The 288,358-nt window shown below is 47.0% G+C and overlaps 1 protein-coding gene and 1 long non-coding RNA gene across 4 annotated transcripts; both read right to left on the bottom strand.

Moving 5' to 3' along the window:
- Positions 1 to 45,791: 45,791 nt before the first annotated feature.
- On the bottom strand, positions 45,792 to 267,079 carry SHISAL2B (shisa like 2B). Of its 3 annotated transcripts, XM_078675147.1 has the most exons (4): positions 266,772 to 267,079; positions 105,040 to 105,197; positions 69,838 to 69,913; positions 69,654 to 69,749 (listed from the first exon to the last, which is right to left on the bottom strand). In XM_078675147.1, the coding sequence occupies exons 1-3, from the start codon at positions 266,963 to 266,965 to the stop codon at positions 69,873 to 69,875; spliced, it is 393 nt and encodes a 130-aa protein (XP_078531273.1). In that variant the 5' UTR covers positions 266,966 to 267,079; the 3' UTR covers positions 69,654 to 69,749; positions 69,838 to 69,872. The 3 variants fall into 3 exon arrangements, with proteins under 3 accessions (XP_078531271.1, XP_078531272.1, XP_078531273.1); XM_078675145.1 differs by lacking the exons at positions 69,654 to 69,749; positions 69,838 to 69,913 and adding an exon at positions 45,792 to 48,052; XM_078675146.1 differs by lacking the exons at positions 69,654 to 69,749; positions 69,838 to 69,913 and adding an exon at positions 65,420 to 65,616.
- LOC144818095 (uncharacterized) lies at positions 114,067 to 115,536 on the bottom strand. The gene is made up of 4 exons (XR_013607042.1): positions 115,439 to 115,536; positions 115,175 to 115,299; positions 115,016 to 115,069; positions 114,067 to 114,614 (listed from the first exon to the last, which is right to left on the bottom strand). It is a non-coding gene; the product is annotated as an uncharacterized LOC144818095 (long non-coding RNA).
- Positions 267,080 to 288,358: the final 21,279 nt, after the last annotated feature.

Genomic DNA, 288,358 nt, shown 5'->3' with positions numbered 1-288,358 from the left:
CAGACGCCTAGGTGTGACTTGTGACAAAGTTCGCTCCCGGCCGGACTGCTCTCGGAAATGCTGACGGTCACGATTAGGTAGCCCCTGGGCAGATCTGGAGCGACGCTTAAAAAGCGGGCTAAGCCAGAATAGTCCAGGAGGTGAACCAGGAAGGTTGCCGGATGGTCCGTAGGTCGGTCTGTGGTTTGAAAACCTGTGTGGCTATCTCTAGGTAGTCTAAGGACAAGACTACTTGACTTTGGGTTTCTTTTTGTTAAGAATTGGAAAATACACGAGTTCTCCATGAGCAGGAGTCGACGGGCTCTGCCTTTTGTTTAGTACAAATTTGTTTTGTCCTTTAGGTTGTCCGAAGATTGTTGTATGTTCATTGTATGTGAATAGTTGAAGTAGCTTGAACATGGCCATGTGTATGAGAGTGTTGTAATTAACTTTCTTTCCATTCCAGCCAGATAAATTAGACTCTAGAAAGATAATGCCGTGCTTCAGTAAGTTAAGTTTCGGCTGTATTTGTCGGAGAGGCACAAGATTGGATGAAAGTCAACCAACCCCTCCAGAAGAAAGCCCTAGTCATGATATGTATTGCAAGCATGAGATTGCACCGCTCTTGTTTAATACCTTATGGCACAAATATACAAAGGATAATGTAGAACTACAGTGGCCGTTGACAGGGTCTTTTGATGAAAAGAAGATTCAATATTTACAAGATCGTCTGTTTTCTAAGCGCAGCAGACAAGCCATGTTTGACACAGTTAATAAGTGGCAGAAAGAAGCAAAGCGTAGACGTATCAGAGCAGAGAAATTAGTCAAGATAAAAGAAGGACAGACTGTTACCCACAAAGCCGTCGCCTATGATAAAAACCAGACTGAACAGAATATTGATTGTTTGAATAGACAGTTTAGATTGCAGACAGACAAAAGTTACGTTACTCGAAATGAAGCTAAAGATGAAATAGAGGATCTATTGGACGTTCGACCTCCCCCACCGTATGCGCCGCAGCGCGTGTACCCGATGTTCCCCTCCAGTTAGCCACCGCTCCCCTAGCCCCAGCCCCAGTGGTAGCTGCGTCTCTAGCTACTGTTGGTACTTCGAGTACCACACCTACCTCACTAAGGGCCAGATGTAGGTGGCCATTTACCGGCCGGTAACGGCCGATTTCGGCCGTTACCGACCGGTAAATGGGTTTTTGGGATGTAGGGGCATCATTTTACGGATTCGGTAAATTTACCGAATCTGTAAAATACCGAATCGGTAATTTTACCGATTCTGTAAATCCAAGATGTAGGTAGCACTGTTTACAGTGCTACAGGCCTTCAGAATTCGGTATTTTACCACACAATCCTATTGTGTGGTAAAATACCGAATTCAGGTGTGCATGCACATCTGTGCATGCACACCTATGCCATGTGACAGACAGACATGCCCTTAGGGCATGTCTGTGTGCCACATGGCGCACATGCCTGTATTTGGGGTGCCAGAGGGTGTTAAAGTGACACCCCTTGCACCCTTGCTGGAATCAGTATTTACCGAATCGGTAAATACCGATTCGGTATTGCCCATTGATTCCTATGGGCTTCAATGCCCATAGGAATCAATGGGCATTACCGAATCGGTATTTACAGAATCGGTAAATACCGAATCTTAACGATTCGGTATTTACCGATTCTGAAATACCTACATCCCCCCCCTCTATTTACCACTTCTTAAATACCGAATCGGTAAAATTCGGTATTTAAGAAGTGGTAAAATAGAATTACCTACATCTAGCCCTAAGAGATACAGCGACCCTAATTCCTGATACGCAGCCACCCATGGGAAGCTCTCGTGTAATTTTAGCAACCTCAAGTCCTATATGGACTTCTCAATCGGCTGGTACGACACCTGAAGTAAGGGACCATACTCCGTTAGGGGACATAAGTGGACTAAACTCTAGGCGACTATTCACAAGGGCCGCAGTTGGATATAGCGAAAAGGAAGCAATAGCAGAACAGGCAGTTAAATGGATGCAGAAAAATGTGTACACTGTGACTGACTTATGGAGTACCATAAGGGATCTTGAACCCGTTATGCAACACCATGCATTGTATCAAATGTCTTGTTACCTTATTGAAATTTGGGAGAAATGCTTTCGAGACGGGTTGGCTCCTCAGATATTGTACGACATTTTGGGCCGAACTCATAAGTTTGATCTAAGTCCAGGGGAAGTGTATAAGAACGTAGAGACGCTGGTAAAATACCGAAGTAGAATGTTTTTAAAATGTCCCAATTGGGATTCTCAATATCCCATGAGGGAAGTGCATCCCATTTTCCATCCTGAAGTACCCGAACTACGTATTGATCAGAACGTAGTAACAAGAGACAGAGTAGAGGCTCGGTTTCAGGAGCATTGGGTTTACACTCCTTGGAAGAGAAGTGAGGTCCTGGCCCTAAAATCACAGCTTCCCGATCCCCGCAAGAATCCCACAGCCTACTATAAGGAATTAACTGAAGCTGCGGCTTCAGTCGTGATAACCTTAGCTGATGTTGAATTGTTTTTCGGGCTGTTGGTCCCTGTGGATATATGGCGACAGGTACATGATACTGATCACGTTGCCGAATTAGGAGGAACCAGGGAACAGTTGAAAGAATGGGATAAGGACCGCAAACCAGGGGACAAGCCGAAAAATGAAATTACTACCCTCCCAGCCAAAATGATTTCCTTGATTCCCCCTCGCAAGGTCGATTGGGATAAATTGACAGCCTGTAAGCAAAAGAAAGAAGAAAATGTTTCCGATTTCTTCACTAGATTTGAAGGCACATTTATCGACTTTAGCGGTCAGGACCTTGCTACAGAGGGCGGGATTCGGTTGTTTGTAAATCGTTTTGTGACTAACTTTTTTACTAGAAGTCTCTACCCGGCTACAAGCCACCGAGAGCACTTGGACTACGTCCACCCCTTCTGTTATACTGAGTATGGCCCAGTACTATGAGCATAAGGAAAACGAAAGCAAGGCTAAAATAGAAAAGAAGGCTAAAGACCTCAAGACTCGGGTGTTATTGCAGCAATTTGTCAGAGGACGGAGGGAGGAGGGAGAGGCGTCCGAGGGCCCGTGTCCAGAGGGGTGGGGACAGGAAGGGGTGGAGGCCCAGTCCCTTCATTGGGGATAAATCAGTGTGCGTATTGTAAACAGGAAGGACATTGGAGAGCCCAGTGTCCGTTGCTGTTAGCACAGAACGGAGCTGTGCGAGGGCGAGGACGTGGTCGAGGTGGTCCAGACCGAAGTGATATGCGTAGAGAAGAAGCAGCGCAAGGACAGTTTGAATGAAATCATTTTGATAATCCTCAAGGTAGGCAATACTTTAACGAGGACTACGCGTTTAGAGACCAAGATGGATATGTGTATACATAGGACAGCCAAGGACAGAGTGGGGGCCAAGTGTCGATACCAGTCAATCAACAAGGACCCTATGTGAAGGGGGAATTGATGGGGACTTCCGAAAATGTTCTGATTGACACAGGAGCAATGAACAGTTCAGTTGCTCGATCATTGTCCCAGGAGCTGCTCTTTCCGGGCAAAATAATGTTTCAGTATGATTTTCAGGAGTTCCGGTGGTAAGCCCCATCTCCAGGCCGCTCCCATTCACTATTGGTCCAGTTACTGTTGACTCCCCCTTTCTGTTGACTTCGAAAAGTGGTGAAAATGTATTGGGCCTGGATATGTAAAAATCCACTGCTCCCCGGATGGTGTTTACTTGACAATACAACCCCCCAATCCAGATATGAAACAGTACTTTGCTAAAAATGAACCTCTTCCACCTGAATTCGACACTGTTCCCTCTACGCTGTGGGTTACGAGGGATGCGGATGTCGGTAAGTTAGACATCCCTCCTGCTCATATAACATTGAAACCTGGTGTAAAGATACCACGGATACCTCAATATAGGATTTCGCCGGCTGGCGAGCGGGCTTTACTCTCCATTATACAGGACTTGATTGATAAAGGTGTAGTAGAGGAGACAGCTGCTAATGTTTGTAACAGCCCTATTCTACCTACTTTGAAAAAGACTCTTGACACTGGGAATTCGGAAAACGTCGATACATAGCGCTTTGTGATCGATTTACGGGAGGTTAATAAGATTGTGGTGCCCCAGTACCCGGTGGTGTCTGATATAATTACCATACTTACCATGATCCCTCCAACTGCGAGGTATTTTTCGGTCATTGATCTGAAATATGCTTTCTTTAGCATCCCAATCCATCCCGATAGCCATCAGATTTTTGGCTTCTCATTATCTGGCCGCAGCTTCAGATTTTGTCGCGCACCTTAAGGCTATACCGAAAGTCCTAGCATCTATAGTCAAGCTCTTCAAGCAGTTCTAGACAATTTGATTTTGCCTACGGGTAATGTGCTCTTACAATATGTGGATGATTTGTTAGTAGCATCAGACACTGAAGAGGGTTGTAAAGACGCCACTGTGAAACTGTTGCACCACCTAGCGGCGAAAGGTAATAAAGTGTCCCTGTCCAAATTCCAATATTGTCGACAGGAGGTGACCTACTTAGGTCATCTACTGTCGAAAGGGGGAGGCGTTTGACTCCTGAACGTATTACTACTATCTCTAACATGTCTGTGCCTTGCACCCAGCGTGATGTTCGTGCTTTTCTTGGCATTACCTCCTACTGTCGCCAATGGATTCCTAACTTTTCTCTCCTTGCTAAACCTTTGTTACATTTAACCACTAAAGATGTGCATGAACCCCTTCCGTGGACCGATGAATGTCAACATTCTTTTGACTCTCTGAAATCTGCTCTCTGTTCTGCACCCGTCTTGGGTACTCCTGACTACTGTAAACCTTTTGTACTATATATGCATGAGGTCGACGGTTGCTCGCTTTCAGTGTTAATACAAGGATTTAGTGGTAAGCAGAGACCTTATGCTTACTTTTCGGCCACATTGGATAATGTTGCCAGAGCGTTTCCTAGCTGTCTGAGAGCCACTGCGGCTGTGGCGGTGGCCATCCGACATTCGGAGGGGCTCGTTCTAAATTCTAGCCTAACAGTTATGGTGCCTCCTGCTGTGGATGCCTTGTTAAATAAAACAAAAACACAGCATCTCACGAGTGCACGCCTTACTGGTTATGAATTAACTTTGTTTGCCCCCCATATCACGATTAAGCGATGTGCTACTTTAAATCCTGCCACATTGCTACCTCTCCCTTCGGATGAAACTAAAAACAATGTACATGATTGTATTTTTTGGACAGAAGAAGAAACGAAGGGGAGAATTGACTTCACAGACATTCCTCTATCTGACCCCCAAGGGGAATTGTATGTGGATGGTTCTTGTTTCAAGTAACAGATGGTACAACAACAGGGGGGCGTGGCCAGCCGGGCAACATGGCGGACGTGATCTCCTAGAGCTCCGTCCACGGGGCCCTGAATACTCCTGCATTTATCCTTGGAGTGTGTACAAAGCTTCCCTGCGCCGGGCGGAATAGGTGCGGGACTGGCTGAGGGCCTCACTGATCCGAGACTCGGCGATCAAGGAGACAAGGCGGCAGAGGGGCGACCCTCGGACGGCGGCGAAGCGGGGAGGCCTGAGGGCGCGAAATCAGCCCGGGACCCTGCCTGTGGGGCCTCCCTCCTTGGAGCCGGAGTGCGGGAGGAGGCGGAGGAAATCGAGCCCGGAGGACGGACGGCTCGAACCCACCTCGGGACCCTGCCTGCGGGGCCTCCCCCCCTGGAGCCGGAGTGCGGGTGGAGGTGGAGTAAATCGAGCCCGGAGGCCGCGAGACCGGCCCGGGACCCTGCCTGCGGGGCCTCCCCCCCCTGGAGCCGAGGTGCGGGAGGAGGTGGAGGAAATCGCGCTCGGGGGCAGGAAGGCGCGACAACAACCCAGGACCCTGCCTGCGGGGCCTCCGCCCTGGAGCCGGCGTGTGGGAGGAGGCAGAGGAAATCGAGCCCAGAGGCCGTAGGGCGCGAAACCGGCCCCGGACCCTGCCTGCGGGGCCTTCCCTCCCATGGAGCTGGAGTGTGGAAGGAGGCGGAGGGAATCGAGCCCGGACCTGTGCTGCGGTCCCCCGGGACAGACTGCGGCGAGTGGTGACGGACCCTGGGCACGGGCAGCGCTGGCAGGTGCAGACCGGGGAAACTGATAAGAGGCCCCGAGCGCGTGGTCGAGAGTGACGGCGGCAACAGAGGCAGGCCCAGAGGTGTCTGATGCCGGCGGAGGTGCATCGCAGCCGGACGGAGTGGCGGTAAGGCGCGGGGGGGGCCCCTCCCACCTGACACACTGGTAGAGCGGGTGGCGGAGGTGGAGGCCCGACCGCCCACCGGCCCCTGTGGGCCTAGCATCGCGGAGAGACTCTGCAGCACCACATGCACCTGACCACCGCAGCGCCTGGGGGGCCTCAGAGCGTGGAAACAGACCCCTGGCGCGCTGTATGACTAAAGACGCGATTTGCCACCACACAAGCGTCTGCTGGCCGGAGATGGAGGCTGCCGCCTGGCACTGCTGGTGAGGTGCACGACAGACTACTGGGGTGCTGGACAAGGGAGGTGTTCCCTGCCATGCGGCACGCTGCTGCCTGTGGAGGCTCCGACCAGTGGAGCTGGATTTGGGAGGCGTAGATCAGTGCAGAAGTCTGTGGATTGAGGGGCGCGAAGGCAGAGTCAGGCCCGGGAGCCTGGTTCTCGGGCGCCATTTTACATAAGGCGCCATCTTGTCTACCCCTGCACGGTGAGGCCTCTGCCACTGGGCTGATCTTACTGAGTCTGAGGAGGAAGCTGGACAGGGAGACCCTTGTGCGGCTGTACCAGGGACGCCCAGAGAGTGGAACATAGTCTGTGCCCATCTGGAGAAGTGTGGCTCAGTGGTTAGAGGCGGCAGACCCGGAAGCTGAGATCAGCCGTGGACCAGGGTTCGATTCCCCGCCTCGGCGGGTCTCGGGCTCAAAAATTCCACGGACTCGACAATTCTCGCTCCGGTGCCTACTCGACTCACGGGGTCACACTCTGCGACTCTGGGCAATAGCTTGCTTAATCTCCACTACGGCCCCTCGCGGCGGGATGCCTGGCTTTCACCTTGTGAATACCCTGCCGGGGTATCTCTCACAGGGGAATACCAGGACGGGTTCCCTAAGCAAGCGCCTTGAGACCCCTGGGTGAATCGTGCGCTATATAAATCGAAATACATTAACATTACATTAACATCTGCCTCATTGGGAAGGGGCGAGCACTGACAGGCACCGCTGGGCTACGTGGCGCCTAGACTTTGGTCGCTCCGGGCTGGGCGCCTGGCAGCGGGGGAAAGACGGGGATGTCATTGCCTTCGCCCCCCCTCCCCTGGCTGGTGCGTGGTGCTATCTGATTGAGCACGGCGGACTTCCTCTCAGGCCGCAACTGGGCACGGAGACAGGTGCGTAAATGCCCACAGCGCAGCAGTTAGCAATGAGCAGGCTAAGGGACAAGACCGCAGCGAAACAACAGGAAGCGAGTGGCGTAGATCGCGTGCCCGAGCAGAGGCAGACAGCCGTGGAGCCTGTGGCTGCCTTGGCGGCCAAGATGGACACTGTCCTAGCGGCGGTGGAGCGCATTGGCACCACATTGGTACAAACCAAAACCTCCCTGGAAGCACGTTTGGACAAAGTCACAACTGACTTCACACTGCTGCATGCGGATCACCGCAAACTATCGGATTCGGTGGCAGTGCAGCATCAAGCGGTTCAGGAATTGCAACCAGTGGTGCGCAGTCACGCCTCGGCTCTGCAGGACCTGGTCGACAGAGTGCATGCACTAGAGGATCGCGCGGACGATGCGGAAGGGCGCTCTCGGTGCAACAACGTCAGAGTGGTAGGCCTGCCGGAAGGAGAGGAAGGGAAAGACCCCGAGAGATACACCGAGGACTGGCTACGGTGGCTCGTGCCTGATGGAGTGCTGTCCCCGCACTTCGTGGTGGAGAGGGCGCATCGAGTGCCGGCGCAGGCCCCAAAGCCGGGAGCCCGACCTCGCCCATTTCTTTTCAAACTGCTCAACTACCGCGACCGGGATGCAGTGCTCCGTGAGACCAGGAAGTTGAGCGATCTCAGAGTGGGCAGTAGCCGTGTGATGCTCTTTCCGGAATATACCGCAACAGTGCAGAAACGACGAGGCTCCTATCTAGCGGTGAAGAAACAGTTGCGGGAGTTGGAGCTGCCATACTCCTTGTTGTTCCCTTCGCGCTTACGAGTGGCCACTAAGGAAGGCGCGCGCTTCTTCGAGGCTCCATCTGATGTCTGGGACTGGCTGGAGGAGACAGGACAATGGTCAGGGACGAGACCGTCAGGGCCAGAAAGTGGCGGCTGGCAGGAGCAGCGCCCCAGGAGACGGAGGAGGGGGAGGGGGGCTCGGCGGGGCGTGGGCCCTGGGCTGACGGCACCTAGTCCGGAGAAGATGAGGCAAGAACGGCAGGAGGCGCTCGAGGCGGTTGCAACGCTGGGAGTGGTGGACGCTAATGGAGGCGCAGAATACAGGCAGCAGTCGGAAATACTTGCAAGCGGGTCGTCCTCGCCATCCACTGTGGTTTCAGAAGACACTATCCTCCCTACAGTGACTCCACAGACGGCGGACTACATTATGTGACTGGAAACTGGCCTGCAATGGACTATTCTAGTGACAATACACCCCAGGCTGTCTGCTATATCCTTTATGTGCTGGCTGTGACATGCTACCGGGGCTAGCTCCCGACCCTAGTGACTTGCGCACGTTTAGAATGCGAGTTCGCTGAGGCAGTATAACCAAGCTGTGGTGCGCTGGCTGGGCTGGGAGGTTGGACGCCTGCTGCGTTGAGTGGTCTTCTAGGTCAAGATGCGCCGTCCCGCCACACCATAGTTTGCCAGTGGTACCAAACGCATCTCAGACACTCTTAGGGCCCTGGATGAGGGAATCTCTAGGAGCATTTGCTGTTTACACACTTTTGGGCCATTAGCGGCACACCCACCAGGGCAGCCACTACGCTGACCTACCACCTCTATTGCGGGTGAATCCCGCTGAAGTTTGGACGTATGCCCCTTCGGGGATTCGCCCTTTTTGTTGCAAGGTTCCCTTTTTCATTGTTTCTGTTTAACAAGCGGCACACTGACTGTCCCCCGAGCGCTGTCCTCAGCTCCCCCTGGAGGCCTCCCTGTGGTTAGGTGAGGGCAGGACACACGCAGATGCATGGCACACACTAATATATTGACATGGAATATCCGCGGTATGCACACACCGGCACGGCGCTACTTAGTATTCTCCTACCTGCAGCGACATGGGCCGGGGATAGCCCTCCTTCAGGAGACGCACATGACACAGGCCGAGCTTGGCAGGCTGCGCAGGCGGGGACAAATATATGGCACCACCTTCTCGGCGCATGCGCGAGGCACATTGATATGGGTAAGAGCGGGTGTCCCATTCAGTTGTAAGGAAGTGCACATAGATCCAGAGGGTAGATATTGCCTGGTGCGGGGCAGATTAAATGGTCAGGAGCTCCTGCTAGGCTCCCTCTATGTCCCTAATGTAAACCAAGCCTCTTTTCTGGAGACTCTTAACCAGGTCCTTCATCCATACACGGGCCTTCCCTGGTTGCTAGGTGGGGACTTCAACATGGCGTTGGACATCGGAATGGACCGCTCTTTCCCCCCACTCCGAGCCACGACAGCGATGTCCACTGCGCAGGCGTTCAGGGATTGGCTTGTGCAATGGGGGGTGCAGGATTTATGGCGGGTGCAGCATCCCAACGACAAATTGTACTCATACTACTCCCCTGTGCATGATCTACATGTCCGGCTGGACAGGGTAATTGGCTCCCAGTCCCTGCTCCACTTGCTCACCGAGTCAGAATACTTGGGGAGGACGCACTCTGACCACAACCCCCTCCGACTTAAACTTAGCTGGGAGACGGACCGCCCGCCTGTGCTACATGGAGGCTCCAACCGGCTACGCTTGAGGACCCTGAGTTTCGTTCCTCATTGGGCACGGCGGTTTTAGATTACTTTGATAACAACGAGGGGACTGCAAGCAGCGCGAAGGTGGAATGGGATGCGCACAAATCAGTCATACGGGGGCACTGTATGGGAGCCTCCTGGAATATACGCAAGCAACTGTCCACTTCCCTCACGCGCTTGGAGAATGAGCTGCTGCAGTTCGAGAGGGAGGGCGAGGGGAGCGGGCCGCGTGAGCGCACAATGAGTGACATGCGAGCTTCACATGCAACCCTCATGGAACAGTTGAGGTGCCACAACTATGCGGCGCATACAGTTAGAACGCATGCTAAGGCAGATAGAGCCGGACGACTGCTCGCCTGGCTGATTCAAACGGAAAGCAGGGGAACCCCAATCGGAGCTCTGCGCACGCCGGAGGGAGGGATGATATATACGCAGCGCGAGATACACCACGCCCTGGTTGGGCACTACACGCAGTTATACCGGGCCCGGGGCACTGGTCCTGAATGTGCGCTGGGAAACTTCCTCGACTTGGTCACCCTGCCGGTGGTTCCTGAGGACCTCCGAGACGCCCTCAATGCACACCTCACGCTGGAGGAGGTGGGCGATGCGATCCAGTCCTTAGCAACTGGGAAGACACCGGGGCCTGATGGCCTGCCGGCTGAATACTATAAAGCCTACAGAGACACCTTGGCTCCCTTACTCTTGCACACATACAACGCGGCGATGGATGAGGGCTCGCTCCCCAAATCCTTGCAGAGGCATTCTTGGTCTCTTTGCCCAAACCCGATAGGGACTCAGTGAACCTGGGTTCCTACAGGCCGCTGGCAATGCTTAATGTTGATTACAAGATCCTAGCAAAGCTGGTGGCTGAACGGCTAGCTCCAGTGGTCCCACACCTCGTACACGCTGACCAAAATGGGTTTGTGCCGGCGCGATCCACGTCCTTGAACCTCAGGAGGTTCTTTAGAGTAGCGGCTGAGGCGACGAGGAGGTGGCCTAGGGCGGGGTGCCTAATGATTGACCTGGAAAAGGCTTTTGACAGCCTGGAGTGGGGGTACCTGGCTGAGCTGCTGCTGCGCTTGGGGTTTGATGCTGATTTCCTGCACATGGTTGACCTTCTCTATAAACGGCCTGTAGTGCGAGTACGTTTGGGTCCATATGTCTCGGAGGAGGTGCTGGTAGGCAGGGGCACCAGGCAGGGCTGCCCCCTGTCACCCCTATTGTTCGCACTAGCGATAGGACCTCTGGCGGCAGCGCTGCGGCAGACCCTAGGCGCGGGCATTGCCCTAGGAGATGATAAACACCAGGTCTCGCTATATGCTGACGACCTTCTGGTATTCATCAGGGACGTGCACAGTATACCGGAGCAGTTGGCTCAGCTGATGGACAAGTTTGCCGAAATCTCGGGACTTCGGGTAAACGTGGCCAAGTCCTGTTTGTATGCGTTCGACAGTGGGGTAGGAGACCCAGAGTACTGCCTGGGGAACACGAGAGTTCAATGGAGGGCCGATACCTTCAAATACCTGGGGATCCAGATCTACCGCCAATCAACTGACCTGTTTGATGGGAACCTGGGGCGGGCGGTGGCAGCACTCAAGTCCCAGATACGTTTTTGGTCCACGCTTCCGCTGACAATTACAGGCAGAGTGGCGCTGACCAAAATGATCATGCTTCCCAGACTCCTATACTATTTTGTTAATTTGCCTCTGTTCATCCCGGCCTCTTTCTTCTCCAAGGTCAATGTGGTCATCCGTGACTTCATCTGGGGCGCGTCCAGACACCGACTAGCGCTGCCGAAGCTGTTCCTACCAACGGACAGGGGAGGGTTGGCTGCCCCTTGCTTTGAGCATTACTATTTGGCCGCGCAGCTACAATGGATTGCCAGATGGCTGGCAGATAGGAGTAGGGAAGACACTGCCACGATCGACCCACCATACTCTTTAGGCCGTGTTGTGGCTCTCTTTCACCCACTGGCGCCACATGAGAAGCCCGCTCCGCCGTTGCTGGCGGTAGCATACAAATGCTTTCGTAGAGCCCTATCCCTCACCCGAAAGGTGCTTCCTTACGCGCCTGCTATACCCCTGGAGGGCTCCCCTGGGAGCGGGGGGGCGCACGCCCACCCTCTGCTGGAAAAGTGGGGTGAGGCGGATATCCGGACACTAGGAGACCTATATAGGGATGGAGAGCTGGTAGCCTATGAAACACTGGTATCTGAAGATGGACTGCCTCCTGGGGGGTTCCTGTTGCACCGCTCGCTAGTAGTAAAGATGGTGGCTCGCTGGGGCGACATGGCGACGGAACCTACACAGCACCTAACTATGCAGTACCTGCACGTTATGGGGAGGGGTAGGCACTTGGTCCGTTGGTTCACCGCATCGCTGCGGGCGCACACAGAGATCAGTCTAGCCCCGCTCAGAGACAAGTGGGAACGAGACTTGGACAGAGTGCTAACTGATAAAGAGTGGGAGAGGCTCCTTAAGAGTCCGGTGCACATCCCCCGAAACATGCGCCTTCGCCAGATACAACTTTTCATTGTACATAGGGTCTATCTCACGCCTGATCTACTCAATAGGTACTTCCGCCGCTCCGAGGCGTCCTGCCCTAGGTGTGAGGAGTTAGATGCAGGACTAGTTCACCTTTTGTGGAGCTGCCCTGAGCTGGGCGCTTACTGGCATGCGGTATGTGGGGCACTTGGGGCGTGCACGGGCCGGAACATATCCTTCAACTGGCCTGAGTATCTTCTGCATCAATTCAAGAGGAGGCCCCAGGATAAGGCATCGTCCCGTTTCCTAGATTTGGGACTGATAGTGGCCAAGCGACTGCTGACGAGACGATGGAAGGCACGCGAACCGCCTGCTGCGCAGGCGTGGGTATTGTCTTTTAGGGCGTGGGCACAGGCGGAATGGATAGCCATACGGAGGGAGGAGACGACTGTTCTCCGAAAGGTGGGTACACATGCTTAGCGCCCTACGTCTGCCGGGGGAGTCAGAGACTCTCGTTGATGACATGACTTAAATAGCTATTTCGGGTGGTGGGCATACCGCGGGCCACTTTGTTGGCAGGGCGTGATGGCATACTAGAACTCCCTGCCTTTTGGCGCGCAGGACCGAGATGCATGCATGCTCACACACAACGATGCACTTGGGTGGGGGGGCGGGGGTGGGACGGGGGTAACAAGGATTCTGTACATGTTTTTGCCGCTATTGTTTAAATGTTTGCGTTAACTGTTAGATTAATGTCATCTCTATGCGCACCTGCACAGTAGTGGGATTGGACTGGCGGCAGCCCTACAACGCTCCAAGGGACTCTGGGACTCAATTCTGCATGCGCAGGCTGGGCCGCAGCGCATGTACCGCTCGTATGTGCTGCTGTGGCGTGGCTACCTGATGATATAACACGCTGATCTGAGATATATTACTGCTGTACTGGCGCGCCTGGACTGTCTTGTTACGCTGATTGAATTTTGCACTGTACCTCGGTTCATATAAAAATGCCAATAAAATAGATTTGACAAAAAAAACAGATGGTACAACAACAGCTGCATATGAAATCACAAGGCTAAAAACAGTAGTTGAGACTTCTCGAGTGCCCTATCTATCAGCTCAGGCTGCTGAGCTAGTGGCATTATTACGAGCCTGTGAATTGAGCGAGGGGTTAGAGGTTAACATCTATACTGACAGCCAATATGCCTTTGGCGTGGCCCATAGCTTCGGGCGGCTGTGGAAGGAAAGAGGTTTCCTTACCTCTCATGGTCAGAAAATACAGAATGGTCCCTTGGTATTGCGATTGCTTACAGCTCTGACATTACCCAAAAGAGTAGCAATAATAAAATGCAGTGCACATAAGGCAGTGGTGGACGATGTAGGGGAGGGGAATGCTTTTGCTGACCAGTTTGCTAAACAAACGGCCCAGTCCACACTCACCTCTATGTTTGTAACTTCTTCTGCAAGGTTGGTGGAGGAATCTGATTTGTTTAATAATACCATAGAAAGTGTGCAAGAAATACAGAAAGAGGCTACCCCGGTTGAGCTGGTTAGATGGGAGCAGGAGGTAGGAAGGTTGGATGAAAATAACTGTTGGGTGGATTTGACTGAAAGACAACGATGGCTGTTGCCCAATGCTCTGGTACAGGCCGTTGTAACTATGGCTCATGGTCCAGCTCATATTGGGGCGAAAGGCATTTGGGCCTTATTGGACCCAGTATGGAATAACCCCAGTATCCAAAAGACGGCTGTTCATTTAGTTCAATATTGTATGGTCTGTTTGCAACATAATCCGGGAAAAGGGGAAACTGTTCTGAGAGGGAACTTTGCACCCCCGACCCTACCTTTTGAAGTGCTCCAGATGGATTATATCCATATGGAGTGCGTCAACAACCTGAAATACGTTTTAGTGGTGGTCTGTGCTTTTAGCAAATGGGTTGAGGCCTACCCGACTAAAGAAAACACCGCCTTGGCAACAGCAAAAGCTCTTCTCAAAGAGTTTATCCCAAGATTCGAATTGCCCCGTTTGATTTGGTCGGACAACGGGGGACATTTTCATGGGGCCCTTGTTAAGCATATATGTAATGGGCTGCAAATAAGACAGAAATTTCATGCAGCTCAACATCCTCAGTCAGCAGGATTAGTTGAGAAATATAACGGAATCTTGAAACTAAAGATGGCAAAAATCCAAGAAAGTACTAATCTAAAATGGCTTGATACCTTACCATTCAGACCCTCCAGCTTTTCGCGATTTCGTGATTTACGAAAAAATCGCGAAATCAGGGGACTAACGCGGTGGCCACGATATTTACGTTTGTGGCCGTGATATTTACAAAAAAAGTAAAAGTTTCTACCGGGAGACAGCAAAACAAATAAATCCCCATTTATTGGCTGTTCGAGCACACGTCATTCCGTGCCGCCATCCAATAGCTGCTTCCTCCTGGCCAAGCTGTGAGAGGCGATCAAGAAGAACAATACATGTACAGCTTTCACAGTCGCTTTTTTTCTCAGAACAAGTCTGCAGAAATCGGAGCCTTGATCAGCAGCAATTAATGAGAAAAAAGAACCACCCGTTAGGTTGCCAGATATTTTCTTCAGGCGTCCACAGCCACTTGGATGTTTATGAAGTTGCATCAGTTTGAATTCTAAGCTGCCCTACAAAATCATCTGGCTACACAGGCTTTTGAATCATTTGGTGGTTTTACCTGCCCTTGTTGTAACGGCACGTGCTGTTTTGCCAACATATCTTCCAGAAGGATATTTCGAGGAATGAGCTGCTGCGCGGCTGTTGTGTTTAGAGAGGTATTTTATTTTGAAAGCTTCAATGCTGTCTATTAAATTCGAAATAATCTTACTAAAGATCCGATGATGAACAGGGGCGAATCTGTGAATATGCTAATGGTTTTCATTAAAATCGGATTTCATTTATTAATTATGTAAGCGAGTACCCTACATGAAAATCTTAAACTCCTGCAGTTCATTAATTGTGTGCTTATACATGCTGTCATTTGTATCCTGGAAATATATTGAACAGACACAGGCATGTATACACACACAGATAAATTCACAAAAAATGCCCTTGAAATTTCATGCAAGCCAACAAACATACAGTAACTTTTAAATATGCACACGCATTCAGACAAAAATAGATCGATTTGAAAAAGAAAGAAACATTTCGGCTGCCACGTTCCCAAGCGTATCCAGGCACCGATTGGATATAATAGAACATGCAGTGGAGACTGCATCCCTTATACCGTAGTGTGGAATAGGGGTGAACCCCCACATGACTAAGCAATACATAGATCCCATCCATGAAGAGTACTGTAGGAACCCACACACTTCAGTGCCCCCCATCACAAATCTAAGACGCCAGAAAAATCCTGGTATGCAGCTGGTTGACTCAGGGGCATGGTAGACTGAGGCACCCAGCCTTGAAAACCGACTTGGAATTGTGAACGCTTTTATTCTAGATACATACTTGTAAAACCTTTGTCCTTTAGCAACAATGTTTGGAAAATTATGCTGTAAAACGGATTGTCTGTCTACATTTAACAATGGTTGAGGACACCATTCCTCTACTGCAGCACAGAATGAGGTTGAGCTGTTTAGTGGCACTCACCTGTGCTGTGGGGCCTGGTATCTAAACAGTTTCAAGAGTTGCTTGTAGCACCGATCTCAGCCCTGTGAAGACGAGACTGAGCAAACCTGTGTTGTGGCTATCACTCACTCTGGCTCTGAGGCAAACACTCCTCTTGGCTCACAGATGTAGCACATTCTGTTCGGGCCCAGGAGGTAGAGGTGCCCCAGCAGGTCTACATACATAGGTTCTAGAACACCCCAGGGAGTAATCGGGCCCCTCTCACGAGATGCATATATGACACTTTAAATATGCCTATTTCACAGTGGAGTACTCAGGTAAATCAGTTTAAATTTATTTAAGGCTGAAAAGGAAGGATTACGAGTAAAATAAAGTGCCGCAATAATGCCGCTAAATTTCCATTTTGTGCCGCTAAATTTCCATTTTTGTGCCGCTAAATTTGCAAATCTATGCCATTGGCCCTAATGTCGTTACGAGTTACCCCTCATTCACGTTCTGGCCTATCGCCTTATGAAGTAATTTTTGGACGGCCTGCTAATGTATGGGGAGTACCTAGGCCGATATCATGTAAAGATGTTTGAATATCCTATGTTAATAGACCATCTGTACACTCTGACTAAAGATCTTCGTTCTATTCATCAGCAGGTAGCATCCGTGTTGCAGCCCCTGCCAGAGGGCCCCGGACATCGTTTGGAACCTGGTCAACGGGTACTGGTTAAGAAATATCAGCGAGACACCAGCCTGGCCCCAAGGTGGTCTAAACCATACCAGATTCTCCTGATGACACGGACAGCAGTGAAGGTGGACGGAAAAAAACACTGGATCCATGTGTCCCACCTGAAGAAGCTGCCCCTCCCGCTTCCTTATGATCAGCAGCATCCCGATGGAATTCTGACACAGGAAAGTGAGACAGCCACCAGATTTGTTCCTTTTTCCGATGCCTGTGAAATAGTGCAGAGGCAAGAATAAGGAGTAACGGGATCGGGTGAGGCAGCACCAGTGGAATCTGCAATTGCCTCTGATCCTGTCGCTGTTACTTCCGTTAGTAGTGGCTCTGATGAAGGAGACACACCTTCTCTTGTGTTATTTTCTGATCAGGAAGTCCCGGGTCATGTCCGTTACAACCTGCGGCCAAGAGAACATCACGGTACCTCAGACGAAACGGCTAGGAGATAAGGAAAGACTTGAATAAATAAGGTTTGCTAGATTCTATTCTGAGGTACTGAGCGAGACACTGGACTGAACCCGTTGAGAGCTGGAACTTTGATATTTTGCTCTGTTCAGAAAGAAAGACTTTTGCATACCAGGGCCCAGGTTGTACGCTTGATTTCCTTGCTGCATCACAAAGTGTAACACGAATTGATGTGGTTTTTTTTTTTAGATGAACTATAGGAGTCTGCCTGTGAGACTCTAGACGCACACAGGAAGAAGAACCCTCTGGCAGAAGGTCTGCTTTGGCCCAGTGTAGTTTTGGTTTTTTAGCTAGGAATGTACCCCTTTGGTCGTATTGTGCCTGAAGAAGAACGCCCTTTTGCTCCGCGACATTTACCTTTTTATGAACCCATGTTTTCTGCTTGGACCATGCGTGTGAAAATAGCCTTTATAGTAGTGATAGCAGTTATATCAGTAATTTTTATGAACGTATTAATATATTTAGAGTACCAGTATCCGATGCAAACAATGATGAAAACTACTATTGCTCCCCCAGAACATTTGTTGTTTTCCTTGGCTCCCCATAAGGAAAGACATCGTCAGACATATGCTAAAAATGTATTTGTGGAAATGCTCCATCAAACGTATAGTACCACTAACATTCCAGATTGTTGGGTTTGTGGCCTTTTGCCATCAGTTATGCACAAACATGATTTGTTCCTTTCCTTACCTTTATCATACTTAGGAAGTTGCGAAGCATGGTTCCAGATGTTATCGGCCATGTATAACCCCTATGTGGAAAACCCCAAACAGTACACGGAAAAGGATTATAACATGATCCTAGCTTATATTGAGACACACCAAGGTTTTGACCCAGCAGGAAATGATGGGGAAGGATCGTTGGATCCAAATGCCTGTATGAATTTATACACCACTCATGAAAACAGTACTTGCTTGAAAAATGAACTTTATGATTTCACTAACTTCAATCATACACAGTATTTTCAGCAGTTTATTACCAGAAATGTTACTAGCGACCGGATTATACCAGTACCCATTTTGAACACTTCCTCCGCATTTTGTGTACAAGGTATGGGACATGTACAGGTCGGGAATAGTATTTGTAACTATACCTATAGAATGAAGATTTTCAGCAGCCCGCCGTTATTGACCCCTCCAAATGTTTATTTTGTATGTGGGGAAAATGCTTATACCTGGTTACCTCGGGGATGGGCAGGTCAATGGTATTTGTCTTTCTTATACCCCCCAGTGTATATAGCACCTTCAAATTATCATAAAACTCACCAATTATATGATTCCAATGCAGTTCCTAGCAGACGCAGGAGGCAGCTCGGGATGTCCGAAGTTGATCAAACTGACACTTCCTTGCAACAGTTCTATGACGTTGCCAAGGAATTATTTCCAATCTGGGGTCCAATATTCACTAGTAGAGAAGTTAGGCGATTGTCCAGGGTGGTGGAAAATGTCATCAATATTACTACGGAAATGATGACAAACATGACGGAAGAGCTTCAGGCCACGAGACTTGTCTCACTTCAAAATCGTATGGTTTTAGACATTATCTTGGCTGATCGAGGAGGAGCATGCCGCGTGATCGGCAGCTCCTGCTGTGTTTACATTCCAGACTCTGCCCCCACAGTTAATTTAGCAATTCAGAAGTTACATCGCATAGCTTCAGAAATACACACAGACAATGGATCCTGGTCACTCTCTGGTTGGTTCTGGGGACAGTTCTCAGCATGGGGATGGAAATTATTAATGATAGAAGCCGGGGCTACACGCATTCTATTCACTTGCTGTCTTTGTATGCAATGTGGTCTTGCCTGTTGCTCTTATTGTGCTGCTAAACTTATGGCCTTGATTGTCCCCTCTCCCATCTCTTCCAAAACTCAGATGCTCCAACAAGAGATTAATAAGTTGATGGCCATTGATGAGGAGGTTTTCCAGGATTAGTTCCTAAATAGTTAGCTACATCACGCTAAAAGGAGGGTTTGAGGAACTGAAGTCTAAATCAGGCCTTGTGAGTAAACTGAAGACACATAGTATCGTTTAGAAATTAGCGCGATGCATCTATTTAGCTCAGTATAGGTACCCGTGCATTAGTGGGTTTCACATTAATTAGTTTCTTTTGGTTGCTAACAACGCTATATGAGTTTCTGCCTTTTGACGGGTATTATAACTTAACCCGACCAGCGCCATTTTGTGGCCTAGCTTGCCTGTAGCACTAGTAAAATCCAATTGTTATAGTCGGTAAGGGCTGTTCCCTTAAGAAATAGCATGACAACTGCAACAAACTGCTGCTCCTGCATGTTAGGCCTGTCAAGGTTATAGGTGGGGGTAGGCCGGATAAGCACATTCCAGAGGCGCTGTGCGAACCCTCCTGAGACAGGCAGAAGGGAGTTACCCTCATTGACCTTGCTATAACGAGCTGAGCTAAACTGAAACTGCTTTGTATGCCATATATGATCTTTCCTTTTCAGCAACCTGTACCAACTTGTATTTTTCCTTCTTAGGTAATGGTTTCGAAATGTAACAGTTAATATTTGAACTCTTGATAATGTGCCAGCAGTCTTCTCGGCGTACCTCAAGGGGTTAGGTCGCAAGAGGCTCCTTTGGCAGAGTTGTTGTATAATAAATGATTGTACCTTCTTCACTGCCAACTGACTGGTTATTGGTAATTGGTATTGGGGGCTATCAGTAGGTATAGCTCTATATGGTCTTATTTATTTTTCGGTACTTCAGCAGCTGATTACAACGGCCCAAGATCGTGCAGAGAGACGCCGTTACTTAATCTGCGCCTCCGGACTTGCTGCCTTTGAGGTTGGTGACAGAAAGTATGGGACTTTAGCTCCTACTTTTTAATTTTTTGTTTATCCCCACTACACTGCATTGGATTTCCAGCACGCTGCATTTTGGGACTGGTAGCCCCCAGTATTGGTGCGAGCAGGGACTATCTAGCGCAGGTGACCCCACTACCACTTGGAAGGAGGAGCCTATATTAGATCTGTTGAGTGGGTTTTCACATTTTCTATGGACTGCGCCATTTGATAAAGGCAATAAGCCGAAACCGGTCATGCCAGTGCTCCTGAATAAACAACTGCTGAAGCCCCGCTGTGTCCCTTGTGTTCTACTTGTAATGGAGGAGAAGTTATTGTGATTTTTAATGTGTTGCCTGTGGCGCGCACATGGGACCCTTTAGTTCAGTGGTCATGGACACATGAGAAGTTTGTGTTTGGTTACCGAGGAGTCGGATGTTCCATGACCCGCCACCGTAGCCTCTGAGGTACTATGAAGCAGCTGCTTACAACGGGCCAAGATCGTGCGGAGAGACACCATTACTTAATCTGCGCCTCCAGACTTGCGGCCTTTGAGGTTGGTGGCAGAAAGTATGGGACTTCAGCTGCTACTTTTTAATATTTTGTGAATCCCCACTACACTGCATTGGATTTCCAGCACGCTGCATTTTGGGACTGGTAGTCCCCAGTATTGGTGCGAGCAGGGTCTATCCAGCGCAGGTGAGCTCACTACCACTTGGAAGGAGGAGCCTATATTAGATCTGTTGAGTGGGTGTTCACATTTTCTATGGACTGTGGCATTTGATAAAGGCAGTCAGCCAAAACCGGTCATGCCAGTGCTCCTGAATAAACAACTGCTGAAGCACCTCTGTGTCCCTTGTGTTCTACTCGTAATGGAGGAGAAGTTGTTGTGATTTTTAGCACGTTGCCTGTGGCGCGCACAAGGGACCATTTTATTCAGTGGTCATAGACCCATGGGAAGTTTGTGGTTGGTTACCGAGGAATCGGATATTCCATGACCCGCCACTGTAGCCTCTGAGGTACTATGAAGCAGCTGATTACAACGGGCCAAGATCGTGCGGAGAAACGCCGTTACTTAATCTGCGCCTCCAGACTTGCTGCCTTTGAGGTTGGTGGCAGAAAGTATGGGACTTCAGCTGCTACTTTTAAATTGTTTGTGAATCCCCACTATACTGCATTGGATTTCCAGCACGCTGCATTTTGGGACTGGTAGTCCCCAGTATTGGTGCAAGCAGGGACTATCTAGCGCCGGTGAGCCCACTACCACTTGGAAGGAGGAGCCTATATTAGATCTATTGAGTGGGTGTTCACATTTTCTATGGACTGCTGCATTTGATAAAGGCAATCAGGCGAAACCGGTCATGCCAGTGCTCCTGAATAAACAACAGCTTAAGCCCCGCTGTGTCCCTTGTGTTCTACTCATAATGGAGGAGAAGTTGTTGTGATTTTTAGCGCGTTGCCTGTGGCGCGCACAAGGGACCCTTTCATTCAGAGGCCATGGACACATAGGAAGTTTGTGTTTGGTTACCGAGGAGTCGAATATTCCATGACCCACCACCGTACCCTCTGAGGTACTATGAAGCAGCTGATTAAAACGGGCCAAGATTGTGAGGAGAGACGCCGTTACTTTATCTGCGCCTCCAGACTTGCTGGCTTTGAGGTTGGTGGCAGAAAGTAAGGGACTTCAGCTGCTACTTTTTATTTTTTGTGAATCCCCACTACACTGCATTGGATTTCCAGCACGCTGCTTTTAGGGACTGGTAGTCCCCAGTATTGGTGCGAGCAGGGACTATCTAGCGCAGGTGAGCCCACTACCACTTGGAAGGAGGAGCCTATATTAGATCTGTTGAGTGGGTGTTCGCATTTTCTATGGACTGCGGCATTTGATAAAGGCAATCAGCCAAAACTGGTCATGCCAGTGCTCCTGAATAAACAACTGCTGAAGCCCCGCTGTGTCCTTTGTGTTCTACTCGTAATGGAGAGAAGTTGTTGTGATTTTTAGCACGTTGCCTGTGGCGCGCACAAGGGACCATTTCATTCAGTGGTCATAGACCCATGGGAAGTTTGTGGTTGGTTACCGAGGAATCGGATATTCCATGACCCGCCACTGTAGCCTCTGAGGTACTATGAAGCAGCTGATTACAATGGGCCAAGATCGTGCGGAGAAACGCCGTTACTTAATCTGCGCCTCCAGACTTGCTGGCTTTGAGGTTGGTGGCAGAAAGTAAGGGACTTCAGCTGCTACTTTTTAATTTTTTGTGAATCCCCACTACACTGCATTGGATTTCCAGCACGCTGCATTTTGGGACTGGTAGTCCCCAGTATTGGTGCGAGCAGGGACTATCTAGCGCCGGTGAGCCCACTACCACTTGGAAGGAGGAGCCTATATTAGATCTATTGAGTGTGTGTTCACATTTTCTATGGACTGCGGCATTTGATAAAGGCAATTAGGCGATACCGGTCATGCCAGTGCTCCTGAATAAACAACAGCTGAAGCACCGCTGTGTCCCTTGTGTTCTACTCGTAATGGAGGAGAAGTTGTTGTGATTTTTAGCGCGTTGCCTGTGACGCGCACAAGGGACCCTTTCATTCAGTGGTCATGGACACATGGGAATTTTGTGTTTGGTTACCGAGGAGTCGGATATTCCGTGACCCGCCACCGTAGCCTCTGAGGTACTATGAAGCAGCTGATTACAACGGGCCAAGATTGTGAGGAGAGACGCCGTTACTTAATCTGCGCCTCCAGACTTGCTGGCTTTGAGGTTGCTGGCAGAAAGTAAGGGACTTCAGCTGCTACTTTTTAATTTTTTGTGAATCCCCACTACACTGCATTGGATTTCCAGCACGCTGCTTTTTGGGACTGGTAGTCCCTAGTATTGGTGCGAGCAGGGACTATCTAGCGCAGGTGAGCCCACTACCACTTGGAAGGAGGAGCCTATATTAGATCTGTTGAGTGGGTGTTCACATTTTCTATGGACTGTGGCATTTGATAAAGGCAATCAGCCGAAACCGGTCATGCCAGTGCTCCTGAATAAACAACTGCTGAAGCACCGCTGTGTCCCTTGTGTTCTACTCGTAATGGAGGAGAAGTTGTTGTGATTTTTAGCGCGTTGCCTCTGGCGCGCACAAGGGACCCTTTCATTCAGTGGTCATGGACACATGGGAAGTTTGTGTTTGGTTACCGAGGAGTCGGATATTCCATGACCCGCCACCGTAGCCTCTGAGGTACTATGAAGCAGCTGCTTACAACGGGCCAAGATCGTGCGAAGAGACACCATTACTTAATCTGCGCCTCCAGACTTGCTGCCTTTGAGGTTGGTGGCAGAAAGTATGGGACTTCAGCTGCTACTTTTTAATTTTTTGTGAATCCCCACTACACTGCATTGGATTTCCAGCACGCTGGATTTTGGGACTGGTAGTCCCCAGTATTGGTGCGATCAGGGACTATCCAGCGCAGGTGAGCCCACTACCACTTGGAAGGAGGAGCCTATATTAGATCTGTTGAGTAGGTGTTCACATTTTCTATGGACTGTGGCATTTGATAAAGGTAGTCAGCCAAAACCGGTCATACCAGTGCTCCTGAATAAACAACTGCTGAAGCACCGCTGTGTCTCTTGTGTTCTACTCGTAAAGGAGGAGAAGTTGTTGTGATTTTTAGCACGTTGCCTGTGGCGCGCACAAGGGACCATTTCATTCAGTGGTCATAGACCCATGGGAAGTTTGTGGTTGGTTACCGAGGAATCGGATATTCCATGACCCGCCACTGTAGCCTCTGAGGTACTATGAAGCAGCTGATTACAACGAGCCAAGATCGTGCGGAGAAACGCCGTTACTTAATCTGCGCCTCCAGACTTGCTGGCTTTGAGGTTGGTGGGAGAAAGTAAGGGACTTCAGCTGCTACTTTTTAATTTTTTGTGAATCCCCACTACACTGCATTGGATATCCAGCACGCTGCATTTTGGGACTGGTAGTCCCCAGTATTGGTGCGAGCAGGGACTATCTAGCGCCGGTGAGCCCACTACCACTTGGAAGGAGGAGCCTATATTAGATCTATTGAGTGGGTGTTCACATTTTCTATGGACTGCGGCATTTGATAAAGGCAATTAGGCGATACCGGTCATGCCAGTGCTCCTGAATAAACAACAGCTGAAGCACCGCTGTGTCCCTTGTGTTCTACTCGTAATGGAGGAGAAGTTGTTGTGATTTTTAGCGCGTTGCCTGTGACGCGCACAAGGGACCCTTTCATTCAGTGGTCATGGACACATGGGAAGTTTGTGTTTGGTTACCGAGGAGTCGGATATTCCGTGACCCGCCACCGTAGCCTCTGAGGTACTATGAAGCAGCTGATTACAACGGGCCAAGATTGTGCGGAGAGACGCGGTAACTTAATCTGCGCCTCCAGACTTGCTGGCTTTGAGGTTGGTGGCAGAAAGTAAGGGACTTCAGCTGCTACTTTTTAATTTTTTGTGAATCCCCACTACACTGCATTGGATTTCCAGCACGCTGCTTTTTGGGACTGGTAGTCCCCAGTATTGGTGCGAGCAGGGACTATCTAGCGCAGGTGACCCCACTACCACTTGGAAGGAGGAGCCAATATTAGATCTGTTGAGTGGGTGTTCACATTTTCTATGGACTGCGGCATTTGATAAAGGCAATCAGCCAAAACTGGTCATGCCAGTGCTCCTGAATAAACAACTGCTGAAGCCCCGCTGTGTCCTTTGTGTTCTACTCGTAATGGAGGAGAAGTTGTTGTGATTTTTAGCACATTGCCTGTGGCGCGCACAAGGGGACCTTTGATTCAGTGGTCATGGACACATGGGAAGTTTCTGTTTGGTTACCGAGGAGTCGGATATTCCATGACCCGCCACCGTAGCCTCTGAGGTACTATGAAGCAGCTGCTTACAACGGGACAAGATCGTGCGGAGAGACACCATTACTTAATCTGCGCCTCCAGACTTGCTGCCTTTGAGGTTGGTGGCAGAAAGTATGGGACTTCAGCTGCTACTTTTTAATTTTTTGTGAATCCCCACTACACTGCATTGGATTTCCAGCACGCTGGATTTTGGGACTGGTAGTCCCCAGTATTGGTGCGAGCAGGGACTATCTAGCGCAGGTGAGCCCACTACCACTTGGAAGGAGGAGCCTATATTAGATCTGTTGAGTGGGTGTTCACATTTTCTATGGACTGTGGCATTTGATAAAGGCAATCAGCCGAAACCGGTCATGCCAGTGCTCCTGAATAAACAACTGCTGAAGCAACGCTGTGTCCCTTGTGTTCTACTCGTAATGGAGGAGAAGTTGTTGTGATTTTTAGCGCGTTGCCTGTGGCACGCACAAGGGACCCTTTCATTCAGTGGTCATGGACACATGGGAAGTTTGTGTTTGGTTACCGAGGAGTCGGATATTCCGTGACCCGCCACCGTAGCCTCTGAGGTACTATGAAGCAGCTGATTACACTGGGCCAAGATCGTGCGGAGAGACGCCGTAACTTAATCTGCGCCTCCAGACTTGCTGCCTTTCAGGTTGGTGGCAGAAAGTATCGGACTTAAGCTGCTACTTTTAAATTTTTTGTGAATCCCCACTACACTGCATTGGATTTCCAGCACGCTGCATTTTGGGACTGGTAGTCCCCAGTATTGGTGCGAGCAGGGACTATCTAGCGCAGGTGACCCCACTACCACTTGGAAGGTGGAGCCAATATTAGATCTGTTGAGTGGGTGTTCACATTTTCTATGGACTGCGGCATTTGATAAAGGCAATCAGCCAAAACTGGTCATGCCAGTGCTCCTGAATAAACAACTGCTGAAGCCCCGCTGTGTCCTTTGTGTTCTACTCGTAATAGAGAGAAGTTGTTGTGATTTTTAGCACGTTGCCTGTGGCGCGCACAAGGGACCATTTCATTCAGTGGTCATAGACCCATGGGAAGTTTGTGGTTGGTTACCGAGGAATCGGATATTCCATGACCCACCACTGTAGCCTCTGAGGTACTATGAAGCAGCTGATTACAACGGGCCAAGATCGTGCGGAGAAACGCCGTTACTTAATCTGCGCCTCCAGACTTGCTGGCTTAGAGGTTGGTGGCAGAAAGTAAAGGACTTCAGCTGCTACTTTTTAATTTTTTGTGAATCCCCACTACACAGCATTGGATTTCCAGCACGCTGCATTTTGGGACTGGTAGTCCCCAGTATTGGTGCGAGCAGGGACTATCTAGCGCAGGTGAACCCACTACCACTTGGAAGGTGGAGCCAATATTAGATCTGTTGAGTGGGTGTTCATATTTTCTATGGACTGTGGCATTTGATAAAGGCAATCAGCCGAAACCGGTCATGCCAGTGCTCCTGAATAAACAACTGCTGAAGCCCCGCTGTTTCCCTTGTGTTCTACTCGTAATGGAGGAGAAGTTGTGATTTTTAGCGCGTTGCCTGTGGCGCGCACAAGGGACCCTTTAATTCATTGGTCATGGACACATGGGAAGTTTGTGTTTAGTTACCGAGGAGTCGGATATTCCATGACCCGCCACCGTATCCTCTGAGGTACAATGAAGCAACTGCTTAGAACGGGCCAAGATCGTGCGGAGAGACGCCTTTACTTAATCTGCGCCTCCAGACTTGCTCCCTTTGAGGTTGGTGGCAGAAAGTATGGGACTTCAGCTGCTACTTTTTAATTTTTTGTGAATCCCCACTACACTGCATTGGATTTTCAGCACGCTGCATTTTGGGACTGGTAGTCCCCAGTATTGGTGCGAGCAGGGACTATCCAGCGCAGGTGAGCCCACTACCACTTGGAAGGAGGAGCCTATATTAGATCTGTTGAGTGGGTGTTCACATTTTCTATGGACTGTGGCATTTGATAAAGGCAGTCAGCCGAAACCGGTCATGCCAGTGCTCCTGAATAAACAACTGCTGAAGCACCGCTGTGTCCCTTGTGTTTGAAGTTGTTGTGGTTTTTAGCGTGATGCCTGTGGCACGCACAAGGGACCCTTTTATTCAGTGGTCATGAACACATGGGAAGTTTGTGTTTGGTGACCGAGGAGTCGGATATTCCATGACCCGCCACCGTAGCCTCTGAGGTACTATGAAGCAGCTGATTACAATGGGCCAAGATCGTGCGGAGAGATGCCGTTACTTAATCTGCACCTCCAGACTTGCTGCCTTTGAGGTTGGTGGCAGAAAGTATGGGACTTCAGCTGCTACTTTTAACTTTTTTGTGAATCCCCACTACACTGCATTGGATTTCCAGCACGCTGCATTTTGGGACTGGTAGTCCCCAGTATTGGTGCGAGCACGGACTATCTAGCGCAGGTGAGCCCACTACCACTTGGAAGGAGGAGCCTATATTAGATCTGTTGAGTGGGTGTTCACATTTTCTATGGACTGGTGCATTTGATAAAGGCAATCAGCCAAAATCGGTCATGCCAGTTGTCAGGCTCGGCTCTGGTTCTCTTCGGGGCTGTGTTGAATATCCTATGACCTCCCCCACACGACTCTCCCAGAGTCTGACGTAGAAAACACAGACTACTAAGATCGTCCCGTGAGGGCGGGAAAGGAAGGGGACAGCGGGGAGGGAGATCTGAAACGACAAGGACAAGGGATTAGAAAACACCCCCCCAAAACCCCACAAGGAAATCTCTCTATAATCCTTCCTTATGATTCACCACATTAATCTATGCCCCTACCTGAAAGAAAAAGATAAGTGGCTTTGTATTGTGGGAGGAAGGATGAGGGTCGAGATCGGGGAAGTGAGCCAACTATAACAACAAACACAGTGGAACACAATGAGCTTATGATAACACGTGATTCTATATTTATTACCATTAATACATACTACCTACCACTCATTTAGGGTGTTCCTCTATAGGCTAAACCAATCCCCTTGATCACGTACCCCCGAATCATCTCCCCTGTATTTCAAATACAAAGTGTAGAATGGTTGATGAGAAGAAAGGAATCACAAAGAAAAAATGGCAGGTAAGGTTAAATCACCCTTTCATATGATTCCTGCCGGCTGAGGTGCTCTTTTTCCCACAGGGGAAGATATCTGATTCGTGACACTCTCCGTGTCTGGACCAATGATAACTCTTTCAATAAACAGTGACAGTCCGCCCTGTTTCGTTTCCTTATGTTAAGCAAAATTGTACAATAAGTCTATTGGCTTAGCAATACTGTTCCGATCTAAACAAAACCGGAGACAAGCCTCTCCCTGCAATGAGAACGTGAAACACCGTCTCGTCCAACAGGGAGAGAAAGAGAACCCTTGTTGAATCACAAGGTTTCACCAAAGTACCTGGTAAGCGCACACCGCCGTGTGCACTAAATACTCGGAACAAATGTTCTTCCACCCAACCAGCACGGGGTGAAACAGGACACAGCCGGCAAACATGAATCTTACCACTACTCCTTCTTACCGACCAGTTCGTAGTTATGGCATGAATTATCGGCACTGCGCGTGGGTAATAGCTGAGTCTTATTTCCGGGATTTTGCGTTCTTAGCGTCAGAACGTGACGTCGTCTCCATTCTTTCTGGGTAATGTAGTTCGACCTGTACGGTCGCCTTTTGTCCCGCATTATGCAGACAGCGGCCATACAAGGTGAAAACCTGACAGTACATCCCCCCTCACAAGGGGCGCTAGCCAGCAGCAGGTTTCCCAGGAAACAACCGATGGAACTTCGCCACCAAACGAGGAGCATGAACCAAACGCGCAGGCTCCCATGAGTTCTCTTCCTGGCCGTAGCCTTTCCAGGAAATCAGGTACTGCAAATGCCCCCGCACCCTCTGGAGTCAAGAACCCCCTGCACTTCGTATTCACGTTCCTGTTGCACCCAGATAGGCAACGGGGCACGCCAAACCGGACAAAGAGAGGGTTTCCACAGGGACACATGAAAAATGGGGTGAATTCTCAAATGGGCAGGCACACGCAACCTAACTGATACAGGGGACACATGTGTTATTACCCTATAAGGTCCAATGAACCTAGGATTAAACACACTGTGTTTCTTAAACTTGATATGTCGAGTAGATAACCACACCAGGTCGCCCTTCTTGTACACAGGGCAAGGCCTGCGGTGTTTATCCGCCTGAGCCTTGTACTTACTCTTAGCCTTGACAAGATTCCTGCGAGTATCCGTGAGTATACGGCGTATGCGCAGCAATCTGGCCCTGACGTCTGGCAGTTTGACATTATTACTTGGGAGCAACAAGGGACTGATTCTGGGATGATGTCCATAAGAACAAAAAAATGGTGAATGAAATGTCGATGAATGTTGTGTGCTGTTATAAGCCACCTCTGCCACCCACAACCAATCCACCCACGCATCTGTGTTGGCCTGAACATAGCAACGCAAAAATTGCTTCAGGGTCTGATTAAGTCTTTCAGTCTGACCATCCGTCTGGGGATGGAAGCTGGTAGACAAGGAAGAGGAGACATTTAATGCAGAGCACCAGGTTTTCCATAAACGGGCAGTGAATTGGGCCCCTCTGTCCGACACTATTACCCTCGGGAGACCATGCAACCTAACTATATTCACCAAAAGGAGGTGTGCCAAAAGACCAGCCGTAGGTACCTGATTGCAGGCAATACAATGCCCCATTTTGGTCAGATAGTCCACCACCACCAGGATAGTTGTCTTTTCTTGATCCTTGGGGAGCCCAACAATAAAGTCAACTGAAAACCTCTTCCAGGGTGTTTCGGGGGTAGGCAAAGGTCTTAGGAGTCCCTGTGGTTGTTGGTGATCTGATTTCATTTGGGCGCACGTCATGCACTCCTTTCCCCATTGACGCAGGTCGAATCTTATCGATGGCCACCAGAACTGTCTCAAAGCTTTTTCAAGTGTCTTAACAAAACCCATGTGACCAGCACAGGGTGCTTCATGACACCAAGCAAAAACTGTCTTTTGTAGAGTCTTTGTAGGTACAAGCACTTGAGATCCTTTCATAGGCACTCCGTGCCTCATCCTCCATTCCGGATGATGTCGAAGCCAGGTTCCCCACACACAAGATTGAATCCCTTTGCGCACACTCTGCAGAAAATCCCCCGTTTGAGTTACACCCACGACCTTGGCGGGATTAATGATGGTTCTGTTAGGTGTCAATGCGTGCATGGCCGGATTTTCTTGTCTCGTCAGAGCATCAGCCTTTTTGTTCTCACTGCCAGGCCTGAACGTGACGATGAATCTATATTTCTCAAAGAATAACATCCAGCGCAGCTGTCTAGGTGTGAGATGACGGGCCGCTCGTAAAAACTGTAGGTTCCGATGGTCGGTGTAGACCATCACCTGATGAACAGCGCCCAGCAACCAATGTCTCCATTCCACAAATGCATCACGTATGGCCAACAATTCCTTTTCCGCGATTGTATAATTCACCTCAGCTGGACTAAGCTTTCTTGACAGGAAGGCAATGGGGTGTAACTGTCCGGTGGATTCCTCCCTCTGAGGCAACACAGCCCCTAAGGCTACTTCAGAGGCGTCAGCTTCCACCAAAAAAGGCAGGTCAGGATTGGCAAGAGTCAGAACGGGAGCCGTGGAGAATGCTTACTTCAAAGCATCAAACACTCCTTGTGTTTCTATGTCCCATATGAATGGAACATTCTTTCTTGTGAGACGGGTCAAAGGAGTCACCAAAGCAGAGAACCCCCGAATAAACCGCCGATAGAAGGGCGAATCCTAATAGACATTGGATGTCCTTCACGGTGTTCAGATGAGGCCACTCCTTTATCGCTTTTACTTTTCTCTCGGCCATGAGTTGACCAGAGGGTGTTAGCATCACCCCTAAGAATTCCACCGTGGTCACGTGAAATTCACATTTCGTGATTTTACAGTACAACTGATGTTGCTGCAAGGCCTGGAGTACTTGTCTTACATGACTCGTGTGTTCTTTGGTAGTGTTGGAATATACCAAAATGTCGTCTATATACACGACAACGAAACGATCAAGGTACTCCCTCAGAACTTCATTAAGAAAGAACTGGAAGGCGGCCGGGGCGTTACATAGCCCAAAGGGCATAACCAGGTATTCAAAGATCCCATACCGCGTCTTAAAGGCCATCTTCCATTCATCGCCTTGCCGTATTCGGACAAGATGATACGCACCACGCAAATCAAGTTTGGTATAAACGGTGGCGGATCGAACTTGTTCCAACAACACTGGAATCAATGGCAAAGGATATTGGTTTTTAATCGTGATGGTGTTCAGGGCTCTGTAGTCAATACAGCACCTCTTCTCTCCATTGGCCTTGGGTATAAAAAACAGAGGTGAAGCTGCAGGCGATCTTGACGGCCGTATATACCCTATGGCCAAATATTTGTCCAGATATGCCCGCAAATATTCATTTTCGGGCACCGTGAGGGCGTAGAGTCGTCCGTTGGGTTCCACTGATCCCGGGAGGAGGTCTATACGGCAGTCGTAGGCTCTATGTGGCGGAAGTTCTTCTGCCTGTACATCACTGAAAACCTCCTTGAATGCTTCGTAACAGGGTGGCAAGACTACTTCTTTCTCAGTGGCCGTGGCTATTCCATGTATTGCAGCCAAAGCCTTGGAGGGGCCCTCTGAGTTAAGCAGACACTGTTTCTGACAGTACTCAGATGCAAATCGTATTGTCTTGGTGGTCCAGTGTATGGTTGGTTCGTGTTTTTGTAACCAGGGAAGCCCCAGAATAATACCATATTGAGGTGCTTGAATTATATTGAAAGACAATAGTTTGTGATGAATCCCCTTGTAGTTGAGGACGTATTCGGGGGTATGGAACTTAATAGGTCCTGCTATTAATTCACTCCCGTCCACAGCATACACCATTTCTGGTTGGCTTTTTGAAATAAACCGAACCCCCAATCTTTTCGCTTCCGAGTAATCCATGAAACATCCCGTTGCACCGGAATCCACCATGGCTTTAATATCTTTTTCGCCCTAATCAACAAACAGCGTCATAGCCAAAAACAAATGATTGATTTCTTGGTCACAGCCTGGCGTTACTGAAGGGATGACATTCTTGCTTGATAGGTTCCCTTCGCTCACCTTCAAGCACTGGAGTTTTCCGACTTCCTCTCACTGGTTCCTGCTGCAGATTGTCCTGCCCTAACCTTTCCTGTTTTGGGCTTCACTGGACAATCTCTTAAATAGTGTCCCTTTTTACCACAGTATAAACAAAGTCCGAATTTCCTACGGTGTTCTTTTTCATGTAACGTTAGAGCTGCCCTTACTGCTCCGATTTCCATGGACACCGAGGAGGTACCTGATTTCTCTCCCAATCCCCCTTTATCATAGGGCAAAATGGGCTGTTCTTTTTTCTTGGTGTCCCCCTTTCTTTCTCGCATTCTGTGATCCAACCGCAATGTCAACTCAATAAGGGCGGTGCAGGAGCGAGGCTGTGGATCTATATGGGCCAAAACATCCTTCATCTCATCGTTTAGGCCTTGATAAAACAAGGCAGATTGCTTTATTTCTGGCCAATCGGTCTCAGCTACCAAACGACGAAAGTTGTTCAAATAGGTTACCAGAACTGTGGTGCCTTGCTTCAGGACTAGCAGTTCCCGATCGGCGGTGAATGTTTCGGCTCTACGGTCAAAGGTCTTCTCGAATTCTGACCTGAACTCATCCCAATCGTAGAGTAGTGGATCGTCTCGCCGGACCACAGGGACTGCCCATTGTGCCGCCTCCCCCCCTAGATAGGAAATAAGAAAAGCAACCCTAGCCTGGTTGGTGGCGAACATTTTGGGTTTACACATAAAGTGTATTAACACCTGTGTCATAAACACCTGCACTTTCTTGTTGTCCCCATAGAATCGCTCAGGAGGAGCTAAAGGAATTTGTGTGGGCTTTTCTACCACAACAGAGGGGGAAGGAGGAGGAGGACTTGGACCTGCATCAAAGGGGTTTCCCTGCATTCTGTCCATTCTAGCTTTTAACTGTGCATTCTCAGCTCTAGAGGCCGCCACTTCTCTGTTGGAGGCCGCTAGCTCATTCTGCACCAAAACCAAAGCTGCCAGAACGTCGTCTAGAGTAGCCATGGTGTCTTCAACACAGCCAAGAAGAGAAAAAACAATCTTGGGCCGATAATTCTGTCAGGCTCGGCTCTGGTTCTCTTCGGGGCTGTGTTGAATATCCTATGACCTCCCCCCACACGACTCTCCCAGAGTCTGACGTAGAAAACACAGACTACTAAGATTGTCCCGTGAGGGCGGGAAAGGAAGGGGACAGCGGGGAGGGAGATTTGAAACGACAAGGTCAAGGGATTAGAAAACACCCCCCCCAAAACCCCACAAGGAAATCTCTCTATAATCCTTCCTTATGATTCACCACATTATTCTATGCCCCTACCTGAAAGAAAAAGATAAGTGGCTTTGTATTGTAAGAGGAAGGATGAGGGTCGAGATCGGGGAAGTGAGCCAACTGTAACAACAAACACAGTGGAACACAATGAGCTTATGATAACACGTGATTCTATATTTATTACCATTAATACATACTACCTACCACTCATTTAGGGTGTTCCTCTATAGGCTAAACCAATCCCCTTGATCACGTACCCCGAATCGTCTCCCCTGTATTTCAAATACAAAGTGTAGAATGGTTGATGAGAAGAAAGGAATCACAAAGAAAAAACGGCAGGTAAGGTTAAATCACCCTTTCATATGATTCCTGCCGGCTGAGGTGCTCTTTTTCCCACAGGGGAAGATATCTGATTCGTGACACTCTCCGTGTCTGGACCAATGATAACTCTTTCAATAAACAGTGACAGTCCGCCCTGTTTCATTTCCTTATGTTAAGCAAAATTGTACAATAAGTCTATTGGCTTAGCAATACTGTTCCCATCTAAACAAAACCGGAGACAAGCCTCTCCCTGCAATGAGAACGTGAAACACCGTCTCGTCCAACAGGGAGAGAAAGAGAACCCTTGTTGAATCACAAGGTTTCACCAAAGTACCTGGTAAGCGCACACCGCCGTGTGCACTAAATACTCAGAACAAATGTTCTTCCACCCAACCAGCATGGGGTGAAACAGGACACAGCCGGCAAACAAGAATCTTACCGCTACTCCTTCTTACCGACCAGTTCGTAGTTATGGCATGAATTATCGGCACTGCGCGTGGGTAATAGCTGAGTCTTATTTCCGGGATTTTGCGTTCTTAGCGTCAGAACGTGACGTCGTCTCCATTCTTTCTGGGTAATGTAGTTCGACCTGTACGGTCGCCTTTTGTCCCGCATTATGCGGACAGCGGCCATACAAGGTGAAAACCTGACACCAGTGTTCCTGAATAACCAACTGCTGAAGCCCCGCTGTGTCCCTTGTGTTCTACTCGTAATGGAGGAGAAGTTGTTGTGATATATATATATATATATATATCTATATATGTATCTACTACCTACTGACGATCGCCAGTAGGTAGTTATATAATTAGGACCTAATTTCCAAAGGAAGATTTTTTTTTGCATTGCTAATAACTTTTGCGCCGGTTGACGAATCTTTGCAAAAGTTTCAAAACTAATGGGGCGCTCCGGTGAGCTCCTATCGTGAAAGTTTCGAGGTGATTTGTCAAGCGGGGGCCGAGAAAAAGGAGGTCCCAAAACTCGTTTTCTCCATGTTAATTTCCATAGGAACTTTAGACAAAGCTACAGCCTGAATTGCTGAACGGAATTACACCAAATTTGGCAAAAAGGAAGGTCTTGGTTCAGAAAGAGCCCTTTTTGTAAATGGTGTAAATCCGTTCAGTAGTTCCTGAGAAATTAGAAAAAGAAAAGTTTCGATGTCTGAGAACAGAGGAGGGTTTGTGAACCCTCCCGGGCACAAGCTTCACTCTGAGTGGCTGCCAACGCTCCAAACCAGGAAGTGTTGGCAGCCATCCTGTTACTCGGTAGAGGTCCCACAAGGACCCCCAGGGCCAAAGAAAGCATTTATTTTTAAAATCGTCTGAATTCGCCCTGGGTGCGCGAATCTGGCAGAGAACATTTTAAAAAACGAAGCGGAGGCTTCCACGCTTTGTTATTCTTAAGCCCCAGTTGCAATGCCTATTTAATTAGCGGGGCCCGTGGGGGCCACCTCAGCCCCAGGGACCGCCACCTCCTTTGGGGCTCCTGCCCCCCATGCTGCCCCGGGGACCACTACCTCCCCAGGGCATGCCTAATTAAGTACAGGGGCCTCGCTGGCCCTCCCTAGTCCCGGGATCACCACCTCCCCGGGGCTTTCTTTATTAATGAGGGGCCTCATGGGCCCCCCCAAGCCCCAGGGACCACAACCTTCCCAGGGCTTTGAATAATTAGAGGCAAGGGCCTCATAGGCCCCCCAAGCCTCAGGGACCACCACCTCCCTGGGGCTTTGTATTTGATGGGAGCAGGGCCGCTCTGCCCCCCTCCAGGAGCCCTTGATGGCCCTGGGGACAGCCACCCCCCGGGCCGGCTCCTGCAATGTCCTGGGGTGCCCACTCCTGGCAGGGCGGGAGTCGTGCGGGTCCTGCCCTGTCATAGCAAACTCTGCTTTGGTTTTTTGGGAAGCGAGAGCAGGAAACCTGCTTTCGCTTCCAAAAACCAAAGCAGAATTGCTTTTGCACAAGGGGAGCTGTATGTCAGGGGAGCTGTAGGAGGGGTAATTGGCTCCAAGGATGTCCTTGGGGGCCAACTACCCCTCCTGTTACCTCCAGTAAGTCCCACACAGTGGGATTGCTAAGAGGTCTTTAGAGGCAACGCCCCCCTTTTGCCATCACTCTGCAAACGCACCACCTGTTGCATTTTCTGTATAAATGTTTGGAGTGAACACTATGAGCAAGTGAAGGAAAGCTCGGAATAAGAGACTTACAATTATAAGTATGATTAACTCAAACTTCTAATTAGGTCTAGGACCATTGTTTCTGATACCATGCGGGCCTTAGATAGGTCTTGTGGGCAACGGACAGGATGGCTGGCGCTGGGCGCTTCTGGGATACGGACGGGCGCGTCCACCCATCACACATGTTAAGTAGCCCACAGCCCCTGGCAAATAGCACGCACCGTGCACAAAATGGCGGTCTACTGTCCCCCCCCCAGGAGTCCGGAAGTGCGTGCTGAAGATGTGTGGGTAAGTAAGACTAAAATTCCCAGTTAAAACGTTTTTTATACTCTCTTATGGACTAGTTGTCTGCAGTTTACCAGCTCGCATATCTCGTACATCTGGGCATCATATCTGCTGTCTTGATTATAGTACTTCCTGCCAGTGGGGTTTGGATAGGTTGGCTACAACTAACCATGTTCTGAATTTTGTAACGCATCCCCCTCATAGTCAGTGATTACCTAAATGTTCTATTCTTACTAAACACTCAGTTTCCCTCTGCTCTGCAGGATGTGAGTCAAGCCTGTGTCCCCCAGCAAAGAAATCTCAAACCTTAGTGGCCTTAGAACACTGCAACCACTTAATCTTGCTCCTCCAGGCTTCCTTGCATGCGGCTTCGCCAGCGCCTGGGTCACTTTGTCTTGTATCGTTCTTTGACCATTCTTTAAGGGCTTTCTGCAGCAGCTTGGGGTCCATGAATATCTTGGATTTCCCCTGCCTGTTCACTCTGAGGCGCGCTGGGTATAGCATTAAATAGTCTAGGTTCTGTACTCTCAGTTGTCTCTTCAGGGGCGCAAACTGTTTTCTCACTTCTTGCACCCGCAGAGTAGAGAAAGATTGCGTAATCCTCATGCTGGAGATTTTGCTTCTCTCTAGCAACTCTCAGTGCTGCGTCACGGTTTCTATAATTCAACAATTTGGTGATTATGGGTCGCGGCGGGGCTACCGGTGGTGGTCTCGGGCCAAGCAATCGATGGGCGCGCTCGACTACAAACATTGGGGAGAAAGTCAAAACCAGAAGCTCTTCCACATATATTTCCATGCTCCCCATGCTGGTGGATTCTGGGAGGCCTGTGATTCACATTTTGCTCCTCCGTGACCGAGCTTCTAAATCTTCAGCCTTATGCTGCATGTTGCTCAGCACCTTCCCCAGCTCCAGTCCACCTCTGTTTGGGCTTCTTCAACTTCCGTCACCCTTCTCTCCGTCATGTCGATATGCTCTGCTTGCTTATCGAGACACTCCGTGATACGATTCATCCGATATGCCAATGAATCAAGTTTGCTATCGATGGTGGCAAGGCTCTTTTATAAGGCAGCAAGGATTGTGTGTATATCTTCTTCGGCTGGCTCTGCCATTTCTGCTTGTGCAGCCGCAGCTTGCTCAGGTTCCGAGTCTCTCGACCTCTGTTTTCGCAGTTCGAATTTGATTTAGGCTGGGTTTTATCCACCTCGCCCACGTTACGTTCCTAGATGCTTGATCGCCTGGCGCATCTGTGCACTTCCTGCGCCTGTAAACCTTTAGGCAATTGTCTGTCGCTCTAATATCTCTGGTTCTTGCTGCACGGGGATGGTGGGTGTCTAATTAAAGTGTGGCATTCGCGTTGCAAAGTATTTCTGTGTCTTCAAATGATATTTCACTGTGTGCAATAGTTTGCCAAACTGGCAGTAATGATTTTCACCTGCCATACTAATCTGGGTGCTCAGACAAGCGTGCCTTAATTATTCCCCTTTTGTATCTCTGCCGTGCTGGCGCCAACAGACTTCACAGTTTAGTTGCCATCTGAGGGCCTGGGTACTGCCTACAGTATTGTTCCCCTCTCAGCATGAGCCTTGTTGTCTGCGCCTCTTATAAGAACTGGTGGCGTCGCACAGGCTGGATGCTAGTGGGGCCGTTGGGTGTCCTGGTGCCGCCGCTGCTCCCTCTGCGCATCCGCCTCTGAGCCCAGTCTTATCTAGGCAATTTAGCTGCTACTCACTGCATGTGGCAGGGGCCCCTCTCTGCAGTCCGTTCGCGCCACATAGCCTCTGCTCAATTTGCAATAGCGCCTGTTCTCACCACAGCAGGCATCGTCTCGATAAAGGTAAGCATGCTCAGTGGCCAGTTTGGGTGCCTGGGTTAGTAGGGAGGTGGGTTTGTGAATAATGTTGTTAGCAGATATTTAGATGGCGTCCTTACCTGAGACGATCCACCCCATGGTAGTGGAAGCCATGCACCTGCTTACTGAAGCAGGGCGCATGGATCTGGTGCGAATGGAGCGGATGTGCGACCGGCACATCGGGCAGCAGATGGGCTAGCGGCGGCGGTGTGGGCCTGTTCACTGCCGTAGTCCCAGAAAGGAGGAACCATGAGGCCGGTAGGTTCAGAGCAGCCGCCAGAGGAGAGCAGTCGCACGCGTAAACAAACCACATGGGAGGGGTGGGTGCAGAGCATCACTGCGCGCGCATGTTTGCTGAGGGAGCGGGCGGGCGGGCATTGGGATAAAAAATGAGGTTGCTGCGGCCGCTGAGGCCGCACGTGACACAAATAAGGGAAAGTGGGGAAAATAAAGGCAATAGCGAGATGGTGGTGGAGGAGTGGGAGGGGCCACAGATTATTGGCAATGGGAAGGGCCAGCAGGGGCCGGCAAACAGGCAGCACACTCCCGTAGGAGTGGGAGGGAGTGGACATGAGAGAAGGCAGGCAGAGCAAAAGAGGGTGGGGAGCATAGTGGAGTGGGTGGAAGGGGTTAAGGAAGGAGGGGGGAGCAGCAGGGTTTGGGGGACTGGGAAGGGAACAAGGGAATTGAGGATGAATGGAAGGGAGGTGGTGAAAGTCCGACAACAGGGAAGAGCAGGCGGGGCAAGGTGGGGCAAACACCATCATTGGAGTTGGGAGGGTGGTTAGAGAGGGCCTCCGTGGGGCTCAGGTCATGTTATTCAGAGGAGGGTGGATGGTCGCGGTGGGACAGACAAGGCCTATGGGCTGGAAAAGGGAAAAGAGGGGAGGGGTAGCAGGCAGGGAGGAGGGACAAGAATGGGGACCAGCATCTGCCATAGTGGCAGCAATGCTGGAGTGGAGTGACAAGGAGGAACAAGAAGGGGGTGTTGGTGGGGGTTGCAGGCCACCGGCCAAAGTATATACGCGCTGGGGGATGGACCCGGGGGGGCTCCAGCACAGCAGGGGGCATTCTGTGGGGGTGGGGAGGTAAAGGGCGAGACAGCCAGAGCAGGGGGACGATGAAGGGGCAGATGGGGACAGCTCAGACGTGGGGTGAGGGGGATTGGCAGTGCTGTCCGGATTCTGGGTTGGCGGGAGTAGGCGAGGTCATCATCCTGGCTTGTTGGACCTTACTTTTCAATTGCTGGGTCAGCAGGCACGGGAGATAAGGGACTTGGGTGAATCACATGCGGCTCCGCGTTACTGAGGAGAAGGGATGGCACTGACAAAGGCGGACAGCCGCAGCACATCAAGGGACGGGAAGTAAACAGTAAAACGGCGGACCGAGGTGCTATCGGTGGTACAGCAACCCTATTGGGTCAATGCGGAAGAAGGTGCAGCGGCAGGAGAGATAGGGCAAGAAGCCAGGAGTGGGTCTAAAGGGCAGTTTACAGCACAGCGGTTTCCAGGTTTAGATCTGGAGGAGCTAATTCACAGTAGGCGGGAAAGGGCTGAGGCACAAGTGAATAAGATAATAGGTGAAGAGCCTCTGCAGTTGGATTACGATGAGGATAGTTTTGAAGAGGGGGAGATTGTTGAGGATGAGGAGGGAGACCAGGAAGGATAGGGGGGGCTGCAGTAACAATGGGTTTAGTGTGTTACAGATTGCGAAGAAAAGACAGCATCCGGCCCAGGACAGCATGGTGAGACGCCCTGCACGACTGGTTAGGCGGCTGGATTCAGTGAGGGCGCCGACCTTGACGCCAGAAGGGCAAGGCGTTTTAAGGTCTTCCAAAGTTAAGGTTTCAGTGGGGACGGATGCCCATAGAGGTGACATTGAGGCGGAGGTACGCCTGCTGAAAGGTTTATATGTTAAGGATACAGGGGTGGTTCCGGAACCACAAAAATTGGACGGGGATAAAAAGACAGAGGGGGTAATAGGAAGTCGACAGGACGAAAGGCAGGAGACAGTGTCAGGCAAGGATGAGATGACAGGGGAGACAAGGATAGAGAAGGGGTGCAAGCAAATGAAGCAAAAGAGAGTCACGAGATAAAGCTCAAGGGGCTGCCATACATGTGGGTGAGAAACCCACTAATTGTTTAACTCTTGTTGTCTACGAAGGAAAAGATTTGGAAAGGGGAGTACGTAGAAATGCTGAAGTTGCTGCACAGAGAGCTAAGGGCGAAAGAAGAAGATCTGGAATTGGCCAAAAGACCTAAGCTAGCTATGACCATTGAGAATTGGTTGGCGGCTTTCTTGATCTTTGCGAGCCTATACTGCGAGAAATATTCAGAGAGTCATGTCTCCCTTTTTAACTACATGGTTGTGATCAGGAGAGCTCAGGTGACATATGGGGGCTATGCCTGGTCCCATTATGATGAAAAATGCAAGGTGAAGTGGGGAGAGATAGACTCAGAATTATATCAGCCAACAATGGGGGCAGTTAATTTTGGGAAAAACACTTATACGGCCAGTGGGCTTCTGTTGGTGTACCACCCCTTTCAGAACCACCCAAGCTTGGGGGGGTGGAATACGCAGCCAAACACGCAGGGGCATGCAAGGGGCTTGTTGGCACTTTAATAAAGGATCATGCGAAAGGGAGTACTTCAAATTCAGACACTAGTGCTCGAAGTATGCAGGTAGGCACTCATTGGTGCAATGGTATGGGGCAGGATACAGCGGGCAGGGGCAGCAGTTTAGCCAAGGTGCCAAGCATAATACAGGGGGCAGGGGAGGTAGAGGAGCACAAGGCTCTATGGGAAAAAGGTTCATACACCCATTAAACAACAATGCTTAGAGCATTGGTTGGCATACTATCCCTCCCGGGAAGATTCTACATTATTGGGCATCTGGTTTAAGGAAGGTTTTAGGCTCGGGTATGAGAGGCCACGGTCCGCCAGGTGGGCAGACAGATTAAAATCAGTGAATTCACACAAGACAATAGTGCGGGACAAATTGTTTAAAGAAGTTGAAGTGCATATGGGAGGCTCATTCAAGATTGGCCTATGAGAGACTTGATAATTTTACCAATCAAAGTGGTACCCAAGAAATAGCCTGGACAATTTAGATTGATACAACAACTCTTATGGTTGGAAGGGGCTTCAGTTAATGATTTTTTTAGCTGAGGACTTGACATCAGTTTCCTATTCATCAGTAGAGGTAGCCAGAGGACTGGTGGAGAGGGCTCTGATGGCCAAATGTGACATACAGTCTGTTTTCTATTTACTGCTGGTACACCCCGATGATTTTCAATTGCTCTGTATACAGCTTGACGGGCAAATATTTGTGGACAAAGCTCTACCAATAGGCTGTTCCATATACTGTGCATTGTTTGAGCGTTTCAGCTCCTTTTTGCAATGGGTGTTCTCGTGGCAGACAGTGACACACTACCTTGACGACTTCTTCCTGGTGGGCCAAACCAGTTCATAGGACTGTCAGCAACAAGTTTTCAAGAGCTAATGGGGCGATTGGGGGTGCCCCTGGCACCAGAGAAGACACATGGTCCAAGTACGGTGTTGTCATTTCTGGGCATTGATTTGGACTCGGGGGAGATGGAGGCACACCTACCGATGAAAAGAAGCTGCATATGATGATGCTGATAGATGACATGCTGGCTAGACGAAAAATGGTGGTTAGTGAGGTACAGGCGCTCTTAGGACACCCTAACTTTGCATGTAGTTTAGTACGGACATGATGGACATTTTATAGGAGATTAGGAAGGTCAATGGCTGGTCTTACATGGCCACATCATCACATGCACAGGGACGCAGGAGATTTACGCATGTGGCACCAATGTTTGGAGGATTTCAATGGCATCATAATGGCAACGCCCAAAGAGTGGGAGTGGGATGTACACATATACTCAGATGCAGGAGGAGCAAGTGGTTTTGGGTTATATTGGCAGGGTAGATGGTGCTCCGAAAAGTGGCCACAACAATGGAAGAAAGGTGGAGGAGCATCGCCTTTTTGGAGTTATTTTCTCTAGTAGTCGCAGTTACAGTGTGGGCACAGGATTTGGCACACAGGAAGGTTATTTTTAGGGTAGACAACATGGCAGTAGTGCAAGTGGTGAATAAGCAATCCACGAGGGATGCCCAGGTACTCAAGCTGATGCGAGTGTTTGCACTCAGTTGTTTGAAACACAATATTTTGTTTCAAGCCAGGCATGTGCTGGGGGTGGATTATGGGCTCTTTGTCTTATTCACAGTGGGAAAAGTTCCATGGTCTAGCCACGGAGGCGTGCAACTGCAGAACACCAGTGCCGGCAATGATGTGGTTCATAGGAGACAAAGGAGGCTCCAACTGGTGGCAGGGTCTTTGGCTGTATCCACTCAGAGGGCGTATATACAGGCTTGGCGAGAATTCTTAGAAGGGGGGCTCAGAAGAGGACAGATAGGCGGGCATGGGAAGAGGATGCTGTACAGTTTATTCTATCAATGATTGACAGAGGATTGTCAAGGGTCACTATTGCAGGCAGGCTGGCAGGGATCACTTTCATGGGGAAGCTGTGGTGGGGTATGCCCCCTCGGCGGGCGAACTGGGCAGACGCATTCTAGAGGGCTGGGTCAGAGAGAAGGGTTTAGGCTGCAAGTGAGGAGACTGGTGTCTACGTTTTTTTTGGTAGGTTTGCTAGATGCCATTCCAAGGATTTGCAGAAATTATGAGGAAAAAATATTGTTTTCCACATAATATGTTGTGGATGTATTTTTGGGGCCTTTCAGATTGCAGAACTTCTGGGTAGGAAGGGTGTGCCGGGTCTACAATGGGGAGAAGTGGACCTGTGGAAAGGAGAGGTTGCGGTGAAGATTAAACAATCGAAAATAGACCAAAGGGGAGTGGGGAAGTGGGTAGTGATGGAAGCTACAGGTGACGGGAGGCATGCCCGGTGCAATGGGGATATACATTGAGAGGGTAGTCTGCTCTAGGCAGTGGGGAGATTTTTTGCAGGGTCTCAGGGCACATGATGTCAGCAGCACAGCTACTGTGGGTGATGCGGAGAGCTTTGTGGTTTTTAGGGGAAGCCCCGGGCGAATATGGTACGCACTCATTTTGGATTGGTGTAACAACGGACACAGCAAAACAGGGCTGGGAGAAGGACAGGATAATGGGCTTGGAGAGATGGACATCTGATTGTTTTAGAAAAAACATTAAGTTGGGGGAGTCAGGGTTGGGGAGGCATAGTTTTCCATGTACTTACACACGTGTCTATTCAGTTGCTGTGGCAGGGCCAGCAACGGCGGAGCTGTCCATATGGATAGTTGGGCATTCTTTTGTTAAATGGGCTGAGCACCAGGAATTGGACAAAGGGAAAGTTTTGAGCCTTGGATTGGACACATCGTTGTTTAATGTTTCTTGGCAGGGGAAGAGTGGCATGCAATGGCATGAATTGATTCTGGGTTGAAGCAAGTTAATCAGGGGTAACATTTGTCCAGATGTTTTGATCGTACACCTGGGGGAAAATGACCTAGTTGTTTGTAAGAGTTTGGCTCTGTTGAAACAAATGAAAAGGGACCTTTTGGAGATTAAACAGCAGTGGTCTGGGTGTTATATCATCTGGTCAGAGTTCATTCCTAGGAAACAGTGGGGGTGGGGGGTGGGGTGTCAATAGATAAAGCCAGGAGGAAAATCAATAGGAATATGAGATTATGTTGTGATAAAGAAGGTATTGGGAGAGTGGATCAACCTGAATTAAGGTACGTGGCGGTTTATTTTTTCAGGAATAATGGGGCTCATTTGTCTCGCTTCAGGATGGAGCTATCCCTCATACAGATTAAGGAGGTCCTAAATAGGTCATTGGACATAAATAGGTATCCTAAGGAGTCCTAAGTTGGGGGATCAGGCAGGAACATTTCTGAGCGGTGTTTGCTAACTAGTTATGATATGTTTACAGGTTAAGTTTATGGTTGGGAACAAGTTACTCCGGGAGCAGGCAAAAATGGGAAGTTAACATAGGTAATGCTTATTTAGGTAGATGTTTTTGGAAGTAGGTGAGAGATTACAGGGTTAAAGTTCAACAGTTAATGACTGTGGGGGGTTTATAAATAGTTCCAAGGAAACGAAAAAGGGGAAACCTTAGGGGTGGGGGCAGGAGGCAAGGTAGGTCAACAAATGTATAGTGAGGTTTCGTTTCGTATGGCAAAGGCCAAGGGAAATGTTTGTGAGGTGCACCTGTCTTCAATAAAGCAGTTTTTTTCACACATATAGTGCGTTTTTGTGGTCTTTGCTGCGCCCCCCCCTTTGGCCCAAGTGTTAGTATTACTGCAGCAGTTGTGTTCCTTGTAATGGCGGCTGATCCCCAGTCATGCCGGGGTTCGCTGCTGCTGTCTCTGTGGGCCAGATGAGGTGGATGGAGGTCAGATGCCTCCAGATGGTGGAGTCGGGCCTGGAACACCTCAGTTCTGCTCCAACGGCGCCAAGCCATGCCCCTATGTTAGTCAAGTACTTGGTCTAAAAAGGAGGTTAATAATGAATTAAACAGAAATAAAATTGAAAAAATGTGAGGTGGCGGGTGGCCGTGGTCTTATAAGGGCCAGGGTCCAGGGCATGGGTTGGAGGAAACGAATAGTTGGAACCACAGGCTAATTCAATCTGAAAAAATGAATCAATATGCAGAAAATGTAATAAAGGGGAAACATACATAAATAAATATTAATTAGCTCAAACCAGGAGCCCAAGAAAGAGGAAGCGAAATACTCACATGGGCAGTAGTCATGTAAAACCTCTGGTAATGAGAAAATTCAGATACCTGGTTAGAGAAGTACAACAAAAAATACTAAAGGAATTATCTCGAGGAGGGGAGGCAATAAGGGTAAATTATCTTACCTCACATGGTAGGGACTGTCAGAAAGAGGAACCAAATGCTCTCTAAATTGTCAGGAACTGAGAGTAAAGGTCCCACACAGGCCCCATTTAAGGCCAAAACGTGAATCCATTATGCAAAGAATAAATCAGGAGTACTCGCAGTTAAGCGAGTCGCCGTCAAAACGCAGGGCAGATGTTAAGAACGTTACCACAAGGTTTCCACTTCTGGGGCCTCATTTATGTCAGTTATGCGCTTCCGATGCGTCACTTTTTGTGACGCATCGGCGGCGTAAAACATGCCTCCTGTTGCGCACTATTTACAAAGTGACGCATCTAAGCAGATGCGTCACTTTGTAAACCCCTGCGCTACATTATACCTGCGTCAGGTATAATGTATGCAGAGGGGGCGTTCCCCCGCAAAAAGCCTCGTAATAGTGACGCAGTGAAATCTATGAGATTTCACTGCGTCACTTTTAGGACGCTGTTGCGTCAAAATCTTGCGCCTGCCTCACAGCAGGCGTAAGACTGACGCAAGCCCTTTCACATGGGGCTTACCCCATGTGAAAGGACGCATTGCTGGAGTTGCGTCACTTTTGTGACACACTCTAGCAATGCGTGACTTTTGCACTTACAGATACTTCAGAAAAACTGACGTATCTGTGACTCCTTGCGACATGATGCGTCATACATTAAATATGACGCATCAGGAATGTCGCAAGGAGTGCGCACTGAGAAGTGACGCATCGCTGCTTTCACGCAGTGATGCGTCATTTCTCATAAATGAGGCCCCTGCACTTCAGAATGCACTCAAGACGGAGTGCAGTGAGCATGGGCAAAACAAGCTGGAACAAAGCGTAATCGCAAGGTCTGTAAACACACTTCCACTTTCTCAAGGAAGAAGGAATATAAAATGCATTGTTTATAATTACTAGGGCTAACAATGCTTATGTTCCTTCGGAAACAGAAACTTAGGAACACATTGAAGTCAGTATGGCTAAACACATTGGAACGTTAGGTGCTAACGCAGCACAAAAAAAAGAGGACACTTAGGATCGGAAGCCTAGGGGATTTAAAGAACTGTTCATTAGGTTAGACAATTAATGTACACTTACATATACATAGTTATCTTCAGGATCTAGTGGCAGTCAATATTCTGCAGTTGATTTTATTGCAGCTTAATATTAATACCTCAATATTGTTATACCATACTGCCATATGTATGAGTAGTTTAACAGAGAACACTTAGCTATATGTTCACAGTACTATCAATCCTCTGACATTGTAATAAGAATATCAACTTTTGGCAACAGACAACCCCTCTCTTTCTCCAGCTCACTTTTCCTTTCCTGCTCAAGACAAGCCCTCTCAGTCATTTAAGGAAAGCATGTCACAGGCCTGTTCGCCTCAGCTTCAACTTCTTGCCTCATCTCTTTCTTCTCATGTTTCTATATTTCATGTCGCACAAGGATGATGACTTGTGTTATGCTCCCCATCTCCATCTCTGTGTAGAGACTCTATATCAAAACATGCTATTTCCAGGAAATACAAGAACTGCCATTGAGATTTCCCAAACCTATACGGAACACCAAGAAGATGTTTTTGGTCCCCCACATTTACTGACTGTCGGTTAACATAACATCAATAACTCACATCTGCTAATGTTAGGATTGTGCTGTTCAATCAAAGTCTTTGCACCGGTGCCTAATTTGTTATATAATGATGCATTTTTTCAGCTAGCTGTTCTGGATGTGTCTATGGTGAGACATGGATAACAACAATTACATCTGGTCCTTTTTGTTACTGTAGCAGCTGTCCAGTGAGAGCCCATTCTATTGTTAAAACATAAAACTTATTTGCTGAATCAGAGAAGACAACCACGACCCCGGTGAAGTGTGCTTTTTTAGAAACATTAAGATTTACAGATTCCACTTGACAGCACTGAACTCCTAATCAATGGTCTTCACAAGTATGGAAGGATAACACCCTCACAGAATGTCCTTGCTTCGCACTGAACATACGCATCACATTTAAGATCAGATCCAACATCTCAACAAGGCACTCAACTCTGAAAACCCACTTTGCGATCAATATTGAGAATTTGGGTGGAGCACATAATGTAGCATCAACATCACCATGCTTCAAATCAGGAAATTTAGGAAGGAGAAGACAAGATGCCAGGCATTCTGCCTCTATAGTCTTAAGATATGGAATGGTGTGTCTGTCCCGATCCGCCAAACTCCATCCCTTTTCCACCTGCTCGAAAAGCTGAAAAACAGTCTCTTTAAGCAACAACAGTTCTCTTGGTAACTACGCAAATGTTGAACTACCCCTAAAGAGTTCCCAATCGCACCTTTTCCCGCCTCACCCTTTCACCTGCTCACAGCTATGGCATTCTGTTTGCTGACTGACCCTCTCTCGCCACTGTAAACCATTAACCGTGATGATGTATCCTTACACTCCCTCTTCACTCTCCCAATTCATCTGCACTACCCACTGTAATACTCCATTGTGTAGGGGACTCCGTTGCTCATATTCCAAAATTCTACCACAACAACATCTTATGGTTTTCAGCCGATTACAAGGATATGCATTTTGCAGAAGGTGTCAATCCAAACTTTACTCTGGATTTATTTGGAGATTTCCATTCTCAGATGCCAAATGTTGATGTCCCAGCGGCACTGCGCATTACCCGTGTCTTCACTGATCCCCAGGTGTAAAAAGAGCGTAATTTATTTTTAGGTCTCGAAGTACTCCGTTTGTTAACAGTGAACATGTCCATTATTCAGACAATAAGACAAATTAGAGAGCTTTCCTGACCACTAGAAAAATCCAGAAGCGAATTTCCATGTCCTCATTTTGATGTTTTCTGTTTCTTCACATTGCAGCAGGACATAGTTTGTGAAGACAATTTTCACTTCACGGTGATGCCACGTACTATACTGAGGGACAGCCATTGACTAACAGAACCGTGGCACAAAGAAATACACCCAAGCAACAAGATCAAATCCAATTTCACAACACTGCCTGTAGGCATTATAAAATGTGCCCTACAGAAAGATGTAGTGAAATCTGAATATGCTCTTTCTTTGTCAACTGAATAATGTAACCACAGTACGTCATCATCTTCTCAGATTAAAGCAGTAATGAAATGTCCTCTTCAGACCCATAAAGAAATAGTCTGCTCATACAATCTCCAGGCACGCAAACTAGGACCTAATATTTCAGCTGCATTCAATAATCCCTTGACCTTGATTGTGTTCACTGTTCTCCACATGTTTTGGAATCGAAGATCTCTCCCTCTGGATCTCTGCATCTAGTAATGATAATACAAAACAAAGTGGTCATTCAATACATCATTAAAGAAAAGAAAACCGTTCACCGTCCATGTATAATTCTCTAAACAGGCTTACACTATCTGCTTTATGGATATAGAAATGTAATCTGCTTTATCCTCTGTTTTTACATTACGTTCAAGGAAATTTCATTCTCCATCTTAGTAATGCATTTTCTTTATTGGGATAAACAGCTTGCCAACAAGCAATAACCAGTAAGAAGAACAATGTACTTCTTTTCAACTGAATGACATAGAAGAAATACATTTGGCTGGTGAAGGGAACCGTCTGCATGGCCCAGAGGAGAGGAGACATGAGAGCACAAAATGGTCTTGAAGACTAGGCTAATTTAGCTGTTCTCTACAGCCTGACTCCGCATAGACCCAATGCTCCTCAAGTACCAGTTTTTAGTTCTTTACTGAAAAATAATGGATTCTAAGTCACTCTCTATTTATAGTCAAAGCACGCTACTCCCGCCTGTTGCTAAGATCATGGATAAATATGTGTTACTAAACATATAACAATGTTTTTAGAGAGCCATGTTATTGTGAACACCTTAAAGTCTGGTTGTCACTCTCTTAAGGCTCCAAAGGAATTATTTAGAGTGTGCCAGCTGCAGGACATCTGCCACAAATAGACTGATATTTCGTTGTCCCTTTTTAGAGTGTAAAGTGCCTATTATTTTGTGGAATTCCTCTTCACACAGTAATAATTTGGTGTTGTTCCTGCAACTAGATTTGCCAGGTGTGGGAACACTGGACCCAGTTTTACTGGCCGGATAATCCAGCCAATAAAATAGCTTTGAGAAACGTCTTCAGTGCAGCCTGGGCCTGCCCCGATCCTCTACCAAGGCATGGGCAGGCACGTAAAGCTCCTCCCTACCAAGGAACATCCTTCCCTTCCCTCAGCCACCCTTGCAGACTGCTTCACACGCCCCTGCACTGGTTACCTTGATGCCATTCACCATCTGCTAAAATTTCGTGCGGAATTCTGTCTGATAAATCTGTATGTATATATATATATATGTATATATATGCACTAGCCTGAACTACATCATCTGCTGTGATCTCATTAATTATTATTATTATTATTATTATTATTATTATTACTGAGTTTTATATAGCGCCTGGTTACCCTTGGGCATCCCCGCGCTTATCCAGAGAGGTAACGCCACCCTACTAGGCACAGAAAATTAGGCAGGAAAGAGATAGGTTTTTAAAAGTTTACGGAAACGTAAAAAACTCGGTTCCGAACGCAAGTAAAAAGGGAGAGAGTTCCACAGGGTGGCCACATTTATGGAGAACCTTCTACCACCAGTTCTTGCCTTCCTTACCCTCAAAACCTGCAATAGGTGTTGATGATCAGAACGGAGGGAACGGAAGGCCTTGTAAGGTTGAACCATATCCCGAAGGATCGGAGGGCCTTTCCCCTGCAAACTTTTGTGGGCCAAACAAAGTGCCTTAAAGCTCACCCTCTCCCTCACAGGGAGCCAGTGTAGCGCCTTCAGCGCAGGGCGAGCACTTTATTGAAATTAATATTGAATATTGAATATTGAATCGTCTGGTGGTTGTACCTTGCTTCTCTCACCTGATTTATGGTGGACTAGGATTTTCTTTATATATATATATATACATATATATATATATATATATTTTCATAACATAGGTTTCAGGGACGTTATAGTTTTTTGTTTTTTAAAAAAAACGTTTTTATTATTTTTCTTCGCAGTTAATCCAATTGAGGTAGTCATCCCAAAGCCGCCATGTCGCAGATGGCTCATGCTGCCATAGGACAATAAACTAGTATCAAATCAATGGCCCTCCCTCCCTTCAGCCCAACATTCCCTTCCCTTACCCTCCACCCCCTGCCAGCGTGTCCCACTGCAATCAATCACAATAAGGGCCGCCGACCATCCAGTCGCACAACCTGCTACACAAAGAAGATGCAGGCGAAGAAACAAATCGGAGTGTCTCCGTGAAGACAGATGGGTCCACATGTTCACAGCTCAATCCACAAACAGCACCAACCCTGGTTCACAACAGAATGCTCTATCCACTCATTCGTACGTCACTGCCTCGCAACATACATTCTCTATCTGTCTGGTGCTGGCGCTTGGTCCCCCTGACTAGGCCCTGTGAGCTCTCCCCCTTCCTCATCCTCAGACTCCGCAGAGGGAGCGTGGAGCTCGACCACCAGAGCTTCCCATGCCCTAGCTGTTGCCAGCGCCTTTTCATTAGCGGAGCGCCTAGCGAATTGCAGTCGGAGCGTCCCTTCGCTGCTCGCCCAGGCCAAAAAACGTGTCCGCCACCTCCGATAGCAAGGCCCCGTCTTGGATTTCCAATCCATAGTAAGTTCCCTTTTTGCCATGATCAGCCCCAGGTCATAGAACTTACTAGTGACCTTAGTAGCAGGAGTGTGCGGGAACCAGAGCAACAAGCAAGTTGCCATCTCCACCTCTAATGTCCGCCCTGTCGCTTGATTCAGGCACGTCACCACCTCCTACCAGTAGGATTCCAACCCAGTAAATGACCAGAACATGTGCATAAAATCAGCGCCGTCCATGGCACACCGCGGGCACGTCGAGTGGGAAACACCAAAATTTCAGGGACGTTATAGTTAGTTGTACATTTGACTCATTTAAAACCAGGGAAATTCACCAGTTATAGTTAGTTGTGCTAACTATAACTCGCGTGCCCGCACTGCACTGCTGATGACGTCACATATTACATCACTCATGACTTGGTCAGTGACATCACTGATGACATCACTGATGACATCATCCAGTGAATGTGTGTTTCTGTACATTTTAAATATTTTGCATATATATCTATGCCAAGGTGTATTGAAGAATGAGTGGATTTACAAGTGCCTGAAGGGATTATTTAGTAGGTTCGTGACTGACTGTATAAGTGAGTGATTGAACGTGTCTTACTGAATGCATGGGTTAGTGACTAAACTGTGTGAAAGTCTGTATTAGTCTCTCAGTTGGTGTGTAAGCGGCTGCATGGGATGGTGAGTTGGTACATTGATTTATTGTCTGAGTATGGTGCCTGAGTGTCTGTGTGGATGGGTGGGGGGTGGGACTTTGTGCATAGATGTGTGAGTGATTCACTGGGTGTATGGGTTCAAGAGTGCATCTGTGAAGGGCTGTGTGGATGTGCGAGTGTGTGTATGGGTGTGTTGGTGAGTGAATGAATGTCTCAGTGGTATATGGGTGAGTAACTACATATGTTTTAAGGCTGTATATGTGAGTGTTGGAGTATATAAATGACTATACGTGAGAGTAAGTTATTTGAAGAGTGGATGTATAAATGAGTGTCTGCTTGTATCAGTGATTGTATAAGACAGTAAGTATGTAGTTTCTACATGAATAAGTGATGTGGTGTGTGTATAAATAACTCAGTTGGTGTGTATAACTGTATACATGAGTAAATGAGTATGTAATTCATTCTTTGCATGACTGACTAGGTATGTGAGTAACTCTATGGATGAGTGGTAGAGTGTGGTTGTATGTATAGGTGTATGAGTACATATTATAGTACTGTATTGATGAGTAACTGTTTGTATAAGTCAATGGATGTGTGTATAGACCTAGGAAATAGTAGGTGGTATGTAGTATCTGGCATTGTTGTGTGTATGGTTTCAAAAATAGTAGTCTGTATTTTAGAGTGGGTGTATCAAAGTTTATATTAGAGCATCAGTATGTGCATCAGGTTATCACGTGGATGATGTCATCAGTGATGTCATTTGAGATGTCATCAGTGATGTCACTGACCATGTCGTGAGTGATGCAATATGTGACCTCATCAGCAGTGCATTGTGGGCGTGCAAGTTATAGTTAGCTCAACTAACTATAACTGGCGAATTTCTCTGGTTTTATATGAGTCAAATGTCAAACTAACTATAACGTCCCTGAAACCTATGGTTTTTTCAGTGAATTTCTAAGGTTTTTTAAATGCTAATTCCTAACTATAACGTCTGTATAACCTATGTTTTTTCAGTGAATTTCAAAGGTTTTTTAAATGTTAATTTCATATTTTAATATTAATAAAACCTATATTTTTTCTAATTGTGTTTTAAATATTTTGCAACTCTATTATCCTTTTTTCAACTCTAAAAATTATGTAATGTTTTATATCTTCCCCCAAAAATATGCATATCAAACTTTTTTTGGGGGGGAGAAAACTACAGTCCCGTACCAGTAGTCTACCAACCTCGATCAGCACGCGAATCCTATCCTCCACATTTAAATGATGCGCATTTCGTATCCAACGGGTTTGTAACACGATGTCCCACGTAACAACATGTACATATGAGGTCGCACCAGCTGCTACTGTGGGATGCGACCGGTACGCACTTCCAAGTGGCACGTTACGTAATGTATGTATGGGGTGGCACCCGCTGCGCATTCCGATGAATGCACGCTGCCACACCCTGTGTACATCATAGACGTACGATATCGCGCCGCATATGCCATTCCCTCATTTTTTTAATGCAAAACTATATCTAAATAACTTTAAAGTGTATATGAGAGCAAGTGATAATTAAAATTATTTTAAACAGTTATATATTTCTAACTGTAATAAACTTATATTATAGTAAATATATTTTCTCAAAATCACATCGAGAGCAATCACATTGCGCACTGGCTGCCCGATTGCCATGTGACCATAAAAAAAAATATTTCATTAGTTCATAACATTTCCCATTGTAACAGTTCAAAAACGCCACCCATTGTAGTCAATATCTGTACTGAATTTCATGAAACACACCTCTTCTGCTTAGAGAGCTTTGTTCTAAAAAATTTTGCACTATACACATATCTTACACTACACACAACAAGCAACCATCATTTCATCAATATTCATGCTCTGTAAAGTAGCCTTCCACCTGTGATAGCCATACACCTAAAAGTTACATTACCGAAATTTTCTCCAATACCAGATGTAACATGGTTGCATACGCTGTCCACAGCACAACGTAATATAGTACGGCCCAGAGACAGTATCATACATAGATAATGAACACACAGACACAGATAGATAGTGGAATTGGGTACGGCACGTGCGCTCGACTGCTTTTTATTACCAGGGTTACATATCCAGTGACGTCTGTGCTGGATGCGTGTGGAGGGAGTGTAAACCAGCCCTCAGGGAATGGTTGCTGCTAGCATCAACTACAACAGTAATCATTGCATCACACACAGAGATTCAATATTAAAAGAATCAATAATTTGTGCTGCAGTAAGGTAGGGACAGTAGATGTGAAATAATACAGAAATAATTATATTGTAAAAGAACCACAACTTGTGGTATACTGACACACAATCAATAGATCTGAAATAATACACAAAAAGATTATATCATAAACGCTCCATCAGTGCTAGGGCACTCACATAGCCACATCAAAAGCATTCAGCATGTGCACATCCAGCAATAATGTGTGCTGTAGACAGGCCGTACTAGGAGCAATATCTGTTGCCATCAACACTGCATCATCTGCAATAGCAACTCGATCTGAATTATGAACACTGCTGTCTGCAGTGTTGGCCTCAGAGAGCGGTCAGGAATGACCCACACCTACATGAGGTGCCTTGAGCTGCCCAGTTTGTCATAAGCGAAGCAACCAAAAAGCCTGTGCTGAGCCTGCAATGATACATTTGCATGGTGCAGACAGTACGCACTAGAGCAATGTCTTTTCCTACGGGACTACCTCATCTACAATATGCACTCAATCTCAATTGTAAACACCGCTGTCTGCAGTGTAGGCCAGAGTGAGCGATCAGCAAGGGCCCACAGCCACGTGGCATTGACTTGAGCTCTACAGTTTGCAGTACGTGAAGCAAAAAAACGTGTGTAGAGCCTGCAATGATGCGTATGACTGATGCACACAGAGCGCACTGGAGCAATGTCTTTTCCTACAGGACAGCATCATCTACAATACTGACTCAATGTCAAATGTGAACATTGAAGTCTGCAGTATAGGCCAGAAAGAGCGTTCAGCAAGGGCCCACAGCCACGTGGCATTCACTGGAGCTCTACAGTTTGCAATACGCGAAGCAAAAAAAAAGTGTGCAGAGCCTGCAATGATGCATATGAATGGTGCAGACAGTATGCACGAGAGCAATGTCTTTTCCTACAGGACTACCTCATCTACAATATCAACTCGATCTCAATTGTGAACGCTGCTATCTGCAGTTTAGGCCTGAGAGAGCAGTCAGCAAGGCCCCACAGCCACATGGCATTCATTTGAGCTCTATAGTTTCTAATAAGCAAAGCAAATAAAACGTGTGCAGAGCCTGCAATGATGCATATGAGTGGAGCAGACAGTACGCACTGGAGCAATGTCTTTTCCTACCGGACTACCTCATCTACAAGACACCCATAGGCATAAGTTTGCGCTTTATAAATTTGGTTAACATTACATTACATTACAATAACAATTCAATCTCAATTGTGAACACTGCTGTCTGCAGTGCAGGCCACAGAGAGCAGTCAGCAAGGGCCCACAGCCACATGGCATTGACTTGAGCTCTACAGTTTGCAATACGCGAAGCAAGAAAAACGTATGCAAAGCCTGCAATGATGCGTATGAGTGGTGCAGACAGAGAGCACTGGACTAATGTCTTTTCCTACAGGACTGCATCATCTACAATACCATCTCAATGTCAAATGTGAATACTGAAGTCTGCAGTACAGGCCAGAGAGAGCGTTCAGCAAGGGCCCACAGTCACGTGGCATTGACTTGAGATCTACAGTTTGCAATACGCAAAGCAAAGAAAACGTGTGCGGAGCCAGTAATGATGCGTATAACTGGTGCAGAAGAGCACACTACAGCAATCTCTTCTCTTACAGGACTGCATCATCTACAATCGCGACTCAATCTGAATTGTGATCACTACTGTCTGCATGGTTAATTGAAGGCAGTACTCACACACAAAACCATCAATACTTTTTCTCACTTCCTCTTTACAAAATAAACAACATAAATTACATAAAAGTCTACAATAAACACATCAAAACAATTCGAATTGGGATTTCATCTGTCTGCAGTCTACACTATTCACTGTTCCTTTCAAGTTACAAGATGAATTTGGTCATTTTAATAAACCTATAACTCATCTAAAAAAACTTCTTCAAGCAAGTATACTGTAGCCTTATAGCCCGCCGTAGCAGGCTATACCGGCTATTAAGGGCCCTCTCCAGCATTAAAGGCCCAAGCCGAAGGTGATGGCCTTTAACAAGGGAGAGGGACTTTAATAGCCACTATAGCCCAGCTACAAAGGGCTATAAGGCTATTTGAACATTCTGCCACTAGAGGGTAGAATGTTCTAACAAATAAAGCAAAGCCTTAAGAGAGCGCAAGGGGATTGGAATCCCTTCAGGCTCTCTAAAGCATTTCTTCACAGCCAGAGCTGTGAACAAAAAAACTTCGCAATGTTGGAGCTCCAGGCTTATACAAGCCATTATAAGAACGAAGCTACTCCATTGTTTTCAATGGAGCTCCCAACATTCCAATGTTCTAATAAAACAATACTGTGTATGTTTCAATATACATTCTAATTACTTAACTACGTCACCAATCAGTCTAAATTGTGAACCCTGCGAACCGCAGTCTAGACCAGATGCAGTGGTCATTAACACCTCACAGCCACATACCGTTCGATTTGAAAGCACAGAGTTGGTTGCACCTGATCAGAGAGGGTACACAGAAATCATCACAGACTTTAACTTATGACATCCTCAATCATACAATCAAGACCCCATCTCACTGTTCGCACCAGCTGTACCACAGTATACGCCACCAACTACTGTCAACTAAGACCAATATTCATGTGCAGCAGTTAGCTATGGAAGCACGGACTGAGATGCACCTCAACACACGAACCTCTGACAAAAGCAAGCAGCAGGTAATATCAGACATCGTCCATTGTGGGATCAAGACACCGTTCCACAGTTGGGACCTAGAGTTGGTTGCTGCTGATCGAATGGAGTACCTCCATCTTCACTCTCAGATACAGTTCTAACATTGTCCATTGTGGGATCAAGACACCATTCCACTGTTGGGACCTAGAGTTGGTTGCCGCTGGTTGAAGGGAGTACCTCCATCTCCACTCTCAGATACTGTTCTAATATCGTCTATTGTGGGACCAACACACCGTTCCACTGTTGCGACCTAGACTTTCTTACACCTAGTCGAAGGGAGTACCTTCATCTCCACTCTCAGATACTGTTCTAGCATCGCCCACTATGATATCAACAACACTGTTCCACTGTTGGTACCTGTCAGACTACTGTGTTAGTAGTATACAGAGCACTCCACGGTGTTGGGCCTCAGGCTGGGCGCTGTGTGCCTGTGTCGCGGTACCCAGCGTTAATCTCAGGAGTCTTCCGAGCTCGGAGACCTTGGGCCAGGAACTTCCGCCGGCACGTGTTGGGCCCTCTTTCACATACGGCGGTGTCGAAAGGTGAACTGTGGAGCATATATGCGTTGCAGCGGCCATTACGCTTTGCAGATACCAGCACGCTGAAAGCATCATTCACGCAGCCACCTTTGCTCACAGCGTCAGCCTCGTGGCGGTGTAAGCTGCGCAGACCTGGCAGACACGTTCGCCAATCCGGAAGAGAACCACACCCAGAGAAACGTGCCTCTTCTTCAAACCCCTATGCTAGCCTTGCGTACGCCGAGCCATCCCACTACTCTAAACAGTTGTGGAGGAGGCACGTACACGCTACTATCAGACCCCGTGAGCTGGATTCGCAAAGGTAAACTTACACTTTTGTGTAAGTTTACACTTGCTGTAGTAACTTTGCTACATATAGCATTCACAAACTTCAAGTGTAATTCTATTACACTCATTGTTTGTGAATACCAAAACATAGTAGTTACTACAGCAAGTGTAAACTTACACAAAAGATACAAAAAAAAAGAAAACAGTTTACACTTGTGAATCAGGCCCATTATTACGTACTGTTTTTGTAATTTCCTAGACGAGTCTGCGGTGTCTCAACCACCAGAGTGAATTCTTACCCTTCATGATGTTTGTTGTGGTATAAAGTAATTATAGTTGTGAAGTGACCCGTGTTATGTGTCAGCCACTCCTAAATTTGTCACAACTTTGCATGCTGAGATCCTAAGGTGAAACAGCAATTGTGCTTCATTTGAGCCGGTGGTTGCAGGCTGGGTGCACCAGCGTTTGTTTTTGGAATTCAGGACTTATTTTTTAGCATCACACTTTGAGCCAGAGCAAGAGAGAGAAAGGCAGAAAAGAGAAAGAGCAGTAAGTGAAACTTAGGGAAACAGTGACAAAGGAAGAAAACAGAAATGAAAACGCACCAGCAAAAGTGAGATAAAGAAACAGGGAAAGAAGGGTGATGAATGAAAGAGACAGCCTTTGCATTTACCAACCCTGGCATTCTGCAGTACTAGTGCCAGGCGCCTAAGGAAATTGTTTTACTTTTCTTTTTAGGTCTTGCATAGGCAGCGCATGCGCTGCCTCTCCGAGACATCAAGTAATCAATATTACTAGTGAAACTCCACCCATTGTGTTTCTCTTTGTTTTGACGCTTGCCATTGGTGAAATCTGGCTCGCTAATTGTTGGCTAGTGGTCCGATACGTCACTTCCGTTTTCTTCTGTTTCTGGAGGGAGTAAATCCGACCAACTACAGTTAATTTATGTTGCAGTGAAGTATCTTTTAATGTAGGGACTAATTTGTTGTTGCCTGGGGCCTGGGTAGAGACCCGGTGCTCCCTGTGGCGCTGCTCGGTGACACTGTGCACCCAATTGTGCTACGTGGTGGATGCGTGTTCTTCAGTGCGCTATCTGGAGGCTGTGTGCTCCCCTGTGCCTCTGTGTGCTACGCCGGGTGTCCGTGCTTCCCAGTAAGCTATGCACAGTTTAAGTGTTTCCTGGTGAACTGCCCACTGCCTTCGATTCTTGGCGTTCTGGGAACATGTTCTATCTGCTCCAAAGTTCGCTCCTCTTCTGCGTTCTTGCTCGGACCTCTACCCCGCAGTGTGCTACTCTATGGCTGTTTGACCCCAGCATGCTCTTTTAGGTGACTATGCTCCGGGGATGCTGTCCCGGCGCTCCGGTGACTTGCACTAAGGCTGTGCGCTGACCGAGGTGCAACAATATTTCTGCAAGCCCCCTGCATGATGCTTGAAGCTCTGTGCTCCCGCAGTGCTGCTCTGAGAGGCTCATGACACAGCGGTGCCTTGAGGCCCCCAGATATGCTGTTCTGGGGCTCTTCAGTGAGCTGCCCCAATGCTCACCCTGGCCAGAGTGCCACAATAGGTCTGTGCTCCCTGGTGTGAGGCCCTGGTGCTCGGGTGTTTGTTGTTCAAAGGCCCCAGACGCTACACCGGGGCTCTTCCCTGGCTAGAGTAGCTTGTGCTCTTGGGCTCTTTGAGGCTTTCCTCGCTGCTGGAGTTCCCAGAGACAATGCTCCCCTCTTTGCTCTGCAGACTTTGTGCTCCCCAGTGTCTTTTCTGAAAACATGACTGACAATGCTGGCTAAATTAAAACATGTAACAGTGTTAAAGTGCATGTTTAACCCCCCACAAGCTTGAGGAGTGCGCAATGCATAAAATGGCAGTTATTCCTATATATGTAATGTTTTCAAGAGTGTAGAATTTTGGCTATATGGTGGATTTACCTATTTTTAAAAAAAAATCTCATGTTTTCCAGTTGGCCCCACTTCCCACTGCTTTCTGTGTGAAATGTGAAAGGTTTTAAGAGACAAGCAGTAAAAACCCAGTCAACAGTCAGGCTCCATGTGTTTTTATTATGCTGCCACAGACTCCAATTAAAGAACAGTTCGAAACAATTGGAAGATTTCGCACCATGCCAGACATCTTGGCGCAGAGAAGAACTGAACAAAGGAGCACTTCTTCCTATGTCATGTCAGCAGAGTTTGCACTGTTGATAACAGTTAGCAGTTGTTTACTAGCTTAAAGCTACTATGTTAAGCCAGAGGTCACACCAAAGGGACATTCAGCTTTCTTATTTCCTACAGACGGAAACTTTTAAGTGTGCTCCCACAGTCGCGCAATTACAACCATATAAAGAAAAAGATATCTTATACCAGCAAAATAGTAAAGGTCTTTTAAATACTGTTCATCTACAAATTGCTTAAAAAGTCACCTTATAAATTAAAAAAGCTTTTTTTTTTTACAAGACTTTATCAACATTAAAAAATATACATTACTTTACAATATTTACTGCCCGTTTCTGTTTGACAAAGAAATACACTTTATTTTGCTGTTCTTTTTTCCCAATAATTCTGCTTGCTTTTACCTTATATCACCTAATTCCATAAATGCATTACCATTTGCAATGCTAATACCTCTACCTGAAACAATTGCGAGACCTATTGCATTTCAAATCTTGTTTACATATGAAGCACCAACCAGTATGCAATGTGACCTTGGCTACGCTGCCAAGACTGATTGAAGAGGCCCACCTATAAATGAGTTCCCTTAGAAGTTAAGTACAAATAAAATGGTACTGAAAAATATATATTTTTCAAGAATGGCAGAGGAATCACCTCATCTTGTCTCGTGGCCCATAGGGCATTGTCGTCTTCACTCAGTTAACATGATCACGCTGCAGCTTGCCTGCTGCTTTGCGCATGTTACTACACAACTTTATTTTGCAACAACTTCTATGGCTATTTTCACATGAGAACTCATTACTGTGTTCACTCTCTGCATGTTCCAGGGATTTTGACTGAACATTGTGAGCAAGGTCGAACAACAATGCACCTTGTTATTTTGTTCTGGCCAGGCCTAAGCCCTTAAACAAAAGCATACTGATACCGCCCTGGACATATGTCTGGATGGTGCTGACAATGGTGTTCCTTTTCATGTGGATTGGGTTCGTGACTGTGTTTTTCCTGTTGATTAATGGTCATTACCTGCCTGAACGCTCTGCTGTGAATTTGGTTGACGGAGTTCTGGCTCCTCACACTTTGTCTCATAAAATGAAAAGAGATCAAGCCCTAGTTAATATTTCAACCTTCCAAATTGTTGATGGCTTAGTTTAGGACAAAGTACGATTCGATATCCATAGCCCGAACGAGACTTTGAACATTCCATACATACTCTGCGTTTCTTTAGGAGATTTGCTTTTGCCTGGAATACACTCAGAAGACTGGGATGTTAACGCTGTTTATTCCTTGTTTTCAGATTTGAAATATTATACTGCTTTTGACACTGAGGATTTGTACTTGAATTCTGCGAATTATGCAGATTTATTCTGTTACCAACATTTTGGCCATCATTTTTTCACACAAAACCAATACTCAGAGACCAAATTTTAATTATACCGAGTAGGAACATTAGGAACATTGCCAAACCCCGTTATCGGGGAGATCAAAGAACCAACGGAGTAAATGTATGTATTTTACTGGGATGTATGACGTTACAACGCCTACCTTTACAACACCTACCTTTACATCGTAAGTTTTACAACGCATACCATTACAACGCATAATGCTTTTTGGGCGCTGGATAGTTAATAGTTTAATTTACTCTTCCAACTCCCGTGGATAGTAGGGAAGGTTATTGGATAGTAAATTAACCTATTCCCTATCCCAGAGCGCCCCCCAGCGCAATGTGTTGTAATAGTTTGCGTTGTAAAAGTTGCGTTGTAATGGTAGTTCGTTGTAAAAGTTTTGTTGTAAAGGTTGTATACCATTTTACTGGTTACAATCTTTCTGAGCCTCTGTCCTATTTTTATAAACTGAACATTCCCACCCGAACTAAGTTCATGCTGACCCATACTAAATTGGTCTACTCCATGTCCTTCATAACTGATTTGTCTGTGAAAGGTTATGGGGGCATATTATCAAGCAAGGCGATAAAATTATCGCCACTTTAGCGGCAGAAAACTGCCGCTAAAACGGCGATAATGGGCTTGATAATATGCTCTATGGAATTCCAATTCAAGCCCATGTTAGATGACCTTACATCTAACATGGGCTTCAATTGGAATTCCATAGAGCATATTATCAAGCCCATTATCGCCATTTTAGCGGCAGTTTTCTGCCGCTAAAGAGGCGATAATTTTATCGCCTGACTTGATAATATGCCCCAAGATTCCTGGAAGGGCACGGTTGATTTAAAATCTATTTGGGGTACCAAAGTTTGGCAAGTGCAGGGCACTGAATCATTGCATCGCGAGTGTCTGATACCGTTTCAGCTCATATTTTTAAATGAGACGGTACAACAGACTGCTTGTTTTGGTTGAGCCACAGCTAAAAAGCTAAATACTCCTTTGATTCCGTTATTGGCTGCTTATGACACATGGCAAACAGATACCAACTACTCAATTGAGGACTTAACTGTCATGTTTCAGAATGGCACACTCAACTCTTGCAATATTGACCCCTTGGGATGGTTATTGTGGCCAACGAGCTCAAATGCATGTCAATTACGCTTTATGAATATCACAAAAGGGTTTACACAGAGTAGACCTGATTCTCGTTTTCCACTTTCCTATACTGTTACCACATATTCTGTAGGTAAATTATGTCAACAGTGGTTGGTACATTCGACATTGTCATCTGTGAAACAGCATCTTTCCCTTTTATCAGGTGACATTGATCTTGCTGATTTTCTTTTGAGTCCAAAATCCCTTCGAACACAACGTTTTATTTATGCTGCATATAATTAATTTTGGTAGCTATCACAGATGGACGCTGCGGTGCACCTGCGCCAAATTGACCAAGATAATTTAGAAAAAGTTCTTGCAGTTGTCGATAACAGCATTAATACTCTGTCTTTGCATATATATACTTTGGATAATATTGTATCGTTATTCATTGACATTGTTCAAAATGAAGTGTCTGTATTGTACCATGGTCAAAATCAGTTATGTTCTTTATTGCAATTTGGGTGGACCTTACAAACACTCAAAATTGGGAAAGTACCATAGGATTACTTGAATGCTTCTGCACTGTTTTTTGCCATTTAATTTGACAGATAAGCAGAAATTGATGTCAATGAAGGACGCAACATACACAATGTTACATATTTAAAAACTAGAACAGTTACCATTTTCTGTGGCAGAAACGGATTCCGCTGTGTGGTTAATCCATGAGGTTATTTCATTGCCTATCTTAATCTTCCAGTTTACGGCCTCCATGAAACACTATCCAGTTGGTAAATATGAGCCCCTTGGGAGTAGCTATATCCATGAATTATGGTTGTTGCCTTTCACATTTCGGTGTCAATGAGCAGATAAGGAGGTTTTCCTTACAGGGGAGATTTGTGATTCTAAAGTAGGAGACTCCCTAGTCTGCAAACAAGTAAAACTTCACGGTGCTTGCAACGTTTCAGCCCCTAATCTGGCTTGTTTTTTAAACGGGACCCCAGTCCCAGCTATTATCCCTGCACTAACGTTGCTTTCTACCAGCAGTTATCTGCTTCTTAATAATCACAATTGCTGCGGCTTACGGGCAGGCATCTCGTATATAGTAATGCCTCTGATACAGAGGGCCTTGCCCACAACTTGTGGGATCAGGCCTCGTCACCTCTTTTCAGACTATTTATAGGGTAGTACCAACTTTTATCCATTCTTTTTCCAGCGCCTTTCGGAGGGTTTCCCCTGGTGCTCCTGCTGATTTGCGGCATACTTATACTGTTACTGTTACTTCGCAATGGCTGCTTGATCTGTGGAGCTGCCAAACCCGGTCCAGTTGCAGCTGTACCATGATCGGATGTGCCAGCTTTTTGGTGCAATGCCTTTGAGAGCTCGGAACATCGACTATTGGCTATCCTTCCATTATGCCTACTTCAGCTGTGTGCAACCTGTGTTCCACTGCCTCCGGTGCCCTTTTCAATGTGCCCTGGATGTTTGCGTCTCCAATACAACACACGCTGCCCTGGATTATGAACTGTTAATGGGTCTATTGAAGACCCATGACCAGGACTGTTCCATGGGTAGGTGCCTACTGTGCGATCCTCTATTGAGAACAACGGCAGACTTGAGTACCTGTGCTTGTGCGCAGCGCCTCTTGGATCACAGTTTTATTGAAGTTCATGCAGGTTGCCCTGATATGCTCCTAATGGCCTCTGGATATGAGAAGCAAGTATGCTGGTTCGACTTACTTAATTGGATGACATACCTTTTTACTATGGAAGGTTCAGACAACATATTGGAGTTTATGGCATTGCGCTTTTCCCGCAACATTTTTGGCTCTGAAGATTCCCTGTGAATGGATATCGTTTTCGGTACCCAGTTGGTTGTTTTTTTAATTTGGGAGAGAAATCTTTTTGTTTTTTTGTCTTTGGTCCATGACTATTCTAATCAGGATACCACCAAGTTGCTTTTCCTCTGCTTACCTCTGAATTTTGTTTTAGCATAGTGCTAATGACCTGGCCAGGGGGAGGGTGTCACGTGGCCCATAGGGACATTGCTGTTTTCACTAAGTTAGCATGAGCACGCTACAGCTTACCTGCTGCTTTGCGCATGTTACTACTCAACTTTATTTTGCAATAACTTCTATGGCTGTTTTCACATGAGAACTGATCGCTGTGTTCACTCCCTGCATGTTCCTGGGATTTTGACTGTACATTGTGAGCAAGGTCGAACCAGGCGTTAGCCATTAGACAAAACATACCGATGCAGCTGTTGTTTGGACAACGTACTTTAGTTATATTGGATTACATGAATAGGTAGCACCCACTTGGAGAGGAACCTTTTCAGGGAGAAATGCGAGACAGCACCTATGATGCAGATCTACTCTCTATAGGCTAAGGCATGGGGTCTGCTGAAAAGCCCAGAGATCTTCTAGCATATAATAATACTGCTTCTTAGCAAGGGGAGTGAGGTAAGGCTCTATTGTCCTTTCATAATGACATCCCCGTTCAAGATATATGGACTAGCTGCTATGCTGACTGTATTTGTACTATGCATTTTCCTGCTTGTTGTGGCATGTATACTGCATGTTAGGGCACATTATTTAAAATAAATATTTTAAACTGTTTCGTGTCTCTGTCAGATCTTATTGTGGACAAGTACAAGAGTGCGAGCAAAAGGGTGTGTCTTGTTACAGAGATTCCTGAGAGATCTGGGAGTGTTGTGTTCTGGGGTGTCTGATCATTTGTTTCTCTGTGAGTGAGTAGGAGAGCAAGTGAGACACTATTGCTAGTCGGTCCTGGGCTCATGAGTACTCAGGCGGTAGGATGACTCAGCCCCTATACACCAAGGTCCTATAATCCTGTGCATAGTTCTGTTTTTCGTCAGAATACCTGCAACAATCTGACATTAAAATGCTGGTCTAACTTAAACTTGCCCCTGAAATGTAATACATTTTTGGACTTCTGCTCCAAAGCTTTTTGTATATTATCAGGCTGCAGTCCATCCTCCACTGGCCACCAGGGCTTATTTAACCTGGACTGTTGCACACTAGGGCTTTACACATGCCCCAAATCAGACAAAGCAGCTAGTAGATTTTTTAACCCTCCTGTCTCACCTTGCGATAACAATGCATTGGTAAGCCTCCTACTTGACTGGGATACCCCACGAGCATGTGTATGAAGATAACACTCCAACAGCCACATGCATCAAGCGATTTAGGAATCGCAAACGGTGCGAATCTCAAAAATCGGCCGTTTGCGATTCCTAAATCACTATTTGGGATGCATCAATCCAAAATTCAATAAATCTCTATTTTTAGCGAATTCTAAAAATGATATTGCATTTAAGGAATCGCAATTTGCGATTCCTTAAATGCAATGCATGACACCTAAAACAAATTGCAAATTCGCAATTAGGAGGAAAAAATTACCATGAGGTTGGACCTCATGGTAATTTGCGAAAAAGCTGAAAAATGCAATTTTGTGCATTTTTCAAACTGTCATGTTGTGCACACACATGTCCTTAGGGCATGTGTGTGCACAACATATGTGCATAGATTGATTTCAGGGGTGCAACAGGGTGTCCTTTGGACACCCCTGCACCCTTGAAATCGCAATCTTAATTTGCGATTAGCTAATTGCGAATCGCTAATTGAGATTGTCTTCCCATTCATTCCTATGGGCCTTTTGGCCCATAGGAATCAATGGGAAGGGATTCCTTAATTGCGATTCGCAATTTGTGAATCGCAATTAAGGAATCGCAAAAAAATTGCTATTTTTTGATGCATTGCCGTTTGCGATTCCTTAATTGCGATTCCTTAATTTTCGCAATTAAGGAATCGCAAACGGCAACAATGATGCATGTACCTGCAAGTGTATTTGAATAATTCAGGCAACGTTTATAGACAATATAATATCAGTGATGCAATACAAGGAGAAACAAATAAAAGGAGAGAAAACGTGTACAAAATAATTTCGGTCTTTAATGGTTAATTGTTAAAAAAAAAAAAATTTAAATAGCACAATGTAATACAATGTCTTAATCCATACACATTAGAAATACCATATATATATATAAACCAAAAAAATATATATTTTAAAAAGTGCCAATTTCTTTGGATTTTCTCGATGCGCGTTTCGGCGTAAAATACGCCATCATCAGGAAAGCCACACAGCGATCTGCAATTAATAAAAATACATACTGAAAATCTCGATTACAATGTTTCCCCCAAAATCTTTTTGGCAAATATTACAAAGCAATATCGTATATATTAGAACTGCCAGTGCGTCCTATAAAATCATTTTTCTTTTCCAAAAAAAGTACAGTCCCATATTGCACACATTTCTCTTTGTACATACAAAGCCTTTAATATTAGCATACTTCTCCTTGTTTATGCATAAAAATAATGATACAATTATGTCTGAGTGCTCATCTTTATCTCTGACAGATCACAGAATTCACCTAATGTGATTCAGTAATAAAGTGGTGAAAGGAAACACAAATATGCACAAAAAATTTAATTATTGACAAATGCCTAATTCTGTGACAAAGGATAAGCCCTATTTACTTACTAAGGGGATTTGTAGTAAGAACAGTTCTTAGGGGTGAAGGACTGGCACTGGCTGTTTTAATGGAGCCAATTCTCAAACATAAACAAGTACTCTTGCTTAAGCAGACAATATATTATTGAGATGGTGAACAGACATAATATCGACCTCAAAAATATCGACTGGACATAATATCGAGGTAAAAATATAGACTAGACAAAATATCGACCAGACATAATATAGACTACAAAAATATCGATTACTATCGATATTAATAGCCAAAATATCGAATCAAAAATATAGACTAGACATAATATCGACTAGATAGAATATAGACAACAAAAATATCGAAAATAAGGTAAGTGTTTTATAATTTGTAATAATTGTGTAATATAAATCTGTAGCGGGTTGTGGGTTTATAGGGGAATAGGGTGGGAAGTAATTTAAATATAATTAATTAAATCTGTAATATAATAGTAATTGTTAATTAATTATTAATTGTTAATTAATTAAAATATAATTGGTAATTAATAATAATTGATTAATTGATCAATAATTACATTTTCGTAAAATATTTTCTGTAGCGGGTTGTGGGTTTATAGGGGAATAGGGTGGGAAGTAATTTAAATATAATTAATTAAATCTGTAATATAATAGTAATTGTTAATTAATTATTAATTGTTAATTAATAAAAATATAATTGGTAATTAATAATAATTGATTAATTGATCAATAATTACATTTTCGTAAAATATTTTCTGTAGCGAGTTGTGGGTTTATAGGGGAATAGGGTGGGAAGTAATTTAAATATAATTAATTAAATCTGTAATATAATAGTAATTGTTAATTAATTATTAATTGTTAATTAATTAAAATATAATTGGTAATTAATAATAATTGATTAATTGATCAATAATTACATTTTCATAAAATATTTTATGTAGCGGGTTGTGGGTTTATAGGGGAATAGGGTGGGAAGTAATTTAAATATAATTAATTAAATCTGTAATATAATAGTAATTGTTAATTAATTATTAATTGTTAATTAATTATTAATTGTTAATTAATAAAAATATAATTGGTAATTAATAATAATTGATTAATTGATCAATAATTACATTTTCGTAAAATATTTTCTGTAGCGAGTTGTGGGTTTATAGGGGAATAGGGTGGGAAGTAATTTAAATATAATTAATTAAATCTGTAATATAATAGTAATTGTTAATTAATTATTAATTGTTAATTAATTAAAATATAATTGGTAATTAATAATAATTGATTAATTGATCAATAATTACATTTTCATAAAATATTTTATGTAGCGGGTTGTGGGTTTATAGGGGAATAGGGTGGGAAGTAATTTAAATTTAATTAATTAAATATGTAAATTAATAATAATTGTTAATTATTTATTATTTGGTAAATAATTAAAATATAATTGGTAATTATAAATATTTAAAGAATAAATAAATAATAATTCGTAAATTAATTTCTGTATTGGGTTGTGAGTTTATAGGGGGATAGGGTGGGGAGTAATTTAATAATAACTAATTAAATGTGTTAATTAATTAAATTTGTTAATTGATTAATAATTGACCATTAAATAAAATTTACTTTGTAAATAAAAGTAATTGGTTTTGGAAATTAAATTTAAGTTTTGGGTTTTTGGGTAAAGGGGTATTTTTAGGGTTCAGGGTCAGTTTTCAGTTTTTGGGGTAAAGGGGTATTTTTAGGGTTCAGGGTCAGTTTTCAGTTTTTGGGTAAAGGGGTATTTTTAGGGTTCAGGGTCAGTTTTCAGTTTTTGGGGTAAAGGGGTATTTTTAGGGTTCAGGGTCAGTTTTCAGTTTTTGAGTAAAGGGGTATTTTTAGGGTTCAGGGTCAGTTTTCAGTTTTTGGGGTAAAGGGGTATTTTTAGGGTTCAGGGTCAGTTTTCAGTTTTTGGGTAAAGGGGTATTTTTAGGGTTCAGGGTCAGTTTTTAGTTTTTGGGTAAAGGGGTATTTTTAGGGTTCAGGGTCAGTTTTTAGTTTTTGGGTAAAGGGGTATTTTTAGGGTTCAGGGTCAGTTTTCAGTTTTTTGGGTAAAGGGGTATTTTTAGGGTTCAGGGTCAGTTTTCAGTTTTTGGGTAAAGGGGTATTTTTAGGGTTCAGGGTCAGTTTTCAGTTTTTGGGGTAAAGGGGTATTTTTAGGGTTCAGGGTCAGTTTTCAGTTTTTGGGTAAAGGGGTATTTTTAGGGTTCAGGGTCAGTTTTCAGTTTTTGGGTAAAGGGGTATTTTTAGGGTTCAGGGTCAGTTTTCAGTTTTTGGGTAAAGGGGTATTTTTAGGGTTCAGGGTCAGTTTTGGGTTTTTGGGGTACAGGGGTACTTTGTAAAAATAAAGTAAAATAAAGTTAAATTACATTTAAATTAAATTAATTAAATAACATTAAATAAAATTAAATTATATTATAATAATTTTCATTAATTTATATTAAAAAAATTATTATATACTTACCAATACTTACGTTGTAATGGTATGCGTTGTAAAGGTATATGCGTTGTAAAATCTTGCGTTGTAAATGTATGCGTTGTAAACGTTTTTGCGTTGTAAAAGTTTTGTTGTAATGGTAGACGTTGTAAAAGTATGCGTTGTAACGTCATACATCCCTGGAGTGGGAATAGTAATTTTAACCCCTACGCTATCCAGCGCTTTCCCTACTGTTGCACCCACTGGAGTGGGAATAGTAATTTTAACCCCTACGCTATCCAGCGCTTTCCCTACTGTTGCACCCACTGGAGTTGGAATAGTAATTTTAACCCGTATGCTATCCAGCGCTTTCCCTACTGTTGCACCCACTGGAGTGGGAATAGTAAATTTTACCTCTACGCTATCCAACACTTTTGCTAATGTTGAACTCACTTTAGTTGTAACAATAAATTTTAACCATTTTCTATGCTACGCTAAAAATGTTATATATGTTTATTTAATAATATGTTTTTATATATATATATATATATATATATTCTTTTTGGTGATATAATTTTTTAAATTATATTAATTATTTATTAATACTACATTTATTTAATAATTATTTCTAAGTTTATATTAAATATATTTATTACTATATTAGTTTTAACTTAATTTTAAAACATTTTAAAAAATCGATATTTTGACTGTCTATATTTTTGTAAGTCGATATTTTGGAGTCGATATTTTGGTACTTACCTGTTTGAAGATAGGGAGTCGATATTTTGTCTCTCGATATTTTTGACTCGATATTTTTGTATCTCGATTTTTGTGAGGTCGATATTATGTCAGTGATCCTCGACATGCTTCGCTAAAAGTCGTTAGTCTACATTCATACTCTGCTGATATTGAGGTCTATTTGTTAGAGCGAACTTACTTTCAAGATTTCTAAAAAGAGAGTAGTTTTTTAACTTCGTGAATTCTGCCATTTTCTAAAACTAACGAATCAGCACTCTATAACGAAAGACAAGCTCAGTAACTTTGTGAATTCTGCTGCTTTTTAAAACTCACAAATCAGCAATCTATAACGAAAGACAGGCTCCGGATTAAGAAACCAATAACGCATCTTTTCTACATGTTAAGAATGCAGTAATTGCATCTGTAATGTATAGTCCGGTACATAATATCCGTACTACACGATTGAAACATAGTACCTGATCGTATACTAACTCTTCGCACGGTGGTACAACGACTGCCGGCATTATCATGTGAAGTAGGAATATTATCCTTGTCTCCAATATATAGTACATATGATGAATATCTATTAAAAAAGAGAGAATAGGCATATATTCAATAATCTCTCCTAAAGGATGTCGAATGGACATAGTAATTCAAGCTCATGTCATTACCTGATAACTCTCTTAGTTTTCGAGTAGACTTTACTTTAATCACCTACTAGTGGAAGTTTGTAGTGCAGCAGTATTACTAAAAGGGAAGAAAAAGGAGATAAACAAATTCCGCTCAGAGACGCGACCCAAATAGCAACTCGTCTTCATTCTAATTTATCGAGTCTCTATTTATCTGATATTACTGCTGACTGTTCACAAAGTCGTGCTGGAAATGGCGACCAGCATTTTCTGATGTGGATAACAACCATCCACGTAGTTCGTTATGTATTATGTACTCTATGGTATGTCACATGATACATCATGTGACAGTCCAAATGTAATCATTAGCGTTCGATAGTTTAAAATCTGTAGACTCCTATATTTAACTCTATTAGTAAAGACAAATCTTCAAATAGTGCTATTTAACTTATTTTTTTTTTTTAAATATTCATTAGTGTCTTTTATTTGTATTTATTTTTCACACAACCCGGTTCCAGGAATGAGTGAAATAGAAATAGAAAGGAGAATACATTACTGACATCACAGTAATTGTTAGTTCAACTGACAGAGAATCCTATTTTTCGACCCGTGTCTTCCGTAATACTTATATTTTTATGGTCCAAAATGTATACCTAGTAAGAAGGCTCATTCTTAAAAACTGGTCCTGTTCCTTGTTAATCTTTAATGAACAGCGTTTATGCCAAATATTAAATTTGTTTACAGTAAGAGGCTCATTCTTAAAAACTGATCTTGTTCAATAAATTTGAACTGTATCAGGACATAATTTAATTCTTCCGAAAGGTCAGATTAAAAAGGTTTTTGGGCCAAGAGGTTGATCTGAATTCTCACTTATAGGGGAAGGACAGCTATCCCTTCCGTCCACTTTTACTTCTTCTTTAGATCAATTGGGACCTAAGGTGGCTGCTTTTGAATTAGTAGTATTACAGTGGTTAGAACAAGCGCTTTCTTTCATTCCTAAACCGTTGTTTAATTTGGACATAGAGGAATTCATAGCACTAAACTCCCTAGCCAAGAATAAAGCCCTAATTATAAGGAGCTGTGACAAAGGGGGCGGCATAGTGGTCATTAATACTGATGATTATAAGCAAAAGATGATAACTATGCTTAACAATAGAAATTTTTATTCAGAAATCAAGTTAAACCCTATAGTCAAAACATCAAAAAGAATTCAGATTTGAACTCATCAGGCATTGAATGCAGGAGATATTACTTCCAAAGAATATGAATTTTTAAACTACAACAAAGGAAAAATAGCTTGTATTTACGGGATGCTGAAAATACATAAGAATACCAAAGATCCTCCTTATAGACCAATAGTGTCTACTATTGGCACTATAACTGAACCATTGTCCAAATTTATTGATCATCATTTGTGTCCATATATCCCTAAGATCGCCTCATATATAAAAGATACAAGGGAAATGATTAATAAAGTTGAGAACATGAAGTTTAATCCTGCAAATGACATTATGGTGGCTCTAGACATAGAGTCACTGTATAGTAACATCCCCCAAAGAGAGGCAATGAAAGCAACGGACTGGTTAATTGAAGAGTTGAACATACCTTGCTCTAAATCGTTTATTCTTGCTTGTCTTAACATAGTTTTAACTGAGAATATTTTAGAATTTGGACAGACTATATTTCGTCAAATCAAAAGCATAAGTCTGTCGCACCATCCATAGCAAATATTTATATAGCAGCCTTTGAGAAGAAATGTATATACAATGAAATTGCACCCTTCTTTGAGTCTGTCTCCCATTGGTCCAGATATATAGATGATATTTTCTTTATCTGGACCAATGGGGGAGACTTGTTGGCTGAATTTCTTGAGTGGCTTCATGCCACAAATCAGAACCAGAAATTCACAGCCCACATGAGTACTGAAAGAGTGGAATTCCTTAATATTACTATAAAACATGAACAAAGTAGTGTAGAAGTAGATCTTTTTATCAAACCAACAGCCAGAAATACTTTGTTACATTTCAGTAGCTTTCATCCGCGTAACCAGAAACAAAGTATCCCATTCTCTCAATTTTTGAGAGTACAGCAAAATTGTACTAACATAAAGGACTTTGACAAACAAGCCATAATTATGAGAAAGAAGTTTCTAGATAGAGGGTATTCGCACCGGCTGTTGAGGGATTCCTATAAACGTGCTAGATTCTTTGATCGTGATCATTTTCTAGGAACAAATGCACGAAATGATAATACACAATTGGTTTGCGTCACTCGGCATTCCACTGTGGATGTGAAAGTAAAGCAGATTATAAATGCAAATTAGCACATTCTAAATAGCAATCCTGTACAAGAGCAAAAATTGGCAAAACCCTTATTCGCCCATCGGCAAAACAAAAACATTAAGGATCTTATTGTCCACTCTTGCTTTGATAAAACATCCAAAGATTTACCCTTTGTTCAGAAATCAATTGATGGCAGTATACCCATCAGAGGAATCGTCAAATGCTCTTCTTGCAAATCATGTAACATGATCATAGAGGGAGAAATGTTGGTACATAATGGCTATACCATTAAAGCCAATCAGATGTGGAACTGCAAAACTCAAAATAGTATATATCTGAATCTTTGCCCTTGTCAATTAGGCTACGTAGGGTAAACTGCGAGAGCCATTCAGACTAGAATTACCGAACATAGGTCGCTATCAGAACTGCCAAACTCATGGCACCTCTGGTGAAGCACTTTATTGAAAGGAATCATAACCCAGAGGACATTAGGTGGAGGATTTTAGAGAAGAGAATTGAAAAAAAGGCTATAGCACTGGGCAGGAGTGCTGGTACTTTATATGTGTTGCAACTATATCATAGGTATATGAACAAAAACTGAACTAAACACACAAATTATGTAAAAATATATCTGTTTTTTTAAAATTTTATCTTTTACTATTTCTTCCATTTATTTTTTGGTTATCATCAAAAAGTATATCATACAAATAAACAACAGTAAAATCACAATGAAAAGATTTTAGGACAAATTATTTTATTGATGTATCTGTTTTTCCAATGAGGTATGACCACACAAAGACAATCCAAGACAAAAAAAGGGAAAAATTATATTAACAAATACAATGAAAAAGTTGGTAAATCCTGAAGTTTGACCAATGGAACAAAGTGCTCCAATAACCTTAGAAATTATCACGGAAAAAATCGCCCGAATTATAACAGAGGGCCGCTCAGACAGAGCGCCAGGGCCAAACGGTCTACCCCAGTCTCTGTTCAAACAGGACATAGAATTCTGGGCAAATAAATTGGCACCTCTTTTTTCCTATTGCCGGATTAACTTGAATATACCGGAATCATGGCAAGGAGCTATCATACATCCAATCTACAAAGGCGGCAAGAGATCGGACCCTAAAAACTACAGGATGATCACCTTACTGGACGTGGAATCGAAATATTATGCTAAATTGCTCCTTCAAGACCTGGCGTCCTGGGCCGCAAAAAAACACCTCATTCCCTTCAACCAGACAGGATTTGTGCAAAAATCAGGTACCATAACAAACCTGCTTGCAAACTCTGTCCTGCTAGATAAAGTGTCCACCTCAGGAACGCTGATGCATGGCTGTTTTGTCGATTTTAAGACCGCCTTCGACCGTGTTCCCAGAAGCAGATTATGGCTCAAACTACAGAAATGGGGGATTCCACCAACATTACTACAAGCCATAATCACGCTACATTCCAACACATGGATTCGTATAAAACTTGGGGATGGATCACATATTTCAAGAAAAATACAAACAACCCACGGAGTAAAGCTGGGGTGTGTGCTGACGCCCCTACTTTTCCAACTCTTTATTTCCGATCTGTCAAAGTTACTTGACAAAGTTAACTCTCATCCTCCAAAACTCGCTGGGACAAGAGTCAGTAACCTACTGTACGTGGACGATCTGGTTTTGCTTAGTCACACCAGGGTGGGCCTGCAGAGACTACTTGATCAGCTGTCCTTATACACCATCGAAAATGATCTGGAACTGAATCTAACGAAGACAAGGGCAATCACATTCGGACAAAGGAAATATCAAGGCGGCGGTTGGCAATACAATGGCAAAAACGCCGATAGAGCCCCTTCCTATAAGTATTTGGAGGTTCACCTGGACAGAAGGGGAACATTCTCTAAACATAGAGACGAGGTAGAAGCTAAAGCCCTGACAATCCAAGTGGCTTTTAAGACCCTTGCAAGACATCTGTCAGGTCCTAGTCTAACCCCACTTATAACTGTAATGAAGGCAAAAATCATCAATTTTCTCACCTACAGCCAGGAGATCATGCAAGGGAAAGACAACAGCCATGTGAATAAAATAATAACAAGAATATTCAAACAGGTTTTGGGCCTACCTAAATCCTCCTCCCCCGCTCAAGTACGTCTTGAATTTGGTCTCCAAGATCACCAAGCAATAGGGTGTGGAGCGTACATCAGGCTGTGCAACAAGCTGTGTAGCTCCAGAGAGGAAAGTCTGGAGGCCCTTTTGTGGCTGGAAATCTCAGCTGGTCAAATCGGCAGCTCACATCGGCGCTACTTGCAGGATTCCTTACAACTCCTCGATACAGAAGAAATCTGGACCTCTAATCCAACGCAGCAGGTACTTAAAACCCATATCAAAAGAAACATCCATCTCTGGTCCTTCCACTCGGACAGAGCCCAACTGGTTCAACGTAAGCACGCCTGGACAATTGTATCAGGATTCAAGCCAGGGATTATGGGACCACATCTGTCATGCACCTATTCAGTGCTGTGGAAAAAAAGATTTTTGGCCCTCAGAATGGGTGAATGGCCATTTCTGTATCACCTGCCAAGATGGCGATGTGCAAATCCAAATGTAACGTGCAGAGGCTGCGGGAGCAGTACAGAAACAATCGAGCATGTGGTATGTCTTTGTCCTGCAGCTCATGACAACCGAAGGAAATTGTTAAAGAGCGAATGGAACAAACTTGGTATTCGTACACGCCGTCAGGCTATTCTTGCATCAATGAACCCGGATAATCCACAGCTTAACATCAGGTTCACCAAGTTTGTTACAGGAACAGCAAGAAAATTTACAAACAGTGAGTCCCTGTCAGTCACCAACGGTTAAACATAAAAAAACAGAGGAAGCCCTGCGCCCATGCTGTACTCTATTCCAATGTGCATAGTACTCTGTACTACACAAGAATAGCTGACAATGGCCCCAGCGCACGGGTTGACCTGTTTTTCCTGTGCACTCCTGGAACCCTTTGGAACACTGTATGCAGGGGGTTCATTATATAAATGTATTGTAACCCCAGGATCATCACCACAAACACCAAACTATATTAACAAAGTTATTAATTGTTGCCTCTTAATAGCAAATGTCTGACTGTGGTTTGAGTAGATGGAAAAACTAGAATGGATAATCAAGGTTTACAACTACTATTATAAATAGGTTTTTAGGACTTTAAAACGTTTTCTGATGAATTTTATCTTCCATTCCCATTATGATGGTTCAAATGTAAATATTTTAATAACTATTTATGACATATGTTTTATAATGCTTGCATGTTCACCATTGTAATGATTTTTATTAATCAAACAATAAAGTTACTCATTCCAATGGAACTAAATATTATTGTCCACTGTTATGTGGGAAACACTGGTTGAAAAGCACAATCGTCACCAAGCAAAATTGTCACCAATGCGTTCCGGTGTTTAACCTTCCTCAGGATGTATTTACCAGTGGCATACGATAATTAGAAGGAAAGTGTATATTGTGTACATCAATAGTCTAACAGAATATTCCAGTACGCATTAGTCATCTATGAAAGAGCTTTCAGGCATCTAAATATTTTATGGGTTGCTATCGACGCAAACGGGTCTTCTTGGTAATAGTAACCTTTTCTATGTTTTCTCTTGTGTCCAAACTCCAAATTTGTAATATATGGTTTAGCCACAAGTGCTAGAATTGTCAAATAGCGTTGTGCCTTTTTAATGATACAAACCTTCCAGCTCGAAGTGAAGATGGATCCCTCCTATCTATATCCTTAAAGTAGCTAACTAATCATCAGCATATTATCTTCATCCAATGCCTGTGAGATGGGTATTATAAAAAATGGTTTGGCTAATATTCAAAGATCCGACAGGATAAAGTCGAAAGTTCGAGAGCGGAGAGAGGCTGCCCCTATCCCACGGCAATGTAAAGGTGATGTACCATTTTAGAGAGGACCAAAAGCCCAGATAATAAAGGCGGTCTCAAAATACGCAAAAAACACAATGTTTATTTTTTATTTTTCCTTGAATACATTTAAAAATGGACTGAACAGCAAAATACCATGGGAGAATGCAATAATCTGATATTTGATATCAGATAACTGTATCGTAAAACATCAGAATGGAGGAATCATAGATAGGAAGATAGGAAAGGGAATGCTTTTCAGTTAAAAATTCTGAAATAAATAGGACTAGATGTTTATATCTGTCTCCAGTTAATATCATGAGCGGAGAAATTAGTACCTCAATATATACACATTAGGTGAGTCACAGCAATGTCCTATAAAAGTCAGTTGATAGATATAAAATGTTCTCTATTAATATCCCACCGTAATTGCCAATGTTTAGAAGTAGGAAGATCTATCATATTCAAAATATAGACAGAACAATTGTATTGTGTTTAAAACACTATAATTAAAATTAATATTTGATATAAACGCTGTTCATTGAACAAGATCAGTTTTTAAGAATGAGCCTCTTACTGTAAACAAAATTAATATTTGGCATAAACACGGTTCGTTAAAGATTAACAAGGAATAGGAACAGTTTTTAAGAATGAGCCTTCTTACTAAGTATACATTTTGGACCATAAAAATATAAGTATTACGGAAGACACGGGTTGAAAATAGGATCCTCTTTCAGTGGAAAACAAGTTGATTGTAGATTAACAATTACTGCAATGTCAGTCATGTAGTCTCCTTTCTATTTCTATTTCACTCATTCCTGGAACCGGGTTGTGTGAGAAATAAATACAAATAAAAGACACTAATGAATATTAAAAAAAAAAAAAAAGAAGTTAAATAGCACTATTTGAAGATTTGTCTTTACTAATAGAGTTAAATATAGAAGTCTACAGATTTTAAACTATCGAAGGCTAATGATTAAATTTGGACTGTCATATGATGTATCATGTGACATACCATAGAGTACATAATACGTAACGAACTACGTGGATGGTTGTTATCCACATCAGAAAACGCCAGTCGCCATTTCCAACACGACTTTGTGAATAGTCATCAGTAATATCAGGTAAACAGAGACTCAATAAATTAGAATGAGGACGAGTTGGTATTTGGGTCGAGTCTCTGAGCGGAATTTGTTTATCTCCTTATTTCTTCCATTTTAGTAATACTGCTGCACTACAAACTTCCACTAGTAGGTGATTAAAGTGAAGCCTACTCGAAAACTAAGAGAGTTATCAGGTAATGACATGAGCTTGAATTACTATGTCCATTCGACATCCTCTAGGAGAGATTATTGAATATAAGCCTCTTCTCTCTTTTTTAATAGATATTCATCATATGTACTATATATTGAAGACCAGGATAATATTTCTACTTCACACGATAATACCGGCAGTAATTGTACCGCCGTGCGATGGCTTATTATACGATCAGGTACTAGGTTTCAATTACTGCATTCTTAACATGTAGAAAAGATGCGTTATTGTTTTTTTAATACGGAGGCTGTCTTTTGTTATAGATTGCTGATTTGTGAGTTTTAAAAAGCCGTAGAATTCACAAAGTTACGGAGCTTGTCTTTCGTTATAGATTTACTGATTCGTGAGTTGTAGAAAATAGCAGAATTCACGAAGTTAAATATCTACTCTCTTTTTAGAAATCTTGAAAGTAAGTTCGCTCTAACAAATAGACCTCAATATCAGCAGAGTATGAATGTAGACTAACGACTTTTAGCGAAGCATCTCAATAATATCATATTGTCTGCTTAAGCAAGAGTACTTGTTTATGTTTGAGAATTGGCTCCATTAAAACAACTAGTGCCAGTCCTTTATCCATAAGAACTGTTCTTACTACAGATCCTCTTAGTAAGTAAATAGGGCTTATCCTTTGTCCCAGAATAGGAATGTGTCAATAATTCCATTTTTGGTGCATATTTGAGTTTCCTTTCACCACTTTATCACTGAATCACATTAGGTGAAATCTGTGATCTGTCAGAGATAAAGATGAGGACTCAGACATAATTGTATCATAATGTTTATGCATATACAAGGAGAGTTATGCTAATATTAAAGGGTTTTTATGTACAAAGAGAAATGTGTGCAATATGGAACTGTACTTTTTTGGAAAAGAAAAATGATTTTATAGGACGCACTGGCAGTTCTAATATATACGATATTGCTTTGTATTATTTGCAAAAAAGATTTTGGGGGAAACATTGTAATCGAGATTTTCAGTATGTATTTTTATTAATTGCAGATCGCGGTGTGGCTTTCCTGATGAAGGTGTAGTTTACACCGAAACGCGCTTTGAGAAAATCCAAAGAATTTGCCACTTTCTAAAATATATATTTTTTTGGTTTATATATATGGTATTTCTAATGTGTATTGATTAAGCCATTGTATTACATTGTCCTTTTATTTGTTTCTCCTTGTATTGCATCACTGATATTACATTGTCTATATGCATTGCCTGAATTATTCGAATTGCCTAGGAGTGTTATCTTCATACATTTATTTTCCCTGTCCTAGGAATTTTGTTATCCATTGTTAAGGGGGTCCTTGTTATTTCACAATTGTTATTATTAAATTATTATTATTATTATTAAAAGGTTCTTTTATAGCGCATGGCCACTCGGGAGCATCCCAGCGCTTAAAACTGACCAGACAGGGATGAATTAAAAAAGGAGATCTGAATTATCTAGTTTTTGGAAACAGAAGAGTTTTTAACTTTTTCCGAAAGACAAGAAGGTTAGGCTCCTGACGAAGAGGTGGAGGAAGAGCATTCCACAGCCCAGCCGCATTGTGGGAGAACAGACGACCTCCTGTGCGGGCTCTGCTGATCCTGGGAGCTATCAGCAGGTTTTGTTGATTCGAGCGGAGATTCCTGGTGGGTTTGTATGGTCTGATCATGTCATCTAGAATGGGGGGGCCACTCCCATAGAGTGTTTTATGGACCGTGCAGAGTGTCTTAAAATGGATTCGCTCCTTTATGGGGAGCCAGTGCAAGGTGCAGAGTGCGGGCTTGGCTGATGTACGATGGTTGGTGCCCGTAAGTAGCCGTGCTGCGGAATTCTGGACAACCTGAAGTTGCCGGATAACCGACACGGGGGCTCCAAGATAGATAGCATTTCCATAGTCCAGCCTAGACAGAATAAGGGACTGGACTATGGTTTTCTTTGCTGCTTCGGGTAGCTGAGGAATGATTTTCCGAATTGTTTTCAGCAGTCCGAAGCAGGTGGCCACTGTCCTCCTTGCCTGGGTCTTGAATGACAACTCTGCATCCAACCAAAACCCGAGACTCTTTATCTCGGTCTTTGGGGTAGGTCCTGGACCCATACAAGGGGGCCAATGTATCGTGTTATTGAATATGGCTCGTTTTCCTAATAGCATCAGCTCTGTTTTTCCTCCATTCAATTTCAAGTGGGACAAGTCCATCCAGTTTGCTACTGCCTCCAGGCAACGGCAAAGCCTGGAGGGGGCGGATTCCACCTGATTGAGAGAGACAACTAGCTGGGTGTCGTCAGCATAGCTTACCAGTTGGATCCCAAAGGGAGCTACTACTTCCGCCAGGGGTGCCATATATACATTAAACAGTGTGGGGCTAAGGGAGGAACCCTGTGGCACCCCACACTGTAATGGCATTAGTGGAGAGCAGCTATTTTCTGAGAAGACCTTAAAAGATCTGTCACCAAGAAAGGATTCCAGCCACATGAGTGCCCTGTCCTTGACGCCCAGCTTTCTGAGACGAGACAGGAGGACCCGGTGGTTCACCGTGTCGAAGGCGGCACTGAGGTCCAGAAGGATAATGGCCGCGCTGCCACCTGCGTCCAGAATACCCCACAAGCATGCCAGTGTGCCACCTTAGTACAATATAGAGTGGTCCCAGTAATGTTAGGACTAACTAAACTGTTATGCAATATACCACAGTTCAACAAAAATAGCAATAGTCCATAAAATTTAAATGGCGAATGTTATTTAATCACACTACCGCATAAGGAAAATATATTATGCACTTGTCATAATAGATACGCAGTGGTGCCCAACAGGACAAGGAAGAAAAAGCGGGTAAGTGAATCTGGTGAGGGTATGTGATCGTGAAAAAACATGGAAATTCAGTGGCAGCAAGCGAATGTGCCAAATTACAGAAAACTCAGGCTCATTTTTAAGCCAAAAATACAAGAATAATACATTAATTCAAATCGCTAGACCCTATTGTTGAAACACAATTAATTCAGTCTCTGTTATTTCTTAGGGCTGGCGTAAAGCAAAGGGAATGTCAACGTTTAAACCCCAAATTATGTCGTAGGTTGATTGACACCTTACACCGGGGTCTTCATCAGGACTGTGATGGAGGGAGGGCACCTAAGAGTTGAAGTAAAAAACACAATAGGTACTTGGGCAAATTGAAGATTGTAGCAGCTACTTGAAAAACCACAACAGTCAACCCAACGAGCATGCCAGTGTGCCATCTTAGGCTAAAGTGGAGTCCACCTCCCTGAGGAGGGAAGAAGCCAGAGGGTTAAGAAAACGCTTCACCCACCTTTGTGGGACCTGATAATTTTCTCCCTTAATGTATGCCTCAAAGATTATACTAGACCTCCCCAGGGTGGCTCATGTGAGCCCTCTAAGATTCACAAGCTTGCCTATTACCCTCTGTTTGGCCTAAGACAGCTGACCAAACAATTATGCACACTTAGAAATGCCCATAGCAGTTAATTCCTTGCCCATAGCAGTTAATTCCTCCTCCCTCCCATGGTCTGGTCCTGCTCCTTCCTACACACGCTGGCTCACCCAGCTGCTGTAAAATACGAAGATAATAAAATATTGTTTTAATTTTCAGTTGCTGGCTGTGAGCTAGAGGGGCGATGCTCCTCCATCATTGCGGAGGAGCCGCTGCTGTACATTTCCCCAAAATTCCTTGGTTGACCACCCGACCCTGGTTTAAAAATCATTTTTGCAGTTACTTTGAGAAATGTTTCTTGCCTAATATCTTAAGAATTGTTCAAATGTACGATAAATTCCCCCACACGTCACAGAGGGAGAACCCCCAACGGCCCTGTCAAGTGACCTTTAAAGCCTACCAGCTTTTCATTTATCATATTCTCCCAAAAATCCTTGAAATAACAACCCGAAAGGACCCTGCATGGTACTTGGTACTTGTGAGAAAGTGCCTCTTTTGACACGGTTAGCCCCCACTGGGTTTGATGTGGTTTCAATTGTAATGCACAGGATCCCTGCTAACCAAGTCCCCTGTGCCATTGCTTCTTCCTTAAAACATATCCCCATGGGATACCCTGGGTAGCTAGGGCCTGGCAGCTGTAGAGGGTCTCCTGGGAACCCCTTACTAGGACCATGCCACTGCCCTTGCAGCTTGCATGGCCTTGGGAGGGGAAAAATGACAAAGTCAAAATGGCACCCTGCCTGGGTGCCATGCCACCCAGCACTGCCTGTAGGTATAGGTAAGTCAGCCCTCCAGAAGGCATTACAGCTCTAAGGTGAGTGCATATCTGCATGAGTAGATATACACCTACAATACTTACGTCAATTCTTCAATATTGTAAGTGCCAGGGAAGCCATGAGGAGTACATGGGCTGGAAACTCGATAACTTGAGTTCCCCAGCACCATGATGACTTCACTGAAACCAGTGTTTGGTACCAAACAGCTTCTTGTAATAAATCCACACTGATGCCAGTGTGAAATTTATTAAAACATGTACTCAGAGGGCACCTCAGAAGTGCCCCCTGAAAACTTACTGACCCTGGTATGGGCACTGACTGGCATAAGACAGCCTGCACACACAGATATGTTTCTGGACCCATGGGTGGAGAGCGTCTGCTCTCTGGGACCAGAAACAATGAACATCCTCGGCAGATGTGTCGCTCGATAGGAAAGCTTCAAAGTCCTGCTGCATTTATAATGCAACCCCCAGACTCTGCTGCTAGCAACAGATGGCAGCCTCGGTTTACAGCCCCACTTTGGGTGGGCAAGCCGGTGGGAAAACTCAGAGAGACTAAGAGGTGTGCCCACCTTTGCCAACTCCACCCCTCAGGTGGAGGAGGTGAAGTTAAGCTCACTTTTCGGTCTCCTCCATCTTGAAGATGAGGGGACTCCTCCAATCAGGGCTAGATCTATGTCCCTCCAATCGGAGCGTGGCATAATTGAGGGTGTAGTCACCCCAGGTATGGTGCCCATTGACCCTACCTGCTACTTCCCTTAAAACACCCCTAACTTTAGTATTTAGATGGCTCCCTCAGACCTGGAAACTAGATCTGTGAAGACCTAAGAAGAAAAAAGACATCCCTGCAGAGAAGACTGAAGATGACTGCTTTGGCCCCAGCTCTACTGTTTTTTTAATTTGGGAGACAAATCTTTTTGTTTATTTTGTCTTTGGTCTATGACTATTCTAATTAGGATACCACGAGTTTCTTTGCCTCTGCTTACCTCTGAATTTTGTTTTAGCATAGTGCTAATAACCTGGCCAGAGGGAGGGTGTCACGTGGCCCATAGGGACATTGCCGCCTTCACTAACTTAGCATGAGCACGCTGCAGCTTGCCTGCTGCTTTGCGCACGTTACTACACAAGTTTATTTTGAAATAACTTCTATGGCTGTTTTCACATGAGAACTGATCGCTGTGTTCACTCTCTGCATGTTCCTGGGATTTTGACTGTACTTTGTGAGCAGGGTCCAACAACAATCACCCTTGCTATATTGTTCTGGCCAGGCGTTAGCCATTAGACAAAACATACTGATGCATCTGTTGTTTGGACAACATACTTTAGTTATATTGGATTTCATGAATAGGTAGCACACACTTGGAGAGGGACCTTTTCAGGGAGGAGAGCGAGACATCACCTATGATGTAGATTTACTCTCTATAGGCTAAGGCATGGGGTCAGTTGAAAAGCCCAGAGATATTCTAACATATAATAATACTGCTTCTTAGCAAGGGGAGGGAGGTTAGGCTCCATTGTCCTTTCATTATGACATCCCCGTTCAAGATATATGGATTAGCTGCTATGCTGACTGTATTTGTACTACGCATTTTCCTGCTTGTTGTGGCATGTATAGTGCATGTTAGGGCACATTATTTAAAATAAATATTTTAAACTGTTTCGTGTCTCTGTCAGATCTTATTGTGGACAAGTACATGAGTGCGAGCAAAAGGGTGTGTCTTGTTACAGCGATTCCTGAGAGATCTGGGAGTGTTGTGTTCTGGGGTGTCTAATCATTTGTTTCTCTGTGAGTGAGTAGGAGAGCAAGTGAGACACTATAGCTAGTCGGTCCCGAGCTCATGAGTACTCAGGCGGTGGGATGACTCAGTCCCTATACACCCAGGTACTATAATCCTGTGCATAGTTGTTTTTGGTCTGAATACCTGCAACAATCTGACATTAAAATGCTCGTCTAACTTAAACTTGCCACTGGCAATTAATACATTTTTGGACTTCTGCGCCAAAGCTTTTTGTATATTATCAGGCTGCAGTCCATCTTCCACTAGCCACCAGGGCTTATTCAACCTGGACTGTTGCACACTAGGGCTTTACACATGCCCCAAATCAGACAAAGCAGTTAGTAGATTTGTGAACCTTGTTCCCTGCTGGCTCACCGTTCGATAACAATGCATTAGAAAGCCTCCTACTTGACTGGGATACCCCACAAGCATGCCAGCGTGCCACCTTAGGCTAAAGTGGAGTCCACCTCCCTGAGGAGGGAAGAAGTCAGAGGGTTAAGAAAACGCTTCCCCTACCTTTGTGGGACAAGATGATTTTCTCCCTTAATGGATGCCTCAAAGATTATACTAGACCTCCCCAGGGTGGCTCATGTGTACCCTGTAAGATTTACAAGCTTGCCTATTACCCTCTGTTTGGCCTAAGACAGCTGGCCAAACAAACATGCACACTTAGAAATGCCCATAGCAGTTAATTCCTCCTCCCTCCATTGGTCTGGTCCAGCTCCACTCTACACACGCTGGCTGAGTCTGCTGCTGAAAAATTCGAAGATAATAAAATATTGTTTTATTTTTCAGCTGCTGGCTGTGAGCCAGTGGGGCGACGCTCCTCCATCATTGCGGAGGAGCCGCCGCTGTACATTTCCCCAAAAATTCCTTGGTTGACCACCCCATCCCGGTTTAAAAATCATTTTTGCAGTTACCTTGAAAAATGTTTCTGGCCTACTATCTTAAGGAATGTTCAAATGTACGATAAATTGCCCCAAATGCCACAGAGGGAGAACCCCTAACAGCCCTGTCAAGTGACCTTTAAAGCCCACCAGCTTTTCATTTACCATATGTTCCCAAAAATTCTTGAAATAACACCCCGAAAGGCCCCTGCATGGTACTTGGTACTTGTGAGAAAGCGCCTCTTTTGACATGGTTTGCCCGCACTGGTTTTGACGTGGTTTCAATTGTAGTGCACACAATCCCTGCTAACCAAGTCCCCTGCTTCTTCCCTAAAACGTATCCCCTTGGGATACCCTGGGTATCTAGGGCCTGGTAGCTGAAGAGGGTCTCCTGGGATCCCCCTTACTAGGACCATGCCACTGCACTTGCAGCTTGCATGGCCTTGGGAGGGGGAAAATGTCAAAGTCAAAATGGCACCCTGCCTGGGTGCCATGCCACCCAGCACTGCCTGCAGGTATAGGTAAGTCACCCCTTACAGCCCTACGGTGAGGGCATATCTGCATGAGTAGATATACACCTACAATACTTACGTCAATTCTTAAATATTGTAAGTGCCAGGGAAACCATAAGGAGTACATGGGCTGAAAACTCGATAACTCGAGTTCCCCAGCACCATGATGACTTCACTGAAACCAGAGTGTTTGGTACCAAAAGCTTCTTGTAATAAATCCACACTGATGCTAGTGTGAGAGTTATTAAAACATGTACTCAGAGGGCACCGCAGAGGTGACCTCTGAAAACTTACTGAGCCTGGTGTGGGCACTGACTGGCTTTAGACAGCCTGCCACACACAGATATGTTTCTGGACCCATAGGTGGAGAGCGTCTGCTCTCTGAGACCAGAAACAATGAACATCCTCGGTAGAGGTGTCGCTCGTTAGGAAAGCTTCAAAGTCCTGCTGCATTTGTAATGCAACCCCCAGACTCTGTTGCTAGCAACAGATGGCAGCCTCGGTTTACAGCCCCACTTTGGATGGGAAAGCCAGTGGGAAAACTCAGAGAGACTAGGAGGTGTGCCCACCTTTGCCAACTCCACCCCTCAGGTGGAGGAGGTGAAGTTTAGCTCACTTTTCAGTCCCCTCCGTCTTGAAGATGAGGGGACTCCTCCAATCAGGGCTAGAACTATGTCCCTCCCACCGGAGCGTGGCATAATTGAGGGTGTAGTCACCCCAGGTATGGTGCCCATTGGCCCTACCTGCTACTTCCCTTAAAACACCCCTAACTTTAGTATTTAGATGGCTCCCTCAGACCTGGAAACTAGATCTGCGACAACCTAAGAAGAAAAAAGACATCCCTGTAGAGAAGACTGAAGACAACTGCTTTGGCCCCAGCTCTACTGTTTTATTAATTTGGGAGACAAATCTTTTTGTTTTTTTTGTCTTTGGTCCATGACTATTCTAATTAGGATACCACCAAGTTTCTTTGCCTCTGCTTACCCCTGAATTTTGTTTTAGCATAGTGCTAATGACCTGGCCAGGGGGAGGGTGTCACGTGGCTCATGGAGACATTGCTGTCTTCACTAAGTTAGCATGAGCACGCTGCAGCTTGCCTGCTGCTTTGTGCACGTTACTCCACAACTTTATTAAGAAGAAAAAAGACATCCCTGCAGAGAAGACTGAAGACGACTGCTTTGGCCCCAGCTCTACTGGCCTGTCTCCAGCTTTGACGACCCTGTGACCTGTCTCGCAGTTAGCAACCTCTGAAAACCCTGGGAGGACTGCTGCCTTCAAAAAAGACTCCAATCTCCTGTGGACAGCGGACCTGTCCAGAAGAAATCTACTCTATGGCAGTGGCAGCCGGCATATCTCGCAGGTGGTGGGTGGGTCGCGTTCAGGGGTTGCGGAGGGGGGGGTGCAATATAAAAAAAAGAAAAAGAAACTTACCTTGCAGACAGGTCCCGCATCTTTACTCCAGCTCTCCTCATGGAACTCGAGGAACAGGAAGCACTGCCAGGCCCCACTGACCAATCACAATGCTGCAATGCAGCGTTGTGATTGGTAAGCACCCAGGCTCCGCTGATCAATCACAAATCTGCAATGCAGAGTTGTAATTGCTCAGAGCGTCTTGGTTGGATGCTCAGCCAGGAAATGGTGACCTGGGCATGTTCTCCACGCAGCCTGTAATGCAGCCTGTGTGGAGAACAGGGAAAGCACGCAGTGACTGTTTTGGGTGGAGTGAGAGGGCTGGTGAAAATCATCTGCACTTAGAAGTGGGCAAACCACTCCTTCCCTGCCCTGCTCCAAGAGAAGAGCAGCCCCGCCCACCCGCCTGCAAAGAAGCACAAAGCATAAAATGATAACTCAAAGTTATTATCATTTTATGTTTCTACTTCACACTGCTTAAAAGCAGTGGGGCGGGGGCGTGGTCTCGCTGCAGATGAGGTGAGACGCACGTCACGGGAGTTCTGACTGAGCACTACCTCTATAAGCGATCATAAGCGGTGCTGGGGGCTGATTTCTGCCGCTTTTGGGGGCACCTAGGTGCCAGATGGTGGGAGCATCATCTGACAAGCCGGTGATGTGAAATCTGTACCGGAGGCGGAGAAACTACCATGCTGTCCTGGCCTCCCTCTGCTGACTGCGGCGGCTGCCATTTTGTGACGTCTGGGCCAGGCGCCTGCTGCGGAGTGGACAGGTGCTGCCTCAGATGACCCTGAACCCCACCGGTGTCGTGTGGCCCTGACGAGGGTTACGGGACATGCCTGCCGCGACGGGCAAGCCCAGAGGCACGGGGGGCAGCCTGGAAATCCCTCGGCTGTGTCGGCTGTCCGCCATCTTGATGGCGGCCGCGGACCTAGACATGGCGGAGCTGGTCTGAGATGAGCAGCGGACACCGAAAAAGAGAGCGACTTGGCGGTGAGTGACTTTACCTGGGGACAGGCGTTGGATGGCGGCAGCGGTTAGAAGACCTCGGCAGAGGTGAGCTTGGCGCGGCCCCCCCGAGCGCCTTTGAAATTGGCGCGCAAAGCCCGGCTACAGGAGATGGGGTGGTGCGAGACCGTTGCGCGCTACCGGCTGCGCGCCTTGCCTGTCTGCCCGACGGCCTGCACCAAGCTGCCTGACATCCGCCCGGGAGAGAGGCCTGTCAGAGGCCTTCTTGGCCGAAATAACCCGCAGGTGCCCCACCGCTGCCCTAGTGCGGGCCCATCCTGGCATAGCCCTGTGACTGTACGCCCCGTCGGACTGCCCCTTCATAGTGGCCCACGGACACTGCTGCAACCAGGTGAGGCCATAGGCGAAGTGTAGTGGGTCCTGACGGCAGAGGGCCCGGCCTTGCTCTTTTCCCAGCGCGTCCAGACATCAGTGCGCAGAGGCCTTGTCAGCAGTGGCGAAGGAGAGGAGCCCATGCAAGGGGGGTTGTTGCATTGCCCCCACACCCGGCCTGTGTCCCTACCCGTCCCCCCGGACTGCCCGATGATCACCCCAGGAGGACACCTACCGGAGACCTTCTCAGACTAATGGCGCCCTTGTGATGCCCCTGGGGGCACTGCTGAGGGAGGGAAATAGTAACACTGCCCAGTGACCACACAGACAGGAGGCCCGCTTCCTTGGTCGCACCGGCCGGCTGCCACCCTTACATCGCCCCTGTGAGGCCCCTCTGTGAGGCACAGGCCCTGCGCCAGACCTGCAAAGAAAGCACACTGCTGCCCCTGGAAGCATCTCCCCGGTGTGGCAACATACCTTACAGATTCGCCCCTCTGCACACAACTACAGTCGTCTCTGCGTGGAGGTTCAATTGCGGCCTTGCCTGCTTGAACCGGCTGCGTCTGTCGTTGCACCAGAACAACGACTCCTGACTGCAGACCCGGTCCCACTGCCTGGCCACCCTCACGAAGAAGCTTGAAGGGGGCCCTGCTGGACGACCTCTCCGGGGGTTCCCCGATTGGCACTGCCCACGACGGGTTGAGATGCGGCTGGGGCCCCAGTGCAGTGACTTGGCTGTCATGGGACTGGGTCGCTCTCCACTGGGCCCTCTGGGGTTGAAGTAGGCTTGAGCCGGGTGAAAACGGCAAACCAGACTTGGATATTAGTGCTTACATTGTGGCTGGGACCCATGAGCCATTAAAAGAGGAGGGGCGACTACCCTACTAGTACTTGCTCTCGCTACTGAGGAAATATAAGGAGGACGGGGGAGGTCCGTGTGACACTTCGGGCCCCTCGCAAGCTATCACATGGACCCTTGCTGCCCCTAGACACTAACACTTTGTGGAACACCTATGGCATGAAAATGACGCGTACTAACCGAGGCAAAGACGTCCCAACAACAACCTCCAAAGATACCACCGTGGCAGCAATGTGGGGCAAGGCGGGCTCATCCACTTCTGCTGAAGTGACCCTGCAGGCCGGAGGAGACTCCCCTCCGGTAACGCTAGCATTCATGGCCTCCTTCATGTCTGAGCTGAAGACCGAAATCGGCTCCCTGCGCACTGAAGTCCACTCTTGTGTCCGGGAGCTCCGGAAAGAGATTACAGACCTGGGTGAGCGAGTGGACTGGCTGGAAAAGACAATGGATGCCCGCACGGAGGATCGGGAACAACTCTGGCAGTGCCTGGCCACCCTGAAGGACCAAAATATAGAATTGCAGATGAAGCAGGAGGACCTGGAAAACCGAAGTCGCCGGAACAACCTCACCATCCGGGGGGTCCCCTGGAGGCCGAAGGGAAAGATATCATGACTTATGAAAAAGAGGCAATTCTTTGTGCGGCGAGAGCCACGCAGGATTTCACGTATGATGGGAACAAGATACAAATCTTCCAGGACCTACCGCCCAATACTTTGAGACGTCATTGTGCTTTTAAACCTGTAACTGATAAGCTGCGGAGCCTGGGAGTTTCCTATCAGTGGGGGCACCCGTTCGCCCTTATCTTTTCATGGGAATCCAAACAAAGAGTGATGAGGTCCTACCAAGAAGCGGCTCAACTACTCCGACTTCCTGCGTCGCGGTCTGCTAGCCCTACTCGCCCTCCGCCTCCTACACGAGTGCCTGCAAATAAGTCCTGGTCCACCGTGCGTCGGCGCAGACGCTCTCCGCCCCTGGATGAACACGTGTCCTCACAGGCTAAGCAGGACATTATCAAACACATCAAGTCCTTAGAAGGGGACGAATCAGAGACAGGCCTGGGTTCCCCAGTCCCTTGATGACCAGCTCATGTGCCCGAAAGAACCTTTGAGTCCTGTTTTAGGGATCACGGCTCACACTTGGTCATGTTTCATGTCTGCCGCTGCGCTATGGATCACACCTCACCCCCAACATTGCAGTGTAGCTGGGGCCGGAGCTTCACACCTGAAGGACCTCGAGTACAGCGGAAGACTTACCCCATCTGTTCCTGAGAGAGTGACGTCTCTGGGTCCACCCAAACTCTAGGGTGCAGGATGGCCCACGACTGAAACAGAACACTGTGGCCCAGTTGGCCAAATGTTGGTTGTTTATCTTTCTCTTTTCTCTTTTCCTGCTTACCTGTCTCTTCCTTTCTTCTTCTCTCTGTCGTCCGGGTATGGCGGGGGTAGACTGCAAGGCTATGGTGGGTCCCTGTTCCTAGGGAGGGTACACTCCTGGGCCTTCCTCCCCCTATTCTGACGAGTAATCTATAGTGGCGTGCTGGCGTAACCTGTGATCGGATACACTTATGGCTCCTCCTGGCCCTTTGAAGGTACTATCCCTTAATGTAAAGGGCCTTAACTCCCCCAACAAGAGACAACAACTGAGGCGCTACATCCTACAAAACGCCCCGGACATCATTTTTCTCCAAGAAACCCACTTGCTGAAACTAGACTTTCCCCAAATGGCGCACCCTAAAAATGTCCTCCAATTTTGGGCCACAGCTGACACCAAAACCGCTGGAGTGGCTATCCTATGCAGAAATGTTATCAGGCAGGGGGAACAGAAAGTCTTTCGGAGTCCGTAGGGGTGTTTTATCAGAGCAGGGGTGGAGGTTGGGAAACGCTCGTTCACACTGTGTAATATCTACGCTCCGAACCAGATGCAGGACCGTTACCTCTAAACGCTACTACGGGAACAAGTGCCACAGGGCGACCCCTCTTTGATACTGGGGGGTGATTTTAACTTGGTGTGGGATCCTGCGCTGGACCGTAGTGAAGCCTCCTCGAACGGCTCAGGGGCCATGTCCTCCGCTCTACGGAAACAAATATCAGACCTAGGCTTGATAGATTCCTGGAGCTACCACTCCCCTGAGGTGCGGAACTACTCATACTACTCCCATGTACATCGCCCGTATTCGTGTATCGATTATTTATTTGTATCGCATGCCCTTACAGGGGACACGTTAGCGGCATCTTTGTCTGACATTTCGATATCCGATCATGCTCACGTGGCGCTTCTCCTGCAGGATTCGGCCGCTTGCCCCACCCGTTTGCCGCGGTGGCGCCTGCCGCCGCATATCCTGTGGGATCCGGCCAACGTGGAGGCGCTACGAACTGCCATTGACTCTTACTTTGCGAGTGATGATCTACCCGAGACTCCAGTCCCTGTGGTGTGGGATGCCTTTAAGGCTATGATTCACGGCCATATCACATTGATAGCGATTGCGCGGGCACGAGAGGTCCGTCGCCTGGAGGATGACCTCTCCAGGGACATTAAGAAACTGGAGAAGCAGGATCAGGAACATCCATCACTTACATGTCGGCAGAGGCTTGCAAATCTCAGGGGTCAGCTTCGATCCCTGCGCACTAATGAAGCTGAGCGATCCCTGCTCGCACTAAAACAGTGATATTTTGAAGGGGTGGACAAAGTGGGTAGATTGCTGGCGAAGCGGCTGCGGGCACGAGCAGCGATAGCTCACATAGCGAACATCCAATTGCCGGATGGAGGAAGGGTCACTACGGAGCGAGCTCAATGCGAGGCCTTTAGGACCTATTACACTGCCCTTAATGCGGCGGACGCACCCTCCCAAACCCATGTATACGAGGTTCTGAACCAGTACCCCTGGACCCCGGTGCACCCGCATCATGCCAAGCAATCGGACAGTCCTCTATTGGCAGAGGAACTGACAGCAGCATTGAAAGACCTCCCCCTTGGGAAGACGCCAGGCCCCGATGGCTTGCCGTTGACCTTCTACCGTATGTTCATAGCGCAACTTCAGCCGTATCTACTGTGATTATATAATTCCTTCTCACAGGGGGCGGACAATGTGCGTCGGATTGCACACCTGGGGAGAAAAGCACACCATTGGAACATACCAGCTTGCCTTCTATCGGTTGACGCAGAGAAGGCGTTCGACCGGGTGAATTGGGGCTTCCTTCGCGCGGTGCTGCACAAGATCGGACTGGGACGGAACATGATCGCTATGATCATGGTCCCCTATCTCTCTCCACAAGTGAGGGAACGGGTTAATGGGCAGCTCACAGAACCCTTTCCTATCCATAGGGGTACGAGGCAGGGCTGCCCCCTGTCTCCTTTGATTTTTGCCCTGGTAATAGCGCCTTAAGCAGGACTGATCAGGAAGAATGCAGACATACACGGCGACAAAGCAAGGTAGCACTATTCACCGATGACCTTATCCTTACGCTATCGCGTCCACATACATCTCTCCCGGCGCTCCACACTCTACTACAGTCCTTCGAGAGGGCTTCAGAGCTTAAAATTAATCATGACAAATCTTGGGCTTTAAACCTTACGATTCCGAAAGAGGAGATCTCAGCCCTGAAGACGCTTGCTCCTTATCAATGGGCCACGGATCATATCCGGTACCTAGGGCTTCAATTAACTCCCTCTTTGGACACCTGGACTCAGGTAAACTGGCGGGAATGTAAGAACACGGTCTTGGAAGACCTAAGAAGGTGGAAGTCCCTAACTATCTCCTGGCTGGGTAGGCTTTATGCTGTCAAAATGTCAATCCTCCCTAAAATCTTGTACTTATTCCAGTGTCTCCCTACTCCAATACCACAAAACCAGATACAGGGCCTCCAGAAAGAGATTGTTAACTTTATATGGGGTGGACGTCGACCGCGGTTCTCCCACAAGATCCTCATGCTACCGCGAGACAGAGGAGGACTAGCGTGCCCTAACCTTCTGGAGTACTATTAGGCCTCGCACCTCCGCATCGTCTCGGAATGGACGACCACTGAAAGCAAAAAGGTGTGGTTCCATATGGACAGGATGGTAATGGGGCGTACCATCTTGGATCTCACATGGCTCCATGGAGCGGCACGGTCCCGTAGTGCCTATATGGAAGTGCCAACTAAAATGGTCTTAGATATGTGGGACAAGATAGCTGTGCGTAAAGGACTGACGACTTTCCCCTGACACTCCCATAGCAGGCAACCCACTATTCCCTCTGGCCCTTCATTCACAAACATTCGCCAAGTGGCTACAGGGGGGTTGCAGAGTGATCGGAGATCTATACGAGGGAGGAACCCTTAAGTCATTTACCCGGTGCAGGGAGGAATTTAGTCTCCCACTGGAAGCGAGGCTACAATGCGCGCAACTGCGACACTGGGTATCTTCACCAGAGATGCAGCAGGCTGCTGTCCGACCATTCATTCCCATCGAGCGGCTGGTCCGCTCTTTCGATGACTCGAAAGGCCTTATCTCCCGGACATCCCAGATCTAACAACATCCTCCGGTCCTAAGTACACATTCATACCAACGCCAATGGCAGCTGACCTCTGACACAGTGGAATTGCTTATGGCGAGACATTCCTTGGGTCAATCGTAGCGTCCCACAGAGGGAAAATGCATACAAAATTATTACACAATGGTATTATGCGCCCGTTGGACTGCACAAAATGTTCCCCGCCGTGTCCCCCTTGTGCTGGAGGTGTCTGAATGCATCTGGCCACTTTATTTACATTTGGTGGGGTTGTCCGCTCCTGACCCTACTCTGGAAGGAAGTCCTTAGTCATATCAAGGAGGTTCTGGGGTTCCCTCTGCCTGAATCTGTAGACACGAGCCTATTGGGCCTTAAACCTGATAACCAAAAAGCACTCACCCGCAGCGATTGGACCATAGCACTCCAAATGCTTGGGGCGGCCAAACAACTTATAGCACTGTATTGGAAAAAAGCGGAGACTCCCCCGATTGCAGCTTGGTTCGTGCGCCTGTGACATGTAATAACTACGGAACTTCTCACAGGGCGATTGCACTTACGAGACACCCGCTTCAACGCTGTCTGGCGACCCTTAGTCCAATACCTCTGTAAAATTGAACTTGCGTGCCATTTGCCCTCCAAGCTTAGAACGCTGCGATTCTTCGAGGATGCCATACTCCCGCCAGACCCCAATAGGCTTCTTGCACAACTGGAACAGTAATATCCGCCAATCCCTTCTCCATGCCTCACATCGATACATTCCACCTCCCGTCCGCCCACCCAGCCGCTTGCTTACATTGCTATAATTCTCTTTCTTCTAACACCTTCTCTTTTTTCAATCCTTTCCTGTCCCTCTATCGCTGTTCTCTTTATATGGGCCTCTAGACCGTGTTCTCAATGGTATTGTTTTTAAACAGGTTCCAAGACTCCCTACAACTAATTATTATTGCTACATGTACTAGACCACGCGGCCGGCCCAACAAGGGTTGTAGGCGACATGCTGTGTCTCAATTAGCCTATTACTGCCTCTTTCTTTGCTGCCAGCCCTAAATGGGTTGTAGGCTTAATGCTGTGTACATATGGACTCTTGTTCCTTTCTTGCTTTAGAAAATAAAACAGACTTCAAACTAAAAAGCAGTGGGGCGATGCTCCTCCGCCATAGCTGAGGAGCTGCCACTGCTCCATGGGCTCTAGATCCACTCTGCACCCGACGCCCACAGCCCAAGTCTGAGTGGCTCATCTGCCCAGTGAAGTCTCCCGATCCTGACCTCAAGTCCAGCATTGGCTGACCTCTTCTGATCTCCATGACGGCGCCAGCAGTGTGAATCCAGAGGCTGCCCCTGATCGCTACTATCTCCGGTAAGAACACTCTGATGTCAAAAGGCACCCCTGCACCCAAAGCTGCTGCGCCTTGGTGAGCTGAATTAACGGTGATCCTACAACCCCTTATATCTCTACTTACCTGCTGTCGTTCATCATTCTCCTGCAACCTCCGCTGCGATGCCTGCAGCATGTTTATTGAAAACAGAATCTGCATTGAGAACACTGGGTGACCGATGCTGAATTTGTCCCTGCACTTGGCCTCCTCTTTGCTGCTGGCAGTGTAGGTTTGGTGCTGCTTTGTGCCTCCCCCTTACCCTAACCCCCACAGCCTGGCCCCTGCAACTGATTTACTTACCTGCAAACAGTGTGGCTTAGAGCACCCCCAGTCTCAATTAAAACGCATTTGGCCGTACTCCGATTTTGACCTCTGCACCAAGCCTCCCCTGTGCCACTAGTGGTGTAGTTTTAGTACTCACCTAACCATTGTCCCTTGCTGACCTTTGGTCCCGAATACTGTAAGTGTGATACTTACCTGTTTAACACAATATTGTGTTCCCCATAGAATAACATTGAACTGTTCAGAAATTGTTCTAAGTGTCGACTTTTGAAAATGAAAAGTATTTATATTTAAAAATGTACTTCCCTTATTGCAAAAATCTTAATCTTAAAAGAAAGTACAAACTCAGCTTATTTTTCAATGTTGAGCAATAAATGTCTTACACTCCTCAAAGTTAGGCAAAAGGCTGCTCGCCCACACTACCACTGATAGAGCACTTTTGGTTTTACATTGAGCCCTGAACACTTATCGGGAACCCCTGAACTCTGTGCATGGTATAACCACCTAGTGGCACACCATATAAAGAGTCAGCTTCCTACAGTCCATATGCTATACTAAAGCCTTTGTTGATTCATTCATTTAGATATGTGTGTATATATTGAAATAGTACAAGCCTGACTACAAAGCATCTGCGTGCCAGGTCAATAACTGTGTTAATTAGAAGGCATGCACGGTGGGGGGTTAAGGGAAGCTTTGTTTGAACCATATTCTTCCAATAACCTCAACGGTGGCTCCTAAGCAATGGCGGACGAGCGTCGCACCACGGGCTCAGAGCCAGCAGCTGAAAAAAAGAGAATATTTTATTATTGTTTGACTTTTTTACACCTGTGGCTGAGCCAGCGTGTGTAGGGAGGATCAGGGCTGGGCTATGGTAGGAAGGAGGAATTAAGTGTTATGTGCATTTCTATGTGTGCATGTCTGTTTGGCTGGCCGTCTTATTCTGGCCAAACAGACATGAGCACTTAGGTTTCTATAACCTGATTGCATTCTACAGCCAGTGGGGAAATGGCAAAGACTCCCTGTGCCTAAGCAGAGCATCAAACCAGCCCGCTCAGGCCAATCCCGGCTCTGCTCCCATAGTATGAGAGCAGCATCTGGATTGGATAGGAAATCTCTCTGGGGGAATGCCGGGAGCAGCAGGAGAATGGAGGAGCACCGGAGAACGAGGCTACCGCAGGATCAGGTATTATTTAAAATAAATTGTATTCAACATTCCCCCCACTTGCCACTTCTGCTGCTGCCCTGCCGCCCACCACTGAATATTAGTAAACAACACAAAATGCCCAAACCACAATGATTCAATACAATTTTTTGATATAGGGTAAGAAATACTTTATTGTTGCTTCCCTGGACACCATTATTTTGTGTCAATCATTTTATATTTTTCTATAATTTGAAAAAAATTGCTGACAGAAAAAGAAACATTGATTGCAAATGTTTACAAATATTTACAAGACTGAACGAGTTTTAGCAAACATTAAAGGCAAAGACTATTTACACATTTAGAAAACATTAGAACACACATTAGAAAATATTCTCACATCAGACATTGTTGAAAAAATAAATACATTTAATCATCTATCTTCCCAACCCCCAGTTTCTCTCATTCAGTGTTTGTCAACTTTTTGTTGTTTGTAATTGAAATGTTTGTATTTATTTTTTCAACAATGTCTGATGTGAGAATATTTTCTAATGTGTGTTCTAATGTTTTCTAAATGTGTAAATAGTCTTTGCCTTTAATGTTTGCTAAAACTCGTTCAGTCTTGTAAATATTTGTAAACATTTGTATTCAATGTTTCTTTTTCTGTCAGCAATTTTTTTCAAATTATAGAAAAATATAAAATGATTGACACAAAATAATGGTGTCCAGGGAAGCAACAATAAAGTGTTTCTTACCCTATATCAAAAAATTGTATTGAATCATTGTGGTTTGGCCATTTTGTGTTGTTTACTATTGTTACTAGGTCTAGCCCTCACCACACAAAGGACCTAACCCCTTTTGTTCACCACTGAATATTGGCAGCAGCTGCGACTGAATAATGTGCATTATGTGGTGGCTAGCATCATCATCAGAGGGCGGCGACTAACATTTTACTTGTGCAAAACAGGGGATGTGAATATGAAATGGCAGGGCTACATGATGAGATGATGAGATGATGGCTCTTTTTAGGTCGCGCAACAGACAGCTTTAGCTTTTTTATTGCCCTTTGGAAACTCCTTTTTTCCAACAAATTTGAGCTGGAGCTTTTATTGTTTGCACAAATTCGAGAAACCTTTGATTATATCAAGAGTTTAAGGTGAGACGCAATAACAACTCTATTTAGGAGTTAGGCCATTTAAATTGGTATCATCGTAGCTTACTTGAGCATCACTATGTTTTCCCCTCTTTACTAATGGTGGCTGTGATCTTGGTTCTGTTTATTCACTTTTTGTCTCCTACACATTTATATGTATACTCCTTTTAGGTGTTTCTTCTTCTCATTGTGGATTTTTCTAATAAACAAAGAACCCCTAGGTCTTCGTTTCTGGTGGACCTTAATGATTAAATTCAATGGGAAGACTGGCATATTCTGGGGGTGATTTTTCTTAACATGAAATGTATGAAATGATCAGTGATCTTATTCACATTGGGGTCAGCTACGTGTGTTAGATCACTGGGTATGGTGCATTTTGGATCATTTTAAGAAATTGTGAATGTATGTACCGACATGTTTTTTAATGTTTTTATTAAAAAATTGGATTTCAGTTTGGTTTGTGGTGTCTCTCCTTTTGTATTGTCTTTTGTATTTTAAAAAAATTATCTGAATGTACTTATTTTTGTATTGTTCTGTAGTGTCTTGTGTCGTGTTTTGATGTGTTTTTATATAAATTGGTTTTCAGCCCTGATGAAGTTCCAAGTGTTTGTGGAACGAAACACGTTGGCTCGACTACTTGTGTAAGTATAAAGAAAATACATTTGAAAAATAAAGGATTTGTGAAAAGACATTTGATTGGACTTCTTTATCTGGTGCACCTCCATATGCTTCATATACCCAGGATCTGTTGAACAGTGGCACTGAACAACGGCAGGTGCCGGAGGATTTGTGCACAGGACATTCTACTTTTCAAGTACTAAAGCATGAGGTGCAGGTCGTGCAGTCCACCGTAGCGTTGCTTTTCCTATAGCTGTCAGAGATGACCTCATGTCACTATTACATACCCCATACTGTAAGCACAACACAACACTGGCATGCATATTTTTGCAAAAGTAATTCACAACATTAATTTGCAACTTAGTATGAAGTAAAAAGTTTATCATGTATTTTGTTTTGCTGATGGAGGCTCGTACAAAAGACAACAGTGTGGTTTTATTTCAGCTTAGAAAGAGAGCCTCCGGATAGCCGTCATGATCCGTGACCCCGCCTTCCCTTAGCAAGTTTCTCCGTAATGGTGGGCGGCGCCGGGCGCTTGTGTGTGGCAAAATTCGGCAGCAGCTAAAATCGGCGGAAAATGGACTAAAATGTGTGGGAGCCCAAAAGAAACGAGTTAGAGTCGGAAATCGGCAGTGGATGGCAGGAGTAGTTGGCGGCGAAAGGTGAGCGCGATTTGCGAAGCGCAAAAGCAGCAGCCGAGGATAGACGCTGACTGGCGGGATACAGTGATACGTGTCCCGAGTGTTTGTAGGCGTCCCTAAGGTGCAAAGACTCATAGAGGCTTGCTGGCGCTGGAGCTTTCCTTCCTGTTACCCCTGGAGCATTTGGGAAGTACTATGGAAGGTTGATATATGTGGAGAGACGCTTCTTGGCTTTATAGCGAGGGGAGTGCCAAATGCTCGCAGACTTGTAGGATCTGGTTCGGGACTGCAGGAGTGGGAGAGCAAGACCACTGTTTATCGCAAAACCCGCCAGGGTGAAATAGACAGTCCTGCTACCTCTACTATCTGCAGGAAAGAGGCGACACGAGGGGGAGTGAAAAGGACTTTAAACCACTTTCTTTTTGGCTTTCTTCGACAATAATCCCAATTTCCGAAAGGGATAACAACAAAAAAAAAAGGGGAAAAAAGTGAACGCGGCGTAGAAGTAAGCAAGCAAGTTTAAAAAAAAACAAAGAACTACCAAGATGGAAAGTACAGCTCGCCTGAAAAGTAAAACGCCCTTGGCACTAGCTAGGAAAGCTGCACGAATGGCGGCTAAAGAAAAGGAAAGAGCGAAAGCCAACAAGGGAGAAGGAAATCCGATATCCCCCTACAAGAAAAGGATAGGGTGATGGATAGCTCAGATGAGGACTCTCAAGCTAATTTAACCTCCCCGCCAAACGAAAGGACACAAGAGGCAACCCCGGCGGCACCCCCGGTGGCAAGTCTTGTGAATGCTGCCTCGGAAAGTAGTCCAGTAGAAAAGGCGGCGACAGAAGCAGAAGTTGAGTCCCCTTCGGGCATGAGTGGATTAAAAGAAAGGAGAGCCTTTCCCTTGTTTGAGAAAAAAAATCCCTCTCACGCCTCAAATAGTGTCTGTCCCCTCGGAAAAGAATCTTTCAATGCCTTTCTCATTCCCGGTAATTGGGCTAGAACAGGCACAAACGGATTCCATGGAAGCAACTGAGAACTCTATCTTATCCGAAACTCACCATTTAACTATGGTAAACCATGCGGAAGAGGCTGATAGGCTCGATCAAAGCAATGCAATCTCTGGGAGTGAGGCAGAGGCAAGCTTGAGCGAAGAGCTAAGGCCGGAAACAGTACTCAATCAGTCTCCTTCAATTCTATTGCAAGAAGATGTTATAGGGGACCCTGTACTTTCAAAGCTAACATCTGCAACTCCACCACCTCAGACAGGGAGTGTTGACAGTCTGGATAAGGGTAGGAGCTACCAAATGGATATTCGTGAGATGCTGAACCTAATCTTTGATGAGATTCGGGAGATAAAGGTGAACCAACAGGCTGAGATAGCTGCCCTGCACTCCAGACTGGAAAAATTCGAAGAGTCAATGTTGGGACTTCCAATAAGATTAAAAGAGGCAGAGGAGAGAATTTCAGTTCTTGAGGACCATATAAATCGAGCAAATGTAGAGGCCAAAGAAGCAGCAAGTAAAAAAAGCCACCTGGAGAAAAAGCTCGAAAATAAGCTTGAGGAACTTGAGAACCACTCTCAAAGATCGAATTTAAGGATAGTAGGTGTCCCCGAGGGTCTTGAAGGGGACGACACGCTGCAGTGGGTTAACTCGTTCATCCACCGAAATGTACTACTGGAGTTCGAAGGGGATTTAACCATCACGAGAGCCCACCGAGTTCCGGCACAGAGATTTGTAAACTCAGCATTCCCTAGAACTATCTTAATGAACTTCGCGGATTATAGAATTAAAGAAAAAATCCTCTCTAAAGCATTCCAACAGAGACAATTTTCAGTTACAGAGACAACGAAATGCAGAATTTTCTCCGATATGACAGCCATAGCGGCGCGCCGCAGAAAAGAATTTGTGAAAATTCTACATCTCTTTAAATCAAATGGCGCTCAAGCTTCAATAGCGCAACAATCCAAGTTAAAAGTCCTTGTGAAAGGAAAATTCTATATGTTTTCGGATATTGAGGAAGCTCAATCTCTCCTTAAAGAGATCTTACCACAGGCAACTGTTTAAGTCTAACGTAAACAGTTGGTAACAGGGGACTGACTAGTGGTAGAGATACTGCAAGAATTGCAATTTCAATCAAAATGGAACTGGATCTAAGTAGGGGCTTTGTTGGACTCGAGAAGGTTTTTGCCTAGGAATGTGTCATACTAAATTGCCTTCTCTATGTATGAACAGTATTAATTGCATAGCTTTGCCGAGGGGGCGGGGGGTGGCTTCACTGGGTCATTTAGGGTGTGATAAGAAGACACCCAGGTTACAAGGAGGGAGGGGGAATGTGGGTTGCGTGGGGGGGAAGGGATGCTCCACATTTCAGGGGAGGGAGTTTTTGGGGTAGGGGGGGATTTTGGGGGGGAAAATGCAGTGACAAAGAGCCGAAGCGCTAGGCAGGGACGGAATCTAAAATTTTTTGATGTTGGTTTAAAATGGAGAAAGATTTTCTATGGAAATGATTAAATGTAGTATCCTATCACTGAATGCCAATGGGGTTTTGAACAAACAGAAATATGGTGCTCTCATCAAATGGGCAGTATCCCAGAATCCACATGTGTTACTGCTCCAAGAGACCCACCTAAAGTCCAATACCCCTAATTTATTTCTTCCGAGATATTTCGCTCATGCGTTTTCTTGCATCAGCTGGAGTAGCACAGAGAGGTGTTGCTATTTTCTTGTCTAAAAGAATCTCTTGGGAAATAGTGAAGATCAGAAGGGATCCTAAGGGGAGGTGGCTATGGGTAAGTGTTAACATTCAGGCGAAAGTTATGAACTTTGTGAATTATTATGGACAGGTTGTGGATGAGGTGTCTAGTATTCTTGAAATCAATGATCTTCTGAGGGGGGCTCCCGGGCAGATCATCGTGGGAGGTGACTTCAATTATATACAAGACATAAAAAAAGACACCTCCAACAAAAACAAAAAACAGTTAAAACCTAATACCAAAAATGCTCTGGGTTCCTTTATCTCTGAATACTAGCTAATAGATCCTTGGCGTACTTTAAACCCAGGTGGTGAATTGTATACCTGCTTTTCACATCGTTTTCAAACAGCATCTAGAATCCACTTTTTCCTGATTTCAAGATCCATCCAGACCCTAGCCTCATCCATAGGAGAAAATCCCTTCTCAGACCATGGGAAGATAGAATTAGAGGTGGGTATTGGAGTAGGGTACAAGGATCAGTCCAGGTGGCAGCTGGACCGCACCCTGCTCCAGAATCAAAACTGGGTAACAGCTTTTAGAGAGTGGATTACGTACTACTTTAAAATAAATGAAGGTACGGCTGAACCTTTTTCGGTTTGGGAGGGATTTAAGGCGGCCGCTCGAGGTCAAATAATATCCTTCGCCTCTGTCGTGGCTAAGGAGAGTAGACAGAAAATAACCACACTTCAAAGGGCTGTAGATAAAGAATATGTCTCACAATTACATCTACGCCCAAATTATTTGGAACAAGCAAAGGCGGAACTAAGAGATTTCTTTCTTCTCGAAGAAATTAATAGCTCCAGAACTTTCCAGCAAAAAGTCTATGAGGATAGTCAATTGGTTGGGAAGCTCTTGGCAAATTCCGTAAGAAAACGACAGGAATCCGCCTCAATAATTAAAATAAAAGATCCTTTAAATGGCCAAGAAATAGTGAAAAAGGACTTAATTCAAAGGGCCTTTTTGGAGCATTTTGAACGAATTTACTCTATTGAATATCTTGTAGGGGTAGATCACATACAGAAATATTTTGAAAATATAGAAATTCCAAAGATTTCAGCCAACCGGGCCGTACAACTGGGACTTGAAATTACTACAGGGGAAATTGCAGTAGCTATTAATTCAACGGCTGGGGCAAAGGCCTGTGGGCAAGATGGGTTTCCAATCGAGTTTTATAAATTATTTTTAAAAGATCTTTTGACACCGTTAAAGAACTTATATAATTATATAAAACTAGGAGGATCGTCCTTCAAAGAAGCCACAATAATATCTTTTGTCAAAAAAGATAAAAATCCAGAGGACATTAATTCTTATCGACCTATTAGCCTGCTAAACTCTGACTATAAAGTCCTAATGAAAATCTGGGCTCTTCGTTTTGAGTGTGCCGCACACGAAGTTATACACAACGACCAGTCAGGATTTATAGCAGGCCGCTCAATGGCTTCCAATACGGAATTTTTAATTCAGGCTTTGGATTACTTTAACATAAATTCAACCCCTGCATGTATTTTAATGGTTGACGCGGAAAAAGCGTTCGACCTTGTTAACTGGGCAACGTTGTTCCACTCTTTGGCTATGTTTGGGTTTCCGGAACAAGTAATTCAAATGTTGCGGAATATATATCAAAATACCTCAGCGCAGGTAATAATAAATTCAAATAAGGCCGGTACAATTAAAATTAACCGCGGGACCAGGCAGGGTTGCCCGTTTTCTCCTTTACTTTTTACCTCTTTTATTGAACCCCTAGTGATTAAGATTAGAAATAACCCTGTCATTCTCCCCCTATTCCAGGGATGGCGAAACTTAAACTCTTCGCGGACGATATCATCCTGTATTTGAAACCAGAAAAAGGAAACAATTTGGGGGAATTTAAAGCTTATGAACAAATAGGAGGGTATAAAATAAATGCCAAGAAAACAGAGGTTCTTGCTTTGAACACTTGCCTTAGTTCTCTTCCATCTTGGTTACGGGTGCAAGCTTCAAATCAAGACCCTGTAAGGTATTTAGGTATATATGTGACGTGTGACTACCATCAGCTTTTTCTGCTAAACTATGTGAGGATGAAAAATAAAATCAAGAATCTCCTTGCCCAATGGTTACTTCTTCCGCTCACAATGATTGGCAGAGTATCACTGATAAAAATGACAATTTTACCCTTGTTGATATTTTTGTTTAGCAACGTTCCAATTAAATTGAATTCCCTTATTTTTTTAAAGAAATTGAATCATTGATTAGGAGTTTCGTCTGGGGGGGGGGAAAGCATCGAGGGTCAAGTTATCTGTAATTCAACTACCAGTAGAACAGGGGGGTCAGGGGGGTCTTGCTCTTCCACACATTAAAACATACTATGAAGCAGCCTTTCTTGACATAGTGGCAGACCTGATAGGACCAAAAAATAATCATGATAGCTTCTTCTTGGAAAAAATGGTACAGGAGGCTGATTCACAAGTTCAGGTATTTTTAAAGATGGCAAAGCTCCCGAAAAGGACAAGATATAAGACTATTAAAGATTACGCATTTAGATTACAGTCCTTCTTGAAGAAAAATCATAGCTCCTCAGCATCTCAGTTCTTAACCATACGAGAATGTGCCATACTGGGCCTTCAAATTAGTAGTAGCCATATAATGAACTGGGAGAGAATGGGATTCGTGGAGATAAGGCACTTCATTGTCCAGAACAGAATAATTACATGGCAAGAAGTGCTGGGGAGAGCAAGTACTCCCGGGTGTCCGCTGTTTCTCGAATATTTACAAATCGTATATTGTTTACGGGATAAAATAGGTGGAATCTTGGATTTAATAAATGGGATGGTGAAATTATTATATGAAGCCAAAAGTTGTGGGATAGGAAACTGGTACAAGAAGCTTCTGTGTGAGGGGCAACTCCCAATTATAGATAGCCATTTAGCTAAAATTAACAGCTTAACACAATGCAACCTAACACGTAAAGATTGGGAAACCATCAGCTGGTTGGGTAATAAATCACTGCGTGCCGCTAACTTCAAGAGAATGTCTTTCCTGTCCCGTTAGCTAGCATACTGGACTCCGGAGGCATTGGGAAAAAGGTTCCCGGAGATAGGAAATAAGTGCTTCAGATGCCTAGCTGACGGCCAGGGGGGCTGGCTTCATATTTTTTACACCTGTCCCCATTTGAATCTTTTTTGGGAGACCGTTTTCTCAAAATGAATGAAAGATGGGAGGAGCACTCGAATTTTCAAAAAACTGTCAAAACGTGCTTTTTGTTTTTTTATTCCTTCTTCCTCCAAGCGTGCTGACGAGGTGGCACGTTTGTCCTAACCGTGCGTCAACTAGAAAACTTATCTTAAGTGTGGGTAACACTTAACCTCTGCGCACTGTTGCTATTTGCGGTTATCTATGATTCACACCGCTCATTTGTATTCACAAACGCTTTGTGAAGCGTTTGTGAATACAAATGAGCGGTGTGAATCATAGATAACCGCAAATAGCAACAGTGCGCAGAGGTTAAGTGTTACCCACACTTAAGATAAGTTTTCAGACCGTTTTCTCAGACATTGAGGTGGCGATAGGGAAACCACTTTTGCCCTCGGCCGAAATGGCGCTTTTTGGGATTTGTCCTAATAGAGGCTTGCTTAAGGATGCTGAGGAAACATTTATAGTTATCTCTTGTACGGTGGCACGATCATTAATCCTACAAAATTGGAACTCAAAGGAAGTCCCATCTCACTTGAAATGGCTTAATAAAATGAGAAGGTCACGAAATTTTGAGAAAGCATATTCTAGTAGAGTGGGGGCTATTAGGAGATTCGAAAAGAACTGGTATTATTTGGAGAATCTAGAGGAAGCAAGGGGGGCTTAATCGAGAACGTAAACCAGGAATATTAAGCAGTCTTGAGGTGTGGGCAAGCTCGAATTTAATGGGCTGGTATGCACAAGCACTTTGGGGCAACAAGCACTAGCACTTTATGATTGCTAAGTTTGTACTGTACTACAATTGCACTTTACAATAGTAGGGGTATGTGGTTTTAGCTGGATGGACTGTACTGTATTATATTGTATTTGCACTTTAAAAATTGAAAATGAATTAATGGTCTTTGCACTTGCACTTTAGAATGGAAAAGTAATAAGTGGACTTTGCACTTTTTCTTCCTGTATATGAATATATTGTTAGACAGCTACATTGACTGCTTATGGTTTTGAGAAGAAGCTGTTTTTATTCATCTTGTAATTTGTTTCCATTATTTTAAGATTGGTTTTATCCGTCATGTATCTTGTCCTTGCTCCGCTCAATAAAAAATTAAAAAAGAAAAAAAAAAAGAAAGAGAGCATAATCTTTTAACCTTACCTTCTTGCGTAGAGGAGGACTCTATTTGTTGCATTTTCAGTCCAGTATCTAATTTCTGTGGTTTTGTGTAGAGGAATAAATAACAAAGGACAAATACACTGATGAGGAATGCCAGCAAAACCAATGCAGCAATTCCCAATCCGATCAGAGCACCGATGCTGAAAGAAAGACATAGATAACATCACTGTAGGCTTCCAGTATAGAAAATATGCACATGATAATATTAGGATAATCATTCAAATAATCACCTTTATATTGTATGTAATGCATGTGATTATTGAGTACATCCCAGGATGCAAACCAGAAAATAATTAAGCATGAAGACTGATGTTCTGCACACAAGCGCGCCTGAGAACAAACAATGCCGAGCACCTTCATCCTGATGTTGCAGGCACTTTTAGGGATACAGTGGGATGAAAACAGTACCCATCTTCCGGACTCCTTATTGCAGGGTCTCAGAAAGATTTATGCCCCCTTGCTTTGTTGTTGCTGCTGTTGTAGTACAGAAGCAGATCCCCAATAGTAGGTATTGAACCCTGCAACAGGATCAGCGCACCTTTATTTTATTTTGTCCTGAACGATCACAAGCACGTTAACAGCCTAGGTGATCCAGTTACAGAAGGAGGCATTTTAATCCATACACGAGACACAGGAAGGGGACACTAAAGAAGTATTTAGATTAACTGTTGAAGTGGTCAGAGAGATGTTGGACTAGTTAAGACAGATAATGATCTCTTTAGTAGGTTTTGGGGGGAGGAAATGAATAAAAGAGAGTTACTTTGAAACTCTCAAATATTTGGTCAGTCCAGGTAATAGGTTTGATCAGTATAATAGCTAAGAGGCTGTATTCTGCCCAAACATGATCCACAGTGTGACCTTTCTCATGAGTTGGAACTTGGATCTATTTAGACATGATAATATCTATAAAGATATCAACTAAGGTTATGGCTGATTTATTAGAGGGATCATCAAGCAAAACACTTTAAGTTACACATGACCTCTAACTTATCAGAAGAGTTCACAGGGAAAGTAGACCAACTAGAAAATATAGAAAGAAAATTTGTGTTGTGTGTGGGTGCTCAGTACAGCAAAGGCCATAAGTATAAAATGAGGATCATGGGATATCTGAATCCGCTCACTGATGCACGGAGAGTAAATTTGGAAGAAAAGACAGTCCAAGAAGCTCTTACAGTGATAGATCCACCACAGTGGTCAGTGTGAGAGAGGGAGACATCCGTAAGAACGGCTGCAGAAATTCCTTTTAGTCTTTTTGTTGTTTTACGAGGAGATGGCTTGGTATTGCACAATGTATGTTCTGGTAGCTTTTCACTTGCCTTTCTCCTGCTTCCATTTACCACTTCTTGAGTTGATGCTTCTTCAAGATAAGGGTGAGACTGAGTTAATGCTGCTAGTCATCCATTATACTATTTCCCTGTGCCCCCCCTATCCTTCTCACACCTTGGCTGATGTGGCCTGGATTACTTTTGTTAAAAATGTAAGCATTCATCATTGCTTTCCTAATTGATTAATCTTCTAGACTGTTGCTGCATTGACATGTTGGGCTGAGCTATTTCTGCCACATTATATATTTATTTCTACTCCAGTTCAGAGTATTAAGGGAGGCTCTGTAGATAAAAGCGTAAATAAAGAGCAAGGATGCGCCTTGTACTGTTCGTCACATGCACATTTTAGGATATGTAGGGTTAGACGTTGATTGTTTTTGTAACCATTGGGTCTATATGCGTGTTTCCAAGTATGTTCTTTTGCCCTTCATATTGGAAGTCAGTGCCAGACATTGACATCTCCTGGAATGGTCTTACAGCTGCAGGTGGATTCTCTCTGATCCATTATGACCGAGTCCTGGAGTCAAGCCTTCACTTGTCATCAAATTTCAGAATTCAGAGCTACGATAGCACTATCATACATTAGATACTTTTTGTTTTTAAATCAGGACTACATTTTCATGTTCAATTCTATACAGTTTCTAAAATGTGATGTAATATTGCAATCTAAGTTGTGTTTTCAAGTTTTTTTTCTTTTGTGCTTTTCAGTTTTTAAGAGAAGAGTCAAACTTTGTGCCAAAATATAATTAAGTTAATGTGGTTTGCAGACAGTTGTTACTTTTTTGGGATCCATGAAGACTTTGTTCACAGCAAAAGCTGTGAACGACAACATTGGAATGTTGGCGCTCTGGGCCTCTACTGGCCATTAGAAATGTGCCCTTCGCTGCTGTGTATTATCACATTTTTTCCCACTTGTTTCAGAAGCTGATCTGCAGTAACTTTGTTTAATCAAATTGTAGTCAACTTGTTAGTTTCTGCGTAAAATTATTTATCCTTGCAAATTTTACCAAACATAATATAATGAATGCCTAATTAACAACGGTAAACTTTCAATTTTGTATAAGTTTACTATTTTTTGGTATTCCCAAACTACGTGATTAATTTTATCAATAGTAATTTTACGACTGTCGAGATTTTGTAGTCAGTGAGGGCAAGGGGTCCCCTCCAGAGGGCACTCCCCAATATTACATGACAACTAATGTTGGTTTACACACGTGGATTTGGATCAAACAGTGGACTAAGATCACTGTGAATGAAGGGTCCTTGCATTTTCCCCAACATCGTACTTTTAATCTGAGAATGATTGAGAATCTGAGGCGATTACTGTATGAGATGAAACCCTCACCCAGTCCAGCTCAGTATGGGGCTCTGAATGCATGGGACTGTGCCCCATATGCAAGGGAGAAGGAGAAAGATCATACCTAAACTAAGAATAAGGTACATAGGTGGATGAAAGCAAGGTTAGATGCAGAACAGCAAGAATGGAGGGAGATGTAATTGGAGGTTTAAGGATGTACACTGCACTAACAAGAGACAGAACAGAAAGGAAGAAAGTATTGTGGAAAATTGAAATAAAAAAAATAAAGATGAGATGACTGATAGTGACTCTAATGATGACGTTTGGATGATCTGTTGACTTTCCGGTCACTTCTGTGTAATGCTGCTCAGCAAGCTGGAGGGAAGCATCAGCCCTTAGTGCCCCGACAGCCTGTCAACACAGGTGTGAATGCATGGATAGATCTGAGCATTTCAGTAGTAGGCCCGCCCCTTGTGACACCAGGTTGCTCCATTGGGGTTGCCAAAGCACCAGGTCCACCACTGTAACCCCCAGTTGTCCCTGGTCAACCACTGGGAGTTCCAAGTACTATTGTCATTTATCCCCCCCCCCCCATCGCTCTTACAATTTCAACAGTCCCTGTTACATCTACCCCTGGTACTAGTTTTGAATTGGTATTGAGATCCTAAACTGTAACAACTCCTGTTGTGATGAGTGTGCCCATTGTAGAGGAAAGCTCTGAGCCAGAAGACTCATGAGAAGCGTTGGATGTTCCGAAGACAAAGACAGAGTTTGAGGAGATTGTGAAGGGAAATTTGGAGTTGGAATTCATAGGCAAATATAACATAGAAGATCTTTTCTTCCTGTGCAGAGACTCTGCTACGCATGAATGTGAAGCTCATGAAGCTATAGAGGGAATAGTAGTGAAATTTGGGATTGACATGTCCAAGAGTCAGAGTTTGAAGAAGAAGTTTAGGACATTTATGACTGAGCAACCTTTTAGAACATGTAAATGACTCAACTAAAATTGCACCTGATGGAATTAGTTGGGAGCATCCAAAAGAGGAGTTATACTAAAAGAATTTGTATTGAGCCAGGCCCTTGATGCATGGTCTACTTCATATTTCTGCCTTTCTATAGCTGAACCCGGTTTTTGTTGGCATTAGGACTCTGTGCTCTTTACTATTGCAACCAGTGCTAAAGTGTGAGTGCTCACTCCCTAAAGCATGGTTCGGCTCACACCCAATTGGCACATTAAATTTACTGAAAGTCACTAGTTAAAGTGATACTACATGTACCCAGGGCCTGTCAATTAAATATACTACTATTGGGCCTGCAACAATAATTGTGCCACCCACTTAAGTAGCCTGTCAAACATGTCTCAGGTCTGCAATTGCATCCTGTGAGTTTAGTTTTAATTGCCATTTGTACCTGGCAAGATAAACCTCTTGCTAAGCCTAAACCTTCCATTTAAATACATATATTTGACTCCTAGGGTACGCCCTAATCAGCCCACAGGGCAGGGTGCAGGGTATTTAAAAAATAGACATGTACTTTAAACTTTTCCATGACTTGGTAGTGAAAAACTACTGAAAGGCCTATTGCTTCCCATAGGATAACATTGGGTTACCTTATTACATTTACTAAGTGTTACATTTCAATTGGGTGCAGCTAGAAATGTCGAGTTTGATGTCTAAAGAATTATAATTTAACCCCTTCTGTGCTCATGATGGAATGGTTCCGTCATGAGCACAAGTGCAAGGGTGCTCATGACGGAACAATTCCATCATGAGTACACTTGGACAAAATCCCTCTGCAGTAAACAGCAGAGGGATTTCCTTTTTTTTTTAACATGCTTTTATTAAGAGTTAGTGCATTGTCATACATCATTTCAATCATACACTGCATAGGCACACTCAGTGCAAAGAAGAACGATTATAACAACTAAAATAATAGGAAATAAACCCTAACAGGTACTTTCTAGTGATCAGTTTATGACATACATGTACATGACTTTTTTGATTTCGCCACATAGATGTGTAATTCGGGTGTTCAAGATCTCAGAAGAATGCCCCTCATGGCAGTGACTCATTCAGACTCTATTTCGCTCAGAGCCATGAAATACTCTCTCAAAGGAGCCCAGATATCTTGGGGTCTAGAGGTTGCAGCAATTCCTCAGCTTACAGCTCAAGCTGTTCGCAACAATACACCATGCCCTTTATCCACAGATCTGTTTTCGGGCTCATCCTATTGTCCCATGCAAATAATACTCACCTCTTTGCCAACACAAAGCCAATCTAACAAACCTTCCTACTGCAGCCTTTATCTGGGGGACATATCCTAGTAGACATTCCAGTGGCGTATATGGTATTACCTGCCCCGTCATGGTATGTAGAAGAGTAATTACCTTCTCCCAATATTGAAACACTGACTTACACTGCCATGCGAGATGTAAGAAATCAGCTCCTCCTTGACCACATCTCTTACAGTTGTTCGAATCCCGAAGTCCTATCTTATATAATTAATTGGGAGTGAAATATACTTGATGCAGAAATTTGAAATGGATTATTCTCAAATTACTATTCAATGTTAAACGGCCGGTCAATATACAAATCTGCTCCCACTCTTTGTCAGTGACCGGGGAGGCCAACAAATTGTTCCATCTTTCCAAACTCCTGTCCAAGCAAGAGGCTGTTTCCCCCTGGACCGCTTTATAAAGTTTAGTTATCAGCTTCTTTCTAGCCGGTGTGACTATCACCATTTGTAATGCCTGTAGCGTTTCCAGCTCGTCGGGAAAAGAAGTGTAATGGTCTTGTACAGCACGTCTCAGTCTGTACCAGGTATACTGGAATAGTAGCTTGTGATTTTGGATGTAAGATAAGTCATCCCTTGTGAGGTATTTCCCTCCCGGATATAAATCACCCATATTCGCGATTCCCGCCTCCTTTAGTGCAGTTATAGGCCCAAGTTCCTGAGCAACTGACAACGCTGCATGCCCAGCAAGGGGTAGCGATGGAGCGTATATAGGGAGTTTGTGTGCCCGCCTGCCGATCTCCTGCCATGCTCCTATAGTGGCATCTATGGTATTAATCTTGGTCTTGAACGTCTGTCTATTAGAGTGCGTGATGACACTACTCAAATGCACAGGATAAGCGTCCCCCTCTGCCACCGCCACATGTGGAATAAAGTTGTGAGGTTTATACCAAAAATATGCATATTGGGCATGCGCGCAGAGGTAGTACACATATAAATCTGGAGCATTGAACCCCCCCTCTCATACGTTTGTGTTAACGTGCGCCAGCTATTTCTCAATTGTTTATCCCCCCACATTAATCGTAGCAGCTGGGTTTGAACTGTTTTAAAAAAGTCTTTCTTCAACAGAATTGGAATATTACAAAACGGATAAAGAAACTTGGGCAGGATGACCATTTTTATTACCGCAATGCGATCTGCTAAAGACAGCGGAAAACAGGCCCAGCGGTCAATCTGCTGTACTAATGTGGTGTATGCCTGACCATAGTTCTCCCTGATCACAACCTCAGAATCCCGGTGTACCCATATCCCCAAATATTTGACTGGTTCTATGGACCACACCAACAGGTATTCCACCTGGGGTGACGCTGTATCTGAAGTTAAGGGAATGATGACAGATTTTTCCCAGTTTATCTGGACTCCTGAAAATAGACCGAACCTGATATATTCCCGTATAATTGGGGCTAAATATTGTTGCGGCTCACGAACAAAGAGGACCATGTCATCCGCATATAAGGCGATCCCAACCAGCCGGTTATAAAAATTAAGGGCGGCAGGCCTATGACATTGCAGGATTTTGCACGCTAGAGGCTCCAGAACAATAGCCAAAAGTAGGGGGGACAAGTGACGGCCCTGCCTAGTGCCACGCTCTATAGGGAAAGGCTCCAAAGTGAACCCACCCACTCGGACCCTTGCTGAAGCATCAGTATAAAGAACCTGAATCCAGCGGGTTAAAACAGGGGGGAATCCCATTCTATGTAAAATATACATCATATATCTCCATTCTATAGAGTTGAATGGTTTTGCAGCGTCTGATAGAACTGCAGCAGCTGCCAGATCAGGATTGAGCACATGGAACATAGCAAAAATAGTGCACAAATTGTGGGAAGTGGAACGTTCTGGGATAAACCCGGATTGGTCCGGGAGCACTAGAAGTGGCATAAGGGGATGTATCTCAGTGGCCAGTATCTTTGCTAAAACTTTTGCATCCAAGTTTATTAAAGATAATGGATGATAAGAGTTGCACTGTGTAGGAGGCTTCTCTTTCTTCAGGAGAGTGATGATTATGGCCTGACGTAAAGATGGAGGAAGAGTCCCTGACTCATGAGCCTCTACATACATCCCCAGCAAATGTGGTATAAGTAGGTCTGCATAAGCCTTATAAAACTCTGCTGTAAGGCCATCCGGTCCAGGACCCTTATTATTAGGCAGAGATAGGATAGCTTCCTTAACATCAGCTTCATCAATGGGCTGACTTAAATATTGTCTATGTACATCTGAGAGCCATGCACAGGCCATGTCCTCTAGGTAGTCACTTATAGCAGACTCATCCACCCCACCCCGTGTGGTATACATAGTTGCATAGCATTGCTGGAACTGCTCTACTATGGCATGTGGGGTGTAGTGCGCCGTCCCCTCTGCATCGATGATGTGATCAATTGGGGGGCTATCGATAATATCATGCAGTATTACAGCTAGGTATTAGCCTGGCCTCCCACCCTCGCCGTAGGCTCTGGCCACATGCCACTTGGATAGATATTTCACTTCAGTATCTGCTAGAGTCTTACATTCATCTATTTGCTCATGTATTTGGGCTAGTATGTTCATGGACGGTGTGTTCTGGTATTGGTTCTCGAGTGCCTCCAGAGTTTTCTCCACTTTATACAACTGACCTCTGATGTCTTTAAGGATCCCCGCTGTTGTACTTATACACACCCCTGTAATTGTCACCTTAAAGGCTTCCCATAAGGTCACCTGACTTTCCACTGACCCCACGTTAAATTCAAAATATTGTATGATAGCAGTTCTGATGGTCTCAGTGTAAATCGGATCCAACAATGCATCTGCCCTAAACCTCCACGTAAATGGACGGTGTGGGTTAACAGGGATGGTGCTATCTAGAACAACAGGGTTATGGTCAGATAGAGTCCTTGCGAGTGTATGTACCCCCTCCACCCACCCAATGGCTTCATCATTTAGCAACCAGTAGTCCAGCGTAGACCAGCTGTGAAACGTGGGAAACATCCTTTACAACGAAACTTTTACCATGCAGTGCTGTTACAACGCAAGTATTACAACGAAAACCTTTACAACGCATTACACTGGGGGGCGCTCTAGGATAGGGAATAGTTTTAATTTACTATCCAACACCTTCCCTAGTGTCCACAGGGACTGGAGTTGGAATAGTAAATTAAACTATTCACTATCCAGCACCCCCAAGTGTAATGCGTTGTAAAGGTTTGCGTTGTAATACTTGCGTTGTAACAGCATGCGTGGTAAAAGCATGTGTTGTAACGTCATACATCCGTGAACCGCTGGTGTAATGTTTGTACCCTCCAGTACTCCCTCATTTCTCAAGTGCCAGACGTCCCGCAGGCCCATTTCTAACATGACATCTCGTATACACTGAGCCACTTTAAGCGTGCGCGCTCCTGCCAGGTTAGATTTGTCTACCTGAGAGTTGAGATGAGTGTTGAGGTCGCCACCCCATATGATTGCGGCCTCCGGCCAGGTGCGCAAAACATTTGCAGAAAAGGTGTTGTGTCTTCCACCACCCTGCACTATAGCCCAACAACCCTCGGTATCTATGCAGGTTTGGAAACGCTGTATACGGCACTCCCTTTTTAATAAGAATCAGGACACCTTTGGCATAGGTGGAGTAAGACGATGCCAGCCGGTAGGCCGCCCATCTATATGTAACCCTGCCTTCTGTGTGTTTACTCAGGTGGGCCTCCTGCAAAAGAGCAATCTTCACAGCATGTCTATCCAACTGCGCTAGCACTTGCTTGGTCTTCTTAGGTGTATTCAAACCCCGAACATTCCAAGTTATACATTTATACATTTCCCCCCTCATCTGTAGTGGCAATCAAAGCAGCAAATACAACTCAGCAAGCTGTTCCACATGCACATATAGTTACACAGGCAAAGAAAAAGAAAATTGGAAAAAGGAAGAATGATAACGAAATATTAAACAAATAGGGGACTACAGATTCTCCTATATCGGTGGCCTTAGTCCACTATTCTAATACTGTCCATTTTAATAACCATCACTATACAAAGAGGACATGATTACATATTTTATTTACTGTAATCACAAACGGTTATTTTCCGTAGGTTTTTTGTCTTTCTTTATCAAATGTATATACTATACACCATTATACATACATATGTACACAAATATATACAACAATATAAACACAAAACATAACATCAATTTGTACACAAAACAAATCACAGATAATTTCTTCTTCACCCAACAAAAATACTGCTTAGTGTCCTTCTATACAATCTAGAAGGTACAATAGAGGTAGTCAGACACAAATGGTTCCAAGAGTAATTACACAGAACCTGGAAAAAATGTGTCAAATGGTTATGAATTCCAAACAATTTTAACATAAAGACTCCTCTGTAGTGAAAGTGTCGTCGCGGTCGCGTTTCGGCCTTCCAACAAATCTGGCATGAATGAATGAATGAATGAATGAATTTGGGATTTGTATTGCGCAACTTAGCCCGGAGGCATCAAGGCGCATCGGATGGAAACAGCTGAGTGAAGGGTGAGAACGGAGGAAGAGTTACAGGTAGGCTTCTGCGAAAAGCCAAGTTTTTAAACCTTTGCGGAAAAGGGCGAGGGACGCCTGGCCCTTAAGTTCAGCTGGAAGCATGTTCCAAAGTTTCGGCCTCCTCCGGACAGGGTGATAAAGTACCTAAAAAAAGGATACAACACCAAATATACTACATGTAAACTAAACTGTCAAATTCTCTGTGCCCCATACCACCTGAATCCAAATCCGTCACCAAATCAAACCACACGTGCGTCTACCAGTGCCAAAGCATGTGTCAAGACCAATATCCAGCATCTCAAAACGAAAAACACCCAAAGGATTTATCCCAAGATTTGTACACAAACAATAAAAAGAGAAACAAGAGGTCACAGTCCCATCACCTCAATAATAGCTGCATGCTAAGTAGGCCCCAAGGCAAGGGAAAGGAAAAATAACATATATAGGATCCAGCGAGAGCCCAAGCACTCCGTGAGGGTATCACCAACCCGGCATTCAGACCAGCCAAAGTGCAGAAAACAAGCAAATCAAGAATAAACACTTACTCCTGGAGCCAATCCAATGGCACCCTACGTAAGGACTCACAGTAATGAGAGAATCTATCATAAACAAAAACACAAGCAGGTCGGCAAGCTATTAGTAAAACAAAGCACATATGCCCCCTGAAGCCCCACACCACACGCCCTTATCGCCAAATATCATACCTTAACGAGCAGCTTGCTCCGTTTTGTTCCAAATACACAAAGTAGGGGGGGGGGGGGGCGAAAGGGGAGGTGGGGAGCCCTTGCGGGAATCCTGCTCCACAATCACAATATCCCTCAATGACCAACTGTAAACAAAGAAACACACAAACACTCCTAAATTCAAAAGAAATACATATCCAAACTGACGCAAATAGAACTCAATACAGAGCGAGTATGGTACATATCCTAATTAAAAGACCACGCATTACGAAGACGCTGCCTCACCTTCACTCAATATAGCTCCAATCTCTTACTCCACAACGAACGGGCGACATCAAGGTAAATCAATTACCGGCATGTACGTGGCTGCCCGCTAGATCTTCAAAAAGATAGGCGGAGGCGTCCCACGTGACCACCCCGCGCAATGTAGGGTCACACACAAAGAAAGAGGACTTCTACGCTACCAATACTCTAGATAGCTTGTAAAACACCCGGAAATGCGGTAAACACGAACGAAAACGTTCATACAGGGAAAGATAGACTATGTATCACTTAGCCAACTCCGAATATATCAAAGAAATTCCAATCTAAAAGGCACAAAACGTGCATGATAACCATAAGAAAACATACCTACTCCACAGTGGATGTATGACATTACAACGCATGCTTTTACACCGCATGCCTGTACAACGCGGTATTTACAACGAATACCTTTACAACGCATAGTGCTTTTGGGCGCTGGATAGTGAATAGTTTAATTTACTATTCTAACTCCAGTCCCCGTGGATAGTAGGGAAGGTGTTGGAGAGTACATTAAACCTATTCCCTATCCTAGAGCGCCCCCCAGCGCAATGCGTTGTAATGGTTTGCGTTGTAAAAGTTGTGTCGTAAAGGCACTGCGTGGTAAAAGTTGCGTTGTAAAGGATGTTTACCCTCCACAGGATATACAACCTTTACCACGCATTTTTTACCACTCAATACCATTACAACGCTGGCATTACAACGCAAACCATTACAACGCATTGCGCTGGGGGGCGCTCTAGGATAGGGAATAAGTTTAATTTTCTATCCAACACCTTCCCTAGTGTCCACGGGGACTGGAGTTGGAATAGAAAATTATACTTACCACTATCCAGCACCTCTAAGGGCTATGCGTTGTAAAGGTATGCGTGGTAAAAACCGCGTTGTAAAAGTATGCGTGGTAAAAGTATGCGTTGTAACGTCATACATCCCTCCACAGTGCTCATGGTCTACCAAACATCAAAAGGGTGGCCAGAAAAGGATCCGGGGATACCAAGGGGGCACAGAGATAGACGTACAATTTCAGGACCAATTACACAGTGTACGTAAGTAAACCCTACATCACAATAGTCATACAAAACAACATTATACAAATATTAAACATAACAATCTATACAATGAGTCTATATACATACAACTATACTAAACTATATTCACAAAATCATGTAACATACTGTATGGGGGAGACAAGGAGGGTTCAGCAATTCCAAAAACATCAGATCGTTAATGCCACTAAGTTTATTACCTAATGAGTGCCCAGATTTCATCCCGGTCATTCAGGCCAGACCTTGCAGTTTCATATTTTTCAATCATTTATTTAGTGCCATTTGTACATTTACCTTACTTTGAGCTGTTACGACCAGCAGGACTGACCACTTGATGTAATTTTCATTGTGGTCACATTCCAAAAAATTATGTACCAGTGGGGCTCCCTGCGTTTTGCATCTAATGCTTGATTGGTGTTGAATGATTCGCATTTTAACATTCTGGGAAGTTTGTCCTATGTACGTTTAAAAAAAAAAAAAATCTTTTTATTGACAACGAAGAAATAGGTGGTGGTCGTCACAGTCAAGGCATAACATATCCACATTAGAGCACAGGGGGTTTCAATACATACAAAATAATCATGATATAGAGGCATTAAACAGTACATCACGTAGCGTTTACAATACAGGCGGTTCGTCAATCGAGACGGCCTGGGGGGGTTCACAGATGTTACCTCTGTATTCGTTCCAGGTGGTCCATATTTGTATCCATTTCCACGGGCACCCCCGTGCCTCGTACATCGTCTTTTCCTGAAGCATGCACCAGTCCATATCAGTTTTCCACAGGCCGACTCTAGGAGACCGAACCGCCCCCCACAGCCTAGCAATGTTCCTCTTGGCGATTGTAAACCCTAAAGTGGCCCACAGCCTCCCACTAGGTGACAGGTCAGTAGGTTCCCATATGTTTTCTAAGGCACCTTTTTGCTTCAAGTCTGAGCTTCACCCCCCAAACTTCCTGCATACAACGGGTCACCCGGGCCCAGTAGTTTTTCAACAGTGGACACCCAAAGTATGTGGAAGTAGGTCCCCACCTCCCCGCACCCCCGCCTACAAAGCCCATCTGTACTCCGGCCCATTCGCTGCAGTCTAGTCCCTGGGAGGTAAGCTCGGTGTAAAATTCTTTGCTGAATGAGCCGGAGTCTGGCCGAGATGGCAACCTCCTTAGGGGAGGCAAGTGCAATTCTCCATTCTTCCTCATCTATTTCTAGGCCGTCGGCTTACCATTTACCTTTGAGGGGGAGCAGTAGGTCCGGGGAGTTGTTAATGATTTTTTTGTACGTGAGTGATATGGCATGTTCGGGGAGGTGGCCATCCAGGAGCCTATCCTCCAGCGGTGAGGAGGCAGGGGGCTGTGTTCCCGCGGGAATGTTGGTCTGGAGGGAGTGTCTGATCTGTAGGTATCTAAAGTGTTCCGAGTGTGCCAGTTCGTAGGTGTGCTGGAGCGAGGCAAAGGGCACCATCCCATTTGGGCCCCACAGGTCTCGGACGTGAGAGATGCCTATGAGGTCCCAGTTTCGGAACCCTTTGGTGCGACCGAGCGTGCCCAGTCTCTCCGAGACCCATAGGGGGGTGGCCATCGTGAGGGTGTCGGCCCATCCTAATTTACGTTGTACAATATGCCACAACTGCACTGAGTGTTGCGTGGGCCCTGTCAGTGGGTATCGTCCCGGTTTGGAGTAGAGCGCAGCTTCAAAGTTCCCGCCCGGCAGGAGCCACCGGTCCATTCCGTAAGCCGGGTCATTCCCATCACTATACGTGCCCTGGTTAATGGCTGAAATGTGCGCAGCCCAATAATATTTACGGATGTCAGGGAGCGCTATGCCGCCGTCGAACCATCCCAGGGTCAGTTTCTGAAGGGATATGCGGGCGTTCCAGGCCACAACAGTTCCCTCTGCGTGGCCTCGATGGATGCGAAATAGGAGTGCAGGACCAGGTCTGGGTAGTTTTGTAGGGCGTATAGGAACCTCGGCAACGCCATCATTTTGAAGAGCGCCGCCCGCCCGAGGAGGGACAGTGGGAGCTGTCGCCAAGAGGCAGCGTGCCTTTTGAATCGCTGCAAAGGCGGGAGAAGGTTCCTATCGTACCTGGGCGCCGGCTCCTTGGAGATAAAGACACCCAGGTAGCGGAACCCCTCTGTGGCCACCGCGATAGGGCAGTTTCGCGGGAGCGCAGGAGCCTCTCCCCGCATGACATAGAGGATGGACTTGCCCCAGTTGATGCTGCAGCCCGAGTTTTTCCCAAAGCTGGTGATTATATCCATGGCCACTATTAGGGACTTACGAGGTTTAATGAGGTAGAGGAGGATGTCGTCCACATAGAGTGAGATCCTGTCCTCCCATCCGTCAGCCCATCGTATCCCCTTCAGGGACAGGTCCTGCCTGATCCATGCGGCCAGGGACTCCAGTGAGAGGGCAAAGAGGAGGAGCGAGAGGGGGCAACCCTGTCGCGTTCCTCGTCCAAGTTCAAATACTTCAGAGATTTTATTGTTAACAGAGACCTGAGCCAAGGGTGCCATGTAGAGGAGACGCACCAACCCTATAAAACTCGGGCCGAAGCCCAGTTTGCGGAGAATTGCCATCATATATGACCACTCGAGCATGTCAAACGCCATTGCCGCGTCTAGGGATATCACTACCGCATCCTCTGGATGGCATGGCATCTACCCAGTACTCCGTGTAGCCTTCGGAGGTTAAGCGCTGTGTTGCGGTGGGGAATGAAGCCAGACTGGTCCGGGTGGACCATGGCGGGCAGGACAGGTTTGAGCCTGTTGGCGAGGACTTTAGCTAAAATTTTGGGCTCCGAGTTGAGGAGGGATATGGGCCTGTAGGAGGCACAGGAGTCCTTGGGTTTCCCTTCTTTGTGGATGGCCACTATTGTGGCTATGCGTTGATTGCGAGGTAGAATGCCCCGATCCCTGCTTTCCTCAAACATCCGCTTTAGGTAAGGACCAAGGCCACCAGGAGTAAGCTTGTATAGTTCTATTGGCAAGCCGTTTGGTCCCAGCGCTTTTCCCGACCGGAGATCCCCGATCGCCCGGGCCAGTTCTTCCACGGTAAGTGGCGCCTCCAGGTCATCTCTCTCCGCATCCGAGAGAGTGGGCATTCGGATGTCGGTCAGCAAGGAGACCGAGTCTTCCTCTGGTCTGTCCGAACCTTTGCTGTATACCTTCTGATAATGGGACGCGAATTCCCTGACTATGTCACGTGGTTCCGTAATTACGGCTCCAGACTTTGTCTTGAGCTCTGCGACTATTCTTTGAGCCTGCTGTTATTTGTCTAGCCAGGCTATGAGCTTGCCTGTCTTATCCCCTTGGTCGTATAGTCTTCCTTCTTTATCTCTGGCTATAGTCTTGGCAGCATCAGTGACTAGGGCCCTGTATTCTGCCGCCTTAAGTTCCATAAGGGAACTGCCCCGGGCTCACCCTCGGCGTGAGCCCCTGTTTCCAGCTTCAGGAGGTCCCTTTCCATATTGGCGATTTGTTCTTCCCGTTCCTTACGGCGACCAGAAATCGCTGAGAGGGCCTCTCCTCTAAGCACGTCTTAAAAGGATCCCAGAGCACCGTGGACGAGGCCACCGCCGTACCGTCATTTTCTTCAAAGTTTCGGTCTATTGAAAGGAGGAGTTTCTGTCTAATGGTTTCACAGCGCAGATACCATGCGTTTATCGGCGCAGTGCAGCCCACTTGTTTGTCACCAATTGTGAGGTGGGCGAGTAACGGCGAGGGGTCTGAGATCCCTCTCGCTAGATGTGTAACCTCCTAAATTGTTGTGTCGTGGTACTGTGGTGCTAGTATGTAGTCGATACGGGAGAACGAACGGTGTGGTCCAGAGAAGAAAGTGTATTGCGTGTCCCGAGGGTGGCGGGTGCGCCATAGGTCCATAAGACCAAAAGCCTCAAGAAAGTCTGTAAGCCACCAGTGACCCATTGGGATGTCTCTGGGCAGAAGTCTGTCTTAGGTCCCAGATACCACAGCATTAAAGTCACCCCCTATCAGGAGGCACCCCTCTGGGAGTGAAAGGAGCATTTTACCTAGATCTTGAAACAATTGTGTTTGGAGACCAGGCGGGATGTAAGCCGTGACAAGGTTTATCTTGCGACCCTCCCATGTACCCGACACTGTAGCAAAGCGTCCTAGGGGGTCAGAGTCTGTGTGTTCAATGACCAAGGGGAAGTTACGACGAAGCAAGATGCCCACCCCTCTTGACCCCGAGGTGAAGCCGGCATGCGCCGCCATGGAGTAACCCCACCGGTTCAGTGCGTGGCATGTGTTGCCCAGTAAGTGTGTCTCCTGTAGGAGTACCAAACGAAGGAGTGCAAGAAGGGCTTGCACTATTTCCAAGGGCACTCCAATTGGAGATAAAACTCCTAAATGATAATTTCCAAAGTGCGTTTCGTGTAGTTCAAACAAGCGTAATCCAAGTAATCTTTCTTGAGGAAATTTATTTAGAGGGTCACATATTACATCATCATAGTGACTCCTTTGTGAAACTGAACGTTAGAGAACACGTTTAAACAACATCCATGAATCTATGCATAATCCCTATGCATTTCGGGCGAGGCCCTTCGTCAGGGGATAGCAATACATCTGTAAGTAAATAAATCGAAGTCAGGAAGGGGAGCTCGCAGCCACAAGCTAAATAAACATAGTATGACGGTAAAATGAAAACATGCAATTCTGAAAAAAACGCCATGAAGAACGAGGGAAATGTGCGCAAAGTGACCCGTATCTTTCTGTTAAAAGTTGGAAATCATGCAGTCGAGGTGAGTAGAAAAAGGAATCATCGTGTTTAAGATAAAAACGGAACCCGAACTGGTGCCAGAGAGATCCGAGACCCCTGGTAGGTACGTGAAATAAATAACAACCAAAAACTCAGGATTCGACTGGTGAGGTTTTGTTAAAAAAGAGTGTAACCAGTGACAGAATCAACTTACGAGTGAAAGTGGGGTAGAAAAGAAGCTTACCGATGGGTGAAAAACGCGACGCGCCAAACGCCGTGCAGCCGAAGGTTTGTGAATGGCCAACAGAAATGCGGAAGTAAATAAGGTGCCTCGAAAGAAAAAACGGACTCACGAAAATAAACGTAGATGGGACAATCATATCTATGAATACCCCGAGGGGTTGGAAACAACCAAACGTGCAAAGAAAGGTGTAATGGAACATGGGAACAACAAATCAAATGGGGATTAGCACCGGTGTGGTGCGTGAACTAACACGACATATGAATTCAAAAAATGGCAGCCATCTTGGAATGGGTTCAGAATCGTATACATACACAATGGTAGCATGGTACACATAACAAAGAATAAAAAAGATGACCAGGGTGTAAGTGATTAGAGGGTAAAAGGGAGCAAGGTAGGAAACCAAACGATAGTAAATGCAAAATACCCAGTGTTTAGAAAAAGTATGAGAAAGTGATGACAATAGGTAAAAAGGGAAAGTGATGACAATATGCAAGAAAATTTAAGGCAGAGGAAATGAAATCGGATGTAACTTAGTAGAGGATTCACAATATGACAACCAGTTGAGCTTGGGAAAAGATGGTGATGGGGAAAGTAAAACCATGGAAAGACAGAAAAAAGACATATAATTTCAGACGGAGAACAATTAAGTTAAAGTGAAGTTGGGACAACAAATCTCTATAAGAAACAACTATATTCAAGTCTTTCATTGAGCCCCTTGGGCTGGCAGGCATCCAGTCTTTTAATCCACACTGTCTCCCTTTGGAGTAGTAGTTTCTTGTTATCAACGCCTGCTTTCAGTGGGACAACCTCCAAAACGAGGAACTTCAGTTGGCTCACGTTGTGCTGGTGTGTGATAAAGTGAGCGGCTAGTGGGGCTTTGGTTGATTTGTTCCTGATGGTGCTCTTATGTTCGGTTAAGCGAACTTTAATCTTTCGTTCTGTTTTGCCTACATAAGGCAGTCCACAGGGACATTTGAGTAGGTATACCAGATTCATAGAATCACAAGTGGCGTTGGTTCTCAGTTTGATGGCTTTTCCTGACGATGGATGGTTGAAGGTGTTACCCGGAATTATATTGTGGCAATGGCTACAATTGTGGCACGGTATGGTGCCACAGTAGTTGATGGGAGTTTCAATGGGTTTGGTCTCAAGAATATTTTTTAAATTTTTGGCTCTCTGATATGCGAAAAGTGGTCTGGTGTTGAAAATACCCTGGAAATCTGGTTCAAAACGAATCATGTCCCAACTCTTGAGAATGATGTTTTTAATGGCCTTGCTTCTGGTTGAGTATTTAGAAACGAAAACTGGTCTCTGTTCGTCAGTTAGTTTGATGTTGGTCCTTAGAAGTTCTGCCCGAGTTTTGGTGGCCGCTCGGGTTTTGGCTGCTTGCAGTGTGACTTCAGGATATTTCCTGTCTCTGTATTTTTGTAGTATTTTTTCTTCGAAGTTTGCATAGGCTTCTGGTTCAGAACAGATTCTTTTGGCCCTTAGGAGCTGAGAATATGGCAGATGAGTTTTGAGTGGTGTCGGATGACGCCAACTTCGAAGAAAAAATACTACAAAAATACAGAGACAGGAAATATCCTGAAGTCACACTGCAAGCAGCCAAAACCCGAGCGGCCACCAAAACTCGGGCAGAACTTCTAAGGACCAACATCAAACTAACTGACGAACAGAGACCAGTTTTCGTTTCTAAATACTCAACCAGAAGCAAGGCCATTAAAAACATCATTCTCAAGAGTTGGGACATGATTCGTTTTGAACCAGATTTCCAGGGTATTTTCAACACCAGACCACTTTTCGCATATCAGAGAGCCAAAAATTTAAAAAATATTCTTGAGACCAAACCCATTGAAACTCCCATCAACTACTGTGGCACCATACCGTGCCACAATTGTAGCCATTGCCACAATATAATTCCGGGTAACACCTTCAACCATCCATCGTCAGGAAAAGCCATCAAACTGAGAACCAACGCCACTTGTGATTCTATGAATCTGGTATACCTACTCAAATGTCCCTGTGGACTGCCTTATGTAGGCAAAACAGAACGAAAGATTAAAGTTCGCTTAACCGAACATAAGAGCACCATCAGGAACAAATCAACCAAAGCCCCACTAGCCGCTCACTTTATCACACACCAGCACAACGTGAGCCAACTGAAGTTCCTCGTTTTGGAGGTTGTCCCACTGAAAGCAGGCGTTGATAACAAGAAACTACTACTCCAAAGGGAGACAGTGTGGATTAAAAGACTGGATGCCTGCCAGCCCAAGGGGCTCAATGAAAGACTTGAATATAGTTGTTTCTTATAGAGATTTGTTGTCCCAACTTCACTTTAACTTAATTGTTCTCCGTCTGAAATTATATGTCTTTTTTCTGTCTTTCCATGGTTTTACTTTCCCCATCACCATCTTTTCCCAAGCTCAACTGGTTGTCATATTGTGAATCCTCTACTAAGTTACATCCGATTTCATTTCCTCTGCCTTAAATTTTCTTGCATATTGTCATCACTTTCCCTTTTTACCTATTGTCATCACTTTCTCATACTTTTTCTAAACACTGGGTATTTTGCATTTACTATCGTTTGGTTTCCTACCTTGCTCCCTTTTACCCTCTAATCACTTACACCCTGGTCATCTTTTTTATTCTTTGTTATGTGTACCATGCTACCATTGTGTATGTATACGATTCTGAACCCATTCCAAGATGGCTGCCATTTTTTGAATTCATATGTCGTGTTAGTTCACGCACCACACCGGTGCTAATCCCCATTTGATTTGTTGTTCCCATGTTCCATTACACCTTTCTTTGCACGTTTGGTTGTTTCCAACCCCTCGGGGTATTCATAGATATGATTGTCCCATCTACGTTTATTTTCGTGAGTCCGTTTTTTCTTTCGAGGCACCTTATTTACTTCCGCATTTCTGTTGGCCATTCACAAACCTTCGGCTGCACGGCGTTTGGCGCGTCGCGTTTTTCACCCATCGGTAAGCTTCTTTTCTACCCCACTTTCACTCGTAAGTTGATTCTGTCACTGGTTACACTCTTTTTTAACAAAACCTCACCAGTCGAATCCTGAGTTTTTGGTTGTTATTTATTTCACGTACCTACCAGGGGTCCCGGATCTCTCTGGCACCAGTTCGGGTTCCGTTTTTATCTTAAACACGATGATTCCTTTTTCTACTCACCTCGACTGCATGATTTCCAACTTTTAACAGAAAGATACGGGTCACTTTGCGCACATTTCCCTCGTTCTTCATGGCGTTTTTTTCAGAATTGCATGTTTTCATTTTACCGTCATACTATGTTTATTTAGCTTGTGGCTGCGAGCTCCCCTTCCTGACTTCGATTTATTTACTTACAGATGTATTGCTATCCCCTGACGAAGGGCCTCGCCCGAAATGCATAGGGATTATGCATAGATTCATGGATGTTGTTTAAACGTGTTCTCTAACGTTCAGTTTCACAAAGGAGTCACTATGATGATGTAATATGTGACCCTCTAAATAAATTTCCTCAAGAAAGATTACTTGGATTACGCTTGTTTGAACTACACGAAACGCACTTTGGAAATTATCATTTAGGAGTTTTATCTCCAATTGGAGTGCCCTTGGAAATAGTGCAAGCCCTTCTTGCACTCCTTCGTTTGTTGCTCAAATTCCTGTCCCTACCGGCCGGAAGGGACCATTTCCTGGCACCCTAAAATACCTACCATTGGTTTACTTTATATTTGATGAACATTACACATTCAGTGTGCCGCCACCTTCTATTCATTTTGCACATCCTGTAGGAGTACCACATCAGGAAGGTGTCTTTTAACAAATTGTACAACAATAGTTCGTTTGAGCTTGTCCCCCAGCCCGTTGACGTTCCAGCTCAGTAACTTTAGACTCTTATCCCACTTAATCAAAATGTGTACCTCCTGTCGGATTCTCCTCCCTGCATTTCCAAACCTCCTGCAAGTGTATGAAACAACATTTCTGTCTTGAGGCCCTGCGCAAAGTAGCATAAATTTCAACTGAACAATAGCATCCTTGGTGTGACATTACCAAAATCCCATAACTGACCCCAACTACCATCCACCCCTCCCCCCTCACGTTCCCAACTCCCGCCGTCCCAACCCCCCTCCCTGCTCCCCTGCTCCGCAGGTTTAAAACTACCCACATCCCCAATTAGCAGAGTGCCTTTTGTCCAATTACTCACCCCGGGGAAAGGAAGAAACTAGAACTCTAAGTAACCTGTCTTCCCTTCCTGGTGGACCTTTTGCTCGGAGCGTGCACTGGCCCCGGCCTCAACCGCCGCCCGAGTCCCCTCCCCCCAACTTTTCAAATATGGAAAGTGTCCACAAGTCCTGCAGATTAGTTCGCCCAGTGGCCATATACAGCAGTGTTACCAAGTGGGTCTATTTCCCCCCCGTAAACGGACACATAAGGACCAGATGCAGCAAATTACTGTACAGTTTGACACTTAACAGCTTTATGGGTCCCTCAGTCTCCGTGTCCAGCCGTTTCACGCAGGGTATCCCATCTCGGGCTCGCGGAGCGGGATCTCCAGGAGCGTTGACTTTGACCGTCCAGTTCAGATCTCCCAGCCGCAGATTCCGGGGAGGCGATCCGGGTGTCTCTCCAGTTTTGCCCCTCCGCTCCCTCTCCAGCGGTGGGTGACTCTCTGTCAATCCAGTCCTGCACCTCCGATGGTGAAGTAAAGAATAAGGATTTCCCCCCCGCTAGCACTTTAAGCGCGGCAGGGAAAAACATTATGTACTTGATGCCTCTTTCTCTAAGCGCCCCCTTCACACCCACAAAGGATCTCCTCTCCCTTTGGACCTGGAGGGTAAAGTCAGGGAAGAACCGCCTGGCTGCCTGCAAGACAGCGTCCCTATCCCTGTAGTTGAGGATTTTCGCAATAATCGTCCTCCGTGGTGCCCCCGGTTTTAGTTTTGGGATGGGCGCCCAGTGTGCTCGCTCAACAGTAAATATTTTGGACAGATGTTTCGACTTGAGGTGATTGAGGATCAAGTCCTCAACAAAGAGTTCCGTACTGGGCCCCTCGAGGTCCTCCGGCACGCCAACTAGGCGGATATTACTCCTTCGGGCCCTCCCTTCCTGGTCCTCCAGCCGGAGCGACATCTGGCGGTGTTGATGGACCAGATCGTTTATTCGCCGTTCCAGTTGCTTCGTAGACGTCTGCAGTTCCGCAATGCCGAGCTCGTTGGCTTTTGTCTTTTCTGATGTTTTGTTGAGGTCCGTTCGGAGAAAGTTAACTTCTATGGCCATCTTGTCTATTTTGGTTTCCAGGGTCGCGCCCAACGATTGAATGTCAGTCATGATGCTGGCCAGCGACGGTTCTTTTTGACTCTGTTGGTCGCCTGACGGCACGTCCGTCCTCTGCGTGCCCCTCTGCACTGTGTACTTGTCAAGATTATTCGTCTGGGTGGATGTACCCTGCTTAGGCCTCATGATTGTGCGCTTTTTCTAGCCCGGGCCCGTAGATGCGGCCAGTGGAGTGGTGCGTCAAGGCCTGCGTCCGCGACCCGGGACCTTTAGAGGGGGTGCAGGAGGGCCCGTCGCTTGGGACGCACGACCTCGGAGGGCATGCACTGCCTCAGATCAGCTCCAGCTCTCAGGCACCGTGGTACAGTGGCAGGCACGTTCTACCTCAGCAGCCGCCAGCAGGTAGGCGCGTGGGTCCAATTCACAGTGGCGACCCTCACCTCGCAGGGGGCAGGCCCGCACCGGATGGTCGCCGTGGGTCCGTAAGTCGATTCGATCACTCCAGGCCCAGTGCAACCACAGCAAGTCTTTCGCAGCACACAGTTCTGCTCCCCCCGGGACTGGGTCACAGGGAGGATGTCCAATGTTGGCGTGGGTCTTGGGCAGTAATTTCATCCTCCGTCGCGCCACTGCGTCAAGTCGCAGATTTAGGGCCCACCTTCAGCCTGCTAAGGCCTCTCCGCCCACTGGGCCCAGGTCGCAAAGTCAGTAGCACCCAGCATAGGCGCCACGCTGTGTAGTCGATCGCGGGCAACGCCGCCGTCCCTCGCCACGTTGCAGCACCGCACACAAGCCTCCTGCCCCCCCCCCCGGCCGATGCGTCTCACTTCCTGGTCGTGCAGTCGCCGTGGGTCCCGAAGCAGGGGGGCACACCACTCCGGGGGCATCAGCCCCAGGGAGCGCGGCACCAAAGATGTGGAGCGGCTCCTCTCAGGGCCCGACAGGCCCCGTTCCGACTAGGCCTCAAGCCGGGGACTCGCCTACCCCAGCAAGCCGGCCGCGAAGCGCCCTCTCCTCAGGCCCGCTCCCGGGCCACTGCTCTTAGGGCCGCCACTCGATAGCGGAAGAGCGCAGCGGGGCCGGAGTCGGACCGCTGGGTGCAGCGTTGGTAGGGGAATATAGCGCCACTGGTTATCTGCGGGACTCGGCGGATTTAGGCCAGATTTCAAACTGTTGGAGGCTCGGTCGACCGGAGCACTCGGTTCAGGCGGCCATTTTAGCCGGCGCCTAGCCACGCCCCCCCCATGTACGTTTTATCGCACGGACATGGGATGCAATACACCATGTTTTTGGTGTTACAGTTAGAAAATCCCAGTTGGGTGTGTATATGGCCATTTATTGTCCCAGATTTCGAGTTGGTAGTCAGCGTACATACCACACATCCATTGCAATCCTCCGCTCACAATGTAAGACCTTGGAGCGTAAATGGAGACAAGGATACTCTCCCTCACGCAAAATTACATATAAAGAAGCCTTGAAGAAGTACCACAACAGCTGTAAAACTGCCAAAGCAGAATACACTAAAAAAACAGTGACGGATGCACAAAACTGCCCAAAGGTGCTATTTTCCATTGTGAAAAATTGACTGGTGCAAATTCCACTCCTCCTCCTCCGGCACTTGATGCCACCCAGTGTCAGTCCTTAGCAGATTACTTTATAAATAAAGTTGATCTTATCTATGACCATTTTACTTTACTTCCAGGGACTACTTCCATTGTCCCTGATATGGTCCAGGAACCAGAAAATACGGCCACGGATGCAGCAATCACCATCTGGCAGCCTTTAGATGCCACTTCCTTTGCTTCCTGTCTAAATAGTGTGCGATCGGGCTCCCCACGGGACGCTCTCCCGGCCAAAATACTGAAACTATTAGATCCCCTCACTCACCCCACCATTATCAAATTACTAAACGATTCGCTGAGTGAGGCTCATGTCCCCCAACCTTGGAAGCACGCCATGGTGGTACCTTTATTAAAAAAACTGGGTGCAGATTCCTTCCAACCCTGCCAACTTTCGCCCTATATCTCTGTTGCCAATCTTCTCGAAGATATTGGAGAGACATATAAATTCCCAGCTTTCTAAACTGGTCGAAAACACTGCTTTTCTCCATCCTTCTCAGTCGGGTTTTCGGCCAAGGCACTCAACTGAGACAGCCCTCCTGGGGGTAACAGAGAGTCTTAGGCATGGTGTCGATCAGGGAAACACCATGGCGCTCATCCTGCTGGATTTGAGCGCAGCCTTCGACACCGTGTCGCATTCCATCCTCATTGACTCTCTGAAATCTCTAGGTGTGGCAGGCCAGGCCTTGGCCTGGCTGGTGTCTTTTCTCAACGACCGAAGCTTTCAAGTGTTCTCTTCTAAAGCAGCTTCCACCATTTGTTCATCCACCCGCGGCGTCCCCCAGGGCTCAATCCTTAGCCCTTTATTATTTAACATTTATGTTAAACCTTTGGCAACCATAGTTGAACAGGCTGGGCTAACCCTGTTTTCCTACGCAGATGACACCCAGATTGTCTTCTCCTTATCAGGGAGAGACGAGAACAATATCTCCGCACTCAAGGCGGGCCTCACTCTTGTGGCCGATTGGATGCGGAGAAACTGTCTCAAGCTGAATGGGGAGAAGACCGAGGTGGTCATTCTGGGACGGAATAAACATCTTTGGGGTCCCCACCATTGGCCCACCGAACTGGGAAATGCGCCTATACCATCTACTGCAGTTCGCAACCTGGGTGTCATTATTGACGACAGGCTAACCATGAGGCAACAGGCTACTAAGGTTGCAGCCATCTGTTTCTCAACGCTGCGGTGGCTTCATAAGATTCTGTGGATGCTTCCCCTATCCTCCCGCAGAACCGTAGTCCAGGCACTTGTAACATCACGCCTGGACTATGGCAACATTCTCTACTTGGGCGCAGATAAAGCCACCATACATGTGCTGCAGGTTGCGCAAAATGCGGCTGTGCGCCTGCTAAAGAACGTCCCTAGACGTACTTCAGCCACTGCCGCCTTACGTGACCTCCACTGGCTGAGCATCCCTGAACGTGTTAAATTCAAGGCACTCTGTTACATGTTCAAGGCCAAGCAGGGCAGCGCCCCAGCATATATTCAAGGGCTGGTAAAACCTTACAGACCCCTGCGCTCACTAAGATCATCGGACACTGGTAATTTCACAGTGCCAAGATGGAAGCTGACAAAAATGGGAGGTCGCTCCTTTTCTACTTTGGGTCCTAAATACTGGAACTCCCTCCCTTTAGCACTAAAATCAGAGACCAACCTGCTTCGCTTCCGTAAGGCTCTGAAGACTCTGCTTTTTACTAAGCGTGAACAATAGTCGGCTGTGGCCTCAAGTCAGGTGATAAACCCTCCTTTCTTCTATAGTCTATCCCTGGCGCCGGGAAACCCATTGTGGGTAGCTGTGCGCGATATAAGCTTAAATAAATAAATAAAAATAAATAAATTTAAAATGTCCCACTACTGGAGGCAGGCTCAACATACTTCTCAAATTCGCCTTCTCCAGGGGCATCCTAATTGCTTTGACCAGATGCTGTCTAATATGTTTGCCTTTGCGAAATGCAAACAAAGGTTTGGGGATATCAAACTGTTGAATTAGTCTCCAGTTTTTTAAGATGATCTGTTTAATCTTATTGGCCTTGGGATTGTATGTTAGGACACACGTCATCCTATCTGTGTCTTGTTTTTCTTTGGGGCTTAACAAGGACTCGCGTGGGGTAAACCACGCTCTTTTAAGCGCTGCTCTCACCAACTTTTTAGGGTACCCCCTACTACACAACTTGGCTTGCAATTTCTCTGCATTTTCCAAATAGTCAGTTTTGTTAGTGCAGTTACGCCTGATCCTCAAGAACTGCCCATAGGGCAAGTTCTCCTTGAGGGTCCTGGGGTTCCACTATCAAAATGAAGTAGTGTGTTACGATCTGTGGGCTTAGAATAAAGACACACCTCCAATTTCCCTTCTTTGTGAACCACACAGAGATCAAGAAAGTTGATTGAAGAATTGCTATGGGTAATGGAGGGAGAATTTCAAATTGGCAGAACGTGCATTTAGACAATTATGCAACAATGAGAGTCATACCCATATTTAGACATAACATATACAGTCCAAATACAGGCATGGCTACTTCCACTAGTTCCTAAAAGCCACAACGATTTCTTGGAAAACTCAGTTTCAGCAGTCAGGGACATCCCCTTACTTGAATATTGATTTGTCCTAGAAATGATGGCATTTTCAAAGAACTACCATTCCCTTGGGGTTCTTTGGTGAAGTTATTATGTCTGACTTTACGTTAAACAAGGCACCTTCAAGGTATAAATATGCCTGCACTTGCCCTAGCAAACACACGGTGGTTCGAAGCAGCTCGACTATCTGCTTGCCCGACGCAGCTCGCTACAGCAAGTGCCGAAGGAAGTCGACCCTCCAGCTGACGCACTGACAGAGAAGCTATCCTTTCTCTCGCTGAAAATCCAGCTCCAGTGTTTCCAAGCTCCCCTCGCCGGGTGCTGGGAAATCGAGTCCCGAGACAGAGATACCAGACCTCCTTCATTCTAAAACCAAGGTACGGAGCTGATTAGACCCTAAGAGAAATCTTGGTTAGATTCTTGGCAAAAACTGATTAAACCTATGCACACCTCACTTACTTCTTCCCTCGTACTAGACTTAGGTTAGGTACATTTGGGGTAGGTGTATTTTAGAAACACCAGTTGAGTACTTTTTAGCTTTGTTATTTATGTATGTGTTTATCTATGGTCTAGGAACCATACAATGCTTTCACAGTTTTATTTCATAATACCCTTCTTACTGTACGCATTATACTTTGCAACCAGTATTACGATTGTAGCAGTTCACTTTACTTGCATGAGAAAGAAGACTGTTCAATAAACCCTTTTATTGAAAATGCCCGTCTCTCTATTTCTCTGCACCTCTGATGAAACGAAGCATGCACGATTGACTGAGTAAAATATCTATCTATTGTTTTCACGACTCTGAAGATCAGTTTTATTCTTGGGGAAACAAAGTTGTCATGTTTATGCGGTTGTCAGAAATTAATCCCTTCTTGTGAATTCGAGAAAGTTTCTAGTGACCTTTGAGCTAGCTGACACTCACAATTAAGTCTAATATATTCGATGGAGACCTAGTCGACCTAAGTCCTAAGTCAAATCTATAGAATATGTTATTCCAATGCGCAGAGCCTATTGGGAATATAGGAACTACACTAAATGGCACCCAACCTTGGGTAAGGCACTAATTTAACACTAGGTACTAGAGTAACTCAGTCGTGCTTATCACAGAGACACCCTTTTCCCGTAAAATACTCCAATAGACGTCTGGAGTGGGTAAAAGGATAACATATCCGCCATTACTAAGTAGGACGAAAATCCTATGTATTCGTTTTTGGCTTGTTCAACGTTGAAGGATACAGTGTTCCAAAATATTGTGCACCTTATCTTTGTCTCCTTGAAACTTGCTCTGCAAAACTTTCAGTCAACAAAATGGCCGACGAGGATAATCCCGGGGCCAGTGGAACTGCAGCGTCTGCCGCCCGACTGGGTTTAGACATTACAGGTTTCCAACAAAATTACCCAGATGCTATAATCATTCCGGAAAACCTAAGAAAAATCATCACTATAAAGCTTAGAACACATGGCCTATCACCTAGAGGTGGTAGGGTAATTTTTGTCATAGAGGCACATGAATATCGGCAGACAGAGGTATTCTATTCATGGATTATCTTCCCTCAAGCAAATCCAGTAACACATGAGTTCCACTTCTACAAAGTAGAGGAATCTCCAACAGAATACTCTCCTTTCGAGGACATTGAAATTCCACTAACTTACCAAGAGCATCAGCTCTGGTTTAAAGGCGCCCTACAACATCAAAATCACATTACCGGGCTCAGTCCACTAGGTAGACCATTAGCAACATGGCCGGTACTAGCCAGCTATACACCACATCCTGACATTAAAGAAATGTCAAGTGAGGAACTATTAGTTAAACTAAAACAATTAATAAAAATACATAGTCAATTGGTTCAATATGTCATGCGGACTCTAACAGTCCAACCTCCTATAGGGATTCCACAACAAACCTCTCAGCAGGGGAACACAAATAAAATTACTCCACAGACTATACAATCAGTCATTGGTAAATTGCCCGCAAGAAGGGAAATAATTCCATTCTGGATAGCTCAAAAAATTACTCAAATCGAGGCATTATTTCCTGACAGTACACCTCATGAGAAACACAGGATTTTAACAATCTGTTTACCAATGGGGATCGCACCACACCTGGAGGACTGCGACACTTGGGGAACAGTCTTTGCTGCAATCTACACAAAAACACATGGTGTTCCATCTATGGCAGTGATACCAGACGTTCTGAAACAGATTCAAAATGAATACGGGGCAGAGCCTGCTTTAAATCTGGGTATGAAATTACTGAAAGATTTCATACAGGTCTCAGCTATAATATTAGCTAATATTAAAGGTGAAGCAGCATCCGTGGCGATCCGCCATAAAATAAGAGAAATTGATATAACTGAGCAACCATATGAACTGGCTAGAATAATGGAAAAAGCCTATGAAGAACTAGGTAGAGATAGCCTGGGTGGGAAACCAGTAAAGCCCCAACTAACAGAAAGTCCTGAAAAGGTCTTTATTAAAAATACTCTCACTACTCCTAAAAAGAAGTGGGAAAATACTAAACAAACTTCTAATGAGAAGCAATCTCAGTCCCGAGGAAGGTCTCCTCAAAAGGAGCCCTCTGAAAAGAGGTATACCCTCAGGAATAGGGATAATTTGAGAAAACCTGATAGATATCAAGCTATTGATACACGTTCCTCTCGTACCTTTCAAACTTTCTCACAGAAATTGGAAAGAAGAGGGCGGTCAGAACACAAGGAAGAACGCGTGAAGTCCAAAGATGATCAACACGTTCCAAAAAATAAGAAAACCCAATTCACCAAAAAGAAAGTAGCAGGTCTAAAAATCACACATGCCGAGGATCTTGAGGACACAACTCAAGAACGGGGAGTGGGCCCAGACAATGCTGGACAGCGCAGCAGAGGTCACCATAGCTTGCAAGTTCTTCAAGGATCATCTGGAGACAGTGGACTTGAATGAGTACATTCAAGTTGAAACAGCTGATACCAGGATTAGCGTACCCCATAAGTTATATGAAGTAACGTTCCGGATGGAGGGGGACATAACTAGGCAAATAAGAGCACTCTTTTGGGAGAAGCTCTCTAAGGGCTATGACATTCTTCTAGCTGAAAAAGACTGGCCACCAAAATTGGTCAGGGAGTGCCCACACGGCAAAGACATCATTATGCCAGCCTTCCCCAATCATATTCCAACTCATTTAAAATACACTTATGCCAGAAAATGGGCTGTAGCCCAGGCTCAAGCATTATATACAAATCATGTGGGATGGGATGAGGATTCTCCTCACCACAAAATCCAGTTAGAAAACTCAACCAACTGCACAGAGGCAGTATCCAGTTAAGCAAGAAGCTAAAAAACAGGTCATGGAGATCTTAGATCAACTTGAATACCAAGTGGTGATTGAAACATGCACCTCGTCATTGAACAATCCTTTGTTTCCTGTCTCCAAACCAGACAATACATATCGTCTAGTATGGACCACAGACATTTAAATTCTTGTTGCAAAACCTTTGCAGTACAAAATGCACACAGTGCAGCACTGATGAATAACATCGTACACAAAAAATATAAAACAAGATTAGATATTTCTAACGGTTTCTTCTGTCAAAACATTGCACCTGAAAGCAGGAACTTGACCGCTTTCTCAATTATGGGGATACAGCGTCATTTCTGTAGTCTCATCCAGGGATCCAAGAATAGTCCAGGGTTATTTTCAGCCAGAGTAACAGAATTACTACAAACGTATGATGATGAGGCATTATCTTATGTCGATGACATCTATCTAACAGACGATGATTTGGACAGGGTGAACACCATAATACTTGGCTTCACCTCTGAAGGGTATAAATTCAACTTTAAAAAATCAAGAATTGCTCTCAACTTCCTTTTTCTAGGATACGAGTTATCAAGTGAAGGCAAAAGCCTGGCAGCCAACTTTTTAGAAAAGTGTGCACTGCTCCAACCTCCAAAAACGCTGAAAAACTTACAGTCAGTTTGTATTTGTATTTGTATTTGTGGGTATTTATTAAGCGCAGCCTTTCGCTCCGGAGGGAGCATCTTGGCGCTAAGCGAGCGTGTGTAAGATTGGATGATAGAGGATCTAGATGGCTGCCATCACATAGGTATCGGATTGCTGATAGACCCAAGTCTTCAGTTGTTTCCTGAAAAGACTCTCAGTCTCAATCAGTCTGAGGTTTACGGGCAGGTTGTTCCAAGCCCTTGCTGCAAGGACTGTGAAAGTTTTCCACCCCTGGTTTTGTATTTATACCTTGGGATCGTAGTGAGGTTGGTCCCTGAGGATCTCAGACAGCGTACGGGGTCATAGTGGATAAAACGGTTGGCGAGATATTTAGGACCTATGTTTTTCAGGGCTTTAAAAACTGTTAGTAAGAGTTTGAAAAGGATTCTCTTATGCAGAGGCAACCAGTGGAGACAATTTAATGCTGCTGAGGCTGAAGATTTCCTGGGTAGTTTTAACACTAATCTTGCAGCAGCGTGCTGTACACTTTGCAACTTCTTCAGAGTGGACTTTTTCACTTCGGCCATCAACCCATTGCAGTAATCGAGTCGGGAGAGTATTAATCCAACCACGACCGATTTCCTAGAAGCAATGGGGAGGAAGTCAAATTTTTTTTTTAGAGATTTGATGAGTCCAAAACAGCAACCGGCCGTAATCCTGACGTGATCGTCGAAGGAGAGGGTTGCATCAAATTGCACGCCCAGGTTGCGAGCAGAAGTCACTGCACTAGGCGGGGCCTCTGAATCTTTGGGCCACCAATCCTTAGGGCAAAAGAGTAAATCTTTCCCTAATGGTATGATTTCGGTTTTCCCGCTGTTACACTTCAAGTGGTTTGTATTCAACCACTGAAATACCTCCGTGAGACAATTCTGAAACCGCAGCTCTGTATCCGTGCAGTTTTTGTCGATAGAGACGACGAGTTGGGTGTCGTCAGCATATGACGTGACAAGGATCCCATGAGACTATCACAGCCAAAAGGGGTGCCATATAGATATTAAAAAGTAATGGGCTTAATATGGACCCCTGCGGTACTCCCGATGTAATGGTTTTTTCGCTGGATAGGTGGGGACCCAAAGACACAGATTGGGACCTATTGGTCAGGAAGATTTTACCCATGCCAAGGCTGTGTCTGTCACGCCAATCTCACGCATCCTATCAATCAGGATGACATGAGAGATTGTATCGAACGCTGCTGTGAGATCGAGCAGGATGAGAACGGCTTTCCTTCCCCCATCCTGCAGGAACTTGATGGAATCGGAGAGTTCTATCAGGGCCGTTTCAGTAGAGTGGCTGGGGCGAAAGCCAGATTGCTGTGGGTGCAGAATGTTGTGGTTCTCCACAAATGCTTTTAGCTCCCAGTACACTATCTGTTCCGTGATCTTTCCTAGAACAGGCAGGAGTGAGATGGGGCGCATGTTCGTCAGATCCGAAGGGGATTTATTCAGCTTTTTCATCAGGGGTTTCACAATGGCCTTTTTCCATTCGTTAGGCACTACCCCTGAGTCTAAGGAGGCATTTATGATAGCGTTGATGTTAGGATTGACTACCTCAATTAGATGATGCAGTATGCGAGGGGGACAGGAGTCAGTTGGTGCTCCTGATTTGCAGGCCAGAATCGCCTTGCGGGTCTGCTGGAGGGAGACAGGTTGGAAGCCGCAAAGGGAGTGATGATGGTCGCCTACCTGTTTCTGGGGTCCAAGAGTGGGAATAATCAGGGAGGGCGGGAAATCCTTTTGAATGATTGCAATTTTTTTCCCCAAAGAAATCTGCAATTTGGTTGCACAGAGTTTCAGAGGGGGGGATTTCGGGCTGAAGAGCTTTGGGGTGGGTGAAGGATTTGACGATAGAGAAAACCGTTTTTTGCTTCTGGGCGTCGTTGATAGCTTTTGTGTAATACTCCTTTTTGGCTGACTTTATGCTTGAGAGGTATAATTTCCTCTGCTGAACATAGAGGGCTCTTGAAGCCTCATCGTATGTTTTCCTCCACTTCCTTTCTTTTATTCTACAAAGAAGGTGGCTCTCAGTTAAGGCCTGGGTGTACCATGGGGCGCTCAGTTTCCTTCTGGGACACTTCACACGGTCGCCTTTGGAATTAGAGTTTTCCGAGATAATCTGATCCATCCAGACGTGGAAGTTGCGAGAATCAACCGATACGTCTCCCACCAACTTAGGGGCCTGTGCCAGTGGCTGGGAATCCAGCTTAATACGGTCGGTCATCTTTCTCCAGTTTACCGAGAAGGAGGGTTGGGAGCGCTTTATTGTTGATGAAACTGGGACTTGTTGCTCAATGTCAAAGGGAATGAAACAATGGTCGGTCCAGATTTGTGGAATGGGAGGGGACGTAGTCATTGTACTTAAGTTGGAACAAATACCGTCCAAAATATGGCCGGCTTGATGGGTAGGAGCGGTCACTAATTGAGCCAGTCCAAAGATATTTAGGGTATGTTGGAAACAAGTGGCATGTGGGTCGACGCATGATTCCAGTTGCATATTCATGTCTCCTAATAGAGTAAAGTGAGGGTAACGTAACATGAGTGACACAAGTACTTCATCTAGGGAGTCCAGAAAGGAGGTGGCATTGCCTGGAGGGCGATAGATTAGGCCTCCCGAGAAAGAGGTAGAGGCATTGAGTTTGATCGAGAAGCCGATACTCTCGCTACCCTTCAGAGGGCCTAAATCAAATGTGTGGCAAGAGGAAGACTTTTTTACAATGAGAGCAACCCCACCTCCACGCCCGATTGGTCTGTCCTGCCTGAAGATGGTAAAATCAGGGGGAAGGGCAGTAGCCAAATCGGGATTAGAGGTGTCGTTGAGCCATGTTTCTGTTATAAAAAGAGCGTCGAGATCATAACACATGATTAAATCGTGTATATCTTGGCTGTGACAGCACAGCGAGCGGGCATTGATAAGACCACCCTTGAAATTATTGCAGCCGTGCTTAGGGGGAGCGGAGCGCTTGGGCATTTCTGTGGATGTCCAGGGAGACGTCCATTTACAATGTGAACATGAAAAGGGGCCCCAAATTTGATCAGTGGGGAGACAACCCGTACATAGATCACCTATCCTAGGGCGAAGTGCCAACAATTCCCTACTGTCATACCTGGTAGTGGATAGATGTTGCACAGCAAGCCCCGCGCCTGGCGCGATCCTGGCGCGGACGGGCGCAGACGGGCTTGGCTTAGGCGCGGCTTCGGCGCGCAACCGGCGCGCCCGCTGCGCCAGCCCGCTGCGCCGTCTGGCCGGTCTACACATTATATAGGGAGAGAGGAGGGCGGGAGGACGGCGCGACTAGAGCGCTCCCCCAGCCTCACCAAAGATGGCGCCCACCGCCGCCGAGTATCGGCTGAGAAGCGGCTTAAGAAATGGGTAAGGGTGTCAGTGTGCCTGGCTAGTAATTCCCACTTAACACTGTTAAAAGCCCCCAAAGTTAAAAGCAGTACAATATTAAAAAACTCCTAAAGTGCATTCAAGATCGGCACCACGTTCTGGTACATGCAGCTCGCAGCCCCAGTCACCCTCACTAGGGAGAGCTCCGTTAAGGCACCGAGCTCGCTAGGAAGCCCCGCTAAATAATCCAGGAGGGCGGGAGGACGGCGCAACTAGAGCGCTCCCCCAGCCTCACCAAAGATGGCGCCCACCGCCGCCGAGTATCGGCTGAGAAGCGGCTGGGCGAGGAGGAAGGAAATTAAGAAATGGGTAAGGGTGTCAGTGTGCCTGGCTAGTAATTCCCACTTAACACTGTTAAAAGCCCCCAAAGTTAAAAGCAGTACAATATTAAAAAACTCCTAAAGTGCATTCAAGATCGGCACCACGTTCTGGTACACGCAGCTTGCAGCCCCAGTCACCCTCACTAGGGAGAGCTCCGTTAAGGCACCGAGCTCGCTAGGAAGCCCCGCTAAATAATCCAGGAGGGCGGGAGGACGGCGCAACTAGAGCGCTCCCCCAGCCTCACCAAAGATGGTGCCCACCGCCGCCGAGTATCGGCTGAGAAGCGGCTGGGCGAGGAGGAAGGAAATTAAGAAATGGGTAAGGGTGTCAGTGTGCCTGGCTAGTAATTCCCACTTAACACTGTTAAAAGCCCCCAAAGTTAAAAGCAGTACAATATTAAAAAACTCCTAAAGTGCATTCAAGATCGGCACCACGTTCTGGTACACGCAGCTCGCAGCCCCAGTCACCCTCACTAGGGAGAGCTCCGTTAAGGCACCGAGCTCGCTAGGAAGCCCCGCTAAATAATCCAGGAGGGCGGGAGAACGCTGCGACTAGAGCGCTCCCCCAGCCTCACCAAAGATGGCGCCCACCGACGCCGAGTATCGGCTGAGACGCGGCTGTGCGAGGAGGAAGGAAATTAAGAAATGGGTAAGGGTATCAGTGTGCCTGGCTAGTAATTCCCACTTAACACTGTTAAAAGCCCCCAAAGTTAAAAGCAGTACAATATTAAAAAACTCCTAAAGTGCATTCAAGATCGGCACCACGTTCTGGTACACGCAGCTCGCAGCCCCAGTCACCCTCACTAGGGAGAGCTCCGTTAAGGCACCGAGCTCGCTAGGAAGCCCCGCTAAATAATCCAGGAGGGCGGGAGGACGGCGCGACTAGAGCGCTCCCCCAGCCTCACCAAAGATGGCGCCCATGCCGCCGAGTATCGGCTGAGAAGCGGCTGGGCGAGGAGGAAGGAAATTAAGAAATGGGTAAGGGTGTCAGTGTGCCTGGCTAGTAATTCCCACTTAACACTGTTAAAAGCCCCCAAAGTTAAAAGCAGTACAATATTAAAAAACTCCTAAAGTGCATTCAAGATCGGCACCACGTTCTGGTACACGCAGCTCGCAGCCCCAGTCACCCTCACTAGGGAGAGCTCCGTTAAGGCCTAGGTTAAGGCCTAGGTTTCCTGAATTTTGGAAGAACATACATTCTAAATTACGCAGAAAGGGTTAAACCTCTCTATGAATTCATCAAACTTAATTTTAGAACAACAAATTGGACTAAAAAAAACACAGAAATTTTGCGTTTAGTGCGAACAGATATGTTAGCAACAACACATTTACAGATACACGTAAATGTATGCAACCTTGTAATCAGAATAATCCCAGGAAGATGCGGATTCACGTACTTAGCTTTTAATGAAGGTGAAAAAGTACCAATTGCTTACAAATCACACTTGTACACACAAGCTGAAATGAAATTCACTTCAACAGAAAAAATTCTGACAGCGGTTCAAACTGCAGTAGCAAAAGAGAGAGCTCTCGCACAGGGAAAACGCATAATGGTCGTTGCTCCTGTACCTGCCTTAGAGGCAGTGACAAAAGCAAGCATTCCAAATGCAAAGGCTTTACATCCAAGATGTATACAATGGGTTAACTCTCTTGCTGCAACAGACATTGAATACGTTTTTGACCCTTACTTTAAAACTCAAGAATTTCTACAATACGAACAAGAATGTTCTCTGCCAAATGAGATTCTGCTCTAGAACAGTAGCAAAGTATAATTTATACAGACGGATCAGCACAACCCGCAATTGGGGGTAAACAAACTTATAGTGCTGCGTGCGCGATTGTTAAAGGTCGCTGGTGTGATGGTAAATTCCGAACTATGGTCACAAAAACTCAATCTCTCGGAGACTGTACAGCTCAGCGAGCTGAACTACAGGCTTTCAAGATGGCGCTTGAAAATACCGATCGTGAATTTCTCCCACTCATAGTGTGCGATTCGTATTACTGCGTCCAGTCTTTCAATGAATACTTGCAGAACTGGGTTTAAAACGGTTTCAAAGTTGCAAAAGGTGGCACAATCAAGCATAAGTTGCTTTGGGAAAAAGTAGTTCAATTACAGAAAGAACTACAAAAGACTGATGGCGTTCACGTTGCAGGGAATTCATTGGCTGAGGAAGCCGCAAAGGCAGCTCTGCAAACGGCTTCCGTAGCTGCAATCACTCATTCGAAAACAAAAAAAGACGGCGAAACAATGCTAGCTGTCAATGCCACAAGCAAAGGCAGCAGTGCGGCGTTACCTCTAAACTATCCACTCGAATATTCATACATAATTGATGCCAACTCCGTCCCTTTTGCTCGAATCCCTGAAGTGGGGAATAGAGTAATCCCAAACAGGAGACGTAGAGGAGCTTTGATGCAAGAAGCACATATGGGAGATGGTCTGACACATCAAGGGATCTCTAAATCCATTCTGGAATTAACCCCTTCGCCGCTGGCGGGATTCCCCACCTGTGCTGGGGGCGGGGGGCGCATACAGCGCCCCCATGCTCATGACGAGGTCAGCTCGTCATGAGCCACGGCGCTCCGGTGCTCATGACGAGCTGAGCTCGTCATGACTGCGCCCGTTCCAATGGAACATTCAGCACAGCAGGGAAATCAGCCCAGCGTGCGAGCGTTCCAAGTAACGGGCGTGGTTGAGCACCGGAGCGCCGTGGCTCATGACGAGCTGAGCTTGTCATGAGCATCCAAGAGGTTAAAAGAGACGTTCTGGTGGCCAGGGATGAATGCCCACATTCACGAGTTTGCAATTAATTGCCTTGACTACAACAGAGATCGCAGCAGAGAACGCCACCAGATACCTGACTACAGTGTAGCCAGCCCAGTTCATACACGATTGTTAGACAGCATTAGGCTTTTTAGATGCAGACGTCGCTACGGACGAATGCGGTCCCACAACTATTAGGACAAATTAATTTTGATGTGGCCTCAGTGCTCGGCTGACGCCCGAACTGTTATAAAAGATTTGACAATCTTTATCGGCACATACACAGTCGGCACGTTACATTCTGACCAGGGTCCTGCGTTTAGCTTCAAAGCTTACAAGGAGGCCATGGCCAATCTGGGCGTTGCATTGCGATATTCAAGTCCATTCCATCCTGAGGGAAATTTTGTAGTGGAAAGAAAAAACCGGGACATACAGCAATCTATAATAGCTAGGTTACTAGACTCGGGTGATGGGTGGGTCAAACATCTAATAAGTGTCCAACGTAGTCTTAACAATCTGCCAAGAAATTCGCTGGCTGGAATTACTCCATATGAAATGCTTTTTGGTACTAGAATGCTTGTCCACGACCTCGATCGTCACACTTCAGTGGTGGAACAAAAAACCTTTGATATCAAAGACCGTTTGGCTGTTTTACAGGACTTAAACGAGAAAAGATGTAGTCAAAGCAACGCAATACAGAAGCCAACGACCACTGAAGGAGAACCACCTGTCCCAGCAAGGCCTGTCTGGGTTCCAAAGATTGGGAATCTAGTCAGAGAAAAGATCGCGGATAAGAAGGAATTTGGGCCTTCTTACAGAAAATAAGTACCTGTTCTAGCAATCCACGGATCAAGAACAGTGTTACTGCCGCCCCTTCCTGGAAGAAAAGAGAACAGGTTCGTATCCATCGACCTGGTCAAACCACATCATATGGCCGATAATAAGTAGTAGGCCTAGTGGACTACAAAGATGTAGCAGAAGACCAAATCTGGCTACTATCCAAGAGGTTCAAACTGAAAGACTCATCACCTTTGAAGAATCTGCAGTAAGAAAAAAAGGACTAAGCAATAAAGCTATGGAACTTGTACCTCTTGAGACCCAAATTACAGTTCATCAAGACACTCCCGTCTACAATGATGTAGCATCGGACTACACTAATATGACAAAGGATCCGGTAGCCCAGCGATTTCAAATAATCCCGATGCAATTCCAACAAGTGACAGAACTGCTTCTGGCTATTTTATCAACTTTGATATGTTTTCTGAGGATCCCAGTGAGCCTGAAACGACGCCAGCAAATAAAACGTTTAAAGATCAAGTAACAGAACTCTTTCAGCAACTTGAAGAAACTTATCTGGTTTCACCATGGGTTGAACTTTGGATTGTGCTTGGCGTACATTTTCTACTACTTTGGCAAATCATGGTATTAACTTCGGGCATGCTGATAAATAGAAAATATAGTAAAATGGACACAGCAAGTGAGAACATCAACTTGCTCCTGAAGCCACACAAATCATCTCATTGTGAACAAAGAGACTTGAAATCAGTAAACATTACAGACGTTCCTATACCTGGTGGTATAGCATGGGACAGAACTGATTATGACATCTATGGTCCTGCAGAGCTGCTGAAGATTCCACATAAATTTAAGGTTTCCTTGAGTGACGAGGGGCGTGGCCAGCCAGCCAACATGGTGGACGTGTTCTGCTAATGCTCCAATGCACGACCCCTAGTTATCCTGGTTTTTATCCTAATGAGGTGTCCCCTGTGTTCGCAACGAGCGGGAGTGGTGTGGAGAACCAGCGGGGAGTCTACATGGCCCGGTGGTTGGGGCCCGGAGGAAGCAGAAAGGGGAGCAGCGGTCCAGCTGCAGCGGAGCGGCGCCAGAGACAGAGGCGCAAAAAGTGCCCCGGGATCTAACGGCTGTCAGTGGGGCCTGCGGGGAAGCTGAGATGCTGCTGAAGGCGCTGCGATCTACCCTGGTGATTCCCTGGTGGTGCGCAATATCCCGGTGAGACCGACCGTGCACTGCGAAGAAGGGGATTGACAGGTCCCGCAATCGCTGGCTGCCTGTGTGGAGGAGCGCGACCGAGGTAGGAGGCGGGCACGCGCGGACAGCGGGGCACCGGCAGAGGGACCCGGACCTGCGGCCCACACGGGGCTCTCAAAGAAAATAGCGGAGGCCCGGGAGCAAGTGGGCGGCGGCACAACAAAGGCTGGTGCATCGGGCCCTGAGTCGGAGGCAGTGCACCCGGTGCACAACAGAGGCTGGTGCAGCCGGGCACTAAGTCGAGGCAGTGCGCCCGGTGTACAACAGAGGCTGGTGCGGTGGGCCCTAAGTCGAGGCAGTACGCCCGGTGCTTGAGACGGAGCGGGCTGCCCCCTGAGTATCACGGTGGGGGTGCGGGAGGCTGGGCCTGCATCGCCTTAGCACTAAAGCCTGAAGAAAACTGTGGACCGCAGCTCGCCGACTACAGCGCCATCCATGGTGAGAAGAGCGACCTGGGGTGGAAGGGACGCCGCGGTGGCACCAAGGCTTCAAAGGAGGCGCCCAGACCTGTGACCTGTGAAACCTGCTGCGACCACCCATAATCAGAGGCGGCGGCCATCAACTGCCTACTGGCAGGGACTTAGGAGACACTTGGGGGTGCAAGCGGGGGAAGAGTGCCTGGGGGGGCCTCCAGAGGCATCAATTATGCCGGCCAGTGAAGTTCTACAACTAGCACACCCAAGGAGGACCCGGGCCCAGGCCCTGTGCTGAACAGTGGTGGACCAGTGGCCCCGAGCAGCTCATACACAGAAGTGGGCCCTGGAGCTAACGTCGGTTTGTGACTTGCGGAGCTGACACAACCGGCAGGGGGTGAGACGGCATTCGCGGCATCTGGCCTGACAGGCGATCAGGGCTGGGGCAATGCGCCTGGTGGAATAGCTAAAGCACAGTCTTTTAGCGTGGGGACTCACGACACTGATGTGATATCTCCGGAGGTGCCCGGGGGGAAAGCCCAATGGCGGAGACTGTGAGGTGGAGGCCTGAGGCGCTGGGACCTGGGTGCCATTTTGGGAGCGGCGCCATTTTGGATGGGACCGGGGCTGAGGCCGCACACCCCAGGTGTTGGAGCTGCCCTGCGCATGGGAAGCGCCCTGAGCGGCCAGTAGCGACATAGGTGCGCTGCATCTGTCCTGTCCAAAGCTGCTACGATCATAGGCCGAAGGCGACTGCTGGAGTGTTCGACGGAGGCGCAGGGGTAAAAGTGTGAAGCCCGGTGAGGACAGTCTGGGCATACCCTGGTGTTACGCAGGGGAGGTGCCCTGCAGGCTAACCGACCACCAGAGCCAGTGGACAGTATGACGCGGTTGCCTTCCTGAAATTGACAGTGATCATCCAGGAAGAGAACACCCCCCCTTTTTTCTCTTTTGCAGAAAGCGTTGGCACAAGATTGCCACGGCAGATCTCCTTTTCGGTACAAAACAGGGGCCCCTGGAGACGGTGAAGATGGTGTACTCCCGCTGAGTAGTGCAGTGAAGTCGAGCTGCCACCCAAGCCCAGGGCTGACATTGACTGCCTAGAGACACATCCTCTGGTGATGTTGGCGCCTAACAGGGATAGGAGGTTCCCCCGCTGCTTCCGGTGTCACCTTTGGGCTGGTGAAGCGATTTCTCCCCTAGTTTCCGAGAAGAGGCCTGGTACTAGACAGCTGGTGGCTAACAACACAAGTGGATGCCTACTGAGCAGCAGCTGGTTATGGGCAGGCTCTGGGATAAGTCCCAACCTAAACAGCAGGTGGCTGACGGTCTTGGCTCCTCACAAGGACATCGGCGCGATAGCATGGAGCCGGCGGCAGCCCTTGCAGCTAAGATGGACTCTGTGCTGGCAGCGGTGAAGCGCATTGGCACTACCCTGGAGCAGACTAAAGTGTCGTTGGAGGCCCAGATTGACAAGGTCACGTCTGACTTTACTCTCCTTCAAGCGACCATCGCAAACTGTCAGAGTCAGTTACCGCGCAGAGTCAGTCGCTCCAGGAACTGCAGCCTGTGGTGCAAAATCATGCTTCAGCACATCAGGATATCATTGACAGGGTTCATGTGTTGGAGGATCGCATTAAGGACGCGGAAGGATGTTTTCAGCGCAATAACATTCGAGTAATCGGGCTCCCGTAGGGAGAACAAGGGAAAGACCCGGAGCAGTACACTGAGAACTGGGTGAGGGAACTGCTGCCCCGGGGGATGTTGTCCCCACACTTTGAGGTGGAAAGAGCGCACAGAGAGCCAGCACAGAAGCCCCGGCCCTTGCTCTTCAAACTCCTCAACTACCGCAATCGGGACGTGGTGCTCCATGAAACCAGGAAGCTGGGTGATCTCACAAAGGGAAACAGCCATGTGATGTTCTTCCCAGATTACACGGCGGCAGTACAAAGAAGGAGGAGCACTTACCTGGCAGTGAAGCGACAACTCAGGGAACTAGAGCTGCCCTACTCTTTCTTGTTCCACTCGCGTCTCCGCGTGATTTCGAAGGAGGGTCCCCGCTTCTTCGATGCCACATCGGACGTCTGGGACTGGCTTGAGAAGATGGGACAGTGGAAAGGAGCAAGACCTACAGGCCCGGAGGAGGATGGGTGGCAGGTGCAGCAATCACAGAGGCGCAGGAGGAGAGGGGCTTGCCGGGGCATGGGCCATGGCCCAGTCGCACCCAGTCCGGAGAAGATGTGGCTGGAACGACTGGAAGCGCTTGAAGCGGTTGCGACCCTGGGAGCGGCAAACAGTGCTGCCCGCTTGGACTCCCAGACGCACAGTGACCTGGCAATAAGTGGCTCGTCATCCCCATCAACGGTGCTTTCTGAAGACATGAACATGCCTGTGCTGATGCCCCAAGCGGCTGACATGTGCATTTGCGCTGCCATGCGATGATGTACAGTTAAATATATACGGGCGTGCCTACCTGCCAGCCCGCAATTGGAAGGTGCTATGCGGTCACTACACTTATGGGCTCCTCTACTGATGACCCACGCCGGCCCTGCACGTTTAACTAACCTGTCAACCCCCATGCACCTTTTGGACGCCCGGAAGGTCTGAGTTAGGGGTGTAACACAGTTTGGTTGTTGACAGCACACTCGCCCTGACAGCCACTGCGCTGGACTGCACCCCTTTACTTAAGTGGTGGGTCTTTTTGAAGTTTGGACGTAAGCCCCATTGGGGACTCACCCTTTTAGTTACACTGTTTGTAATTGTTCTCATGTTTCAGTTGCGGCACACTGAAACCCCCCTCCCTGATGGTGGCTGTAGGCCCCCCTCCGAGGTGCTCCCCCGGCCCTGTGTGGGTGCGTCACGTTCAGACACATGACACACTAACATAATGACCTGGAACATCCGCGGTATGCACACCCCGTCACGCCGCTATTCTGTCTTCTCCTATCTGCAGCGACATGGGGTGGGGATCGCCCTCTTTCAAGAGACACATATGACAAGGATAGAGCTCGACAAACTCTGCAGGCGACGGGGCAACTTTATGGCACGACCTTTTCTGAACATGCGTGCGGCACGCTTATATGGGTGAGGGCGGGTGTCCCCTTCATTTGTAAAGATGTAAAGGTGGACCAGGAGGGGAGGTACTCCCTAGTGCGGGGGCGGCTGAATGGTCAGGAAGTCCTGTTAGGATCCCTTTATGCCCCAAACACGGAACAACCCTCCTTCCTAGCGAGCTTGAATTGGGTCCTTCACCCGAATGCTGGCCTTCCTTGGTTGCTTGGCGGGGACTTCAATATGGCGCTGGATGTGCGTCTGGACCGTTCTTTTCCTCCCCTCCGAGCTGGGGCGGCGGTGACGTCCAATGCACAAGCGTACAGGGACTGGCTCTCGCACTGGGAGGTGCATGACTTCTGGCGCCCGCAGCACCCCACAGATAGAGTATACTCCTATTACTCTTCAGTACACGATTTGCATGTCCGGTTAGATCGGATAGTCGGCACTCAGACACTGCTCCCACTCCTCGCCAATTCAGAATATCTGGGGAGGACACATTCTGATCATAACCCCCTATGGTTCCAGATTAGTTGGGAGGCGGACCGTCCACTAGTACCTACGTGGAGGCTACAGCCTGTCGCGCTTGAGGATGCTGAGTTTCGCTCTTCGCTGGGCACGGCCATACTTGCCTATTTTGAGGTCAATGAAGGGACTGCGAGCAATGCCATGGTGGAGTGGGATGCACACAGAGTAGCCATCCGAGGGCACTGTATGGGGGCCACGTGGAACATACGCAAAACACTGTCTACTTCCCTGACGCGCCTAGAGGCTGAGCTCCTGCGGTATGAGAGGGAGGGCGAGGGGATAGGTGAGCATCGCACAAACTGAGTGATCTCCGCGCTAAACACGCAGTTCTCCTGGAGCAACTGAGGTGCCATAATTATGCGGCACACACGGCTAGAACACACACCAGGGCGGACAGGGCCGGCTGGCTATTAGCCTGGTTGGTACAGCGAGAAGGGCGTCGTGCCCCGATAGGAGCTCTTCGCACAGTAGACGGGGAGATGGTGTACACGCAACCCGAAATACATCGTGCCCTGACCGGTCATTACACGCAGCTGTACAAAGCTCGCGGCACCGGCCCCAGACATGTGCTAGAGGGGTTCCAAGACTCTGTTACCGTGCCTGTGGCCTCTGAGGATCACAAGGACGTGCTCAATGTCCCCCTCACGCTAGAGGAAGTGGGAGACGCGATTCAGGCTATGGCGACGGGGAAAACTCCAGGGCCGAAAGGCCTGCCGCTGAATATTATAAGGCAAACAGTGAAACCCTTACGCCCCTCCTCCTTCAGTTATATAATACAGCAATAGACAAAGGCTCATTCCCTCCATCCATGCGGGAAGCATTCCTGGTCTCATTACCCAAGCCGGACAGGGACCCCACAGCCCTGGGTTCATACAGGCCACTGGCAATGCTCAACGTGGACTATAAAGTCTTCGCAAAAATACTCGCAGAACAGCTAGTGCCGGTGGTCCCCCACTTAATACACTCAGACCAAAATGGGTTTGTGCCAGCGCGATCCACGTTCTTTAACCTTAGGAGGTACTTTAGGGTGGCGACCGAGGCAACGAGGAAATGGCCCAGGGCGGGTGCCTGATATTAGACCTGGAGAAGGCTTTTGACTGCCTGGAGTGGGGTTACCTGTCCGCGGCACTGTTGCGTTACGACCTTGCCATAGGTTTCCTGCAGATGGTAGATCTTCTTTACAAAAACCCAGTAGTACGTGTGAGGTTGGGTCCCTACATTTTAGAGGCGGTGGCAGTGGGCCGGGGCACCCGGCAGGAGTGTCACCTGTCCCCGCTATTGTTCGCGCTAGCCATAGAGCCCCTGGCGGCAGCCATGCGGCAGACTCTAGGGGACGGAATTCCTTTGGGAGATGCAACTCATCAGGTATCGCTGTATGCAGATGACCTGTTGGTGTTTGTAAGGGATGTGGGATGCATACCGGAACAGCTAGCCCAGTTGCTGCGTAAGTTCGCAGATGTCTCAGGGCTCTGGGTGAATGCGGGCAAATCCTGCCTTTATGCGTTTGGCAATGAGGTGGAAGATCAGGGGTATTGCCTCGAAGGCACGAGAATCCAATGGAAGGCTGGCACCTTTAAGTACCTGGGGATCCAGATCTACCGCCAGCCAGTTGACCTATTCTACGGAAATCTGGGGCGGGCGATGGCAGCGCTGAGATCTCAGATACGCTTTTGATCAACGCTCCCGCTGACAACCATGGGCAGAGTGGCCCTTGCCAAAATGGTCATGCTCCCCCGACTCCTGTATTATTTTGTCAACCTGCCTCTATTTATCCTGGCTTCTTCCTTTTCTACGCTTAACGTGGTCTTGCGGGACTTTATCTGGGGCACGTCCCGGCACAGACTGGCGCTGGTGAAATTATTCCTGCCAACGGACAGGGGAGGTCTGGCTGCCGCCTGCTTCGAACACTACTACCTGGCCACGCAGCTCCAATGGATCGCCCGCTGGTTGGCAGATAGGGGAAGAGACGATACAGCGGCAGACGAGCCGATGTACTCTCTGGAGCGTGTCACCAAACTCCTTCACCCACTGGCGGCACCTGAGCGCCCCGCCCCGCTGCTGCTAGCGTAGAGCCCTGTTCCTCACACGAAAGGTGCTCCTGTACGCGCCAGCTATACCCTTGGAAGGATCTCCGGGAGGTGAGTGGGTCCTTACGCGCCCCATGTTAGAGCAATGGAGGGAGGCAGATGTCCAAATGCTGGGCGATTTCTACAGAGATGGGGCCCTAGTGGCTTATGAGACGCTGGTCTCTGAAGACGGGCTTCCCCATGAGGGATTCCTACTACATCGCTCCCTCGTAGCGAAGCTGGCGGTCAGGTGGGGACATATGGTGACGGAGCCTGAACAGCACTTGACCATGCAATACCTCCACGTCATGGGGAGGGGTAAACATCTGGTCCGCTGGTTTGCTGCGTTGTTACGGATGCATACGGAGACCAGTCTGGCCCCGCTTAGAGGCAAATGGGAGCGCGATTTGGGAAGGTCGCTCTCTGATAAGGAGTGGGAGAGAATTCTTAAAAGTCCGGTACGCATTCCCAGGAACATGCGCTTTCGCCAGATACAACTTTACGTTGTACATAGAGCCTATCTCACACCTGAGCTAATCAAAAAGTACTTCCATTGCTCAGAAGCGTCCTGCCCCAGGTGCGGAGAGATAGGCGCGGGGCTCCTCCATCTTTTGTGGAGCTGCCCTGGGCTGGGCACTTACTGGAGTGCAATCGGTGAGCTGCTCAGGAAATGCACTGGTCGCATTATACCCTTTGATTGGCCTGAATACATTTTGCATCATTTCAGGAGACCGCCCAAAGATAAGGTGTCATCTCGTTTCTTAGACCTGCGGATGGTGGTGGCTAAGCGCCTCCTTACGAGGCGATGGAAGGCGCGCGACCCGCCTGCCGTACAGGCGTGGACTCCAGGCGGAGTGTACTGCCATATGTAGAGAGGAAATGTTGGGGCTCCAGAAAGAACCCATAGCGGAGAGCTGGGAGCACATGCTTAATGCCCTACAGCTGCCGGGCGAGGTTGGTGGTGCGGGTGCTGTAGCGGTCTAGGTGGGCGCTCTTGGGGGTTGGAGTGTACCGTGGGCTGTTCTCCTGTCTGGATAATCTGTTAGGTACAACTTTTGCCCCACTGGGGCATACAGGTATCAAGTGCAGGCGCAGCCGTGGCTGGGGGTGCGTGCGCGCGCGGGGGGCCGTGAGGAAGGGTGGGCGGAAGGGGGGTTCGTATTATCATAAATATGTGTCCGTGGTTTTGCCGCTGTTGTCTTAGTTTCTTTTTAGTTGTTGTATAAATATTACTTCTGCACGCAAGTCCAAGTTGGGGGGTCCACCCAAAACCCTGCTGTTATACAGGGCTCAGCGGGAGGACAGTCATGGACCGCCCTGGAAAATGCCTACTTAGGCACCTCACGATCTAGCCAGCTTTGGGCGATTATCCTTTGTTTCTGAATTACCGCACCTATGACACTGTGAGGCCTACTTGTAATGCTATTATGTATAAGAATGTTTAATTGACGTGTCCAGATGGCTGTGCTGAAATGGTTGAAGTTCATACTGTATTATGAAATCCCTAAAATGCTAAATAAACAGATTTGACCCAAAAAAGGTTTCCTTGAGGGACTTTGTTTCACCCAGCACGTTTTTTGATGATTGGGACTTTGAGACTGTTAATATTATGATGTCGGATTTAGAGATGTCTGCTAAATTCACAAAACATGAATACTTAGAAGGTTTATCAGATTATGCACAAATGTATTGTTATATTCACTATGGTCATCATTACTTGCACAAATCTGCAAACCCTAAACATGTTTATACTTTCAATCAATGGAAACATTGTCCAACGTCACCAAAAGGTAGCTCAAAAACATTCTATGAAAAATTTCCATACTTCTCAGGTTTTAATACCACAAATCCGGAAACATTTAACTTTAGAAATGTTAATAAGACAGGAATGAAAAGTATGTTGATGTTGACCAATACAAAGCAAATTTATTCAGCAGCCTTTTATGCCCAGAGGTCCTCATTAGGTTTCGACTTTTGGACTGACAACATAGAAACAAAAACTGTCGGGGGCTCAAAAGACTGGCAAGTGCAGGGAATAGAGCCTGCATTATCCCTGAACAAATAATGTTTTTGAATGACACTGTTCAACAGACATCCTGCCTTGGCCTAGCCAAGATAAAAGACTTAAACAAACCGTCCATACCTATTTATTTTATTTATTTATTTATACGATTTATATAGCGCGCAAATACCCTGGGGTGTCTCAGCGCTGAACGTAGCTCAAGAGACGCTGGGTGGGGTTACTGATTGAAGAGCCAGGTTTTTATTTGTTTTCGGAATAGCAGCAAGGATGGGCTGTTTTTGATGTGGAGGGGGAGGGTATTCCACAGTCTGGAAACGGCCACTATGAATCGTCTGTCTCCCCAGGCCACTTTTTTTGTACGCGGGATTGGGAGCAAGTGGGCCGGGGATGAACGTAGGGATCTTTTAGGGGTGTATGTGCGCAAAGCTTTTTTAGGAACTCCGGCCCTATATTGTTCATAGCTTTGTAGGCGATGCACAGAGCCTTGAATTTAGTGCGGCTTCTGACCGGGAGCCAGTGAAGTTGACGAATGATGGTAGATATTGAGGTGAACTTTGGGGTGCGGGTCAGAATTCTTGCTGCCGCGTTCTGGATTAGCTGCATTTTGTTAAGGATTTCTCTTGTGCATTTAATAGAAGTCCATTGCAGTAGTCGACCTTGGATAGTACCAAGGTGCACATGAGGGTCTTGCCGGCGCTGGGAGGGAGGAAAGGCAGGAGTTTTCTCACCATTCTAAGGGTATAACAAGAGGAGGAAACAACAGTATGTGCATGGCTGACAAAAGATAGCTTGTCATCAAATATTACTCCTAAGTTCCTGACCTTCGTAACAGGTTGTGGAGGGGGACCCAGATCAGTAGGCCACCAAACTGGGGCCAGGAGGGGGTGAGGCTGCCAAAAATCTCGACCTCCGTTTTGTCGGAATTAAGTTTTAGGCAGTTACATGCCATCCAGGAGCTAATAGCCATCATACCTTCTTGAAAGTTGGCAGCAACTGCTCCTCCATCATTATGTATAGCCAGTACCAGCTGGGTATCATCGGTGTACGATGTTAGCCTTATTCCATGTGCTTTGATGACCCTGGCTAAGTCCTACACATAGATGTTGAATAATGTCGGACTTAGCGAGGATCCTTGGGTTACTCCACAAGGGAGGGTAAAAACAGGGGAGTAGTAGCCACCAAGTTTGACTGACTGTTTACGGTCAGATAAAAAGGAGGTCAGAAGGGTTTTCGCCTTGTGATGGATGCCAATGGAGGATACACGGTCGATCAAAATAGTATGATCGACCGTGTCAAAGGCTGCGGACAAGTCCAATAGTATCAGGACTGCCGCGCCGCCTTGGACGAGGATCAACCTAATTTCGTCCGATGCCTTTATGAGGGCTGTTTCTGTCCCATGGCTCTTCCTAAATCCAAATTGGGTGTCGTCCAGGAGGTTGTTCTGGTCAATATACTAGGACAACTGGATATTCATGATTTTTTCAAACATTTTAGATGGGAAGGGAAGAGATGCAATCGGTCTGTAACTTTTAGGTTCTGCGGGATCGAGATTGTTTTTTTTAAATAAGGGTTTGATGATAGCTTTTTTCCAAATGGATAGCTAGGAACCTGAGAGGAACATGGAGTTGCATATTTTAGTAAGGGCGGGTCCTATTAGGTTAGAAACAGGTTTGAGGATGGAAGGTGGACAAGGGTCGAGGGGGGATCCTGATTTGGTGGTTGCTATTAGTTCTGCTGTCTGTGTAGGGGAGATTTGGCTAAATTTGAGAAATGTGGTGGAGGGGGAGCTGGAGCTAATGTTGTGACTAGGGCGATCAGTAGCAGCCTTGGATGTGAAATTGGAATAGATGTCGTTGACCTTTTCCTTGAAGAAGTCAGCCAAGGAATTGCCGAGATTTTGAGAGGGTTCTGTGGTTGCACTCACCGGCGGAATAGATAGTTTCGTTACTACCTGAAAAAGTTGTTTGGCGGAATTTTGGGCTGATTCTATTTGTGTGAGGTAAAATTAGCTTTTTTTCTGTGGTGAGAAGCATTCTATATGTGGCAAGTGCTTTTTTGTACGCAGCTCTATCATTGTTATCATAATGTTTGCGCCATCGCCTTTCTAGATTTCTACAACGTTGCCTTTCCAGTGTGAGGGTTTCTGAGAACCAGGGGGCAGACGGGGAAGTCCGGTTGGGCAACATGTTCTTAGAAGGTGCTAAAGTGGTGAAGGCATTATGTAGCCAGCGACAATAGTTGTTGGAGGCTATGTGTGGGTCTATTATGTCATCCGGTTGAGTGGATGAAAGGGTTGTCTGTAGGGTCAGGACATCAATGTTCTTCCAGTCTCGAAATTGAACGGGGGGACGAGTAGTGACATGTGGGTTTTTGTGATTGGTTGTCATGATGGTAAACATAACTGCTGAGTGATCTGTCCATGTTAGTGGTATAACTGCTGATAAGGCAATGTAGGTGTTATTAGTAAATAAGCCAACAAGGGTATGGCCCGCTTGATGAGTGGGTACTGTAACCAATTGTCGAAGACCTACTGATAGAAGGTCTGAGGTTAAAGCTAAGGAGTCTTTGGCAATGGAGGTTTCTAGATGGAAATTAAAGTCTCCTAATATGGTGTAATCAGGGGTAGCGGCAATAGGCTCTATTAACCTGTTAAGGGCTACAAGGAAATCAGTCCGGGGATTCGGTGGGCGGTAGAGAAGGGTTCCTTTGAAGGATTGAGAGTGTGAGAGCATGATTGAGAAAGTTAGTGCTTCTGCAAATGAGAAGTCAATAGATTCTATTTTAGTTACAAAAAATTTCCTATATATAATTGCTATATCACCACCTTTTTTATTTGAGGATCTGTCCTGTCTGACTACTTGGTAGCCATCAGGGGTGGCGATGCAGAAGTCTGGACCGGATGCTTGGTCAGCCCAGGTTTCGGTTATGAAAAGGAGATCAATGTTATGGCTGGTTATCATTTCAGAGATTTCAAATTTATGTTTTACGAGGGAACGAGCGTTGATGAGCGAGCATTGAATGTATTTAAATTCATTGGCTCCAGGAGATTGGTTATCCGTGTGTTGGCAGAAGGGTAGGATCATCTTATAAGAGCAGTTGGGACAATGTGTGGATACTAAGTTGATGATGAGGGAGTCGGGTTTAAAATAGGGGCAGCGAGAAGTGCAAGTGGTGTTCCTGATATCCATAAGTTGGGAGCTGGTGTAGGTTATTACCTTATCTCCAATTAGGGGTCTCGGAGGGCCAGGGGACATGGCCCTTGGCGTGATCAGGCATGGGCGGGCGCGGACGAGCTTACCTTCGGCGCGCCAGCGGCGCGCCCGCTGCGCGCGTCCTCTGCGCGTCCAGTAGATCATGACCAATATATAGTCTAGCCCCTCCTCCAGCTAGACCGCAGCCTATGGTCCTGCCGGGCTCCGGGACTGACCAAAGATGGCGCCCTGCCCTCCACACAAACAGCAATGTAGCCGCGATGGACCGGGGCAGGGAGAGCACACCTCGCACCAGGTAGGAAAGGGAATTCTAAAATGGTGTTGCAGCAGCAATTGGAACTGTTAAAAAGTTGATTTAAAAATGCGAGCAAAAACTATAGGAACGAGCAATTAGACAATCAGTAAAGCAGAAGAGTACACAGTAATCTCAATCATTACAATCAAGTGCCTCGCAGTCTGCCCCCCCAGCGTTCAGCGGAATCGTAGGAGCCCCATCCGATACAACCCGGGGCCCGTGGTATAGGATTGATGAAGAATCCTAAGCTGCACCAGTCGGAGTCTCATAGGGACCGCTACTGCACGAGGGGAAGACACAGCCTCCCCCCAATCTTCTTCACCCAGGACCAAGCCATCTGCAACCCACTGTTCCCTAAGTTTCACTAGGCGATCCTCAGCATGATTGACCAGTTTCCTATACACCAGGGAAATCGCCTTGGTAGGAAGGTACCCATCCAACAGTCGATCCTCTAGCGGAGAGGCCACCGGCAGCTTCACATCACGTGGAATAGCCGCCGCCAGTGCATGCTTAATTTGTAGGTAACGATACCGCTCGCTCTCATTCAGTTGGTGTCTGGCCTGCAGTTCCTCAAAAGTTACAATCCCATTCTTACCCCACAAGTCCCGAACCTGCGAAATACCGATCAGATCCCAGCGATCGAAACCCTTCGATTTCCACAGACCACCTAGTCCCTCCGAGTTCCACAAAGGCGTGGCCATTGTTATTCTACCCTCCCACTTGAGAGCACGATTAGCCTCATGCCACACTCACGTCGCCACCGACGTCGGACCCATCAGAGGAAACCTACCACATCTAGCGTACAAAACCCTAGTGTACTCACCCCCCGGCAGCTGGCCGCGATCCATGGCAAACCCGGGGTCAGCCGGCGAGCCATAAATTGCATGGTTGATAGGAGCTAGTTGGGAAGCCCAGTAGTATTTCCTAATGTTAGGCAAACCGATCCCTCCGTCATACCAGGGTAGCATCAATTTAGATAGCGCAATCCGTGATTTCCCTCCCCAGAGAAGTTGACGCTGCAACGATTTAATCTCATTGAAGTATGAAGGGGGTACGGGATCGAAGGAATTCTGTAAAGCATACAAAAACCGGGGGAGAGCCATCATCTTAAATAAAACCGCACGGCCTAACAAGGAGAGCGACAGCTCCCTCCATCTTGCAACATCACAACGCAGTCTGGCCAAGGGGAGTCCCAGGTTCGCATTAAAACTTACTTTAGGGTCCTTCGATATTTGAATTCCGAGGTAGCGAAAGCTCACAAGTTCAACTTTTACTGGACAATTCGCCGGCACCCCAGGCGGATCACCGCTCAACACGAAGAGGACCGACGTCGCCCAGTTAATGGCAAAGCCCGAGTATCTTCCATAGATTGTTAAGATGTCCAGGAAAACAATCAAGGACTGACGAGGGGAGGTCAAATACATAAGAATATCATCTGCATAAAGCGAGATTTTATCCTCCCACTCCGGTGTCCATCGCAGCCCTTTAATTGATCTGTCCCACCGTACCCAAGTCGCGAGCGGCTCCAGGCAAACAAGAGTGGTGAGAGGGGACAGCCCTGACGGGTGCCCCTCCCCAACTTGAAATCCCGGGACTTATGGTTATTAACCACCACTCGAGCCAACGGAGCAGAATAAAGAAGACGAATCCAACAAATAAATTCGTGTCCAAACCCTAGCTTCTCCAACACCGCAAAAAGGTAAGACCATTCCACCCTATCAAAAGCCTTAGTGGCGTCCAACAACAGAAGCACCGCCGGTTCATGAATGCGAGAGGCTCCCGCCACCACTCCATGGAGTCGACGGAGGTTTAGGGCAGTTTTTCGGCGCGGCATGAAGCCGGACTGATCCGGATGCACCAGCGTCGCAATAGCCTTCACCATCCGGTTAGCGAGCAACTTGGCCAGCATCTTAGGTTCCGCATTCAAGAGGGAAATTGGTCGATAGGAGGGACACTCCAAGCAAGGCTTACCGTCCTTATAAATTACAATAATATTGGCGATGCGCTGGTCATAGGGCAATACACCACTGTCTCTACTCTCGACATACATAGCTTTCAAAAAAGGAGCTAGTCGGTCTGCGTGCAATTTATACAATTCTATGGGGATACCATTCGGGCCCGAGGCCTTTCCGGAGTGAACCCCCCTGATGGTTGCCACCACCTCGTCATTCGTGAGGGTGGAGTCCAGAAACTCCATATGCTCAACGGACAAGACGGGCATCGGAATATCCCGTATGACCTCCGCGTTGTCTTCCACAGTATAGTCACCGATCGATGTGTAAACCTCCTCATAATACCGGGCAAACTTGTCCACTATAGTCTGTGGATCCGTCGGGACATCCGAGCTCGCAATCTGCAGCTCAGGCACCAGACGAGACCCCCAGTCTCCCTTCTCCAACCACGCTATCAGTTTTCCAGCCTTATCGCCGTGTTCATAGATTCTACTCTGGGTGTTGGCATGCTGCACCTTCGCCCTATCACGCGCCAGGTTTTTGTATTCATCTCTGAGGAGACCGAGGCGGTGTACCGCCCCCGGGTCCCCAGCAGTGGACGCCTCCCTCTCCAAGGCCGACAACTCTATCCTCAATGCTATTGATTTCCGCCCTGCTCTTCTTCTTCTGCCCGGATATTAGGGAGAGTGCCTCCCCCCTGAGAACAGTTTTATAGGCCTCCCAGAGGGAGCATCCTGAATCGACCGTCCCTGCGTTCTCTCGGAAGTAACTTTCTGTTACACGTACCAGCTCCTTCTTAGTAGTAGGGTCTCTCAGACGCCAAGCGCCAATTGGGGCTATCCTGGCCACGTCACCTAGTCCCATTTTCAGTTGAAGCCAAATCGGTGAATGATCAGACACTCCTCTAGCCAAATGACACACTTCCTGAACAAACATCGCCTGGGATGCAGGCACCAATACATGGTCAATCCTGGGGAAAGAGTGATGTGCCGCGGACACATGCGTGTACTCCGAATCACTGGGGTGCCGGAGTCTCCACCCGTCAACCAAGCCAGTTGCGGAGACAAAATCTGCCAGCCACCTACGGGAGGGCAACAACACACGGGAGGGGTGCCTGTCCAGCTCACCATCCATCACAGCATTAAAGTCTCCTCCTAGTACCAGAGAACCGACGGGCAATGTTAGAAACACCCTACTTAAATCGCGAAAGGTATCCACCTGCAGCGCGGGAGGGACATAAATAGAAAGGAATGTAACAGTCTCACCCTCCCAGAGTCCCGAGATACCGACATAGCGGCCCCGGTTATCAGACCAAGTCGCCTGTATAGTAAGTGGAAAGGAGTTCTTCACCAGTATCCCTACCCCCCTAGATCCAGAAGTAAAACCTGCATGAGCCACCAATTTATAACCCCCACGATGCAGCGCCATACAGCGCTTGCCCATAAGGTGGGTCTCCTGTAACAAAACCACATCTGGCGAACGTCGTCTAATTAGCTGCCCCACCATAGCACGCTTGATCTTATCCCCCAAGCCATTCACATTCCAACTGAGGACAGATAAACCCAAGCCCAATCTAGCGGAAGCCATACTTATCTCTCAAAGATTCTGAAGCATTCCGTGGCACCCATAGCAGACACAGGCCACATACAGCACACAAACCAACAAACAAAAAAACCCAAAACCCAACCCTCCAACCCCCCACCCTGCACCCCTGCATGCAACATATGCACATCCCCAACTAGCAGTGTGCCTGTCTCCCCAAGACTAACTATAAGTATCTAAATGTAGAAAAATGGAGCAGGCCACCAGCCTCCACAATCCCAAACCCGATTGCATTCCCCCCACCAAAAATGTTCAATTAGAGTCCAAAAATGACAAAAATATCGATGGGGGATAAAAAACACCCCAGTCGAACCAGCACCGCCACCACCATCGTCAAGTCGACACAAGCGTAGGATAAAAGTCACTGTTCCTCATTCTCCGCCCGGGTGTCTACCTCTGTATCCGGTCCCTGGACACGGTCCAGCCAGTCCACTGCTGCCTCGGGATTGTCAAAGAACCAAGTTTTCCCTTCATGTTCGATCCGGAGGCGAGCCGGGAATAACATAGAGTACTTAATTTCTGAGGCCCGCAGCCGCCGTTTGATTACCATGAAACCCTGCCGCTGTTTCTGGACGGACTGGGTGAAATCAGGGAAAAAAGAGCAAGGAAGCGTTCTCAAACGCTAGCGGTCCGGAGGATTGTGCCGTCTGCAAGATGGCGTCCCGATAGCGGAAATTCAAAATCCGTGCTACAATGGGACGAGGGAGCGCCCCAGGCTTTGGACGTCCGCCGGGAACCCTGTTGGCCCTTTCCACTGTGAAAAAGTTGCTTAGGCCCTTGGGCTTGAGATGTTTAAGGATGAGATCCTCCACAATGAGATCCGGGGCCTGGCCCTCCAACTTCTCCGGTACTCCTAAGAAGCGGACGTTATTGCGCCTCGATCGTCCCTCATACTCATCCAACTTTCGGTCGCATTGAGACCGAGCCACCTTGAGGCCTCTCACCTCCCGCTGAAGCTCCGACACATCGTCAGTGAGGCTCGACGTTTTGATCTTTAGCGTCTTGACCTTCTCTGTAGTTTTAGTAAGGTCCGCTCTTATGAGACCCACCTCGATAGACACAGTGTCCAATTTGGAGTCCATCCTACCCAGGGAAGACTGGACCCCGGTGATCGCTGCCATTAAGTCCTTCATCGTAGGGTTCTCTCTGGTGGGATCACTCTCCTGACCTCCCGTCTGAGTGCGCTTCTCATCTACCGGGGAACCCCTAGAAAAGTTGTATTTGTCCAGTTTGTTGGACTGAACCAGTCTGGTAGTCCTAGATGTTTTCGGCGGTGGCTTTTCAGGGTCCCCTCTGGTCGCCATTCTCAGCTCCGATTCGGACACCACCTCCGCCGATCAAACAAGGCCCAGCCAATGTGTCTCCAACGTGAATCAAAACCCGTCGCAGGGTGTTCCGTCCAAGCAGGAGGTCGCAGTAAGAGCAAGAAATAGGGAGGGACCCAAAAGCACCTCAGATGTGACACTTCCGGTCCCACTCGCCGATGTTATCGAACTCCAGATCGAGCAGTGTCACACGCAGGGTCCCGGGGTCGTCACTGGAAGGCCACAAAATTGCAGACGACGGTATTATGTCACCGGAGCGCCCAAATCGTTCAGAATTTCACCTAGTGGTTCAGGTGCTGGTCCCCCACACAGTGGTAGGGATGGGGCTCAGGAGTATGTGCCGGATGGCAAGTCAGGATGTGGCGGTCGGCGGAGCCGATGCTCAAGCGGCCATCTTGGTCGCTGGCGCGGCTCCTCCCGGAAAGGGAATTCTAAAATGGTGTTGCAGCAGCAATTGGAACTGTTAAAAAGTTGATTTAAAAATGCGAGTAATAACTATAGGAACGAGCAATTAGGCGATCAGTAAAGCAGAAGAGTACACAGTAATCTCAATCATTACAATCAATTGCCTCGCAGTTTGCCCCCCAGCGCTCAGTGGAATCGTAGGAGCTGCCACCACCTACTACTGCCGAACTACCTACTACCTACACCTACACCTGACAGCACAAACACTTCAGAGGGAGGGGTCAACGTAAAAACTATTTTACTTAAAAACAGAACTGATCCTGATTGGAAAAAATGGTTAATCTGGCCCACAGACACAAATAACTGTCAAGATAGATTCCTGAATAAGACACAAGGTTTTACAGTAACTAGGCCAGATCCAAGATATGTCCAGAGACAACACCCAGGGATAGTAACAACATACAGTGTAGAAAAACTATGCCTTGAGTGGCTACAAAAATCTACACTCGCAGAGGTTAAACAACACTTATCTTTACTTAAAGATGGCGTTGATTTAAGGGACTTCTTACTAGGTCCTGCGAAACAATGTCATAAACGTTCCATATACGCAGGTATATATGCAATTTATAATGAAGCTTGGAAAGAGACACAGTCAGAGACTGCAGAAAGAATACGAGAAATTGATCGTATTAATTTAGAGAAAGCACTCTCTGTAGTTGACAATGGGTTAACGACCTTGTCATCCAGAATTTATTCTTTGGACAGCATAGTATCCTCTGCCATTGACATAATGGAACAGGACTTGCTCATGCTACAGCATGGACAGTAACAATTACGTTCTATAATGCTTTTAGGCTGGACGTTATAAACTCTTCATGCTGGATATGTGCCATGGCGTCTAATCAACACCACGTCATTGTTTTCTGTATTTAACCTTACAGATAAACAAATCACTTTGGCACAGAAAGGAGCAGACTATACGGTGCTGAGCATTGAACAACTGGAAAGATTATCATTAACTGTTTCAGAAAAGCCTGCAACAGAATGGATAATACATGGGATAATCACTCTGCCTGTCACAATTTTCAACTTTCAATACTGTTTGAAACATACAACAGTTGCCTATAGGAAAGGTTGGGTAAGGAATACATAAAGTCAACCTGGGAATTACCATACGCACACAGATGTTGTAGTGGGGGAAAAGAGGTATTTCTTAGTGGTACACAATGCAAAAGTGCACTAAGTGGTACACTCTTATGCAAGGGTATTAATTTACACGGGGCCTGTGCCACCTGCAAGGTTCTCCAGCAGCAGTGAAAGATCCAATTTTTAGCCAGTTTTCTAACGGGAGCTATATAATGTTGAATGATCACAGCTGTTGTGGAATGATGCCAGGAATAGCCTATCTCGTAACTGTGTCAGCCAGGGTCACTTGTATGCAAGTACTGTTTCCTAAAGCTGAGACAGACGGGGAGTCACCGCTATGGCCTTCACTGAACATCTCTTCTATTTGAATTGATACTTTAAGCAGAATGAAAGCCATTCTTTTACAAAAAACTGTGCCACTGACCTCGTCTAAAGAGACGTGTGAACTGCAAGTTGCAAGGTCCTCTGCAGAGATACATGCCCTTTGATCCACAAACTTTCCAATACATTTCGTAGAAATGTTAGGTCGTATCTTAAACATGTCTGATACCAGTGATAATGTACATGTATTTAAGGCAGTTTTTTCGGGACTTTTAACACCTTTTGAAGCAGTCCGCGGCATTTTTCCAAACTTCGTGCACTTTGTGTTCAGCGGCCTGCCTTTCATTTTGGGACTCGTAGCAGGAATTCTATTCTTGTTCCTCCGGCTCCGCTATGGCAAGTCCGGTCAGCAACGACACCCAGATTACCATCGAGAACACTCTCCTGACAATGAAGTGTCGTTAGCGCATGATACAGATCCTGGGACTGGCTCGTCTAGGAGACCTGAATACCACGTGGTTCCTATCATTCCGACCAATCTGGCAAGATTGCATCTTACCTGTTCTACGATGCCTGCTATGTGGAGAAGAATGCATGTTGGATATCTGTCTAACACTTCCATCAGCAATGCCAACGGATGTTGATGCGTTGCTTGGTTAAGTAACGGCCCATGCATTGTGTTGTCCCCAGCGGCTACCAATCCTGATGACGGCATTCATTGAGATCTCACAGACGCAATCTGCTGACAGTGAGATACGTGGATCGACAGGCACACAGGTACCACTTTCATCTCCATCTCCGACGAACATTGCTAATACGGCTAAGGCTGATGGCAATGCTTCACATTTGTGTGCTATCAGTTTACTTAATGAAGTGGTCCAACTTTCACCTACTGTGGTAGACGATTTCTTTGCCAGCTTAGAAGATGTAATATTTTCTCCAAACAACGAGAATGATTTTTGAAGTTAGCACACAGCGTTCTATGGGACTCTGTATTCGACCTTTTCAAACCAAAACTTCCAACCTTAAGAACTCTATTTTTACTACGATTTGACTTTTTCAAAATTGAACTTTTTTTTTGGCACAAAGTTATCTGCTTAAAGTAGAACTATTCTTAGAGAACAAGAATTCTTTGAAACACTTCCAAGAGACAATATTTTTTTTTTTGATCAAATATATTTTTATTGAGTTCCACAAAGCGATATCTTACATACAACATATGAAGAAACCAAAGGCTACACAGTGGCACCCGTCCCCCCCACTGCTGAGTACCCCACTGTGTGTCCAGGAAGCGAGGCGAGTCCGGGCGCCCGAGTATGTTCGCTTAGTGGGGGACACGCCCCCCAGTGACCACCAGAACTCTTTTCCACCAACCTCCCAAAAGGCCCACCCCCCAACCTACCCCAACAGTGCCCGACCCCCTCCAACAACCCCCTACCCCCCCAACCTCCCCCCTCCCGCCCGGTGTGTTCCTTGTAGCACGTAAAGGTGGATGTTCGGGGTACAGGTTAGACTTTGTGCTCCACTCGAGCCGTATCCTCCCTAAACCCTTCCGCCAGTTTCAGGACTCTGAGATATCTAGGACATGTAAGCTCCGTAAATTCTTGGGAAAGTAGAGAGGTGAGCGGCTGCCAGGTTTCTCTGAAAGTTTGGGATGACTGAGTGAGCGAGGCCTGTATCCTCTCCATCCCCATGATGTACCATAACCTGTGTAACCACCCCGTGTGTGTGGGCTGCCTAGTGGACCCCCATAGCGACAGAATATGCTGAGTTGCCGCCCCCATTGCCAATCCCATCTGTTTACCCCGCATGGACTTGAGTGGGAACGTCAGGCTGTTCGGCAGGCCAAGGACAGCATAAGCCGGGAATCGCGGAATGTCGGTGTCAAAGTGAGTGTTTATGTCCTTAAGTACTGCCTCCCAATATTCCTGTACCGCGGTGCATTCCCACAGAATGTGTAGCATGGTCCCTGTGTGCCCGCAACCTCTCCAACATTTAGGGTCTCTGCTCGGGTTTCCCTGGTGTAGGCGTTCAGGGGTCAGGTGCCAGTAATAGGCGATCTTGACCGCCGCCTCCCTGCTGGCGGTATTCCTGGCCGTGTGGTGAGCTCGGTAGTATACTTCCCGCCATTCTTTTGCAGAAAGAGTGCGTCCCAGTTCCCTCTCCCAGCGCCTCTGCCCAGCAGATTTCTCCGTAGAGGGGGGAGGGGACAACATCAGATATAAGTCAGTGATGGACCTTGTGTCCGACGTTTTGGTCACGATCCATCTCTCATAGGGGGTGAGGGGGCGGCCAGCCAGAGGCGCCACGTCAGTGTGCATCAGCCAGTGTCTGAGCTGGAAGTACTGGTAACGGAGTGGCTTATCCAGTGTGTAGTTCGCTATCACTGCGTCCCAGGTCATAAAGCCTTCCGTGTCGAATAGGTGGCCTGCAGAGCGGCATTCGGATTGTCGCCATTGAGGGAACGAGCTTGGGGATCTGCCCGGGGGGAACGCCGGATTGTCCAGCAGAGGCGTCATGGGGGAGGGAAAGGTCGTCAGGCCTCTCGAAACCGCGGTTGCATCCCACACCTGCAAAAGAGTCCTGGTGATGGGGGATCTCTTGAGGTACGGTGGTCTGTCCGGCCGCGCCAGGAAGGGAACCCTCCAGAGGGGCATGCCCGCCATGGCCCTGTCCTGGAACAACCAATGCTTCTCCGAAGTCGGTCGGGACCACTCCAGAAGGAATCTAAGCTGGGCCGCTTGGAAGTAATGCCTCAGGTCCGGGACCCCCAAGCCCCCCTCCCCCGTCGTCCGCGTGGCCAGGTCTCGCCGCAGCCTGGATCTTTTATTCGCCCAAACATAATGGTGCAGGGTGTCCTGCAGCTTCTTCAGCATCCCCAATGGGGGAGTGACGGGGATGGTCTGAAATACGTAGAGGATCTTGGGCAGCAGGGACATTTTTATGGCCGCCACCCTACCCAGCCACGAAAGCGGCTGTTGCTTCCACCTCGCAATGTCTCCCTGAACGCGCGACAGCAGCTTGGTGTAGTTAAGGTCGACCGTTTGGACTGTCGCCGGTGTCAAGTCTATCCCCAGGTACTGCACGGTGGTGCTGACCTCAAGCCCCCCCACCTGCAGCGATGCCCTGTTAGCTGGTCGGGTATTGCTACCCAGTGGCAGGACGACGGACTTCTGGACGTTCATTTTGAAGCCCGACACTGCTCCGAACGCGGACATTTCCGACAGGAAGGCTGGCAAAGAGACCCGCGGGTTATCTACCGCCACCAGAATGTCGTCCGCGTAGAGGCTTATGGTTTGCTCCACTCCCCCGAACTTGATCCCGGCTATGGCCTTATTGTCGCGGACACGCTGGGCAAACGGTTCGATATAAAGGGCGAATAGGAGCGGCGAGAGGGGGCACCCCTGTCGCGTGCCTCTCTGGATGTTGAACGGCTTAGAGCTAACCCCGTTGACTTTGATGGTCGCCTTCGGGGATGTGTAGCATCCCGCCACCCATGAGCGGAAGCGTGGACCCACGCCGAACTTAACCAGCGTCTGTTCCAGGAACCTCCAGTCTACCCTGTCGAACGCCTTCTCGGCGTCTACCGAGAGCAGTGCTGCGTCCGAGGCGTTGGCGTGGGCTTTATCTATGACATGCATAATGCGCTTCGTATTATCTGCGCACTGCCGGGAGGGGACGAAGCCCGCTTGGTCAGGGTCGATAACGCCAGGAAGACATGGACCCAGTCGGGAGGCCAGAATGCCCGTGAAGAGCTTAAGGTCCACGTTGAGGAGCGAAATCGGCCTGTACGCAGCGCAGCACGAGGGGTCCTTACCGGGTTTCGGAAGGACTATGACTTCCGCCTCCAACATCTCCCTCGGGATTGAGCCCTGGCCCTCGAACGAGTTGAACAGCTTCGTGAGGACCGGTGCCAGGAGGGGGCAAAAGGTTTTGTAAAAACCCGCGGAGAAGCCGTCCGGGCCCGGAGCTTTCAAGGGTTTGAGACGGGCGATGGCCGCTATGACTTCCTCCAGGCGGAAAGGGGCGTCTAACGCAGCGGAGTTCTCGTCGTTAAGAGCAGTGACCTCCATAGTCTCCAGGTAGGTCCTCCCCGCCTCCTCCCTCACAGTCCGATCGGCGGCATACAGCTGCTCAGAAAAGGTTCGAAATGCCTCCGCTATGCTGTCGTCCTCCCTGACCTCACCGCCACCGTCTCCGCGTATCACAGGGATCTGGGAGCGGACGGTTTTGGCCTTAAGTTTGCTAGCCAGCAAGCGGCCTGTCTTGTCTCCCCCTACGTAGTACGTGTGGCGGAGGCGGAGCGCCGCGTATTCTGCCCTGTCCAGGTCCAAACTCGCCAGTTGTGCCCTGACCGCCTTCAGCTTGCGCCAAATCCGGGGGGCTCCCGTCCGGCTGTGAACCCGCTCTAGTTCTAGCACCTGCGTCTCCAGGTCACGTCTCCGATCTTTCCGCTCCCTATTGTCTGCCGCGGCGATTGCCATGATTTCGCCCCTTATGACCGCCTTAAGCGCCCCCCACAATGTCGCCTGGGTTACCTCTCCCGTGTCATTGTGAGCCAAGTAGGTGGTAATGCTTTGGGACAGTTGCTGCACCACTCCCTCGCGGGAAAGTATACTTTCCCTGAGTCGCCACCTGCCCCTACGAGGAGGAATACGCGGGACAGCCAGCTGAAGGATCACCGCGTCATGGTCCGAGAGTGCCGCTGGTGTAATGTCGATGTCCTGAACCAAGGGGAGTACGTCCGCTGACCCCAGGAAGTGGTCTATTCTAGCATATGTGTGGTGCACATGAGAATAAAAGGTGTATCCCGGGGCAGTAAGATGTTTGTCCCGCCAAATGTCAATCAGCCCCCTGTCCCCTAACCACCGCTTCCCGGCCGCCGACAACGCTCCGGTATCTCCAAATCTCTTCCCAGACCTATCCTTCTCGTTATCCATGACCAGGTTCAAGTCCCCTCCCACCAGCACCAGCCTCATATCACCCGAAAGCGCTTCAGACAGCGCACCTTTCAAGAAGACCTCCTGTTTGGTGTTGGGTGCATAAATGGAGCCTAACGTGAAGGAAGAAGTACCTATGTGTATCGTGTGTGCTAGGAGCCTGCCCCTGATTTCCGCCACCTTGCCCCCGACCCGCCCTTTGAAGTGTCTGGCCACCAGTATTGCTACGCCCGCCTTCTTCTCGTTGGTCGTGGAATAGAATTGGTGGGGGAAGGCCCTTGCTTTCATACGGTGCCAATCTTTCGCCAACAGATGCGTTTCCTGCAACAGACATATTTCGGCCCCAGAACGCTCAAGGAAGGAGATGACTGCCCTCCTTTTGATGGGGTTATTGAGTCCCTTAACATTAAGAGAGGGGATAGTTATGCCGTCAGCAGCCATGCGTGTGCGTGCGTCCCGTCTGCCGCGGCACCGACCCCCATCCAGCCCAACCCCAGGTACCAATTGCTAAACCATAGTGAACACACCGAGCTCCCCCCCCTCCACCCTCCCAAGCCCCAACTCCCCCCCGAACATTCCCCCCAACCCCTCCCCCCCCAACTGGTGAACATAGTCCCAGGCCAATCATGAGACAGTCTAGGCCTGTGGTAGATGAGTCAGTGAGTGGGTGTGTGGCAGTGGCGGCTCATGGCCCCCCGACCCCCCCACCAGGAGCCAAAACTTAGCTGATGACGACCTTCACCAGAATCAACTCAAGGGGCTGCGCCGGTGTCTTTCGATACTTCGTGGATTGCGGCGGCCTGTTCCAGGGCCACCGTGTCCGGGTCGGGCTTGAGAGGTTTCTTCCGCTGCCTGTCTCGACGCACTGTCTGCCATCCGTCCCTCGACGTCCCAGGGGAGCCCGACGTGGCTCTGGAGGTCTGTCGGTCCGCCAAGTCATCCTGGGGCGGGTCCTCAAGGGGGATGCCCAACACTTCACACGTGTCTCGCAGGGAACGCAGCTGGTGGAGGACGCCATTCCACTTAAAGACCAGGCGAAAAGGGTGTCCCCAGGAATACGTGACCCCCTCCTTACGCAGGAAGGTTGTGGCAACCCTAAACGCCCTCCGCTTTTGTAAGGTGGTCGCAGCCAGGTCCTGAAAGAGTTCCACATTGTGGTCTTGGAAGCGGAGGGGTTGCTTGTGACGAGCCTCCCTCAAGATGCGCTCCTTCAAAGGGTAGTCCGGCAGAAAGGCCAGTATGTCCGGCGGGGGGCCCTGGGACCGGCGGGCCGGGCCCACTCGGTGGGCTCTGTCGATACGAACCACAAAGTCATCTTCTTCCCCCAGCACCATTCGGAAGAGCGCTTGCAGGTACCCCGCCATGTCTTCCCCCTCCGCCTTGAGCGGCACATTCCGGACTCGAATGTTATTCCGCTGTGGTAAATAAATAAATAATACCCTATTTTTGACTAGACATATATCATAACAGATAGCTCAATAAATAAGAGTCAAGATTCGAGGTAGTAGGAGTTTTGCAGGTTTAATACAGCATAAGGACAGGAACAGGACAACCTGCATAGGAATAGGATGACAGGGCCCAGCAGCTGCTGGGGCTGGGTCTGGGATGAGCGCGCTAGGAAGGATAACCTTTTAATAACAGTACATGAGCATATATACATAACGCAAACACATAGCATTACATTGCAGTAGGCGTAGCAGTGGGTGGAGCAGAAGGCGTGACGCGTAGCAGTCGCGAAAGATAAGGGCGAAAGTAGGTGTAACTGGGCGTATACATAGACATGTGATGCAAACGTAACAGAATATGTCATGAATGGGGCGGAAACCATGGAGGGGGCTACCTGAGGAGCCGGGACCTCTAACCTGATGGTGCGCGCAAACTAGCAATGACGTATCACTAGGAGAAGCTGGGGGCTATGAACTCTGTGCTAGGAGCAGAGACTGAAGTCTGGAGAGTCAGGGCGACATGTACCTAAACAGTATCTAGTATCTGATGTTTAGAGAACATGTTGATATAAACTAGAAGTCAGGAGGGGAAAAGCTAACTTGATTCTAAGACTGGACCATGCATTATTCTACATGTAGTGCGTGATGAAGAATATTAAATGACCATTAAATGCAGTATTTCTCTAACGTGAAGACGTGAAGGCTAGACAATGACGGAACTATTGATGCGATTCAGTAGCTTAGTAATGCAGAGAAGGAGGACTGAACTGATAACTGGAACTATAACATACTTTTGGCAGACTCAGAGGCAGAGCCGGGCTGAACCGGGCACTGTGAGGCAGGAAGTAAGTGAAGGGTCGAGGATACAGGTGGGGGCTGTATCGCTCCTCAGCGAGGCTTTAGGAGACAGGAGCTGAATCTGATGTCCGGGCCCTTTTGAGGCCTAGAAACGGGGACTTTATAATGGAATAACGTGCACACTGAGAAACGTGGCAACGTAACTTTACATAGGCCTGATATTCGTAGTATTCACGAGGACTAGAAACTGGCATATTAGAGATGGACACAACTATAATTGCGTCATTAATCGAACATGGGGAATGCATATGCATATTTAATCATGCACACATAACATATGATGGATGACACGTAGGGACACAGAACATGGCAAAATTTACTTTTCCACACCGCCTGGAGCGGTTCTCCAGGTCCTCCGTATGGGTCTGGAGGTCCAGTTGCTGGTCGTGAAGGCGGACGATCTCCTGCCGAAGGAGTTCAATTTCCTCACTTCTGGCCTGGCCCGAGAGCTCATTGGCCGCTACTCTCTCCCCCAAGTCGTCGACGTCCCGTCGGAGTTCCTTATACTCCCCTGTCATTTCCTGTCGGAAGGTTTGAATATCGTCTTTCAGGGAGGCGAAGAGGGTTTCCATAAATGCCTTGGTCGCCGGCGTCTCGCCTTCTGGGAGATCTTTCCCCTGGGGGGGGGCCCTTGCGCTGGCTTGTCCGGGCTTTTGTCGGTCTTGGGGGGTCCCTTTACTAGCATCTCCGAGATGTTGCGGTTCCCCTTGCGGTTCGACATGGCAAACCCAGCTGTTGGCCCCAGCCCAGCCGGGGCTCCAGGTGCTTCCACAAGGTGTCTCAAAGTGCTCCGGCCGTAATTAGGGAAGGCCGATAACGTGTCCCCAGGGCCTCACTCCTAGGCCTCAATGCTGCCGCTCCTCCTCGCTCTTGGGTCAGATCCTGGCGCCCATGTGGCACCGATCTCCTACTCCCCGGGCCCGCCGCCTCCACGGGCTGTCCCAGATGTGTAGCTGTGCCTCAGCCTTGTGCCATGTAAGTCTCTGGGGGCCACCTGTAATCGCTCCCCGGCCGCCCCCTGAGCGCCGCTCACCTCCTTCTCGTGGACTCCGGGTCCCACCTCTGCCGGATGCCTAGAGGCTCCGCCGGGCCACAACACAGCAGGGCCTCGTTCCCTCCACTGGGCCCACTCCGGGGCCTCGCGTAGCTCCAAAGGCCGGCGGGCCCGGCACCGCCCTGTCCGCTGTCCGATGCTGCCGGACTGTGTCCGCTGTGCTACGCGGGATCCCGTCCCGCCTCCTGGCAGCAGCGCGTGTCTCCCCTGCACTCGGCGGCAGCCAAGCGACCCCGGTCCTCGGCTCACACTTCCGCCAGGCCCACGCCGGGGCCTCGCGTTGCTCCGGGGGCCGGCGGGCCCGGCGCCGCGTAGTCCCCCTCCGGTCCGCCTGAGCCTCCGTCTGTCGGTGTCGGCGTTGCTCTCGGGTCTCCGGAGCCGCTGCAGGGGTCCCCGACTCCCCCTCACTCGAGCCTCAGAAGGTGCCGGGGGTCTCCCGGGGCCGCCCGGCTCTAGCGCCCTGGTCACCGCTGCTCGCGTCGGCCTGCCGCAGGCCGGCCTCACCGTTCCCGGCGCTCTATGGCAGCCTCGAGCCTCGCCACCGGCTCCTCGTTAGCAGGGCCTCTCCCGGGCTCTGTCCGCTGGTAATGGCCGGCTCGGTGAGGGCGAAGGTCCGCAAGGTTCCCTGGCGGGGGATCTGGCCTGGGGAGCCGCCGCGAGACACGTCTTACCGAGCCGCCATCCCAAGAGACAATATTTAACATTGTCCACAACCTCAACAGTATATCCTGTCATGAAATGGTCTCGATGTTTTGTTCTTCTGTATTTAAGAGCCATTTCATCAGTGTTATTTCATGACTCATTCTAATGAGCATTATTATATAAGTTTCACATTACATGCTTTGAATGATGATATTGCTATTTAAAGCGTACCGCACAATGCTCTTCTTTTGTTTACCACCATTTCAAATGCATTTTTTGGGAGGGATTTTATACACATCTTGCCTTAGATATGTTTAAAGATGCTCAAAGAATTTAGTAATATCGAACATAATAAAGTGGAGTGGGCGTTGTGAAGCATTTTAGAATCAAGCGTAAATGTACCGATTCATGCCCTTATATAGCTATAATTCACATTGCCCTTATATAGGCATAGAAATCATACCCATATTTAGACATAACCCATCCAGTCCAAATACAGGCATGGCTACTTCCACTAGTTCCAAAAAGCCACAACGATTTCTTGGAAAACTCGGCTTCAGCAGTCAGGGACATCCCCTTACTTGAATATTGATTTGTCCTAGAAATCATGGCGTTTTCAAAGAACTACCATTCCCTTGGGGTTCTTTGATGACATTATTATGTCCGACTTTACGTCAAACAAGGCACCTTCAAGGTATAAATATGCCTACACTTGCCCTAGCAAACACACAGTGGTTCGTAGCAGATCGACTATCTACTTGCCGTTGTAGCTCGCTACAGCAAGTGCCGAAGGAAGCTGACCCTCCAGCTGATGCACTGACAGAGAAGCTGTCCTTTCTCTCGCTGAGAATCCAGCTCCAGTGTTTCCAAGCTCCCCTCGCAGGGTGTTGGGAAATCGAGTCCCAAGACAGAGATACTAGACCTCCTTCATTCTAAAACCAAGGTACGGAGCTGATTAGACCCTAAGAGAAATCTTGGTTAGATTCTTGGCAAAAACAGATTAAACCTATGCTACACCTCAAAAATGTCTTCCCTCGTACTAGACTTAGGTTAGGTACATTTGGGGTAGGCGTATTTTAGAAACACCAGTTGAGTACTTTTTAGCTTTGTTATTCATGTATGTATTTATCTATGGTCTAGGAACCATACAATGTTTTTACAGTATTATTTCATAATAGTCTTCTTACTGTACGCATTATACTTTTCAACCAGTATTACGATTGTAGCAGTTCACTTTACTTGCATGAGAAAGAAGACTGTTCAATAAACCCTTTTATTAAAAACGCCCGTCTCTCTATTTCTCTGCACCTCTGATGAAATGGAGCATGCACGATTGACTGAGTAAAATATCTATCTTTTGTTTCCACGACTCTGAAGATCAGTTTTATTCTTTGGGTAACAAAGTTGTCATGTTTATGCGGTTGTCAGAAATTAATCCCTTCTTGTGAATTCGAAAAAGTTTCTAGTGACCTCTTAGCTAGCTGGCACTCACAATTAAGTCTAATATATTCGATAGAGACCTAGTCGACCTAAGTCCTACGTCAAATCTATAGGATAAGTGCTTCCAATGTGCAGAGCCTATTGGGAATATAGGAACTACACTACAGTAATGTGGACATCAGCGGATATGCGTTTCTAAAACACATGAACTAAATATCTTGTCTGTGTGCACTAGTGCTTTTATGTCCCTGTGCATGTTCTTGTATGAGTGAGTGTTATCTGCAGTGTGCATATGTGGACACCAATTAAAACTCAATCAAATTAAATGTGTGGCCCTGGCCCCGTCCCTGCACTGCCCATAACCCACCCCCATAGAACTGCCTCCCTAACCCCACCCCCTAGTCCACATCTCAGGTGATTACCTGCACTTCATCATCATCATCAAAATTACTTTATTCGGTATACACCAATACCATAAAAGTACAATAAGATTAAAAGACAACAAAAAGTAGGGCCTAATACAAAATACATGTACACGCTCTTATGAAATATTTAACAAATATCTATAAAATTCATCTTTGGAGTTATATAAGTTATCCTCAATAACAGTGGGCCATCAGAAGTATATGAACAGTTACATTTAAAATCTGTCAGGATATGGGCACAAGTGTATAATACAAACATACTAAAAGGAAATCCAACTCCCACATCATTATTTAATCAACGTATGTGCTAGTGCAGGAGAGATAACATCAGGTTCAGTCAACCATCTACTTTTGTGTTTCTAAGTCTCGCAGCCATCCTTAAAAAATTAACAGTGCAAAAAAGTGTAAAAACATCTGCGGACACTTTTAAAAACAATAGGGCCTCCTTTGCCTGTTTGAACCCAGCATTTTTTAGGATAAATTTTAAAAATAACTTCCTGGGGTATGCGTAATGGGGGCACAACAGAACAAAGTGAAGCGTGTCCTGCGGAGACCGTTGGTCGCAGCCGCACAGACCCCTCAACTCTATTGATATTAAATACCCCGCGGGATCCCCCAGTATGTTTGCAATAGGTTCAAAAGGTGGGCTCTCACCGATGGTTTGGTCCGCTCGCTGTCTTCCCTATTGGATGCCATTTTCTTTAAAAATTCCAACTTGATGAGGGCCTTGTCCCGGGGTAACACATTTGTTGGGTGATTGAAATAATCAGTGTAGCCCAGGCCTGAGAGAGTCTCCCTCACATATTTAAGCCAAGGGATGTTCCCCCCACGCTCCCGGGTGATACAGTCCATTATTAGCTGCTGAGTTAATACAGCTTCGGGGTTTGTCCATATTTTAATCCAACAGGTGAGGGGTTTTAATTGGATCCTATCCCTGATATAAGTGAGACCCAATTCCTCATGGATGATGTAGGAGGGTATACTCTGGGGGACTCTAAGCAGCCGCCGTAGGTATTTATTTTCTTCAATTTGGATCTTCTGTGGATCAATGAAACCCCAGACCTCACTACCATATAGAGTTTTGGCATTACATATGGAGCTATGTAATTTCAGTATGTGTTCCGGTGAACAACGTCCCAGCCTATGTGCAAAGTTCATAATTGTCCAGGCAGAGCAGGTTAGTGTTCTACATTTATTGTGTGTCAGGGTTTTAAAACATAGGCGACTATCAAATAAGATTCCCAAATAGGAATATGCCTGCACTTTTTCCATACGATGGGTACCAATCCTATAAATAAAATTCCGACTTGGTCTTTTTCCCATCTCCATTATGTATGATTTGGAGAGGTTGGCGGACAAATCCAGGCTCTCCATGAAACTAAAAAAAACATCTAAAAGGTGCTGTAGACCCTGCGCGGTGCGTGCCAGAAGCACCGCGTTGTCCACGTAGAGCAGGGCGGGGATCCCTCTTCGTCCTATCCTTGGGCAATCCACCCCTAGAACTTCAAACGCCAGATCTAAACCATAATATATAAGGTAAATCAAAAGGGCACCAGGATGCAGCCCTGTCTCACACCCCTAGAGCATGGGAAGAAATTGGTGGTGTTTTCCTCCTCGTTGTATCTAACCTGTGCTGAGGTGTGCTGATGCACGGCCCTTAAAATGTTAACCAGACCTGTATCGACACCCAAGACCCCCATTAGCTCCCACAGTTTATTCCGATTAACCCGATCAAAGGCTGTCGTAAGATCCATGAATGCCAAGTACACCGTAGCGGCAAATGGGGGTGGGGTCGCACACTACTCACACACCGGCGGTGTCGCCCCTAAGGACTCTGGTCAATGTAGTAAAGTGTTCGCGATGCATCATCTTTCGATCTTCTGCTATCTTCGCTGTCTTCGCCATCCATGGACACGTGTTTCGGGGTATTACCCCTCATCAGCAGGGATAGGCCGTGTACTGGGGTTGCCGATGGCTGCCAATATCTGCCAGGTATAGTACCACTAAGGCGCGTAGGTGCGGGATCCCAGGCTCGTCAGCCCGCTGCTCAAGGGAGCTTTAAAGTTACAAATGGGGGTGGGGTCGCACACTACTCACAAACCGGCGGTGTCGCCCCTAAGGACTCTGGTCAATGTAGTAAAGTGTTCGCGATGCATCATCTTTCGATCTTCTGCTATCTTCGCTGTCTTCGCCATCCCTGGACACGTGTTTCGGGGTATTACCCCTCATCAGCAGGGATAGGCCGTGTACATGAGCTTAAACGTCAGCATGAACGACAACGTGAACCAGGGGGGCCCGGGCGGGGAGGGTCATCCGGGTGCCTGCCCACAGGCTCGTGCTGCCAGCGCCCCAGCCGCAGGGCATGCCCGCCGGGGTGCCCCCCCATGCCCAGCATGAACAGCCTGCCCAGCACCACCTTTCCCTCGATGGAGAGCAGCCGGAGATTCGCCAAAGACAGACTCACGGGTAAGCGGGACAGGGGGTACGGGAGTAATGGGCATGGTACAGGGAGGCCACCGTAGCAGCCTCGGGGTGCTGGCACCTTCGGCCTGCTGTTGGCCAAGCCGAGCTCCAGGGCGTGAATGGGAGAGTTGGTTCTTTATGTAGCTTGGGGAGTACTGTTTGCGAGAACCCGTACAAAGTGCACCCTCGTGTGTACCAATGGCAAGTGTGAAACTGGGTATATTAGCAGTGTTGGTCCAAGGACAGTCCACTCATGAAAGTGTGGGATGCGGTGTACAGTGCACTCATATAAAGTGCATGCAGGTAAAGTGCAGGATGCGGTGTACAGTACACTCATGTAAAGTGCTTTAATGTAAAGTGCGGGATGCGGTGTACGGTACACTTACATAAAGTACTTTCATGTAAAGTGCGGGATGCGGTGTACAGTACACTCATATAAAGTGCTTTAATGTAAAGTAAGGGATGCAGCGTAGAATCCACTCATATAAAGTGCTTTCATGTAAAGTGCGGGATGCGGTGCACGAGCAGCGCTTGCACCATCTAACGAGTGAGGCCAGGTGTACGAGGCATGTGCCCGATCTAAAGTGTGGGATTCGGCATAAGAGACCTGGTCACCCAGGTACAATGTACCCACATAAAGTGCCTTTATATATAGCGAAGTATGTGGTTTACAAACAGGGGGTACATATTTACAAGCCCCCTGCACCGCCAGTAGGTCAGTTTTTCCCACATTAAAACTGACACACTGGTGGCGCAAGGGGCTTGTAAAATAAGCCCCAGGGTGTTTTCCATGTAACGTTTGGTGCACTGTAAACACACAGGGGCATATTTACAATGAAATAGATCAGCGCCGCAAACAATTTTGCTGCGCTGAGCTGCATCATTTAAAACCACAGGGATGAGCCGCATTTACAAGATTATGGGACACCCCTGTGCAAGCCCCTGCGCTGGCGCTAATACAGCTGTGCACCAACAGAGCCATGCTGCAAGGGTACCCGCTCTGCGGGAATTATTTTTGTTGTGTATTAAGGGGCACCTTCCTCCACAACAACAATCTTGAGGTTTCAGGCATGTTATAGTTAGAAATTAGCATTTAAAAAACCTTAGAAATTCACTGAAAAAAACATAGGTTTCAGGCATGTTATAGTTAGAAATTAGCATTTAAAAAACCTTGGAAATTCACTGAAAAATCCATAGGTTTCCGGGGCGTTATAGTTAGTTGGGCATTTCACTCATACAAAACCAGTGAAATTTCCCCTTTATAGTAAGTTCAGCTAACTATAACTCACGCCCCCGCAAAGCATGTGTGATGACGTCACACATTACATCACTCATGAAATGGTCAGTGACATCACTGATGACATCACTGATAACATCTCAAATGACATCACTGATGACATCATTCATGTGATAATGTCATGCATCTTCTCACACCCCAATATAACTTTTGATACACCCACTCTAAATTACAGACTGCCATTCTCAAAACCATAGACACTCCAACACCAATAACTACATACCCACTCACTGATTCCTAGATCTACATACACATCCACTCACTCACTCGAACAGTAACTCATACTTAAGGTCACTCAGTACAGGACTATCATATGCACTCATACACCTATATAGACGCTCACACACCGCCACTCATCCATAGAGGTACTCACACACCTAGTCAGTCATGCAAAAAATAAATCACACTCCCATTTACTCACCTATACAGTTATACACACACCAGCTCACTTACTCAAAATACACTTACACAAATACTAGCACATGCTTATGCTCTTATACAATCACTGATAAAAGCACACACCTATCCATACAGCCACTCTCACAATCACACACTCTCACTTATAGTCATTTAAATACTCTAACACACATATATACTGCCTTTCACATATGTAGTTATGCACAAATGTACAACTGAGATATACATTCACTCACTAACACACCCATACACACACTCACCCACCCATACAGTCCACCACAGATGCACTCTTGAAACCATGCACTCAGTGAATCACCCACTCACGCATCTATGTACAGAGTCACACATATCCCACTCACACAAACACTCAGGCGCCCATACAGATACTCAGACAACCAATCAATAACTTATATAGACAGTCATATAGCTATTCACAAACCCATGCAGCTGCTTACACACCAACAGACAGACGGATACAGACATTCACACAGTTTAGTCACTAACCCATGCATTCAGTAGGAAACGATCAATCACTCACTTATAGGGTCAGTCACGCACCTACTAGTATAGGTGGTACCAGGGAGATTACTGGACTGCATATGTAGTCTTCAATGGGTTGCAGCAGTGCATGTGTTACTGACTGGGTCATTACATGAGTACATGGGTAGTGACTGGATGATTAGAGTGCTGCAAGGACAGTACATGGTGATTTTATAACTGCTTGGGTTTTGGCGGAGTGATTGGATAAGTATATAGTGCTGGCTGGGTGATTGGAGGAGTGCATGGGTAGTGACAGAGGGATTTCTGGAGTGCATGGGTACTACCTGGGTAATTTGAGGAGTGAATCAGTAGTGTGTAGGTGGTTAGAGGTCTGCATGGGAAGTGCTTAGGAATTGTAGCAGTGCATGTGTTAGTGCCTGGGCATTCCATAAGTACATGGGTACTGACTGGAAGATTAGAGTACTGCAAGGAGAGTGCATGGTGAAATTATAAGTGCTTGGGTTTTGGTGGAGTGATTGTATAAGTGCATGGTGCTGGCTGGGTGATTGAAGGAGTGCATGGGAACTGACAGGGCGATGGCCAGATTGCATGGGTAGTGCTCAGGGTATTGTACCAGTGCATGAGTTAGTGCATGGGTCATCGCATGAGTGCATGGGCACTGACTGGATGATTAGAGTACTGCAAGGAGAGTGCATGGTGAATTATAATAAGTGCTTAGGTTTTGGCGGCGAGATTGGATACCTACACATGTCACATCAGTCCCCTCCTTTCACCACTGTGCAAACGCGCCCCATGGCAGGTTTTAAGTTGGGGGATTAATTCTCCTTGAATCCTGAGGGTCCCTGGGGGCCAACTAGCCCACCAGGTACCTCCAGTAAGCGCCACAGAGCTGCGTTGCAGAGAGGTGGTCCAACACACCCCTTTTTACACCTCTCTGCAACACAGCTCGTTGGCGCTTACTGGCAGTACCTAGTGGGCTAGTTGGACCAAAGGGACCCTCAGGAATCAAGGGGACTTAATCCCCCAACTTACAACGTGCCAGAGGGCCCCCATTTTACATTTTTAGTGCCCCGGGGAGGTGGTGGTCCCCGGGGCATGTGGGGGGTTCAAGCCCCCCAGACAGGCTTTAACATTTATAAAAAATGAAGCCCCAGGGGAGGCGGTCCCCAGGCTGTGGGGGGGAGCTGTGTGCCCCCGTGAATATTTCAAAAAAAGCCCCGGGGGTGGCGGTCCCCGGGGCATTTGAGATGTCATCAGTGATGTCATGAGTGATGTCACTGATCATGTCATGAGTGATGTAATATGTGACGTCATCAGGGGTGCATTGCAGACACCCGAGTTATAGTTAGCTGAACTAACTATAACGGGGGAATTTCTATGGTTTTGTACGAGTGAAATGTCCAACTAACTATAACGCCCCTGAAACCAATGTTTTTTTCAGTGAATTTCTAAGGTTTTTTAAATGCTAATTTCTAACTATAACGTGCCTGAAACCTATGTTTTTTTTTCAGTGAACATATATAATATATACATATATAAATTCACTGAAAAAACCATAGGTTATAGACCATATATAGTTAGGAATTAGCATTTACAAAACCTTGAAAATTCACTGAAAAAACCATAGGTTATAGACCATATATAGTTAGGAATTAGCATTTACTAAACCTTATTTTACTCACACAAAACCATTGAAATTCCATATATAGTTAGTTGCACTAACTATATATCGCGCACCCGCAATCCACTGCTGATGATGTCACATATTACATCATTCATGACATGGTCAGTGACATCACTGATGACATCACTGATGACATCTCAAATGACATCACTGATGACATCACTGATGACATCTCAAATGACATCACTGATGACATCATGACACACCAATACCAGTTACTACATACGCACTCACTGATTCCTACGTCTACACACACATTCACTCATTCACCCATACAATAACTCATACATACAGTCACTTATTATTACAACACTATCATATGCACTCATACACCTATGCAGACAGTCACACACTGCCACTCATCCATGGAGTTACTCACACACCAAGTCAGTCCTGTAAAGAATCAATCACACTTCCATTTCTTCATCTATACAGTTAAACACAGAACACCATACTTCAGTGACATCACTGATGACATCACTAATGACATCTGAAATGACATCACTGATGACATCTCAAATGACATCACTGATGACATCATGACACACCAATACCAGTTACTACATACGCACTCACTGATTCGTACGTCTACACACACATTCACTCATTCACCCATACAATTACTCATACATACAGTCAGTTATTATTAGAACACTATCATATGCACTCATACACCTAGTCAGTCCTGTGAAGAATCAATCACACTTCGATTTCCTCATCTATAGTTAAACACAGAACACCATACTTTTCACACATATACTAACACATACTTACTCTCTTATACAATCACTGATACAAGTACACATTGATATGCACAGAGTCACACACCTCCCAGCCAGCCACACACACACTCAGTCTTCCATACATCCAGTCATTCTTCAATATGTAAAACGTATTTAAACTTTACAAAAACACACAGACACTAGATGATGTCATCAGTGATGTCATTTGAGATGTCATCAGTGATGTCATCAGTGATGTCACTGACCATGTCATGAATGATGTAATATGTGACATCATCAGCAGTGGATTGCGGGTGCGCGATATATAGTTAGTGCAACTAACTATATATGGAATTTCAATGGTTTTGTGTGAGTAAAATAAGGTTTAGTAAATGCTAATTCCTAACTATATATGGTCTATAACCTATGGTTTTTTCAGTGAATTTTCAAGGTTTTGTAAATGCTAATTCCTAACTATATATGGTCTATAACCTATGGTTTTTTCAGTGAATTTCATTGGTTTTTTAACAGCTAATATCTGTAGCTGTAAAATTTATTCTTCTTTAAATCCAAAAATATATTTTATATGTTTATGAATAATTATTTTTTTAAATATTTTTTTTTCTTCGTTCCCGCTTCGCGAATCGGGAACCTTACAGTAAAAAAATGTTCAGAAAAATAAAAAAAAAAGTTCTTTTCAGAACTACCTCCCCGTTATTAAAAAATTGGTACAATATTTGGAACTGTGCCAACCTCTATTTCTCTTAGTTCGCTTCCTAGTTCGCTCGCTGGTACGCGAACTGGAAGCGAACCAAAAACAGTAAGTATAAGGGAAGGAAACACACACTTATGTTAAAAGAAAGACAGCTATAGGGGAGTAAACTAGAGATACTATTACCCATAATCCACTACTGATGATGTCACATATTACATCATTCATGACATGCTCAGTGACATCATCAGCAGAGGATTGCGGGTTTTTTGGCAACATGCCTTATCGACGGTTTAATAACGCTGCCTTTTGCTTTATATAAGTTTTCAAATTGTATGAAATATATACCAATAGGTCTTTATGAACCTTTAGGTAGTGCTTTTGTTCATGAGGTCTGGTCGCTTCCATACACATACAGATGTTTCAAAGATGATCAAGAAGTTTATCTGAATGGAGAGGAATGCACTGAGACGCCAGATCATTCACTAATGTGTAGGCACATACAGTTACACGATTCATGCAACAAACAGCGACCAAATATGGCTTGCGTGATGCAAGGCACGCCAGTTCCTGCTATCATCCCCACGTTCAAGTTGTTGGAAAATGGTAGTTATTTGATGCTCAATAATGAAGATTGTTCTGAGTTAATTAAAAGTATTCCTTTTATCGTAACAGTAAGTGAACGGGTTATTTGCTGCAGAAATGTTCTATTTCCTCCCACACATGAACATAGGGAGTTTTCAATCTGGCCACAAATACCAACCTTGGGACACGTTTCAACAGCATGACAAGAATAAGAGCTCTTTTGTCTCAGAGAGAGGTGGCCTTGAGTTCGGCCCGTGAAACTTTCGTACTTCACATAGCGAACACCCGTACACAGGTTTGCCTTTCAATTTCAGCAACATGTTTCCGACTATCTTTAACGCATCCTCCACAAAATCCCTGGCACACTTTTTTAAAGTTGTTACCAGTGGTCTCGTGACTTCATTTGAGAAAATCTTTGGAGTCATCCCTGCTCCCTTTCATTCCATTTTCTCCACTCTGTTTCGTGGATTGCATTTTTACTTGCATTACCAGCGGACGCTCTTGTACTTTTTTACATTTTTAAATATGGATGTCCCTCCTATGCAACCTCCGACCCTGCAGCTGCTGACACTGTTCCGCAATCGCATGCTAGAATATTATGGCACAATGCCGTTGGCGATATTAAGCACGGCATATGGATTATCTTTTCGGTTCTCCTACTTCACCTGTGTCCAGCCTGTATTTCACTGCCTGACCTGTGATTTCGATTGGGCCATTGATTTGTGTCTCTGCGGACCGGTTTCTCCTGACGTCGACTTTAATCAGCTGATGACTCCTATCATTACTCACGAGTTGATTTGTCCTGGCGAAAGGATTATGGCTGTGGCATTGATGCATGGACTACTTGGTCCCTGGAATTTACTGGCGGCAGCACAGTCTTTCTTGGAACACAGCTTTCTTGAAAACCCACCGAGCTGTCCTCTGATGGTGATAGAGGATCCGGTGCTGGGAGAGCACGTATGTTCTTTTCCGCTTTTAAATTGGATGGCTGAACTGTTTTCGGATGAAGACGGTGACTTCCTGTTGGAGGCTGTTGCAGCTTATTTTGCATACACAGTTATGTCATAGACCTTTTTCATGTTTCATATGCTGAGTACTAGCATTTCATTGACAATTCATTGACTTAATTGTCAAGTTTTTATTATTTACCTTGCCTATTGGCTTAAGACTCGATAAAGTACTTGGCTGTTTTATTTTTCTTTAGCATTGAATTTTCCTAGTTTTTAATGCTTTACCTTGCGGACCGTCCACATATAAACTTGCAATCTGCTCTCATGAGATGGCACTTCTATTATCTTATTCAGTTCGTTTCCGGATCATGAGGAGGTGTCATCTAGGTCCTGGATATCTTTACACCGTGTTAAGTTAGCATGGGCTCATTACCGGTTTAAACGCCATTTTTCCTTTTTTGCAACTTCTGCACACGACATTTAGTTGTTGCTTTAGCTTTCCACCTAGTAGTTCATCGTGATTTACATGAGAATAATATGTTATTGGTCTACTATCTGCTTTACTTGTTAAACTATATCTGTACAGCGAGTGCTAAAGTTTCAAGAACAACACGGTACAGAATTGTTATGAGGTCTGATCTCCACGACTTCATACTCATAACATAAGTGCAACTTCTGCCAATTCTGGGCATGAGGCGGGTTTTATATTGCTTTGCCGAACACACATACACAACAGTTGATGCGGTTCACATGAAGAGAGAGCTGGTGTATGCTGATGTGATTCCTTCAAATCTAAGACACTAAAGTATGGGCACGCCCTAAACCAACACAAAGAGACCTTCTTAGCAAATAATATAATATGTGTATTAGGGAGGGTGAGATATAAGCAGCCGCGGGCCGTGGAGGGAGTTACGGTGAGGCAGGGAGGCGGGGAGGGGGAGAAGCAGGGTGGAGCCCTCTCTACCTTGCCCCTCCCCCTCCCCGCCTCCCTGCCCCACCGTAACTCCCTCCACGGCCCGCGGCTGCTTATAAGTGTTGCTAACTCTTATTCATTTACAGCATGTTAACATACTGTCACCATTCGCTTTTTATGTACTAGTAACTATGCTGGTAATTTTGCTACTGATAATATGTGTACTTGTATTCTCCACCCTGCTTCTCCCCCTCCCCGCCTCCATGCCTCACCGTAACTCCCTCCACGGCCCGCGGCTGCTTATAAGTGTTGCTAACTCTTATTCATTTACAGCATGTTAACATACTATCACCATTCACTTTTTATGTACTAGTAACTATGCTGGTAATTTTGCTACTGATAATATGTGTACTTTTATTATCTAAGGTACTACGCCTGAGAAGACGGCATTAGTAAATAAACATTTCAAATACACATGTGTTCTTCTTAACTCCATGTTCTGGTTTCTAAGAAATATATAACGACCGACTGTTCATGAGTTCCACGTATCCTGAGGTACTATAAGTTCATATTCTGGATTGTCTAAACATTGAGAGTTTGTTATATCCAATGTGACACTGTACCTAGCTTGCTAAATAGTTTTTGATTACTAACGTGAGTTTTGGGACACCCTAATTCGCCGAGGTTCCAATCCTCTGTCCACAGTTCTGTGTGAGAACAGAAACCCTGCGACAGGGGCACCCCCGACCCTTGCTGGAGCTTCATCACACTTGCGATACAACTCCAGCAATGCGCCACCTTTACGGCACAGATACATCACGCATCTGTGCTGTTTTTGCCCCGTGATGCGCCGCATTGTAAATGCAGCACACCATAGGTGACGGAACAGCGGCACAGAATGACTAACACATCCCTGGTGATGCGCCAGTCATCATAAATCTATCCCTATGCTTCTTATCTTGTTAGAGATGAACCGCCATATGTATCATCAAAGTTATTTGCATTTCCTAAATAGCGAACTTTAAGGAATAAATAGCGATTCTTTACCATTCCTAGTTTGCGATGAGCTATTTGCTAATTAGCCGAATGTAGCCCAATGAAGCCCAATGTAGCCCAATGTAGCCCAAAGATGGCCGCCAGACACACAAAAAAACAAATGTAGCCCAAATATCAGCCAGATGTAGCCCAACTATAGCCCAGTGACAGAATGACCAATCAGCTTCGCAAACCTCCGTTACGCGAAGCGGAGCGCTGTTACAGATATATATCTTTTTTTGAACGTTAATTTCTCAAAATCCACTGGAGCACATATATTGAGACCTAGCAAAGGCACATCGGGCTACCAGTCCCTAATATTTTGCCAAGTTTCGTGCAAATCCATTCAGCCGTTCAATTATTATTTTTATTATTTTTTTTTGCCCCGCGGGGCCCTTTTAAAACCTCCACATCAAACCTAGGGGGTCAGCGAGGATCTACTATGCCCCCTTATAGTTATTTCCCCCTTTGTTTTGACCTCCTCTTGTCTCTCGATCCTACCGAGAGACAAGATGGCGGCCGCTACGGACTGTTTGGAATGTTGACAGACGCCGGAGAACCAATCAGCTTCGCTTCACAAAGCTCCGTTGCGCGAAAAGTCCGCGAACCAGAGCGCTAACCGGTCCGCTGTTACAGATATATATCTTTTTTTAAACGTTAATTTCTCAAAATCCACTGGAGCACATATATTGAGACCTACAAAAGGCACATCGGGCTACCAGTCCCTACAATTTTGCCAAGTTTCGTGCAAATCCATTCAGCCGTTCGGGCTAAAAGTGAGGCCAACCGCCCTATGGAAAACTCAATGTTAAAAACACGTTTTGGGACCCCCCTTTTTTCTCGGCCCCCCCTTGACGACCCCCCCCCAAATTTTCAAGGGCTGCTCAGAAACAAAATGTGCCATTTTCCTGAAAATTTCAGCCAATTCCGTCCACAAACGCCAAAGTTATTAGACATAGAATTTTCAAAAAACCCATAGAGAAAAAATCCTAACTATATATACCTACTGGCGACCGCCAGTAGGTAATATACATACATATCCAATTACCACTCCAATGTGCATTCAAGCACACACAGAGATAAGGTCAACTTCGACAGCTTGTGCCCAGTGAAGAAGTTTATATTCAGTTAGGTGCAAGTCCATCATGACGCGTTTCGGCCAACACTGTGGCCTTGATCACATGATCTTGTTACGCTGTTACATGACATTTATTGGGTAACAACCCGTCACATGACACCTTAGCTGCTGGCCAATGGAAATAGACGGCATACTATAAATAGGTGCTTGACTGGTATTGATTTGTCATGAATGACTGTTATATGCAACATTGGTAAACATATACAATAATAATGAATAAATGTCAGTGGATTATATTCACATACAATGTAAAATGCTCAAATTCAATTATTTTATATGCTAAAATAATCTTAAAAGCAATTATTTTATAAGTCATAAAGAACCATGATGGATATTTTAAACAAATGACATCCACATTGCTTGTAATAAATAATTAATAAATATGTCAATAAATAGTCAGTGTAAATACCTCAATTGTAAACATGGTTGATAAGCTTCTATATTAGCCTCAATGGTTTCAAGTATTGTACTGAATTGTATTGTTTACTATTCCAAAGTGGGGTGCTAATGTACAAAGTAAGTTCATAAAGTCTAAAGTGCTGAGAAACATTTAAAGTGCTTCTGGTGGCTGAAGAAAAGGATAAAAGATGTAGAAAATTATTAATAAGTAGTAACTCATTAGCATCGTTGCAAGGGAGCCCCCTTAAAATAAAGTGTTTTTGATAAAAAGCATCATCTTAGATTATAACATCATTGGTAGCAGGCAAGGGCATAGTGTTGATTATCAGAAAATTGCCACTAATGAAATGCATATGTGTGTACACTTCTCATCTCATGGATAGTGCATAACTGGGGTATACTATATGTAGTTTTGCAAATCTTAGCCTATTTTAAGACCATGGGGAGACTTGGTATCGAGTTCGACAATATATCTTGATTCTAATTGTCTTAACTTTTTCTCCCGATTGCCCCCTCTTTTATTGACTGGAACAGTATAGATAACGAAATATTGAAGACAATTGAGATTATTGTCATTTTCCAAATTGAAATGTCGGGCCACTGGGTAGGCTGGATCAGAACTAACAATGGCGCGTAGATGTTGTAGTATACGTACATACACCTGTAGTTTTGTACTACCTATATAGCGCAATCCACATTTGCTCCGCAACACATACACAGCGTATTCAGATCTACATATATAGGGGCCTTTAAGTTCTATGTTTGAATTGGAGAAAGCCGTGGTATAAGTGGTGGTGCTGATTCCAAATTTACATGCACTGTATGAAATTTATTTATAAAGCCTCTTTTTGGTGATAACCAGCTGATTTTGTTACCAGTTTCTAGACTTGTTTTGTCTAGGTAATTGTGCATAGAATATGCTTTCTGAAAGGTAAATGTTGGTCTTTCAGGTAGTATTTGTTTGAGAGTGGCATCTGTGAGAACATATATACCATAATGTCCCAAAACTTTGTTGTAGCCTTGTCGATGTGTACTGTAAACTTTAAATTCATATTATTGTAGTTAATGTTATTAACAAATAGTTCAGCTCGTGCTTGTGTTCCATGCCAAATTACAAAAAAAAACTCGATGTAGCGCCACCATTGAACTACATGATTTGTCTATGCATTGCTATGTTCCACCTCTTGGACATGCACCTCCCACCAACCTACGTGGAGGCAGGCGTAGCTGTGGGAAAAGCATGACCCCATTGCTACACCTTGCATTTGTTGGAAAATAGTACCATCAAATGTAAAAACATTATTGTATAGGCACCATCTGATCATCTTAAGCAGAATTGTGTTGTGACTGTACATTGAAATAGGTCTATTTTTCAAATAAAAATCTACTGCTTTCAAACAATCATCATGGCTAATACTGGTGTACAGGGCAGTAAGGTCTAAGGTAAGAAATAAATAATCATCAGTCCATGTTTGTGTGTTCAATTTATAGAGAAAATCGTTGGTGTTGCGTATGTATGTTGGAAGATTGGTTACATGTTCTTGTAGCTAATAGTCAACATTTCTCAAAGTGCACTCAAATTAACTTTTTTTAGCTGAGATAATCGGTCTCCCCGGTATGGGAAAGACACCTTTATGAACTTTAGGGGTGAAATAGATCGTGGGCATGACAGGGAAATCGTTATTTAGAAAATTAAATTCATCCTTTGACATCATGCCTTCTCTTTTCCAGGATGTTAGTTCATCTTTATAGTTTTTACTGATCTTTTTAACCTCCATGGCATTGATTTTTTTGTAACATTCCCGGTTGTTAAGGTGTCGACATGCGTCTGTTTTGTATTCCTCTTTCCCCCACAAGACAATATTTCCCCCTTTATTTGATTTGTTGATGACCACAGTGGAATAGTTTTTAGGTTTTGCCATGAGCTGGAAATATTGTGTGGTTCGATGGTTGGGGGTTATAGTGCACTTTTTGGAATTTCGGCAGAGTTTAAGATATCTACCTCGTACCGGAGCATGGTGGGCACAAATGTTGATGGAGCCTTAAAAGGGCTGTACCCTGGGGATGAAATGTTAACTCCTTCTGTGTGTGCTATGCTTTGAGTGCTGTTTCTTGCTGGGTTGTTCTCTTTTGGCTCATCACGGAGTATGTGCAATGTTCTCATTAGTGGAATATCTCCAGCCGTTAGCCCAGTGTTAGACACATCACATTGCAGTTCTTTCTCTTGTGTTGTTTGTTTTTTGATCGCGAAACATTTTGTCAACTTGAGCTTTCGAATGAATTTAAAAACATCGATGCGTGTTTCACAATAATTGAAATTGCTTTCCGGGCAATAACTTAAACCTAGGGTGAGCAACTGTTTTTCAGCCTGGTTTAGATAAATGTCAGTCATGTTGATTATAGTTTTATCCATTGAGGCTAGCGTTGTTGCCAACGTTTCTTCTGCTGCCCCCTTCCTTTGGTGCCTGAGGCATTTGCACCTTTCGCGCCTTCGGATGTTGCTTTTTAGGACTCGTCTACAGCATTGCTTTAGCAATGCTTGTTTGGCAAGATTATAGTAAGGCTTTCAAAAGTCTACCCAAACTGCGGATTAGGTATAGTTCATCTGAGCCAGGTGCGTGCACATCGCCAGCCACATCCCACACCATTTGTCTGAGCCTCGGTATCAGACTTCAAAGGAGTCCTCTCCCCTGCCCCCCCCCCCCCCCTTGTTCTAACCGCTGCCCTTTGTAATTATCACAATTCCTCTCTCCAAGCCACAGCTTTCCCCCAATCCCCAGCCCTATCTGCGACTTTCGAAGTGAGTTCGCTAGCGCCCCTCCTGCTCACTCTGGAGAGCCATGTTCCATGTCTCTTTCTCACGGTCTCCTGCCTCCCAAGCTGCCGCTATCTGCATTTCCTTGAGCGATTCCAGCAGTTTGCAGGAAAACATGGCTGCTTCATGCACCGACTCAACCCCGTCAGACTGTCTGGGCCTCCAGAAGGAAACCGCGCATCCAGGGCCAGCTGGAGAACTGCTACCTTCCATCAGCGATAAAAGATTCTGACTTAAATAAACCTTCCCATACATTGTCCACATTTCTACATTTCATGTTTCTTTGAAAGCTTATTGAAATATGTGTATTGAAAACGATTTATATTCTCACTACTTTCACGTGATTTTTGTATTCGGGCATTAAAAGAAAACCTGAAACATTGACATGAGAATAATGCTTGCACACCTCTAAAGAATGTGTACGTGCAGTGTGGGTGTGCTTGCGTCTGTGTTCTTGTGTGTGTGAGAGAGAAATAATTCGTTTTTAGCACTGCAAACCACACTTACGACTTCAAAGAGCTGCAGCAAAAGATGTTACAGTTAACCAACGCAATCCCCTGCAGACCAGATCTGCCCCGAGATTAGATTTTCCAGACGCTGATACCAGAGCCTTTGACTCCACCGGCTACAGAAGGAGCCTTTAACCTCGCCAGCTGGAGAGATGCGGGGATCGCTCAATCTGGATGAGAGACGGGCGCAGAACTACAACTCAGTATTGTGGTTTGCAAAGCTGCTTAATTAACCACAATCCCGCCCAAATTGATGTAGGCCAGGTACAGAATCAAGCCCTGCGTGCCCCGTCCAGGAACAACCAAAGGGCAGGGCGGGGGTGCTCTGTGCAGGTGATGGCACAATCTTCTAGGGTACACTCTTCTAGGGTAAGTAAAGTTGCGTCTCTATGCATGTAATTTCGATTTGCAAGGCATGCACCGGAGAGGGACTGTCCGATTGGAAATACGTGCATACACACATCATCATAGACCCACCGCTTCATAAACGTCCGGGTAGCAGGATAAGGGTGAACCCCATTGGATGGGCATAGTTTATTTATTATTTATCTATACTACAGTGCGGTGGGTTCATGCACTGGCTGAGATCTGCCACCCACAGGCTCGGAGGCTTCACCCTGGGAGGCTGGCGGTGAGGATGATACCCGCTGGCAGCAAGGAATAGTGCCCACCGGCGCCAGTAGGCGCTAGGATGAACACTGCATGGTGTTGTGGGTATCCCGCGGTATGTCCCCTCTCCAGCAGCGCGAGCGGATAGCGCCGTGACCAGACCAGACTCATCCCAGACTCCCTGGAGCAGAGCCACTGTTTATGGCTCCGAGGAGACAAATGCATAGATTCATCAACCGAAATTGCGATCGCAATAGCTGCGAAACAGCAATTGCGATCGCAATTTCAGCTCCCGCAATTCATGAACCCAAAAACCATCAAATTGCGAATTCGCAAACATAAATTCGCAGAATCAAGGTTGAATCCCCCTTGCGAATCTGTAACAGCGAATATCCACATTTTCTGCGAATTATTTTGCGAATTCGCAAATAAATCGCAAATGCAATGCATCAAAAATCGCAAATTGCGAAAAACACCAAAATCGCAAATTGCGAGTCGCAATTTAAGGAGAAGTCAAACCAGGTGGTAACCATGAAATACAATTGTGAAAAAAAAACTCAAACAAGAAACAGGTGCGGGGTAAATCAAACACACTTAAGGAGACACAGTAGGAGCATGAGGACATTCACAATGCCAGGTCTCTACATCGTGGCAAGGCAGCTGAGGCTCCAGGCTGCAGCCCGGAACCGACGCAGGATCCAGGAGTGCATCTTCCGGCTGCCTGTCACATTCCTGGGCCAGACTGAAGAGTTTCCTGGATGCCATGCTGAGCCGGATACACCACTACATAACCTTCCCAACAATCCAACAGGACTTAACCCAAACAAAACTGGACTTCTATAACACCGCCCAATTCCCCCATGTAATTGGCTGCATTGACTGTACCCACATCCACATCTGTCCACCCGCTGAGACAGAATACATGTACCGGAACCGCAAGTCATACCACTCACTCAACATCCAGATGGTCTGCAATGCGAAGACCATCATCACCGACATTGTGGCCCAATATCCGGGGAGCACGCATGATTCTTTCATCTTCAGGCACAGCGGCATACACACCCGCTTGGCCAGGGGTGACTTTGGCGAAGGACATCTCCTAGGTAAGTACACATGCCCACATACAGTATGTCAAGACCATGTAGCTGCACATAACAGGCACTGACCCTCTGCTCATATCCTTCAGGTGACATCGCATACGGCCTCCGTGAGTACCTCCTCACCCCATACCTCAACCCTGCTACACCACAGGAACAGCGTTACAATGCTGCGCACATTCACGCAAGAAATGTCATTGAGCGGACATTTGGGATGTTAAAGAGCCGATTCCACAGCCTACACAAGACTGGTGGGTCCCTCAAATACCAGCCTGAGGTCTGCTGCCGCATCGTGGCCGTGTGTGCCATACTCCACAATATTGCCACCAAGCGGAGGATACCTGTGGAGATCTCTGGTAGTGAGTCGGAGGGGGACAACCGGCCACCTGCACATGTGCATCATGCACGCGGGGAGAAACCTGCAGAAGGACACAGGCGCCGCAACATCACACTAAACTATTTCTAGTGCACCCATACCCCTCACACAACATTGCACTCATGCATGCCACATGAAATAATGACATGAGGAAGATTTCTGTTCAAAATAAATTCTTATTCTAATGTTGAACAAGATCTATAACTTTTTTGATTTTTCAAACAACATAACTACTGTATTGCGTCATACAGCTTCTTGTATGCAGAGCAGGCGTGCTTGGTACATCAGCATGGCACTGCTGGTAATGTTCAGTCATTCACTGGCGCCTCCTGCCGGACGCACCCTGTCGCCTCGCCAACTCCACGTTGGGAGTCTCCGGCCATGATGCTGCACTGGGCCTGGTACTGCAGCACCTTTCTGGTACCACCAGCACAGACATGCTGCTCAGGCTCGATGTGCCCTCACTGGCATCATCACCACCACCCCTTTGCATGGCCATGGACACACACCTGTTGGTTTTGAACTGCGGTGGTGACCTGCTCCAGGGCCCTTGCTACATCTTGGCAGCATTGCACCATTTGTATTTGCATTGCCAGTGACCGGCGCAACAGTTGGGATGTTACGTTCCCTATCAGGTGGTTCGACCGGGTATATGCCGAAAGCCGGGTCAGCAGCTGGCACTGGTGTCTGCGGGTGATGTCCTGCTGCGCCACCATCAGTTGGCTGTTCTCCTTCACTGCAGCCGTTAACTCCTGCACACTTTCGGTAAGCTGATTTACATTGCGTGCAGTCTGCATGGCTGCCATGTGATGTGCCTGCTTGCGGTGCACAGCTAGCATCCGGGATGATTCCTAGCCTCAGATCTTGGGCCTGTTGCTCCCGGTCTGCTCGTGTGGCCACGTTGCGCTGCTGCCTCAACCGTCCGCTTGCCTGCGACCGCACAGTGGCTGTGCGGCGTGTCTGCCTCCTGGGTGGTGGTGGGGCCTGTTCCACTGCATTGCGTGACGCCTGGGGTGGTTGCACTCCTCCTGTGGCTCCAGGGGTGGCCCTGTCCGTTTGGGTAGGTGGTGGTACTGGTGCAGGTGCAGGTGTATGTGACGGTCCAGGTTGTGGGGCTGGATGGCTCTCTCCCTCCGTCTCCTCTGGAGTCTCCTCGATATGGAGTGCCTCGCTATCTGAGGTCTCTGCATATGCAGCACCTGTGATGTAAATGGGTGCATGATTAATGATATGAATCTTGCACAAGGGATGTTGCAACATGCATGCAGGCTTGCATTCCCTGACTGGCTTTAGGGATATGTTTCACTGGACAGTTCTGGCTGTGTGTGGCTATCAGGGACCATTGTCACACTATAGGTCCCACAATGCAATAGGGCGTTTCTGATGTACAGGGACTGCATTACTGGGGTTATCAAATGGCTAGCTCTGGGGGCATGGGCATTGTTAGGGGACGGGGTCGCAGTTGCATGGATCTTACCTTGTGATTGTTGTGTGGGTCGGGAGGGGTCCAGCTGAGTGACCCCCACGCAGGCTGCAGGGTTGATGGTGTCCTCAACCAAGTCCTCGAGTGGTATGTTGGCGGCAACTGTGAGGTCTCCTCCTCCCGTGGCCAGTCTCTCCCCCAGCCTCTCTGCTATGCGCTCCTTGGCACGGCCTCTGAGGTCATATCACCTCTTCTTAAGGTCATCGATTGACCGCTGGGTCACTCCTACGGCGTTTACCTTCACCCTGATGCGCAGCCAAATGCGCCTTTTGTCAGCCTCGGGCAACTTCCTGGATAGCTTCCCAAAAAGCTTGTCATGGTCCCTGCTGACTCCCTCAATCAGGTACTCCAGCTCTTGTTCGGAGAACTTGATTTTTCTTTTCCTGCCAGTTTCAATGGATCCTGCTGCATCCTGGGACATTGTGGGTTAAATGTATGTTCTGTTTTGGGGCTGCAGGGTGTGTCTCCTAGAGCTCAGTGCTGTGCCTCCACCTCTCTCCAGCTCTGTGTTCCAAATGAGTAAGGGAACTGCCTACTTCCAGGTTGTGAAGTCATCATTGTGCTCAAAATGTGACTTCCCGTTTTTGCGATCTCGTAATTTGCGAGATCACTATTTGCGATTTTGCTAATTGCGAAATCGCAGTTTTGGGTTGGGAAAACTGACGATTATGCGAGTTTTTAGCGATTTTTGTAAAATCGCAATCGGCCGCAATCGCCGATTGCAATTTTACAAAAATCGCTATTTTTTGGGCGCATTTTTTGATGCATCCCATTCTGCGAATTCCAATTTGCGATTCGGTATTTTTCGCAAATTGGAATTCGCAGAATGGGTGCTTGATGCATCTGGGGGTATGTGTCTTCTGTGATTTTTTTACTCTGCTCCACACTTACTCAATTCAGTAAAATGTGCGGGTGTGGACAGATCACTACATTTCCTTGTGCCTCGTATCCACTACCTGTGAAAAATAGATGCGGTTCGAAGCACTCTGTTAAGCGCCATATCAATTAACTGTCGGACAAGACTTGTTGTTTATTCTCGTTGGAGGCAGTGTATTTCTAAATGAATCTCACATTCTATGTGAAACAGTTCACATTGTTAGCAGACAGGGCCTTCCTCTGAACTCTGACCCTGCACTTTATTGTTAGTTGCTTCTGAGATTTCTCACCTGGGGTGATGTGTGTTTGCGCATGGCCCCTGTCTCCTAGTTTTTAGCAATTCATTTTGCTCTAATTCTGTAGCTGGGCTTTCCACCTGGTTTTACAGCACAGTATGGCTTTTTAAAAAAATTTTTAAATAACATATTTTATTGCTTTTGTTAAAATCGTGCTGCATGAACCATAGTATACAGGTACAAGCAGAATTTGCCTAATTAAACAATATAGTATGTTGTCAACAAAAGCATGAACAAGCTGGGATGAGAACATAAAAAGAACCGTACTATAGGGAGTTGTCTGTGTCCCATTGTCACGTCCCCAACTGGTGAACATTATCCTTAGTCTGTTGAAGGTGGATATGTTTTGTGTTTTAGCCATAAGAGAATACCTCTGAGTCTAATGAAGCGGAACTTGATAGTGCTGGGGCCAGTACAATGCCTCGGTAATCGGCCCAGCGCTTCCATATGCTTGTGTGTTTATCGGGCAGCCCCTAGCTCGAAACACTGGCTCCTCCAACCCCCAGGCCAAAATCCATCCCCCTCTTCCAAACGCCCAGCAGAGGTGGGGATTCAGCCTTCCAAGAGCAGGCTACATCGCGTTTGTCAAGGGTAATGCCAATAAAAGGCAAGTGGCGTTTTAAAAACATAAATAAAAGGCATTGTCATTTACAATGCCAATTGCTTTAACTTGTTTGTTTTGCGTGACATTTGTATTCCGCGGTCGTACGGTCTGTTTTCGCTATTCCCTAAAATCCATCTCCTCAGCCAAAGTTAGATATCCCATATCTGATCTTAAATTGGATGAATGTTCTCCACTACGCTCAGATTCTGTGTCGCTAGGAATTGTACTAACATCAGATGTCAAAGCATAAATGTCATTGTTAACATTGGGGGTCGCTTTTTGTTGGCTTGGTTCTCTGTTGGACGTCTTTTGTTTTTTGAGCGAATTATATATATAGACATTCCTCAAACACAGGTTTACCCGCATTACCTTCTGACAGGAGAACCACCTGACGAGAGACGAGGGGTTCAACCTTCAAAAACGATGAAGGGGTCAATGTTACTGTACTGATCAGTTTCCGGCTGCCTATAAAAGGCGATGCAGGAGTAGGGTTAGTTAATGCTGGGATCAATTGTACTGAAGTCTTGTTTCACAATAAGGCTGTGATACCCTTTGTCCCACTGATGTAACACTTTGATCTCCCAGCAGATCGTCCTACAGACGCCTCACTGCGAAGATGGAACTCTTTGGGGCATTACCAACAGAGACCACACCCCCTAACCAAGATATTGTACACGATTGAGCAGGCAGGAGACTGATCTCGGATGCCCTGACAAGCCAGATCAGATGCAACTTCCCCTAGCTAACCTCCATGTCAAATGGGAGGCGAGCTCAGATGCCCCCTTACACCGAAGAAATGGGAACTATCTATCTCTTTCGACACAAAAGTTCCCGGAACGCTAGATTCCAGTACATTCAACATAACATACTCCATTGTGTTTACCTGACACCAGAATGGGTCTACAGAATCTATCCCACAGCCTCATCCGACTGTCCACGATGCTCTACATCACATACAGACAGCTGATACATTTTTTGGGACTGTCCTGCTGCTCAATGCTTCTGGGGCGCTGTCTGCACTAAACTGTCGACTGCAACTGGACGCTGTAAGCTGTGTATACTAGAAGGCTACATTCAAGGGCTCTAAAGGTTTTGGAAAACTGGAAGAGTAACGACCAATTCATTGATTTAGCCCTACTGATCACTAGGAGGTCAATCATGCAAAGGAATGCGGCCTCACTGCCCCAGGGGCATGCCACAGTGACCCACTGGGCTGAGGTGGAGTCTCTGCCACTGAGGCGTGAGGAGGCAATGGGACAAGTTACTTTTCTCCTTCAGAGAATGCATCAAAGACGACACTAGATCACCTTAGACACGTCCATCCATATCAAGCCCCATCCGGCCCTCCAAAATCACTGTAGCTGCGATAGGCAGATGCGTCAGTGGGCCCACCACTCCCGCATAAGCGTAAATCATGAACCAAGCAACCCATGCTCTGTCCTTTTGCTAATCACACCCCATGACATGTCCTCACTCACACTCTTTATACAATAGGAGTCTTCAGTAGCTTGTTTTACCAAAACTAATCATATAGTGTAGGTTAAATGAAAAATAACCACACACTGTAGTTATAAAAATAGTTATATTTGTTATAAGCACTCACTAACACATTGGTAAAGCTCCTACCCGGAGATATCAACTAAATACACATGATATTTCAAAGGTAAAACAGGTGAGTAAGCACCAATACACAGGTGTCTCCAGAGGGAGACCAAACCATATACTACAGAAGTGGAATGCGAACTGTGACCGAAGTCAGGACTTGGACCAGAAGACTCAGAAGAGCTAGGGACACAAGGAACCACCTGAAGTAAGTACCCAGGGACCCCACGGAAGCTGAGTGCAGAGTGGAAACACAGCTGCGTACTCAATGAAAGTCATTGGGAAAGTCATGGTTACAGTTTTTAAGAAGAAGGACCCTTCCCAGTGTAGAGTGAAAAAACCCTGTGGAAAATGGAAGACTGGAGAGTCGCCTGACCCAGGAGAGTCACCCGCTTGTGGATACCCTAGGAGCCAGGATACCTACACCAGGGAAGCCAGGTGCATAAGTGCAAAGAGACATCGGAAACCGCCATAGACCACAATGGAGGACTTCAGAAAAGATGCCACTGGCAAAGAAAGTGAAAGAGTTCAGTGGAATCCAAGGATGGATTCCTGAAGAGGAGTACCTGCAAGCAGAGGGGAATGGGTCTATGCCATTCGGATGTGACCAGGAGGCACGGAAGACCAATGACCACCGATGACAGACGATGCAGGAGTGATGACGGTGACCTTGTCGCTGCAGCTGTGAGAACCAAATGATGCTGTGGAAGACCAGGAGCCATTCATGAGCTGCCTATGTTGGAAGTCAAGAACCAAGCCAAGAACCAGGGGGTCAGTGTCCGGCGGGAGCACCAACAAGCCTTGGCAGCAGCAACAGACATGGTAAACGAAGAAGGTGCACTGTTGGGACCAGCAACGTCCAGGGGACTCACCAATTGCAGGAAAGTCAGAGCAGGCCCCAAGCAAGCAGGGAAGCCCACTGAAGTCAAAGAAGACCATCAAGAGGACCCACAGGTCGAAGGCAGAGGAGTCGCAAGAGGTCCTTGAGCAGGTCACCAAAGAGGCAGGCCCACGGTGCAGAGGATGCGGTGGGGAAAAAGATCTTGGCAGGAAGAGATGCTGGAGGCTAGAGCTTGTTGCAGTCCAAAGATCTCTGGAGGACAGAGTCAACAGGCCGTGGCAACAGCAAGTTGACATGGTGCACTGGGGCTCAGCTCCAGCGGTTCCACAGGCCTGGAGAGGAACCTGGTTGAAGCACAGGCACAAATGATGCAGACGTCTGACAGGACGACGAGACCAGGAGCAGCAAGCGTCTTCCTTGGTGCAGTCTCGGTTAATAGGCAAAGTCCAACGAAGTCCAAAGTGCCCAGGCGGTAGAAGCTGAATGGTTTCAGATTTGAATCTTGACCCACAATGGATCTGAAGAGCCAACCCATAGGTAAGCCCTTAAGTACCCTAGGGAAATGGTTGGGACAATTCAAGGGACCCTCCCAGAGGAGGGGCTGGACAGAGGGAAGGATACTCCCATGTCTTTTTCCAAGTTTCGCACCAGAGTGGGAGCCAGGGGCTAAAACTGGAGTATGCAAGGGGGGCACAGACCGTGCCCTTCAAAGCGGTCTGGTGGCGCTGGCAAGCGCCCCCACCCCAGCCCAATACACTAAGTCCTGTCTGGGGAGGTGGTCAAACCTCCCTACGAAAGGAAACCTATTGTTCTACCTTTCCTCGCTCAAGCTTGGCTCAGCAGCAGGAGGGTAGAATTGTTTCTGTGGCCAGCAGCAGCACTAGCTGCACCGGCATAGCTAGGGGGGGGCGGTCCGCCCCAGGTGGCACTATTTTTGAGGCGGCCGCGGCACTGGAGACCCGTTGCGTCCGCAGCGGCCTTTATAATTTATTTGTGAACAGAGTCCAGACCCAAATAAATTATAAAGGACGCCACGGCCGCGACGGGCCTCCAGTGCCGCGGCCGCGTTTAAAAGTGCAAAGCTGCGTGGAATGTGCACACCTGACCTGCTTCTTGTTGTTTAGTGACTGCTAGTGCGCCAGTGCACCAGCGCCTGCAGTGCTTTCAAAATTGCCAAAGGTATTGCGTTTGTGTGTGGGAGTGGCAGAGCGCAGTCCTGTCAAGTGTCACGCAATGCGTGTGACACTCACGCATTTCAGTGCGGTGATCCGCATCACCGCACTGAAATGAAATGTCACGCATTTGCCACCAACGCGCCTGTCACACTGTGCCCGTGGCTCTCTGACTGCTGCGAGGTGCGCCTGTGCCTGTCCCGTAACGTTAACACACTGACACTGCCTGCAGCTGAGCTCTCTGAGACTGAGCCGGTCGTGCGGCTACAAATGTATCAACACACACTCTGCCAGCCAGAGCCTGTTGCCCTGGAAACAGAAAATGCGGCAATTCACGGGCGGCGCCAGCAAGGCTCATGACACAGGCCAGGGCCGGAATCAGGATGTGCGGCGGTATGCCGTCACGTCCGTCCGGGCCACAGGAACAGGAAGCTAGGTAAGCGGCGCGGGCGGGAAGTGCAGGCTGCCTTGCTCACACTCACAGCCATGATGGGGCTCCGGCCGCATGGATTGCGGCGGCCCCGCCGCCTGCGCCCGCCACCGCCGCGGCAAACTGGCCAGCAGCTGAGGAGAGCCCCACCAGGAGGAGCCGTCCCGGTGGGGTGTGTGTGAGTGTCCCGGTCCCCGGAGGAGTACAGGGGCTGCTCTGCCTGGCCCAGCAGAATCGATGAAGACAGCACCACTGCTGCTGGTGAGTGAGTCTCTGGTGCATTGAGGCACCAGGGTTCATGATTGTTGATGCACTCTTGGGCTGCTTTGAGGCACTAGTAGAGTGCACGACCAGTCTCTGTGGGTTCGTGGGCTGCTCATTGGGGTAGCCAACGTGCGTGCCCGGGGGCGGTGGCCCCACTTCGCTGCCCGGCACCGCCTCACAATTATCATTGTAGGCAGCCGGATGAAGTCTTGCCAATGTTGTCTCAGTAGTGCAAGAGTGCCCCCCACCCTCCGTCCCATGATCTGCCCCCTCGCCCCCTCACTTGGAGCGCACACTGACCTCCTGGGCCCCTCAGAGCAGTGCCAGGACCCTGCAGCTCCTGTCCAGGCTCTCTGTCCCATCACACGTTCGGTCTCCTTCCATTTCTGGTGCTCTGCAACAGTTTCAAGAAGTTCTTGGAGTTTCTTGTTGCTAAATTGGCTGTAATTTCTGATATTTAGAAGTTTCTATTGTCTTAATTGCATGATTTTTGCTAGCGAGAAAGTGTCACTCATAGTCGTTGAAATGTCACTCATAATTTCACAAAAATTTTGAAAATGTCACACATGGCAATCTGAAACCTTGGCAGCTATGAGAGCGCTACAATGAGACAGAAATTCACCGGACATGTGCCTCAGCATGATTAATCACCACGTTCATGACTTTGTGATGCCAGCAACACTTGTTACAGGCGGGCGCGCGGCTAGTTAAAATAAATCACGGCGCAGCAGGCACTGCTCTTATCACTGCGCTTGGTGTTAAAATTCCTCTCTGGTAAGCCTAAGTGCGTTCGTGTGATTTCTAAAGCGCAGCACTTCCAGGTAGTGGAAAGTGCAGCGCATTGCTTTTATAATATAAATCTATAAGGTGGCAGGGCAAGGGCGGCTCATTCCCACATTTTCCCTGCTTTCCCCGAAGGCTGGCTGGTGTGACAGCTTCTTTCTCTCTCTACGGGAGGGGTCGGGTCGGTGCACGGACAAAGGATTGAGGAGACGCAGCTGCTGCTACTCGTCTCTAACTCCACTCACTCTGCAGGGGCACATACTTACCAAATGCATTAATTGGTCTTCGGAACGTAGGCTTTCTAATGCAAAAGAAGCTATTTAAAATAAACTAGAGCCAAACCAACTTTTTGTAGAAGTTCCTGGGTGTTATCAGGTCCTCCTTCCGTTGTCCCAGACTGTAACAGGATGTTTCAATTTTCTACCCGCCAGCCGGGCCCCAAGGCACCGAGGAATTAATTTCTGTTCTTCTGCAGCCGGTGTTCGAGAATTGATCATCACCTGTTCACCTCATGACCTTGACACTATCCTGGTGCTGTGCCCTGCCCAGGCAGTCAGAGCCCAACTAGTGCCCCGGACTCACCATGCAAGCATGAGTCTCGTAGTGAGAGCAGGTGGCACAGATTGAGGATACAGTGCAGGACGGCTCGCTGTCTGACTCTTAAGAGCCAGGCTAACGATCTTGCTGTGACACGCAGGCAACGCCTCTCAGTGGATCATTCTATCAAGAGACCAAACCAGGTAAGTCAGATATTAATTTAATAATCCGCTCCTGAAATTTAAAATGTTTATTAAGAGAATGGCGAAGGGGCTCCAGCACAGCATAGCGCCTAGTAAATGGGTACACTAAAGTTGTCTGTGCTATAAATGCAGGCCATCTCCGAGTTTTGTCTGCACTAATAAATCATCAAAACTGCTAGTTTAGTTAAAGGGTTTAATATCTTTGCTTGACAGTGTTACTACAAGCAGCATGAGACTTGCTTGGTCACAGATAAGGCAGATGATTAATATCCGCGCTGGAGAGCTGTCTATGTCAGACTTTTGGCTCATGGCTGTTTTCACTCACTATTAAGTAGAGCAGATAGTTTATATGCATACTGCAAATAAAGTTACCAGCATATTGTATTGTAATGAACTGTGTTATATGTAGATAGCTCAGTGGGTTAATTTTTTTGTCACAGAGAACCCTTTGATTTTTGTGGTTCAGCCACACCTGAAGCGGAGGTTGGGGTGGTGGGTGCTGATTATTTTAAAATTAAATAATTGCTTTAAAAGCACATGCTACTGAGTTGGAATTTCTTATTGCTCAAATCAGTGTGATTTCCGAAATGTGTCTGTTTTCATGGACTTCATTGCATGATTTTGGCCGCAAGAAAGTGTAGCTCTAACCTCTCATACATTTAGTTGTTAAATGTCTTTCATTTCGTAAATCCACTGAATCTATGAAATTTCACCCATAAGCAATCCGAAACATTAGCAGCTATGCTCAAATGAGTGTAATTTCTGACATTTGTATGATTCCATCGTCTTCACTGCTTCATTTTCCTTGTGGGAAAGTGTCACTCTTAGTCGTTGGAATGTCACTCATAATTACACAGAAGTTATGAAAATGTCACTCAAAGCAATCTGAAACCTTGGCAGCTATGAGGAGTGACACTTTCTCACGGGCAAAATCACTCAATAAAGATGAAGGAAACCTATAAATACCAGAAACAGGTGCAAAGCAGCTGATCTTTGCAGCATGCATTTTAACCCTATATGCACAATTTTATGGAGAGTCAAAACTGCTACTAGACAAGTAACTATTGAGCAGGGGCTTTTACACCCATGTCTAAGTCCGTCATCATGTCTTCCCGCTCAGCCGCAGGTGCGGCTGAACCACAAGTAAGAAAATGATCTCTGTCGCAAAAGCAATAGCCCACTGAGCGGTCTACATTAAATACAGTTCCTGATGTCCTGATGTCAAGGTACACGAGTCTCATGCAGGAACCTTTATACCCAAGCACACCACCCTGTCTCCCAGCTGAGGTGCGGCTGGACCAAAAGTAAGAAAATAATTGCTGTTAGCGGCAATACTGCGTGTCTCTCGGACTTCTTTCAAGTGCTCGCCGTCCTTTTTCCCCAGCACCCCCCCCCAGGGGGCGGCAATCTAAGGGATAGCCCCGGGCGCCACAAGCTCTAGCTACGCCCCTGACTAGCTGGCTGTTAGACTCTGAAAGGCTGGTGCCAGGAACAAGAATACAAGTGGATCCCCTAGGGGTGCCCCCCAGTACATGGGATCCTATTACCAACACTCGAACCGGTGTTGCGGTGGGATTCCAACATGTTTGATACCAAACATGACTGGTTTCGGTGCAGCCAATATACAGTTAGACATCTCGTATTTGACTTTATGTCCACTATATGTATTAAATGGCTATCCACACTTACAAAGCCTGGAGAATCGACTCTGGGTTATTAGCAGGGCCCTGCTCATGCAGGGGTACCCTCACACTTGTAATTAAGCACCCTGCCCTCAGGACTGAAGAGCCTACCATAGGGGTGACTTATAGGTTTTAAGTGCAGTGACCTCAGATACAAGGAAACTTATATCTGTTGTAAGTGGTGCTAGCACCAGCTAACATAGGCTGCAATGACAGGCCTGTAGTCACAGTTTGAGTGGTTTCTCATGGGTGGCATAATATATGCTGCAGGCCATGGGAGACCCCTGGGGTACCTTTGCCCTATACCATATACTAGGGAATTACATGGGTACACCAGTAGCCAATTGGGAAGGTACCAAAGTACTTACCACTATCACATTTAGGGAGGACGCACAGTGCCTGGGGTCTTGATTATCAGAATCCCAGTCAGACTAGTCAGAAAACAGAATAACACCAGCAAAAAATGGGGGTAACCATGAAAGCAGATCCTACTTTCCTACACGCATGTAAAGTAACAAACTCAATGAAGTTTTTTAAATAACACAGAGGTGCTAATGATATGGCAATGAAATACAGGACTTTAATCAAAGCCTGATTTAGTATATTACCCTCACTGCTTTCTCCATATACTCGTCTGCCCTCGAGAACACTATTGAGGGCAAATTCTTATATTATTTATTTATTTATTCGAGGAGTTTTATATAGCGCTGACTAGACCCGTAGGTATCAGAGCACTCTACATGAGAATGGACATCGTTTCAGAACATTGTTACATCAGTTACAGTTGCTATTACCAGTATGTGCTTAGGAGAAAAAAGAAATGTGTTCTTACACAGTAATAAAAGATATTAGCGAGTAGCATATCCAAGACACGCGTCTTATGAGGAGTGGAGGGTACTGGGGGAAGTAGCAAACAGGGGAGGGTAAAGCAGACAGAGTCAAGAAGACATGAAGGGGGAACGTACTGGAGGGGGAACAAAGCAGTAAGATAGAAACAGGTAAAACCGTGAAGAACCGTGAAAAAACATTAGGCTTGCATTGTTCTAAAAGTTTAAAAAGAAGAATGAGACGTCAAACAAGGAAAAAAGAGAATGTAAGGGAACTTTCTCTGCTCTCACTCTCTTTGTCTGTCTCTCTCTCTATCATTTTTCAAACTCATCCCACCAGCCAGGTCCATCCTCAGCTAGTCTCTTGGCTCCCTTTCAAAAGACGTTAAGACACCCTACATCAAACATTTGCTGAAGAGAGCAAGTGCTGCCAACGACAGTACCAACACAACTACTGACCATCACACTCCTACAAGTTTCACATTTCAGAATGGCTTTGGCAGCAGTTATTAGTCATTTTTATACATTTTCAATAAACAACTGTTGTTATGCTGCTCTCCAAATGAGACCAACAGTGCTACCGTGTGGTAGAATGTGATAAGTCATGGTGTTGACAATTAAGTGCTGGTGTCAAGCACTGGAAACCACTGGCACAGATTAAGCACTGTCTCTAGTGCTCTCTGGAGCTCTGAGAGAGTCTGCTCCATCCACTCCTAGCGCTTCTCTCATGCTCGTTAACAGCATGAGAGAAGTACCAGGATTGATAAGGGAAGTTGGCTGGGCCCATGTTGGAGGAGAGACGAACACCAGGAACTGAGCGAAGACCTCATGCAAGGTAAGTGACTTTTATTTCCTTTTTATATGTATTGTATGTGTGTATGTATGCCCTAAATTTCCGACATGCATTACACTGCTATTTTAAAGTTTAACATTTTAACTTTAAATCGATAGTGTAATGATTGTCGTCATGAATTTAGTTAATGCAGTTTTGCTTGTGTATGCACCCACCACCTATTTGCCCACCACACCACTCTGCATAGCTGGCAGCTGCCACTGTTAATAGGCAAACTAATCAAGATACCAGCCTTCATGCAACCATTTGTGTTCCACAAATGAAACATTTTATCGGATTACTAAACCAAGCTCCATCCTGGCCATTGCACTGAAGCATCACTAATTGCTATCTGGGTTACCCTCAAACCAACAGTTAACCAGAACAGGGCAGCAGGACTCATACTTTACTTCTTTTCAGCATCTAACACAGTACACCATTGCACCTCAAGACACAGACTAGATACAACCAAGCTCTCGATTTCTGTCCAATCCTGAATAGGAAAGCTCCCATATCACCAGGAATTCTGAAAAATTATTAACACTCACCCCTCTCTTCCCCCCATATGCACCTTATCTCATCACACAATATGCAAACCTGCAGTTTAGTGTAAGAGAAGGCTCTGTGAATATACCGCTACCTGCTGCATCATCTATTTGATGCAGAGTAAAGGTGTATACCAAATAGCATAATCCCAAAGATCATGTAGCAGAGGAATGTATCATCAACCTCCATACACACTAGGAAGTCTGCCTGCTGGGTGCAGTGCCACTACTACACTGGAGCACTCCCCTGGCCCCACACACAACACTCAAGGCTTCCCACACAGTTCACACTGTAAAATAGCTCTACCAAGAATTCATACAAGATTGCACTCTCCCGCCGAACTTGTTGTCTTACTACTTTCACGGGGGTGTATGTGACAAATTAATGTGTGGTATCCGCCAGATGAAAACCTTACAGATTTTGTTAGAGATGAGACTGAGGTTTACTTTCAAATATGTACAGAATCAATAGAACATCTGGTGACACTCTGGGAAGCATTAAAGCGAAGGGAATTTATTACTGGGATAAAAAGTGGGAAAAGAGAGGCAGTGGCCACCATCCAGGCATGGATTCTACTTCCATAGAAAAATCAAGGGCCTCTATGACCAATTCCACAACCACCTCCCTCCCCAGCAACGCCAGCCAACCCACCGTCTCCTCCTGGACCCCAGTCACCATCGAAGACACCACCTCGGCTACGAAAGGCATCCACTCAGTGGCCCCCATGCACCCCTGTCCACCGCACATCGACCACTGAGCCGCCACCTCCATCGCTCCAGAACTATGACGCACCATCAACACCTCATTCGAGATCGGAACCTTTCCCAAGAACTGTAAACACGCAGAAGTCTGTTCAAGAAGCCCTCAGCAGACTCCACAGACCTTAATAATTACTGACCCATCTCCCTCCTCCCCTTCGCGGCCAAAGTCACCGAGAAGATTGTCAATGCCCAGCTAACAAAACACAACGAAGAAAACTCCATCCTCGACCCCTCCCAATCCGGATTCCGCAGCAACCACAGCACCGAGACCGCTCTACTTGCCGCCACAGGTGACATCCGCACCCTCCTCGGCCAAGGACACACCGTGGCCCTGATCTTACTCGACCTCTCAGCAGCGTTTAACAACGTCTCCCACCGCACACTCACCGCCAGACTTCACAACATATGGATTCGCTCCTTCCTCACAGGCATAACCCAAAGTATCAGACTGCCACCCTTCCTCTCCAAACCCTTAGAAATCAACTGTGGAGTACCCCAAGGATCATCTCTCAGCCCCACGCTCTTCACATCTACTTGGCACCCCTCGCCACCATCGTCAGACAGCACAAACTCAGCATAGTATCCTACGCTGACGACACCCAGCTCACCCTTTCCCTCACCAAGAACCCGGTTTCCACCAAAATAAGCTTCCAGGAAGGAATGAAAGAAGTTGCATCCTGGATGAGCAGCAGCTGCCTGAAGCTAAACTCAGAGAAGACTGAGGTCCTAGTCCTTGGACCCTCCCCCTCTGCATGGGAACAGCACCTGGTGGCCCAACGCCCTCGGCAGCCCACCCACCCCCACAGACCACGCCTGAAAACTCGGCATCATACTCGACTCCTCCCTCTCCATGACCTGACAGGTCAACACCATCACCTCCAGCTGCTCCAACACCCTCCGCATCCTCCGAAAGACCTTCAAATGGATCCCCACCGAATCAAAAAAGACCGTCGCCCACGCACTCATAACCAGCAGACTGGACTACGGAAATGCCCTCTACACTGGGATCAACAAGTCCCTGCTCCAAAAACTCCAGACCATCCAGAACACTGCATCCAGACTCGTCCTAGGCATCCCTCTGCACAAACACATCCCCCAACGCTTGCGTAACTTTCACTGACTCCACGTCGAGAAGAGAGTCACTTTCAAGATACTTACCTATGCCTACAAATGCCTCCACAACACCGGACCCCAATACCTCAATACCTCAATGAGAGAATCTCCTTCCACGTACCCAAGAGAAACCTCCGATCCACCGACTTCGCCCTCGCCGGAACCCTGCGCATCCACAGAGCCAGAACAGGTGGAAGAGCCTTCTCCTATATCGTGGCCAAGACCTGGAACGAGCTCCCGATCGACATCAGACGCACCCCCTCCCTGAACATCTTCAGGAAGACACTCAAGACCTGGCTCTTCGACAGAGCAGAGCTGCATACTCTCCCCAGCGCCTTGAGACCCTCACGGGTGAGTAGTGCGCTTACAATTCCCCTGATTGATTGATTGGTTGATCTTGTGGACCAGGGGGCAGTAGCAGAGATGTAATAAATGCCCCACAACACCCTCAGCTGTCACTCTACCTTAAATTATTAGAGGACGCCACCATAACATGGGTAGACTCAGAACATTGCATTTATGTTACTTCAAGAGCTTAGTAAAAAGGAAGATTTGAGATTCAGACAGGAGACAGTCAGCGAATCATGGAGACAATGCGCTGGCAGAAGTCTTTGCCTCCTTTTTTCGTGAGGTAGACACGCCTTCTACCGGCTACCAACTTTGAGAACTCAAGATTTCTCTCCGAATTGGGAGTCATAATCCGCTGGCGAGGCAGCAGGTGGAAGTACTGACCTCAGCTGAGGAAGCCTCAGTTGGGAAAACTCTGAGGCTGAATGGAATTTCTGTTGAGTTTTTCAAACAATTCTCTTTGTTGCTGATCCCTCACCTACATGACACATTTGAAAGGTATTTCAATGAAGGCACTCTCCATTTAGACTTTTTTTTAAAAATACATATATATGTTTTATTGGTTTTTACAAGCCAAATATAACATCTTTAAACATTAGCTGTTTCAGTATATTTCGGATTCGGAAAGAATACAGTGATAGTAACAATTCCCCAACTTCTCCCCCTCCCCCTCCCTCTTCGCTGCTCGTTTGTCCATAGCAGGATGCTGATTGATACCCATTGAGAAGGATATGAAATATATCATTCTGTACCTAGCTGGTCCCTGCCGGAGACCCTGAGCAGAGTGCACCATTCCTACACCAGAAGACCCTAGGACCCATGTAAATCTCCCACGCACCTCCGTACTTCAGTGTCTGCCCTACATAACTCCAGCCGATCCTTCAGGTGCCCATAAGCCGACCTATTCTAGACTAGGCTATTAAGTCCATGCCTGTCGTCCCCTCCACAGTCACAGCAGAGTCTGTAGTGTCAGGTAGGCTAGCAAGAGCCGCCGCCCACGCAGTCAGATCATCCATCACTTTTTCATCCACCCTCACGTTTCATCCGCACCTTGTCCACCACTGCCCAGTCTGACATATCTCAGAGCCGGTCAGAGTATATTTTTTTATAGCAATGCAGTGTTTTGCAAGCAGGAGACCCAGTATATGAAATTTCCTACTTAATTTCTTGTTCTTCAGAGTTGGGATCAGGCCCAACAGGGCCGAATGGGGTGTGGGGTGTATGTTCAAATCCGTGGCCCTATTAAGATTAGTTATATATCGGATTAGTATGGCGCTAGGGAAGGGTAGTGCCATATCATATGTATAAAATCTGCCTTGGGGTGGTGTCCGCAATGGGGGCACTGGGCCGCCCAGGTGCTAAATAATGGTGTGTAAGATTTTAGGGGAGAGATATACCTGGAGTAGGCAGGTATATTGAATTCATTTAAACCATGCATTTGAGCTTCTTCTGTACCCCTGCATGGACTTTGTCCCATGTCTGATTGGACAGGGGCTCTCCCAGAGCAGCCTCGCATTTGGCATGGGCTTTTGGGGTCATTGCCGGGGAGTCCACTCTGATTGCCCAGTAGAAGTGTGAAATCAATTTGCGCCTCCCAGTCACTGATAGGAGTGCTACTAACGTCTCAGAGGGTTCCGGCTCTTCTGGAAAACCAGGCCATATCTCCTGTGCTGTTGGGGAAATCTTTATACATTGTAAGTATTGTCCCGTATCAAGCATAATGGAGTCCATAGCGTCCTCTCAGGTTATAAATTGGCCCCCAAGGTATATATCTTAGAGGACGTCACAACCTCCGTCTTTCCACTTCTATTGACATTACATCTGCAATTTGTACGAACAGTTTCAGATCCCATATTGGCAAATCCTGCGCATACAGTGGGGGCCGTAAAACTGTTTTTACTGTTATTTGTCATATTCAGCCTACCTGTCTTACTATAAAAGACGTATTTGGCGGGGCCCGCACGGCACTCATAAGCAGAATGGGGAGTGTCTGGCCCCCATGGGAGCTGTGTGGCAATTTCTTTTCCCAGTTGTACGCCGGGTCTAACCAGTGGATTGCATGTTGTAAGTGTGCTGCCAAGTAGTAGAATTCTATATTAGGCATCCCTAATCCACCCCTCTCCCAGGTCTGTCTGAGAATGGGTAGTCCAATGAGTTTTCTCTTCTGGGCCCATAGGAAGGCTATCATAAGTCAATCAAGTTTAATAAACCAATGCTGAAAAATGTAGCAGGACATGCTCTGTAGTGAATACAGGCACCTGGAGACGACTACCATTTTCACAATCACAGTCCTGCCCATCAAGGACAGGTTAAGTCCCTTCAGAAGCGAACAAAGACTGGGAGATCCGCCAACACTCTACCATAGTTGAGTTTCATATAAGTCGGTTCTGTGTAGGCCAGTCTAACTACCAAATAGCGAATCCCTTCCATTCCCTAAGGGAGTCCCAACCGTCAAACAGCTGCCATAGGAGCACCAGCCAAACGTCCCAATGGGAAGAGTTGAGACTTTTTATGTTGACATACAGGCCAGAGGCTTCTCCAAACATTTTTAGGATGTTCAGAAGTATGGGCACTGAATATTCGGAGCTTATTAGAAACACTATGGCATCATTCGCATACAAGGATATCACATGCGTGACATCACCCACTTTAGTCCCTCAGGATCCCAGTGTATGGCGTGTGAACGCTGCCAGAGTCTCCATGACCAGTGCAAACAGAAGGTGACAGGGAACAGCCCTGGTGTGTGCCCCTGTGTAGCTGGAATTTACTGGAGACAATTCCCCCCAATGCATACTCTAGCTTCCGGATCCATATAAAGTAATTTGAACCAGGCTATGTATCGTGGGCCAAGCCCCACTCTAGCTAGTACTTTACAGAAGTATTCCCAGTTCACAGAATCAAATGCTAGTTCGATGTCTAAAATAACCAGGGCATAGTCGCCATCATCCCAATGCTTGGCACGGTATATGTGTGATAGGCACTTGAGACTTTCCATAGTGCTTCTATGTGGTATGAAACCACATTGGTCAACGTTGACCAATGCCGGCAGATGTAATACTAATTGGGCTGCTAGTATGCCAATAAGAATTTTTACGTCTCCATTTAATAGCAAGATCGGCCTGTAAGAGGAGGCATCCAACTGGTCTTTTCCCAGCTTGGGAGTTAGTATTAAAAGCACTTCAAGCACAGTATTGGGTAAGCTTCTGCTCTGGATGGCTTCCTGGTATACCTCCAGTAGTTTGTCTACAACTGAGTGTTTCTATGTTTGATTAAATTAAGCTGGCAGTGTTTAATTTTGTAATGAAGACAAGCATCTCGTCTTGAGTAATGGGTCCCTCCAGGAAGGTTCAGTCATTGTCAGGCAACCGTAGAAGTGGTATGCCTGCCACCCCCTGTGCTGTGTATGTTGCACTAAGATGGACCCGGAAGCCATTATTGATGGCCACCTTGTAATAGACCAGAGTCCCAGCATTGTTCCGAAGAAGCAGCAGTGGTTCTCAACCCTCCAGTTATTTATTCAAACAGGCTAACATTGCTCTTGTTTTGTCACCCTCCTCGTGTAACCTCAGGTAGTGTGCTGTATATGTATGTTTCTCCAGCCTGCGTCACTCGTCTAATAAATCTTTATGCGTTTGTCTCCATTCTCCAAGGTTAGATTGCTGGGCTGAAAGTTTTTTTTCCAGCTTGGACAGCCATGACTCCCGGCATCTCAGGCCCTGCTCTAGTTGCATTTTTACACCATAGGCGGTCTTGAGACAGATGCTTTGCAGGACTACCTTCATCGCTTACCAGTTGGGAGCTCTGCTCCCCACGCTTCCCCAGTTTTCAAGAATGTAATGAGATAACCTCTCTCTCACCTCTGCCTCGTATGGGGGGGGAGTGAGGGCTTCTGCCCTGAAGTGTCAAAGCAGAACCACAGAGCGGCCATGCTCTTTCCCCAAACTCATCATTATTGGGGAATGATTAGATAGATAACAGGCTTCACATTTTGTGCCAGGTTAGATGTCAAAAACTAGTCGGCTGTATTTCCCAGCCACAGGTGTGTAGCAGGAGCATGTTCTAGTATCGGGGTGTAGCTCCCTCCAGAGGTCTATCAGGCCCAGTCCTTGGATCATGTCAGCTAGCGTTTTCATTATGTTTTGATTTTGTGCGAGTTTTTGGTGGTGCACAGTCAAGCAACCCTTTAAGGACATCTGCTTTACAAATGCACATGGTTGATGGAACTCTGAAGTTAAAATGAGGTTGTCTGCGTACAGTGTAACCCTGTTCTCTACACTCTGGGTCCATTTATAGCCCCTAATTTGGTCATCTGTGTGGATCCGGTCTGCGGGTGTCTCAATATCTAATGACTATAACAAAGGGGATACAGGGAGTTCATTTCTAATACATGTACGATAGAAAGCGGTGAGGATTGCACCTTTACTTGTGCAACCTGGTTTGTGTACAGCAGACACATATATGTTTGGATTAGGCCCAAATTCCATCTTACCCAAAATATCAAGATATGCTTCCAGGGACTAAAGTCCCTGGAGGCCATAAACATTTCAGCTGCTAAGTATGTCATCACATCCGCTGTTACTCCCTCATAATAGACTGCACAATCATTGTTAGAGGCATAGACATTTATCAAGCACATCTCACATTCAACAAGGGTACCAAAAAGGAATACATAGAGCCCCTCTGTGTCAATCGCCTATCTTTTATGGTGGAAGGAAACCATTGGGGCTCCACGGGCATATCCATAGTATGAGGTGGCTTACAGTTGCCCCCTCCAGCTCTTCCATAGGCTAGAGCTACAGTCCCCCTAAACATAAGTTTCTTGCAAAAAGGCAATAGAAACATGATAAAGTTTCAGATAGGCATGCACTCTACGCTCTACAACATTTCTACATTTGGGCCAAGCCCCTGACATTACATGTCCTAAATTTAAATGCATCATCTGCCATCATCACTCAGAACCAGTTCCAAAAATGACTCAAGCCTCCAGAACAGGTCGGCACACAGCAATCCCACAGGGCACCACAGAGATAAATACTAGGTCATCAACATATAAGAGCAGTGAGTAAGTCCCCAAAACAGTGAAACCTTTAAAACAAAAGTCCCCCTCCAACACCACTTCCCCTTTGGGCAGTAGCGCTTACTTGTCCCATCTAAAACTAGTCAGGTTGTAAACTTACATCTCCCACCCCATACCCATAAGATTAGAGAACAGTCAACACAGGTCTCTTAATACAAAGAGAAAACTTCAAACTGTGATAGAGGGGAGAGCCCAGTGTTTGCCGCAAGGTCAAAGCTCTCAAGCAGCCCCCCTTGTGCTCGTACCCCCTTTCTTCCCTATTGCTCCAGCTGGCCATAAAGAACATGTCGTATACAGTTAGGCCGCACCTACTTACTCAATGCTGTCTTCGATCCGTAATGCCATGATTGTTAAAAAAAATAAACAATACATAGAAGAGAACAATTATCTGATAACCACCTCCCCCCTTATACAAACATGTATTAACAGTTTCAGGGAAGTCCAGGCGGTGCGAGCCTCTTCCCAGTCACCCTGCAGCCTTCGTTTCAGCCCCCCTCTCAGCAGGACTGTACTCACAGTTTCAAGGATGTCAGTTAGGAGGGACCCAAGATGGTGCTGTCACTGTCCATGCTCGGGTCACTCCAACGGCACTGAAGAGGAACTTGGGAGCCCGACAACCCACCCGTATTCATGAGTGTGCCATCTGGACAGACCACAATTCTCCATATCAAATTGAAGGTGTCTCGGTCCGCTGTTTGCATCTTCAATTTTCGCAGCCGGGCTGAGTGTCTCAATGTGTTCATGCCAGTTATATCCTTTCTCAACGTCTCTTTTCTTGATCCCCCGTGCAGCGTGTCAAGCCACTCACAGGCTTCTTCTGAAGTGAAAAAGAAAAAGACTTTTCTCTCTGGACCACCCTCAGTTTCAGGGGAAACATCAAGCTATATCTTAAATTGATATCTCCAAGTTGTTTCTTGACCTCCAGAAATGCTTTTAGTTGGTTAGTTGGTCTTAGTCTGGGAAAATCGAGATTGGGTGTCCCTCCAACTGAAGGGGGCCATGGACCTGTTGCAGTACGGCGTCCCGGTCCCTAAAGTTAAACAGTCACACTATAGGGGCTTGTGGCAGGGAGCCCGGTTGGGGCGGGGGAACCAGTACCCAATGGGCTCTCTACATTGTTAAGAATTTGGAGATCCTCCGAGGGAGCAGGGTATTGGTGATCCATTCTTCAAAGAACAGTTATGCCGATTGACCCATCCGCTTTTTCTGGAAATCCTATAAATCAGAGATTATTTCTTCTGGATCTTCCCTCTGAATCTTCTATGCATTCCACCATGCACACCGTGAGCGTCTAAAGCGATGAAACTCTCTTAACACAGTCATTTCACATTGTAGCACCCTCACATTATCTTCCATGTCTGTGACCCGGTTTGCCACTTTCTGGAGATCCAAGTTTAGGAGATTAACATCTATGGCCACTGAATCAATCTTATTGGCTGAGTGAGCGTAGGAGCCATTAATGGCCACCATCACATCAGACATTTATGGGGCTGGGTCTTGCATGTCACCCAGACTGGTCTCTGAATCTTTAGGCACCCCCTCTTTAGCCAGATCACCTGACGGCATGGCCTAGGTGTAATTAACGATTTTGTTGGACTGACCGGGATGCGCTGCCTTGTCTTTCACCATCTATGTTGCGACGGGGCCAAAAGACTTCCATCATCAGTCCACACCTATACAAAAGACCACGGCTTAGCAATCCGCCACTCAAGAAAATCAAATTCCAAAATCATTGTTGCCCCCACCGTGGAGCCTGAGGGTTTTCCATAGTGTTCGGTGGAGACTCATAGGATGTTGCCAGATAGCGCCCCTGCAGCTGCTCTGCAAGGGAGGACACCACTGACAGGTCAGCGTGCACCCTTCCCCTCTAACATCCAGTAGTATGGCCGATGGCACAGGATACCAGTCCAGCTCTCTGGGCCCCGAATACTGTTTTTAGATTCCAAAAGGATGAAAGTATGCCGCGCTGGGGTGGAGGACCTAATTTGAGTATATTTTGGACCTCACCTGAGTGACCTCCCTAGACAGTAAGCCGTTGGGCCCTTTGAGCTGCAGGCATCGACCTCCCAGCATCTTGACTGGTGTGGACCCTCTGCTTCCAGGATCACCCCTGGCAAGTAAACAGGCAGAGTAGTAGGCACATCTGCCCCTCTCAACAGGCGATGCACATATGCGGCGCCCACAGCATGGATTGTTCTACACGCTGGCCCAATCTGCGCCGCATCGTATCCCACAGCACTATGCTAGTTCTGCGCCTTAAGGGAAGGTGCTGTTGGTAGATAAAGAAAAGGCATTCAACTTTAGCATATCTTGCTATTTTAGGTAAGATGGAATTTGGGCCCAATTCCTAACATATATGTGTCTGCTGTACACAAACCAGGTTGTACAAGTATAGGTGCAATCCTCACCGCTTTCTATCGCACATAGTATTAGAAATGAACTCCCTGTATCCCCTTTGTTATAGTCATTAGATATTGAGACAGCCGCAGATCGGATCCACACAGATGACCAAATTAGGGGCTATAAATGGACCCAGAGTGTAGAGAACAGGGTCACACTGTACGCAGACAACCTCATTTTTACTTCAGAGTTCCATCAACCATGTGCATTTGTAATCAATGAAAAAAAAGGAATCTCCACAGCAGATCCAAACGGCAAGCACCTCAAGTTTCCAAAGTCCCATAAAATGTTCAATTTTAATGTGCTGTCCAACCTCCAAGACCTGCTGCGGTTTGGTCCCACTGGAATCCCAGATAGAAATTTTGAAAAGCGTGGAGGCAGCACCAATCGTAAAGTAAATCACAAAAGACCAGAATTTTGCAAAAATAGATTTTTCTTTTTATTTTCGTTTTTTCAAAGTGCACAGGACAGCCAACGAGTTTCGCTCCTCAAACATGGGAGCTTCGTCAGGGCAGATTTGAAAGATGTTATTAGTCCTCTATTAATGCGGTGAGGATGAGAAAGTTACAACACCACTATGATGGTACAGGTACTAGTAAGAGTTGCAAAATTTGCAGGGATGTATCCAGAAACGTCGGGGGCCGTGAAAATTTATCGCGAAAATCACATGACATCAGAGATACCTCATAAGATTCATTTTGGTATCCATTATGGTATCGCACAGCGTAGTAGCGTATAAACAGTCCTTGATAAGCTGTTATCGCACACGTACTTGATGAAGTTATGTCAAAGTGACAACCCCCTGCGGGTTTTAAATACAGCATCGTATCCCACAGCACCATGCTAGTTCTGCACCTTAAGGGAAGGTGCTGTTGGTAGATAAAGAAAAGGCATTCAACTTTAGTCCCTGTAAGCATATCTTGCTATTTTAGGTAAGATGGAATTTGGGCCCAATTCCTAACATATATGTGTCTGCTGTACACAAACCAGGTTGTACAAGTATAGGTGCAATCCTCACCGCTTTCTATTGCACATATTATTAGAAATAAACTCCCTGTATCCCCTTTGTTATAGTCATTAGATATTGAGACAGCCGCAGGCCGGATCCACACAGATTACCAAATTAGGTGCTATAAATGGACCCAGAGTGTAGAGAACAGGGTCACACTGTACGCAGACAACCTCATTTTTACTTCGGAGTTCCATCAACCATGTGCATTTGTAAAGCAGGTATTCACCCTGAATGGTATCTTGCCACTGGAATAACATTATGAATAGGACTAGGTGGCCCTTTAAGAGGGATTCCTGTTCACGCTACCTTTGTTGTCACGTGACAGAAGGTTATTTTATTGACACTGTTTGGAAACGTAGTGTAATTAAAGCATATGGCCTCAAGTAACTAAGAAGATGTCTGCAGAGGTCAGCTGGTCAGTTCTCCTAACTCAAAATCTGGCTCTGCTTCATATCCTAGATGAACTGGGCACTAATAGATACAGTGAAGGTTTTCTTATTTTAGGTCTACTTCTTGTTCAGTGTGATATAGTCCCAAACTGGCAGGTGGGTGCTGCACAAGACATAAATGGCTGGACTCATAGGCATGTTATTTCGGGTCCCATTTATGAGACACAACGTTACACACTTAAGCGTTACAAGACTTAACAAGCATGCTTCGCATTTCGAAAGGTCTACTCATAGATAAATGGTAATGTTGTGGTCTGATTTTTCTGACAAAGATAGGGGTGTGGGTGCCTATGGCGCTATTAGCAATTTATATGACTGTCACTGGTATCATTATTTTTTTTCAGAAAATGTGACTTTAGGATGATACTGTCAGGCTGTACTTGACTAGACAAATGCAAATAAAGTTTGCTGTTAAAAAAAGGCATAAAAGCCTAGCTTGTGACACACTTGATAAAGACTACTGAGTGACTGCAGGTGCATCCATTAACATTTCGGCACACTCCATTCTACAAAGCCTACCATTGCAGCCTGTTCTGCGCTCCACCACTACACAGGTATTCGCTATTGGATCATCAATTCCACTACCGCTGGCAGGTGTATTCACAACTGAAGTCTCTCATGAGAGACACACTAAACGAGCCACAGTGTATGTCACCAAAGGAGGCTCTGACATTCTGCTGAGCTGTATCCAGTTTGTCTCGTGTGTATTCAGTGTCCATTTAGGAGGTGTGGATGATCTGCTCCTCAAGTTTACAAAGCTATTCGAAGGCACTGGGTGTCTCAAGGACCGATTAGTACACCTCCATATCGATGACTAATTCAACCAGTGGTGCTGAGACAACGTGGGGCTAGCATTCCAGCTCCGCCCAAAAGTGGAACATGAACTCTGCAGGTAGACCTTATTGAAAGAGTAAAAGGTCCAACTCTGTGGGTCTCCTCGATTGTAATAGCCAGAAAACACAAGCAACAAGGAGAGGTGTGCATATGTGTGGATATGCGAATACCCAACATGATCATCCGGCTGGAAGGGCTTCTGACATCCACTGTCGATGACATAGTGGCAAAAGTAAGTGGGTTGCAATGGTTTTCCTAAATGGATCTCCGAGCTGGATGCCATCAGCTGATGCTTGCGCTGGAGTCGAGAGTTATCACAATGATCTCCACCCAATGTGGGGCAGAAGGTTGTTGGCAGGACTAGATGGAATTATCAATGTCAGCGATGACATCCTAATGCATGCGCCCACCCTAGAAGAGCATCTTAACAGACTATGAGCGGCGTTTCAAATAAAACTGAACAGTGGGCTCACCCAAGACAGGGAAAAGTGTGCTTTCCTCCAGAAAGAAATATCCTTTATTGGCTATCGCTTTTCTGGAAATGGAGTCATGCCAGACCTGGCTATGGTCCAGGACAATCGATCTTCCCCAGCCACCACGAGCGCTACAGGTGTGCGAAGCTTCTTTGGGATGGTCACGTACTGTGGCTATTTCATTCAGAATTTGACAACACTTACTGCCCCTTTCGAAAATTGACAAAGACAAACTCTGTCTGGGAGTGGGGTTCCACCCAAGAGGAAGGTTTTCAAGCAACAAAACAAGCACTTTCTTAACACAGCATTCTGGCCTATTTTTATCCCCACCATGACTCTAAGCTGTCTGTGGATGCCTGCCCCATGAGCCTTGCGGCAGTCCTGTACCAAAAACAAGAAAATGGTGAACGGGCTGTATTGGTATATGCCAGTCGTGCTCTGACAGACAAAGAAAAGCAGTACTCTCATATAGAGAAAGAAACAATAACACTCATTGGGGGTGTCGACACTTTCATATATATCTCTAGGGCCACACTTTTGTAGTTCACACAACCAGAAGTCACTGATGCCTTTGTTCACTGGTTTGTCATCAAAGCTGCCACAGAGGATTGAAAAGTGAATTATCTGTTGTGTAAAGGCCGGGGCCCAGAATCCCAAGGACTATTTATCGAGGCATGCAAGACCAGCCACAGCCTATGAAGAGTTGGATGCCGATGAGGTGGAGGAATACGTCAAAATAGTAGTTGAGAGGTCAAGGCCCCTGCCCATCTCTACGGGGGAGACCGTAGAGGCTACCAACATGGATGAATGTCTCCAGCTATCAATATCTTCTGTAGCTTCAGGAAACTGGAACATGCTCACCCGAAATGTACCTCACTGCACTGAGGAGGCGTGGCTAACACTTCTATCACTGTACAATGTCTGTCATGAACTCACTGGGTTCCCCAAAGGGTTCCTGTTGAGAGGTCCCTTCTGGTGATACCTGAATGACTACAACAGCAATTGGTAGTTCTGGCTCACACTGCCCCTCCAGGGGTAGTCAAAACAAAATCCAGGCTCTTATGTGAATCCTAGTTCCTGGGGCTTGATCACCAGGTAAAATGGACTGTACTACATTACCCATTGTGTCAAGCTGCTGGCCCTACAGAGCCACCTGCATTTTTAATCACAGAAACCATTCCCCGGGTATCACGCCAGTGCTGACTTTTGGAGTTTCCCAGGTGGCCAGCACATGCTGGTCATAAATGATGACGCTTCAAAGTATTCTGAATTTGAGATTCTTGAATGCATGACCGTCAGCCGGAACATATCCAGAATAGAGAAGGTGCTGACCACCCATGGGTTATTGAATGAACTCTGTATGGACAACGGTGCCACGTTTTTCAGCCAGGAGTATGCAAACTACATGTCATTCAGAAGTATTTGCCACAGGAGGAAAACTCCCTAATGGCCACAAGAAAACGACGAAGGCCGAAAGCTTCATACAAACTTTGAATAAAGGTCTGGGAAGTGCCTGAACCAACAACCAAAACATAGAGGGACTTATTTATGAGGCCCTTTTGCCCTCTTTGCACCACTTTTTGTGACGCTACGGTAGCGTAAAAAATGCGCTACACTGTGATATATTTACAAAGTGACGCATCTAGGAAGATGCGTCACTTTGTAAACCCTGTACATACATCATACCTGAGACAGGTATAAAGTATGCAGGGTGGGCGTTAAGGTGCAGAAAAGGCTCATATAAGTGTTGCAGTGAAATCTATGTGATTTCACTGTAACACTTCTGTGGCCTCACTGTGTCAAATCCTTACGCCTGCTTGAAGCAGGCGCAAGGGGTGAATGCGAATGGGGCTTGCCACATGTGAAATGACACATTGCTGGAGTTTGGTCTGTTTCTAGACACTCCAGCAATGCGCCATTTCTGCACAGACAAATACATCAGGTTTTCCTGACAAATCTGTCAATCCTTGCGACATGGAGCACCGTACAGTAAATACAGCGCATCCATGTTGTCCCAAAGAGGGTGCACTGAAAAGTGTTGCATCGCTGTTATACCGCAGCAATGCAAAACTTTTCATAAATGAGAACTAGAATGTGCCCTCTATGCTTTTCTTTGAGAATACCGGCTCACTGCAAATGCCACGGCTTGAGTAAACCCCTGCACTTTGTGCACGAATAGGCGGTGTGCGACATCATTCCTCATATTATGGAGCCGTCATCAATCAGAAACAAAGCAGTGGAAGCTTTACGGTAACGCAAAATACAGAATGACAAGAGCTCACAGAAGAAAAGGTCCAGCAAAGGCATATCCAAGTTGAAGATCTGGTGCTGGTCTGGAATTGGCGTCCAGAAAGCAATTTTTGTTTGCTGTTCGAGATCGAATCCTTAGAAGGTCAGTGCTGTTCATGGGGCAATGATAAAGGCAAGTGAAGGAGGAGAGGCCGTTACCAGGAAAGTATCCTATTTAAGATCTACAGACAACTGAACCACAGGCCGAATGACCAACAGGTACTTTCCCCCCTCACCAGAAAGGGCCCATTCTGGATCAAGTCTGGACTAACGGCATGACCACTTCCACCCCTACCATTGCGCCATGTTGTTGGTCCGACCACCATCTACTGAAATTCACACTTAGATTTTCGCCTACTGAGAAACCAAGTATGCCCAAAGGTGGCCTTGTTAGGAAATGGAACTCTGCCAATAAAGAAGATTTCCTTTGTATGCTCTCTGACACTGCTTCGTCCCCGTGGACAGACATCGAGGGCACAGAAGCAAATGTATCCAAATGGCTACTGAACGCCAGTAATAAGCATGCTCCCCTGGCTAGGCTAAAATCAGCCCGTCCTATCGACGCACCAAGGTGGTTTTCCTCTGAGCTTAAAAACCAGAAATTGTCGCTACGTCAACTGGAGAGACAGTGGCGCTCAAAATATTGTCCGGACAAAAAACTAATTTATATTGCTGCTAGGAAAGAATATAAGAAATGTATACTGACAGCTAAAGCTAGCTACTTCTCCTCACGTATCATTAATTCCAATAAAAATTCTAAAGAAATATTTAATATAGTTAATGAACTTTCTAATCCAGAGAGAATCTTACTGAAGGCTCCACCTTCCCAGGCACTATGCGACTCCCATAACGACTACTTTATTGATAAAATCGCCGCTATAAAGGTCAACAATCCCAAGCATTCTCTCACTCCTAGTCCCCCTGCTTTGCCCATTAATAATAAAACGATCAGTCACTTTCCTAGCATTAACACTGAAACTTTCCAGAAACTTCTAACAAAGGTTAAATCAGGCGCTTCCTCTGACTGCTGCCCGCCCCACATATTTAAAGACTGCCTTACAGCTCTTCCTGGCCCTGTACTTACTCTCTTGAATGACTCCTTATCATCTGGCCAAGTTCCCATGGCTTTTAAGAAAGCCATAGTGGTACCCCTACTAAAGAAACTAGGAGCTGATCCCACGCTCCTATCCAACTACCGTCCAATTTCTTTACTCCCGTTTCTTGCTAAGATACTGGAGGCCCACATAGCAAATAGTCTTTCTAATTTTCTGGAAGAATCCAAATACCTCGATCCTCATCAGGCAGGGTTACGGCCGGGCAATTCCACTGAAACTGTCATACTGGCAGTACTAGATACTCTCCGGGACCATGCTGATATGGGCTCCCCTCATGCTCTGGTATTGCTGGATCTATCCGTGGCGTTTAACACGGTCGACCATGCTATCTTGGTCGACCGTGTCAAACTTGCGGGCTTTGGAGGCGTTGCTGCTTGCTGACTCAATTCATTTCTGGATGACAGGTTTCAGGCGGTCCGCCAAGGGCCCTTCCAGGCTCCCCCATGTAAAATCACTTGTGGAGTTCCACAGGGCTCGGCACTTTCCCCTCACTTATTTAATATTTACATTTCTCCTCTGATTAAATCTCTCAAAGAAAGAAATGTGACAGTATTTAATTATGCGGACGATCTACAGCTGGTTTTCAAGATAGATGGCTCCCACAGTTCTGTGTTGGATTTTCAGGCTACCATGCTACACATACAACAGTGGATGGCCCATAACCATCTTACATTAAACCCAGGAAAAACAGAGATTGTCCTGACTGGGGACAGCCATAAATTCTGGGGCCCACATTACTGGCCTCCAGTGCTGGGCCCTTCACCTTCACCTTCCCCTTCTACCTCGGCCAAAACTTTGGGAGTCTCCCTTAATAACGAACTCACATTAAACTCACAGGTTGGCAATGTGATTTCTAAATGTTTTTTCCAGCTGCGAAAGATTAGGAAGATACATCGGTTCTTTACCCATGATGCCCTAATCCAGATCATAATTGCCACTGTTATGTCACACTTAGATTATGCTAATTCGGTATACCTAGGAATGCCACTTTATCTTTTCAAACGGCTGCAGCTGGTTCAGAACCAGGCAGCACAGCTGATTTCTCGACAACCAAGATGGCAACCAGTTACGCCCGTGTTAAGGAAACTACATTGGCTCCCTATCTCTCAGCGCTGTGCTTTTAAAACGGGCTGCCTTGTATTTAAAGCCTTGCAGGGCAAAAGCCCTGCATTTATCAACAGACTGATTTTCAGACATACTCCGACACGAAATCTCCGTTCTGCCCATCTCTCACTACTCACCACCCCAACTTTCAAACGAGTTAGACAGGGAGGCAGCAGATTTGCGGTCCTTGCTCCTAAACTCTGGAACTCACTCCCTCTGGAAGTTCGGTCCAGCACTGACATTCTGTAGTTCAGAAACCTTCTTAAGACTTGGCTGTTTGTGCAAGCGTATAATTAAAATATTTTGGTAGCATCCTTAGCCTGTCTAGCGCCCTGAAGCCACCCGGTGTAAGTGCGCTCTACAAATGCCCATTAACATTAACATTAACATTAACCAACAGGATATTCATCCAGTCGAGAGTCCTGGAGTTGATGACGATGCTGGTAGGGATCCTGGGGGAAATGTTTTACCTACCTTCTTTGATACATCCAGTCATGGCTGATGCTATTGAATTGTCTCCTGTTTCAACCACCTCTCAAGTGGGCAGTCCCAGAGACCTCTCTCAAGACAACCCAACAAGGGAGGTCTGTATATAGCACAAAGAGCTAGTTTAGGATGACCGTTGTGAAGTCTGTACGAAAGGAACGGTCAGATATAACCTGAGACCAAAACCAGCGACATCTACTCGCTTGAATGACAGTAACCTGAACTATTGACAAAGCAGAAAAAATGCCTGTGATTATTCGAGCTTCCTCTTTGGAAAGACAATGTCTGATTGAACTGTCTTGTCCTGTGGAGGATATTTGATCTATGAAAAAGTTGAGAAGTGTTTTTTTTATGACAGAATGAGAGTTTTATAATATGCTTATGGAAAATATTAGTGAGTAACTAGTGAAATGAATAAAAAAGGCTAAGAAAAAAGAAGTACTTGACCGTGTCTTTCTAATGAGGAAGCTTGAATAATCACAGCCTTTTTTCTGCTTTGTGAAATTTTGAAGAGGTCCAATTTGGCTGTATAAAAAAGGGCCCAACTCCCCAGTTCGTCACTTTATCCCGAACTAGCCACGCAAACCTCAGGGAGCTGAGGACAACAAGGTGCCTTTTTTTTAGTTTGTCAGTGTTGTTTCACACGTTTTCCTTAGTGTGAGAGCATTTTGATATATTCTTCTAGTTCTGATTTTATTTATTTTCATTGTTGGGCGAAGGAGGAATGTTGCGTTTGAAGATGGATCTACCAGACTAAACAAATGTAATTAGGAGTGTTTCCCTCTAAAAAAAATCCAGTGATATGCAGTGGCGCTTGGTATCTACGGGAAGAGGGTGGGGTGGTGGGCATGCGCACGCAATATTAAAAAATAAAACTTCCCTGAACCGACGTCTTCTGCTCCGGATCTCTTCCGATAATCTGCATGCTGCTGTGTCAGCACCAATTCTGGCAGTGCTCTCAGACAGTGAAAGCAGTGCCCTAGATGTCTTTAGCCAGCTGGGTTAGAGGTTTCAAATTGCGCATGTCTGGCTGGCCGTCGCAATGTTATGGGAAAAAACAGACATAGTTTTATCAACAGTTGCTTCAGTTCATTTATTATGAGAAAGTTTTTGTGCATCTATACTAAACAATTTAGTTGGCGAGTGCTCAAGAACCCGCAGCTAGAAGACAACCTGGCAGCTAGAAGACAATTTTGTTTGCATACCAACGAACAGCTGACACTCACACTCAACATGGCGTCCCATAATGTTTGTTTTGCATGCAGAGTTTGTGTGCAGTCATTTCTTGAAACATAACATGGGACACCTACTCTATGCTTGATGGAGCATGATTTTGCTTGATCAAATCCTGCTCGAAAGAGTGTTACTAATAAGTTTCCTAATGCTATTCTTTTAAAACGAATGACAAAAGTGTTTTTAAAAAACGTGAAGGATTGCAAAACGAGAAACTGCAATGAGAAATGTGCAGAAGATTTGCACTTGATTGGGAGGGTTTGTCTATGACAAAGGAGAGATTTTCATTAATGATTTATGCACACAGCTGAGACACATAAAAGAGTTAATTAGGTTACAGAAAATTTGCAAAATGGGAAAATGCTCATTTATTAATTTCTCTTTGTGTTTCTTTTCTTGACAAATATAGATCTGAAGGAGAAGGTGTTTATTTTCGTGCATTAATGGAGTATGACAGACTAAAATTTTATAAGTATTTTGAAAAATGCATTAACATTATGTGCTTTATTTCTAATTCAGTTTACAATAACTTTCTAGGTTAGCATGTTTTCCTTGGTCAGGATGACTAGGTAGTTTTTCCTTGTTCAGGCCTTAGACTGCAACCTGTCCCTCAATCCACGACATATTAGATCAAGCACAACATGGTTTTAGACCACGCCATAGTACTGAGTCTGCTCTGATTGCAGCTACTGAAAGCATACGTACACAATTGGATCAGGGCAGGAAGGCAGTACTGATACTGCTTGATTTATCTGCCGCGTTTGATACGGTAGACCACCATCTACTTCTCCAACGGTTGGCAGAAATAGGAATCATAGATAGGGCAGCAGATACCATTAAAACATACTTGGCAGACAGACAACAGACAGTGATTCTAGATGAACACAAATCCTTTTCCTATCTTATACCATGTGGAGTACCTCAGGGGTCGGCACTTTCGCCCACCCTGTTTAACATATATGTAGCCCCACTGGCAAAGCTTATTCGCTCCTTTGGTTTCACAGCAATCTGTTATGCAGACGATACACAAATTGTCATCTCCTTGGTGGATCCATTGGAGGATGTAGCAGCTCGCTTTAAATCATGCATGGCCCATATCATCAATTGGATGCAGAGCAATTGCTTAAAGCTTAACACTGGAAAGACGGAGGTGTTAACCTTTGGAGGGGATTTCTCTCTCTGGAATACAACCTGGTGGCCGGACTCCGCAGGACTCTGCCCTAGTCCCGTAGGAAAGGTAAAGAACCTGGGGATTATAGTAGATGACCAGCTTTCCCTGTCCGACCAGGTAAACGGTATTACATCTTCCTGTTTCTATATGATTAAGATCCTTAGGAAAATTCTTCCCTTTATTCCGATGTCTCTTAGAAAAAGGGTAGTCACTGCATTGATCTTGTCGAAAATTGACTATTGTAACTCATTATACCTTGGGCCAAAAAAAGTGTCATACACAAACTGCAGATCTTACAGAATGCAGCTGCACGCCTACTGTTGAACCTACCTAAATTCAGCTCCATTAGCCTGGCAATTCGAGAGCAACTTCACTGGCTCCCGATTACTGCTAGAATTTAATTTAAGTGGATGTGCATTCTACACAAGGCTTTACACAGTAATGGACCAGGACAAATCAGACAATATGTTGAGTGCTATGTTCCATCAAGAAATCTTCGTTCTGCCTCTGCATCCTTGCTAAGACTCACTAGAATAAGAACGTTGAAATGGGGTGGCAGAAGTTTCCAATATCTAGCCCCTAAGTTATGGAATTCCATGCCCCTACATCTTAGAACTCAAAAAAGTTTATCCCAATTTAGGCGGGATCTTAAAACCTGGCTGTTTTAATATTTAGCTGCACTATTTTCTGTCTCATCCCCTCTGTCTTGTACCCTGTGTTTCGGATAGTCCAGCGCTAAGACGCCATTGGCATACACGCGCTTTATAAAACTCTCATTTCATTTCATTCATTATTTCCTTCGAGCAGGCTGAAAATGCTGACCTGATTGCAAGTAATTTCTTTCCTTTAGTTCGAATAATGAATATTCTTGAAGTTAGTAGGATAAATGGTTCGACACTGTTTGTAGGCTCGGAAGAGAGTGCGTAGAACGGACACACTGTGATACTTTGTATTCTCTTCGCTTCCCTTGGAAAACATTTCCTTATTTCTTAGATGACATTATTATAGACAATGGTAATACATATGATGGTGAATGGATTTTGGGCTGGAAAATGATCCTTCCGCGATCGGACTAAGGATTTTGACCAAAGAGAATTGTGCAAGTGGCGCAGAAGATACTTTGTGGGCAGAAACTGTGAACTTTCTGAGGTATAACTGCCAGTGGGAAAAGGACATGTGCGGCTATTTTACTGCAAACCTTTGGGCATGAGATGGTGTCAGTTTGAACAATGATTTCTTGCTGAACTGACCTCTCCCGACTCCTCCTGTCTTTTACCGGCAGGTAAAACCGTGCAGGCTATAACCTTGCAGCTGAGAGCTTCGTGACTCTGGCTATTGCACGCTGTGCTTTGGGCCTTCTTTTCCCCTTGCTGAGACCATCTTGGGATACTTTTCGTAGATTCCAACTGATTCTTTGGTTCGTATGAAACTCGAATTGCATATTGTCATATTTGCAATATATGTTTTCAGTGGCGAAACGAAACTTGAGGGGGCCCCCCTGCAAAACACATGGAGGGGCCCCTGGCCCACCACCTACCACTTTGCCCTAACGCCCAAAAAAATGGCATATTTTGATTTGAAACCTCCAACATTTATGTAAAAAAACAGATTATTTAACTGAGGCAGCAATCAGAACAATTCCAAGGAGCAATTATTTTGTATCAGGAACTGCAGCAATAAGAATGCCAAGGAGCGATCCTATTGTCTCAGGAACGGCAGCAATCAGAACAATGCCAAAGAGCAATCCTATTGTCTCAGAAACTGCCTATGGCTGAAGAATAACTATGAAGGTTCTGAATTAGAATTGACATTAATGGACAATAACATGAAACTTTGAAAGACAAACCCAAACCTGCAACTCCATAAAAACTCGACTGATAATCAGTGGTGGGTGGTGACATATGAAGGAGGTGTAGCGTAAACTTTCGGTGGGATAGCACCATGGCGAGCGAGCACAGCTCGCGAGCCTGAAGAATTAAAGAGGGTTCGGGGGGTTCTCCCCCTGAGAAATTTTTGAAAAAAAGAGTGGGTAAATGGTGCATTTTCAAGCAAATGTGAGAAGCAAGAAGGTTAATAAAGCAATTGTGAAAGTGCAGTTATTACATTATTAAAGGGATGTCATATAACAAAAACATGGTAGCTGCTTATTCAGTATAACCACAGAGCTTCATAATAGACTTCAAGATACAATGCTGAGAACCTCACAGATTTTTTTAAATTTAAACTGCAAACCACTAAACAAACAACTAAACAGGTCACAAACAAGCAGCATTCAAGAAGAAATGCTATGATTAACGTATTGTTCACTTTCTGTAGACAAAATCTAGAGAAATAGTCACTCTGCACTTCAAAAAGTGTTAATGTTTATATAGCAGGAACGCAATCCGAAAGTATTAGCGCGGCTGACTTTACATTAGCGCACCAGTCAGTACACACAGAGGACACAATAGGTATGAGTCAGTGTCCTCCCTCCAGTCCTCATACACACAAAGTCAAGCACTGACTGGCGCAATCATGAAAAGCCAGTCGCGCTAATACTTTCAGGTCGGGTTTCCCGCTATATAAACATTAACACTTCTTGAAGCACTTCAAAGAGTGTGTTAACAAAAATTATGTAGTTTGTTTTATCATGGACTTTGCGAACTCACTAACAGTGTTAACAGTGAGTTTGAAACGTCCATGATGGAATGAACTATACAGGGACTCACTGGAAAGAACTACATACTTTTTTGTTAGGCACAGGAGATTAATGATTTTCCCCAATCCCCAGTATCACAGGATGTTGAGCCAACGACGGCACGCCAACCTGCTCGAACCAGACGTCACCAATATTGAAAAAAAGCAAAGGAAAGTTGTATTTAAAACAATCTGTTCAAAAATCATTTAATGCCATCAGGGCAAGACTCTACAGAAAAGAGCTGGTCTTATCAGGGGGCCCCCTGAAAGTCCGGGGCCCTGGGCCGGAGCCCACATTGCCCATGCCTCAAAAAGTCTCTGGATGGCATCTGACAGTATTTTTCGGCGCTCCCTTCCCCATTTCTTCCTTTTCCATGAACTCCCTCACTACCACTCACCAACAATGCACCTCATCTCTCTATAGCACCTTTCTGACAAACATTTAAATTTTTTATAGCGCTACTCATAGTTTACTCACACTCAGTTCTGTGATGTGCATGGTACACGTTCTTTGTAGCAGGCACATTAATCCTCTGCACTTTGTGAATGGTAGGAGTACCCATATGAGTGCACGGTGAGTGATGCAACAGTGTGAGAGTGGGTAAGAGGAGTGACTGCAGGGTGAGTGAGGTGACCATATGAATTTGGTTGTGGATGTGAGTGCAGAGTAGGATGGAAGAATGCATGGTTAGTGATGGACTTGTTTAAGTGAGATTGCAGATTGAGCAGTGAGGAGAACAGGTGAGTGAAGTGTGACATAAGTGCAGGGTGAGTAGTGTGCTTGTGTGACAGTAGAATGAGGTACAGGGTGAACAGCGCAAGTGCATTGTGAGTGCAGAGTGATCACTGCGAGTGCAGGGTGAGCAGGTGAATGGTGGGAGTACATGGTGATTAATCTAAGTGCATTGTGATTGCTGTGAGTGCAGGGTGAGCACAAAAGTGAAGGGCGAGAATGAGGAGTGAGTTGTCTGAATGCAGGGTGCCTTCCCAAACACTTGAAGTAACTCAGCATGTTATTGACGGCGGTGTACGGTTTTCAGATATAAGTTAAACTATTGCTATTATGGCGCTAATCAGGGATCGAGGGTGGAGGAAATAAATAATGTGCTGATCCTGCAACAAACTTCCAGTCCTATGATTAGGGTTGCCAGCTCATTATTTTGATGTCCCAGAAGGGGCAAAAATAAGCATCACCTAAAGCCGTATTTTCAGCACTTATCTGTGCATACTTCGAACAACAAATATAAATATAAAGCACTTTTAAGTGAGTGCTAGGGCTGCCTGAATGATCCATGATGGATAATTAAAGTCAAAAAAGATAGAAAAGTCACATAACAAATCAATACATACTTTATTTATAACCCTATTTGGTGTCAAGACTTTAAACAACACATTGCTGGCATTTTTCTTTTGGCAACCTTAATTTATATTCCTATTCATGAAATGCATTCTCACAATACAGCAGTAAATATAAATTTCAAATACAAAGAATAGGCAGAGAGGCGGCCCAGGGGGTACTGGCGCCAGAAAACAACTAAGCCTCGGTAACCAGTTTACAAAGGTATGTAAATATACAAATGGTCTCTGGCCTCAAGGCAGTTGCATTTAACCCCCTGCTACTGGGCCTGGAAGCTGAGGTCACCTGCATCCACCGCACGCATTTCTGAAATTTTAAATTTGAATTTCAGTATCTAAGAACATTTAGCTGAATTGCTGAATGATGGCTCTGTTTCTAAAGATAGGCTTATCCCAAATATCTGATAGATAAGTTAATAAATAACAGCCTCCCAAGTTGCACTCAACAGGGGGTAAACTAAAACAAATGCATTACTATCAGCACCTTCCCACAATAAAAGAAATTGTCATGCAGTTCAGAGCATCAGCAGTTGATCAATGTATTCTTCCCACACACATTTTCTGCCAGTGTTACAGTGAACATGGAGACCGGTTCAGTCTGTGTTCATCCAGTGTTCATCTTCCACTGCAGCACTGTGAATATACCCAGGGTAGTGCAAGGCATATTCAGGGTTATTGTTAGGCTTACCGGTTTGCCGCCAAACTACTGACAACACATGTCCAGGTGAGGTACATACAGGTGTGGTGGATGCTTGGGGGGAGTGTAGTGAGGCACCCAGCTTGTACACAAGGGACGTTCACCCCCTACAGATGGGCGCGGACAAGGGGTCAAATAAACCGGAGCGAACCGGTTGTGGTTCTTCACTCAGACCAGGGCAAGATCCTTTTATTGCTGTGCTGTTCACTCTAGTGCAGGGCACATTACAATGCAGACTACGATGGGTCGTGGCGACTAGTGCCCAAAATCACTGGAGTACCAGCCTCTCTCCCAACTCACCCGTGCAGCAAACCATGGTGCAAGACACGAATCTCTCCCTTCTCGGTGGCCACACCAGTGCGATGCGCTGCCACGCGCATTTTTAATTGTCCCCCGCGCGATGCGCATGACAATCGTCACCAGGCCAGCCCCACCCTAAGGGTGAAGACCGTGCAGCTGCAGACGTGGTGGAGACATCTGCGCACCGATATGAAGAGGCCACGGTGACGTGCTGTCAGCTGGTGCAATGAACGACAGCGATGAGCGTAGGCTGTAGCCTTTTAATTTTCAAATAAATACCTGACGAATCTGTAGTGCCACTGCTTGCAGACTCTGCTGAGGGGGCCCCAGGAGCACGGGGGGCCCCCCGCAATGCAGGGGCCTGTGTTATGCCCCTGCTTTATATCCTCCCTCTCTTCTTTCATTCCATCTAGTCCAGCCCTAACTGCATCCTACCTTCCTGCCCAAGACCAGTCTTTATTTTTTCCTTCCTTCCTTCATCCTTCCTTCCTTACCATCTACTCTGCCTTCCTCCCCTCCTTCTTTCCTCCCTTCCTCTCTCCCTCCCTCTCTGTCAGTGCTCCACCCATTTGTCAGTTCTCCTTCCCAGAAGTCAGTCCTCATTCCCAGAAGTCAGTCCTCCTCGCTTCCATCTTGCTTCCCTTCCTTTTTGTAGACAGCCTTCTCATCAAGTCCTCCATTTTCAGCCCTTTGTTTGTTCATTTGTTCATTTGCTCCTTCCTTCCTTACTTGGGTTCTTCCTTTACCGAGCCCTCATTCCTCCAAAAGCCCAGTTCTTCCTCTGTCCTTTGCTAGGTCAGTCATCCTTCCTATAGTCCAGTCCTCCATGTCTCCTTAATTCGTCTAAACATATCTCCCTCAATCCTTCTTTGCATTGCAGTGCTCAATGTCATTGCACCAGTCCCTGAAGCATTATGCTGCAAGAATAATAAACTACAAACCATCACCGCTGAACGATTCTGTTGCAAAGCATAAAAACGCTCTGTTCTTGCTTAACAACTTCCCCTTTAGAAGTCTCCCCAGAAGTTGAAAAATAATAATCTTAGTCCGAGCACGAGACTGGCTTTAAATAATTAATACGTTTGGCCGCGGATTATTTGGGATAATACCACGATAGTTGCAGAAGAGTGTTGCATCATGGCTGCTGCTGCTCTGAGATCCGAATGCGCTGTTACCTAGAAGTGAGTGAGGGATGGACTTGGCAAGAAGAGGGAGAAATAGGAAATACAAGTTTTATAATCAATTTGCTACATGCCAAGGCAAGACTGTGTTAAGAAGAACGTCAACGTTTGAATACTACTTCGGTTCATGGGAGATGTGTCTTTGTTCCTTTGCAAAGGTTAATGATATACCTCGTGTAGTACCTGTTAAAATTCTTGCTTGGTTACGACCACTATAAAGTCTATGCCTAGCCTCTGCCTCTGTCTCTGAGGGCCCGTTTTAATAATGGCCTGTCGCCCGTGCAGAGAGCCAGCAATTGGAGTGCACGGGCGCAGGACATTGTCCTTATTATGACACTCTTCTCCGAGGGGGCCCCCAGGACCACGGGGCCCCCCGCCCCGCGGGGGCCTGTGTTACGCCCCAGAATGTTTCCTCTCTCTCGCTCTCTCCCTCCTTCCCTCCCTCCTCCCCCACCCCCATTTCCAGGTGTTTATTGATGAAGTCATACTCTGAATTGTGTCTCTTTGTGATTTCACCTGTGATGCTAATGAATAACCGTTATTAAAAAATGTCAATGTACTTTTGTGCTCTGACCATTAAAGTTGACATAAAGGTGCTTTGATAACTTACTCGTGTTTGTCCTTCTTCAATGAAGATCCTCATTGCCGCTGTTTCTGTGTTATCTAGCTTGACTCTTCTTTATTACAGATCCTCCTGAAGGAGTGTCAAAACGTCTCGTATTAACCTGGTCTCTTTGAGCTCTTCACAAAAGATCTATCGGAGGGGAGGACCTATGGTTTGTGATTTGTAAGCGGCGTTTCAATGGGCCAAACTCTATGTTGTTGTGAATTATTTGGTAAGTTTTGCGTTAGCAGTGTTATGAGTACTTATGTCTGAGTTTATAAAATTCATACCACTTACGCTGGATCAATACCAACGAACAGCTGACACTCGCACTCACTCAACATGGCATCCCATAAGGTTTGTTTGCATGCAGAGTTTGTGTGTAGTCATTTCTTGAACCGTTACATGGGGCACCTACTCTATGTAATCAGGGCAGCAGTTTAACAACAACAATTTGTTGGTTCAGGAGTGTGCAAAATTCGAAACCTCTTTCTAAACTTTGGTATTTTCTGGAAGTGCAAAGCGTGATTGTTATTAATAAGGGCAGCTTCTGTGGCCCTTTGGGCCCCAATTAGGCATTTCAGACGTTGTTGCTAGGCACAGACCAAACAAACTGAACGAGGGTCGCTCAAAGTCAGAGGACCTGTTAAAAAAAATATTCTGTGGGCAAACAGAAAACAACGCAGATTCGACTCCCAGTGCAAACTAGTGGTATTATCCGGGTTTACCTGTCTCATCATTGATACATGAGGTAGCTGTGCCGTAAACTGTACAAATAAACGTTGCAGCATGAAAGTGGAAATCTGAAAATCACAGGAGTTTGGAACATTGCCCCCTTTGGCCTCCTCCTCACTTCTAATAAGTCTGGCCCCAGTCCATCTTCGAACTTTATGATGTAAACCTGTTCTCAGGACACCCCCGCGCCGCGCGGCCACCAGCTGTAGCGTGTGCGTTCCTCCCCGCTGCTGCCCTCAGCCTCGCTGAGCCCGCCCCGACGACCCCGCCCCCCGCTGTAGTAGCGTGATTGTGTTTGATTTTGACTGCATTTTTCTTTCACTGTTTTGCCTCATTCTGTACTGTTCCCATAGTGTTGTTGGCTGTTTTAATATTGTTTTCCCACATTGTTGTTCTGTGCCGTTTCCCTCTCTGCCGCCTGTGTCCCCCGCCCCGCTCCCCGAATCCCGCCGCCGTGCGTGTGGCCACGCCCCCTTTTCCTTCTGTACCCTCCCCGCTCCCGCCTCCCGGCTGCTCCTCCCTCCCTCCCACTTCGCCATAAATGGCGACCGCGCGTACGCGCAGCGGGCACGCCGATTGTGCGCCGAAGGCGCGCCAAAGGTAAGCCCGTCTGCGCCCGTCCGCGCCTGGACCGCGCCCGGACCCCTGGCCCCCGCAGACACCAGCCCAACCGCCGGATCTACGACGCCACCGAACTCAACGCACTCAACATCGGCCGGATCCCCGGGTGCTACCGAGCCACCCCGAGGCGCACCCACGGACCCTTCAGCTGTCACTCCTGCAAATTCTCCTGCATCTGGACCTGCACCGCACCCGCACCCACCAAGCCAAGAACCAGCAGCAACCACCTGAAGTGCATCCTGCTCAACACCCGCTCCGTCCACAGACACACCGTCGAGCTCTGGAACCTCCTCGACACAACATCCCCAGACGTCGCCTTCCTCGCGGAAACCTGGATGAACGCCTCCTCAGCGCCCGACATCGCCATCCCAGACGGGTACAAGATCATCCGGAGGGACCGCGGCAACCAGACCGGAGGAGGCATCGCCATCATCCACAGGAACACCATCCGCATCACGAGCAACTCCGACGACACCCTCACAACCGCCGAACACCTGCACTTCCAGATCCACATCGACCCCAGGACCACCCTCAGAGGCACCCTCATCTACAGACCCCCGGGACCACGCACGCAATTCAGTCAAGACATCGCCGACTTCATCAGCCCGCACGCCCTCCCCTCCGCTGACTACATCCTCCTCGGGGACCTCAACTTCCACTTGGAGAACAACAACGACCGGAACACCGCCACCCTGCTGGACAACCTCGCCACCCTCGGTCTCAAGCAACTGGTGACCACCTCCACCCACCACGCCGGACACACACTCAACCCCGTCTTCTCCTCCAGCAAGGACATCACCTTCAGCCACGCCACCGGACTCCACTGGACGGACCACAGCTGCGTCCACTTCAGCTACAGAAAGAACACGATCCACCACCACCAGCAACAGGTTGCACGCAGAAGATGGAACAAGATCACAGCCGACCAGCTCACCGCTTCCTTGAGCCGGGACCCCCCCGCCAGCTCAGCGAACCCCAGCCAGGCCGCCAACAACCTCACGAAGTGGATCAGCAACTGCGCAGATGACCTCGCCCCACTGAGGACCCCGCCCAGCAGACCCGGCAGCAAGAAAGCACCATGGTTCACCGACGAACTCAAGAGCTCCAAGAGGAACTGCCGAATCCTCAAAAGAGCCTGGCGCAGAGACCCAACACCAGACAACATGACCACCCTCAAGTTCGCCACTCGAAAACACCACCAACTGATCCGCACCACCAAGAAAACCGCATTCAAGGAACGACTGGACAACAACGCCCACAACAGCAAGGAACTCTTCAACATCGTCAAAGAGCTCTCCAACCCCAGCGCCGGAAACAACGACATACCCCATCACAAGACCTCTGCAACTCCCTCGCCTCCTACTTCCACAACAAGATCGCGGACATACACAACAGCTTCAGCACACAGCCAGCGCACCCCACGACAGCACCTGCACCCCCCACCACCACCCTCCGCGCCTGGACCTCGATCAACACCGAGGAAACCCTACGCACGATGAACTCCATCCACTCCGGATCTCCAACCGACCCCTGCCCTCACCACGTCTTCAACAAGGCCGACTCCGTCATCGCGCCCCACCTGCGGGACATCATCAACACCTCCCTCGACACCGCGACCTTCCCGGAGAGCTGGAAGCATGCCGATCTCAGCGCTCTACTAAAGAAACCATCAGCGGACCCCACCGAACTCAAAAACTACCGCCCCATCTCGCTCCTCCCGTTTCCGGCCAAAGTCATCGAGAAGACAGTCAACAAGCAGCTGGCCGCCTTCCTCGAGACGAATGGATCCCTCGACTACTCGCAGTCCGGCTTCCGGGCCAACCACAGCACCGAGACCGCACTCATCGCAGCCACTGACGACATCCGAGCCCTGCTCGACAATGGGGAAACTGCGGCCCTCATCTACCTGGACCTCTCCGCGGCATTCGACACTGTCTGCCACCGCACCCTAGAGCAGCGCCTCAGCAACGTCGGAATCCAAGAGAAGGCACTAGAATGGATCGTCTCCTTCCTCGCCGGAAGGACACAGAGAGTCCGCCTCCCCCCGTTCAGATCAGAAGCCACCGAAGTCATCTGCGGCGTTCCTCAAGACTCCTCGCTCAGCCCCACCCTCTTCAATGTCTACATGAGCCCCCTTGCGGCCATCGCATGCCAACACAACCTCAACATCATCTCTTACGCCGACGACACCCAGCTGATCCTCTCCCTCACCAACGACCCCGCCACCGCCAGAGCCAACCTACACAAGGGGATGAAAGACGTAGCCGAATGGATGAAGAACAGCCGCCTGAAACTGAACTCAGAGAAGACGGAAGTCCTCATCCTAGGATCTTCGCCCTCCGCCTGGGACGACTCCTGGTGGCCCCCTGCCCTGGGCAGCGCACCCAAACCAACAGACCACGCACGCAACCTGGGCTTCATCCTGGACTCCTCCCTCTCCATGACCAGACAAGTCAACGCCGTCTCCTCGTCATGCTTCAACATCCTGCGCATGCTACGTAAGATCTTCCGGTGGATCCCCACCGAGACCAGGAAGACGGTCACCCAGGCCCTCGTCACCAGCTGACTGGACTACGGCAACGCCCTCTACGCCGGAACCACTGTCAGACTCCAGAAGAGACTCCAGCGAATCCAGAACGCCTCAGCAAGGCTCATCCTGGACATCCCCCGACACGGCCACATCTCCGGACACCTGAGAGACCTGCACTGGCTCCCGGTCAACAAGAGAATCACGTTCCGACTCCTCACCCAGGCTCACAAAGCCCTACACAACCAAGGACCAAGATACCTCAACAACCGCCTCAACTTCTACACTCCCACACGCCAGCTTCGATCAACCAACCATGCCCTCGCCACCGTCCCCCGCATCCGAAGAGCCACCACAGGAGGAAGATCATTCTCCTACCTCGCCGCCAAGACGTGGAACTCCCTCCTGACCCAAGACCACCTCGCCTTCAGGAAGCAGCTCAAGACCTGGCTGTTCGAGCAGTAGCGGACCCCCCCCCAAGCGCCTTGAGACCCTCCGGGTGAGTAGCTCGCTATATAAATGCTGTGATTGATTGATTGATTAAACAGAGGTCAAAGCACAACATATTTGTGACACTGAAGGTTCCCTTGTTAGGTGGCGAAAAGAGGAAACAGGAAGTGCTAAGGATGCCGCCTCGTTTCTTTTACATTTAAACAAGTATTGGCAAAGCCAAAAGGTTTGGCTATTTTGTAAATTAAACTGCTTCTTAATAGATTGGGATGTTTGAGTGAATGAGAGGGTGCATGGGAGAATGGGTAAATGCTTGGATAGATGAGTGAGTTCATTAGTGGATGGATTACTGAACTCATGGACAAATATTGACTGAATATCTGCATGTATGGATGGTTGAACGGGTGAGTGCATGGATGGCTGGGTAAGTGAGTGAGTAATGGTTGTGATTACACATAGGAACTGTGTGTTTATGTATGTGTTATTTCTATAACATGAACCTAGCCAAAAGGAAGCGGAGCACAGGAGAGGGTCAACGACAAGCATAAAGTCAACGTGCAATAGGAGAGGTTGTTCCTTTGTAGGTTTTAGAAATATACCTTTTTCCCTTGACTTTATATGTTTCTTAAGTAACAAATTGCACACCAGAGGGTACCCACGTAGATTTATAAGGAGCTCCCTAAAGAGGGCCTGGTACTGCCCCAGGGATGTCTTGTTGGAACCTAAAGAAAAAAGAATAAGTAACAAATTGCATAAAAGCAGGATTCGATGCAAAACCCCAAATGCACCCCTTGTGGATCACTTCACTGAAAAAGGCCATAATGAACTGGATCTAGAATAGACAATTATTGACGCCATAAAAGTACCACCAAGGGGTGGAGACATTAACCAACTCATGAATAAGGAGGAGCTCAAATGGATACTAAAGACCAAAAGTATCCACAATGGCCTCAAGCGCCTCGAGGATTGGACTTCTTTATTGTGATTAATGCACATTCTCCTGGACAAATACAGTACAAACCTGCAATAATATGTAACAAACGTGACTAAATGAATTGTTTTTAATAGTTGGATGACTCACCGCACTGTTACGCTTTCACCTCACACCTCTCTAAAAAGGTCACCACACTAGTTCACTTATTTCAATTCAATAGGTGAATACCTACACTCCTTTCTAAAATGGCCGCCACGTTAGCTCATCCATCCCATTACATAAGTTATAGGCCTACTCCTGGTCACATGGTGCCTATCACATGACCAGCCTAAACTTATTGGTGGCTCACATACAAGCTTGGAACAGTCACATTGAGCATTGACTCGAGCTGTCAGCTTGGACCCCATTCAAGGACCTCTATTCACCACCCTGCTGTATGATTAGATTTAGAGACGATCCATGATACTTCTTGGCAATTAGACGGGCGTAACCCGCTACTCACTGTACCCATTCCTTTTCTTAGGTTACTACTGCAGCTCACTCCGAGCAAGCCGCCCACCACGAGCAAGCAGCTCTGATCATTTCACCTGGTAAGCGGTGCCGCAGTTAATTCTAACGATGGCCGTTATCAAATCGTTCTAATTCTCTTTAATGGGTTAATTTACACCAATCCTTTCCCCACCCCCAGCTGTTGGAACCACATCGGGATCCCAGCGTGCTTAGTTCGCGGTAAGAAATTGATCCTTTAGTATCTTACACACTTATGTTTTAGCAAACATCGCACTCACTATAAACCTTTCACTTACAGGTTTTAACTTTCACTTGCGCCGTACTATTACCCATTTCGAATTGCCAGACATTACCAATTGCCATAGGTATGTTTCCTCTTATTTATGATTCACCGCACTTCGATTGAACCCCCATGATGCCTTGAATTCACTCGCGCCGAACTATCATCACACTTCGATTGAATCTCCTTGATGCCTTTAATTCACTCACGCTGAATTTTCACTTGTTCACGGCTCTGTCTACATGGAATCTCACACGGACAAGTCCCTTCCTTCTCTAAACACAACCACACTATATACCAGCATGAGGTTGTCTATCTCTCTTTTCTGGTGAAGTCCATCCGACCCCGTCTGAAATAATTTGCACAAAATGTTGATTTTACCGCGTAAATCTTCTTTGATAAATCACTTGTCAAACACGCCTCCCTGATTTTGTAAAATCATATGTAAAAACCATTTTTTTTTTTTTTGAAAACCTTTATTGACATCAAAAGGAGAGACCAGTCGAGGCCTACAACCAAGCCGGCCGGCCGCAATGTGCAAAATAATCAGGAGTCACCAGGCAAATATTACATAATCAATCAATACAAAGCAGAGGCCGTAGAATCGCAGAAGGGGAGAAGAAATACAGTAACCAAAGGGCTAAAACACAGGAGTAAATAAGGCTTAATTTTATAATATGGGGAGAAGACATATGACAGGCTCACTTTCAATACGGAGGCATCCGATATCCCAAACCAACCTAAACATTAATAAGGGGGCATGGGGGCAAAATATCGGGGGGATAATACAATGCATTCAAGAAAATCAGGATACGTGAGACACAATCAGCCCCTGAGCATTATCCTCGTAACATGCCCGCCACCCAAGACACTACCAAGCCAGAACAGAGGGATCGGAAAAACAATGCATCAAAACCAGCCCGTCATAGTAACCTCTGGGACACAGGAAGGAAAAAAAAAGGGGGGGGGGGACGAAGTGGGGAAGGGGAAGAGGAAGGGAAAGGAAAATGGAGGGAAGACAAAATAAAACAATAAAAAGAAAATAAGAAAATATGAAAAACGAAAGGAAGAAGACACGCCGACACAGGCCCCCCGTGGTGGGAAGACAGGAGACAAAAGGAGTAGCGGCCCAAGTGGGGGTATGGCGATCGGGGAGAAAGACAGCCGAAACATAGCAGGAGGATTAACGACGCCACACCCCCCACCCGAAACACACCATAGGAGGTCGGGACAGACGCGGCCTCACGAAAAAGAGATACAAAAGGGCCATAGAACCAGAAGACAAACAAAAAATAGAACCCAACCCACCCGTCCCACCCTGCACCCCTGTAGAAGGCTATGGCCCACCCTTCAAACAGCGTGCCTGTCGCCCTAAACCAGAACCCGAAATATAGCGAGAAGTAAGAAAGAAGAAAGAGACAAAAAGGGCAACAAAAGCGGAGAAAAGAAGACAGGAGGGAGGAGCAGAATAACCATAATCCGAACGGGCGGCCGCAGCCCTCCGCCCAACCAGACAAGCACAGTCAAAAACAGACCAGGACGACACCCCATCACGCGCCACAAAACATTAGGAGAAGGGGACCTCCCACCTTTCTACGATTAAAAACAATTATGCTACTAAATCGTATACCGGGAATCACACGGAAGTCGTACATTTCACCCCCAACCCTTTCGAGCGACAAACCCCACCCACCACATGGCAATGTAAAACCACATACTAAATACGAAATCAGCATATAGTCGAGTGGAATGGTGACTAGCATAGTTACGAGGGGGGTAAATAGATCCACAAGGGAGCAATAGTCCAAACAGAAAATATCGATGCATCAAATATCGCAGCACGAGCAATGAAAAACAGGAGTTCAGTTGCGCCACTGGAGCGGGCGAGGTGGCCCCAATTATAGACACAGGCAAAGTCATCGAAGCAGGCACAGGAGGCAGTCCACCATCAGTTTCAGGCAACAATGTCGAACAGGGTTGCAGTACAGCATCCAAGTCCCCGGGTTCCGAACCTTGAAAAGCAGGGCGCCCCAAAGTCACCGACACACTACACGATCTCCGATCAGTGGCGGCGACACTCAAGTCAATCGAGGGGGGCGAGGCAATGAAGTCTTCGAAACAAGAGGGCGACAAGAAGAAATGGCCGCCCAAAATGGCGGCAGATCGTGGCGTACCCACCGAGACACCCAGGGCCAGGGAAGCGTGTAGGGATCTCAGGGCTTCCAGGATATCTCTGACCGTCGGCTCACGTCTACCAGATCCGCTCCCCACACCAATAGGCAACACGGGCCCGCCGCCACAGGGTGATTCTCGTTTCAGAGGGTCGGCCGCCATTTCGTGAATCAGCCCAATCGCCGCTCACCACGACCCCCGGAAAGAACAGTTCTCAAATGTAGGACTTTACAAGCTCCGGGGGTCCCTGCAAGGGCGGCCTCGATGCCAAAAGGATGTCCGCCCAAGACGGGTCTCCGCCAGCACCAGCACCGGTGCCCCAATCAAGCGGAGTCCGGGCCCCTAGGACCAGGGCCGCCGGACAAAGCAGCGGCGGGGAGAGACCCCTTCACAGACTCAGGTCCCCGGGCCTCTCACCCACGTCGGCCGCGCGGCCACCAGGGCAGGCCCAGGTCAGGATGCCGGGATCTTCGCACATCGGCTCCCAACACTGGTCCTCGCTCTCGGCCGGGGCCGAGAGGCGTCGGATCCCACCGGCCAGGTCCCGGTCCAAGTCTCGCAGAGGCCCCGATCTCTCAGAGGCCACAACTCCGGAGCCACTGCACACCGAGACCCCGGGGTCGGATGGTAAGTACAAACAAGCCGTTATGTTTCCAATGCCCCAAAAATGTGTCGTCCCCGGACAGGATAGAAGACAGGATAGGCAATCAGGACGGAGGGCTGCGGGAGCCGAGCTAAAGGGCGACCATTACGGCCGCGAGCTAGGCTCCTCCCCCCGTAAAAACCATTCTTAACATGCTTTCCCAATTTATGTAATTTTTATGTAACCCCATATTTGTCTTCCTTTTTTCCACCTACCGCCACCCTTTTTCCACTTTATGTTAATTTCTTGTTTATGTAATGTGATTTTAATTCCTAAGCGGGCTTGAAGCTTACAATTGATACACAATACAGGCATGAATTACAATGTCCTGATGATGATTCCCTTATCTTAGCATGGGGATCGAAACGCAGTCGACAATATATGCACTATATGTCCTTGACTGTATTACATATGTCACAATAGTGTATTCATAACTCATCAGTCTGCAAGATTAGATTGTACGCAGACTTTCTCTCCTTGCCTGACACTTCCCCTTTTCTGTATATCACACTTGTCTGATACCAATAACCACCTCTTGCTGCACGGTTGTCAGGGATCCCAAAGTCTTGTCAGAGATTTGGAGCTCCAAGAATATCCAGTGGCAGGGGTCGGATTTCCAATCCTGACGTCCCTCACTGCAAGGCGAAGACAGATGTGAAACTGGGGGCTGTGAGCTTTGTCAAGAGCTGGCAGTGAGATTTGGAGATGGAGATATAGGGGGTGTTAATTTAGAAATTAGTCAGATAAAGGAAGAAATAGCACAAAAATGGCAATAAATAACCAATTAGATATAAAGTACCGCAAATGCACCAGCCTTCTAGTCTTCAGGGCGGCAGTCTGGTCTCATTGCAGTGGAGTGGAGGTGGTGGTGGTGGGTGGTAGTGGGACATCTGGACACATCTTGCCCTGAGGTGGAGTGTGCCTAGGTGTGAACGCTTTGATACTCTGTTAGGAAGGGTGTCATGAGCTCCCAGGCTCAGGTATTGGGGTATGTGAGCCTAGAATTGGAGGTACAGGAGATAGGACGTGAGAAAACAAAAAGGGATGTCGAGGGAAGCTCACAAGAGACAGGGAGATGGGGCATGAGAGAAGTGAGGAAGCGGGAGCACATGAAATGTAGGTTTTTGTAGAGCGCGTGTTTGCCGTGGCGTCTTAGCGCTTGCTGCCATAGAGTACAACCATAGATCGGCCAGCTGATTAGATACAAGTAAATAACCAGGTTTTGAATTCCTGCCTGAACTGTAATAGATTGCTTTGGGTTCTAAGGTGCAGGGGCATGGAATTCCATAACCTTGGGGCTAAGTGTCGGAAGCTTCGTCCTCCCCATTTCTTTGTCTTTACCTTTGGGACTACCAACAGAAACGCCAATGCGGAGCGAAGGCATCTCTGTGGGGTGTATCGCTTAATGTATTGGCTAATCTGTCCAGGTCCCACCCCATGCAAGGTCTTGTGCAAAATACACATAGATTTGAACTGGATCCTAGCCGAAATGGGTAGTCAGTGCAGTTATTCTGAATTACTTGACTAATGGGACTGAATTTGGGTAGTTTTAGTAAAAGTCAGGTGGCAGCATTTTGCAAAATCTGTAATTTATGTTTTATACTCTTTTTGGCTCCAAGGTAGAGTGAATTACAGTAGTCGATTTTTCACAGAATCAGGGCCGTAACGACCATTTTCCTAAGGGGTATGGGGTTGAAAGGGAGAATTTTCCGAAGGATTTTCAAGGTATTCAAGGTATAGAAACAAGAAGAGGTAATGCTGTTGACCTGGTCAGATAGGAAAAGGTGGTCGTCAATCAGGACTCCAAGGTTTTTTACCTTCTTTACGGGCTGGGGGCAAGGCCCAGTTGTCCCGGGCCACCAATCGGAGATCCAGAGTGAGGTGTCCCCATCAAATATGACCACTTCCGTCTTCCCGGTGTTCAGTTTTAAGCAGTTGTTCTGCATCCAGCTAATAATGTGGCTCATACAAAGGTTGAAACGTGCTGCCACCATCCCTGATTTGGCAGATACTGAGACCACAATCTGTGTGTCGTCAGCATAGCAAATGGCTGAAAAGCCAAAGGAGCGAATACGTTTTGCCAGTGGGGTGACATGTACATTACACAGGGTGGGTGAAAGTAATGAGGGCCCCTGAGGGCCAACTAGCCCAACAGGTATCTCCAGTATGCGCCAGGGAGCTGCGTTGCAGACAGGTGTTCAGAGGCCATGACCCTTATTACACCTCCCTGCAACGCAGCTCTGTGGCGCTTACCGGAGGTACCTAGTGGGCTAGATAGACCCTAGGGACCCTCAGGATTCAAGGGGACTTAATCTCTCAACTTAGAACAGCCACAGGGCGTGTTTACACAGTGGTGAAGGGAGGGGACGGGGCCTGAGGTGATGTGTGCAAACACACCCTGTGGCGCGTTTTCTTCAATCCTGAGGGACCCTCTGGGCCAACTAGCCCACTAGGTGCTTCCAGTAAGCACCACTGCTCTGCGTTGCAGAGAGGTGGTGCAGGCCGTGTCCCTTTTTACACCTCTCTGCAATGGCGCTTACTGAATGCACCTAGTGGGCTAATTTGCCCCTAGTGACCCTCAGGATTCAAATGAACTTAATCTCCCAACTTAAAATGGCGACATGACGTGTTTACACAGTGGTGAAGGGAGAGGCAGGTCCTGAGCTGACGTGTGCAAAAACGTCCTGTGGCGCGTTTTAAGTTGGGGAAATAATTCCCCTTCAATCCTGAGGGCTCCGGGAGGGCCAACTAGCCTACCAGGTGCTTCCAGTAAGCACCACTGCGCTGCGTTGCAGAGAGGTGGTCCAGGCCGTGCCCCTTTTTACACCTCTCTGCAACGCAGCTCTGTGGTGCTTACTGGAGGTACCTAGTGGGCTAGTTGAACCCTAGGGAAGCTCAGGATTCACGGGGACTTAATCTCCCAACTTAAAACAGCCACAGCGCCCGTTTACACAGTGGGGAAGGGAGGGGACAGGGCCTGAGGTTCGTGTGCAAACACGCACTGTGGCGCATTTTAAGTTGGGGAAATAATTCCCCTTCAATCCTGAGGGCTCCGGGGGGCCAACTAGCCTACCAGGTGCTTCCAGTAAGCACCACTGCGCTGCGTTGCAGAGAGGTGGTCCAGGCCGTGCCCCTTTTTACACCTCTCAGCAACGCAGCTCTGTGGTGCTTACTGGAGGTACCTAGTGGGCTAGTTGGACCCTAGGGACCCTCAGGATTCAAGGGGACTTAATCTCCCAACTTAAAACGGCCACAGAGCATGTTTGCACAGTGGTGAAGGGAGGGGACGGGGCCTGAGGTGACATGTGCAAAAACGCCCTCTGGCACATTTTAAGGTGTAGTTTTAATCCCCCTGCCCTATTATATACTAGGGGCTTACAGAGGAGGTCATGGTAATCACAGCGGACCCCTCCGCATAGTGTTCCCTAGTGTATGTAGGTGTTTTCACTCTGTTCTTAGTATCTTTTAACATAGCACTGGCTCTAGGACTGGTTAGTCAGACTCAGTTACCACCAGTATCCGCCTGAAAACGTTGAGGGTACAGGATATTTTGCAATAAGGCTTCTTTCTGCTCTTCGGTTTGTTCTTTCTGCACGTTTTCCTTCTTCCAGCACTTTTCTTCCTCTTTGAGGACTTTTGTTGCTTCTTTCTGCATTTCTTTTTTTTCTTTCTGTGCGTTTTTTCTGCTTTCTTCACATGTCCTATCTCAGTAGGCATAGTTAAAAATTAGCATTTAAAAAACCTTTGAAATTCACTGAAAAAAACATAGGTTTCAGGCACATTATAGTTAGGAATTAGCATTTAAAAAAACCTTAGAAATTCACTGAAAAAAACATAGGTTTCAGGGGCGTTATAGTTACAAAACCATAAAAATTCTCTCGTTATAGTTAGTTCAGCTAACTATAACTTGCGTGACCGCAATGCACTGCTGATGACGTCACATATTACATCACTCATGACATGGTCAGTGACATCACTGATGACATCACTGATGACATCATCCAGTGAATGTGTGTTTTTCTGAAAATTAAATATGTTTTATATATGTATATCTCAAGGTCGATGGAAGAATAAATGGGTATATAAGTGTCTAAAGTGATGATTATCTAATGAAAAATTGATTGTATAACTGACTGATTAAGTGTATCGTATTGAATGTGTATATATATCTATATATACATATATAAAAAGTATTCCAAACTCTGATATGAGAATGAAGATCAGCACTTGAAGTAAAGGGAAAAAAAACTGTTTATTGGGTCAGGTTATCCCGGGCGATAGAGCACAGAGATGCGTTTCGGCAGTACAACTGCTTTTCTCAATCTCTGATCCACCATCATGAAAACTCCATTTCATACTTTTTTTTTATAAAACAGTGAACATAGAAAAGGTACTGCTCTATTAGGCAGTAGATTCTTGATAGGATATGTGTGGCATTATGAATTATTTTAAAATAAATACTGCACATTATTACAACTTCCCAGTATTGTCAATTTAAAACTCTTAAATTAGTCTATTTAAAATGGTATTCGGTCAGTACAACAGGGGGCTGTTCCTGTGATTAAGTAAAAACAACTTCTCACATAATATACCACCTCACATCATAAATGTAAATTCAAAACCTGGACTGGATAAAATACGAGTCCTTGGCTGCTTTAGTTCTCGAGCATTCAAAACAAACTTTATCAATCCAATAATGATGTTTTCCTGTCCAGAGACTCATGGTTATTTTTTGCCTCAAGGAAGTAAATACTCCTCATAATCCCAAAATATTCGGGCAAATGCTCATAGAGTCTCTTTACAATTGTGTCCTGGAATACTCACAGAAAATGCAACTGTAAGGCTTGGATTATGTGTCCGGTTTAAACAATGCCTCAATCCATTTTTAAGTTCCAAAATCCCACCACTCGGCAAGTGCCTTCAATGCGGTGCCCAGAGCTGCCAAGGTTTTAGATTGCTTATGTGTGACATTTTCATAGTTTAATTGTAATTATGAGTGACATTCTAGGACTATGAGTGACACTTTGTCGCGCGCAAAATCAAGCAATGATGTCAATGGGAACAGTTAAATATCAGAAATTGCACCCATTTGAGCGCCGACAAACAATAAACACTTATAAACAGTCTTTGTACCTATGTAAAGACATACACAGTTAAATAAAAAAAATAACTGGATGTAAGAGATTGTCCCTTCCATTGTAAGGTAAGCAATGTACTATTGAAGTTCATTTGTACATACAGTCAAGACCTAGTAGAACACCTTCACAACTGGACAAAACTATCAATGTCAAATAGCACAGTGACAGACATCACCGACTCACTCTTCAAAGCAGACATTAGCGCAAGTGGTGCTCGATGCAACATCACCAGGACCTCCTTTTTCACAGATTCCCTTACTACCACCCTCCATTAATTCGCCTCATCCCTACATAGAACGTCTATCACAAGGATTTCATTTGTTTTATAACGCTGCTATATTAGCAGACACATTATACAGAGACAATGACTCATTTGTGGGTAATTCATTCTAAGAAATTGTATATTCAACAATGAGGATTACAAGGTGTAGGAATGAGTATCACACGTCATCCATACTAGTAGGCAGTATATTTTAACAGTGTCTGGTCTGGAGAAGGACAAACTTAGAATTTAAAGCGTACCAGTGTTTGGGGTTAGCTTTACTAATATTGCTGCATTTCTACCGATAACACACACAAGGAAAGAGATCACTATTCAGTGTCAGGGTCTATTGACATGCATGTGAAGGTCCCACCACCTGGCGTGGCCGAGGTAGGGGCCCAGATGCTTTTTGGCACTTTTAAAGTTCAGTTGCGAGGGCTCACACCTCTGATGTGCAAGAGGAAGTGTCTATAACCTGATATGCTTCTTTTCCCGTGTAAACAAGGCATGGGAGAAGCTTTACGAATATCACTTCCCGCCCCGACAGTGAGGAGCTCAGAGTAGTAGAGATCCCAGGTCAAGTTAACCATCGGAGACCTGATTGGCGAATACAAGCTTTTACGTGTATATTTACAAGAACCATGAGGCTCAGCAACAGCAGGTGCAAAGAGACTCTCACTGGTGTGCCCTGGGCTGCTGAAACACGAAAGCGTACGCTGGAATCCGCATTATCTCAGTGGCCAGTGGGATCAGGTGACGGTTCCCATTGCTGGAACAGCTAATTAAATGAAAATAAACGCCTACCTCACAACAACGCGGTGCAAGCAGCGCTGCCTACCTTCAGCTGACACAAAACTCAAGTGTCTGAATCGCTTTTGACTCATTTTTGTTTTTTAAATGAAATAATTTTTTTTCCCACGAACCTCCCAGCCCAGTGCATTCCAGTTGCAAGGTCACCTCGGGCTACCAATTTAATGGCTGAGGATGCTTGTCATGGATATAACAGTGACCCCTAAAGTAATGGAAACAAGAAACGTGCTTCACCCCAGCTTTAATGTTGTCATGAAAAAAAATGATGCTTTACATTTGTAGAATTGCAAAGACGTGTCGCATCAGCAGGCACATTCCCAACCACTTGCCAGGCAGCTGACTCTATTTCAGTGGTCTAAGGAGCACGAGACAGTCCGAAGAGTTACCTGGGGGCCTTAATGGTCATCAATCAGGTCATGATATTGAAGAGAGTAAGCCGCTACTCTTCAAAAACAGTTTCCCAGCCAGTTTCCTCTCTAAGCAATTAAATTTGCAGCGGCGGCCGGGGTTCAAATTAAATACAGCAGTTGCTCATCTCCTCGCACAGAGAAAGGTGAGCCACACGGTGACATAGGAGGCGGCGGCCGGCGGTGCGAGCAGGCAGAGCTGCAGGCCCCCGCCATGCTGATTTGCAACATCGCCTCTGTTTAGTTCCTTCCAAAACAAACTCCCTGCTTTCGGCAGCAGGACGTGACGTGACGTCACCCGGTGGCGCCAGGTATGGCTTTATCTTACTGTGGCCTCCCTGGCTGTGGCAGTTAGTAGCCTTTGCGCAGTCGCACTTATTACCGTGCAAGAGCTGAGCCGCACAGCGGACTTTTAGGATACATTGTAGCAGCCAGGGAGCTGCCTAGCAGCAACCTTACCTCAGCTACAGCACCAAGCCGGCAGGTGCAGAGCCTCACTGTTAGCTGCCACACTCATAATATTACTGTTTTAGGCAGCACTTCGTTGACGCTCAGACACTATGCAAATGCGTAACAATGCATTTCAATCCGGTGATGCGGATCACCACACTGAAATGCGTTAGAGTCACGCCTAATGCGTGATACTTGGCAGGACTTGGTGCCCAGCTCCAAGCCTGGATAGCAATACTACGGTGAGGCCAGGGCTTACAGTAGAAGATTCACAGTCCACCGCCGTGAGAGTCTCGGCTCTGAGCGCTGAACCATTCACTCCTCCTCCGTTACTTTCTCGTCTAGGCATAACCTGACCCAAAAAAATTGGAATGTTGACATAATTGTCTTCAATATTCGTTGTATCCACTAGGAATTTCTTGTTGTGTGCCGGATTGCATCAATATTCGTGGATTAATCCTTCTTTAATCGGATTTGGAACACTTGTTAAAAGGTAATAATAGTTCTCACCCAATGTTAGAGCTAATCTTTGGAAACCAGTTGGGGGTTGGTGCAAACATCAGTAAGCCATTTTCGATATTAAGGGGACAGATCTTACCTTTTAAAAAGTATTAACAGTCTTTCTAAAATGTATATTGTTATCTAGGTTGTTAATTCTCTGTCCATCTCAACTGACTGGGAATTTGGCCAGCTGAAACGTTATCAATAAAGTGCCATGATAAGAAAATCTCAGACAATAGGTAATATCAGACTAAGCTTACATGAAATCTCTGTGCTAGCCTAAAAAGAAATGCCCTTTGTTATAAACAAATATGAATAGGTCAAAACATTGTTCCTTTTCGCTCTCTCTCTATATATATATATTTTTTAAACTTTATTTCTTGACATTTTGCAGAAAATAAACAACGAATAACATCCCCCTATTGGCATCAAAACATCACATATGCACATTGACAGACTCATTAAGGCACGGTTGGTTGACCAGAGGTCACACTGAAATACATAGTTACCCATGACACATTGCATATTATCAGGCAACAGTTAACGCCCTGCGAGCCCTTGGCCAGTCCCTACACCTCACTCCACCTTCACCGTGACTCCAGGGGCGTCCCCAGTATCATCCTCAGCTCCCGAACCCATCGGTGAGAATAACTCTCCATTCGTCCCCTCTGTCTCACTATGGGAGGCGTGGTCCAGGACCCCTATCGTGGGACACATTACACGCCAGGCCAACAGGTCCTCCTGCAGCCTCTCGTCCCTCCTACAGCTCTGCATATGTGCCTCCTCCGCCAGGGACCACTCCCGCACATCACTCAGCCACCTGGGAATCTCCGGGCCCTCTGACCTATCCAAGTGATAGCCACCCTGCGCCTGGCCAGCACCAGCATCAATTGCATCAATTTGTAAGACAATTTCCGTTTCTTCGGCCTAGGTACCAATGCCAACAAGCAGTGTAAAGGTGTCGGTGTAATGCGAATCCCCGTTGTGGCAGTGATATGTTCCAGCGCCCTCCCCCAAAAACTCTGGACCGTTGGACATCCCCAGGCCAAGTGCAAGAACCCCGCTACCCCAGGCCGCATCTGGGGCAATCATCCCTCCTACCCGGGGAGTAACGCTGCAGTAAGCTCGGAGTGAGATAGGTGCGGTGCAGGAAATTCAAATGTATTAGCTTAAAGCGCGCATTACAAGAGACCTTCTTTGTAAGGGCCCCTATTTGCTTGCGTTGATCCTGCTCCACTGGAGCGCCCAATTCCACCTCCCAAGCCGCCCACGCCGGAGGCACCGGCGTGGAAATAAGTCGACGTCCTCTGCCACAAGACAATATAATGTCCAGGGTATGAGTCACTGGGGGAATCTCTAGACACTGTATCCACAGCGACCTCACCACATCTTGCAATCCCTGGTAATGCAGGAACTGTCCTCTACCCAGGGCGAAAGCCTCCTCCGCTTGTTCATATGACAAAAAGGTTTCGGAAGGGTACAGATCTGCCAGGGTCTCACAGCCTCCCTCCCGCCAGGCCCGAAAGGACATTTGCTTCTCCAACGCCACCATGGGCGCCAGGATCCAAAGCGACAGGTCTCTGTGGAAGGGCGCCGCCCGGAGCACCCTCTCAACAAAGCGGTGCCAGACATTCGCCTTATGTCTCACTATGTAGGGCAGAGTCTTGCTTGCCCCCCTTCCCCGCATCAATGCCACCTGAAGCTCCTGCACAGTCGCTGTACCCGCCAACAGCTGCGTCTCCCAAACCTCTGATTCCGCAAACCATCTGGCGGCTGGCAGCAGCTGCGCAGCATAATAGTACAGGTCAAAGCGTGGGGCCTCCAGGCCACCCTCATCATAGGATCGCATCACTGTGTGAAGGGCAACCCGGCTAGGTCGGTTCGCCCACAGTAGGGACGTAAGGAGCGCATTCAGTGTGCGAAAGACCCTAGGGGGGAGGGGACACAACGTATTTTGCAGTATATAAAGAGTCCTAGGCAACATCACCATCTTAGCGATAGAAAGCCGGCCCATGAGGGACAGCGGGAGGGTGTTCCAAAAGGACACGGAGCGCTGCAGGGACTGAAGCACCTTATCAATATTACAGGCCAGGGATCTCACCTCCGTAGGCGCCACCTGAATCCCTAAGTAACGAAAAGTATCCGTCTCCCAACAGAGCCCGATCTCCGGCAAATTGTCCCCGGGCACTGTGCCGAATCCCGACAACGGGTAAATCAAAGACTTACGTCTATTGAGCCGCAGTCCCGACGCATCCCCAAATCGATCCAACTGATTAAGCAACACTGGAAGCGCCTCCCTCGGGGCATTTAGGTAAAACAAGGCATCGTCAGTGTACAAAGAGATAATGTTGCACGTATCTCTCACTTGTATGCCCCACTGCGACATCTCCAGACTAATCCGGACAGCCAAAGGCTCTATCGCAAGAGTGAAGAGAAGTGGTGAAAGGGGACACCCCTGTCGTGTACCCCGCCCCAACTGCCACTCCTCCGAACGCGCCGTCCCCAATCTCACCCGAGCTCTGGGGGAGTTGTATAAAATACGGACCCAACGGCAAAAGTTCGGGCCTAGGCCCATCACCCGGAGAACCTCCTGTAGGTAAGCCCAGTCCACGGTGTCAAACGCCTTGGCCAGGTCAACTGATACGAGCACCATCTGCTCATCCAACCCCTGAACCTCATGCATGATATGATTCAAGCGCCTCAGATTCATGGCGGTGTTACGCCCTGGAATAAAGCCGCATTGGTCCGGGTGGACCAAATGCGCCATCTGCGGGGCCAAACGTTGGCCAATAATTTAGTTAGAATTTTAACGTCAGTATTGGTCATGGTGATAGGGCGCTATGCGGACGGGTCGAGCTTGTCCCCCCCCCCCGGTTTAAGGATCATACAAATTTCTCCACTGGACATACTCAGCGGGAGCGATCCGGTCTCAAAGACTTCGGCGTAGACCTGCACCAAAAGACGTGCCATTGCGTCTCCAAACTCCTGGTAAAACTCCGGCGGGCAGCCGTCACTGCCCGGTGTCTTTGCGTGCGGCAAGCGGGCGAGGGCCGCTCGCACCTCCTCCACTGATAGAGCTGCATCCAAGTCCTTCTGGGCGGGTGTGGAGATAGAAGGGAGGGTCAGCCCTTGCAAATAAGGGGAATAAGAGACCTCTGAGATGCCCGGGTCCGCGGCATATACCTGCTGAAGGGGGGACCTAAGAGACTCAAGAATTTCCCTTTCGTAGTGGACCACCGCTTGATGTCAGCCTGGGGCGTGATACCAATTATGCAGCAGTTTCAGTAGCAGGTCTGTGAGGTCACGGCCCACAGAGTTGCATTGTTTTCAGATGCGATATCTATCACGTCAATCACTGGTCCACTCGGAGTGCGGATCAGAGCGTCGCTGCCCTTGCGCACACAGCAGCCAATCACTGGTCTACTTGGAGTGAGGATCAGCGCGTCGCTGTCCTTGCGCACACAGCAGCCAATCACTGGTCCACTCGGAGTGAGGATCTGGGCCCTCGCTGTCTTTGCGCACACAACAGCCAATCACTGGTCCGCGCGGAGTGAGGATCAGGGCCTTCGCTGTCGTTGCGCACACAGCAGCCAATCACTCGTCCACTCGGAGTGAAGCACAGCAGCCAATCACTGGTCCGCTCGGAGTGAGGATCAGAGCCTTCGCTGTCCTTGTGCACACAGCAGCCAATCGCTGGTCCGCTCGGAGTGAGGATCAGAGCCTTCGCTGTCCTTGCGCACACAGCAGCCAATCTGACTGCTATGCGTGACCACGTTCAGAAAATTCAGGCAAGGCGCTCGGTCCTTCATGGTCAGGGCGGCCCTGCTTGGGAGTTCCTTCCTCTGACCGATCTGTTACGATTTATGAGGGCACTTAAGACTTTTTACCTTCCCTAACTAAGTAACCGAGGGAGTCTGTTCTAGTTCATGAAGGCATTTAAGATACGGCTCTTCTCCTGAGTAAATGGGCGAAGTTTCAGATGGCTTTCTTCTCCAGAGTCTTCATTCATTGATCCTTACATCTCTCGCTGGGGGCGTGGCTAGCCAGCCAACATGGCAGACGTGCCAGTGTAGAGCTCCGCTCTGAACAACCCCTAATTATCCTACATTTACCCTACCGGAGGTACCCCCAGAGCCTGTACCGTGCGGTGCTGGTGTGGGATCGCGGCGGGAACTTACCGGACTGACTTGTGCCCGGCTGAGACTGAGCGCGGCAGTGGGGCGGCCCGAGGCGGAGGGCTGTGCGGAGAGACCGGCGGCCATTACAGAAGAGGGGTGAGGCTCCGGGCTGCCGGGCGCTGATCCGGGCCCCTGGGGGTCTGTGAAGCCTGTGGAGGAGCCGGCGCTGCCTGGAGGAGTAGCGGGCGGAGTGGCAGCCTTGGCAGCGAGGGCCGCGCACCGAGAAACGAAGGTGCGTGGTGGCTTCCGTGGCCGGCACGGATCGCGGCCTGGAGGCCTGCTGCTGGGAGCGGGCTCGAGGCGGCTTCCAGAGGCCCCTCCCGCCGGAGGTGTCGGAGATACGGCTGGCAGGGCCCTGCCATCAGCGGAGTGCGGGACCCGGAGCACACAGTGAGAGGTCCTGAGGCGCTGTGTTGTTTGGGCGGCCGACGCTACACTCCGGAAGGTGGGCACGGGGCTTGGTGGCCCTGGTGTGGAGGTCGCCGACGCTTGAGGCTGGAGAAGAGCGATCACCCCACGGGGCGACATCTCTAGGACAGCACTGTCCCGGACTGGAGGTGAGGTGTGGAGCCGGTGCTGGCGGCTCGGGCAGCTCCTGCAGAGCGAGACTGTTGTGTGGAGTGGGGCTGCCCTTGCACGCAAAGCCGCCATAGTTTGGGAGGCACGGCCGCTGGGGGACACAAGAGAGCCGGTGGAGGACAGCGGCGGTTCCCCTGGGGCCCGGGGGCATCCGGGATTACCGCGACCCTGCCTTGTGCGGACTTTTGGGCCCGATGGTGTTCCCGTGAGGATGGCTGCCTGTGGCCTGTGACACCCGGGCGGCCGCACCGGGCTGAGATTCGCGCCTTTGGATTGCCGTTCCGAGTGCTGGGCCCATTTTAGTGGAGGTGCGAGCGCCATCTTACCTCTCCTGCGCCTGGTACGCTTTAACGCCCTGTGGGGGAGATCATCAGGAGACCGCAGCCTGGAACGTGTGCTGCCTGCCCTGGTAGTGTGGCGGGGGCTTCGGCTGCTGGGGCCGCCGACGATCTACTGTTGCCATTGCCTGCCCGTGGAGGTGTCTGAACTGTTGCCGCCTCGGTTTGCGCAGGAGCGCAATCATTGTGGGCAGCGTCGTGCGGTGGGCTGCTGCTGGGGCGCGCCGGGGACTGGCGCCGGCTGGCAGAGACGGAGGCTGAACAAATGCTGCTGCACCCACTGGCCGGTGATCGCACCCTAGTCTGGACAGCGGCACTGAGACGGATAGCTGCACTGGGTGTTGCTGGGGGCTCACTATGCGGCTGCATCTGTTATCCCTGGGCCGTGGCTGCTGGGACTAGGCCCTGGGCGCCATCTGGTGTCATCACGCCTGCAGCTGCACCCGGGATGGCTGGCCAAGGCCCACACTAGGCGAGGCGCCTGAGGGCGGCCTTGTACAAACAGAACTGCGAACAGGCGCTGGATCCTGATATTGCGACGCTGGGCCCTGTGCTCCAGGGGGCTGTGGAAGGGCCATAGTAGTGACTCATCGGTGCGGGCCTGCTGGAGCAGGTGGGGTCCCTATAGGACTGGAGAGGTGTGCCCTACCAGACTGTGCGGTGTCGGTTGGTTTCCCCCCCGAGGCGCCCGTGGGGTGAGTGTGGTCTGCTGGGGGTTGGAGCCTCGCCTGCGGGGACACTCGGACTGGTTTGGATATCCCTTAGGTGGCGTCTGTGGGCACTGGCCTAGGGAGGCGTTTTCTTCGCAGGGGCCTGGAGCAGGGGGTCTGACAGCTGCCATTGAGAGTGGATGCCGTCTGCGCAGCAACTTGCGATTTGCAGGCTCAGGGTCAGGGATAAAACCCTGCAGAAACAGCAAGCTGTGGATGGACCGGGTCAACCGCATGGCTCACAGGGTGATGGTCTGGGTCCGGCGGCGGCCCTTGCGGCCAAAATGGATTCCGTACTGGCGGCGGTGGAACGCATTGGGACCGCGCTGGAGCAGACAAAGACGTCACTTGAGACCCGAATTGATAAGGTGACGTCGGACTTCACCTTACTTTGCGCAGACCACCGCAAACTGGCGGATACAGTCACGGAGCAACGACAGTCGTTCCAGGAGTTGCAGCCGGTGGTGCAGCAGCACACCTCGGCGCTTCAGGACATCCTTGTCAGGGTACACGTGCAGGAGGACCGTATGGAGGATGCGGAGGGCCGCTCCCGCCGCAACAATGTCCGCGTGGTTGGGCTCCCGGAAGGCGAAGAAGGGAAAGATCCGGAGAAATTAATTGAGTCCTGGTTGAGAGATCTCCTGCCCTCGGCGGTGTTGTCCCTGCACTTTGTTGTGGAGCGAGCGCATAGGGTGCCGGCGCAGAGGCCTCGCCCCGGCGCCCGGCCGTTCCTTTTTAAACTGCTCAATTACCGCGACCGGGATGTGGTGCTGCGAGAGACAAGGAAGCTGGACGATCTGACGGTGAGGCACATCATGTGATGTTCTTCCCCGACTACACGGCGACGGTGCAGAGACGGAGAAGCACCTACCTGTCGGTGAAGAAGCAGTTGCGGGAGCTGGGTCTTCCGTACTCCTTGTTGTTCTTTTCTCGGCTCAGAGTGATCACTAAAGATGGGGCCCGCTTCTTCGATGCGCCATCGGATGTATGGGACTGGCTGGAGGAGACAGGGCAATGGAAGGGAACGCAGCCTGAGACCGTGGAAGGGGGAGGTGAATGGCAGGTGCAAAAGTCGAGGAGGCGTAGGAAACGAGGTGCCAGTCGCGGCCAGAACACCGGCCCAGCGGCTCCTAGCCTGGAGGAAAGTGGCTCGAGAGACATGAGGCCCTTGAAGCGGTCGTGAATCTGGGAGTAATTTATGGCGTGAGCAGGCAGACTTAGCAGACGCGGAGTGACCCAGGCATCAGCAACCCGTCATCCCCTTCAACTGTACTCTCTGATGACGTAGCCATGCCAGTGGTGACACCGCAGACGGCGGACTTCCTCATGTGATGTGCTCCTGGGACAATGAGAAGCGGGAATCTTGCTGTTAGACTGCTCACTGTTAGTGATGTTTCTTTGCCCCAAATGTTGCTGAGAGCACATAAGGGAAGCTGTTGAGCCGCGTTTGCCTTCCTCACTGTATAGTTGCATGGCCGTGGATACTTGCTGGGCTGTGCGGAGGGGGGTGTCATCCCAGAGTCGCGACCAGCATGCGCTAACAGCTTACGCGCGCAGAAGGGCTCTCCTACAGGGGGCACGCACCGCCGCAGCGAGAATATGGGTATTAGATGCTATGGGGCGCCTTCTGGGATCCCAAGCGGTAAGGGTTGGGGATGTGGTGCACTGGAATTTTCAGCAGCACACGAACCCAAATAGCGCACACGCTGAGTTAAGCTCACTATGGTGGGGTGGATCTTGTTACTGTTTGGACGTAAGCCTCACTGGGGGCTCGCACTTCTTGTTCTATTGTTTGTGACCATTCACATGTTTCATATATTGCAGCGCGATGGTCTTCCTACCCCTGCTGGTGCTCCCGGATCCCCTGCGGGGTGCTCCCTCACTCTGATACACGTGCACATAGACCTGACACATGACTCACACTAACATAGTGTCCTGGAACATCCGCGGTATGCACACCCCCTCTCGCAGATATTCAGTGTTTTCCTACCTGTAGCGCCATGGGGTGGGGATAGCACTTCTCCAGGAGACACATATGATGCTGGTTGAGATAGAAAAGTTGCGCAGGCGTTGGAGGGGTCAGATCTTTGGCACAACCTTCTCTGCACATGCACGCGGCACCCTGATCTGGGTGCGGGTGGGGGTCCCCTTCACATGTACAGACGTGCGGGTGGACCCAGCGGGCAGGTACACGTTGGCGCGGGGGCGACTGAACAGCCAGGAACTGCTACTAGGCTCTCTCTATGCCCCGAACACAGAGCAACCTGCCTATCTGGAGAGCCTGAACCATATCCTCCACCCGTATACTGGACGCCCCTGGCTGCTTGGGGGGGACTTCCAACATGATACTGGACACACACTTAGATAGGTCCTTTCCTCCCCTTTGAGCTACGACAGTGGCATCTACCGCGCAGGCGTTTAGAGACTGGCTTGAGCACTGGGGGGTGGGTGACCTCTGGCGCGTGCAGCACCCCACAGACAGAATCTACTCCTTCTACTCCCCAGTCCATGAACTCCACGTCCGCCTGGATAGAATAGTTGGCACTCAGTCCTTGCTTCCACTCCTTGACGAGACGGAATACTTAGGGAGAACACACTCGGACCACAACCCCCTTTGGTTTAAGATCAGTTGGGAGGCAGGCCGCCCCCCCGTGCCTACGTGGCGGCTGCAGCCTGCGTCGCTTGAAGAAGCCAAGTTCCGGTCTTCCCTGGGTACGGCTATCCTGGCTTATTTCAAGGACAATGGGGGGACAGCAAGCAGCGCCCTGGTGGAGTGGGAGGCGCACAAAGCGGCCATTCGTGGGCATTGCTTGGGGGCCACGTGGAACATCCGGAAAAAGTTGTCGGAATCTCTGGTGAAGCTAGAGCTGGAGCTCCTCCGCTACGAAAGGGAGGGCGAAGGGGCGGGAGAGCATTCATGTGCGCTTGACGGACTGCGCACTCAGCATGTGTCACTCGTGGAACAGTTGCGCTGTCATAACTACGCGGCACACACGGCTAGGACTCGAGCTAGGCAGATAGAGCTGGTCGGTTGTTGGCCTGGTTGGTGCAGAGCGAAGGTCGTCATGCCCCTATAGGCGCGCTGCGCACCGTAGAGGGAGGACTGGTGTACACACAGAGAGAAATCCACTGCGCCTTGACTGATCACTATAAACAGCTCTATCAGTCTCGAGGCGTAGGCTCACGACACGCGCTGGTCGCGTTCCTGGACGCCCTCAACTTACCTGCGGTGACGGAGGATCACAGGGGTGAGCTCAATGCTCCGCTCACTCTGGACGAAGTGGGAGACGCAATCGGGGACATGGCGACTGGAAAGACCCCTGGGCCGGATGGCCTGCCCGCGAAGTACTACAAGGCAAACAGGGACACGCTGGCGCCCCTGCTCCTTCAGCTGTTTAACACAGCCATAGATGAAGGCTCGTTCCCTCCGTCCAAGCGGGAAGCGTTTCTAGTTTCCTTACCCAAACCGGATAGAGACCCCGCCGCATTAGGCTCGTATAGGCCGCTGGCAATACTGAATGCGGACTATAAAATCTTCGCGAAAATCCTTGCAGAGCGGCTTGCGGTAGTGGTCCCACACCTAGTGCACCCTGACCAGAACGGGTGTGTGCCGGCAAGATCCACTACCCTGAACCTCAGGAGGTTCTTTCGGGTGGCGGAGGGGGCAGCCAGTGACTGGCCCAGGGCAGGATGCCTGCTAATCGACTTAGAGAAGGCCTTCGACTGCATGGAGTGGAGGTACCTAGCAGCGGTGCTCTCGCGCTATGATCTGGGCGAGGGCTTTTTCAGGCGGTTCAGCTCCTCTACACGAACCCTAAAGATCGAGTGCGGCCGGGTCCCTATATTTCTGAGTCAGTGGCGATTGGCCGAGGCACCCGTCAGGGTTGCCCCCTGTCCCCGCTGTTATTCGCGTTAGCGGTGGAACCACTGGCGGAAATGTTGCGGCAGACTCTAGGAGCGGGGATCCCACTGGGGGATGCGACGCACCAGGTCTCGCTATATGCAGACAACCTGCTGGTGTTCGTTAGAGATGTGGCGCACATACCGGAGGGGTGGCCCAGGTGTTGAGCAGTTCGCAGTTGTTTCAGGGCTTAAGGTAAACGCGGGTAAGTCGTGTCTATATGCCTTCAACGCGGCAACGGAGGACCCGGGGTACAGCCTTGGCGGCACGTGGGTGCAATGGAAAGCCGACCCCTTCCGGTACCTCGGGATACAGGTCTATAGGCAGGCGGCTAACCTGTTTGATGGCAATCTGGGTAGGGCGGTGGCAGCGCTCAGGTCACAGATAAGTTTTTGGACTACTCTTCCGCTGACCACGACGGGCAGGGTGGCCCTGGCCAAAATGGTTATGCTCCCTAGACTCCTGTACTATTTTGTCAATCTGCCTCTCTATGTGCCGCCTTCCTTATTTTCAGCGCTCAACACGATGCTGCGGGACTTCCTGTGGGAAACGTCCCGACACCGGTTGGCGCTCGCGAAATTGTTCCTACCGACTGATAGAGGCGGGCTAGCTGCTCCCTGTTTCGAGCATTATTACATGGCGGCGCAGCTCCAGTGGATCGCTAGATAGCTGGCGGACAGAGGGAGGGAAGACACCGCCACGGTGGAGTCGCAGTATTCATTCGAGCGGATCACCCAGCTGTTCCATCCGTTGGCAGTGCCAGCAAGGCCTGCTCCGCTGCTGCTGGCGGTAGCCTACAAGTGCTTTCGCAGAGCCCTCTACATCACCCGGAGGGTGCTTACATATGCACCTGCGGTGCTGCTGGAGGCTTTCCTTGGGGGTGCCCGGAATCCTCGCGCGCCCCATGTTGGATCATTGGAAAGAGGCAGACATACACACTCTGGGAGACCTCTTCCGAGATGGTGCGCTGGTACCGTATAAGACGCTGGTAGCGGATGATTGGCTTCCCCCTGGGGGGTTCCTGCTGCACCGGTCCCTAGTGGCAAAAATGACGGCCAAGTGGGGAGAAAGGACCTCGGAGCCTGCTACACATTTGACCATACAATATCTGCAAGTCATGGGGAGGGGTAGCCACCTGGTGCGTTGGTTTGCGGGGTCATTGAGGGTACACACAGGGGTCAGTTTGTCTTCCCTTAGGGGTAAATGGGAGCTAGACCTGAGCAGGGCATTGTCCGACTGAGACTGGGGCAGAATCCTCCAAAGCCCAGTGCGCATTCCCAGAAATCTGCGCTTCCGCCAAATACAACTCTATGTCGTGCACAGGGCCTACCTTACACCTGCGCTCATAAATAAGTATTTCCAACGCGTGGACGCGTCTTGCCCCCGGTGCGGGGAGCTAGATGCGGGGCTCCTTCACCTCTTATGGAGCTGCCCCAGGTTGGCCTCCTACTGGGGCACAATAGGCGAGTTGCTCCGTAAGTGCACTGGACGCAACATACCCCTGGAGTGGCTGGAGTACATACTGCATCAATTCAAGAGACCGCCCAAAGATAAGGCATCCTCCCGCTTCTTGGACCTGGGGTTGGTGGTGGCCACGCGCCTCATTACGAGGCGCTGGAAGGCGCAAGATCCGCCAAGCGCGCAAGCATGGGTCTCTTCCCTTCAGGCGTGGGCCCGTGCTGAGTGGACGGCCATACGCAGGGAGGGAACAGTGGGCCTCCGGAGGGAACCCATGGCGGAGCGATGGGAGCGCATGCTTGATGCCTTGCAGAGGGATGAGAGGGCGGGAGGCGTGGGAGTGGTGGAGAATTGAGCGGTGCTGCCAGGAGAATAGGGTGTGTCGCGGGATGGATCCCAGTTTGTTCAACTGCTAGAAGGGCATCCTTGTGTAGTGGGGCTTGTGGGCTCCGGGTGTGTAATACAATTCTGATCTGGGGAGAGGAGCGTGTACGGGGGGAGGGGGGCGTCCTGTGGGGGGGAGGGAGGGGGACCAGTAGGCATCGATATTTTCCTACAGCTGCAATTGTTTTCCTATATGTTCGAGGCATGTGGGCTGCTGAATTCATATCTTGTGCATAGATCGCCGCCTAGTGTTGGGTCCGGATGATTGCACATTGTTGTCCTGGAAGAGTCTTCAAAGTATCACGAGATAGGTGTCTCCTCCCTCGGACTACAGTGCGCATGGGCATCCTCTCCATCCTCAGATTGTTTTTTTCCGCCATTGGGTTCGGATGTACTTTTCTTTACTCAAGTTCGGAAACTTTTCTAAAGGCCAAAAGGCCTTCGGGGTCGTCGGTATTGTTATTTCGATCGGTGCAGAGTTCTTGTTCCAGTTCTTTTCGAGCAGGACGTCGAAGAGAGCCGTGTGGCCTTTTCGACACCAGAGGCCCGATCGTCTATGGAACGGAGCCCGTTCAAACGATGCCCCCTTTGTAACTCTAAGTACCCGCACATCGATGTCCACCCGGTGTGCAACAAGTGCTTATCACCAGACCACAATGAGGACAACTGTCTAGCTTGTGCTCGATTCAGGTCAAAGAAGACGCTTAGGCTCCGACGTGCGGCGAGGCACACGATGACGAAGCCAGCGCCCGACCCGGTGAATATCTTCGGTGAAGAAGACGATGAGGTCGTCAAGGCTCAGGATCCAGGACAGCAATCGGATCCCGGTTCGGAGCATAACTCCAACTATTATGAAGATGACTAAGAAGAAGTCGATAATGAAAACGTTGTCAAGGTAAGGGACGACGTATGTCCCATCGGAGCCGTCGATGACGACTCAAGCGATGAACCAGGCTCAACAGTGGGTACGGAGCTCAGAACAGACACTGAAAGGCTTTCAAGGGCTCAGGTCGAGGCATCGCCGGAAGGCCTTAGCCAAGATCATGAGGAACGTTCTATAGCCCCGCGTCTCGGCCCGGCTAAGAACATATCACACGAGCCATCGGTCGCACTACTGAAAGCGAAACCGAAAGCCATCAAGTCAATATCAAAACCGAAACTGCTGAAGACAGTCTTCGGATTGAAGAGTTCGAACACATCGGATTCCACAAAGAAAGCAAGTGTCGACGACCCTGCGAGGTCAAAAATGGAGGGCATCGAGCCAAAGACCGGTGCGCTAAAGTCCATCAGAAAAGTCAAGCACGTCGAACCGACGAGGTCGACGTCGACGGATAGCGACACAAACAAGGGACTCTAGTCTCGGAAGGTTCTCGATCCGAAACGAGTCGACAGGCCACAGCTCGTATAAGCCCTCGGGCCAAAAAGCAAAGGCGCCTCGAAGGAGCACGTCGAACCGAGGCAAAAGAGCGCGCCTCCGACGCAACAAGCACCAAAGTCAACGCAGGGCCAAAGGCATACTGACGAAAGGGCTAAGTCGGTCGGACCTCTATAGACGACGGCCCAGAAAAAGGTCAGTCTGTCTAAAGAGTCGCTTCCACCGATAAAGTTTGGACTGCCCCCGACTGCACGCCCTAAGGCGCTCGATCCGAAAACCGGGGTCGAGACACCCAAGACGGTGTCAATGGGGAAAAAGAAGTCATCCTCTAGAAGAGGACATTGTATACCAAGAGCCCTCCTACGATGCACAGTCGAAGCTATTCATTGACTCCGAATCTGGCAGACTTTCCATTTATCAAAGGAAGATCCGGTCGGAAAATCCTCTGGAATCATATAAAATTCCACTCAAAAGGAAAAGGCATTCTTCTACATCGCCTGTCCTTTTTGAGACTGTAAGCTACCATGGCCAAGACACTTTTGCATACTCGCCCACACGCACTAATGAGGATATGGGGTATGACTATAATGAACAATATGATTACCCTGCGGACACGGATCAAGATGACCAGACTCAAGCCTAGGCAGACACTATTGACCCGGGGGAGTCAGACTATTCCTTATACTCCTTCTTATCCTGTCAAAACTTCACCAACAGACGATACAGCTGCGTTTAACGCATTAATAGAATGGGCAGCACTGAATCATGATGTGGAAATGCATGCTGACCCAATTGAAGAGGACTTCTTGTTTGACACTTTCTCCACTTCAGAGAAATCAGTTAAAACATTGCCAATGTTGAAAGGTGTTCTTAAGCACGCAGGAGACATTTTCAAAGAAACCACAAGAGCAAGGGTTGTTAACCCCAGAATTGAAAGAAAATACAGACCGGCGCCTGTGGACCCTACATACATTAAGGGACAGCTGCCATTGGACTCTTTGGTGGTATCAAATGCTCGTAAGCGTGCCAACTCACAAACTACTGGTGATGCTCCTCCTCCAGACAAAAATATTAGAAGCATCTGGGATAAGGGTAGCTGCTCAAGCAGCTAATATCTGGATAATTTCAAATACACAGGCCCTATTAGCCAGATACGATAGGGCGCATTATGACACACTAGAGCAACTGCTACAACATTTGCCTGATGCCTACAAATAGGAAGCAGAAACACTTATACAAGAAGGGAAACTAATATCCAACGCATCCATTAAATGTGCGCTTGACGCAGTAAACACCGCAGCTAGGGCAATCAACACAAGTGTCATGCTCAGGAGACATGCTTGGTTGCGCATCTCTGGGTTCAAACCTGAGATTCAAACCACATTATTAAATCAGCCTGTTAACCCTGATTTTTTATTTGGTCCTGATGTGGACACAATCTTAGAGAATATTAAAAAAGACACGGAGACAGCCAAATTCATGGGTGCCTTGCAGTCACAACAATTCAGAGGCGGCTCCTTTCGTCGCTCCCGTAACAGAGGAGCTACAAGAGGACAGGCATCCCAGCACACTCCATACAATAAAGGGAGCACGCAAACCACCTATAATAAGAACAATAGAGGTGGATACCGTGGCAACAGCAGCAAAGGCAGAGGACGAGGGAATAACAACACCAGATCCTCCGCCAATACTAAACAGTGACACCTTGTCATTGCTCCCAGACCATGTAACACCGGTCGGGGGCAGATTACAACAGTTCCTGCCAGTCTGGGAGAGCATTACCACAGACAGGTGGGTGAGACAACCTATTCAGTACGGCTATTGTCTAGAGCTAACATCCAGTCCTCCCAACATACCCCCAAGACACCGTCCTATGTCCGCAGAGCACATAGACTTATTGCAGCAGGAAGTCATCAGCATGCTGCAAAAAGGGGCCATAGAACTTGTCCCTATACAGCAACAGGGTACAGGGGTGTACTCGCTGTACTTCTTAATCCCCAAAAAGGACGGGTCTCTCAGGCCAATACTAGACGTCAGGCCCCTAAGCCAATACATCTTGTCAGAACACTTTCACATGCTCACTTTACAGCAGGTTCTACCATTACTCAGTCAGGGAGGCTTCCTTGCAACATTAGACCTAAAGAATGCGTATTTCCACATACCAATACATCCAGCACACAGGAAGTATCTCAGGTTTACCATACAAAATCAGCACTACCAGTTCAAGGTACTGCCTTTCGGGGTGACAACTGCCCCAAGGGTGTTTACCAAGTGCCTAGCGACAGTAGCGGCGCACCTGCGGAGAAACCATATTCACGTCTACCCCTATCTGGACGACTGGCTTATCCAAGCGAAGTCAGCCCAGCAATGTGCCGACCACATGTCCCGTACTATTCGCCTCCTACACAGCCTCGGATTCTCATTAAACTACACAAAGTCTCATCTCCAACCCCCCCCACGTACAACAGTACCTGGGAGCAACAATAGACACTCTGGCAGCAAAGGCTCAGCCACACTCAGCGAGAATCAACAACATTCAATCGCTGATCCAGGGATTCAGACCCCAACACTCGCTCCCAGCACGGGTGTTTATGCAGTTGATAGGCATGATGGCCTCCTGCATCTTCATAGTCCCTCACGCGAGACTACACATGTGTCCACTTCAGGAGTGCCTAGCACAGCAGTGGAACCAGGCTCAAGGACAATTGAAAGACCTATTGTTGGTGACCGGTCGCGCATACAACTCTCTGCATTGGTGGAACCCGCTAAACCTTTGCAGGGATCGACCTTTCCAAGAGCCTGTGCCACAAATAGTGCTGACGACGGACGCATCTCTCCTGGGATGGGGAGCGCATGTGCAGGGGCTGTGGACGACACAGCAGAAGAAGATGCACATCAACCTGCTGGAACTCATGGCAATCTTCCTGGCAATGAAGGTGTTCAAGGTACATTTGTGCAACAAAGTCGTATTGATCCGGACGGACAACATGACTGCCATGTACTACATACAGAAGCAGGGAGGGACACACTCTCCACAGTTGTCACATCTAGTGCAAAGCATATGGAAGTGGGCCATTCAGAGAAACATCTTCCTCATGGCCGAACACCTCCCAGGCAAGGACAACCAGATGGCGGATCTGCTCAGCAGACACAGCCACCAAATGCACGAGTGGGAGATACATCCCTCAGTGCTTCAACCGTACTTCCAGCAGTGGGGTCACCCAGAGATAGACCTGTTCGCCACAAGGGAAAACGCAAAATGCCAAAGCTTCGCCGCCAGGTTTTCACATCCACAGTCTCGGGGCAATGCGATATGGATGAACTGGTCGGGCAAGTTTGCGTACGCTTTTCCCCCAGCCCCGCTCATACCACTAGTGGCACGCAAACTGCGACAACACTCAATGACACTCATCTTAGTTGCTCCAACGTGGGCAAGGCAACCATGGTACACCCCGTTCCTAGAACTTTCCGTGGTGCCTCATCAAAGGCTGAGATTAACACCCAGTCTTTTAACGCAGTGCCATGGCGACATTCAGCACCCAGATCCGCAACAGTTGAACCTTGCGATCTGGCTCCTGAAGTCATAGAGTTTGGTTACCTGAACTTGCCTCCTGACTGTATGAATATTATCAAAGAGGCAAGAAGACCTACTACCAGAGCATGCTGTGCGGCGAAGTATAAACGATTTGTCATCTATTGCAACAATAATGACATAAATCCGCTAGATGCATCTACTCAAAACATCATATGTTACCTGTTGCATTTGCACAGCTGCAATCTGGCTTACAGTTCCATACGTATACATTTAGCTGCGGTGGCAGCTTATCTTCAGAACAGGCAGCACCTTTCACTCTTCAGAGTCCCTGCTATTAAAGCTTTCATGGAGGGACTCAAACGAGTGATTCCTCCAAGACACCCACCTTCGCCTTTCTGGAACTTGAACGTAGTTCTAACCAGACTAATTGGACCACCTTTTGAACCTCTTCACTCGTGTGAGATACAATTCCTAACATGGAAAGTGGCTTTTCTAGTGGCGATTACATCCCTTAGAAGAGTTAGTGAGCTGCAAGCTCTAACTATTCAGGAGCCATTCATACAAATTCACGCGAATAGGGTTGTGCTACGGACAAACCCTAAATTTATGCCAAAGGTGGTATCCCAGTTTCACATCCATCAAGCTATAGAACTGCCAGTGTTCTTCCCAAATCCAGATTCAGTGGCAGAAAGAGCTCTACATACCGTAGACGTTAAGAGAGCTCTCCTGTACTTTATAGACAGGACAAAACCTTTCCGAAAAACTAAGCAACTGTTTGTTGCCTTTTCACCACAGCACAAAGGCAACCCCATTTCCAAATCGGGTATAGCCAGATGGATTGTTAAGTGCATACAAATTTGTTATCAGAAAGCTAAACGCACATTAACAGTACCCCCAAAAGCGCATTCAACACGCAAATTAGGGGCATCCATGGCTTTCCTAGGAAACATTCCTCTAGAAGACCTATGTAGAGCAGCCACATGGACTACCATACATACATTTACCAAACACTACTGCGTAGATGTACACTCCAAACAGCAAGCAGCTGTAGGACAGGCTGTACTCCAGACTCTTTTTCAGACTGCTGCAGCTGGCACGGGCAACCACCGCTAAAGGGAGACTGCTATACATTCTATGCACACGATATGAATTCAGCAGCCCACATGCCTCGAACGGAATATGCTACTTACCAGTATGCATCTGTTCTTGGCATGTAGGGCTGCTGATATTCATATCGCCCTCCCTCCTCCCCGGTGCCTGTCGCAGCTGTAGCACTCAAATTTAATCTCTAGCATGGACATCACTTACTGTATCATTCTCCATCCCTGCCACAATGGCGAAAAACAATCTAAGGATGGAGAGGATGCCCATGCGCACTCTAGTCCGAGGGAGGAGCCACCTATCTCGTGATACTTCGAAGACTCTTCCAGGACAACAATGTGCAATCATCCGGACCCAACACTAGGCGGCGATCTATGCACAAGATATGAATATCAGCAGCCCTACATGCCAAGAACAGATGCATACTGGTAAGTAGCATATTCCTTTCCTTTACTGTTTGGTTTCAACTGTTATACTAAAGTCAATCTTGCATGCACTCATAGTGCCGGGAGGGTCCATCCTCACTCATGCTGATACACAGAGACTTAGCGTGTGGACAACTATGGATTTACTTTCGGGCGATGGCCCTGACAACTTGCGCCTGATCGGCGATGGGCGGGCAATCTCTCACCTTACTGCACATATGTAAATGTAAATGTAGTATACTTGTAAAGCGCACAGCTGCCCCAGCAACGGGGCGTCCCGGCGCTGTATAACTCTGGGGAACCCGTCCTGGCTTTCCCTGTGGGATGGTCCCTGCTGGGAGTCCCCAAGGTGGAGCCAGGCATCCCCGGAATTGGTGGGGCCGTTGTGGAGATTAGGCAAGCTAATGCCCAGAGTTGCCGAGTGGAACCCCTGATTAGAGTAAGCACTGAAGCGAGAATTATCGAGTCCGCTGACCAAGGTCCACGAGCATTGTGTCCCTTGATTATCAGTTACAAAGCCTGTAGAAATGTGCCCGATATTCCATATTGTTGCGCCACCAGCGAGAAAGTCCAATGCACTGTGATTATCTTTCCTGTATTGTTTCTTTTATAAAACTAAGAAATGTTGCTAATAAACAGATTTGACAAAAAAAAAAATTGATCCTTACATCTCTCCTCCTTTTTTTTTTTTTTTTTTTTTTTTGCATCCCTCCTTTTCCCATGTTATTTGACTAGCGCCAGGACACCTTTCAGGTGGCAACGCGCTTTACAAATATTATAAATAAATACTCAGTGGGAGGACTCCCTACCCTGGCTCCACCACTGTTCCAACACCTGTTTCCCACAAGAATGAATGCCAGACCCAGCATCACCTGTGCACACTAATGAAAATGGTTTTAAAGTTATGCCTCGCTGTTTTTTTTTTAATTATTATACGTAATTTATTATCTATTGCAATCATTTTAGTAAGTCGCTATCCTTTCAGCCGAATTTGATCACAATGTGTGTTTTTAAAGTGCTGCCAACCGCATTTCCAAGGACAATAGTCAGTGAAAATTAATTTTCTGTTTTTGACAGCAGAGATTCTAAAATTTAGGAATGCCTGTCAAACGTTCCTTATTGAAATTTTGTCACCGTTCCTTATTGAAATTTTGTCACCGCACAATAAAAAATATTCGAGCTTTTCAATGCGACTAACTTCGTGTTAGCCGCCCACTTCACGTATTTCTAAACGCTCTCAAGGTATAGTCCACACATTACAGCAACCCTTAACAAACACCGCCACTCCGACTCAATATAACGAACATGTTGTGAAATAAGGTGCATGACCAAAGCATACAGTGTGAGCGCACAACGAAACACCAACAGTGACTTTGGTGTGTGTGGGGCGGGGTATTTACTACTTACTTTAATAGTCCTTCCTCGCGTTATGGTCTATTTTGTATTACGTGCCTTGTGTGTTTGGCCGTTGCTTTGTCACATCACACCACCCAGGTCCTTAGTTTGATGACGCAAATTGTCATATTCGAAGCATCGTGACGTGGCCACTGTAGATATTCATGTAGTAATACTGTCTCACACACAGTTTTATGTCACACAAACATGGGGGTTAAAGAGGAAGTGTGTCCATTGAATCAAACATTATTATTACAAGTAATCTATGAAGGTAATTACATACACCAATCCCTGGAAAGGAGTTAGCAGACATCGGTCTTGGGCTTTTCTATCCCATTCATACTTTTTGGGTGTACTGGTCTACTCGGTACAATAGAAGTTGACAAAAAATACAGCATCCAGAATGCACAGGTTCGTTTAAATTAAAGCCCAAGGCTGAGAAAGAGCCCAAACAGAATCCAGCTGGGGGTATTCCTCCGCCTTACCTTAGTGTCCACATGTAGCCATGCTTGTACGGAAAGTAGTTCCCGGGCTCACTGCAGCAGTACTTCATGTCGATAAAACCGCAGCAGTACAGTAGTTCCGCCTCATCCCCTCGCCGGGGGCATTCAAAACTATCTACAAAGGTGTTGTTGGCAGAGTAGTAACTCAAGCAGGCCTCGGCGAGATCCCCTGGCATCCTAGAAGGCGGAAGAACTGTGGGAGACGCTGCCTGAACTCCAGTCTTGGCATTCACTGCAGCTCGAAGCGCTCAGTCTCCCTCTTTCCACCCGATTCTCATGATCATTCGACCTGTCAGTCAATCTCGTAGACGAATTAACCTGGTCTGAGAATAAAGAAACGGCTGGTGCCAGAATATGACTCACGAGCGCCACCTGCTGCACACAAGCTCTTAGTAAATGCCTTTTTGTTATGCTGTTCGGAGTATGCTTCATTACCTTATAGCTTTTTGTTCCTGTTATTTTCTCAAAATTTACACAAAGTAATTTCCACAAAATGTCCAGAAAAAAAGCAACTCAGCAACTTATGGGTTCGCTGCTCACATTCGGTGGGACTTTGAGGTCACGAGTTAGAGTCTAACATTTCTCTACAATGGCACTTGCTCGGAAGGAATGAAAAGTAAAGGGAAGGCGTGAACGTGCCACCTTGGGATTCCTGACGGCACCCACCTCCAAAGCCCCCCGCCCTCCATTTAAACCAGCAGAGAGCACAGCAGCTCATCACTGCCACCAGGACACACAATAACACGCGGATGCCAAAATACAGACACATGACGTGTACCCCTCAGTTTGCACTACAGCCAGCAGCCCCTCGGGCCGCAGAGCTATACTTAGTTTACATACATCTTGGTAGTACGCGAGTCAGCGGAGCTACCCCAGAGGTGCCACAGTTTTCATTAATGTCTGAGTCAACGCAGATTTACATCAGGCCACTCTGCTCTCATCAAGGCCTCAGACAGAAGAGCTACCTCCAAGGTTGCACATCTCCCAGTAACGTTTCAGACAGCAGTGCTATCAATGGGGTTATATGGTTCTTATGATTGCCTGAGCTAGCAAATACTATAGGACCTTCCAGAGCTCTCATAAACATTTGGGACAGCAGGGCTTCCGCTTAGCTTACACAGATGTGGGGAAGCCATGGGCAGCACAGCTGTTTCTTAGCATACACACAGATCTCAGTAGCAATTATGATAACAGAGCTGCCCCTCAGGTGACACGCCTCTCCGTAAGACCTGTGACAACAGAGCTGCCCCTGGGGTTACAGTGCACTCTGTGACTGCCAAGACTGAAGAACTATCCCTCAGTTTCCATTGCCATAACTTGGAACTGCGAGAGCAGAGCAGTACTTCATTTTCACACATGCAGGTAGTGTGAGAGTCAGCAGAACTACTCTAAATGCGTCACAACGCTCATTAATGTCTGCTTCATCACAAGTCTGCCTTAGGCTACACAGCCCTCATCAAAGCCTTCCATAACAGTTTCTTCTCCGGTTTCGCATCTCTCAGTAATACTTTAAACAGCAGAGCTATCGACTGGGTCATGTCTCTCTCATTAATGCCTGAGACAGGAGGGTTCTATCCAAGACTCCAAAGCTGTCATCAACAGTTGGGACAGCAAAGCTACCCCACCGGTTCCATGGATTTTATGATTCCAGCAACAGCTGTCCCTCGCAGGTAAGCATCCATACGCGGAGTTAAGCGTCAGGGTACACAGCTCTCACTAGGTCGTAAAACAGTAGTGCTATACCACTGGTTATTCTCGGGCTACACACCTCTGAGTAAGAGTTGAGATAGCAGAGCTGCCCCTCAAGCGAAATTGTCCTCAATACATTATGTCTTTGTTTGTGAAGCATTCAGAACCACCTAAATGAGAGCGTTCCGCCAGGTTTCACACTCATGCTCAATGGTTAGATTCTAGAAACATCTACAAGTGGACCCAGGGGCATATGTACAAGCCCCTGTCACCACAGGAACGTAACTTTTTGTGACGTTCCAGTAGCGATAGGGGCCTTGCCTTATGTACAAGGCAACGTTAAGCCACTTAACGTGGCTTAACGCTGCCTTGTACATAAGGCACTCTTTCACACTATGTTTAGTGTGAAAGGGGCGTGCAGTGTGTGTTGTGGTGAGCGGTCCACGACAACACCCATTGTATTTGACGCTGGTCCCTATGTACAAGGGTGGCGTACATAGGAGGCAGCGGCAAAATTAAGACCAGGAAAACCCTGGTCTTGAGGTGGCGAAACGTGGAGAAATGGGTTATTTATCTCGTTTTTTATTTTTCCATGTGTGCTGCCTTGTGCAGCACACGAAAAAACAAAACGCCATGGGTTGTTTATGTACAGGAAGGTGTCCCTTCCTGTACATAAACCAACCTTTTAAAAAATGCCAGCACACATAAAAGTGAAAGAATGGAATTTTAGGATTGTTTATGTGCAGGAAGTGACACCCCCCTACACATAAGCAATCCTCCCCTGCACATAGACACCCTTGCACTCTGGTGCAAGGGTGCCTGCGTTGGCGCTATGTTGTGACACTTAGTGCAATTGCAGGGGGAAACGCAAGGCTGCACCACATTCTTGTAAATATGGTGTAGCCTTGTGTTACCGAAGTGGCAGAGCGTGTCGTTAAGCCTAGGAGACGAAGAGCACGCTCCGCCACTTCGTCGTACATATGGCCCCCAGTTGTCAGTATTACTTGAGACAGCAGAGCTGACTGTTAACCTATTACAGGGCCATTGAACGTAGTCGATTTTGCAACCACAAAGTTTTCCACATAGTTATGGATTTGGGCCATTCCCACATGATCCATTATCTGCTGCATAATTTGCAGATTTTAACAAACCATGTTTCTAGCTCATAAGGATGAAAAGTATCTAAAAAGCGGGACACCAGTTGCGACGCAGTGGATGGCCCTTCACAAAGGTTGACTGGTCACATTGCAATTTCTTATTGTTGTATTTAAGTTTTAAACAGGCACAAATTAGGTGAAACAAAAGGAATCCACAAGGGTGTGATTGGTATGGTCCCTACAATGATGGGGAGCACACTGTGTTCTTTAAATACCCCTCACACACCAAAAGGGCCTTTAGTGTCATGCTTCATCGTAGGGGTCTTCACATCTCTCTACGGAACGTGGTGTGCTACTATCAACGACTACGCGGGAGCACTGATGTAATCACAATGTGTGGTGAGTGAGGGTATTTGATGGTAAGTGAGTGGTGGGGTCAAAAGTGAATTAATGTGTAAATTAAAAAACAATACCTGGCATGTGAGGTCTAAAAATAATTTTAATGGGCCCCCATGCTGGTATTGCTAAAAAGGGGTGTGGTGGAGGTATTTTGTATTTAATGTACAATACCTCTCATGTGCGTCGACATGTTTCGAAGCGAAGGCTTCTTCTTCAGGACGGGGTGCACAGATCCCCACCTTATGTCAGAATGGGTATTGGCGTGAATTACCAACACTATATGTGTAATGAATATAAGAGATAGACTAAATGTGCCTATTTGTTTTCTTTTAAGTACCTGCAATGAGGACCTGGAGTAAAAGGAGAGAGAGCACAGAGAAGAAAGAATATACATGTGGTATTTTAGTTGTAATATCCAGAATGATGGGCTAGTGACCTATAATAGTGAAATAAAGCACTCTCTAGACAAAATGCCATCCTAATCCAGTGCAGTGCCCTGTAAAAAATAAACAAATACAAGACAAATGAACAAATAACATAGCAAAACGCACTCTATTATAAGTCCACTGGTTGTATTGGTGGTCTGAGATTCAGAATGGTTCTTTGCTAAGGTCGAAAAAACACACACAATGGTAAGAAAAGTGCATACTTGGTACCATTAGTTGAATGGCATCATGAGCCTGAAAAACGGAGGGACCACGTGCTTACTAGCAACCTGCAAAATGAGGCAAGGACATAGTCTTTGTTTGGAATTAGTAATGGTACTCACTTAATTAGAAGCATTCTGAAGTCTCGTGGTCGTCCTACTCGGCTATGCCATACTTACGACTCGAGAAAGGCTCTCTCCCTAGACTGTCCCGTCCGCAGCTCCGTGGTTTAATGTGGAGCGCCGCGGGACCAGCTTAAATACCCAACTCAAATGAATAATTGGAAAACTCAGTGGGACCAGCCGGGAGAGGCTCCATACCATGTAAGGTGCTTCCGGGCGTAGTCCTTAGCCACAAATTCTACTGCGCCTGTTTTAAGCTGGTCCCGCCGCGCTCCACATTAAACCACGGAGCCGCGGACGAATTACGAATATAACCCATATACCCCTTTAGTTGCCACACCAGTCCAACATATCGGGCCAGATGTAGGAGCCCAAATACCGGTAGGTAACGGCCGATTTCGGCCGTTACCGACCGGTATTTGGGTTTTGTAATGTAGGGGGCTAGAAAATTACAGAATCGGTATATTTACCGAACCGGTAAATTTATCGATTCGGTAATTCAATATGTAGGTGGGTCAGTTTACAGTGCCACAGGCCCTTAGAAATTCGTTATTTACCACCCAAAACTATTGGGTGGTAAATTACGAATTTCTGTGTACATGCACATCTGTGCATGTACACCTGTGCCATGTGACACACATACATGCCTTAGGGCCAGAAACAGGGGTGTAACAGGGTGTCAAAGTGACACCCTGTCCCCCTTGGAAATTCAGTATTTTTACTGATTCAGTAATTACCGAATCTGTATTTGCAATTGATTCCTATGGGCTTCAAGGCCCATAGGAATCAATGGCAAATACTGATTCGGTAATTACCGAATCTTACCGATTCAGTATTTTTACAGATTTTTTTTTCTACATAGCAATTACCGATTAGTAAATACCGACTCGGTAAAATTCGGTATTTTCCATTCGGTAATTTGCTATTACCTAAATCTAGCCCCTGGTTTTGGGCCATTTACTCAGTTGGGTTGTTTTTTTGGATACCTTGGGCTGTTTGATGCTGTTTGATGCCAGCTTGTTCTCTATTTACTGTCTAACTACCGACACATGTCTACACTTTATTGCAGATATATTTTAAAACTGACATCTTATTGACATTTTATTAATCGGGTACAGCGATATGCAAACGGTGACCAGTTACATCAGCTTCTGTTGGTTATTGCAGTTGCGATTTCTGTGTTCCCTAGGCTGCATGCTGGGTATAGTAGCTTTAACTCCCAGCAAGTAAGGGATCGGGGGAGTCACTCTGGCAACATTACAGATTTGTAACATACAAAGTCCACACAAAATCTCTATTGGGAAAAGGAAGACCAGTGACCCAGAAAATTGGGGACGGAGGGGTACAACCGAAATTAAAATCCCACAAAAACAGCAAAGCACGCAAATCAGCAGGAGGTATTTGCGTTCTTGATCACATAGACGATCTTCTTGTTGAATACGATTGGATATTTTAACCCCATCAGCAGATTTACCCGTTGACCTCTGGTCACCCTTGCATCCCTTGCTCACCCAATAACGCTATTAATGCCGCCCTGATACCTGCTTTGCTGCTTTTGCTGCCGGACCTCTTCCATCACTGGCCTTGCCCCCTCCCGCCCCCTCGACCTTCATTACTGCCTCACGGCGCCCGCTCCACGGGTGCCGCCCTGATACCTGCTTTGCTGCTTTTGCTGCCGGACTTCTGCTCCTGATTGCAAGGAGACTTGGGGGCATTTCTACTTGACCTTTCACGGCGGCGTTCATAGTACTCCTGGGCATTTTCCAAACAGCGCCGAGGGACTGCGAGGCCCAGCAGGCCACTGGACGCTCACCTGCCGCCTCTTACCTCACTGGCCTCGCCCCCCCCTGGGAGGGCTATAAATACACAATCACAATAACGCGTCGCGCGCGCGGGCTAAGATGACTTGGTTAGATGACTTAAACATTCGATGTAAAACTAACTACGCCCCAGTGGAGTCACCCAAACCTGCTAGAAGTCTTAGTATACTACCAGAAATTGACAGATCCTTGGACCCCCGTCATTATCCAATAAATCCAGCATCAAAAACATTCAAAATATTGCACCTCCTCAGGCTAAAACCGCTAAAAGGAAATGCAGCGGTGATAAACATTGCGGAAACCAATCAAAACTTCAAAACCTATGCTTAAGCCCCACATCTCTAATCACTAATCCCCCAAAGGCCCCTGAGGTTATTAAGAACCCAGACGACATAGCATCTCCTACCCATTTGGATTTATTATCCCTAATTGAACAACTTGTCAGCTCTATTATAGCACCGCTGATAACAAAAATTAACACACTAGGGGATAGGCTGACTGGTATTGAAGAATCCATTAAGTCCAACTTGCTAGTCAATAAATGCACTGTAATATCTAAGTGTCCCAAGGTATCCGCCACACACACAGCGCCCAAACCAATCAAACAGGACAAAAGGGTCCAAACACAACCATTATTTTCTAGTGGCCCAAATGAACCCAAAATCTCTTCTAAAGACGTTACTCCCCAGCCTACCGTCCCTAGAGCAGGGTATAATAAAGCCACCTCTATACAGCTACCACCGGAGGCTGCCCCATATGTGTGTGTTCTCGCGGGAGCACCGGCTCTTACACCTGGGAAGACTGAGAGACAATGTGACCTATTGAACAAAGTCAAATTTTGGCTGGGAAAAAATAGACCCCTGCCACCTAATTTAAATGGAGCAATAATCAGTGTAAGAAGGGTGGGTTGGTTGGGTTTCCTTCCCAAAGACATCATTGGTGACCTGATACTTGTTAGATTTAGGAGTAGAAACATTGTCCCTTACTTGCAAACCTGGCCGCCTCAAGATGGAGACGGCCCAATATCCGTTTGGGATTTACATGACTTTTATCCTAGAACGTCACCCATCCTCCCACTTAGAACAAAGCCAGTTCAGAACTTGTTAATAGGCAGAGGAGCCTTTGTACCGTGTGGTAGAAATTTTCCTACTTTTCCCCAACATGAATCATTGTATAACAGCACAAGGTATTGACAGCCCTACTAATTGTTGTGTGTTTTTAATGGTAAAACTGTTAAAGCTGAATTCGGTGTTATTGAATGAATGTATGTTTTAATCATGTATGTTTTTAACTGTACGCTTTTATGATTTGAAAACAAAATCGAATAAAGCTATAAGTAAGTAAGCTATTAATGCTACGTCCTGCCAGCCTAAACATATACCATCTATGTTTAGAAAGCCTACAACACGCATCACAGAAAACTGTTCTCCTAACCATTTATTAGTGTCTCACACTCCAAACTACGTTGTGGAAGAGGCAGAGGAAGTGATACATTCCGAACCTCCTCCTAGGGTTTCTGACAATGCTTCAGTTGATACTAGTTTAGCTACTGATCTTATACTTTCAAATAGGTTTCTCCCACTCCAGTACATACAGGAGTCTCTGGTGATAGTGGAGAGGGGTCTAGGTGACTCCCACTGTATAGATAACGGGAGTCGGGAAGCAAGAGTTAACCTAGGTCCCCGAGATACTCCAGCACAGTCCATATACGAGATTGCCACCACTGATCAGGTCTTGAGGGGTCAAGATTTTCTTAAGATCATAGTTGATCTGAGGTCCGAGGTGGACTTTCTGAAAAAGGCCATCCAAGAGTTAACAGGTCAAATTAAATTTCTAATAAATAAAGGTGCTACTGAAGCCCAACCTTTTAAGCAGCCTCCAGCAAAATCTTTAACCTGCACTACTATTTCTGATAGCTTGATGGCTTCAACTCCCGGACTGGTTGGAAACTTCACCCCCAAGAACCCCTCTGACCCTATGCCCAGGAATATTAAGTCCGATGTTAATATTGCCTGCAGACATACACCAAGCCTGTTGCAAACCAGTGGTCTCCAACCCCCCCCCCCCCCACCATTGATGCTCACTTCCGTCAGGCCATACCTGGCAGGCAAGTTGCACCACAAGGGCCCCCCCAAGAGTATTTTTCTGATTAATGTTCCCAGATTATTGACATCCATATGTTATGAAAATGAAGATTCCCTTATCAGTAAAAGGTACATTGGTACGCCATGTGAAGGGGTGTCGCTCAATAATCAGAGAGGACATCTATGGGATCAAAAGGATTAATGGAGTTAATTCCTTGTCAGACTCTATTGAGCTGCTTTTTGGTGATGTCAACCTTGCCCACGATTTAATCGCATTGGAAGCTGGGGTCAATCCTTCTACTTACACGGGGGTACAGATCAAATATCGCCCACTAACGCGCCCACCATAGCCACCTTTTCACAGTCTAGCACATCAGCAGAGCCTTAGATTGATTTTCGATGCAAATGATTTACTTGCATACCAAACTTCATCATCAGGCTCGATATTACATCCTTCCACTCTATTCTCTTATCCTCTTGAGACCACCTACCCTGATGCTTCAATCTTACCTCTAGTCATTGCCCTGCGCACTGCGAGGGGCGAAGGGTGCTTGACCGCATCAAGTGGCCACAGTGAGGGGAGGCAATCCCGCTGGACTCCGGATTGGATCTCAAGTAGGAGTTATGGGAGTGCGTGTAAACCCCGTAGTTTTAGGTAATAGAGATCACAAAACCATACTCACCCTACTGTCATGGAATGTTGCCGGGGTGAGAACAAAACTCTCACTTGTCCATTGGACCCAATATGTAGAAAAGCATGACATCTGCATTCTACAAGAAATGTGGTCCCCTTCGCCCATCTTTATCCCTGGGTACATCACACACCATCGCCCTGCGATCACTAATAAATCTGGGCGCCCTGCTGGGGGTTTACTGATTCTTATCAAAATTGATCTTCACTGTTCTGTCAAAGAACTCAAAACTAACAGCCCAGATATACTAGCTGTCCAGATTAATTGTGGGTTTCTAAAGCGCTAGAATCGACTCCCGAAGGAGTATCTCTGCGCTGTAGACCGCTGGGGAACCCGTCCTGGCTTTCCCTGTGAGATGGTGCCTACTGGGTATCTCCAAGGTGAAACCAGGCATCCCCGGAGTATGTGGGGGGCCGTTGTGGAGATGAGGCAAGCTAATGCTCAGAGTTGCCGAGTGTGATCCCTGGTTAGAGTAGGCACCGAGGCGAGAATTATCGAGTCCGCTAACCCTGATCCACGACCCTGCCGCGTCGGGGATAGAACCCTGGTCCCAGGCCGTCCTCTGCTTGCGGGTCTGCCGCCTCTAACCAGTGAGCCACACCACTCCACTTATAAGGACAGAGGATGGGTTGGGGTGTATCTTTTCAACGTGTACGCCAGAGGGACAAAACCGGGACGCACTTCATCCACCCTCCACGAGTTGGAGAACCCTTTAGATGCCAGAAATACCCAATTACTATTAATAGTCGCAGGAGACTTTAATTTCACATTCGAACCACTTGGGCAGGAGGACCTGTGTGATAGTAGGGAGGAGGGGGAGTTATGGCTTATTTCCCCTTTGGTCCTTACTCCCATTAAGAAATAGTCCCAAACGGCTCTGCAGCTCAAAGCAATAACTCTCGAATTTGGTTTGAGGGCTACCAGTGGGCGAACTAACTCTGATAAGTCAGGAGCAAATACTTAAAAAAAAAAATCTATATTTTTATTATTTTCAAACATTAAAAGTCACATATTCTGGTTAGTCTACAATAAAGCCATCTCTCAAGCATGTACATGACATCAAAATAATAATTCAGTCACAGTAGTTTCAAAGATTGCGCCATATTCTGTTGCAGTTCCATTTCCACAGTTGGGGAAAGACACAGTTCCCCCGATACGCATTCCACTTGCCCAATAGGAGCAAATACTTTTAATCAGACTACTAATACGAGCCAAATTGATTATTTTCTATTAGATTTGAGACTATGGCCCAAAGGTAGTGACATGGTTGTAGAGTCCACTACGGATAGCGATCGTAATCCCCTTGAGTTGACTCTCATTGGGCTAGATGCCTAAATTCCATTGTTACTACTCTTGTCACCAGGGTAGTTCATTCCACCAACAATATTAGGCGCCTTGAATGGGCACATGTGGCAATGGACCCGGAGAAGTTAGACCTAATTACCACCAACTAGGAGGCTAGCACTAGACGGATGGTCGGTCTGCTTGAACCTCCGGGTAATCTCGCCAAGATTGCTGACTGTCATACTAACTTTTTTAACTTGTTGGCTACTCATTTTAAAATCCAAAGACGCTCACGGGGGTGAAAAAAAGCCCCAAATCACAGTTTGCTTGATTCACGCGAGAGTGCGGGGACATTAGAAGCCAACTGGCCACTGCAATTCGTTCAAATAATGCGATCCAAGTAAGGGAAACCAGGCGATCCTACAAGAAAGCGATTTCTTAGGCCAAAAAGGATTGGGAAGTGGAGCATTGGTTACTGATCAGTGATGCTTGCGTGAAAAAAGATACACAGGGCTTGGGGGCGTGGCTTAGCCAGTGACCGAGATGGCCGCACTGGGCTGAAGCTCTCCGGCAATAAGTAATCATCCGGCGTTTCCAGTGTACCTTAGGCGGCCAATGATGCTTCAATAAAGCTGTTGGACCAGCTCGACACCAGCTGGAACAATCCTGTCCTAGAAACCGGCCCGGATGACATAGATATCGGAGCGTGAGGACCGGGGAGGCGCATGAACGAAACACCCAAGATGGCGGCCTGGTAGGCGGTTAAGGCATCGCATCTCCTCGGCCGGCTATCGGGTCGGCGGCGCAGACGGAGCGATCCACATCCTACGCTTCCCCAGCCCGTGCCTCTACGCAGCGGGAGGAGTCTTGCAGCTCGGGCGGCCATCAAGCCCCCACCGAGCTGCCGCTCTGCTCCTGGGTGCCGTTCGGAGCCGTGCCAGAGGGGGAGGAGAGCCCGCCGGCCATACTGCCGAACGGCAACATACGGTGAGCCACAATTGACCCTGCGGACCCCTGGGCCACTTTGGGAATGACGTCGCTCGATGAGTGCCCCCCCCCATTACTAACTGCCACAAGCACCATCCACAACGCGCTGACCGCCTGGACTGCTTTAACCCTGGGCCCATAGCATCACCGGCAGATTAATGCTGCCTCTGGCATACCTAGTGCGCATTCCACCAAACAGCAGGCGAACTACCCCCACACAGCTGTCAACTACCAGTGCAGGCAACCACGTGCAGTATCTGACCACCTACCTGCACAGACTGTACCCTCTTCGTGGACCTCTACCACCCGAGGCACTATCTGGCACTGATCCTACGGCCTGTATTCCTGCAGACAATCACGGATACACAGTTCCAAACACTTGCCCCCCTTCATAGCCTACCCCCGACAGGTGTGACATGGGCCGCAAGGATCTGAAGCAAGGCCAGCTCTCATTTGAGAGACCAGTGGACGCAAACAAGAACCCACCGACCAACATGGCGACGCCCCACCCACATCAGCGGAAGATACTGGCCAGCTGGTCTTCTTGCTGCAGGAGATGCGGGCGGGATTCAAGGCGCTAGACGTCCGCTTCAATGCCTTAGATAAACATATGGCAAACCTCGGGGCCAAAATCCAAGTCCACGACAGGCGCCTGGATGTGGTGGAGTCTCGCACATCCGACCTGGAAGACGGCATGGCTCAGTCTCTAAAGAGGGTCGACAGGATGGAGAGAATACTGAAGGAAGTGGCGATTAAAAACGAGGACTTAGAGGCCAGGAGACAACGCAATAACGTCCGCCTCGTAGGCGTGCCGGAATCCACAGCGACTGGACGAATGGACAATCTGGTGGAAACCATCCTGATGGATCTTTTTTGGGAGAGAGGCGTTCACCCCCAGTTTTGTGGTGGAGCGCGCCCACAGATCGCTCGGCCCCAGACCTAACCCCGGCCTTATGCCAAGACCCATTATCGCCAGGATAATGAACTTTAGAGATAGAGACACTGCGTTGCGGATGGCCAGAGAAAAGGGGGAACTCTCCTGGCAGGGCTCCAAATTGTCACTGTACCCTGACTTCACCACTATGGTACAAGATGCTAGGAGAAAATTCCAAGGTGTTAAGGCTACTCTCAGGAATCTAGGATTGAAATATGGCATGTTATATCCCGCCAGGTTAAGAGTGGAAGTTAATGGCCACTCTCGTATATTTGAAACCCCGTTGGAGGGCGCAGGAATTCTGCCACACCTACAAACTTAACAACAAAGGCTCGCCTGACGCCGTCACCTCCCCCCCCCCCTCAGAGTGGATCTGATGCCAGCGCAGACCTGTTCTTCGAATCGGGCCTCGGCTGAATGTCCAGACTATGTACTTTCCCACCTCAAAGGACCCTTTATAGCATCCTGTGATAAGTAGTAGTATTTGTTTATTGATTACTAGATTACTGGATAGCGAACGTCCCCTTATTTGGTGTACACCTATAGATTGTGTTTCTAACGTTAACATGTACCCTATAAGAATAGTATTACAAACATGTCAATTGTTTCGGGTACTGTGGGATTATGCTGGTAAATGTGTATTGCCTTTCTGATTGGGAGGCTGGGTGGGGGGGAGGTGGGAAGGGAATTGATGTTTTTGCATTGCACTGAGTTTGTGATTTATTTCCTTGCAGGCCAGTTTGTCAGATGCAGGTATTGGCTATTCCTCTTCTTTACAAAACGTATGCAGTTATGGCACAGATAGGTTGCAACACAGGCCCCTCCGGCATTACCCTGGTAGCGTGGAACGTTCGGGGTTTGAATGATACCTGTAAGAGACGACAGGTTCTACATTACTTGATTCGACACAAAGTAGACATTGCATTGATACAGGAGACCCATCTTCCTCCTCAGGACCGATCCCGCTTTGCATCCTCATGGGATCCAAACTGCTACTTCGCCAATTATAGCAACTATGCTAGGGGCACAGCCATCCTTATACATAAGCGACTCCCCTTCAAATGTCATTATGTTGTCCACTACGACTCCGGTAGATTTGTCATTGTGGAGGGCACACTTTTCCATTATAAAATTGCGCTAGGGTGTGTCTATGGCCCTAATACTGATTCCCCTGATTTTTTTCCATGCTCTCCATGCGAAGTTGCTTCAGTTGGGCACCACACCCCTGTTGGTGGGAGGGGACGTTAACGTTACGTTCGATCCTATTGTAGACAGCACATCACTAGCCCCAGACCTGAAACCAAAAGCGCACAAGGCCCTGCATTCTATGTGCGACCGCCTCACATTGCTAGACATGGGTAGGATCCGCGATCCACTCCACACCACTCACACGCATTACACTGGCGCAAGCAATACCTGGATGCGACTTGACTACTGGTTGGCCACCCCCGAGCTCTCCAGATGGTTCCATAACATACAAACATTACCCAGATCTTACTCTGATCACTCCCCAGTGTTACTGGGACTGCTCATCCCCCGCCCAGTAGGGTATGAAAGACAGTGGAGGTTTCCGACTCGGGCACTAGACGATGAACTTTTCAGACAGGAACTATCTACGGCCATAGAGGACTACTTTGACATAAATACGGGTTCCGTGGACTCGGAAGCGACACTATGTGGGGGATTTAAGGCTTACATGAGGGGGATTTGTATATCAAAAATTGCTGGAGTACTCCGGGACTTACGCAACACACTCTCCTGATTGGAAACTGAACTAGCTACATTAGATACAATACAGAGGACGACCACAGACCCGGGGTACGATATGAAAAGGTCAGCTCTATTCCTGGAATATAGGACAGTAGCAGATAAGGACATTTTATACATGGGAAAATACCATAGTGCCAAGGTTTACGGAGAAGGGGACCGCCCTGGCCGGATCCTAGCCCAGATGCTCAGACCCCCTACGCGAAATCCTATGTTACAGAATTGCACTCCGCCTCGGGTAACAAGCTTACGGACCCCCTGTTGATTCAGAAGGAGTTTCTATCCTATTTCAAATCACTATACACCACCAAGCTAGGACCTGACCACACTGTACAAGAGGAATATCTCTCAGAAATAGCGTTAGTTTACCTAGAGAAATTTATTTGGTAAGAGTATGCTCCATTGTGCATCTGTGAGATTGAATTCACCATCCACGGCCTCCTCCATAGACCAATACCAAAAAGAGACCTCCATTCTCCCTGGTGGCCTGGCTACTAACTGATGTTCCAGGGAGTTACCCCAGCCAATGGGATTCTTCAGGCTATGTTGTGATTGGACCCAGCTCTGTAGCTGAATATACTTAAACTTTGAAAGGCCCTCTACCACTCTCTCTAAGTTGCTACCATGAGATTAGTGTACCCTCATAGGCCAGGTCTCCCCAAACCATCAGACCAGCTTCTCTGAGAGGTAAAGCGAGTCTGTCCCTCAAGCATTCAGGTGCACCGGTGAATCCCAGAGTGGGGCTAAACTTGACAATTAATTAAGATGCTTAATCTGGCCTATGTTCTTCAGAATTAATCAAGACGCTTAATCTGGCCTATGTTCTAACCGTTGCCTGGAGGACTTTGAGTCTAACCTTCTTGAAGAATTTGGATTCACCAAATTTAAACACAAAGCCCTCTTCAGGTAGGCTAGCTCCCCTTAACATAGCCAAGAACATACCTCCATTCGCAGTGCTTTCTGGCATTTTTAACAACATCCGAGAGTGTGATAACTGGAAGGCCCAGGTATAATATTGTAGATCAGGAAAAGCAAGACCACCTTTCTCTCTCCTACCCCTCAGCTTCTTCCAGGCTATTCCTGTAGTTCTATATACCCAGACCTAATAATTTATGGCCTGCTGAAGTTTTTCAATTGCAGAATTTATTAAATGGAGGGGGATTGAATTAAAGAGACAGGTTACTTTAGGGAGAACCACCATTTTGACCAAATTCACCCTCCCAAGAATAGTTAAAGGAAGATATGTCCAGGATTTCATCTGTCTCTGACACTCCCTTGACACTAGTGCTAAATTAACTTCTGAGATTTTACTAATGTCCTGGTCAATTCTAACACCCAAATATCACCTGTAGCTGACTCCCCTCGAGGTTCCATGTCTCAAATCATCAACTACAATAGTCGTGGGAAGATTGTCCCAGACGCGAAGAAACACGTGTCGGCTGGTTTTCTTGAACATTAAAAACACCCTTTTCTCAAGACCGATTCCAAGAATATTGATTACTTATTTGCAATCATAGGCTTTGTCTCCTATTGTACTAAAATGTCTACACTGACAGTATTGTTTACTATTTAGAGTGTGCATGGGTCTTGAAAATTACTGTATACAGTGTCTATCTTGACTGACACTACATTGAGGGGTTATAGGGCTTTTCCCCTCACCCAATGTTGCACCTCATATTCAACATATGATCACGAAATATTATTGTGTCAATACCCAGCTGTGCGCCCTTTTCTATAACCTACTAAAAACCCTTTCTTAGACCCTTATATTAAAAATTATGTTTTTAACATTTAATTATTACAAATATTAATTACTTTTTATTAGTATTAAGTTAATATATATGTAATAAAAAATAAAAATGCATGTTTTTTTATGTACATTTATTATGTATTAATTTTAAGGTTATTTAAGTATTTTTAAGTATGTTTTACTTAATTATAGTTATTATTTCATTAATTTTACATTAATTTCAGATTTAAAAATACGATACTTTAGCAAACTATGGGCAGATGTAGGTGGCACATTACCGGTCGGTAACGGCCGAAATTAACGAATTTCGGCCGTTACCGACTGGTAATGGGCTTTTCTTATGTAGGTGGCCGAAATTAAGGATTCGGTAAATTACCGAATCGGTAATTTAAGGAATCAGTAAATTACCGATTTCTTAAATATTGAATTGGTAAATTACCGAATTCCTAATGTAGGGAGCACTCAAATTTGTGCTTATCCCATGTTAGGATTCGTTCGTTATTTACCACCAACTACAAGTTGGTGGTAAATAACGAGAAAAAAACCAAAAAGCAATTTAATGCAATTGCTTCAGAGCCATGTTGCACACATACATGCCCTTAGGGCATGTATGTCTGCAGCATGTGCACCCATAAACAATTGAGGGGTGCAACAGAGTGTCAAAGTGACACCCTGCCACCCTTCAATGTTTTCCCCCTTTTACAGAATCGGTATTTACCGATTCGGTAATTGACATTCATTCCTATGGGCCTCCATGCCCATAGGAATGAATGGCAATTACCGAATCGGTAAATACTGATTCGGTAAATACCGAATCTTAACGATTCGGTAATTTTTACCGATTTTTTTGCTACATAGCATTTATTGATTCGTAAATAGCGAGTTGGTAAAATTCGGTATTTACGAATCGGTAAATACTATTTACCTACATGAGGCCCTATATTATTTACAACGATATTTAGGATTCAATATTTTTGTACTTACCTGTTTGTAGATAGGAATTCGATATTCTGGTAGTCGATATTTTGTCAGCGATATTCTGGCAGATCAATATTTTGATCGTCGATATTCTGTCATTGATCCGTATTACCCATCTGTCACATGGGTCTTCCAAATGGTGTAAGACCGGGGCATTTACTTGTTTTTTAAAGAGGATAAGAACCCCTCTGATGTTCGCAGTCTGGTTTGTAAAGATAAATGAGTCCACCCCTTTTGTTGTTTTAAAAAATGTCATTAGTCTGTTCCCTAAGGAGGTGTGTTTCCTAGAGGACAATGACCTGCGCCGGTGAGTCTTTTAAATATTGTAGAATCTTAGCTCTTCTAGATGTCATGTGCAGGACATTGACATTCCAGGACTGTATCTGAATTATGGTCATGGCGGTCTAAATCTGAGGCCCCAGATCCACTCAAAACCAGGAAACGATCGACACCAATTTTTTAGATTTCGCTGGAGACATCATGTTAAGAGGCAGAACCGCCAGCTAAGGCGAATCTCAGGGGCTCTGATCAAAGAGCATAAGATTTAATTGAACAAGCCAATAGCTGCCACACTATGCATTAATGATCACAAAGCAGTGGGAGCAGTTCTCTATGGGGCGGAACTCTGGGGGCTTGAAAAGCTGGATTCACTCTTAGTGACAGAAAATAAATTCTTGAGATCACTTTGCTCCCTCCCACCGAGTACCCCTCTGCAACCGCTGAGATTAGACATGGGCAGATTTTTTAATTGCACAAAAAGCACAGCTACGCCCTCTGCTCTTTTAGCTGCTTTTAAAAACCACCCTGGTGCTGCACCCATACGTTTCTGCTTTGAACGAGGTCTATGCGTTGGACCACTATAAAAAATTGGCTGACTAACCAGGGTGAACTCGTTGCAGTCCACTCTAGGGATGGGAGGCTCATGGGATACCGATACTCCAGAATCTCTTCCAACAAAAGCCCCGGTCAAGCAGTTTACATCTATCCGGTGGTCGCTTGACACTTGATTTAATGGAGTTCAAGATGGAAGGCCCCTTCGAGCAATATTTGGAGGTTATCAAAAATCCCTAGGATAGGAAAATTTAGATTTGGTTCCCTTCCTGTTAACACTTTTGTTGCCTTCTGGTGCCAGCCTTCTAAAGTTCCCAGCTCTGTCCAGGCCGCTCTCTTGCAGCGGAGTCCATCAGTCACATGTTTTTGCATGTCCTAGGTATCACTATTTGGAATCTAGGAGGATAGCTCCTGTTTGTGGACAGCTAGGCACCCACTGTCACAGTGATGCGTTATGTATCCTAAATTCTGATCCTAGCATATTGATTCTGTGCTGTTGCTAAATTTCTAAAGCGGTACAAAAGGGGGTGGTGATGGACGGAGCATCTAAACCAATCAAACACTCACACCCAGTCAACAGATCTGGGTTTAATCCATCACCGTTCGTTAGCCCACTCTGCCACCCCAGTTCAGACATGGCCATATGCAAATCAGTCTGACCCTGTGCCTCATGGGAACAGTCCAGCCCGAACTTCCAAGCCATGCCTTCCCTGGACCGGAAACAAGCTTCCTTGGACCAGTTTCTGGCATTTCAGCCGTCTTCAGCCAGGCTTGCTTGAATCCAGTGGCAACGTGAGCAAGGGACTCACGTCTGAGCATACCCTGCCAACTTAGGGCAAACAAAGCGATACAAAAGGGGATGATGGACGGAGCGTTTGAGCAAATCAAACACTCACACCCAGTCAACTGATCTGGGTTTAATCCATCACAATGCTTTAGCTCACTCCGCCACCCCAGTTCAGACATGGCCATATGCAAATCAATCTGACCCTGTGCCTCATGGGAACAGTTCAGCCCAAACTGCCAAAGCCATGTCTTCCCTGGACCGGAAACAAGCATCCTGGGACCGGTTTCTGGCAAACAAAGCGGTACAAAAGGGGATGGCTAGCCTTTGCCACTGGATTCAAGCAAGCCTGGCTGAAGATGGCTGAAATGCCAGAAACCGGTCCCAGGATGCTTGTTTCCGGAATGGTGATGGATTAAACCCAGATCAGTTGACTGGGGGTGAGTGTTTGATTTGCTCAAACGCTCCGTCCATCATCCCCTTTTGTATCGCTTTGTTCGCCCTAAGTTGGCAGGATATGCTCAGACGTGAGTCCCTTGCTCACTTTGCCACTGGATTCAAGCTAGCCTGGCTGATGATGGCTGAAATGCCAGAAACCGCTCCCAGGATGCTTGTTTCCGGTCCAGGGAAGACATGGCTTTGGCAGTTCGGGCTGAACTGTTCCCATGAGGCACAGGGTCAGACTGATTTGCATATGGCCATGTCTGAACTGGGATGGCGGAGTGAGCTAAAGAATGATGATGGATTAAACCCAGATCAGTTGACTGGGGGTGAGTGTTTGATTTGCTCAAACGCTCCGTCCATCATGCCCTTTTGTATCGCTTTGTTCGCCCTAAGTTGGCAGGGTATGCTCAGACGTGAGTCCCTTGCTCACTTTGCCACTGGATTCAAGCTAGCCTGGCTGATGACGGCTGAAATGCCAGAAACCAGTCCCAGGACGCTTGTTTCCGGTCCAGGGAAGACATGGCTTTGGCAGTTAGGGCTGAACTGTACCCATGAGGCACAGGGTCAGACTGATTTGCATATGACCATGTCTGAACTGGGGTGGTGGAGTGAGTTAAAGAATGGGGATGGATTAAACCCAGATCAGTTGACTGGGGGCGAGTGTTTGATTTGCTCAAACACTCCATCCATCATCCCCTTTTGTATCGCGTTGCTAAATTTCTAGGCAAAATGTGGATCCGTAGGAGGAATGCATTGACCATGCAATTGATGTAACTCTGATGCTTTTTAATATTCTTAAATGATTTTGTATACGAATTTGATTGGCTTTGAACTAATCTTAGAACTGTATATGCATGACGGGCCATGCCGTTAAATCCTACGGTATAGACTTTTGCCAATACAGTTCTTTTATATAATCTTAGTTGTTTTTATTACTTTTTAAAACTCTGTTTTATTATTGCAATTGGATGATCTGAGCTGAACTAGCTTTTGGAAATTTGTGATCAAATTTCGTTCTCTTTGCATTTTAGGCACTGGCACTTTTAAGGCGTTGATTCGATAACTGGGGATAAGGCTGATTTTAGCAATCATAGGTACTTGCTTTGTATGATGGTTATACATTTTTTATAATCAATGCACATGCACTTTTGTGGACTTCTTTCATCCCTCAGAGTATTAGGAAGTCTGGACTCTCAAAGGAAAAATCTTCATGTCATTCCAGATTTTTATTTTAAATTTGAATGTTTTACAATGTCTGTAATTGTACTGTATGCATGTGACACTTTTATGGCTGCAACGGCCGAAATAAAGTTATTGACTGACTGACTGATAACTTATTCAGATTTTAACCCTTAAGATTTTAACCTTTAAAAGCAATTCTGAAAAGGAAGTTGTGGTATACTGTCTACCAATGGCATCCTGCCTCTCCCGTAGAATGGTATGTTCCCAGAGGCAGTGATGATGCATTAGAATCTTCAAGAGTGTTTTCTGTTGAGCATTAATTCTAAGGACACTTTTAGTTCTTTATTCACATCTCAAAGTGTTAAACTCATCTTTTCTGTGATTGTTTAAACAAATGTATTTGTATGGGGATGGAGAAGTGTGGTATACTGTCTACCAATGCCATCCTGCCTCTCCCTAGAATGGTCTGTTCCCAGAGGCAGTGATGATGCATTAGAATCTTCAAGAGCGCTTTGAAAGTTGAAGTGTACCTCTTATCTCAAGTTGACTCCGGCTCATCCTTAAGAAGATACTACAGAAGTCAACAGACAAAACTATTTCGAGACAAGAGCTCCGATGTGCCAATTCTTCTGTCGCCTGCCCGGCCTAAAATGCAAAGGGGCAGATTTATGATGGCATTGCGCCACCGATACGTCACTTATTATGACGCATCGTTGTTTTTTTTTTGCGCAAAATTTACAAGGGGACGCATCCATGAATATGCGTCACGTTACCTGAGATGCGACGAAATCAAACTGTGCAAGATTTGGCTGCGTCGCGTAAGAATAAATATATGCAAGGTAGGCGTTCCACTTAAAAAGTCTCGCATTTCCGTCGCAACCATATTTACGTCATTCCGTCACGTTGACGCATCTGCAAAATGCGTCACGCAAATCTGAAAAAACACTCGCAAGCCTACGCCTCAGAAACCCACGCGCAGGAAATAACGCAAGTCCTTCAGAACGAGTAGGAAGAAATATGGACCTATTAATTTTGCAGTTGGGAGTTGCACAACCACCTCCACAACTAGTTCCACAACCTCAGCTTCCAGCATTACTCCAAAGGCAGCGCAGGAGAAAGGAGCGCATTTACCGTGCAAGGGCCACACTGATCGGATTACCGAATGAACAAATCATAAAAATGTACCGCCTCAAAAAAGTCTCAATTTTGACCCTCTTGCGGCAGATCAAACCACAGTTGCAGTCACAAAATGAAAGGGGTAACAACATCCCACCAATGACAAAGCTACTGGCAGTTTTGCACATGTTGGCATCAGGATCATTCCAAACAACAGCAGCACTATTGGCAGGGGTCTCACAGGCTTCTTTCTCCGCCTTCCTCCCATCAGTCTTGGATGCGATTATTCAACTAACACCACACTACATCCATTTCCCAAGCAACCACCAGCAGCAGATGGACATTAAACAGGGCTTCTATGCCATTGCTGGCTTTCCACATGTGCTTGGAGCAATGGACTGCACGCATGTACAGTTTGTACCACCTGCAGCAACAGAACACCTATATCGAAATCTGAAGCATACACACTCCATCAATGTCCAAGCCATTGTGGACCATCGTGGACTATACATTAATGTACTGGCAAAATATCCAGGGAGTGTCCATGATGCGTACATATTCAGAAACAGCATTATCAATGACCGTTTCCAAAATGGACAATATGGCAATGGGCTCCTTGTAGGTAAGCACAAATAATTGTACATAAAGTATACTATGCAATAATAGTTCACACTCTGCCACATCACATGTTTGCAGATGAACATGATGTTAGAAGTCAATGTGAAAATTCAGACCCACATATATCCTAAAACCACATAACATACAGTACAAAGCTGCATACACACATAGCACCATAACTTAAACACCCAAGGGAGTCTACATAGAAATGCATGCAAATATCCCACATTCAATTTTGTACATCAATGCGTCACACTGACCACATATGCTCACATAGGGGCTGATTTACAAGCCCTTGTGCCTCTTTTACGCTGCCTTTGTGTCTCTTTTGTGACGCAGCATCG

The sequence above is a fragment of the Lissotriton helveticus genome, chromosome 2_1 (genome assembly GCF_964261635.1).
Source record: "Lissotriton helveticus chromosome 2_1, aLisHel1.1, whole genome shotgun sequence".
Lineage (NCBI taxonomy): Eukaryota > Metazoa > Chordata > Amphibia > Caudata > Salamandridae > Lissotriton > Lissotriton helveticus.
Note: the sequence above shows the minus strand (reverse complement) of the source record. Positions and strands in the feature narration are given on the sequence as shown.

Coding starts and splice junctions, on each gene's coding strand:
- SHISAL2B (XM_078675145.1), bottom strand. CDS start 266,965: ATGCCAGGGGATCTCGCCGAGGCCTGCTTGAGTTACTACTCTGCCAAC. Junction 105,198..266,771: donor GGCTACATGTGGACACTAAG/GTAAGGCGGAGG, acceptor TCTTTCTTTCAG/CATCGGTGCTCTGATCGGAT. Junction 48,053..105,039: donor GTCCTCCTCTACGCAAGAAG/GTAAGGTTAAAA, acceptor TATCATTACTAG/ATGCAGAGATCCAGAGGGAG.